This window comes from Schistocerca nitens, chromosome 12 (genome assembly GCF_023898315.1).
Source record: "Schistocerca nitens isolate TAMUIC-IGC-003100 chromosome 12, iqSchNite1.1, whole genome shotgun sequence".
NCBI classification, from domain to species: domain Eukaryota; kingdom Metazoa; phylum Arthropoda; class Insecta; order Orthoptera; family Acrididae; genus Schistocerca; species Schistocerca nitens.
In genome coordinates, this window is record NC_064625.1 from 133,555,511 (window position 1) to 133,843,868 (window position 288,358).

At 43.6% G+C, this 288,358-nt stretch overlaps 1 protein-coding gene across 2 annotated transcripts; it reads left to right on the forward strand.

The window, feature by feature from the left end:
• The first annotated feature begins 84,873 nt into the window (after positions 1–84,873).
• LOC126215100 (natterin-3-like) lies at positions 84,874–215,114 on the forward strand. Of its 2 annotated transcripts, XM_049941750.1 has the most exons (5): positions 84,874–84,985; positions 102,072–102,116; positions 167,319–167,515; positions 198,384–198,527; positions 214,900–215,114. In XM_049941750.1, exons 1-5 carry the CDS (start codon positions 84,979–84,981, stop codon positions 214,984–214,986), a joined length of 480 nt encoding a protein of 159 aa, XP_049797707.1. In that variant the 5' UTR covers positions 84,874–84,978; the 3' UTR covers positions 214,987–215,114. The 2 variants fall into 2 exon arrangements, with proteins under 2 accessions (XP_049797707.1, XP_049797706.1); XM_049941749.1 differs by lacking the exons at positions 84,874–84,985; positions 102,072–102,116 and adding an exon at positions 140,188–140,542.
• Positions 215,115–288,358: the final 73,244 nt, after the last annotated feature.

Here is a 288,358-nt window from a genome sequence, read left to right on the forward strand (position 1 = left end):
CTACGAAGAACAGATAACTACTATTTCGGTCACATCCGATGATTTGTACCAGGCTTCGGGAGAATCCGACGTTCAAGTGTTACTCACTGTGTAACGAGGTGACAAGCACGGATGTGACGCTGACTCTGAGACAGATAAGGAGCCGAAGCACTACTTTGTCTCTGTTTGTTCTTCAGATAAATGAGGACTGCTAGCTGGAAAGTGAACTCTCTTGTGTAATCAGAGAACGGTTTTCCGAGAACACCGATCATGTGAATCACAAATGACGCGCGTCAGTCCGAGCCACAAACAAGGCGGATCAAGCGGATACCACTGCGCTGGACTTGCAGTACGATTTTACATTTGTATCAAAATGGCTTATAACGCCGGAAATGCATATCCTCCTATTTCCATCTATTGTACTATAATTTTTTTTTCCTTATTTTGTTACCTGAAGATACAACATTTCCGTGTCTTTGTATATTGTAATTGTTTTACTATATATATATATATATATATATATATATATATATATATATATATATATATATATATATATATATATATATATATATGTGTGTGTGTGTGTGTGTGTGTGTGTGTGTGTGTGTGTGTGTGTGTGTGTGTGTGTGTGTGTGTGCGTGTGTGCATTTATGTCGATGTATAATTGGTTTGTTTTGTGAATATTATTTGTATTTTTACGCTGGGTCTGGCCTAGGGAAAACTATACTATCGAACGAATACATCGATAGGCCGTGTGGAGAACGAAAGTGTTTAGGATCTTTGGTAGTGCTAACTCTACCGCGTGGAGCGCGGGCAGAGCAGAGAGAGTCTGGCTGGGGTGGTGCAGTGGAGCAGGTGTGTTGTGTGAAGCTCCCGCGAGTTGCCGCGCTTTCGGGGTTTGGCAGAATGTAATTGCGCTCGACTTGCGATGATAGTTTCTAACATGGTGTGGCGGACGGGAAGCATTAGCTGGCGCACATCAAGAGCCCGTTTCGTCTGGTGACCGTGTCGAGAAGAAGGCGCGCCAACATCCAGCTTCAGCAACAGCGACGACCGACAATGAGTGACTTTCGCCACCTCCTCGATCGACGGCTTCAAACCCTCAATCAGCCAACAAGGAAGACTGGAAGCACGTAAAGTTTTAGAACTGTATGGCAGACCTCAGCTTTTCAAACTTTTAAAATTGTTGCATCACAAAATTACAGTAACTTAACATGAACGTTTGTTGCTCATTGTCCCAATTGCATTACCAAGCAGGGTCCCTTCCTTTTCCGGAATGAACCCGAGTGTCGTTGAAATTAGAACGCCAGCATCATTCGATTTCACTGCTTTAATTTCAAAGTTCAGTTAAGGTATTCATAGCTGGCTACAATATTCAGATTACACAAGCACAAATTAAGAGTGCGAGTTTTGTTACCGTATTTAGCTTACCTGTGACTGCAGCTCAGCTTGGTACGTACTAAATTTTACTACTGTTAATTGTTCAGAATCAATACCTTATTTCTAAATTGCGTAGATTCAAGTAGCTTTTGAAATGATTGTTGAGGTAGTCCAAGACTAACCGTATTTTACTGAATTTCGATGTGCTTCAGAAAGAAAGCTCACTATTAACTTCAGTCACTAAATTAACTTTCGATTTTCCTGTTTTATTAATTCTTTTGCTAAATTAAGTCAGAGTGTAGCGAAATTTATTACTTCTGGCAAACTTTCAGTTTTCACACTGCACGTGTCAACCTTCAGTTGCCACGCTTCTAGTGCTAATTATATGTGTAATAACCTTTCTTTTTCAGTTACTATAGTAATTGTCCTTAGGACTGGCGACCGTAATTTCCCCCAAATCTCAAATATCTAATTACCGCTAGTTAATTGTTAACGTAACGGCCGCACATTTACTTTCTTTATTAACTTTACCCCTTTTCAAAATTAATTTCCACCTGTTTCATTAGCATTTTTCCTTTCATTTAGATGTAACCCTTTCCTCCCTCTTTAACGACAGATTAACTTCGGTGACGATTGCGTTTCCCAAATTTCCATTAGGTACACGCGGTTTAATTTTTCACTGTCATTAAGGTCGATAAGTGAGGGGGAGGTTACAGACTGTAAATAGAAACTGCTTTCTACAAATGCTTACGATTCAAATGTGAGCAAGTTCTTATCAAAACTTGAAAAGGTAACGTACAATAATGGTGCCAATTAAAGTTCCGAAGCTCCAACTCCTTCTTGAACTAATCACTAGTGTTCATACAGGAATAAGAACACAGATCATGTTCTTACACTCCGAAGAGCCAAAGAAACCGGCATAAGCATGCGTATACAAATACAGAAATATGGAAACAGGCAAGTACGGCGGCATCGCCTATAAAAAACAGCAAGTGTCTGGTGCTGTTTTTAGATCGGTTACTGCTGCTACAATGCCAGGTTCTCAAGATTTAAGGGAGTTTGAACGTGGTGTAGTCGGCGCACGAGCAATGGGGCACAGCATCTCTGAGACAGCGATGAACTGACGATTTTCCCGTATGACCATATCACGAGTATACGGTGAATATCAGGAATCAAGCAAAACATCGAATCTCCGACATCGCTGCGGCTGAAAAAGATCCTGCAAGAACGGCACCAATGACTGAAGAGAATCGTTCAACGTGACAGAAGTGCTACCCTTCCGCAAATTGCTACAGATTTTAATGCTGGGCCATCGACAAGGGTTAGTGCGTGAACCATTCAATGAAAAATCATCGATATGGGCTTTCTGAGCCGAACAACCCCCAAAGCTCTACGCCTCACCTGGGTCCGTCAACACCGACATTGGACTGTTGATGACTGGAAACGCGTTGCCTGGTCGGACGAACCTCGTTTCAAATTCTATCGAGCGGATGGAGGTGTACGGGTATGGAGACATCGTCTTAAATCCATGGACCTCGCATGTCAGCAGGGGACTGTTCAAGCTGGTGGAGGCTCTGTAATGGTGTGGGGCGTGTGTAGTTGGAGTGATATGCGACCCCTGGTACGTCTAGGTACGACTCTGACAGGTGGCACCTACGTAACAATCCTGTCTGATCAGCTGCATCAATTCGTGTCCATTGTGCATTCCGACGGACTTGGGCAATACCGGCAGGACAATGCGACACTCCCCACGTCCAGAATTTCTACAGAGCGGCTGTGGAACACTCTTCTGAGTTTGAACACTTCTACTGGTCACGAAACTCCCCAGACCCGAACAATATTGAGCATATCTAGGATGCCTTGTATCGTGCTGTTCAGAAGAGATCTCCACTTCCTCGTACTCTTACGGATTTATGGACAGCCCTGCTGGTCTCATGGCGTCTAATACCTACAGCACTACTTCAGACATTAACCGAGTACATGTCACTTCGCGTTGCGACACTTATGAGCACTCCCGGGCACCCTACACGATATTAGGCAAGTGTACCAGTTGTTTTGGCTCTTCAGTGCATATACCACCAAATAAGACGAACAGGTGAATCTGACTTCAAGTTGGAAAGCTTCCAAAAAATGGCTCTGACAAGGGAACCTCCCCATCGCACCCCCCTCAGATTTAGTTATAAGTTGGCACAGGGATAGGCCATGAAAAACTGAACACAGATCAATCGAGAAAACAGGAAGAAGTTGTATGGAACTATGAAAAAAATGAGCAAAATATACAAACTAAGTAGTCCGTGTCGAAGATAAGCCACATCAAGGTACGTGTACACAGACGAGCACCGTGGTCCCGTGGTTACCGCGAGCAGCTACGGAACGGAAGGTCCCTGGTTCAATCCTCCGTCTAGTGAAAAGTTTTAATTTTTTATTTTCAGACAATTATCAAAGTTCATGCACTCAGACATGATCAACTTCGCTCTCCAAAATTCCAGGACATGTTCAGATTTGCTTGGACACATGCAGGATTTGACGGTCTACACACGGAAAAACTTGAAAACATTAAAAACGTATGTTTTGACAGAGCACAGGGAAAACTGTGCTACTGTGAAACTTGCATTCATTTGTTGCAGTTTATGTGACAAACTCTTATCTCTTCATCATTTTTTTGGGAGTGATTATCTCATCCACAAGAAAACCTAAATCGGGCAAGGTAGAAGAAACTTTTTACCCATTCGCCAAGTGTGCACGTTAGGTGGGTCGACAACATATTCCTGTAATGTGAAGCACATGCCGTCACCAGTGTCGTATAGAATATTTCAGACGTGTTTTCCTGTGGAGGAATCGGTTGACCTATGAATTTGCGATCAAATGTTTTCGGTTCCTATTGGAGAGGCACGACCTTTCGTCTACTAATCGCACGGTTTTGCGGTGCGGTCGCAAAACACATACACTAAACTTATTACAGTGAACAGAGAAGTCAATGAATGAACGGTCAGATCGTAACTTTGTGAAAATAAAGTAAGTAAAATTTTTACTCGTGGGAGGACTCGAAACAAGGACCTCTCGTTCCGCAGCTACTCACTCTAACCACGGGACCACGGCGCTCCTAAGCTTACACAGTCCTGGATGTTGCATATCTTACACTTGGACTACTCAGTTTGTATAATTTGCTTATTTTTTCATAGTTACACACAACTTCTTCCTGTTTTCTCGATTGATCTGTGTTCAGTTTTTCAAGGCCTATCCACTGAGGGGGGTGCGATGGGGAGGTTCCCTTGTGAGCACTATGGGACTTAACATCCGTGGTCATCAGTCCCCTAGAACTTAGAACCACTTAAACCTAACTAACCTAAGGACATCACACATATCCATGCCCGAGGCAGGATTCGAACCTGCGACCGTAGCGATCCCGCGGTTCCAGACTGAAGCGCCTAGAACTGCTCGGCCACACGGGCCGGCTGGTTCTCTCAACTTATCCAGGTCCCACCTTCTTTATTTCCTACCTTTTTTTCCAATTTCTTCAGTTTCAATCTACAGTTCATTACTAATAAATTGCCGTCAGAATCCACCTTCGTCCATGGAAATGTCTTGTAATTTAAATCCGGTTCTGATATCTCTGTCTTACCATTATGTATTCAGCCTGAAACCTTTCGGTGTCTCCAGGCGTCTTCCATGCACAAAACCTTCAATGATTGTATCCTTCAATGTAGCACTTGCCTTGGCTCAGATTATGATGCGAGCAAGAAGGGTTAGTCGATAACAAAATTTTGAAAATAAAGTGGGTTAAGGAGTAACTCAGATACAAACGAACGGCCGGCCGGTGTGGATGAGCGGTTCTAGGCGCTTAAGTCTGGAACCGCGCGATCGCTACCGTCGCAGGTTCGAATCATGCCCCGGGCATGGATGTGTGTGATGTCCTTCGGTTAGTTAGGTTTAAGTAGTTCTAAGTTCTAGGTGACTGATGAACTCAGATGTTTAGTCCTATAGTGCTCAGAGCCATTTGAACCATTTGAACAAACGAACGGAAGAAGCTGCGTCAGTTCTTTTTTTTTTTTTTTTTTTTTTTTTTGTCATCAGTCTACTGACTGGTTTTTATGCTGCCCGCCACAAATTCCTTTCCTGTGCTAACCTCTTCATCTCAGAGTAGCACTTGCAACCTACGTCCTCAATTATTTGCTTCACGTATTCCAATCTCTGTCTTCCCCTAGTTTTTGCCCTCAACAGCTCCCTCTAGTACCATGGAAGTCATTCCTTCATGTCTTAGCAGATGTCCTATCATCCTGTCCCTTCTCCTTATCAGTGTTTTCCACATATTCCTTTCCTCTGCGATTCTGCCTAGAACCTCCTCATTCCTTACCTTATCAGTCCACATAATTTTCAACATTCGTCTATAGCACCACATCTCAAATGCTTCGATTCTCTTCTATTCCGGTTTTCCCACAGTCCATGTTTCACTACCATACAATGCTGTACTCCAGACGTACATCCTCAGAAATTTCTTCCTCAAATTAAGGCCGGTATTTGATATTAGTAGACTTCTCTTGGCCAGAAATGCCTTTTTTGCCATAGCGAGTCTGCTTTTGATGTCCTCCTTGCTCCGTCCGTCATTGGTTATTTTACTGCCTAGGTAGCAGAATTCCTTAACTTCATTGACTTCGTGACCATCAATCCTGATGTTAAGTTTCTCGCTGTTCTCATTTCTACTACTTCTCATTACCTTCGTCTTTCTCCGATTTACTCTCAAACCATACTGTGTACTCATTAGACTGTTCATTCCGTTCAGCAGATAATTTAATTCTTCTTCACTTTCACTCAGGATAGCAATGTCATCAGCGAATCGTATCATTGATATCCTTTCACCTTCTATTTTAATTCCACTCCTGAACCTTTCTTTTATTTCGATAATTGCTTCCTCGATGTACAGATTGAAGAGTAGGGGCGAAAGGCTACAGCCTTGTCTCACACCCTTTTTAACACGAGCACTTCGTTCTTGATCGTCCACTCTTATTATTCCCTCTTGGTTGTTGTACATATTGTATATGACCCGTCTCTTCCTATAGCTTACCCCTACTTTTTTCAGAATCTCGAACAGCTTGCACCATTTTATATTGTCGAACGCTTTTTCCAGGTCGACAAATCCTACGAAAGTGTCCTGATTTTCTTTTAGACTTGCTTCCATTATTAGCCGTAACGTCAGAATTGCCTCTCTCGTCCGTTTACTTTTCCTAAAGCCAAACTGATCGTCACCTAGCGCATTCTCAATTTTCTTTTCCATTCTTCTGTATATTATTCTTGTAAGCAGCTTCGATGCATGAGCTGTTAAGCTGATTGTGCGATAATTCTCGCACTTGTCAGCTCTTGCCGTCTTCGGAATTGTGTGGATGATGCTTTTCCGAAAGTCAGATGGTATGTCGCCAGACTCATATTCTACACACCAATGTGAATAGTCGTTTTGTTTCACTTCCCCCAATGATTTTAGAAATTCTGATGGAATGTTATCTATCCATTTTGCCTTATTTGACCGTAAGTCCTCCAAAGCTCTTTTAAATTCCGATTCTAATACTGGATCCCCTATCTCTTCTAAATCGACTCCTGTTTCATCTTCTATCACATCAGACAAATCTTCACCCTCATAGAAGCTTTCAATGTATTCTTTCCACCTATATGCTCTCTCCTCTGCATTTAACAGTGGAATTCCCGTTGCACTCTTAATGTTACCACCGTTGCTTTTAATGTCACCAAAGGTTGTTTTGACTTTCCTGTATGCTGAGTCTGTCCTTCCGACAGTCATATCTTTTTCGATGTTTTCACATTTTTCCTGCAGCCATTTCGTCTTAGCTTCCCTGCACTTTCTATTTATTTCATTCCTCAGCGACTTGTACTTCTGTATTCCTGATTTTCCCGGAACATGTTTGTACTTCCTCCTTTCATCAATCAACTGAAGTATTTCTTCTGTTACCCATGGTTTCTTCGCAGATACCTTCTTTGTACTTATGTTTTCCTTCCCAACTTCTGTGGTGGCCCTTTTTAGAGATGCTGCGTCAAATCAGAACTGAAACTCGAGCTTTCGAATATAATCACTGTCTGCTTCTTCGTCTGGAGATGTGTGCCGGGACCAAAATCTCCTTTACTATACTGGTTATCTACATCTACATTTACACTCCGCAAGCCACCCAACGGTGTGTGGCGGAGGGCACTTTACGTGCCACTGTCATTACCTCCCTTTTCTGTTCCAGTCGCGTATGGTTCGCGGGAAGAACGACTGTCTGAAAGCCTCCGTGCGCGCTCGAATCTCTCTAATTCTACACTCGTGATCTCCTCGGGAGGTATAAGAAGGGGGAAGCAATATATTCGATACCTCATCCAGAAACGCACCCTCTCGAAACCTGGACAGCAAGCTACACCGTTATGCAGAGCGCCTCTCTTGCAGAGTCTGCCACTTGAGTTTGCTAAACATCTCCGTAACGCTAACACACTTACCAAATAACCCTGTGACGAAACGCGCCGCTCTTCGTTGGATCTTCTCTATCTCCTCTGTCAACCCGACCTGGTACGGATCCCACACTGATGAGCAATACTCAAGTATAGGTCGAACGAGTGTTTTGTAAGCCACCTCCTTTGTTGATGGACTACATTTTCTAAGCACTCTCCCAATGAATCTCAACCTGGCACGCGCCGTACCAACAATTAATTTTATATGATCATTCCACTTCAAATCGTTCCGTACGCATACTCCTAGATATTTTACAGAAGTAACTGCTACCAGAGTTTGTTCTGCTATCATATAATCATACAGTAAAGGATCCTTCTTTCTATGTATTCGCAATATATTACATTTGTCTATGTTAAGGGTCAGTTGCCACACCCTGCACCAAGTGCCTATCCGCTGCAGATCTTCCTGCATTTCGCTGCAACTTTCTGATGCTGCAACTTCTCTGTATACTACAGCATCATCCGCGAAAAGCCGCATGGAACTTACGACACTATCTACTAGGTCATTTATATATATTATCATCGGTCAGGTAACGCCGCTTGAAATTCTGACTTCTATTGGCGGTATTACGTCACCTGGATGTCGGGATTAGTGCGCGCAAATACGGGAAATCGGCAATCTGGCGGTTGTACCCTTCCCCCTCCTCCCCCACTCTCCCTCATCGCCGGCCGCTATGGTCCATCGCTTCTAGGCGATTCAGCCTGGAACCACGTGGCTACTACGGTGGCAGGTTCGAATCGTGCCTCGGGCATGGATGTGTGTGATGTTCTTAGGTTAGTTAGGTTGAAACCTTCCCGTTTCCTCTATATCTCTTTTGTTACGCAACCTTCCCTTCTACAATAACCTATGAAACCTTCCCTTAGCATTTCTATCTCTTGCTTAATAATAACAAATGGAATTTCCCTTTAAATTTATTCTCTTCCTCAATAATAATGTGCAATCTTCGCATACAAATTTAATTGCTGATTATTAAAAGTGATTTTCTGATTATTTCGACGAAACATAGAATGTGTCGTCGTCGTGGCCCTCAGTCGTTACCTGCAATAACCCAAAACTGTTCCTTACCTTTTTTACTGTTACTGGATCGCCATCTGACTGCTACATCGAACCGCGACATGAATATACTTACTCTGTTTTACTTTACTCTATTAACTGCTGGTGGGCTGTCATAATAAGTGGCTGTATTTATTACCAAAGCTGACGTTATTCTTTAATAGCAAAGCTGACGTTATTCTTTAATTAATTTGACTGAAGTTACGTAATTCTCAGTTAAACTTTTTCCTCACTACAATAAAATTTGGCAAAGTTTTACATTGATGGTTTTTGGCGTGGATTATAATCAGTAATGCAACATTGCTGGTAAAAATTAATTATATTCTGAAAACGATTCTTCAAATATTTACTGTTGGTAATGAAAAGATTTTACAGAAGTTCAAATGGACATACTTTTTACAGTAATCTTACAACTAGCATTGCGCAAACATACCTTCAGTAGTCTTGACTTTCTCAAAAAAAAAAAAAAATCAATAATATTACTTCCACTTATGATAATAGTTAGCTGATGTCTCTGTACATCCGTTTATAATCTCTTGTAAATCATAGCTGGTTGCTGGCAGGCACACCGCTCCTCTCAACCTCTCGCTTCAGACCTGCTACCGACTCGCTTCACATCTCGATTACTACAGACTTCAAATGGTTGAAATGGCTCAGAGCACTATGGGACTTAACTTCTGAGGTCATCAGTCCCCTAGGACTTAGAACTACTTAAACCTAACTAACCTAAAGAACATCACTCACATCCATGCCCGAGGCAGGATTCGAACCTGCGACCGTAGCGGTCTCGCGGTTCCAGACTGTAGCGCCTAGAACCGCTCGGCCACCCCGGCCGGCTTACTACAGACTTCCTACGAACGCTAAAGTGCGGTCTCTCGCGCCAACGATGCTTTCTGGTGCAGACAATCGCCATGTATCCATACGTGGTCTCTCAAGCTCTTTTTAAAATTATATCAATATGCGGTCTCTCCCGCCAACAATACTTTGGTACAGACATTCCCCGCTACTACAATTATTTCCAAAATGACAAATATTAATTATTTCTACTTAATCCTATTAATAAAATATAAACATCTTTCATAAATTGTGGTTTGACAATAGCCAATAGAAATACATGGTTATTATAAATGATTGAAGCGATTTCACAGCTCTACAATAACTTTATTATTTGAGATATTTTCACAATGCTTTGCACACACATACAAAAACTCAAAAAGTTTTTTTAGGCATTCACAAATGTTCGATATGTGCACCTTTAGTGATTCGGCAGACATCAAGCCGATAATCAAGTTCCTCCCACACTCAGTGCAGCATGTCCCCATCAATGAGTTCGAAAGTATCGTTGATGCGAGCTCGCAGTTCTGGCATGTTTCTTGGTAGGGGAGGTTTAAACACTGAATCTTTCACATAATCCCACAGAAATAAATCGCATGGGGTTAAGTCGGGAGAGCGTGGAGGCCATGACATGAATTGCTGATCATGATCTCCACCACGACCGATCCATCGGTTTTCCAATCTCCTGTTTAAGAAATGCGGAATATCATGATGGAAGTGCAGTGGAGCACCATCCTGTTGAAAGATGAAGTCGGCGCTGTCGGTCTCCAGTTGTGGCATGAGCCAATTTTCCAGCATGTCCAGATACACGTGTTCAACCGTTTCTTCGCTCACTGCAGGCCGACCCGTTGATTTCCCCTTATAGAGGCATCCAGAAGCTTTAAACTGCGCATACAATCGCCGAATGGAGTTAGCAGTTGGTGGATCTTTGTTGAACTTGGTCCTGAAGTGTCGTTGCACTGTTATGACTGACTGATGTGAGTGCATTTCAAGCACGACATACGCTTTCTCGGCTCCTGTCGCCATTTTGTCTCACTGCGCTCTCGAGCGCTCTGGCGGCAGAAACCTGAAGTGCGGCTTCAGCCGAACAAAACTTTATGAGTTTTTCTACGTATCTGTAGTGTGTCGTGGCCATATGTCAATGAATGGAGCTACAGTGAATTTATGAAATCGCTTCAATCATTTGTAATAGCCCTGTATACACGTTCTCCAAGTTTTAAGGAGTTCTAGGTCTAGCGGATTAATGACCGCAGATGTTAAGTCTCATAGTGCATAGAGCAATATGAACCATTTTTTCTCCCTCATAGGGCCGAGACTGAAGGGCAGGTGACTAAGACCACAGCCAGCACCATCACTTTCCTTAAGGGCTCGAATTATTTTGTATCTATTTCTGTGACGACGAACGGTGTCAAGTGTTCGTGCGCAGACACAACTCAGATTGTAAACTCCGGCTCTGTTAAAAATGTTACTGCATAAGGCTAATTTGCACCGCTTCTTTTATTGGGGAATCTCAGTCGGTCGATGCGCGGTAGACCACCTTCGTTGTCTCAAAGCTGATTTAGTTTAGTTTATTTACACGCTAAGTTCAAATGGTTCAAATGGCTCTGAACTCTATGGGACTTAACTTCTCAGGTCATCAGTCCCCTAGAACTTAGAACTACTTAAACCTAACTAACCTAAGGACATCACACACATCCATGCCCGAGGCAGGATTCGAACCTGCGACCGTAGCGGTCGCGTGGTTCCAGACTGTAGCGCCTAGAACCGCTCGGCCACCCCGGCCGGCACACGTTAAGTTCCGTAGAACCAAATTGATTAGCAAATCTCCAAGGTCATGGAACATGTCAGTAGATGAAACTACAACATACAAGTAGTAACAGATAAAACTAAAATGTTTATGAGCCCACAACAAGTCAAGCCATAAGTTTAAGTAAACACAATCAACAATGTAACATAAGGATCAGCTTCACTTTTCAAGGAAGTCCTCAACAGAATAGGAGTGTCCCATGAGGAAACTCTTCATTTCCGATTTGAAAGCGCGTGGATTACTGCTAGACCGAACCGCTCATTTATGCGCCGAAAATATCATTTTAGAATGGGAAGAGTTCCCCCAACATATGATACGATACAACATAAGCGAATGAAAATAAGCAAAGCAGACTATTTTCATGTCGAACGATCGCTTACTACAGATTCCTTTCGAATAGTAAAAATGGCAGCATTGTGGGCCTTCCACGACAGTTTACTATCTATCTGAACACGGAGAAATTGGAACTGTCCAGTTTCACTAATCAATTGCCCATTCTGTGAAATTAAAACATCGAGTATCTTGGATTGTATGTTTGGAACTGTAAAAACTGACTCTTACTGTGATTTAGCGTCAGTATATTTTCTACAAGCCATGAACTGCACTGTTTGAAACCGAACCAAAGTTGCATACAACATCCTTTAGTACCAAGCTAGTGTCATCAGTAAACAGAAATATTTTAGAGTTACCCACAATAATATAGGACATATCATCTATATAAATAAGGAACAGGTGTGGCCCCAACACTGATCCCTGGGGCACCGCCCCCCCCCTCCCCCATTTGACTGTACCCTCTCAAACCCCACATCACAGCATACTGTACACTGTGAATAATGACCTTTTGTTTGAGGTGAACCTATTTTGAGCTACCGCCAATATCCCATAATGGTCCAACTTCTGGAGCAAAGTTAAGACGAACATTTGGTTACAGGTAGATTTTATAAATTAAAATACAGAACGTAGGTACGTTTGAACATTTTATTTTGGTTGTTCCAATGTGATACCTTTGTGAAATTATAATTTCTGAGAACGCATGCTGTTGCAGAGTCATTACCTGTATATACCACACTAATGCAGTAAATGCTCAAAATGATGTCCGTCAACCTCAATGCATTTGGCAATACGTGTAACGACATTCCTCTCTTCAGCGAGTAGTTCGCCTTCCGTAATGTTCGCACATGCATTGACAACACGCTGACGTAAGTTGTCAGGCGTTGTCGGTGGATCACGATAGCAAATATCCTTCAACTTTCCGCACAGAAAGAAATCCGGGGACTTCAGATCCGGTGAACGTGCGGGCCATGGTATGGTGCTTCGACGAGCAATCCACCTGTCATGAAATATGCTATTCAAAACCGTTTCAACCGCATGCGAGCTATGTGCCGGACATCCATCATGTTGGAAGTACATCGCCATTGTCATGCAGTGAAACAACTTTTAGTAACATCGGTTGAACATTACGTAGGAAATCAGCATACATTGCACCATTTAGACTGCGATCGATAAAATGGGGGCCAATTATCCTTCCTCCCATAATGCCGCACCATACATTAACCCGCGTAGGTCGCTGATGTTCCACTTGTCGCAGACATCGTGGATTTTCCGTTGTCCGATAGTGCATATTATGCCGGTTTACGTTACCGCTGTTGGTGAATGACACATCGTCGCTAAATAGAACGCGTGCAAAAAATCTGTCATCGGCCCGTAATTTCTCTTGTGCCCAGTGGCAGAACTGTACACGACGTTCAAAGTCGTCGCCATGCAATTCCTGGTGCATAGAAATATGATACGGGTGCAATCGATGTTGATGTAGCATTCTCAACACCGACGTTTTTGAGATTCCCGATTCTCGCGCAGTTTGTCTGCTACTGACGTGCGGATTAGCCTCGACAGCAGCTAAAACACCTACTTGGGCATCATCATTTGTTGCAGGTCGTGGTTGACGTTACACCTGTAGCTGAAAACTTCCTGTTTCCTTAAATAACGTAACCATACGGCGAACGGTCAGGACACTTGGATGATGTCGTCCAGGATACCGAGCAGCATACATAGCACACGCCCGTTGGGAATTTTGATCACAATAGCCATACATCAACACGATATCTACATTTTCCGCAATTGGTAAACGGTCCATTTTAACACGGGTAATGTATCACGAAGCAAATATCATCCTCACTGGCGGACTGTTACGTGATACCACGTACTTACACGTTTGTGACTATTACAGCGCCATCTATCACAAAGCGAAAAAAGTGGTCCAACTAAAACACGCGTAAAGAATTACGAACTACACGAATATGTAATAAAAATGGGGGTTCCTATTAAAAAAAAAACGCAGTTGATCGACGTTTGACCGATGGCAGCGCCACCTAGCGGGCCAACCATAGCGCCATCTGGTTTCCCCCTTCAAGTTGTTTGTAGTTTTTTCGTTTGACGTTTATTTCGTGAGATATTTGGCCCTGTCACTATCAATGGACCACCCTGTATAGCAGGTTTCCCGAAAAATGAAGCGTGTATCACTTCTTGTTCTCCATGCATTTTAATGTCGTATATAAACAACGTAACACAATTTTAAATTGTAAGCATTTGTAGAATGTGAGTAGTTGCTAGTTACAGTAGTTTCGTCACTAGAGGAAAATCGTACTGAGGGACCAGCGACGGGATCCGCCCTGTTTGTGTATTCGAGGAAATCCGTCGTCTGACTACGCAAGCGGCTCCAATTTCCGGATTGGAGGCTGTGTTTACCAGAGGAACACACAACAGACACTACAGAACAAAACGGCCCTCCTATCTGTCACACAGTCAATGTCACGAGCACCGAATGACCAACATTTGGACGTGACTCGCTTCCAGAGTATTCGCCGCTACCTCTGTCGCACACAGAAGACAACGAACAATATTTACGTTAGCATTTCCTCTACGTCCAAGTCTAACAACCCTACCACAACAAAGGTCAAAATTTTAATAACGATTGTGGTGTTGCTCACGCTGCTAAATACTGCATTATCGGGCAACAACAGTCATATTATGTGGCAGGTGTCATTAGAGCACAGTTAATAGTCATTTCATGTAATAATGAAAAAACTAGGCACTCATCTTTTTGTGTTTCCCAGGCAGGTCTCGTCGTAAAATCATGGCTCAATCGTTGAAAATCTAGGTGGTTATGATTCCAAGCTCGGATGCAAAGAGGCCTAGGTTTTATCCTGCTATATTCAAAAGTTTTGTAGATGCGCTTCACAAACCATTCTTGGAGATTACACTTTTACTGGACAATGGTGATGTAAAAAAATAATCAGCACTCCGAAATTAAGTTACACTTCCTTTTAATTGCTTTTATTGCAATATCACGTGACACACTAACATCACTTCACAATACAAAACATACCTGAAAACCTCTTCCTCACAGTCACTGTTAAAGTTCACATTTTATAAGCGGACTACAATACGCGTCTTTCCAACATGACGTCCAAGACTTGACCTTCTCAAGGTCCGACTCTCTAACAAGTTAACAACCAACTAACTATCGCTTACGCGCCCAAAAATCAGAGTTACAAGTACGTCAAAGATCATAGTGACAAAAGAAAGAATACACATAAGAATAATATCATTGCAATATAAACATATCGATGTATCACAAATGAAATCAAATCTGAATGTTGTCTCATAAATATGTTAAGTAGTTAACAGAAATACAGTAGAATATAGCTGGTATCGAGAGGTTCAGGTGAGGTGCCGTAATGATTGCGTACTTCAAGTACCATTACACAAGGAACTGGAAAAACAGACAGACTAGTTCTGAATAACTGCTAATTTTTCGGTATTAGATTGATTTCGGTTATAACAGATATTATTTTTATTTTTACTAATAACCGAGTAAAAAGCCGAGGTATCGATTTGCCATAGCAACAATGCTGAAATTTTTCGTTCTTAAATGAACCTTTCTTAGAAAAGAGTAATTTTTCAGAATGAAATTTTCACTCTGCAGCGGAGTGTGCGCTGATATGAAGCTTGCTGGTGGGTTAAATCTGTGTGCGGGACCGAGACTCCTGCCAGCGAAATGCTAGGTCCCGAGTTCGAGTCACGGTCCGGCACACAGTTTTAATCTGCCAGCAAGTTTTGATCTGTAGAACTTACATTGGTATGAAATATTATAGAAAATGGCAAATGCGCTCATTGCTATTTGAATTACTTTTGTAAACCCTTGTCGCCAGTTTTGTAAAGGCGTCTTCGATGCTGCCGGGATGGCCGAGCGGTTCTAGGCGCTACAGTCTGGAACCGCGCGACCGCTATGGTCACAGGTTCGAATCCTGCCTCGGGCACGGATGTGTGTGATGTCCTTCGGTTAGTTAGGTTTAAATAGTTGTAAGTTCTAGGGGACTGATGACCTCGGAAGTTAAGTCCCATAGTGCTCAGGGCCATTTTTTTTAGCACTAAGGGACTTAACTTCTAAGGTCATCAGTCCCCTAGAACTTAGAACTACTTAAACCTAACCAACCTAAAGACATCACACACATCCATGCCAGAGGCAGGATTCGAACGTGCGACCGTAGCGGTCGCACGGTTCCAGACTGAAGCGCCTAGAACCGCTCAGCCACACCGGGCGGCCGAAGCGCCAAAGAAACTGGTACAGGCATGCATATTCAAATACAGAGATAAGAAAACGAGCAGAATACGGCGCTGCGGTCGGCAACGCCTGTATAACACAACAAGTGTGAAGTGCAGTTGTCAGATTGGTTCCTGCTGCTACAATGGCAGGTTATTAAGATTTAAGTGAGTCTGACGTGGTATTATAGTCGACGCACGAGGGATGGGACACTGCCTCTCCGAGGTGGCGATGATGTGCGAACTGTTTAGTACGACCATTTCAGGAGTGTACCGTGAACATCAGGAATCCGGTAAAACATCAAATCTCCAACATCGCTGCGGCCGAAAAAAGATCCTGCTAGAACGGGACCAACGACGACTGAAGAGAATCGTTCAAAATGAGAGAACTGCTACCCTTCCGCAAATTGCTGCAGATTGCAATGCTGGGCCATCAGTACGCGTCAGCGTGCGAACAATTCAACGAAATATCATCAATATGGGCTTTCGGAGCCGAAATCCCACCCGTGCACCCTTCATAATTGCACGACACAAAGCTTTAGGCCTCGCCTGGGCCTGTCGATACCGACATTGGACTGTTGATGACTGGCAGGTTGGACGAGTCTCGTTTCAAATTGTATTGAGAGGACGGACGTGTACGGCTATAGAGACAACCTCATGAATCCATGGACCCCGCATGTCAGCAGGGGACTGTTCAAGCTGGTAGAGTCTCTGTAATGGTGTGGGGCGTGTGCAGTTGGTGTGACATGGGACCGCTGATACGTCTAGATACGACTCTGTGACACATACGTAAGCATCCTGTCTGATCGCCTGCATCCATTTATGTCCATTATGCATTCCGACGAACTTGACATATTTCAGCAGGACAATGCGACACCGTCTGCAGCTCGTGGTCGTGCGGTAGCGTTCTCGCTTCCCACGCCCGGGTTCCCGGGTTCGATTCCCGGCGGGGGTCAGGGATTTTCTCTGCCTCGTGTTGACTGGGTGTTGTGTGATGTCCTTAGGTTAGTTAGGTTTAAGTAGTTCTAAGTTCTAGGGGACTGATGACCATAGATGTTGAGTCCCATAGTGCTCAGAGGCATTTGAACCAATGCGACACCCTACAGGTCCAGAATTGCTACAGAGTGGCTCCAGGAACACTCGTCTGCGTTTAAGCACTTCCGCTGGCTATCAAACTCCCCAGACATGAGCATTAATGAGCATATATCGGATGCCTTGCAACGTACTGTTCAGAAGAGAGTTCCATCCCTCATACTCTCACGTATTTCTGGTCAGCCCTGCAGGACTCATGGTGTCTGTACCACCCAGCGCTGCTTCAGACATTAGTCGAGTCCATTGCACGTCATGTTACGGCACTTCTGCATGCTCGTGGGGGCCCTACACCATAATAGGCATGTGTACCAGTTTCTATGCCTCTTCAGTGTACGATGACGATGGCGAAGACGAAGGTACCCACCACTAATGAAGTAAAGAGATACAATTGGTTTCTTTTGCTTATAGGCATTTATCTACGGAAGGAGGTGTCTTTCTGATGGGTGCCGGAGTACATGGGTGTTGTGGGAAACGAAAGGGCAGATCTAGCACCCAAGGAGGCGTGTTTTGATTCTCAGTTATTGCAGTGTGCTATCCCCCGCTCCTACCATTTCCTCCCTGTTGAGGTACAGAGTCATGTTTCGATGGGAATACGAGTGGTTGTACGAGACAGACAATAAGCTCCGTCTTATAAAGCACACAAAGTGAGCGTGGAGTACCTCCTTCCAATCACGAAGACGGAACGAGGTCCTCCTTACTCGTCTTCGCATAGTCCACAGCCCTATGACCCATGGCTTCTTGCTCCGGCGTTAGGACTATCCAATGTGTGGTGTTCGTAGCGTACAGATCACCGTGCGCCACATTTTACGTACCAGACTGTGTTTTATTTCCAGACCAGAGGGTAGCGGCCAACTAGCCGAAAGGTCTGCCCTCTATTTTAAGTGGCCGTCCACCAGTGTGGTTCGAGTTTTAAAGGTTTTGTGAATTGTCTGATATTTTTTCCACGATTTTAGGGAGATGGTCTTAGGTGTTAACAAGATGACTGGCTCAACCACGTTTTTGTAAATGGTCAACCGGTCACATTTGCCCGTGTCGTTGTTTTCGCTCCTCTGCGTTTTACTTGTGTTTTAAACCCTCGTATGGCACCTTTCAGGAGTGGCATTAAAATTCAAGGTCAAAGGATAGCAATGATGCGATTCGCTGACGAAACTGCTGTCCTCAGTGAAAGAGAAGAAGAATTACATGATCTGCAGAACTAAATGGACAGTTTATTGAGTACAAACTATGGATTGAGTGTAAAACGAAGGAAGACTAAAGTAATGACAAGTAGCAGATATAAGAACAGCGAGAAACAACATAGAGATTGATGGTGTGAGCCTGTGTGTGCTATTCTGTCATTCTGCGCAACGGATTAATCTTTCTAAAGAGAAATACCTCAAGAACTTTCAGCAATAAATATCTTCTGGAGTTGTCCGCTGTAAGGAAACGACACAAAAATTCACAAAATTTCTTACGTAACTAGTGGGATACTTGGGTACTGGAGTAGTGCTAGTTAGTGTAAGAAAAACTTGAAACTAACGAAAATTATTATTTATCTTGCAAAAATTCTGAGAAATCACAATGGCACTTTTAGTTATGAACTGAACAAGTTATTTCAGGGTTCTTTTCGGAATGTGAAGTTACCTCTTAAGGATAGGATGTTTGTAAATAATGCGTAGGCTGGGCGCTCCCACACAATGTAACAGAATTTGCTTTTAAGCCGAACACGGGGCCATTCTGCCGCTCACTCGGGCAAACGCTGTCTGTCCTACGGGCGGTCGCCGGCCGACGTAGATAGGCTGACTCGTCCTCTGAAGCGTGCAGTCTGCCTCTCCCAAACTAAAAGCCCCTTCCACCGTCGTGCCCGCATCTCGTGGTCGTGCCGTAGCGTTCTCGCTTCCCACGCCCGGGTTCCCGGGTTCGATTCCCGGCGGGGTCAGGGATTTTCTCTGCCTCGTGATGGCTGGGTGTTGTGTGCTGTCCTTAGGTTAGTTAGGTTTAAGTAGTTCTAAGTTCTAGGGGACTTATGACCACAGCAGTTGAGTCCCATAGTGCTCAGAGCCATTTGAACCATTTTTTTCCACCGTCGTCTCTGGAATGTATATGTGTACGCTAGCCTCTAGTATTTCAATCTCGGTGCGCACTTGCGATTTACTTGTTATTTGCATATTGTTTATAATGAATTCATACAACATTGACTTTGTCTTATCGAGTCTGGGTTCGAATGAAGCGTCTTGATGTGCGGAATATGATTGTGTGGGCGGAATATGTAAGCAATGAATGTCAGGAGACCACGACGTCTTACAATGGTCACGATCTAGATCATAAGGAATTCTGATACCTAAACAGCAAAATAACCAATGATGGACGGAGCAAGAAGGACATGAAAAGCAGACTATCACTGACAAAAAGGCATTCCCGGCCAAGAGAAGTCAAGTAGTATCAAACATAGGCCACAATTCGAGGAAGACGTTTCTGAGAATGTACGCTTGGAGCACAACATTGTATGGTAGTGAAACATGGAGTGTGGGAAAACCGGAACAGAAGAGAATCGAAGCATTTGAGATGTGGGGCTGGAGGCGAATTTTGAAAATTAGGTGGACTGATATGGTTCTGCGTAGAATCGGAGAGGAAAGGAATATGTGTAAAACACTGACAAGGAGAAGGGTCAAGGTGATAGTACATTTGTTAAGACATCACGGAATGACTTCCATGGTACTGGTGGGAGCAGAAGAGGGCAAAGACTGTAGAGGAAAACATACATTGGAATACATCCAGAAAATAGTAGAGGACGTAGGTTGCAAGTGCTACTCTGTGATGAAGAGCTAGGCTGAGGAGAGGAACTCGTGGCGCGGTACGTCAAACCAGTCAGAAGACTGATGACTAAAAAAAAGAAAAACAGTTTTGATCCTTTCTCTGTTGTCTTCAGGGGTGTGGGATCGACAGATAGTGTGACTGATTGCCAGTGATGAGTGAGTAAGTGTATGATTGTCGTTTTGAAGGTTTCAGCCTATGTGCAACAGTTGACGCGATGTTATTCACATTCGTATTCCAGAATGGGATTTCCACTCTGCAGCGGAGTGTGCGCTGATATGAAACTTCCTGGCAGATTAAAACTGTGTGCCGGACCCTGACTCGAACTCGGGACCTTTGCATACCGCGGGCAAGTGCTCTACCAACTGAGCTACCGAAGCACGACTCACGCCCGGTACTCACAGCTTTACTTCTGCCAGTATCTCGTCTCCTACCTTCCAAACTTTACAGAAGCTCTCCTGCGAAACTGGCAGAACTAGCTCTCTTGAAAGAAAGGATATTGCGGAGACATGGCCTAGCCACAGCCTGGGGGATGTTTCCAGAATGAGATTTTCACTCTGCAGCGGAGTGTGCACTGATATGAAACTTCGTGGCGGATCAGAACTGTGTGCCGGACCGAGACTCGAACTCGGAACCTTTGCCTTTCGCGGGCAAGTGCTCTACCATCTGGGCTACCCAAGCACGACTCACGCCCCGTCCTCACAGCTTTACTTCTGCCAGTACCTCGTCTCCTACCTTCCAAACTTTTCCGAAGCCCTCCTGCGAACCATGCAGAACTAGCACTCCTTAAAGAAAGGATATTGTGGAGACATGGCTTAGCCACAGCCTGGTGGATGTTTCCAGAATGAGATTTTCGCTCTGCAGCGGAGTGCGCGCTGATATAAAACTTCTTGGCAGATTAAAACTGTGTGCCGGACCGAGACTCGAACTCGGGACCTTTGCCTTTCGCGGGCAAGTGCTTTACCATCTGAGCTACCCAAGCACGACTCACACCCCGTCCTCACGAGGTACTGGCAGAGTTAAAGCTGTGAGGACGGGGCTTGGGTAGCTCAGATGGCAGAGCACTTGGCCGCGAAAGGCACGTCCCGAGTTTGAGTCTCGGTCCGGCACACAGTTTCAATCTGCCAGGAAGTTTCACTTTCGTATCTTTCGACGTATGTCAGGGCACTGGTAAACTCGCCATTGACCACCCGTAAAGTCGGAACACGCACACAAAAATATCCGCACATTCCCTGTCACGAAAGGTGAAAGCCCCTATGTAAAAGAAGGTCGGATTTTTTCGTTAACAGCGACGTGTTGATTTCTATGTGTACGGAAGTCTTGAATCCAGTTGAAAATCTTGCCCGGAACTCGATACAGTCGTATTTTTTACCAGCAGTGCGGTACGATGTCAAAGGACTTCCAGAAGTACAACAAAAAAAAAAGGTTAAAATGGCTCTGAGAACTATGGTACTTAACATCTGAAGTCATCAGTCCCCTAGAACATAGAGCTACTTAAACCTAACGAAACTAAGGACATCACACACATCCATGGCCGAGGCAGGATTCGAACCTGCGACCGTAGCGGTCGCGCGGGTTCCAGACTGAAGCGCCTAGAACCGCTCGGTCACACCGGCCGGCTTCCTGAAGTCAAGGAACACGGCATCAACCTGAACACCGTTGTGGACCTCATAGAGTAACAGAGGAAGCTGAGTTTCGCGAAATCTCCGAGAGCAGAATCCATGTTGTTTTTTAAGGAGGAGATTTTCGGTCTCCAAATGCGTCATAGTACATCCGCAAAAAACAATGTTCCGTAATGCTAGAAAAGACTGACGTCAAAGATACATGTCTGTAATTATGTACATGTTTTCTACGATCCTTCGTGATAACGGGACCGATCGGCGCTTTTTTCCAGTCGCTAGGTACCTTTTGATGCTCCAGCGACCTACTCTAACACTGGACATCAAATCTGAAGTGAAAGTGTGTAAACTGCTTAAACTTGAGTTAGTTATGTTTATTTCAGTATAAAATGATACATAATCTTCATTTTCGTAAATATTTAGCTCTAGTTTTCTAAAAAAAGTAATCTACATTTTTGTATAAATACGTAATTGACTAACTAAATATGCGTTGATGTTCCAAGCCGGCCGGTGTGCCCGAGCGGTTCTAGGCGTTTCAGTCAGGAACCGCACTGCTGCTAACGTCGCTGGTTCGAATCCTGCCTCAGGCATCGATATGTGAGATGTCCTTAGGTTAGTTAGATTTAAGTAGTTCTAAGTCTAGGGGACTGATGACCACAGATGTCAAGTCCCATAGTCCATAGAGCCATTTGAATCATCATGTTCCAAGATTCAGAATAACAAATTTTAAATGAATAGCTACTTGAAGGTCCAACGGTACCGACCAGCCGCCGTTTCATCCTCAGCCCATAGGCGTCACTGGATGCGGATATAGAGGGCTATGTGGTCAGCACACCGCTCTCCTGGCCGTAGTCAGTTTCCGAGACCGGAGTCTCTACTTCACATTCAAGTAGCTCCTCAGTTCGCCTCACGAGGGCTGAGTGCACCCCGCTTGCCAACAGCGCTCCGCAGACCGGATGGTTAACCATCAAAGTGTTAGCCCAGACCGACAGCGCTTAACTTCGGTGATCTGACGGGAACCGGTGTTACCACTGCGGCAAGACCGTTGGCGTTGTTATGTGTTATGCACTGATAAATTTCAGGGCCATTCTGGAAGTACAAAAGTAAAATATTAAGAAAAAATGAATATTCCATGGGGGTTGGGGTTGGGTTGTTTGGGGCAGGAGACCAAGCAGCGAGGTCATCGGTCTCATCGGATTAGGGAAGGACGGGGAAGGAAATCGGCCGTGCCCTTTCAAAGGAACCATCCCGGCATTTGCCTGTATCGATTTAGGGAAATCAGGGAAAACCTAAATCAAGATGGCCGGACGCGGGATTGAACCGTCATCCTCCCGAATGCGAGTCCAGTGTGCTAGCCACTGCACCACCTCGTTCGGTCATCAATGAAAATACTTTGTAAGCCTATTATGTACCAGAACTACGTGAAGCACAAGAGAAATTACACTCCTGGAAATGGAAAAAAGAACACGTTGACACCGGTGTGTCAGACCCACCATACTTGCTCCGGACACTGCGAGAGGGCTGTACAAGCAATGATCACACGCACGGCACAGCGGACACACCAGGAACCGCGGTGTTGGCCGTCGAATGGCGCTAGCTGCGCAGCATTTGTGCACCGCCGCCGTCAGTGTCAGCCAGTTTGCCGTGGCATACGGAGCTCCATCGCAGTCTTTAACACTGGTAGCATGCCGCGACAGCGTGGACGTGAACCGTATGTGCAGTTGACGGACTTTGAGCGAGGGCGTATAGTGGGCATGCGGGAGGCCGGGTGGACGTACCGCCGAATTGCTCAACACGTGGGGCGTGAGGTCTCCACAGTACATCGATGTTGTCGCCAGTGGTCGGCGGAAGGTGCACGTGCCCGTCGTCCTGGGACCGGACCGCAGCGACGCACGGATGCACGCCAAGACCGTAGGATCCTACGCAGTGCCGTAGGGGACCGCACCGCCACTTCCCAGCAAATTAGGGACACTGTTGCTCCTGGGGTATCGGCGAGGACCATTCGCAACCGTCTCCATGAAGCTGGGCTACGGTCCCGCACACCGTTAGGCCGTCTTCCGCTCACGCCCCAACATCGTGCAGCCCGCCTCCAGTGGTGTCGCTACAGGCGTGAATGGAGGGACGAATGGAGACGTGTCGTCTTCAGTGATGAGAGTCGCTTCTGCCTTGGTGCCATTGATGGTCGTATGCGTGTTTGGCGCCGTGCAGGTGAGCGCCACAATCAGGACTGCATACGACCGAGGCACACAGGGCCAACACCCGGCATCATGGTGTGGGGAGCGATCTCCTACACTGGCCGTACACCACTGGTGATCGTCGAGGGGACACTGAATAGTGCACGGTACATCCAAACCGTCATCGAACCCATCGTTCTACCATTCCTAGACCGGCAAGGGAACTTGCTGTTCCAACAGGACAATGCACGTCCGCATGTATCCCGTGCCACCCAACGCGCTCTAGAAGGTGTAAGTCAACTACCCCGGCCAGCAAGATCTCCGGATCTGTCCCCCATTGAGCATGTTTGGGACTGGATGAAGCGTCGTCTCACGCGGTCTGCACGTCCAGCACGAACGCTGGTCCAACTGAGGCGCCAGGTGGAAATGGCATGGCAAGGCGTTCCACAGGACTACATCCAGCATCTCTACGATCGTCTCCATGGGAGAATAGCAGCCTGCATTGCTGCGAAAGGTGGATATACACTGTACTAGTGCCGACATTGTGCATGCTCTGTTGCCTGTGTCTATGTGCCTGTGGTTCTGTCAGTGTGATCATGTGATGTATCTGACCCCAGGAATGTGTCAATAAAGTTTCCCCTTCCTGGGACAATGAATTCACGGTGTTCTTATTTCAATTTCCAGGAGTGTATATAAATTAACTAGGATTACAAATGTTAAATGCCCATATGTACAGCACATACAATTACACATTTTGTTCAGAGATAAATTCATACGACGACCGTGTTCACTTGGCTTCACTTTTATACACATACGCGGGTACATCCCTTATGTGTGTGTGTGGAATCTTATGGGACTTAACTGCTAAGGTCATCAGTCCCTAAGCTTACACACTACGTAACCTAAATTATCCTAAGGACAAACACACACACCCATCCCCGAGGGAGGACTCGAACCTCCGCCGGGACCAGCCGCACAGTCCATGACTGCAGCGCCTTAGACCGCTCGGCTAATCCCATAAGGCATCCCTTATGACAGTCCAGCAGTAATCTGCTAAAATAGTAGGGCTCCACTTTTCTGCATACCTCTTCTCAACTGTGGCAATATCTTGATGAAATCGCTCCCCATGTTCATCACTTACTGTGCCACAATCTTTGGGGAAAAAGTCAAGATGACTATGTAAGAAACGCATTTTCAATGCCATGTTGCAACCACGTTTTTCATAACATGATAACATGTTACCTACAATCTCCTTTTAATTTATTGCTCGTTTGTTCCCTCAGAACTGTAAACAAACTATCTTAAACATTCCCATGTATGCGTGTCATCACCTTGGATGGTTCCATCAAAAGTATGGTCTCCAAAAAGCTCTTCAATCTGTAGACCTACCATGATGATACAATGAAGGCTTTCACGACCGGATGTTTCAGCTGCTGAGAATTTTTCCGGGTTGATCCGGAAAAATGCTCAGCACCTGCAAAGATGCCCTCCTTTACGTTGGCATCACTCAAGTACGGGAATTTTTGCCGTACGTACTTCAACGCGTCACCATCTTTGTTCATTACCTTAACAAAGTTTTTCATGAGACCCGACTTGATGTGCAAGGGCAGGAGCAGAATCTTTTTAGGGTCTACTAGAGGTTCACTCTTAATGTTCTTTATACCTGGTTGAAGAGATTTCATGGTGCGCCATTCATGTTTACTGTAATGAGATGCACGAGCTCGGCTATCCCATTCACAGAGAAAGTAGCAGTATTTAGTATACCATTACTACATACCTAATAGCACTGTAACCGATTTCAAGTCACCACAAATCTGCCATTGAGAGTCATTATACTTGATGGCTTCTAGTAAAATTTCCATGTTTCGATATGAGTCTTTCATTTGCACACTATGCCCAACTGGAACAGAAGGAAGCTCATTACCAATATGTAGAAGCACTGCTTTTAAGCTCAACTTTGACGAATCAATAAAGAGTCAATAAAGAGTCTCCTCTTATCAGGGTTGTAATTACTTCTGAGAGCTTTCATTAGATCATTTATGTCTACACACGCCACAAGACTATCTTGCGTGTTAAAAGAATGAGTGAACTGTTGATCTCTTCTGCGGCAGAATGAAACATTTGCATTGCTTTCCAGAAAATAGCACTGCTGCAATCTTGATGCTAAAATCTCAGCCTTAGCTTTAGAGAGCTCCAAATCTCTAATGAGATCACTTAATTCATTTTGAGACAGTTTTTGTGGATCATCAGTTGATGGTATATTTGGAAGAAACTCTGGATCTGGTCATGTTCAGGACATTCAGAATCCCCATCAGAAGTAACCTCGTACTCTGTCGGTGGTTCAGGTATTGGCAATCCTTCCCCTTGTAGAACTGGACGTATGGCAGATGGAATGTTAGGATGGATCACTGTCCGCTTCTTCTTCTTAGGTATTCCCTTCTTGATAGGAGGAACCATACAAAAGTAGCAGCACTGCAGGACTGTCCTTCCCATGCGTCCAATTCCTGAGGTTGCTGGCACAAGTGTTGCAGATCACCTATTTTGCACCCAAAATAACTACTGCAAGTTTTTTTAATCAATGGAGTTACTTGCTGTTTTTGTACAGCACACACATAGCAAAATGTGTCAGCGCTGTTAACACAAACTCGTCGCATTTTTGTTCACTTCAGTAGCAGTCAACGTGAACAACTAGTAGTTAATCTGGCAACAAATGTGCAAAAATTGTTACATGCGTTAATAAAGTCACTGAAGTTCAAGGGGAGGGAGACAAAAAGATCACTAAAATTGGTATCAAAATGTTTATATCCAAAATATTGCACGCAAGTAAGACCAGGGACAATAATATAATTCATTGTTACTAGTTATTATGACTTTGATAAACGATTATAATATTTGATTTTAAACTTAACATAAAAATCGACATATAGTTATCTCACCGTAATAAAACAGTGAAAATGAAAAGTAGAGCTAATTTTAAATTGTCTTTGTGATATTCGCGATCAGCACATTAGAACTATAGGAATTGGCTACTTTCATTCGATTTACATTCTCATTGTTGCACAATGTAATCTGCTCCTCTAATGGACCCTGTTCTTTTGCATAATCACTGTAGAATCTTACAGGTACCTTAAAGGTAGTAGTTGTAATTAATTTCCGCGATCACTTGTATCGATATCTGCCATTTCGAAGTTCGTACGATCATTGAAATGAGGGAAAGTCTTACGCTGTTAAGCGATGAAACAGTTTCGGGAGACCGAATTCAATGTTTCGGCCTTCTCTCATTTAACTTCCGTTTAGGTGCCAAGATGCTCTGATTCAATAGATAATATCGAAGTTCTTACTTATTTTACGTAAGGCCAAAACCTCTTGGGTTTTTTAGTAACATCGGTTGACAAAATTTTGCTTTCAAAATGAACGCTTGCTCATTTTCGCTTCGTTCAGATTATTTTTGTCGACTAGGTTTTGTCTTACCTTGAATCTGTGATGAAGCTGTCTTTGTATGCGCAGCAGTCTTCTGCCACAGCTATTAAACCAGAGTGTGCCTTTCCCATCGCTTAAAACTTTCTCCACCATATATTTGTCTGGTGTAAATTGAACGATACTTTTAAATTTTTTCCATTTCTACTCCACATCTTCGTCCTCATCATTGAATTTTAGTTACTGATCACCCAGATACTCTGCAATTTGTATCTTGTCACTCCTGCTAACCAAAAATATTTTCCTACCTTTCTTGACATTCCTTATAATGACCGTAGTCATAATTGCTATCACAGCCGTATGATCACTGATACCTTCCCCTACGTTAACTGATTCGATAAGTTAAGGCCTGTTTGTTGCTAGCAGCTCTAAGAAGTTGCCTTCATTAGTCGGTTCTCTAATTGTCACCTCGAAGCAATTTTCGGACGAAACATTCAGAAGAGAGTGACATGAATCCCTGTATCCAGCACTAATTTTGATGGGATGACTCTCCCCTGACCTGGCATACTAAGTCACCCACTATTACTACAACATCAGCAGGAAAATTATCGACGATATTCTGCAACTGCTCCCTGAAACGCTCTATCACTACAGCGCCTGACCCAGGCGGTCTACAAAAGCGTGCGATTACCATTTTTGACCCACCTTTGATTTATTTATTTATTGTCAAATTATAGACCTGTTACCTGATAGGTCGTACATCTTACAATTTTCGTTTTCCTCTTTTTGAATTTTTCTTTCAACATTTACAAAAAATAATGCTTTTCAAAATAACAATGATTTGAAGTTAAAAAATAAAATAAAATTTTGTTGTTTTTCCAGAGAAGAATTTAAAAAGATGATAAGCTGGAGGAAAAATTTGTTAGTACCATCACCGATTCTGACTGACGGTGAATACCTCGGAATGGTTTCTTCGAGCTGTTGACCGCCAGTCACACACACACACACACACACACACACACACACACACACATGGTTATTAGTAGAGAAATGGTATTGCTAATCCTATGTATTAACTTTAGGTGCTCATCCGTGTACAACATTTGGTGATTTCTTAGCTAGAAACCTTATGTTTATTTACTGTCACATCGCAGCTTCCTCCTCCTTTTCCCCCTCATTGTCACTGTTTTCGCTGTCACTGTGGGTATCGCTGTCCACCCTCTGGAGATTGTTGCTACGTTACATATGGGCATGTCTTTTATGTCGAGTCTGCATGTACTATTCATGTGTTGTTTTTGAAATAGTAATTGTCAAAACCCTTAATTGTGCCCATTGCTGTGCATATATCTATGTCCGTTTCTGTTAATCTAAATGCAGTGTATGTCTATTGTTCGCGTATTCCCCGCAGAAAAAGACAGTGTGTTCTGGGGAACCTTCTTCCCTGCATATGCATGTAGGTGTCTGCCTCAGACTCACGCGTTTTAAGTACGTTGGATAAGGTCCGTGTGCTGTTAAGAGACATACCATACCACGTCTGGGATCGATACGTTTCATTCTCAATCACTCCATTATGTCAGGGAGAAAGTCGTGCAGTCTACGTCCTTTATCAATTACATCCCACCCGCCTTGCCTAGTATCTAAACGCCAACTTTTAAGGTGAGGTATCGTCTCTATCGGCACATCAGTTATTTTCTGCACATTATCTAGTCTCCCCATCTTTAACCAGTACCCTGAAGCTGTGTACGAGGTGCATTCAAGTTCTAAGGCCTCCGATTTTTTTTTCTCCAGACTGGAAAGAGATAGAAACATGCGCATTGTTTTAAAATGAGGCCGCGTTCATTGTCAATACGTCCCAGAGATGGCAGCACCATACGGCAGATGGAATTTTACCGCCAGCGGCGAGAATGAGAACTGTTTTAAATGCTTAAAATGGTGACGTTTTCCTTACTTGAACAGCGTGCAATCATTCGTTTTCTGAATTTGCGTGGTGTGAAAGCAATTGAAATTCATCGACAGTTGAAGGAGACATGTGGTGATGGAGTTATGGATGTGTCGAAAGTGCGTTCGTGGGTGCGACAGTTTAATGAAGGCAGAACATCGTGTGACAACAAACCGAAACAACCTCGGGCTCGCACAAGCCGGTCTGACGACACGATCGAGAAAGTGGAGAGAATTGTTTTGGGGGACCGCCGAATGACTGTTGAACAGATCGCCTCCAGAGTTGGCATTTCTGTGGGTTCTGTGCACACAATCCTGCATGACGACTTGAAAATGCGAAAAGTGTCATCCAGGTGGGTGTCACGAATGCTGACGGACGACCACACGGCTGCCCGTGTGGCATGTTGCCGAACAATGTTGACGCGCAACGACAGCACGAATGGGACGTTCTTTTCGTCGGTTGTGACAATGGATGAGACGCGGAAACAACCTCGGGCTCGCACAAGCCAGTCTGACATCATCGAGAAAGTGGAGAGAATTGTTTTGGGGGATCGCCGAATGACTGTTGAACAGATCGCCTCCAGAGTTGGCATTTCTGTGGGTTCTGTGCACACAATCCTGCATGACGACTTGAAAATGTGAAAAGTGTCATCCAGGTGGGTGCCACGAATGCTGACGGACGACCACACGGCTGCCCGTGTGGGATGTTGCCAAGCAATGTTGACGCGCAACGACAGCATGAATGGGACGTTCTTTTCGTCGGTTGTGACAATGGATGAGACGCGGAAACAACCTCGGGCTCGCACAAGCCAGTCTGACATCATCGAGAAAGTGGAGAGAATTGTTTTGGGGGATCGCCGAATGACTGTTGAACAGATCGCCTCCAGAGTTGGCATTTCTGTGGGTTCTGTGCACACAATCCTGCATGACGACTTGAAAATGTGAAAAGTGTCATCCAGGTGGGTGCCACGAATGCTGACGGACGACCACACGGCTGCCCGTGTGGGATGTTGCCAAGCAATGTTGACGCGCAACGACAGCATGAAAGGGACGTTCTTTTCGTCGGTTGTGACAATGGATGAGACGCGGATGCCATTTTTCAATCCGGAAACAAAGCGCCAGTCAGCTCAATGGAAGCACACAGATTCACCGCCACCAAAAAAATTTCGGGTAACCGTCAGTGCTGAAAAAATGATGGTGTCCATGTTCTGGGACAGCGAGGGCGTAATCCTTACCCATTGCGTTCCAAAGGGCACTACGGTAACAGGTGCATCCTACGAAAATGTTTTGAAGAACAAATTCCTTCCTGCACTGCAACAAAAACGTCCGGGAAAGGCTGCGCGTGTGCTGTTTCACCGAGACAACGCACCCGCACATCGAGCTAACGTTACGCAACAGTTTCTTCGTGATAACGACTTTGAAGTGATTCCTCATGCTCCTTACTCACCTGACCTGGCTCCTAATGACTTTTGGCTTTTTCCAACAATGAAAGACACTCTCCGTGGCCGCACATTCACCAGCCGTGCTGCTATTGCCTCAGCGATTTTCCAGTGGTCAAAACAGACTCCTATAGAAGCCTTCGCCGCTGCCATGGAATCATGGCGTCAGCTTTGTGAAAAATGTGTCCGTCTGCAGGGCAATTACGTCGAGAAGTAACGGCAGTTTCATCTATTTCGGGTGAGTAGTTAATTAGAAAAAAATCGGAGGCCTTAGAACTTGAATGCACCTCGTATTTGATCGTGATAGCCACCTATGATATTTCCCCCAGATTCAGTCACATGCGGAATGCATGATAACCTCACTAGATGCTATCGAATTGTTTGTGGCAATAAATACGCCGCATACCCTTGCGATGAATATTCCAATCTGAGCTTAGGATTTCATTGATATTCAGTTCCGGCATGAACGAACTTTGCAGAATACTGTCGAATGCTGTCAATAAATCCAGGGATATACCTGGTCACTTGTATCTGTTGTATGCAAGACGCCGTGTACGCCTAAGGGAACGGATTTTCCTGAATGGCATCTTGTCTCAAGTATGCACTCGATAATGGCATTAAAAGCTGAAACAAATTATGAAACGAAGAAGAGGTAGAAAGGAAAAAATGCTAAGTGAGGAATGCCACGTTAAGTTCGATAACAATAGCCCGTGTGAAGATCAATCAAACAGATAACAAAATGCATAAAAATAACGTGATAATGCGAGCTTTTTCAGCCGCAGCAGCCAGTGTAAGTGCCTAGTTCTTGAGATCAAAGCGCTGTTTCTTATCACCATTGTTATCTGCCCGCTCAAATACTGCTCATAGTTCTTTCTTACACAACTGCGTCCGGCCACGTCTGCTGTACACGTCTTCCAGCTAACGATTTACCAACTGCTGTCTGTTTCTGTGATTACTGACTTTATTTGTACAGAAGCCAGAACGCAGTTGTAAGAATCGAAGGGAACGAAAAGGGGGCAGAGGTCCAGAGGCGAGTAGCTCAGATAGTCGTACACAGTTGCAATCGCACCGAAGGGGTATCTGAAAAGAGACGAGACTATATTTTTGTTCCCGAAGAGGGGCAGCAGCCTTTTCAGTAGTTGCAGGGGCGACAGTCTGGATAATTGCTTGACCTGTCCACGTAACTGGACATTGCTGCTGCGAGGGTGTTGAAAGCGATAGGACTCTATAGGCGTTGTGGAGAACCAGAATTCGACCGACAAATTTTCCGGAGTGGTAGTATAGATCAACACACGGAAAAAAATATCAGGTAAACAAGTTCAGTACTTATAGAAGATGAAGAAGCGCTCGTAGCTCATACAGCATATCCATACTGGGCATGTTTTTCTTGTTTTCGTGCGTACTACCACTTCTCAGAGCTTGAGAAGCAAAGAGCTTCCAGTAGAAGAGATGAGTCTCGCAGTAGCGAAGATGAACCAGTCCTCAAATTTCTTAAGGCATGCATTTTGGAGCCCATGTTTACTAGACATTTATTCTTGTTTTGGTCACAGAAAAATTTAAGTGCTCGTTTCTCCCGCGCGCCGTTCGACAGTGGAACGGTAGAGAGACAGCTTGAAGGTGCCAGACTGAGATTTTTCACTCTGCAGCGGAGTGTGCGCTGATATCAAACTTCCTGGCAGATTAAAACTATATGACGGACCGAGACTCGAACTCGCGACCTTTGCCTTTCGCGGGCAAGTGCTCTACCAACTGAGCTACCGAAGCACGACTCACGCCCGGTACTCACAGCTTTACTTCTGCCAGTACCTCGTCTCCTACCTTCCAAACTTTACAGAAGCTCTCCTGCGAAACTTGCAGAACTAGCACTCCTGAAAGAAAGGATATTGCGGAGACATGGCTTAGCCACAGCCCGGGGAAAGGCAAAGTTCCCGAGTTCGAGTCTCGGTCCGGCACACAGTTTTAATCTGCCAGGAAGTTTCAGCTTGAAGGTGGTTCATTGAACCCTCTGCCAGGCACTTAATTGTAAATAGCAGAGTAATCACGTAGATGTAGATACTACAAACGAAAGTTTGTAAGAGGAGTTCTGGCTCACTCTGAATTTTATGAGGGAATCTAGCTCTATTTAGCGCTTAAGGGGGGCAGGACTTCAAACCTGCCGACTAGGAGCAAGAGAGGCACCTCTGGACATTTTAATTCCCACCGTCTATGATTTTACAAATAAATTCAGAAAACTTTGTCAGCATGACCAGGAAGGATTCAGGATTCACTCTCAGAGCAGTGGAAGTTCAGAAACATAAAGTAATTTTTTTACATGTCAGATTTCATAATTTTTTTTCAATTACTGTTTGCTGCATTTGTTGCTATAGTTACACTTTTTTCGTAAGTAACAGAGATTCTTCCATGAATTTTGCACCGGCCGATGTGACCGAGTGATTCTAGGCGCTTCAGTCTGCAACCGCGTGACTGCTATGGTCGCTGGCTCGAATCCTGCCTAGGGCATGGATGTGTCTGACGTCCTTAGGTTAGTTATGTTTAAGTAGTTCGAAGTTGTAGGTGACTGATGACCTCAGATGTAAAGTGCCATAGAGCCATATATTTTGCACAGCACACATACCATACATACGGATGTATAAGAAAAATGGTTCAAATGGCTCTGAGCGCTATGGGACTTAACATCTGAGGTCATCAGTCCCCTAGCACTTAAAACTACTTAAACCTAACTAACCTAAGAACATCACACACATACATGCCCGAGGCAGGATTCGAACCTGCGACCGTAGCAGTCTTGCGGTTCCGGACTGAAGCGCCTAAAACCGCTCGGCCACCACGGCCGACTGACCGTTATCTTCGAGGTAATTCATAATGTTCAAAGACAATATATGTTCCAAAATCCTGCTGCATATTAACGTTAATGATATGGGTCAGTAATTTAGTGGATTACTCCTACGACCTTTCTTGAATTTTGGTGTGACCTTTGCAACTTTCCAGTCTTTTCGTACGGATCTTTCGTCGAGCGAACGGTTGTGTATGATTGTTAACTGTGGAGCTATTGCATCAGTAATTCCTTGCCCATGTGCGTCGTCCTAGTGTGCATTCACCCCTAGCTCCATTTTTATGGCCGGCCGCTGTGGCCGAGCGGTTCTAGGCCCTTACGCCTGTAGCTGCGCTGCTGCTACGGTCGCAGGTTCGAATCCTGCCTCGGGCATGGGTGTGTGATGTTCTTAGGTTGGTTAGTTTTAAGTAGTTCTAAGTCTAGTCGACTGATGACAAATGTTAAGTCCCATTGTGCTCAGAGGCAACCATTTTACCATTTTTATGGTTAACAATGCGTTGACAGATGTGAAAATTATCGAACTATCAGTTTAATAAGTCACAGCTGCAAAATACTAACGGCAATACAGACGAATGGAAAAACTGGTAGAAGTCGAACTCGGGGAAAGTCAGTTCGGATTCCGTAGAAATTTTGGAACACAAGCGGCAATACTGACCCTACGACTTATTTTAGAAGAATGATTAAGGAAAGGCAAACCTACATTTCTAGCATTTGTAGACTTAGAGAAAGCTTTTGACAGTGTTGACTGGAATACTCTCTTTCAAATTCTGAAGGTGGCAGGGGTAAAATACAGGGAGCGAAAGGCTATCTACAATTTGTACAGAAACCAGATGGCAGTTATAAGAGTCGATGGACATGAAAGGAAAGCAGTGGTTGGGAAGGGAGTGAGACAGGTTTGTAGCCTCTCCCCGATGTTATTCAATCTGTATATTGAGCAAGCATTAAATGAAATAAAAGAAAAATACGGAGTAGGTATTAAAATCCATGGAGAAGAAATAAAAACTTTGAGGTACGCCGATAACATTATAATTCAGTCAGAGACAGCAAAGGACCTGGAAGAGCAGTTGAACGGAATGGACAGTGTCTTGAAAAGAGGATATAAGATGAACATCAACAAAAGCAAAGCGAGGATAATGGAATGTAGTCCAATTAAGTGAGGTGATGCTATGGGAATTAGATTAGAAAATGAGACACTTAAAGTAGTAAAGGAGTTTGTCTATTTGGGGAGCAAAATAACTGATGATGGTCGAAGTAGAGAGGATGTAAAATGTAGACTGGCAATGGCAAGGAAAGCGTTTCTGAAGAAGAGAAATTTGTTAACATCGAGTATAGATTTAAGTGTCAGGAAGTCGTTTCTGAAAGTATTTGTATGGAATGTAGCCATGTATGGAAGTGAAACATCGACGATAAATAGTTTGCACAAGAAGAGAATAGAAGCTTTCGAAATGTGGTGCTACAGAAGAATGCTGAAGATTAGATAGGTAGGTCACATAACTAATGAGGAGGTATTGAATAAAATTGGGGAGAAGAGGCGTTAATGGCACAACTTGGCTAGAAGAAGGGATCGGTTGGTAGGACATGTTGTGTCGACGCTTCAAGGGATCACCAATTTAGTACTGGAGGGCAGCGTGGAGGGTAAAAATCGTAGAGGGAGACCAAGAGATGAATACACTAAGCAGATTCAGAAGGATGTAGGTTGCAGTAGGTACTGGGAGATGAAGATGCTTGCACAGGATAGAGTAGCATGGAGAGCTGCATCAAACCAGTCTCAGGACTGAAGACCACAACAACAACGCGTGACAGAGCAGATTTAGGATTTCTTGGAACGAGACGATATTCAGATCATGGATCGGCCCGTCTGTCCCCGCGAGTTAAATCACATCGAGCGCATGCGTGGTGTGTTGGGCAGAGGTGTTGTAGCACGTCTGCGTGCCCCAACCAGCATCCAACAGTTATCAACCGCACCGTTGGAGGAATGAAACGATGTACCGCCAACACTCCTTCTACACCTACATTTGCATACACTGTAAGCTACAGTACGGTGCGGGGCGGAGGGTACCCTGTACCACACTAGTCGTTTCCTTTCCAGTTCTACTCGCAAGTAGGAGAGAAAAACGACTGTCCATTATGCCTCCATATTTCCCGCGTCTTATTTTCGTGGTCCTTACGCGCAGTGTATGCTGGCGGTAGTAGAATGGTTCAGCAGTCTGCTTCAAATGCCTCCTCTCTAAATTTTCTCAATACTGTTTCTTGAAAAGAACTTCGCCTTGCCTCCAGGGATTCCCGTATGAGTTGCCGAAGCATCTCCGTGACACGTATTGTCCGGAGCTACCGGTAACAAATCTAGCAGTCCGCCTCTGAACTGCCTCGATGTCTTCCTTCAGTCCGACCTGGTATGGATCCCAAACACTCGAGAAGTACTCAAGAATAGTTTGCACCAGCTTCCTATATGCGGTCTCCTTTACAGGTGAACCACTCTTTCCGAAAATTTTCCCAATAAACCGAAGTCGACCATTGGCCTTCCCAACGACAATTATCACAATCTCGTTCCATCTCATATCGCTCTGCAACGTTACGACCATGTACTTAAACGACATTACAGGTTTCATCTTCCTACTCGTCCACAGTATTTTATACACTCCTGGAAATTGAAATAAGAACACCGTGAATTCATTGTCCCAGGAAGGGGAAACTTTATTGACACATTCCTGGGGTCAGATACATCACATGATCACACTGACAGAACCACAGGCACATAGACACAGGCAACAGAGCATGCACAATGTCGGCACTAGTACAGTGTATATCCACCTTTCGCAGCAATGCAGGCTGCTATTCTCCCATGGAGACGATCGTAGAGATGCTGGATGTAGTCCTGTGGAACGGCTTGCCATGCCATTTCCACCTGGCGCCTCAGTTGGACCAGCGTTCGTGCTGGACGTGCAGACCGCGTGAGACGACGCTTCATCCAGTCCCAAACATGCTCAATGGGGGACAGATCGGGAGATCTTGCTGGCCGGGGTAGTTGACTTACACCTTCTAGAGCACGTTGGGTGGCACGGGATACATGCGGACGTGCATTGTCCTGTTGGAACAGCAAGTTCCCTTGCCGGTCTAGGAATGGTAGAACGATGGGTTCGATGACGGTTTGGATGTACCGTGCACTATTCAGTGTCCCCTCGACGATCACCAGTGGTGTACGGCCAGTGTAGGAGATCGCTCCCCACACCAAGATGCCGGGTGTTGGCCCTGTGTGCCTCGGTCGTATGCAGTCCTGATTGTGGCGCTCACCTGCACGGCGCCAAACACGCATACGACCATCATTGGCACCAAGGCAGAAGCGACTCTCATCGCTGAAGACGACACGTCTCCATTCGTCCCTCCATTCACGCCTGTCGCGACACCACTGGAGGCGGGCTGCACGATGTTGGGGCGTGAGCGGAAGACGGCCTAACGGTGTGCGGGACCGTAGCCCAGCTTCATGGAGACGGTTGCGAATGGTCCTCGCCGATACCCCAGGAGCAACAGTGTCCCTAATTTGCTGGGAAGTGGCGGTGCGGTCCCCTACGGCACTGCGTAGGATCCTACGGTCTTGGCGTGCATCCGTGCGTCGCTGCGGTCCGGTCCCAGGTCGACGGGCACGTGTACCTTCCGCCGACCACTGGCGACAACATCGATGTACTGTGGAGACCTCACGCCCCACGTGTTGAGCAATTCGGCGGTACGTCCACCCGGCCTCCCGCATGCCCGCTATACGCCCTCGCTCAAAGTCCGTCAACTGCACATACGGTTCACGTCCACGCTGTCGCGGCATGCTACCAGTGTTAAAGACTGCGATGGAGCTCCGTATGCCACGGCAAACTGGCTGACACTGACGGCGGCGGTGCACAAATGCTGCGCAGCTAGCGCCATTCGACGGCCAACACCGCGGTTCCTGGTGTGTCCGCTGTGCCGTGCGTGTGATCATTGCTTGTACAGCCCTCTCGCAGTGTCCGGAGCAAGTATGGTGGGTCTGACACACCGGTGTCAATGTGTTCTTTTTTCCATTTCCAGGAGTGTATTTTCCACATTTAGGGCTAGCTGCCATTCATCACACCGACTGGAAATTTGGTCTAAGTTGTTTTGCATCTTCCTACGGTCACTCAACTTCGACACCTTACCGTACACTACGGCATCATCAGAAAACAACGGCAGACTGCTGCCCACCCAGTCCGGCAAATCATTTATGTACACACATCAAAAAAAGTTTCGCATCACCTCGACTCCGAGAGTTCCGGAATCTGTACAGAGAACTGGAACAGAGATCAACGTAAACATCATTTCCGCCCTTTTTATTGCTCCTGATAACCATTGTCTGTTGTACCACCACACAGCGAGACCTTCAGAAGTGGTGGTCCAGATTGCTGTACACACCGGTACCTCTAATACCCAGTAGCTCGTCCTCTTGCATTGATGCTGTAAGTAGGCTGTTTATGTTTTCTTATTGGCAACGTTACGTAGCGCTCTGTATGAAAATCACTGGCTGTGCTGTGTGCAGTCTGTGGCTAGTTTGCATTGTTGTCTGCCATTGTAGTGTTAGGCAGTTCGCGTAGCGCTGTGCAGTTGGAGGTGAGCCGCCAGCAGTGGTGGATGTGGGGAGAGAGATGGCGGAATTTTGAAATTTGTAAGACTGGATGTCATGATCTGCTATATACATTATGAATTTTGATGTAAATACATTGTTTGTTCTCTATCAAAATCTTTCATTTGCTATGCCTGTCAGTAGTTAGTGCCTTCAGTAGTTTGAATCTTTTATTTAGCTGGCAGTAGTGGCGCTCGCTGTATTGCAGTAGTTCGAGTAACGAAGATTTTTGTGAGGTAAGTGATTTGTGAAAGATATATGTTAATGTTGGTCAGGGCCATTCTTTTGTACGGCGTATTGAAAGTCAGATTGCGTTGCGCTAAAAAAATATCGTGTGTCAAATGGTTCAAATGGCTCTGAGCACTATGGGACTCAACTGCTGAGGTCATAAGTCCCCTACAACTTAGAACTACTTAAACCTAACTAACCTAAGGACAACACACACATCCATGCCCGAGGCAGGATTCGAACCTGCGACCGTAGCGGTCGCGCGGTTCCAGACTGTAGCGCCAGAACCGCTCGGCCACCAGCGGCCGGCATATCGTGTGTCAGTTTAAGCACAATCATTTATAATTTTTCTAAGGGGACGTTACAATGCATGCCTGTATTCGTCGTAGCATACTATCCACAAGTTCATCAAGGCAGTGTTGGTCCAGATTGTCCCACTCCTCAACGGCGATTCGGCGTAGATCCCTCAGAGTGATTGGTTTGTCGCGTCGTCCATAAATAGCCCATTTCCATCTATTCCAGGCATGTTCGATAGGATTCGTGTCTGCAGAACATGCTGGCCACTCTAGTCGAGCGATGCCGTTATCCTGGAGGAAGTCATTCACAAGATACGCACGATGGGGACGCGAATTGGCGTCCATGAAGACGAATGCCTCGCCAATACGCTGCCGATATGGTTGCACTATCGATCGCAGGATGGCATTCACGTATCGTAGACCCGTTACGGCACCTTCCATGACCACGTCGCCCCCACATAATGCCACCCCAAAACAGCTCGGAACCACCATCGTGGTGAACTCGCTGGACAGTGTGTCTAAGGCGTTCAGCCTGACCAGCTTGCCTCCAATAACGTCTCCGACGATTGTCTGGTTGAAGCCATATGCGACACTTATCGGTGAAGAGAACGTGATGCCAATCCTGAGCGGTCCATTCGGCATGTTGTTGGGCCCATCTGTACCGCGCTGCATGGTGTCGTGGTTGCAAAGACGGACCTCGCCGTGGACATCGGGAGTGGAGTTGTGGATCATGCAGTCTATTGCGAACAGTTTGAGTCGTGACATGACGCCCTGTGCCTGCACAAAAAGCATTAGTCAATATGGTGGCGTTGCTGTGAGGGTTCCTCCGAGCCTTGATCCATGCGTAGCTGTCATCCACTGCAGTAGCAGCTCTTGGGCGGCCTGCGCATGTCATCTACAATTCCTGTCTCTCTGTATCTCCTCCATGTTCGATCAACATCGCTTTGGTTCACTCTGAGACGCAAGGACACTTCCCTTGTTGAGAGCCCTTCCTCGCACAGAGTAACAATTCGTATGTCATCGAACCGCGGCATTGACCGTCTAGGCAAGATTAAACTACAGGCAACAAGAGCTGTGTACCTCCTTCCTGGTGGAATGACTGGAACTGATAGCCGGTTGGACCCTCTCCGCCTAATACGCGTTGCTCATGCATGGTTGTTTACATCTTTGGGCTGGTTTAGTGACATCTCTGAGCAGTCAAAGTGACTTTGGCCGTGATACAGTATCCACAGTCAACGTCTATCTTCAGGAGTTCTGGGAACCGAGGTGATGTAAAACTTTTTTTCATGAGTGTATACTGAGAACAACAGTGGTCATATCACACTTCCCTGGACCACTACTGGCGATACTCTTGTCTCTGATGAACACTCGCCTTCGAGGACAACATACTGAGTTCTATTATTTAAGAAGTCTTAGAGCGACATATATGTGAACTTATTCCATATCAAAATGTAGACTTTCACAGCCGGAAATATCATGTCCACTATAATTATCCGGACTGTTATGCCGTGGTCGGTTGATGAAATCTGTGTCGATTCCCAACGTTTCGCCTCCGACTGCGGGAGACATCTTCACGGGGGTCCGTAGCTCGATGGAAGGTCCAACACACCCACTGGCTCGCTACTGACTGCCGCTAAATTCCGTGTCCGCGCGCTCCCACGCCGCGGCGTGACGTCACGTGTTTTGAAAACGTCAGTGCAATTGGCCGCTGTCCGTCGCCGACGATCGTCGTTACCATCACCCAGTAGTGGAGGGGTGGTACACATCTTCTCCAACACCGGCATCGATATACCGTTTAATTTCACGCCCTCCTCCTTTCGGTTGAAATTATTTGAGTGTTTAGCGACTTCGATTGCCTCCCTGTAGAGCCTTTCCTAATATCCGCTCGTGGCCGCTAGCACTTGCGTCTCCTCGAAACGAATATTGTGGTTCCCTGGCTGGACAGCATGCTCCGCAACAGCTGATCGTTCCGTTTCTCCTCTTCTACAATTTCCCTTGTGCTCTTCCAAACGTTTAGAAACCGTTCTTTTAGTGGTACCCACATAAACATCACCACAGCTGCATGGGGAATCCTATACACTCCAGCTTTTTCCAGAGGTTTGCGAGCGTCCTTGGCAGGCTTCAGGTATTCCTGTATCTTCCTGGTGGGCTTGTAAATTACGGCAATATTCCGCTTCGTCAAGATCCTCCCTATTCTTACATTTTCAACAAACGGCAGGAAAACCTTAGATTTTGCAGTAGCCCGTACGTCAGTATGATTTCTGCGTGGCTGCCTCAACGCACGTTTTACTTCGGCGGACGAATATCCGTTCTTCATTAGTGCATTGTGGAGATGTTCCATTTCAGGGTCGAGCAACTCAGGTTCACAAATGTTTCTAACTCTGTCCGCTAACGTCTTGATAACACCCCGCTTCTGTTGTGGGTGGTGGTTCGAATCCCGGTGCAAATAACGGTCCGTGTGCGTGGGTTTGCGCTATACTGAGTGGCCCAAACTACCACTTTCGTTTCTAAAAAGAGGCACATCGAGGAAATGTAATTTGACGTCTACCTCCTCCTCCATTGTAAACTGAATTCTCGTGTTTATACTGTTCAGATGTTCGTGGAACCGGCTTAGTTCCTCCCTACCATGTCTCCACAGCACAAACGTGTCATCCACGTATCGACACAGAATTGATCAACCGACCACGGCATAACAGCCCGGATAATTATAATGGACATTATTCCATATCTTCGTACATTCGCTAACAGCCTGCAATGAGGCACCGTGTCAAAGGCTTTCCGAAAATCTAGAAATATGGAATCTGCCTGTTGCCCTTCATCATAATTTGCAGTATATCACAGGAGAAAAGGGCGAGCTGAGTTTCGCACGAACGATGCATTCTAAAACCATGCTGATTCGCGCACTTACGCTTCTCAGTTTCAAGAGAATTTCTTATATTCGAAGTGAGAATTTGTTCAAGGATTCTGCAGTAACATTGTGGCCCGCATGGCAGCACATTTCAGAGCAGTCCGCGGCGATCACACACCCTTTTGAGGACCATGTCCCCACTTTTTCGATGTTCAGGGAACTATCATAAATTTCTGTGACTGCAGGGTTAGATGAGATTAGATTTAGATTAGATTTACTTTCATTCCAATTGATCCGTAGTGAGGAGGTCCTCCAGGGTGAAGAAAAAATGGTTCAAATGGCTCTGAGCACTATGGGACTTAACATCTATGGTCATCAGTCCCCTAGAACTTAGAACTATTTAATCCTAACTAACCTAAGGACAGCACAAAACACCCAGCCATCACGAGGCAGAGAAAATCCCTGACCCCGCCGGGAATCTAACCCGGGAACCCGGGCGTGTCCAGGGTGAAGGACATGTCAGCAAAACAACAATACGTGACAAATATTTACAACTCAAACAAATAAGCTAATGTACCATTCCACAGGGTAATTATTGTCTTGGAACGAAAGTGTAGTGTCCGTTCGTCTCACTGTCTAAATATTCTAGTGTCAATTCTTGTGATGTGTGGTCCAATTTCCTTCGAGCTACATTACTTTTCAGTGAAACGTCATGCGATGGTTACTTTCGTCCTTAACTTTAGCACAGCAGTCCACAAGATACCTAGAGATACTGCAAGTTTTCAAATATCTTATGTAATGGAAAGACAGAACTTCAGATCCTGATTTTAGATTTTAAACTACAGAACATTTCTAGGCCCATGTGGGTTCTCTGGCATTAATTTATTGATCATAAACAGAACCCCAAGTTGCTGACAGTTTCAGAGGAAGCGTTCCGGAACGATTGACTGAAACGGGGTAAAGGAGCAATGTAGAAAACGACTGCACAAATTTTATACAAGAAATACTGAAAGGTAGCAGAAGAACAAATAGGGAAATACAAGGGTCAGTAGAAAACCTGGGATAATAAAGGAGATATTGAATTTAATTGACGAAAGGGACAAAATAAAAACGGAGCATCTAAAAATGAGCTGCCAGTGAAACAGCGTTGCATCCTGTCCTTGGTGCTATTCAGTCTGTGCATTAGGAAAATAGTAAATAAAGCCAAAGAAAATTTTTATGATGGGAATAAAAGCTCAGACAGAGAAAATAAAATCTTGAGGTTTTGTGATTGCCTTCTAACTACGTAAGAGACAGGTAAGTTTTTGAAAGAGTAGTTGAAAAGAATTTGTAACAAGAATACCAATCAAAAAACAAAACAATAATAGTGGAATGTAATCGAATTAAATAAGAAAATGTTAAGGAAGTTAAATTAGAAAATGAGACATAGGAAGTAGCAGATTAATTTTGCTGTTTGGGTACTGAGAGGACATAAAATCGAACCTGGCAATAGCATTTCGGAAAAAAGGGATTTATTGACATCTCATGTAAATTTTAGTGTTAAGTGTTTCTTAGTGAAAGTATTAGTCTGCAGTGTAGCTGTATATGCAAATGAAACTTGGATTACCAACAGTGGAGATAAGAAGAGATTAGAAGCTGTAGAAAGTTGTGGACCTACAGAAAAATGCTGAAGAGAAATTGAATCAATTTGTGGAGAAATGCATTTTATCTCTTAAGTTGATGTCTAAAATGGATGACCCGCTTCAACTATTGCCATTCGCACTCCCCACTATTACCAGATTGATGTTTCTTTCATGCCTCCCGATGTCTCCTTTCAACCCACCTCTTCTTTTACTCAGTTTGTCATAAATTTCTTTTTGTTGTGTTAGATTTCATACTTCATCGTTAGTTACCTGGTCTACACACCTAATACTAAGCATTGTTGCGTAGCAGTAGATTTCTACAGCTTTTATTCTCTTCCTATCTTCACTGGTTATCGCCCACATTACATTTCCATAGGAGCCTATCCTCCAGATGACAGTTTTCAGAAAATGCTTTCTAAGATATAAACTTATATTCACTCTTAACAATTTTCTCTTTATGATAAACGATTCTTTTCCTGCAGCAAATTTGAATTTCATACTGTTCTCTACTTCGGCCATATTCTCACATTTTCTTGCCCTACAAATAAAACTCCTGTACTTCTCTAAGCTTCACATTTCTATTTTATTTCTCTGAATATTCTGTTGTTATGGGAGTGCATTCCATTCCCTTTCTTTCAATTTTCTTGACATTCATCTTGTAACTTCTTTTCAAGATATTATCCACTTGGTTGTTCTTATCTTGCAACATCTTTATAACAGCATACAGAATTCTGTTCTGTCGCCGAATCTCAAATTATTTATTTTTTTCTCTCCGAACGTTACCTAGCTTTTCACTTCTGTATAAACCTACCCTCCAGGCAATCATCTTCAGATAAGGCTTCCTAACATTTAAATTTACATTTACCGTTAAGAAATTCCCATCTTTCATTAAGGCTTCTATTGCTGTAGCTGGTCCACATTTTATATTTCTCTGCACTTTGGCCATAATCAACCTTTTGCCGTCCTAAAAGTAAAACTCATCTCATTCATTTTGTTTCTCATTTCCTATCCCAATTGTATGTAAATATTCTGATATTATTGCAATGCAATCCATTCCCTCTCTTTTCAATTTGTTGACTTTCATCGTGTACCTTATTTTCAAGACATTATAGATATAATAATTCCAATGCCAAAGAAAGCAGGTTTTGACAGATTTGCAAATTACCGAACTATCGGTTTAATAAGCCACGGCTGCAAAGTACTAATACGAATTCTTTACAGACGAATTGAAAAACTGGCAGAAGGCGACCTCGGGATAGATCAGTTTGGATTCCGTAGAAATGTTGGAACACGTGAGGCAATACTGACCTTACCACTTCTCCTAGAAAATAGATTAAGGAAAGGCAATCCTACGTTTCTAGCATTTCTAGACTTAGAGAAAGCTTTTGACAATGTTGACTGGAATACTCTCTTTCAAATTCTGAAGGTGGCAGGCGTAACAAGCAGGGAACGAAAGGCTATTTGCAATTTGTACAGAAACCAAATGGCAGTTATAAGAGTCGAGGGGCATGAAAGGGAAGCAGTGTTTGGCAAAGGAGTGAGACATGGTTGTAGCATATCCCCGATGTTATTCAGTCTGTATATTGAGCGAGAAGTAAATGAAAGAAAAGAAAAATTCGGAGTAGGAATTAAAATCCATGGAGAAGTAATAAAAACTTTGAGGTTCGCCGATGAGTTTTGCTATTTGGGAAGCAAAATAACAGATGATGGTCGAACTAGAGATGATATAAAACGTAGACTGGCAATGGCAAGAAAAGCGTTTCTGAAGAAGAGAAATTTGTTAACGTCGAGTATAGATTTAAGTGTCAGGGAGTCGTTTCTGAAAGTATTTGTATGGAGTGTAGCCATGTATGGAAGTGAAACATGGACGATAAATAGTTTGGACAAGAAAAGAATAGAAGCTTTCGAAATGTGGTGCTACGGAAGAATGCTGAAGATTAGATGGGTAGATCACATAACTAATGAGGAGGTATTGAATAGAAGTGGGGAGAAGAGGGGTTTGTGGCACAACTTGACAAGAAGAAGGGACCGGTTGGTAGAACACGTTCTGAGGTATCAAGGGATCACCAATTTAGTATTGGAGGGTAGTGTGGAGGGTACAAATCGTAGAGGGAGACCAAGAGATGAATACACTAAGCAGATTCAGAAGGATGTGTATTGCAGTTGGTACTGGGAGATGAAGAAGCTTGCACAGGATAGAGTAGCATGGAGAGCTGCATCAAACCAGTCTCAGGACTGAAGACCACAACTACAACAACAACATGCAATCTGTTCTGATGATCTTGCAACACCTTCACAATAGCTGGCAGAACCGAATGCCATCGCGAAACGTCAAAGTTTTTACGTCTTCTCCCTGAAATTTCCAGTTTTCTCCTTGCTTTCCTTCACTGCTTGTTTATCAGCTGAATTAAATCACATTTAGCCTACAACCGTGTCTCACTCCTTTCTCAGATACTGCCTCGATTTGTTGTTCTGCTGCGACAGATGCGGCTTGGTTTCCGTACACGATGTAGATATCGTATTAATGTACGATATTTTCTTTGCGGTGAATATTTTCGATGTGGCTTAATAATCGACGAACGCCTGGTGAAGTCGTGTGGATTGTGGATGCGATAAGAGAGGAGATAACGCCTTGTTTGCTTCGCTTTCACTGGCCATGCCTCGTCTCAGAGCTGTCCAACGTCAGCCATGGCTCACTTATGCCAGGCTAATATTTTCCTAATGAGCGCCGCCATTACGTCCCATTAAGGACCAGCGGTACGCTTCCTCCGTAAAGCGTTTACCTGTAAATTGTCTTCTCCAACAGCTTGTGAACAACAAGGTCACTCGTAAAGTAAGTCGTGAGTATTCAGAGTTTTACGTCGCGACCCCAATGAGTTCGTCAGCCACGCAGCGGAACCGCAGGCAGAACAGGAACCAGGAGAGAAATCGGCCCTATCCCTTCTGAAGGAACCACCCCGAAATTCGGTCTTATCCATTTAGGGTTCAAATGGTTCAAATGGTTCTGAGCACTATGCGACTTAACTTCTGAGGTCATCAGTCGCCTAGAACTTAGAACTAATTAAACCTAACTAACCTAAGGACATCACACACATCCATGCCAGAGGCAGGATTCGAACCTGCGACCGCAGCGGTCACGCGGTTCCAGACTGAAGCGTCTAAACCGCACGGCCACACCGGCCGGCTCCATTTAGGGAAACTGCGGTAAACTGAAATCTCATTGGTCGTATTTTTTTTTAATTATTATCCGCAAAATCAATTTTCGGTCACTTAGTGACACACATATGTGACCGCTCTACACTTAGGATGGTCACTAAGTGACCGAAAGTCGATTTTGCGGATAATAAAACAAAAAAATACGACCACTGCTGTTTCTCCTTCCGATTAAATCCATTGTCTGGTCGTGGTGCACAGAACACTCCACGGAGTCGCCAATCAGTAAACTGAAATCTGTTTTGTCACACGAGGATTTAGACAGGAATCTTCACGATATTAAACAAATACACTACTGGCCATTACAATTGCTATACCGCGAAGATGACGTGCTACATACGCGAAATTTAACCGACAGGAAGAAGATGCTATGATATGCAAACGATTAGCTTTTCAGAGCATTCACACAAGGCTGGCGCCGGTGGCGACACCTACAACGTGCTGACACGAGGGAAGTTTCCAACTGATTTCTCATACACAAACAGCAGTTGACCGGCGTTGCCTGGTGAAAGGTTTTTGTGATGCCTCGTGTAAGGAGGAGAAATGCGTACCATCACGTTTCCGACATTGATAAAGGTCGCGTTGTAGCCTATCGCAAATGCGGTTTATCGTATCGCGACATTACTGCTCGCGTTGGTCGAGATGCAATGACTGTTAGCAGAATATGGAATCGGTAGGTTCAGGAGGGTAATACAGAACGCCGTGCTGGATCCCAACGGCCTCGTATCACTAGCAGTCGAGATGACAGGCATCTTATCCGCATGGCTGTAACGGATCGTGCAGCCACGTCTCGATCCCTGAGTCAACAGATGGGGACGTTTGGAAGACAACAACCATCTGCACGAACAGTTCGACGACGTTTGCAGCAGCATGGACTATCAGCTCGGAGACCGTGGCTGCGGTTACCCTTGACGCTGCATCACAGACAGGAGCGCCTGCGATGGTGTACTCGACGACTAACCTGGGTGCACGAATGGCAAAACGTCATTTTTTCGGATGAATCCAGGCACTGTTTACAGCATCACGATGGGCGCATCCGTGTTTGGCGACATCGCGATGAACGCACATTGGAAGCGTGTATTCGTCGTCGCCATACTGGCGTATAACCCGGCGTGATGGTATGGGGTGCCATTGGTTACACGTCTCGGTCACCTCTCGTTCGCATTCACGGCACTTTAAACAGTGGACGTTACATTTCAGACCCGCGGCTCTACCCTTCATTCGATCCCTGCGAAACCCTACATTTCAGCAGGATAATGCGCGATCGCATGTTGCGGGTCCTGTATGTGCCTTTCTGGATACAGAAAATGTTCGACTGCTGCTCTGGCCAGCACATTCTCCAGATCTCCCACAAACTGAAAACGTCTGGTCACTGGTGGCCGAGCAACTGGCTCGTCACAATACGCCAGTCACTACTCTTGATGAACTGTGGTAGCGCGTAGAAGCTCCATGGGCAGCTGTACCTGTACACGCCATCCAAGCTCTGTTTGACTCAATGCCTAGGCGTATCAAGGCCGTTATTACGGACAGAGGTGGTTGTTCTGGGTACTGATTTCTTAGGATGTATGCACCCCAAACTGGGTGAAAACGTAATCACATGTCAGTTCTAGTATAATATATTTGTCCAATGAATACCCATTTATCATCTGCATTTCTTCTTGGTGTAGCAATTTTAATGGCCAGTAATGTATGAGGGTTCAAAAATTATTTATTGAACATAATGAGGATTACAGACACGAAAGAATGGTGTTTTATCTACACACCCCATTTTTCCACGTAATCTCCATCCCATTCTATGGCCTTGCTCCAGCGCGAAACAAGAGCGTGTATGCCCTGTGGGTACCAATCCAAGGCCTGGTGGGGGAGCCAGTGTTTCATTGTGTGAATCACTTCCTCATCGTCCTCAAAATGTGTTCCAATTGCCGAGTTGTGATGCGTCTGTCCTCGCGAATGGCAACATCAGCTCGCTGCAACATGTCAGGTGTGACAGCCGTGGATGGTCTCCCCGACCGCTGCAAATAGTGGAGCTCCGCCTTCTGAAGAGCTCACCCTCCGTGCCCAGCGACTACACTCCTGGAAATGGAAAAAAGAACACATTGACACCGGTGTGTCAGACCCACCATACTTGCTCCGGACACTGCGAGAGGGCTGTACAAGCAATGATCACACGCACGGCACAGCGGACACACCAGGAACCGCGGTGTTGGCCGTCGAATGGCGCTAGCTGCGCAGCATTTGTGCACCGCCGCCGTCAGTGTCAGCCAGTTTGCCGTGGCATACGGAGCTCCATCGCAGTCTTTAACACTGGTAGCATGCCGCGACAGCGTGGACGTGAACCGTATGTGCAGTTGACGGACTTTGAGCGAGGGCGTATAGTGGGCATGCAGGAGGCCGGGTGGACGTACCGCCGAATTGCTCAACACGTGGGGCGTGAGGTCTCCACAGTACATCGATGTTGTCGCCAGTGGTCGGCGGAAGGTGCACGTGCCCGTCGACCTGGGACCGGACCGCAGCGACGCACGGATGCACGCCAAGACCGTAGGATCCTACGCAGTGCCGTAGGGGACCGCACCGCCACTTCCCAGCAAATTAGGGACACTGTTGCTCCTGGGGTATCGGCGAGGACCATTCGCAACCGTCTCCATGAAGCTGGGCTACGGTCCCGCACACCGTTAGGCCGTCTTCCGCTCACGCCCCAACATCGTGCAGCCCGCCTCCAGTGGTGTCGCGACAGGCGTGAATGGAGGGACGAATGGAGACGTGTCGTCTTCAGCGATGAGAGTCGCTTCTGCCTTGGTGCCAATGATGATCGTATGCGTGTTTGGCGCCGTGCAGGTGAGCGCCACAATCAGGACTGCATACGACCGAGGCACACAGGGCCAACACCCAGCATCATGGTGTGGGGAGCGATCTCCTACACTGGCCGTACACCACTGGTGATCGTCGAGGGGACACTGAATAGTGCACGGTACATCCAAACCGTCATCGATCCCATCGTTCTACCATTCCTAGACCGGCAAGGGAACTTGCTGTTCCAACAGGACAATGCACGTCCGCATGTATCCCGTGCCACCCAACGTGCTCTAGAAGGTGTAAGTCAACTACCCTGGCCAGCAAGATCTCCGGATCTGTCCCCCATTGAGCATGTTTGGGACTGGATGAAGCGTCGTCTCACGCGGTCTGCACGTCCAGCACGAACGCTGGTCCAACTGAGGCGCCAGGTGGAAATGGCATGGCAAGCCGTTCCACAGGACTACATCCAGCATCTCTACGATCGTCTCCATGGGAGAATAGCAGCCTGCATTGCTGCGAAAGGTGGATATACACTGTACTAGTGCCGACATTGTGCATGCTCTGTTGCCTGTGTCTATGTGCCTGTGGTTCTGTCAGTGTGATCATGTGATGTATCTGACCCCAGGAATGTGTCAATAAAGTTTCCCCTTCCTGGGACAATGAATTCACGGTGTTCTTATTTCAATTTCCAGGAGTGTATAAGGCCCGTTGCACACTTACGCGGATGGTCCGCGCTCCGCGTTGCGCGCGCCGTTGTAGTCACGTATTCGAATGGGGCACCACACAGTTACGCGGACGGTCCGGTAGCGGCGGAGCAGTCCGCGTAGCCCTTGCGCGCCGCGGACCGTCCGCATCAGTTGAATACACAGAAACAAGGTGGTGCGTGCACAGTAGAGATGGGTCGAACTCTTTCATTCCCGTGAAGTACTTCATTCATTTCACTCTTTGCCTTGAAGCGTTCAAATGAAGTAGTTCATTCACGAAGTACGGAAGCCTGGCGAAGTTGCCCAGTTCGCCGTTCAGCCGCGGCTAAGCTCGCTTCGCCTCGCTCGTACAATAAAGCTTCGTAATACTTCATATTTTTACCAACAGATGGCCGAACTATGCAGTAACGTGCACGCAACGTTTTGCGTCTTACAGCGTCTGAGTTAACTTAAATACAGGATGGTCGAAGGGGACAAAGGAAAGATAAACAGAGAAGCCTGTCACATATAAAGAAGGTATAACGTTTAATCTTACTCGACATTTTCTCATGAAGCGCCAAAAAGAGTCTTCATCTGCCAAGTGAAACCTTATTTGTTGTATTTATGGACTGAAAACTAGGGCTACCAACGAAATGCAGTCCAAGTTTATGTTGCTTTTAAAATTTAATCCAAAATAGAATGAGTATGTTTACCACTGTCATAAAGTCTATATACCTACGTTAAGTAATTATTCAGAAATTTCCTGGAGATTTTATTTTTATTGAGAATAATAACCCTCTAAATTCAAAACGTAAACTGTCACCTGTAGTCATTGGTACGATTTCAGGTAAAATCCCTCTTTATTTTATTCGAAAGCAGTTTTTGTGTCTGTTCACGCTTATACAATGGCTAGCAACACGCGATCGCGTAAAAGTAATGAAATTTGGGGTTTCTTCGCCGATTTAGGTTATGTGAAAGCAAAGTGCAACTGTTGTTCTAAGTGTATTTCACCGCGCGATTCGTCGACAGGCAGTACAGGGAGGATTGAAGTGAAGGGAGAATGAGTGACGTAGCGCCAATGTAGTGGGAGAGGGAGAGGGGAAGAGAGTGAGTGAACGAACTAGAAAAAAAGTGTGGAGTGTACTATCTGTGGAGAGTTTGAAGTACCAGTTTACTGAAATTGAGTGGTTAGTTCACACTTCACTGGAGTGAAGCGTTCATTTAAACGACTCATTCACGAGCTCCCCATCACTAGCGCACAGTCCTGCGGATACCGCGCGAGCAGTAGAAGCAGAGTTCCTCATTTCAGCCGTAGCATTCGACTAGTGTGGTAAATATGGGTGCGATTTAAGAAGTTTCCAGAATGTCTTGTGAAATCGATACAGACATGTTAATTGCCGAAGTTGAAGGAAGGCCTCACATATGGCATCCATCGCATGGGGACTACAAGAACCGTGAAATGCGATCGAAGGCGTGGCTAGACGTCTGTGCACATATAATACTCGGCCTTGAAGGTCTCAACAAGGCAGATCAGAAAAAGTGTGGTAAGTAGACGCATATTTTCCTTGTGTTTTTATTGTAGTTCTATACAAAATACAATGATATACAATTATAGACATTCACGAGTTCAGTTTATGCACAGTAGAAACATTGATTATGTAGAAAAACTGTACACAACCGCAAATGTCTGTCATTGAGATTGTCGGCCGGAGTGGCCGAGCGGTTAAAGGCGCTACAGTCTGGAACCGCACGACCGCTACGGTCGCAGGTTCGAATCCTGCCTCGGGCATGGGTGTGTGCGTGATGTCCTTAGGTTAGTTAGGTTTAAGTAGTTCTAAGTTCTAGGGGACTTATGACCACAGCAGTTGAGTCCCATAGTGCTCAGAGCCATTTGAACCATTTTTTTGTCATTGAGATAAGTGGATTGTGTTCAGTGAATTTTTGATTCCTGCCAGGGCCCAGCTCCTCTACCGACAAAATATTCCACAAATTTATCTCGTACAGTATTACCCGATTTACTGACAGGTGTAGTTCCTGCCACATCTTCGAAACCGGTAACATACAGGGTATCTTCAAAGTTGTATCCGTCTCTTACTCGAACAAAAGTATGCAAAATGCACCACGTTTTGACAATAGATACTGCTAGATCAGGGCTTAACAACTGGCCGGTTCTGAGCGCGAGTACTCGCGTCTGCTCAGGCACGTGCTCGCGAGCAGCTGCAAGGTCGTGGAGTACGGGGGAGGGGAGGGAGGGGAAATGCGCGCGCACGTTTGAATAGGGCCGCAGCGTGCCTATTGAATTCGCGGCGACTGTGTAACGTTTAAAGTACTACGATCAGCTCTTAACAGTCACTTCCCTGTTTAAGAATCGTGTGAAGTCGCCATTGTGTAACCCCAACCACGCTTTCGCAGTTCAACCCGCATTGGGAGGAATTGTATCTGTTTACTGAAAAAGATGGTGTTGCAAAATGTTTAGTATGTCACAAAACGCTGAATTCTTTTACGGAATTTAATTTACAGCGACATTATATGTCGTACCACGCGAAAGACTACGGACGTGGAAAATGTGATTGACCAGATCGTGCACAGGAAGTTATTAAACATAAAAGGAAGCTATCCGAAGAAGATCTGGACGACGAAGAAAAATCAACTGAGGCAGCTCTCAGAGTGGGTTACAAAATTGCTTTGCTTTTAGCAAAATCCCTGCGCCCCTTAACTGATGGCGATTTAATAAAAGAATGTTTGGTAGTTGCAGTGGAACACTTGTGTCCATCTCAAGTTGAACAGTTTCGGATTGTGCCATTATCTAACATGACCATTATGCGTCGCATACAGGACATGGCAGACGACGTCCAGAGCCAGCTTGCAAATATCTGTAAAGATTTTATGGCGTATTCTCTAGCTCTGGACGAAAGTGTTGATATCACTGGAACAGCACAGCTTGCCATATTTATTAGAGGTGTTAATAGAGATCTTCAGGTGAGGGAGGAGCTCCTCGATGTAGTAGCCATGAAGAACACTACAACTGGAGGTGATATTTTAAGTAGTGTTGAAGAAAGTGTTGAAAATATAGGATTGTCGTGGAATTCTTTAGTTTCAGTGTTTACAGATGGTAGAGGCATACACTAAGCTAATAAAATTATGTGGCACGTGTACATTCTCCTTTATTTGTTTCATTTGTCGCAGTAATAATTCGTGAGTGATATCCCTGCGGGTGGCCGCGGATTTACATCGACTGGCGGCAGCTGGTGTGTACCCCACGTGACTCTCCCCACTCACCGCTCTGGTCTGGTAGTGGGGGTAGCGTGCTCGCGCTGCTCCGTGCTCGCGCCTTACTGCTCACAGCTTGCTCCGCGAGCACGTATGTTGTGAAGCCCTGTGCTAGATCAAGATTGACACTCAGGGGCCGGTGAAAAACCCTCCACTTGTGGTTTAATATTCCGAAAGTACATTCAATAAACCTTCGGGCTCGGGTAAGTCGGTAATTGAAAATCTGAAATGACTTTTACTTGGAGCGAGCTCATCTCTATACGTCCGATCAAACAGAACGACGTGTTACACCAGACATGAGATCCAGCACAGTGCCGGGAAGACCGCGATCACTCGACTGCACACAACCGCGCACATCCGCCCGACTGTGTGAACCGTGACGCGGGTCCGCCAACCGCGCACGGAACGCGGAGCGCGGACCATCCGCGTAAGTGTGCAACGGGCCGTAGTTCTGTCGACAGCAGATGCTGCATGGACTTTGCACAAGCGTTCGTGATTATCCCCCACAGTTTCTTTATCTGTAGTGGGAAATTCAATGACGGCACCTTGTGTGTAACGTACATCGCGTGCAGACACCACTTTGAAACTGTCCTGCAGCTACGCTATCTGTCGGAAGTGACGGAAACTTGGCGCACTCACTCAGCAGACTTCAAATAATACATACGTAACGTTTCGCATTCGTAGCATTCTTTTCAGGTGAGAAAAAAAATTGCGGTGCTTTACTTTCTGGGCAACCCTCGTACCTTAAGGGGCTCCGGAACGGCCTATACTTGCAATGTTAAAATAACGCTTATAAATTACATCTTTCCTCACAAAGTATTTGAGGTAGAAAGTTGAACTTTTTACAGATTATTTATTGGAATATGGGCTACAACTTAACACAGGGATTTTACAAAATTTTAGTTCAGTTATTAAAGATGATTTTTTTTCAATTGTAATGAAAATTCACAACATTTTTTTGCAATTTTTTATTTATATATTCAAAAATATACAGTTTTTTGGAAAAAAGGCTGTGTTAAATTATGCAGAAGGTACTGTGTAACATTTACTGAAAGTTTGAAACAAATATGTTTGGAAGATCCTTAGAAAACATGCAATTAGTATGAGAAAATAAAAGTTTTGGGAATCGAGCGACAAAGATTGGATTAACTTTTTAGTGCATTCCAGGTCCATAGGATGGATTATCTTCATCCTCTGCAAACTCCTCCTCCAGCTTCCTCTTGTTCCTCCTCCTGTTTGGGATGGTTCCTTTCAAAGGGCACGGCCGACTTCCTTCCCCGTCCTTCCCTAATCCGATGAGACCGATGACCTCGCTGTCTGGTCTCCTTCCCCAAACCAACCAACCTCCTCCTGTTTACTCCAGCTTGTATTTCTAGACTCTTTACAGCCCTGTCTGCAGCCCGAAGGCGTTCCTTGTCTAAAGCAAGCATCGCTCGTACCATGTTAGAACCTATCTTCATTCCCATATTTCTAAATACCTTGCACCTTACAATGTTGCCATCATTGAAAGTCGCAACAGCATCGTACACACCAAAGTGAAGTGTTTCTATTCCAACAAATACAGTCTTGGGGATTCTCGACCATATAACACTATTTACACTTTCATTGGGGTTTTGAGTTTTTCCGTGAATACACTTTTTCAACAGTTCAGGTGCTGCTAAGTCTCTGAAAATAGGTTTTATAACCTCCATTATTGCATGAGGCAGACAATGCTTATGAGTGTACACTTCACCAGTTAGCAATCCTTTGTTATATTTACACCAACTGTCGTCTTCTTTGGGACACAAGCTATGTTGGGGATTTTCATCGTCTTTATTGTTTACAGTAATAACACATACCTTTGGCTTTCCAACATTTCACCTTTTCTTAAAAGCCTTCAGAGGATTTCTAATAACTTTACTTTTACTCATTATTATACTTCAACAAAACAGAGACTCGAGAAACAGAATTAATTACGAATATTTTCGAGATAACGACAGAGTAAATAAACATGAAACAATCGACAATTACACCAGCGATATATATTGAACCATCACAAGGTTAGCCACAACACATACTTTATCTCACATCACTAAAATGTACCTGATGAACACGGACGTTAATAATAACACCATTTGACGGCAGTTTAACAGCGCCACAGTGGGTCACGCCCATGTAGAACACATTTCAAAAAAAATTTAAAAATAGTTGTAGTGTTCGGAATTGAATAAATTATATATCTATTAAAAGGTAATACTCTGCAGATTCAGAAAACGCAAAAAAGTAAAAATTGAACTTTTCATGATTTTCAGCCTTTCCGGAGCCCCTTAAGCCTACTTTACACGACGACACTGGGTTGCGCCACTCGTTGCGTGGAATGAGTTGCACGCAAGCGGTTTCATACTTGACTGTAGACACGGCGAAACCAGTATACACTTCAGTTTCGTCGTTTTGTGGGTTTCTGAGTCGTGTCTGAAATGAAAATTTTGGCAGCTGCGAGTCGCACGACTTGTGATGGAGTTAAAGCTTGTTGCGTGGAATCAAATGGTTCAAATGGCTCTGAGCACTATGGGACTTAACATCTGAGGTCATCAGTCCCCTAGAACTTAGAACTACTTAAACCTAACTAACCTAAGGACATCACACACATCCATGCCCGAGGCAGGATTCGAACCTGCGACCGTAGCAGTCGCGCGGTTCCAGACTGAAGCGCCTAGAACCGCTCGGCCACACCGGCCGGCCTGCGTGGAATCGCTGTATAATAAAACATTAAGAAACGTGTTTAGATTCGTGACTGGATGAAGAAAAGACATCAGCTCGGTTGCTCAGCATCCTTGCTGAAATAATTCATAACGGTAGATCCAAGAATTTCTTTTAATTGTCTTAGAATGTCACCAGAACTGTTACCGTTTCTTCTAAATAATTATGCGATAAGGAATAAAGATATTGTAATGCATGAAGCACTGTCACCAGAACTGAAATTACATATCACATTGCATGCATTACAATCGAGAACACTCGGCATGCTATAGGATGCGGTTTTAGTTGGTGATGACGCTTTTTCATTAACACCAATAATTATTAACAGTGACAGTTATTAACATTAACAGCAGTAATTATTCGAAGCAGGCCGCATTAAGAAGAGAATGGTTTTCAAACTACTCTCTTGAAGATAGATCTGTACAGTGGCAATATTTCAAAATTCAAACATATGTGAATGGGGAGCACTGCAGAGACGTTTTAAATAGATGAATACTGAATAAAGAATGCAGCTTCTTGAATTTGTGTAGCCTTCCCTCATGTCAACAACGTTCCTTACCAAAGAATTAGCCAACTCGAACGATGGGATTTTAGGCTTGTAGACGAGAACATTGCCACAGGTAGAATTACACTTGTTTGTATTTTTCTTAATTCAGTTGTATAAGCGCTCCTAACTCAATAAATTTTGCCCTGCAGCTCAGAGCATCTATGTTATGATCGCACATGACGGTCTCAGCGGCAGCAATATGTTGCTTATTTTTGTAATCAGCCGGCCGGGATGGCCGAATGGTTCTAGGCGCTACAGTCTGGAACCGCGCGACCGCTACGGTCGCAGGTTCGAATCCTGCCTCGGGCATGGATGTGTGTGATGTCCTTAGGTTAGTTAGGTTTAAGTAGTTCTAAGTTCTAGGGGACTGATGACCACAGCAGTTAAGTCCTATAGTGCTCAGAGCCATTTGAACCATTTTTTGTAATCCGAATCATTGAAGTCCCACAAACGCCTATGCAAAGCATAGATATCTAAAAAAGCGTGCATTATTCTCCACTCCCCACTGCATATTTCAATTTATCTACACTCTACGAACACACATAACCTCAAAACTCATGCAACTAGTGTCGCCAAAGTTGTAACACGACGAAAGTGTTTAGTTTCATCAACGAGTTGCGCAAACGCTTGGCGCGCATGCGCACTGGCCGGCAGCGCAGTTGCGTGCAACCTAGTGTCGTCGTGTAAACTAGGCTTTACTCTATCTCTTACAACGGGAGGCCGCCAATTGTGAAAATCAGATTCGATTCATACTGCGCATAATAAAAGCTCATGGCCAGAGGTGTAATGTGGCAAAGCACCAAGATGCACTTCTCAGCCGTTGTCGAGAAAATCGACAGTTAATAGAAACCGTTGCGGTGAAATACTCTCTACGATGTATAACTTCCTATAGCGTCGTGGCGCAGCGGTAAGTGCTTGGGTTCGTAATTTAAAGGTCGCCGGATCGAATCTCGTGCCATGCAATTTTTTTAGTATTTGTTTTTTGTAATTCAAATATATATATATATATATATATATATATTATATATATATATATGGGGTCTCTAATTCGAACGTTTGACTTACACTATACGTATTCGTTTCGGAATATCGTTTCTACGTCTTCCGTTAACTACACGTGTAAACATTATGAAGACAATTAATAACATTTGTGAAATACAACTTTTTTTCCAGAAAACATAATCACGTTCGAAGTCGCCAGTTTTTCCACGACAAACAACTTTCAACAACTTATTATATGCATAATTGTTGCAACTGATTGCCGGGAATTTTATATATATATATATATATATATATATAACAAATACTAAAGAAAAGTTGCATGGCGCGAGATTCGATCCGGCAACCTTCGGATTACGAACCCCGTCGCTTACCGCTGCGCCACGACGCTGTAGAAAGTTACAAATCGTAGAGAGTATTTCACCTCAACGGTTTCTTTTAACTGTCGCTTTCTCGACAATGGCTGAGAAGTGCATCTTGGTGCTTTGCCACATTACACCTCTGGCTATGAGCTTTTATTATGCGCAATATGAATCGAATCTGAATTTCACAATTGGTGGCCTCCCCTTGTTAGCCATAAGTACACAAAAGGTCATCAGTTTCCAAAGTAGTACGAAACACAGTGGCTGCTCCTGTGTAAAGATCACAATACCACGTAAACATCCAAACTTTTGACACCTTGCGGATTTATTGGTTATTTTTCTTTGGCTGGTGTTAAATGTAATGTAGATGCGGTAATCTGAAACACACAGCCTTAAATCTACCCCGCTGTGCGACATAATGCTCCTCTAGACTCGGTGAAACTTGGCATCAGGACCGCGAGCACACCTTCGCTTGTGCAGCCTTTAAAGAGCTTCTGCGCATGTGCAACTGGCGTGACGTAATTGCTTTACGCAGCAAATACATACGGATTTCATAAACAGTGTTGTGGGTTCACGGCGTGTACTGTTAGTTCTTACCACTCAACTACAAGTTTACATCAGTGCCACCATGTGGTTGCACACTGCAGCAAACTTTTATTCACATTTGCTCAGCATAAATCCCGCTAGGCGGTAGCACATTGCACAGACGTGTCAATTCCCTCACTATATAAGAAAAATAGATGGCACATCAGTATATATTAATGTCACACTGACAGAAAAATCTATTTTGTGGGATTCTAAATTTTAGATTTTATCGCAGAGGAATCCGTTTGAGGAACTGAAAACCATAAAACAAATTATCGAGACTGTAGCATTTATTCATGCTTGTGATATATGTTGCTCTTATGGTCGATCGGGTTTATCTGTACTGCAGGTCCATATTGTACTTATATCTGAACATTCAAGCTGTCTCACTGGTTTCTCTGATATTCACTTAAATAGGGGGTGGGGGTCGAAGACGGTGTTCTTTTGTCCCTTATGGCTCCCAGCGCCTCATTCGTATTCTAGTCAAGTGATCTTGTCGATAGGTAGTACTACTTGAATTTCGTCATTTCCGCAAATGGCAGTTTGTGTTAGGGGTTGGTTGTCTACTATGCAGCATTCGGCTTTCCTGTGGAGAGTCAAAAATGGTTCAAATGGCTCTGAGCACTATGGGACTTAACTTCTAAGGTCATCAGTCCCCTAGAACTTAGAACTACTGAAACCTAACTAACCTAAGGACATCACACACATCCATGCCCGAGGCAGGATTCGAACCTGCGACCGTAGCGGTCTCGCGGTTCCATACTGCAGCGCCTTTAACCGCTTGGCCACTCCGGCCGGCTGTGGAGAGTCAACATGAACTCTTCTGAACCTGTATTAAGTGCTAAATTACGAGGAAAATTTAGCCGCAAAGAAACTATGGCGTTTCAGACCAGATCCGTTGTCTGAGAAATTGACGAATAATTAGCCTAAGTTGGTTTGTGTGTGTGTGTGTGTGTGCGCGCGCAAAGTAAGAATGCCTGATTTTCAGCCCAGAAATTAGTTCATTAACTAGTACATGAATTAGGGATCTTGTACATTTATCTTAAAAAATAAAAAAGCACCAAAACCCCCGTTTACACAAAAATGCGAAACGGGGAGTAGCGAAAGCGTAAACATTGTTTTGTTCTTGTCATACTCTGTACTTAATTATGTGCAAATCAACAAAATTCCACAAAAATAATTCTTCCTTTTTTTCAGAGATGTTTGCGTATTACCGTATTTACGCGAATCTCGTGCGCATAGGGTGACCAGATGCAATTTTTGAAACAGGAGGACAAACAGCTACACAAAGGAGGACAAAGGAAGAAAAAAGAGGACACATCAAACGGGTCAACTGCAGATGAGGGTATCACGCCTCAGGTATGGACAAGTCACGTGACTGCCGGGAATTACCGGTAAAACTAGTAGCTAATTGATACTGGTGGTCAGGTGGTGGTTGAGTAATATAAAAAAATTAAAAACGTTGATTGTGGTGAAAGTGTGGCATCAATTGTTTTGTTATGTCAACAACACGGAATTGTTTACAAAGCGAAAAACGTGTAAGACCATTCCCCTCCCTTCGCACCGCTACCTACATGTACAATTCAAGCAGCAGCTGAGGTCATGTAAACTGCACTTTAACCTTCCGAATACAAATAAATTGAATGACTACGAAACAATGAAGTAAAACAATGACAGTTAATCTGTCGAGTTATTTCTTACTTTCATTGGCCACTGAGATGTGCGTTCCAGCTCCACATATCTTACATTCCGCTTCAAATTCATTTCTCCCTTTCTTGAAAGCTGGATATTTGCAGGAAAGGACATCAGAAAATGTACACCTTCGTTTAGGCGTAGCCAAATATTTTACGTAATTCACTCGGTTGAAAATTACACTCACAAATCACTCGTGCACTACAGGAAGCCAAGCCAATACAAAGCGAAGATACGAACCGAAAATTTTAAATACTAGACATTTGAATTTGCTTATAGGTCGATCAACGATAACGTCGACGATATGGTGCCACCGCGTTCGTGCGTGGTTATCATGAAGGCAGTGCCAATAGTTAAAGTATTTAAGAAAAGAGCAATAGAACGGGACGAATTGTAAATTTAACTGTATTACGCTCAACTTTGCGAAAAAGCCGGACACTGTAAAAATCGGCCCGGACCCCGAACAAAGAGCTAAAAAGGAGGACATGTCCGGATTAATCCGGACGTCTGGTCACCCTAAGTGCGCACCATTTTTTACCATATGAAGTACTCAAAATTAGGGTGCGCATAAGATTCGATGGCGCATTAGAATCGAGTGCAAACTTGAATCGATCACCGATATTTCTTACCCTATGTGATCTGAAGTAGCAAAACATTTATCAAATTCTAGCAAGAAAATATACACTCCTGGGAATGGAAAACAGAACACATTGACACCGGTGTGTCAGACCCACCATACTTGCTCCGGACACTGCGAGAGGGCTGTACAAGCAATGATCACACGCACGGCACAGCGGACACACCAGGAACCGCGGTGTTGGCCGTCGAATGGCGCTAGCTGCGCAGCATTTGTGCACCGCCGCCGTCAGTGTCAGCTAGTTTGCCGTGGCATACGGAGCTCCATCGCAGTCTTTAACACTGGTAGCATGCCGCGACAGCGTGGACGTGAACCGTATGTGCAGTTGACGGACTTTGAGCGAGGGCGTATAGTGGGCATGCGGGAGGTCGGGTGGACGTACCGCCGAATTGCTCAACACGTGGGGCGTGAGGTCTCCACAGTACATCGATGTTGTCGCCAGTGGTCGGCGGAAGGTGCACGTGCCCGTCGACCTGGGACCGGACCGCAGCGACGCACAGATGCACGCCAAGACCGTAGGATCTTACGCAGTGCCGTAGGGGACCGCACCGCCACTTCCCAGCAAATTAGGGACACTGTTGCTCCTGGGGTATCGGCGAGGACCATTCGCAACCGTCTCCATGAAGCTGGGCTACGGTCCCGCACACCGTTAGGCCGTCTTCCGCTCACGCCCCAACATCGTGCAGCCCGCCTCCAGTGGTGTCGCGACAGGCGTGAATGGAGGGACGAATGGAGACGTGTCGTCTTCAGCGATGAGAGTCGCTTCTGCCTTGGTGCCAATGATGGTCGTATGCGTGTTTGGCGCCGTGCAGGTGAGCGCCACAATCAGGACTGCATACGACCGAGGCACACAGGGCCAACACCCGGCATCATGGTGTGGGGAGCGATCTCCTACACTGGCCGTACACCACTGGTGACCGTCGAGGGGACACTGAATAGTGCACGGTACATCCAAACCGTCATCGAACCCATCGTTCTACCATTCCTAGACCGGCAAGGGAACTTGCTGTTCCAACAGGACAATGCACGTCCGCATGTATCCCGTGCCACCCAGCGTGCTCTAGAAGGTGTAAGTCAACTACCCTGGCCAGCAAGATCTCCGGATCTGTCCCCCATTGAGCATGTTTGGGACTGGATGAAGCGTCGTCTCACGCGGTCTGCACGTCCAGCACGAACGCTTGTCCAACTGAGGCGCCAGGTGCAAATGGCATGGCAAGCCGTTCCACAGGACTACATCCAGCATCTCTACGATCGTCTCCATGGGAGAATAGCAGCCTGCATTGCTGCGAAAGGTGGATATACACTGTACTAGTGCCGACATTGTGCATGCTCTGTTGCCTGTGTCTATGTGCCTGTGGTTCTGTCAGTGTGATCATGTGATGTATCTGACCCCAGGAATGTGTCAATAAAGTTTCCACTTCCTGGGACAATGAACTCACGGTGTTCTTATTTCAATTTCCAGGAGTGTAGGTACGGTATCTGTGAATTAAGGAAAGGAAGACGTAAATCGTGTAAGAGGTTATCGATTTAAAAGAGCTGAATTCTGTTTGATGGCGTCAGAATAAAATCCATTATTGCAACTAGAAGAAATTTTCTTTAGTCGTAGGTTCAAACAGAACGTGTAGTTTTTTTGTTTGTTTTTATTTGCTCCTTCAAATTTAGGTACTGTCCCGTACATTACAACGCATTTTTGTACTTTTCAATCTCGTTTCACTATTGTTGGCCTACTATAGTACGTCGCACTGTGTTTGCAATAGGCAGTCGCGAAATGGAAGGCACGCTAAGAAGAATATTGTACGAAGCTACTTTCAAGCGTAAAGTAATTCCTAATGCTGAAAAATGTGGTGAAGAAACGCAGGAAGAGAATTCAATGTAGCTGAGAGTAATGTTCACTTGTGGAAGAAACAGAAACGGGTTAATTGCAACTTCCGCTACGAGAACGAAATTCACAGGACCTCGCAAAAGAAGACATCCTGTCTTCGAAGTAAATGTTTTGGAATTCGTCCGAGAAAGGAGGAAGAATGGGCAACCTGTGACCAGTGACGTCATAGTACAAAAAGCGAAACGGGTGGCTGTAGCTCTTAATTATACCGAAGCAACAGTTTAAGGCTAGCCGACAATGGATTGATCGCTTTATGAAACGAGCGGGTTTATCTCTGCAACGCTGTACAACAATATGCCAAAAGCTGTCACAGGATTTTGAGACGAAACTTCGGCGGTATGTTATCACACTTCGGAAAGAGAAGAATTTTTAATGGACCAAAGAGGCAACGTTGATGAGACTCCAGTTTGGCTTGATGTGCCGCGTCATTACACGATTGGCGAGAAGGGTACAAAAGAAGTTACCATCAAAACATCTGGGTGCGAAAAACAGCGCGCAACAGTAATGCTGGCAGTCACAGCAGATGGGAACAAACTCCCGCCTTTTTAAACCTTCAAGCGAAAAGCAAGCCTCAAGACTCCAAAAAAAAAAAAAAAAAAAAAAAAAAATGAAAAGCTATTCCCTGATGACGTCATTTTTCGGAATCAAGAGAAGGGATGGATGACTGAATCTTTGATGCTTGACTGGTTCCAAAACTTGTGGGAACCCGGTCAGGGTGGGCTTTCCAAGGAACCATCAGTGATTTGTCTTGATGCATTTCGTGATCATCTCAATGACGACGTGAAAAAGAAGATCCACAGCCTACCCAGTGACCTTGTTATTATTCCTGGAGGAATGACTTCTGCATTACAGCCCCTGGACAATAGCATAAATAACCCTTTCAAAAGTTACGTTAAGGAACAGTTTGAAAAGTGGTTTTGCGAACCAAATTGTGAACTAACTGTGACAGGCAAAACTAAACGTGCTGTACCTTACATTATTGCGCACTGGTTTTCGGCTGTCTGGAAACGCATCGAAGCACCAATGATCGTAAAATCATTCAAGAAATGCTGTATTTCAAATACTCTCGATTGCGGTGAAGATTATGTGGACTGAAACGACACCGAGGATGGAGGGGAAGCAGAAAATGAATCTATTTCTGATGTAGTCTCTTCCGAGGATTCCAGTAATGATGACATTGCTGAATAATGATGCGTAACGCCTGTAATCTACAGTTTGTTTCTTTGTAAATCATCAAGGAAATCAAGTTGGGCGTTCATTTTTAAAAATGAAAATGTCACTTAATACCGTAATGAGTAATTTGAAAATAAATGGTTCAAATGGCTCTGAGCACTATGGAACTTCTGTCATCAGTCCCCTAGAACTTAGAACTAACCTAAGGACAGCACACACATCCATGCCCGAGGCAGGATTCGAACCTGCGACCGTAGCGGTCGTGCGGTTCCAGACTGTAGTGCCTAGAACTGTTTGGTCACCCCGGCCGGTTCAAAATAAATTATTATTGTCTTTGATAGTTCATGTATACAATCACTATTGTTTGTAATAAAGTCAGCATTTTAAAATAAATTTCAACAATACAAAAATACCCTACCAGCGATAGGCCAAAATTCCTTTTTTTTATTAATTTAATTTTTAAAATCGTAAAGCGCGTTACATTCGATGGCGAATAGATTCGCGCAAATCCGGTATTATTATTATTACTATTATTATTATTATTATTATTATTATTAACAGCAGCTGAAATTGTGTAGTGGACTGACAAGGCAGCCAGTCCACAGTGACGGGTAGCCGAGAGGGCACACGTACACACACGCCGACTGGCGCGAAGTCTGGAACAGGATACGTGATGAATGTGATAAAGAAAAGAACGTAGCTACTAGAACACTTAACTTTTATATCGTCCTTTGGTATACAGCATTCTTGATGATACAAGTGAGACTATCTTGAGATACATGCAATGGTACAAATGGCGCCTTGCTAGGTCGTAGCCATTAACTTAGCTGAAGGCTATTCTAACTGTCTCTCGGTAAATGAGAGAAAGGCTTCGTCAGTGTAGTCGCTAGCAACGTCGTCGTACAACTGGGGCGAGTGCTAGTACGTCTCTCGAGACCTGCCGTGTGGTGGCGCTCGATCTGCGACCCTGACAGTGGCGACACGCGGGTCCGACATGTACTAATGGACCGCGGCCGATTTAAGCTACCACCTAGCAAGTGTGGTGTCTGGCGGTGACACCACAAATTGTATAATTTTTTTTGTTAAGCATAACTCTTAGACAGCAGATGCTATTAATTTAGCAGACGCCCGTTGGGTATCTGTTTGTTCTAAGTCGTGTCTCCCTACCACTTTCGCGCAACGACGCTCTGAGCGTGTTTTTTAGGGATCTGACTAGTTTGAACCTGGGACCTGTTGCTGGTAAGGAGACGCCAGACCATACATGACCTGTAGAGTTCAGAAGAGTTCAGTGAGACTAGCGATGATATAATCAAATACTTAATGATTTCAGCGTCAGCTTCACTGCACTCCCTGTAAAAGAATCTTAATACTAACTAAATTTAGTGGAAGGGGTTCAAGGCTTTCCTATTTTTAGTTAGCTGGTAAAATAACGTAGAAAAAGCAGTTATCACTAGAAATTTTATTCTACTCACAATACATTATTTATAAATTGCACTATTGATAAAAGGAAGTATTTTAATACAGGGTAATAAAATTATAAACAGCCGACCAGTTGCAATGGATAAAGAATTCTTTACCTAGGTTTCAACAAATTTAAATTTGTCTTCTTCAGAAGGTGGCAATTTTACATTAGTATGGACTGATGTATCGGTGTCGGTTGTGAGCTCTGCAACATCCATGTACTTATTTATATTTACGTGACAAACCCTATTTCTAGGGCTATATTTTAATTTTGACAAATGGATCTATGCCGACATTTGTAAAAACGGCGATGATACATCAGTCCATACTAATGTAAAATTGCCACCTTCTGAAGAAGACAAATTTAAATTTGTTGAAACCTAGGTAAAGAATTCTTTATCCATTGCAACTGGTCGGCTGTTTATAATTTTATTACGTGGAACCGTTGCTGTTGTACAGCTATGTTTAAAATACTTAATACAGGGTGATAAAAACCAACTGCGTTCAACAAAAATGTGAACGAATATTCCCTGAATGGGTTTCCAAGTTCTACAATGGATCGAAGGATGACCTATGCCATACCACATCTATAATCTACATTTAAGTTAAGTTTCATAAAAGACAAAACTATCAAAATGGTCTACAGTGACCCTCAATTATGTTTAATTACTTATCTAACTTGTCGTAAATTACAATGGCTGATGTGGCTTCTCAATAATTATATAACAGAAAAATCATCGCATTTCAGATTTTAACTTCAAGTAGCAAATGTGAATACCACGAAGTTTAATTGACTATCGACACTATTATTACGTAAAAAGGGGATGTAACAGATGGCACTTCTGCAGTTCTGAGTGAAGCCTTATGCGCTCAAAAATGCGGCATCGCGTGCATTCATTACCTTGTCGGTGTTTAGGCAGCATCAGGGGGCGGCGGGCGGCACAGCTCCACGTACCTCGCCGTCTCGGAAGCAAATCTCCCCTAACTTCTCCTTACTACCATTTACTGAAGTTGGTTTTAGAACAGCTATCTGGCTGTGTTTTCAACTGCCCAATCAGGGTCTCAATGTTAACCTTAAGCCCCGCCTACAAAACTTCTGTCTATCCAATGAGAAACGTTATGCTTTTCGTGGTGGGGCAATGTTTTTAATGTTTGCTACGTCACAGAGACGCGAAAAAGTCTCACGCTAAAACTTGCAGCTGGTGTGGCTCTTTTAGTGTTATTGTAAGATCTATACTGTTGTTCTGGAGGGCTCTATCTTTTAACATGGGCTGGGAGGTGGTTTTGGCGGTCGGCTGGCCACGTGGCCGTCCCTTATCATAGGGTCTCCTAGCCTACACGATTCTGCTCTCGGCTTCTGTTCTCGTTTCTCCCCTCACAACTGCGTCTGTTTCACGGTGGGAAGGTATGACATGCATTTAGGCGTTCTTGTGTTACTCTGTCGTATTCCATTTGCTCACTCGTTGATCGTATTACTTTGGTTAATTTAATGTTAGGATTTATTCGGAGCTATGTGACATACTGCCGGATTTGCTATCATGTCAGGGTTTTCATGGAAGGTGTTGGATTTGCCTGACACCTTACAGCCATAGCCATACATCAACACGATATCGACCTTTTCCGCAATTGGTAAACGGTCCATTTTAACACGGGTAATGTATCACGAAGCAAATACCGTCCGCACTGGCGGAATGTTACGTGATACCTCCTACTTATACATTGGTGACTATTACAGCGCCATCTATCAAAAAGCGAAAAAGGTGGTCGAACTAAAACATTCATATTTCTTTACGTACTACACGAACATATAATAAAAAATGGGGGTTCCTATTAAAAAAACGCAGTTGATATCCGTTTGACCTATGGCAGCGCTATCTAGCGGGCCAACCATAGCGCCACCTGGTTTCCCCCTTCGAACTAGACAGGTTTCGTTCTTTGTAGTTGTTCATTTGACGCTTATTTGGTGAGATATTTGGCCCGGTGACTATCAATGGACCACCCTGTATACTCTCCTAAACAGAAAATATGATGTAACGACGAGTGTTGTTCCTAGAGAACAGTGTAGCTAGGAAAACACGAATTTCAGTATAGTGACTGATTTTAGAATCACATGTAGAAATGCTCACTAGAGGCCACCACAAGCAGTTTCCGCCATTTTCCACAGTTTTGGTGTTGTCAAATATGAGACTGTGTTTTGTGCAACATTTGTAAATATATCATCCTCTACGCAGTTAAGTAGTTTATAACGTAAATGGAGTTATTGTATGTACCTCGGCATGAAAGGTGCTCACACTTCTGTCTGAACACTTTTCCGTCGTTCCTTACTTACTTCAAATTCCAGGGAGGCATATTTCCTCTTTGCAGCAAAACGTAAGGCAGTTTGTTTTTTGTCACACGCTTCTTTTATTTGTGAAGCACATTCATTGACAATTTTCGATGTTTTTAGTCCATGTGTGTCGCCCTCGAGATGTATTTACACGGTCTGCAACCCCCAGATGGTCTTATTTCGGCGTTTGTTTGGCCACCTTTATTTAAAACCTTTGCTAACCAGTTTTCACTAACAGAGAAAAGTGGAAGTGAAGTCTTGCACTGAAAGTGAAAGTGAAGTTTTGCAACAAATATGGACAACAAAGCTGAAGTTGGCCATGTGGAGCATGCTGACTGTGTAAATACACCTCTAGGGCGACTCGCGTGGATTAAAAACATCATAGGAAGACAGTGAAGACGCTTCACGAACAAAAGAGGCTTATGACAAAAAACGATATACATCCCCAAGACGTACGCACAAAAGAAGCTTATGACAAAAAACGATATACTTCCCCATGACGTGTGGTTAGTTTTAGAATTAGTGGCACCTTTCAAATGATAATGAGCAGGAATACAGTTGTACTCTATGCTATTAAATTTAAGCTGACCAACACATGTTTAACTTCTTAAGCTTGCAGTGTTACGTGGCTTTATGCTTAATTACAGACTTAATATTTTATCAGTTGATTTGTTGTCACCATGTAACGCAATCTGTTTACGTCCTTCTTCGTTGCTGAGCGATGTATCACTTTTCGTTCTGACGCCGCAACTGTTTCTTTCCTATATCTTTACTACTTTTTATCTATACGAGGTGCATTCAAGTTCTAAGGCCTCCGATTTTTTTTCTAATTAACTACTCACCTGAAATCGATGAAACTGGCGTTACTTCTCGACTTAATCGCCCTGCAGACGTACACATTTTTCACAACGCTGACGCCATGATTCCATGGCAGCGGCGAAGGCTTCTTTAGGAGTCTGTTTTGACCACTGGAAAATCGCTGAGGCAATAGCAGCACGGCTGGTGAATGTGCGGCCACGGAGAGTGTCTTTCATTGTTGGAAAAAGCCAAAAGTCACTAGGAGCCAGGTCAGGTGAGCAGGGAGCATGAGGAATCACATCAAAGTTGTTATCACGAAGAAACTGTTGCGCAACGTTAGCTCGATGTGCGGGTGCGTTGTCTTGGTGCAATAGCACACGCGCAGCCCTTCCCGGACGTTTTTGTTGCAGTGCAGGGAGGAATTTGTTCTTCAAAACATTTTCGTAGGATGCACCTGTTACCGTAGTGCCCTTTGGAACGCAATGGGTAAGTATTACGCCCTCGCTGTCCCAGAACATGGACACCATCATTTTTTCAGCACTGGCGGTTGCCCGAAATTTTTTTCGTGGTGGTGAATCTGTGTGCTTCCATTGATTTGACTGGCGCTTTGTTTCTGGATTGGAAGATGGCATCCACGTCTCATCCATTGTTACAACCGACGAAAAGAAAGTCCCATTCGTGCTGTCGTTGCGCGTCTACATTGCTCGGCAACATGCACACGGGCAGCCGTGTGGTCGTCCGTCAGCATTCGTGGCACCCACCTGGATGACACTTTTCGCATTTTCAGGTCGTCATCCAGGATTGTATGCACAGAACCCACAGAAATGCCAACTGTGGAGGCGATCTGTTCAACAGTCATTCGGCGATCCCCCAAAACAATTCTCTCCACTTTCTCGATCGTGTCGTCAAACCGGCTTGTGCGAGCCCGAGGTTGTTTCGGTTTGTTGCCACACGATGTTCTGCCTTCATTAAACTGTCGCACCCACGAACGCACTTTCGACACATCCATAACTCCATCACCACATGTCTCCTTCAACTGTCGATGAATTTCAATTGGTTTCACACCACGCAAATTCAGAAAACGAATGATTGAACGCTGTTCAAGTAAGGAAAACGTCGCCATTTTAAGTATTTAAAACAGTTCTCATTCTCGCCGCTGGCGGTAAAATTCCATCTGCCGTACGGTGCTGCCATCTCTGGGACGTATTGACAATGAGCGCGGCCTCATTCCTCATTTTAAAACAATGCGCATGTTTCTATCTCTTTCCAGTCCGGAGAAAAAAAATCGGAGGCCTTAGAACTTGAATGCACCTCGTATAAATGATGAACTATTGGTTTTGCCGTTTAACAAATTTTTAATAACTGTGGAGGTATTACAGGCATCGGTCCCACCTAATGTGTCACGTGCCTATACGTTTTACCTGAACCTTTTAAGACTCGATCGATCTGTTTACAAAGAGAAAGCAGAATATCTCTTCCTTTGACGTTGTCCAACAACGACCTAGGAAGCTCGACGCCCTCGCGGCCCGGGCTCTTCCATGGCTCGCGGTAGTTTGCAGCATTCGTTTTATTCCTTGCCCACTTGCCGCTACGTCGAACTTTCGTGGTGATCGTTGGGCAACGTCTTCCAAGTTATCTGCAACATAAATAAACTTTCTTCCCACATTATTTCTGAAAACCTAAAAACAAACGTAAAGAACATAATAATAACTGTTAAGGCTTTCGTGGCCACTTGTTGACAAACGGCCTATTGGCTTCTGTCTCGGGTTCTTCCGCCGACGTTCGTCTGCTGATTTTACTGACGTTTCGCCAGCACGAGTGGCTGGCATTGTCAAAGCTTCACCCTCCATTGCCGGTGGTGAACTGGAGCCGAGCTCGCGGCCGCAGACTATATGTACCTGGCGCGCCAACGTCCGAGGACTTCTCCGCAGTCATTTCCGGTGCGGTTCTCCTCTTGCTACCTGCGACGGTCGTTCGCTGCAGTACGGGAAGCCAGGATCCGTTTACCTTAAGGCTTTCCTCTTTCTTGTTCAAACTGTTCGCGTGTTTTTGTATTTCTACAGCTTCTCTGAACAAGCGCGTGTGATAGTGGTTCTCTACAGCCAGAACTTCCGTGTCGGCGAATTTTATTACGTGGTCGGTCTCATTCAGTGCGTGCTCTGCCACGCCCGATTTCTCCACCTGCCCCAACCTGCAATGTCGCTTATGCTCTTTGATCCTGGTGTTAATGGATCGTCCAGTCATTCCGACATAAACTTTTCCGCATGCGCATGGTATACGGTATATTCCCGACATTGCAAGTGGGTCTCTTTTCTCCTTCGCCGATCTAAGACACTCTTTGATCTTCCTTGTCGGTTTGAAAATCGTCTTTACGCCATGTTTGCGCAATATACGGCCGAATCTGTCCGTCACTCTGGAAGTGTATGGCAGAAAGGCCGTACCCGACATTTCTTTTTCTGGTTCCTTACTTCGCCGAGTGTTTGGCTCTGTTACACTTCTAATATAATTTGTGGAGTACCCATTGCTACTCAGGACAGTTTCCAGGTGTTGCATTTCTCGTTTGAGGTGTTCCGGCTCACATACTCGTCCTGCTCTCGTTACGAGCGTACTAATCATGTCTCTTTTCTGGCTCGGGTGGTGGTTTGAAAGTTTGTGCAGGTATCGGTCAGTGTGTGTCGGTTTTCGATACACGCTGTGTCCCAGGTTTTCTCCGTCCCTTGTGACCAGCACATCTAGAAATGGCAGTTTCTTGTCCTTTTCTACTTCCATGGTAAATGTTATGTTGGCATGGAGGCTGTTCAAGTGTCTTAGGAAGTCACCGAGCTGTTCTTCACCATGGCTCCACACCACGAAAGTATAATCGACGTACCTGTACCACACCTTAGGTTTGCAAGTCGCAGTGGCAGAGCACGCACTGAATGAGACCGACCACGTAATAAAATTCGCCGACACGGAAGTTGTGTCTCTAGAGAAGCACTATCACACGCGCTTGTTCAGAGAAGCTGTAGAAATACAAAAACTCGCCAACAGTTTCAACAAGGAAAGCCTTAAGGTAAACGGATCCTGGCTCCCGTACTGCAGTGAACGACCGTCGCAGGTAGCGAGAGGAGAACCGCACCGGAACTGACAGCGGAGAAGCCCTCGGACGTTGGTGCGCCAGGTACATATAGTCTGCGGCTGCGAGCTCGGCTCCAGTTGACCACCGGCAATGGAGGTTGAAGCTTTGACAATGCCAGCCACTCGTGCTGGCGAAGCGTCAGAAAAATCATTAGATGAACGTCGGCCGAAAAAAAATGGTTCAAATGGCTCTGAGCACTATGGGACTTAACAGCTGTGGTCATAAGTCCCCTAGAACTTAGAACTACTTAAACCTAACTAACCTAAGGACATCACACACATCCATGCCCGAGGCAGGATTCGAACCTGCGACCGTAGCAGTCGCGCGGTTCCGGACTGCGCGCCTAGAACCGCGAGACCACCGCGGCCGGCCGAAGAACCAGAGACAGAAGCCAATAGGCAGCTTGTCAATAATAACTGTTCTTACAATTATTCGTATAAGTCTTGGTCGATTTAATGAGGGGTGGGACAGGCCTAAGCCTTGTGACACCACAAGCTTTATGAGAAAGAAAGTTGTTGCTGGCTAGAGTCACTTTGACTCTAAAGGAAAAATCGTGGTGGAAGTCCAGCGGAGTGATAACCACGCGATTCGCCTATTTATGGCTAGGACAGCGTCACACGTGACTCACAAGGCGTGTGTTCCCGGGAAGCTATTCTCTGCGTACACGGCTGTGTCCAATTTCCAGACGGCAGTCTGTGTTTACCAGAAGAACACGCAACGGAGACAACAGAACGAGACGGTCCTTCTATCTGTCACGCAGTCAACGTCACGAGCTCCAAATGAGAAACGCTTGTACGTCACATGTTTCCACAGTATTCACCGCTACCTGTGCTCGGACGCAGAAGACAGCTGACGAAAGTTACGTCGAGATTTCCCCTGCGTCTCTGTTTGCCGCATACCCAGATCTGGCCCTTTCTGCCTCACGTCAGACATAACACACACGGGCGCACTGCGTGTAGCTCCCACACAGAAAATGTCCACCCTAAGGCGTGATGTAACAAGGCAGGGACCAACTCTCGTCTAACGTGTCCGAACTATGAATCAATTCTTCATCGTAGGGGAAATATTTCCTCTGGAATAAATTAATTATTATCGTTTTTTAAGCATAATTAGTATCACAATCCACTTAACAGGTTAAATACGAGGGCGTGCTGTAAAGTGATGTCCCCGAATTTTTTATGTGAAGACGCTTATTGCTTTGAAACAAAACGGCTGTTAACATTCTACATCATTATGCCTCAGCCAACGGCCTTGCCGCAGTCGTAACACTAGTTACCATTAGATCACCGAAATTAAGCGCTGTCGGGCTGGGCTAGCATTTGGATGGGTGACCATCCGGTCTACCGAGCGCTGTTGGCACGCGGGGTGCCCTCAGCTCTTGTGAGGCAAACTGAGGAGCTACTTGATTGAGAAGTATCAGACGGATGCCATATTCCTTGACTTCCGGAAAGAAAAAAAAACGGTTCAAATGGCTCTGAGCACTATGGGACTCAACATCTATGGTCATCAGTCCCCTAGAACTTAGAACTACTTAAACCTAACTAACCTAAGGACAGCCCACAACACCCAGTCATTACGAGGCAGACAAAATCCCTGACCCCGCCGGGAATCGAACCCGAGAACCCGGGCGTCGGAAGCGAGAACGCTACCGCACGACCACGAGCTGCGGACTTCCGGAAAGCGTTTGACTCGGTGCCCCACTGCAGACTCCTAACTAAGGTACGAGCATATGGGATTGGTTCCCAAGTATGTGAGTGGCTCGAAGACTTCTTAAGTAATAGAACCCAGTACGTTCTCCTCGATGGCGAGTGTTCATCGGAGGTGAGGGTATCATCTGGAGTGCCCCAGGGAAGTGTGGAGGCCCGCTATTATTTTCTATCTACATAAATGATCATTTGGATAGGGTGGACGGCAATGTGCGGCTGTTTGCTGATGATGCTGTGGTGTACGGGAAGGTGTCGTCGTTGAGTAACTGTAGGAGGATACAAGATGACTTGGACAGGATTTGTGATTGGTGTAAAGAATGGCAGCTAACTCTAAATATAGATAAATGTAAATTGATGCAGATGAATAGGAAAGAGAATCCTGTAATGTTTGAATACTCCATTAGTAGTGTAGCGCTTGACACAGTCACGTCGATTATATATTTGGGCGTAACATTGCAGAGCGATATGAAGTGGGACAAGCATGTAATGGCAGTTGTGGGGAAGGCGGATAGTCCTCTTCGGTTCATTGGTAGAATTTTGGGAAGATGTGGTTCATCTGTAAAGGAGGCCGCTTATAAAACACTAATACGACTTATTTTTGAGTACTGCTCGAGAGTTTTGGATCCCTATCAGGTCGTATTGAGGGAAGACATGGAAGCAATTCACAGGCGGGCTGCTAGATTTGTTACTGGTAGGTTTGATCATCACGCGAGTGTTAGGAAATGCTTCAGGAACTCGAGTGGGAGTCTCTGGAGGAAAGGAGGCGTTTTTTTCGTGAATCGCGACTAAGGAAATTTAGAGAACCACCATTTGAGGCTGCCTGCAGTACAGTTTTACTGCTGCCAACTTATATTTCGCGGAAAGACCACAAAGATAAGATAAGAGAGATTAGGGCTCGTACAGAGGCATATAGGCAGTCATTTCTCCCTCGTTCTGTTTGGGAGTGGAACAGGGAGAGAAGATGTTAGTTGTGGTACGAGGTACCCTCCACCACGCACCGTATGGTGGATTGCGAAGTATGTATGTAGATGTAGATGTAGATGTAGAAGTAGCGGTTCCGGTCTCGTAAACTGACATGCAGCCGGGAGAGCGGTGTGCTGAACACATGACCCTCCATATCCGCATGCAGTAACACCTGTTGTGTTAGGATGACACGGCGGCCGGTCGGTGCCGTTGGGCCTTCCAAGGATTGAACGGACGGAGTATTAATGCGCAATAACTGCAGCTGACACATATGAATTGTTTTTCCATTCTCACGACAGTACGTACGACAAGTTGGAGATTGTCCGCCCCATGGTACCTGTCATGTGGAGTGTGGGGCTCGCTCATGTTTGTCTTCCTCGTATGTTGCCGGGACGAGCCAAAATTGGAAACGAAAAACTTAGTGAAATGAAAAAGACACCGCGAGTCATCATATGGCTCGGGGAGCAGTGTGCTGACCACAAGCCACTCCACGTCCGCATCCAGTGACGCCTGTGGGCTAAGGATGACATGGCGGCCGGTCGGGACCGTTGGACCTTGATGGCCTGTTCGAACGGAGTATAGTTTTTTAGTTTAGGCAATATTGAGTTCCCGGGGGTACGCTCGGCGATGTGTCCACCTTAACTTTTTGAATCCTCAGAGGGAAAAAATGTTGTATTTTACTTACATTAAAAGGCAGAAAAATCTTACATCAACGACATTATTAGTAAAAGGAGGTAATGATATTAGATTTCGTTTTAATATGGGGCATTTGTAAATCGTATGTATATATTTCTTTTAGGTATCATGGTACCCTTTTCGACACATGACTATACTCAGTCCATGTCCGTCCCCGCTAGCTGAGTGGTCAGCGTGAAACGTCCCCTTTGAACAATTATACAAGACTGTGCTTAAACTGACACACAATATTTTTAGCGCAACGCAATCTGACTTTCAAAAATCCCTGCAAAAGAATGGCCCTGACTAACATTAACCTATACCTTTAACAAATCACTTACCTCACAAAAATCTTGGTTACTCGAACTACTGCAATATAGCGAGCGCCACTACTGCCAGCTAAATAAAAGATTCAAACTACGGAAGGCACTAACTACTGATAGGCATAGTTAGCCAATGAAAGATTTTAATAGAGAACAATGTATTTACCTTAATAGTGTTGAAAAATCATAATATACATAGTAGACTTGGACACTGTTTCTATGTTTCGATACAGTGTATCGATACGTGGAACTGTTTCAGTGTTCCGGAACGGCTGTGGTTCACTTTCAAAACAGTGGTGTTTCATTCCGCCCCTGTCTCGGATAACCGGACCAGATTCGATCTCGAGCCAGACACAGAAACTGTATCGTTGTTTCAAAATAAGGCTGTTTCAGTCCAGCTGTACTTGGAACGGACTGATTGTATCGAAACAGTGATGTTACATTCCGCTCTGTGTCGGACGAGATTCGGGCTCGGCACAGGTACTGAAACACAACATACCACTTCATGAAACACTTTCAAGAGTGTCTAAATCTTTTTGACAAGCAATAGCATGAAGCTTCAGATATCCGAAAATAAAGCTTCGTTTCTAGCTGACTGTCCTGTTTCGAAATGGCGTAATATGTCCTTTATAAACATTAACCAAACAATAAAACAACGAATACTATTCACATTCAAAATAATGAATATGTGAAAATCATTAAGTTAAATTGCACTTTTTTTATAACATACGCTTCTCTGTTCATGTGCAGTAATCATATTAAGAAACACAAGTAAGCCTACAACATTTTGAATAAAAAAAGGCGTAGAGTGACAGTTATTAGACATATACATAAATTTGATGTAGGTGCCATTGCAAGCAATCTGTATGACATATCACTGATAGTGTAATGGTGAACGGGAAGGGCTGGGAAGCATGGTGAATTTATAGTAACGGTTTGAAACCCCTTGAAAGGCAAAATTTTTTCTATTATATTTTGTTATTTATTCCAATTATTTATCGTTATTTGTGAGTCTATAGTCACTGTGCCTATTACCCACAATGATTCCCTTGCGTGATGGAAATTAGCAGGATGGGTATATTACCCATACTAACGGAATGTGGGAATCCCAGTAGCATATCTGTTGTTTCTGCAGTTTGCTCCCACCTCCAGTTCCGTTCGTGGTGGTTCTTCTGTCTTCAGCTATGCCTGTCCTCAGCCAATTGAAAAGTATGAAAGTCACACGACACGAAAGCAGCGCATTTGCTTCAGGAAATACGAAACTGCCAAGACGCCTAAAGGATAGTTTCATACTTTCTGCGATATGATTATCGCTCTCGCACCTCATTTGTGCTTATATGGACATTCTTACACAGTAGACATTCAAGATGATAAAATGTGTACGTTTATTAGATTACGAAACACAAACTGTTTCACTGTTCCGAAACAGCGTACCGAAACATTACATTGTACTGTTTCATTTGTTTCGAAACAGTTACGTGTTTCAGTTTGCCCATCTCTAATACATAGCAGTCCATGACATCCAGTCTTACAAATTTCAAAAACTGCGCCATTTCTCTCCCCACATCCGCCACTGCTGGCGGCTCACCTCCAACTGCGCAACGCTACGCGCTGTTAACATCCAGCTGCCCAACACTACAATGGCAGACAACAACGCAAACTAGCCACAGACTGCACACAGCACAGCCAGTGATTTTCATACAGAGCGCTACGTAACGTTGCCAATAGTGTTGGGCTAAACTGCGATTTTCCGATATCAGTGATTTCTGTGAATCTACTTTTCAGTATCTGTTATTCGTAACTGTGATTTGTCGCAGTTAAGAGTCGCAGTTAAGGAACCTAAGTCGCGTATCCCTCCGCCACTGCTGTTTCTGCGATTTCTGCTACTTCCGCGATTTCTGCGACTTCTGTGACTTCTGCTACTTCTGCGACTTCTGTGACTTCTGCTACTTCTGCGACTTCTGTGACTTCTGCTACTTCTGCGACTTCTGCTACTTCTGCGATTTCTGTGACTTCTGCTACTTCTGCGATTTCTGTGACTTCTGCTACTTCACTTCTGCGATTTCTGTGACTTCTGCTACTTCTGCGATTTCTGTGACTTCTGCTACTTCTGCGATTTCTGTGACTTCTGCTACTTCTGCGATTTCTGTGACTTCTGCTACTTCTGCAATTTCTGTGACTCCTGCGATTTCTGCGACTTACCACCGTATGAAAAAGCTACATCTGTCCACACAGAAAATTGCATCTCAACAAACCTGTCATTGGTAAGTATGTTTTACGTTTGTTCTTCCGTTGGCTTTAATCTTGTATTAAAGAAACAACTGTGAAAATATTAATAGTGTAATTAATATGTAAGTAGCCATACAGTACCGTAATAGTTCGTGTTTAGAAAATGAATTCTAACATATTGTTATGTTCTCAGGTACCCGAACTACATTTCAGTCACTCAGTAAAGTGATAACTCAAAATATCATTGTCAGCAGATCTGGAGAAATTGCCACTGCGTCTTTAGACCGTTTTCGTCAGACGAGAGGTTAGTTTCTAAGTGTTTCGATGGACTTAATTACTTCAGTGAGATCGTTCTTGCAAATGTGAAATATACCCCATTGAGTGGCTTTCATTACAGCAAATATTAGCAATCTACTCTGTCAATTATATTGCTTGTAATCAGTGACAGCAAAAATTGTTTAATAATCCTTGTGGTTTTGCAGACACAGTTCTGACTCTGATTACTGGTTGCTGTACGTATCTATCCACATAAAGGCTGTTGAGAGAGACTCGTGAAGATTCAAGACAGCTCTTAGAAGATTTTGCAGTTTAAAAGTGACATAATTGTGAAATAACTGTGCAGATGAGTGATTAAACTGTGTTTTATTGAAGTTGTGCGATTTTAAAGGAATAATAAATGTTAAATACAGTGAGTGAATAATGAAAATCTCATTTTCCACATGTTTAAGCCGTCCTATACCCGTAATTTTCCGCCACTTATTTACTGGTAAACACTTGTTGGAGAGTGACATGCCGCCCCCCCCCCCTTTCTCCACAATCTTGGTGTGACACTGACCTGTAACATATCCCAAAGTCTACAATATGCATTTTGAGGCTGTTGATATGAAAGTGGGAAGTACATATCTTCCATTTAAATCAGGAATAGCTTAAGTGCATTACTTGAAAGTAACACAGGAAAAGCTTACTTATGTAAGTGGTAGTAGTGTGGGCAAAAAGTTCTTGTGTGTGAAGTTGCCATGTAGAACACCAGGTGTAAAACTTTTCTCCCGAGTCTTGAACTGTGTCGGAACAAAAGTGAGGCATTCATATGACTGTTTTCATTTCTCTACACTTATACAGATGTCTGAGTTCTGCTGTGTTAACATTGCAAAGTCCTGTGGAGTATTAACCAAAACTGTCATATTGGAAGCAGAATCAAACACATTTGTTACGTTACTTGATATTTTCAGGAGAAAAAGGCAATGTTGCTTCTTATTAATATAATACATTCAGAGTCACAGCAGTATTTGACCAACCATAACTGATGTTGAATGTGCATGTCGTCATATAATATGAAAGGCTTATTTCAATAGTGGTACAAGTCCATTACCTCCACTTTTTTGTCTATAATGCTTGTGAAATTAATGATCCAAACAAACATAAATAAAGGTTCATCTCTAGCAAGAAGCCATATGCTTGAATATTTCTGGTATCTCAACTGCAGATTTTTCAGCACTCATTTAACTTTACGAGTCTGTATCTCAAAATGAACAAAAGTGGACTTGTACCACTATTGAAATAAGCCCTTCATACTCAGTATTATGCACACAGTCACACACAGCACGTCGATCTCGTGAGGCACAAGGCTCTCGTAACGAAGTACGTACGTCGGTCAACAGATGGCACTAGGAAAAGAATGTTAACTGCGCTTTTTAGTTGTTACTTGCGACTCTTAGTTGCGATTTGTCACAGAAATCGCAGTTTGACTCGGTAGCGAATAGCGTAGTATGAACTTTGCTCAACAGATGGCACTGCTAACTGCGCTTTTTAGTTGCTACTTGCGACTCTTAGTTGCGACTTGTCACGGAAATCGCAGTTAGACTCGATAGCGTGTCGCAGAGATGAGCGTAGTACGAACTTTGGCCAACAGATGGCACTGTTAACTGCGCTTTTTAGTTGCTACTTGCGACTCTTAGTTGCGACTTGTCACGGAAATCGCAGTTAGACTCGATAGCGTGTCGCCGAGATGAGCGTAGTACGAACTTTGGCCAACAGATGGCACTGCTAACTGCGCTTTTTAGTTGCTACTTGCGACTCTTAGTTGCGACTTGTCACGGAAATCGCAGTTAGACTCGATAGCGTGTCGCAGAGATGAGCGTAGTACGAACTTTGGCCAACAGATGGCACTGTTAACTGCGCTTTTTAGTTGCTACTTGCGACTTCTAGCCGCGATTTGTCACTGAAATCGCAGAAAGCAGTACGGAATTCGGCCAACAGATGGCTCACGGCGTTGAATGTGAAATGCTACTTGCGACTGCTAACTGTGACTGAAATCGCAGTGAGATTTTGTAAAGTTGTTATTGTGATATCTGTGACTTCTCAATCACTGTGATTTCTAACAGATACGCGATTTCCTGCCCACCACTAGTTGCCAATATAAAAACCTGAACAGCCTACTTACAAGCGTGACGGAATGTCAATCCTAAGGGCCTGGGTTCGATTCCCGGCTGGGTCGGAGATTTTCTCCGCTGAGGGACTGGGTGTTGTCCTAATCATCATCATTTCATCCCCATCGACGCGCAGGTCGCCGAAGTGGCGTCAACTCGAAAGACCTGCACCAGGCGAACGGTCTACCCGACCGGCGGCCCTAGACACACGACATTTTTTTTATCATAAGAATAAATGTATTCTTCCGCGCTTGCTTGAATCTCATTGGATATCGTTTCATGTGCAGCGGAAGCCAAGTTGTGACCAGTACAGTCACGGTCATAAGGATACGTTTTATGCTCTTTTACACGCATTGAGATTGAGCGGTAGAGTACGGGACAACTTTACCGGCGCATTAAACTTGGACAGCACTGGGCAGCCAGCGGTCCAACTAGCCTGCGATGATGTGAGCAGCTGCAGGTCATACGTAAAAAGAAACGGCCAAAGAAAGAATATACCTTCGAATCTCATTTAATTTTTAAAATCAATGAAATAATATTCGGCAAAATCACAACACTACAGCGCGCTTCTTACAAGGGAACCTCCCCATCGCACCCCCCTCAGATTTAGTTATAAGTTGGCACAATGGATAGGCCTTGAAAAACTGAACACGGATCAATCGAGAAAACAGGAAGAAGTTGTATGGAACTATGAAAAAAATAAGCAAAATATACAAACTGAGTAATCCATGCGCAAGATATGCAACATAATAGGAGTATATGAGCTCAGGAGCGCCGTGGTCCCGTGGTTATCGTGAGCAGCTGCGGTACAAGAGGTCCTTGCTTCAAGTCTTCCCGCGAGTGAAACTTTTAGTTTTTTATTTTCAGACAATTATCAAAGTTCAGGCACTCACACATAATCAACTTCGCTCTCCAAAATTCCAGGACATGTTCAGATTTGCTTGGACATATGCAGGATCTGACGGTCTACGCACGGAAAAATTTGAAAACGTTAAAAACATATGTTTTGACAGAACACAGGGAAAACAGTGCGACTGTGAAAAAAAAAATGGTTCAAATGGCTCTGAGCACTATGGGACTCAACTGCTGAGGTCATTAGTCCCCTAGAACTTAGAACTAGTTAAACCTAACTAACCTACGGACATCACAAACATCCATGCCCGAGGCAGGATTCGAACCTGCGACCGTAGCGGTCTTGCGGTTCCAGACTGCAGCGCCTTTAACCGCTCGGCCACTTCGGCCGGCGCGACTGTGAAACTGTTGCATTAATTTGTTGCAGTTTATGTGACAAACTCTTATGTTTTCATCCCTTTTTTGGGAGTGATTATCACATCCACAAGAAAACCTGAATCGGGCAAGGTAGAAGAATCTTTTTAGCCATTCGCCAAGTGTACAAGTTAGGTGGGTCGACATCATATTCCTGTCATGTGACGCACATGCCGTCACCAGTGTCGTATAGAATATGTCAGACGTGTTTTCCTCTGGAAGAATCGGTTGACCTATGACCTTGCGATCAAATGCTTTCGGTTCCCATTGGAGAGGCACGTCCTTTCGTCTAGTAACCGCACGGTTTTACGGTGCGGTCGCAAAACACAGACACTAAACTTGTTACAGTGAACAGAGACGTCAATGAACGAACGGACAGATCATAACTTTGCGAAAATAAAGAAAGAAAAATTTGTCACGCAGGGGAAGTATTGAACCAAGGACCTCTCCTTCCATAGCTGCTCACGCCAACCACGGGACCACGGCACTCGTGGGCTTACAAAACCCTGTTATGTTGCCTATCTTTCGCATGGACTACTCAGTTTGTATGTTTTGCTTATTTTTTTCGTAGTTCCACACAACTTCTTCCTGTTTTCTCGATTGCTCTGTGTTCAGTTTTTCAAGGCCTATCCACTGTGCCAACTTATAACTAAATCTGACGGGGGTGCGATGGGGAGGTTCCCTTGTTAGGTGGGAAAACGGAAGCGTAAAATTCTCTCCTTCTAATCTGACATAGTATTCTAATTCCAAACAAGAGGGTTGAAAATTCCTAACAACACTTGGTAATTTTTCTGAGCGAGCCAACTCTGGAGAAAAGTATACTGCTGGGATTTCACCGTACTGTTGAAAACTGAAGTCGCTGAAGGTATTAATTACAGTCAAACGTCTGGTAATCTCTTAGCGCCTTGCTTATCCGAATCCGAGAAATACATTTCAGAACGGCAACTGTCATCTGGCACCCTGTCGCCACATTGTCTCCTCTACAATGACGTGACAGTCTTATCATTTAGCTACAAAATAGCAGGTCAGCAACTGGAAGCAGTTAATTCCATAAATTATCTGGGAGTACGCATTACGAGTGATTTAAAATGGAATGATCATATAAAGTTGATCGACGGTAAAGCAGATGCCAGACTGAGATTCATTGGAAGAATCCTAAGGAAATGCAATCCGAAAACAAAGGAAGTAGGTTACAGTACGCTTGTTCGCCCACTGCTTGAATACTGCTCAGCGGTGTGGGATCCGTACCAGATAGGGTTGATAGAAGAGATAGAGAAGATCCAACGGAGAGCAGCGCGCTTCGTTACAGGATCATTTAGTAATCGCGAAAGCGTAACGGAGATGATAGATAAACTCCAGTGGGAGACTCTGCAGGAGAGACGCTCAGTAGCTCGGTACGGGCTTTTGTTGAAATTTCGAGAACATACCTTCACCGAGGAGTCAAGCAGTATATTGCTCCCTCCTACGTATATCTCGCGAAGAGACCATGAGGATAAAATCAGAGAGATTAGAGCCCACACAGAAGCATACCGACAATCCTTCTTTCCACGAACAATACGAAACTGGAATAGAAGGGAGAGCTGATAGAGGTACTTACGGTACGCTCCGCCACACACCGTCAGATGGCTTGCGGAGTATGGATGTAGATGTAGATGTAGACCGGCAGTGACAAGAAAAAGCTCTGTGCGTTATTTCTAGTACGTCTGGCAGCTTAAGAGTCTTTTTATTTCTCGGACCAAATCCATTACTTTGGCTCCAGATCAGTTCTGCTGGGTTAATATTGAAATGGTACAGTGGCACATGTAAAAATGCAGCCTTTGTATGGTATGCTCGATGCTGTCAAAATGATTGTTGTTCAAGTTTCTACGACACATCTGTGCTATAAAACAATGGGCGTCGTCCAAATAAAGAGTACTTAGCTTTTCATTTTTGCCTTAAAAATTAAATTGTTGTGTTTTCTTAATTCAAAATGGTTCAAATGGCTCTGAGCACTATGGGACTTAACATCTATGGTCATCAGTCCCCTAGAACTTAGAACTACTTAAACCTAACTAACCTAAGAACATCACACAACACCCAGTCATCACGAGGCAAAGAAAATCCCTGACCCCGCCGGGAATCGAACCCGGGAACCCGGGCGTGGGAGGCGAGAACGCTACCGCACGACCACGAGCTGCGGACTGTTTTCTTAATTTAAACACCCTTTGTTAATAGTCTTTCATAAAATATCGATAGCTGAGAATTTATATTTGAAATGGAAACAGGAATTTTGCGCGCAATATGTATTTAATAACAATAAGGCGTGCATCATTCATAAAAAATGACGGTGAAATTTACAATTACGAGATGTAGGTAATTCAAATTGAACGAGACAAAAAACTGACTCAGGCGAGACTGGAACCAACGAACCATGTGCTGCAATAAGGTACCAAGCCATGACACTACCGATTACGCTGTACATCAAGTTGCATTTTACTTGCTACTGTATCTAATAATACAGTCCCTCGGAAAACTTCACAGCGGTGGCCGAGCGGTTCTTGGCGCTTCCGTCTGTAACCGCGCTGCTGCTACGGTCGCAGATTCGAATCCTGCCTCGGGCATGGATGTGTGTGATGTCCTTAGGTTAGTTAGGTTTAAGTAGTTCTAAATTCTAGGGGACTGATGACAACAGATGTTTAGTCTTATAGCGCTCAGAGCCATTTGAACCAGTTGAACAAACGAACGGAAGAAGCTACGTCAAATCAGAACTAAAACTCGAGCTTTCGAATATAATCACTGTCTGCTTCTTCGTCTGGAGATGACTGTCTTCCGGAACCAAAATCTCCTTTATTATAGTGGTTATCTACATCTACATTTACACTCCGCAAGCCACCCAACGGTGTGTGGGGGAGAGCACTTTACGTGTCACTGTCATTACCTCCCTTTCCTGTTCCAGTCGCGTATGGTTCGCAGGAAGAACGACTGCCGGAAAGCCTCCGTGCGCGCTCGAATCTCTCTAATTTTACGTTCGTCATCTCCTCGGGAGGTATAAGTAGGGGGAAGCAATATGTTCGATACCTCATCCAGAAACGCACCCTCTCGAAACCTGGACAGGCAGCTACACCGCGATGCAGAGCTCCTCTCTTGCAGAGTCTGCCACTTGAGTTTGCTAAACATCTCCGTAACGCAATCACGCTTACCGAATAACCCTTTGACGAAATGCGCCGCTCTTCTTTGGATCTTCTCTATCTCCTCTGTCAACCCGACCTGGTACGGATCCCACACTGATGAGCAATACTCAAGTATAGGTCGAACGAGTGTTTTGTAATCCAACTCCTTTGTTGACGGACTACATTTTCTAAGCACTCTCCCAATGAATCTCAACCTGGCACCCGCCTTACCAACAATTAATTTTATATGATCATTCCACTTCAAATCGTTCCGTACGCATACTCCTAGATATTTTACAGAAGTAACTGCTACCAGTGTTTGTTCTGCTATCATATAGTCATACAGTAAAGGATCCTTCTTTCTATGTATTCGCAATACATTACATTTGTCTATGTTAAGGGTCAGTTGGCACTCCCTGCACCAAGCGCCTATCCGCTGCAGATATTCCTGCATTTCGCTGCAATTTTCTGATGCTGCAACTTCTCTGTATACTACAGCATCATCCGCGAGAAGCCGCATGGAACATCCGACACTATCTACTCGGTCATTTATATATATTATCATCGGTCAGGTAACGCCGTTTCATGTTAAGTCCCATAGCACTCAGAGCCATTTGAACCATTTTGTAGCGCTGTTAACTGCCCGCAGCACGTATCTTCCTTATCAGTGTCAACAAGCCTCTGGCCCGAGCTGGATTGTCAGTCATTCGCTCCCCTCCCTTCCCCTCTCCCCCCTTCCACTCGAGGCTCGTAAGCCCCCCCCCCCCCCCCGCCCCTCCTCACGCTGGTAGCACATTAGTAAGCTCCCCACACACGCTTCGCCAGTGCGACAGGTTGCGAGTCAGTGTCCGCTACGCTACTTTCGTCGTCGTTTCGCATACCAAGTGGAATCACCATGGGACGTGAGTATCTCTTTTCCATAGCAATCATTCAACATGCTCATTAGGCCGGTATTACACTATCAAATTTCTTTGTCAAAGATATTTGATAGTGTAATAGGGACTTTGTCAAATGTCGTCCAATATTTGATCAAATCTAGGGCCTCGTTGTATATTTGATCAAAGAAACCGCTTGTCTTCTGTTCACTGCGATGTGACATGTTACCACATGGAGCGCTAGCATCGCTGCAGCGTTCTGTCGTCTGTAGTGTTTTTATAACCATTGCCGGTAAATACAATTGGTGTCTGCCGACAACTACAAAATTAATAGAGATGTCTGAAGCTGATGAGGCGCTTTACAACGTGAGGCACCCTGAATACAAAAATAGATTAAGAAGATTTTGACCTAACCTAACCTAACCCTCTCCTGTAGCAAGGAATCGGAGTGTTACAGTGAACCTGTCTTCTGAAGATGTAGCAGTTCTTAAGTGAATATTGTGCTTTGTGATGTGAGGATACACTTCATTGAGCACATACAGAAATGTATGCTCATCCATTCTTAAGTAATTGATGTACGACTTGACGTCTTCCACTGTAAGCTCACGTAACAAGTTTTGTTGAATGCTTTTATCGTGTCGTCGTAAAACCCACGGCTTCACCCAGATTAGATTTGTTTTTCGTTCCATAGATCCGTGCTGAGGAGATCCTCGTGGATGTGGAACATGTCAATTTTTTTAAGCTGAAATAACAATACTAATAGTCTGAATAAATACATCATTTGTTTCTATTAAAAATTTCGCCAATGGAGTAGGAGTCGGCCAGTAGTAAGTCTTTCAGGCTCCTTTTAAACTGATCTTTATTTGTAACTATATTTTTTATGTTTGCTGGCAAATTATTGAAGATGAGTGTTCCTGAGTAGTGGACCCCTTTTTGAACTAAAGTAAGTGCTTTTAAGACCTTGTGCAGATCATTTTTGTTCCTGGTATTGTATATATGAACTGAGTTGTTTCTTGGAAAAAGAGATATATTATTTACGACAAATTTCATTAAGAAGTAAATATACTGAGAGGCAGTAGTTAGTATACCCAGTTCTTTGAAGAGGTTTCTGCAGGACATCCGTGAATTTACTCCACAAATAATACGTATTACACGCGTTTGGACTCTGAAAACTTTTGTTTGACTTCAAGATTTACCCCAAAATATTATCCCATATGACATTATGGAATGAAAGTAGGCAAAGAATGCAACCTTTTTCATTTTTATGTTGCCTATGTCTGCTAACACTCGAATGGCAAATACAGATTTGTTAAGGCCTTTCTGCAGTTCTGTGGTGTGCTCCTCCCAACTGAATTTATTATCAAGTTGTAATCCCAGGACTTTTACAACCGTCAACCTCGTATGTATGGTTCCATTTTTCCCCCACTTCTTTTCCGCATGTGCACACAATGCAATTGGAGTACGTACAACTGCTGCGGCAAGGAACATAGAATAAAAGTGACGAAAAATTTGATGACAGTGTAATACCCCTTCTAGCGCTACGTCAAAGATCTTTGTCAAATATATTGGACGGAATATTGGATCACATCTTTCATCAAATCTTTGACAAAGAAATTTGATAGTGTAATACCGGCCTTAGCAACAGAACCACTCTTCACTTCTCCACATGAAATGTAATACGCGATAATACGTACAAAGGAAAACAGCAACCATCCACTGCTAATACAGTCGACTTTTGATAGTTAGAAGTTCAGAGGATCTGAATTCCAATAAGTGAGTGTTCGATTTTACGAAACTCTTCTCCAGTACAAACGGAAAAGCTAACACGTAGAACTATAGGTGCAACAACAATCGTATTTCCTTACAAAAGGGAAGCAAATTCTTACAACTACAACGGAGATTAAAAGAAAGTTAGTCTTTTACGAATTTTGATCAGCTTTTATCGGTATTAACTGTTTCAGATGCACAAATTTGCGGAAAAATATTACAAAACTTCAATTTTCTCAACTCGAAATAATTTTATTTCAGACCATTATTAACCCTCAAACGGAGTTGTGACTTTGTTGTACCAGAGGTAGCGTTGTGGGGTCGAAAAGGACACCGCTTTTGTTTATGCCCTGAGAAGTAATTTAATTTTCTTTCATTATAAATATTTATCCATAAATTTCATACTTGCATGTATTAGAATACAAAACATCAGTTTAACAGAAAAAACTCAAAAGAAATCACAGTAGAAAAACAAGTTTATGAAAGCCTGCATAAAACCGACGTGAACTGAAATATTAAAATTCAAATAAGTTTATTGTGTTTGGAGAACAGTAATAGATAGCTGTAAGATGAACAAATACGGCGTGAAAAATTAGCAGCATATAATGAACAAACTATTTACACATCATCACTGAACCTCCTCTCTGTATTCATTTCGCGTCACTGCTTTGTTCTGAAGCAGTTTCATTTTCACTACTGTAAGAAGTCACTTTCATCTTCGAAATCATTTTCCATCGCTGTCTTCGTTTTGTTCTTACGTTTACCTCACAAAATCCAGAGAATTTGCATCAAGCACTGAGAAACGTCTGAGGGTCCCAAGCCATAGGAACACTTAAAATAAATGGAAATACTAATTAAGCCCAAAAATAAAATGATATTTAGTTGATACATTACGTTTGACCGTATTGAAACTACGAACACTTACGGTGTCGTGCGGTCAATAAAGGGACCACCCAAACTTTACGGCTATGCACTGAAAAAGCAGACGACTCGATATGCTTCTAGTTCGATTGTCGCCAAGGTGTGTCGAACCTCCAACACAGAATTACCAATAGAGGAAATGGCAGGGGTGTACAGTTTCACTGGTATCGAAGAGGACCCCGCCACTCCGTTTGAGAGTTAATGAAATATCAAAACATACCGTAACACACAACAGTAGAATGACAACGAAAGAATATAATCACTAAACAGATAGACAGCAACAGAAACAATGAAAATGTATGTAAAATCATATTGGCTGCATAGCTAAAACAGGCATATAGCAGCGCAACTAGTTATACAAAATTTATTAGGCCCTTGAAAGACATTTATTACGCAACAGGCCCAGAGGATTACTAATTCTTGTCATGTCCTGTTGTAAGGAAAGCCGAAAATACATCGTCTACTTCTGCAATGGCTGAGAGGGCATTGCAGAATTGCACACGGTCAACATAATGTACTATCTAACGTTATGTTTTTCTTTTTCCAAATCAGAAGGACAGCCCTTTGAGAGCAGTCACGTGTGCATCCTTCAGATCACTTTTACAAGTGATTTAAATTCTTGACTACTCCCCAGTGCACACGTCAGACTATTTCTGTACCGTCCCACATTGTAATTGTACGCTGGAAGAAAAGAACACTTAAATATTTCCGCGCGAGTTCTGATTTCTCATACTTTATCACAATTCTGTAAGTGGGTGTCAACTGAATATTTTCGCATTCGGAGGAGAAAGTTGAAGACTGAAATCTCGTGAAAAGACCTCCCCGGAACGGAAAACGCTGTTGTTCCAATGATTGAAACCTAAACTCGCTCATCATATCCGTGACACTATCTCCACATTCCGCTGTAATACAAAACAAGCTGCCCTTCATTGAACTTTTTCGATGTCCTCCATCAGTTCAGCCTGGGAGGGAACCCATACTGCGTAGCAGTATTCCATAAGAGAAGGAATAAGCGTAATGTAGGCAGTTTCAGTCGTAGATCTGTTGCATCTTGTAAGTGTTTTGCCAATAAAACGCTGTCTTTGGTTCATCCTATCCGCAACTGCACTACTTTATTCATTGTTGGGTAAAGAAGGAGTGTCACAAAAAGTTGAAGGAACTACCAAACCAACTGATAAAATGTTCGAAATACCGGGTGTTAAGTTAGCCGCTAACTTCCCGTCTTTACAATCGCTACGATTTATCGAATGTGCCAAGACGCTTACGATTTCTTCGATTTCTCGAGATTTTTAACGCGACCAACTACCATACCGAGTTATCGAGAAATTCGATTCATCGAGACCCTAACAAGGGAACCTCCCCATCGCACCCCTCTCAGATTTAGTTGTAAGGATAGGCCTTGAAAAACTGAACACAGATCAATCGAGAAAACAGGAAGAACTTGTGTGGAACTATGAAAAAAATAAGCAAATCGAGAAAACAGGAAGAAGTTGTGTGGAACTATGAAAAAAATAAGCAAAATATACAAACTGAGTAGTCCATGTGCAAGATAGGCAGTATCAAGTATAGTCTGCGCTCAGGAGCGCCACGGTCCTGTGGTTAGCGTGAGTACCCGCCGCATGGAGGTCCTTGGTTCTAGTCTTCCCTCGGGTGAAAATTTTACTTTCTTTATTTTCGCGAAGTTATGATCTGTCCGTTCGTTCATTGACGTCTCTGTTCACTGTAATAAGTTTAGTGTCTCTGTTTTGCGACCGCACCGCAAAACCGTGCGATTAGTAGACGAAAGGACGTGCCTCTCCAATGGGAACCGAAAACATTTGATCGCAAGGTCATAGGTCAACCGGTTCCTTCACAGGAAAACACGTCTGATATATTCTATACGACACTGGTGACGGCATGTGCGTCACATGACAGGAATATGTTGTGGACCCACCTAACTTGTACACTTGGCGAATGGCTAAAAAGATTCTTCTACCTTGCCCGATTTAGGTTTTGTTGTGGATGTGATAATCACTCCCAAAAAGCGATGAAAACTTAAGAGTTTGTCAGATAATAATCGTCTGAAAATAAAAAATTAAAATTTGCGCTCGAGGGAAGACTTGAATCAAGGACCTCCAGTTCCACAGTTGCTCACGCAAACCACGAGACCACGGCGCTCGTGAGGTCACATTACCATTGAGGTTGCCTATCTTGCACATGAACTACTCAGTTTGTATATTTTCTCATTTTTTTCACAGTTCCACACAACTTCTTCCTGTTTTCTCGATTGATCTGTGTTCAGTTTTTCAAGGCCTATCCACTGTGCCAACTTATAACTAAATCTGAGGGGGGTGCGATGGGGAGGTTCCCTTGTAAGTAGCAAGAATCGACTATATGGAATTTTGGAATTAATTAAAAATAGCACCGTTACCTCGAACCGAGAGGGATACAATCGCAGCTTTCTGTTCATGTCTTTATTACGTTCATTATATGCTGAATACCAGATGTTTTTTCTTTGTGGCGGAAGTTCCTTGCAGTACTGCTCTGCAGCAGGAAATAGTGTAAGATAAAAGCCTGACTCACTGTTAATTGGGCCTAACAGTGAAGTGAATCAACATGTACCGGTACCTTAGAAAATTTTTACGTTGTCGCAGTTTCTTGTTAACTGCAGTTATAATAAAGTAGTCCTTTTTGTGCAAGCGGTCGTTACCTACACTCTGAGATACGTCTAAAATTTCACCGTGTGAACATCACAGTATTCATCAACAGATTTCGGTGTATGTTGGACCGTTATAAGACTGTCTACGCTACTAAGGAATTGACACCTCAGCAAATGTAACAAGTACTGATACACATGCAAATGAGAGAGAATTACGGAAAACATGAATAGCTGAACACCATACAAAACCTACGCTTAAGCCATGATCACTTACTATCTATTAGTCTCCACCCGTAGTTTCGTCAGCGGCAATTCTTGATCTCTCTGAATTTCAGGTCATGCTTGATATATCTCATCCCTACAACTTAAGTATACACGCGTCAGCATATTATTGCATGCTACAGCTGCAAAATACTAACACGAATTCTTTACAGACGAATGGGAAAACCAGTAGAAGCCAACCTCGGGGAAGATCAGTTTGGATTCCGTAGAAACACTGGAACACGTGAGGCAATACTGACATTACGACTTATCTTAGAAGAAAGATTAAGGAAAGGCAAACCTACGTTTCTAGCATTTGTAGACTTAGAGAAACCTTTTGACAATGTTGACTGGAATACTCTCTTTCAAATTCTAAAGGTGGCAGGGATAAAATACAGGGATCGAAAGGCTATTTACAATTTGTACAGAAACCAGATGGCAGTTATAAGAGTCGAGGGACATGAAAGGGAAGCAGTGGTTGGGAAGGGAGTAAGACAGGGTTGTAGCCTCTCCCCGATGTTGTTCAATCTGTATATTGAGCAAGCAGTAAAGGAAACACAAGAAAAATTCGGAGTGGTATTAAAATTCATGGAGAAGAAATAAAAACTTTGAGGTTCGCCGATGACATTGTAATTCTGTCAGAGACAGCAAAGGACTTGGAAGAGCAGTTGAATGGAATGGACAGTGTCTTGAAAGGAGGATATAAGATGAACATTACAAAAGCAAAACAAGGATAATGGAATGTAGTCGAATTAAGTCGGGTAATGCTGAGGGAATTAGATTAGGAAATGAGGCACTTAAAGTAGTAAAGGAGTTTTGCTATTTGGGGAGCAAAATAGGTGATGATGGTCGAAGTAGAGAGGATATAAAATGTAGGCTGGCAATGGCAAGGAAAGCGTTTCTGAAGAAGAGAAATTTGTTAACATCCAGTATTGATTTAAGTGTCAGGAAGTCATTTCTGGAAGTATTCGAATGGAGTGTAGCGATGTATGGAAGTGAAACATGGACGATAAATAGTTTGGACAAGAAGAGAATAGAAGCTTTCGAAACGTGGTGCTACAGAAGAATGCTGAAGATTAGATGGGTAGATCACATAACTAATGAGGAAGTATTGAATAGGATTGGGGAGAAGAGAAGTTTGTGGCACAACTTGACCAGAAGAAGGGATCGGTTGGTAGGACATGTTCTGAGGCATCAAGGGATCACCAATTTAGTATTGGAGGGCAGCGTGGAGGGTAAAAATCGTAGAGGGAGACCAAGAGATGAATACACTAAGCAGATTCAGAAGGATGTAGGTTGCAGTAGGTACTGGGAGATGAAAAAGCTTGCACAGGATAGAGTAGCATGGAGAGCTGCATCAAACCAGTCTCAGGACTGAAGACCACAACAACAACAACATGTACTTTCTATAACAGAAAAAAAATCGGTTGTAGTTGTTAAAATTAAATGCCGCGAATAGTTTCTGTGCTTACATGGAATTTGGCTGTAAGTTACGACATGCCAGGAAACCTTCGCCACAACCAAAATCAACCTTCGTCTCGTATTCAGCACAAGCTAAACGTAATTTCAAATTTGAAAATCCGCCTTAAGATGCACCTGTACGCCCGAAACCTCTAATGACGCTATTCCTTTTTAATGAATAATGCTATCGACAATGATTGGTTGCTGTTTTTCCTTTTTTTTAAGTAATTTTCCATAAAATTAAATGGAACTTCGTCATACATAACATTTCCACGTAAATATCTATCAAGATTTGTGTCCCGTTGCTGTGTAAGCCAAACACACTTTTCTGAAAACTGCCAACCAATACCACTTCCTGTTGGTCATTTTAACACTCTAGTATCCGTTTTGGAGATACTGCTATAGAGGTCGCTCTCTCTGTTCCACTTTATTTTCCCCTCAAACATAAACGCTCAGCCATCTCTGATCCGTGCTTGGGTTACCATGTTGCCACGTGCTCTTAAAAACGTTGTTTAATGTTGACAAAATGATTTTGTTTGAAGTGAAAGGAAAAAAACGTATTGATCTGACCAGTAGAGCCGCGCGGGATTAGCCGAGCGGTCTCAGGCGCTGCAGTCATGGACTGTGCGGCTGGTCCCGGCGGAGATTCGAGTCCTCCCACGGGCATGGGTGTGTGTGTGTTTGTATTTAGGATAATTTAGGCTAAGTAGTGTGGAAGCTTAGGGACTGATGACATTAGCAGTGAAGTCCCATAAGATTTCACACACATTTGAATTTGACCAGTAGATTATTAATTCCGTGAGTTATTTAAAGAGAAACACGGTTTATTTATATTAGATAAAATAAGGTATCTCGGGTTAAATCCTGTGTGGCTAATGTGTAATGTAACGTCGTTATATAAGACCAAGACAACAGTATGTCATTTGTCATGTAAATATGTATCAACCGTTGTGTCCCATTGCCCTGCCTTATACTGCCAATTGCATTTTTCTGCAATATACAATATGTACAACAACCAAGAGGGAATAATAAGAGTGGACGATCAAGAACGAAGTGCTCGTATTAAGAAGGGTGTAAGACAAGGCTGTAGCCTTTCGCCCCTACTCTTCAATCTGTACATCGAGGAAGCAATGATGGAAATAAAAGAAAGGTTCAGGAGTGGAATTAAAATACAAGGTGAAAGGATATCAATGATACGATTCGCTGATGACATTGCTATCCTGAGTGAAAGTGAAGAAGAATTAAATGGTCTGCTGAACGGAATGAACAGCCTAATGAGTACACAGTATGGTTTGAGAGTAAATCGGAGAAAGACGAAGGTAATGAGAAGTAGTAGAAATGAGAACAGCGAGAAACTTAACATCAGGATTGATGGTCACGAAGTCAGTGAAGTTAAGGAATTCTGCTACATAGGCAGTAAAATAACCAAAGACGGACGGAGCAAGGAGGACATCAAAAGCAGACTCGCCATGGCAAAAATGGCATTTCTGGCCAAGAGAAGTCTACTAATATCAAATACCGGCCTTAATTTGAGGAAGAAATTTCTGAGGATGTACGTCTGGAGTACAGCATTGTATGGTAGTGAAACATGGACTGTGGGAAAACCGGAACAGAAGAGAATCGAAGCATTTGAGATGTGGTGCTATAGACGAATGTTGAAAATTAGGTGGACTGATAAGGTAAGGAATGAGGAGGTTCTACGCAGAATCGGAGAGGAAAGGAATATGTGGAAAACACTGATAAGGAGAAGGGACAGGATGATAGGACATCTGCTAAGACATGAGGGAATGACTTCCATGGTACTAGAGGGAGCTGTATAGGGCAAAAACTGTGGAGGAAGACAGAGATTGGAATACGTCAAGCAAATAATTGAGGACGTAGGTTACAAGTGCTACTCTGAGATGAAGAGGTTAGCACAGGAAAGGAATTCGTGGCGGGCCGCATCAAACCAGTCAGTATACTGACGACCAAAAAAAAAAAAAAAAAGAAATCCAATACCACTTCTTGTTGGTCATTAGTTTCCGTGATTTATTTGAAGAGAAACACAATTTATGTATATTAGATAAGTTACCTTAATGCTGATGTAATTAGCAAACTGGTTTTATACACACCTACATCCTGCATTGTTGACTAACGTGAAATGTAACGCTGTCGTATAACACCAAGACCACAACATGTCATTTGTCATGTAAATATGTACAACAGTTAGTGTCCCATTGCCCTGTCTTATACGTAGGACGGCCAAATGCATTTTTCGGCAAACTGCTATCCAATACCACTTGTTGTTGGTCATTTTGACACTCCAGTATCCATTTTGGAGATGGTAATATATATCTGCTCTTTCTGTTCCACGTCATTTTCCCTTCAAACATAATCGCTCAACCATCTTTGAGCTGTGCTTGGGTTCCCAGATTGCCACTTGCTCTTAGAAAACTTTGATTAATGTTGGCGAAATGATTTTGTTTGAAGTGAAGGGAAAAAAACCGGTCTGACCAGTAGGTTATTAATTCCGTAATTTATTTGAAGAGAAACAGTTTAAGTGTATTAGATAAAATTAGTTATCTTAATGCTGATGTAATTAGCAAAAGTGGCAACGCACCTACATCCTGTGGTGTTGGTTAATGTGAAAATATTTAAGACTCTTTTAGTGACAAACATTCTCGACCACAACCAGTGAAAGTGGCTGGTTTCACAATATTGTGTAAGAAATGTAGCTTAATCGCCGTAGGTGAAATATAGCAAAAGAGAACGTATTTTTTTGTATCAACAAAGTAGGCAGTAATTGTTGTTTTGTCAACAATGCAGGAATATACGCGTGTCAACTGTCTTCACACGTCTGTGACGCATCTATTCTACCTCCTTGTGAGAATTTCGTCGACTATTGTCTTGGCCTGGCATGATCTCATGTTAGAATCCCTCTCTATAGCGTCCTCCTTTTAAATAATCGTGTGAAAGTTGCTTTGTGCATAAGCAATTCATTATTGTCACATGATATGAAATAATAAACATAACAAGTCTAGAACTTACAAGGGGAGGCCGCCAATTGTGAAATTCAGATTCGATTCATACTGCGCATAATAAAAGCTCATGGCCAGAGGTGTAATGTGGCAAAGCACCAAGATGCACTTCTCAGCCGTTGTCGAGAAAATCGACAGTTAAAAGAAACCGTTGCGGTGAAATACTCTCTACGATTACTAATTTTCTACAGCGTCGTGGTGCAGCGGTAAGCGCTCGGCTTCGTAATCCGAAGGTCGCCGGATCGAATCTCGCGCCATTCAACCTTTTTTTTATTTAGTATTTGTTTTTTGTAATTCAAATATATATAATTCCCGGTAATCAGTTGCAACAATTATGCATATAATAAGTTGTTGAAAGTCGTTTGTCGTGGAAAAACTGGCGACTTCGAACATCATTATGTTTTCCGCAAACAAAGTTGTATTTCACAAATGTTATTAATTGTCTTCATAATATTAACCACGTATAGTTAACGGAAGACGTAGAAACGATATTCCGAAACGAATACGTATAGCGTAAGTCAAACGTTCGAATTAGAATAGAGACCCCACGAACACAAACTTGCTGTGGCAGGTATGAAATATAAACTCCGTTACTATATATTACGAAAATTAATAATAAAAAAAATGCATGGCGTGAGATTCGATCAGGCGACTTTCTGATGACGAACCCGAGCGCTATTAACCGTAGAGAGTATTTCACCGCAACGGTTTCTTTTAACTGTCGATTTTCTCGACAACGGCTGAGAAGTGCATCTTGGTGCTTTGCCACATTACACCTCTGGCCATGAGCTTTTATTATGCGCAGTATGAATCGAATCCGAATTTCACAATTGGCGGCCTGCCCTTGTTAGTAATTAATCAGTCGATGGGTCCTGAGAAGTAAAGTGACGGACACTATAAATCGTCTTGCTCTCACTCATTCCATCTGAACGTGTTCTACATATTTGGAAGGATAATGGGATATTACAATTATTCACTATTTATGTAATGTAGGTGGCCATTATAAACCATTTTCGCACGCATTAATTGTCTTTCATAAGACTGTTAAACATCTTCTCCGGAACAAACTCTTTCTTACGGCAATCGTACATTAAAAATAAAATACAAAGATGCTGATGATCGAAATTGACTGGGAAATCAGAACAACAAAGTTACTGACATAATTCGTGTAGAACAACTGACGCTCGGAAAACAACGATTTATAACAAAACTGACAAAATAGATTCGGGCCTAACTTGTAAATACAGCACTGAAAATAGGTTTCCAAAACCGCAATTTCGTCTTCCGCAAGCTGTGTTGCATGAAACCTCTGTGATTCTGATTTTTGGAGTATTCCAGATGATGGTATTATTTTGCTAGTTACTCGAATTATTCGGTCTAAACATAGGTTAAAATGGCAAGGTTTAACACGACGAAATTAGACATATCAAAGAATGCAGAATACTCACCAATGTATTAACAATCAGGCTCACCACATATCGTCACTCTTAGCCCAGGGGTCATTCCACAATGAGATCTTTCCGCGAGCAGTTGGACTGCGACGGCAAAGATTTAACCATGTAATAAGGCAGAGACCGCCAAATTGGCGTCGTCTGATTATTGCTGGTATTTATATATCATAGATATGGTTTGTTATTAAATTTATATCTCTGACGATAACCGAATTATACCGTATGTGTAATTTACGACTGTCTTTAGTTCTGAGTTATCAGCCATCGACAAAGAAAAGCGAAAAAAACCTCCGACCATGTAGATAAAAAATAAGGAAGGGAGTTGTCATTACGTCACAAACCTGAAACCGTTGTCCACCATCTCTAGTAGCCCAAAACATTAGGTTCGGCGCGGTTATATCCGTGACGTCACTATGATCTCCCCGTGCCCAGTTTGACCGTGTTGGGTGTTTTGACTGTGTGGAGACGTAGTTGTTTCATCAGATATGTTGCGCTGTTTATGTCATTGCTGATCAATCCGATCTTTGCCTAAAGTTTAAAGGAATAACATTTCGTTTGTAAGTGGAGCCGTTCAAGCAGTATTTTCCTTTGCTTATATGTATTACGTTTGCACTGTTTACTTTTATCGTAGTGGTTTTATACCTGCCATTTGACTTTATATTTGCCTTACTTAATGTCCGTTCTTTCTCTACCTTCCTGTCTTTTTCATTGCCTTCCAAATCGCTCCGATATACGAGTCACAACACATGCCTACGTAATCACGCCGATTGTTGGGGCAGCATCTGATGCGCTTAATTCCTCCCGCCGATAATTATTCATTGTTCGCATTTCCTACCACATTAAAAAAGATTCTGGCGAGAACAGCCGGATACAGCGGTCATGTGTTTGTGTCAGTTTTGTGTGTATGATTGTATGTAGGCCTATGTGTATGTGTGCTTTGCTTCCTTTCAGAAGAAGGCTTGGGCTGAAAACTTTTTGTATTGGGTGCATGCTGATCGGCATGCTAGTGGCAATCTATCCGTTTCACAATACGATTGTTCCCCATGAAATTTGTTGTAAATAATCCTCTGCACTTCAGCAGGATCACTGTTTCACAAAATTACAGTACTAGAAGAAAAAAATATCATTCGTCACGCCACATTATGGGACTCATCTGTATCTCAAATAGGAGTTCACAATGCTGCAGCCTAAAGTTTTGATCGTGCGGTAGCGTTCTCGCTTCCCACGCCCGGGTTCCCGGGTTCGATTCCCGGCGGGGTCAGGGATTTTCTCTGCCTCGTGATGGCTGGGTGTTGTGTGCTGTCCTTAGGTTAGTTAGGTTTAAGTAGTTCTAAGTTCTAGGGGACTGATGACCATAGATGTTAAGTCCCATAGTGCTCAGAGCCATTTGAACCTAAAGTTTTGATCACTTACCCATTGATATAAAATGCCTGACAAACTGGGAAGTAGAATTTCGAAACTAAACTGAAAATTTTTCTCTTTGACAACTCCTCATATTTCGCAGAAGATTACCTATTACTCTTATGTGCAAATGGTGATAGGTAGAAATTACTGACTAAAATCTGTCATTAAAAAATGAAAGAACTAACAAATGATGATCATGGAGGCATATTTAGAAAAAAAATTATGTCAGTGAATAATGATTCGTTCCACATCATTACAATTTATCATGGAAGCCTGTAGCATTACGCATGTTCCGAGCTAGTCAGTGTAGCGCAGGGGTAAATGTGCACGGCTACTGTACTGGCAATACCATGTTCAAATCCTCTTTGTGTACCCTTTTTTTTTTTTCAAAATCGACCGAATTTTTCAATTTTACTTCAAAGATATATTCAGTTATTAATTTTTTGTCATACAATATCACAAAATCTTATTTTTCATCGTCCACATTGCTTGATGTGTCAGAACAATATTGTGGGTGATACTTATGATAGTAACAACCGAAGTACAAATTTTCGCAGCACCACGCGCATTTTATTAAAACAACCGTCTTCCATGCGCACGGTTTCTTCATGAGCCATACCAGGAAACACAATTCTTTTGCATTCAAAAAGATTTCTCTTTCATCCGCTAATTTCGATGAGAAATATGGGTATCTAATAATGCTTTCAAAATTAGGTGCGCTGAATTGATGTAGGATTAGCGAATATAATTTTATCATATCTTCCGTAGAAGCAATGTCCCTAATGTCTTTCATGAAGTCGGGAGCATTCTCAATAATTTTCGTGAAGATATTCCACCTGTCGGTAAAAATAAACATCGCACGGCTGGCAATAAGGAGTGCACTTTGGTGGGACCACGTTTAGGGTGCAGGTGCTCGCTTTTCTTTCATCAGTGAATACGCGATCGTATAAAGTTAAATTGGCTTCCCCCCCCCCCCCTCACAAATCGATAATGTACAAAGTTTTTTTTTCTATCCGACGTACGGAAGAGATACAGAACGAAAAAATTCTTCGTACACCAGTTTCGTGAACTTCCCGGATTTCGTGCAGGAGACGACTGCATTTCTCTATTTCCCAGTTAATTCGTCTACTCGGATTTGAGCGTGAGGACCAAATTTTCCGGACGCTTCTTGCATACATAAAAAACATATGGGAGTAGGATTCGAACACGGCACCTCCACCGCCGTAGCTGTGAACCTTTACCGCTACGCTACGCTGACTCTCTGGGAGTAGGCGTAATGTTACTGGTATACAAAGCGCGCAATGAACTTCAAAATCGATTTTCTCAAAAACCAAAGACCGTCGCTAAAGAAACGGATAGCCAGGTACTCAGGGTAAGTGCCTCTACAACATACACTCCTGGAAATTGAAATAAGAACACCGTGAATTCATTGTCCCAGGAAGGGGAAACTTTATTGACACATTCCTGGGGTCAGATACATCACATGATCACACTGACAGAACCACAGGCACATAGACACAGGCAACAGAGCATGCACAATGTCGGCACTAGTACAGTGTATATCCACCTTTCGCAGCAATGCAGGCTGCTATTCTCCCATGGAGACGATCGTAGAGATGCTGGATGTAGTCCTGTGGAACGGCTTGCCATGCCATTTCCACCTGGCGCCTCAGTTGGACCAGCGTTCGTGCTGGACGTGCAGACCGCGTGAGACGACGCTTCATCCAGTCCCAAACATGCTCAATGGGGGACAGATCCGGAGATCTTGCTGGCCAGGGTAGTTGACTTACACCTTCTAGAGCACGTTGGGTGGCACGGGATACATGCGCACGTGCATTGTCCTGTTGGAACAGCAAGTTCCCTTGCCGGTCTAGGAATGGTAGAACGATGGGTTCGATGACGGTTTGGATGTACCGTGCACTATTCAGTGTCCCCTCGACGATCACCAGTGGTGTACGGCCAGTGTAGGAGATCGCTCCCCACACCATGATGCCGGGTGTTGGCCCTGTGTGCCTCGGTCGTATGCAGTCCTGATTGTGGCGCTCACCTGCACGGCGCCAAACACGCATACGACCATCATTGGCACCAAGGCAGAAGCGACTCTCATCGCTGAAGACGACACGTCTCCATTCGTCCCTCCATTCACGCCTGTTGCGACACCACTGGAGGCGGGCTGCACGATGTTGGGGTGTGAGCGGAAGACGGCCTAACGGTGTGCGGGACCGTAGCCCAGCTTCATGGAGACGGTTGCGAATGGTCCTCGCCGATACCCCAGGAGCAACAGTGTCCCTAATTTGCTGGGAAGTGGCGGTGCGGTCCCCTACGGCACTGCGTAGGATCCTACGGTCTTGGCGTGCATCCGTGCGTCGCTGCGGTCCGGTCCCAGGTCGACGGGCACGTGCACCTTCCGCCGACCACTGGCGACAACATCGATGTACTGTGGAGACCTCACGCCCCACGTGTTGAGCAATTCGGCAGTACGTCCACCCGGCCTCCCGCATGCCCACTATACGCCCTCGCTCAAAGTCCGTCAACTGCACATACGGTTCACGTCCACGCTGTCGCGGCATGCTACCAGTGTTAAAGACTGCGATGGAGCTCCGTATGCCACGGCAAACTGGCTGACACTGACGGCGGCGGTGCACAAATGCTGCGCAGCTAGCGCCATTCGACGGCCAACACCGCGGTTCCTGGTGTGTCCGCTGTGCCGTGCGTGTGATCATTGCTTGTACAGCCCTCTCGCAGTGTCCGGAGCAAGTATGGTGGGTCTGACACACCGGTGTCAATGTGTTCTTTTTTCCATTTCCAGGAGTGTATTTGAAGCGCATCAAGATCCGTGATTTGCAGTATGGAGGGTCCCCTTGTAAGGAAAAATTCATGGCAGCAGCGGGAATCGAACCACCGAGCCCCCGCATGAGGGTCTGTAGCGTTGACCAATTTTTTTCACATTCCTGATTATGAACGAACCCATAAAATAGGGGGTCTACTTGCCACCGCCACTTTGACCCTAAAAACAAAAATGTCTGCACCTTGTCAGGCGGTGGTCCCTAGCTAACCCAGCCCCAACAGTTGTATCTTAACTAAGAAAGGAGTGAGATGGTGTAACAAGCGTAAGTAACAGACAATTTTTTTCCTCGGGCCTGCGGAGCGCTTGACCATGAAGCTAGACGTATCAGTGGAGCAATTCCACGCATGTCTTCTCGGAATAAAGGGGTATACCGTTGGGGATTGTAGTATCAAAACATCTACAATAGTGCTTCAGATCTATTGGCCATTGCAGGGACATCCCAACTGCCCGGCGGGTCGTAGAAAGTACTCTAAAGGAAATTGCAAAAGTATTGCCTGTATTTCGCATTACGAACAATGGTGCACCCTTCTCTCTCCTCCCCCCCCCCCCCCCCGCCTGTCTGATGTTTGAGTCCTGCCTCGGGCATGGGTGTGTGTGTTGTCAAATGGCTCTGAGCACTATGGGACTTAACTTCTGAGGTCATCAGTCCCCTACAACTTAGAACTACTGAAACCTAACTAACCTAAGGACATCACACACATCCATGCCCGAGGCAGGATTCGAACCTGGGACCGTAGCAGTCGCGCGGTTCCAGACTGTAGCGCCTAGAACCGCTCGGCCAACCCCGTCCGGCTGTGTGTTGTCCTCAACATAAGTTAGATTACGTAGTGCGTAAGCCTAGAGACCGATGACCTCAGCAGTTTGGTCCCATTGGAACGTATCACAAATTTACAATTTTTTTCCCTTTTCTCGCAAGAAAATATCGAACTGCAAAGCCGCTGAAGCAATTCACAGAGTGAGTTTTGGGCTGTTGGTTGCACATGTCATCCTGGGACAACACAGTTTGTGTTGTTATTTGGTCAGGAGTGACACGTGTGAGGAAGACCAATATTCGCTGGGCAAAGCGCCAGACGTTTGCTGCCGGGCCACAAATGAAGCGATGATCGGTCGACCAATCAGCTACGATGGTGGAACGCAGTATGCATTACGTACAGATAATTTTATCAACAACAAATGACTCATTTTAAAATAATAGCAATGTGACATTTCAATAGCGCTGTAACTAGAAGTTTCATTGCAAATTCCCCACTGCTTTTTGTTTTCCTCCCTTTCAGTTGCCCTGCAGTTCTGTATGTGATATGGTAAGCACTTACGTGCTGATTTCTTCTTTCTCGTCAAATTCCAGGTTCCAGCTCGTCTTCCTCCTCCTCTTCATCTTCCGATAGTGATGGTACGTACCCATATTACGTCATTGTATGGTTTTGTGCTTGGATGGATGCGCTGAATCGCTTCCAGGTCTCACAGTATTTGTTCTGGTGCTTAGCTTCACTGTGCTGGTGCATGAAAATAGTATTGAAAAAGCTGCAATTAAAAGGTTGGAGAACGGCTTCCCTTCAGCATGCTTCCCTACTCACTACCCCACTGAAGCGATCACAGGTTGTGCAATTTCCACAATGCAAAACGAACGTAAGTCGTACGCTAGTAAGCTGCCGTAGTTACAAGATAGGGGATTTCGGCCATCTAACTTAAAATGTTTCTCTCTACGTCGAGGCGGTAGTACGAAAGTCATGCCCGGTGTGTGGCGGAGGGTACATTGTGTACCGTGTCACTTCCCCAATCTTCTTTTCCTGTCCCGAATGGTGCGTGTCAAAAACGACTCTTGGTAACCTTCGCTTGAATTCTGTGTTTTGACTTTTCCCCTCGTGCTCATTTAGCGGGATATTTGTAGAACTGATATTGTTTTTGTTGTTGATGTCTTCAGTCCTGAGACTGGTTAGATGCAGCTCTCCATGCTACCCTATCCTGTGCAAGTTCCTTCATCTCCCTGTACCTACTGCAACCTACATCCTTCTGAATCTGCTTAGTTTATTCATCTCTTGGTCTCCCTCTACGATTTTTACCCTCCACGCTGTATTCCAATGCTAAATTTGTGATCCCTTGATACCTCAGAACATGTCCTACCAACCGGTTCCTTCTTCTAGTCAAGTTGTGCCACAAACTCCTCTTCTCCCCAATTCTATTCAATATCTCCTCATTAGTTATGTGATCTACCCATCTAATCTTCAGCATTCTTCTGTAGCACCACATTTCGAAAGCTTCTATTCTCTTCCTGTCCAAACTATTTATCGTACATGTTTCACTTCCATACATGGCTACACCCCATACAAATACTTTCAGAAACGACTTCCTGACACTTAAATATATACTCGATGTTAACAAATTTCTCTTCTTCAGAAACACTTTCCTTGCCATTGCCAGTCTACATTTTATATGTTCTCTACTTCGACCATCATCAGTTATTTTGCTCCCCTAATAGCAAAACTCCTTTACTATTTGAAGTGTCTCATTTCCTAACCTAATTCCTTCAGCATCACCCGCCTTAATTCGACTACATTCCATTATCCTCGTTTTCAAAAAATGGTTCAAATGGCTCTGAGCACTATGGGACTCAACTGCTGTGGTCATCAGTCCCCTAGAACTTAGAACTACTTAAACCTAACTAACCTAAGGACATCACACACATCCATGCCCGAGGCAGGATTCGAACCTGCGACCGTAGCAGTCGCACGGTTCCGGACTGCGCGCCTAGAACCGCGAGACCACCGCGGCCGGCTATCCTCGTTTTGCTTTTGTTGATGTTCATCTTATATCCTCTTTTCAAGACACTGTCCATTCCGTTCAACTGCTCTTCCAAGTCCTTTGCTGTCTCTGAGAGAATTACAATGTCATCGGCGAACCTCAAAGTTTTTATTTCTTCTCCATGGATTTTAATACCTACTCCGAACTTTTCTTTTGTTTCCTTTAATGCTTGCTCAATATACAGATTGACTAACATTGGGGAAAGGCTACAACCCTGTCTCACTCCTTTCCCAACCACTGCTTCCCTTTCATGCCCCTCGACTCTTATAACTGCCATCTGATTTCTGTACAAATTGCAAATAGCCTTTTGCTCCCTGTATTTTACCCTTGCAACCTTTGGAATTTGAAAGAGAGTATTCCAGTCAACATTGTCAAAAGCTTTCTCTAAGTCTACAAATGCTAGAAACGTAGGTTTGTCTTTCCTTAATCTTTCTTCTAAAATAAGTCGTAAGGTCAGTATTGCCTCACGTGTTCCAATATTTCTACGGAATCCAAACTGATCTTCCCTGAGGTCGGCTTCTACCAGTTTTTCCATTCGTCTGTAAAGAATTTGTGTTAGTACTTTGCAGCTGTGATTTATCTGTCAGCACCTGCTTTCTTTGGGATTGGAATTATTATATTCTTTTTGAAGTCTGAGGGTATTTCGCCTCTCTCATACATCTTGCTCACCACATGGTAGAGTTTTGTCAGGACTGGCTCTCCCAAGGCTGTCAGTAGTTCTAATGGAATGTTGTCTACTCCCGAGGCCTTGTTTAGACTCAGGTCTTTCAGTGCTCTGTCAAACTCTTCACGCAGTATCGTATATCTCATTTCATCCATCTGAGCTCTTGATATTCATACAAGTGGTTCTCTTTTCTCCAAAGGTCTCTTTAATTTTGCTGTAGGTAATATCTATCTTACCCCTAGTGATATAAGCCTCTACATCCTTACATTTGTCCTCTAGCCATCCCTGCTTAGCCATTTTGCACTTCCTGTCGATCTGATATAGGGTTAGTGAAAAAGGACTTACAACTTTGGAATGATATACAAATTATAAGTAAGTGTTTTATGTACGTTAAAAATGGAAGCAGAACAAATGAATTAAAATTCCTGACACGGACGGGACTCGAACCCCTGGTCTTCTTACTTGTTAAACAGAAGTGCTAACCGCTACACCACTACAGCACTATCGTTAACATTGATGCACGAACTACCCGATTCGAGTGCTCTCCCCGACACAAACTTCATAACTTCAGCTTATTTTCCCCCTACATTGTCACTATTGCCAGAGCTCTCTGGCATTGGGATAGCACCCCAGCGTTGGACGTAATGGGAAAGTCCTGTACCATAAGTGATCTTATAGATCTTGTAATTAAATTTTTCCCAGAGACATTTAAGTCTCGTCTTTCTCATTACGTCCAATGCTGGGGTGCTATTCCAATGCCGGGATAATTTAAGGGGAAAATAAGCTGCAGATAAGTTCGAAGTTTGTGTTTGGGAGGGCAATTGACTTGCGTAGTTCGTGCAGTATTAACCACAGGGTTGCTGTCGTATAATGGTTACAATTTCTGTCTTGGAAGCAAGAAGACTGAGGTTCGAGTCTCGGCTGTGGCACACATACTAATTATTTTCCTATGCTTCCATCATATTCGTAGATATACAAATTTATTGAGGTAACTTACAGAATCGGTAGATGTGTCTGTTGTGGATTGGCAAGAGAGCCAACCCTGTATGAGAGGAAGCCGAAAGGCACGCGTTTTAGCTCACGCAGGCTGGCGTGAGGTCTGGAACAGGTCAAGGAAATTAGACTAGCAAAAAAGGACGTAGCTGTGGAATACTTAACTTTAATCCATAAATGGTAAACATCGCTCTTGACGGTACATGTTTTACAGCATCAATAGTAACTGGTAATGGCGCCTTGCTAGGTCGTAGCAAATGACGTAGCTGAAGGCTATGCTAACTATCGTCTCGGCAAATGAGAACGTATTTTGTCAGTGAACCATCGCTAGCAAAGTCGGCTGTACAACTGGGGCGAGTGCTAGGAAGTCTCTCTAGACCTGCCGTGTGGCGGCGCTCGGTCTGCAATCACTGATAGTGGCGACACGCGGGTCCGACGTATACTACCGGACCGCGGCCGATTTAAAGGCTACCACCTAGCAAGTGTGGTGTCTGGCGGTGACACCACAGTGTCATTTTGTAACAAACAAGTTCAAGCTTCATGTCAACGTTTCAAGTATCGTTTTGGTTCGATGTGAGCAACATTTGTGATGCAGCAAACATCAAACCGGTAATCAATTTCTTTCCACACTCAATGTAGCAAATCGGGTGTAACTTGTGCAACGACACCATGGATTCGTTTTTTCAGATCTGCCAAATTATTTCTTAGGGGAACAACACACACACACACACACGGTCTTTAATGAAACCTCAGAGAAAGAAATCCAGTGGTGTGGGGAGCGAGGTGACCATGCGACTGGCCTTTCACGGCCAATCCACCGACCTGTGAAGCGATTATCGAGGACACCTCGAGCTTCTGTGGGGAAATGAGGTGGTGCACCGTCTTGCTGGTAGTAAACCAACCCATGTCGGTCATCTTCACCGATCTGTGGAATTAAAAAGTTGTCAAGCATATCGCGATACACAATATCAGTGAAAGTTGTCTCCATGAAAAAAATGACTTGGGGGCTGTGACGAATGTTCCAAGATGCATGTGGATTTTCGCTGGCCGGCCGGTGTGGCCGAGCGGTTCTAGGCGCTTCAATCTGGAACCGCGCAACTGCTACGGTCGCAGGTTCGAATCCTGCTTTGGGCATGGACGTGTGTGATGTCGTTAGGTTAGTCAGGTTTAAGTAGTTCTAAGTTCTAGGGGACTGATGACCTCAGGTGTTAAGTCCCATAGTGGTCAGAGCTATTTGAGCCTTTTTTTTAATTTTCGCTGCCTTCTTTTCTGCAGTTGTGAGTGTTCGCCATGACCCGGATCGAAATGTTGACTCATCGCTGAAGATTATTATGTTCAGATCGCCTTTTATCCGAAGCAACATTTTCGCACGGACTTCCCCACGATCAACCTTATCTGTATCAGTAACGTGCTGTGGCATTGGTTTCAAATGCAAACGTCTATACTGTACTCGCCAGACAGTCTTTTGTGGAATGCCAGTCTTGAGAGACGCACGTCGCTCTAATTTTCGTGGACTGTGGGCAAAGCTCTCCCTAACCTGTTCGACGCTATCATCAACATGTGGGCGACCTGGCGATTTATAGCGACGCAGTGAAGAATCCGTCCCATCAAAGCTGCAAATTTTAGGCCTACTTGGAGTTTCTTTGGAGTACTCGGTGCGACATTTACTTCGAGCAGTTGTTGTAGAGTTCGTTCGTCCGCAGCTCGTGGTACAGTGGCTAGCGTTGCTGCCTCTGGATCACGGGGTCCCGGGTTCGATTCCCGGGCATGTTGGGGTTTTTCTCCGCCCTGGGACAGTGTGTTTGTTTGTCCTCAGCATTTCATCATTTGTCATGAAAGTGGCGAGATCGGACTGAGTAAATATTGGGCGCTGATAACCGCGCAGTTGAGCGCCCCACAAACCAAACATCATCATCATCATCGTCAGAGTTCGTTTCATGAAACCAAAATACATAGCGAGCACCCTCCGCACCTGTGACAGTAGCCATTAGACTTGACCACTGTTTCTATGTTTCGATACAGTGTATCGATACGTGGAACTGTTTCAGTGTTTCGGAACGGCTGTGGTTCACTGTTTCGAAACAGTGCTGTTTCATTCCGCCCCTGTCTCGGATAACCGGACCAGATTCGATCTCGAGCCAGACACAGAAACTATATCGTTGTTTCAAAATAAGGCTGTTTCAGTCCACCTGTGCTTGTATCGAAACATTGATGTTTCATTCCGCTCTGTGTCGGACGAGATTCGGGCTTGGCACAGGTACTGAAACACAACATAACACTTCATGAAACACTTTCAAGAGTGTCGAAATCTTTTTGACAAGCAATAGCGTGAAGCTGAAGATATCCGAAAATAAAGCTTCGTTTCTAGCTGACTGTCCTATTACGAAATGGCGTAACATCTGCTTTATAAATACTAACCAAACAATAAAACAACGCGTACTATTCACATTCAAAATAATAAATATGTGAAAATCATTCAGTTAAATTACACTTTTTTTATAACATACGCTTCTCTGTTCATGTACAGTAATCACATTAAGAAACGCAAATAAGCCTACAACATTTTGAATAAAAAAAGGCGTAGAGTGACAGTTATTAGACATATACATAAATTTGATGTAGGTATAATTGCAAGCAATCTGTTTGACGTATCACTGATAGTGTAATGGTGAACAGGAAAGGTTGGGAAGCATGGTGAATTTATAGTAACGGTTCGAAAACCCTTGAAAGACAAAAATTTTTTCTGTTATACTTCGTTATTTATTCGAATTATTTGGCGTTATTTGTGAGTCTATAGTCACTGTGCCTATTATCCTCAATGATTCCCTTTGTGTGAATGCAAATTAGCAGGATGGGTGTATTACCCATACTAACAGAATATGGGAATCCCAGTAGCATATCCGTTGTTTCTGCAGTTTGCTCCCACTTCCAGTTCCGTTTCTGGTAGTTCTTGTCTTCAGCTATGGCTGTCCTCAGCCAATTGAAAAGTATGGAAGTCACACGACACGAAAGCAGCGCATTTACTGCAGGAAATACGAAACTGCCAAGGCGCCTAAGTGATAGTTTCATGCTCTCTGCGATATGATTACCGCTCTCGCACCTCATTTGTGTTTATATGGACATACTTATAGAGTAGACATTCAAGATGATAAAATGTGTAGGTTTATTAGATTACAAAACATAAACTGTTTCACTGTTTCGAAACAGCGTATCGAAACATTACATTGTACTGTTTCATTTGTTTCGAAACAGTTACTTGTTTCAGTTTGCCCATCTCTAGTAGCCATTTTAAATGCTCACTACGCTAGCGCTCCTGGTGGCGGAATGGGGTACTGATGCACTACGTGAACCCACTTGAGAACTTTTGCTACAAAATGACACACCTACCGATTCTGTAAGCTATCTCAATAAATATATCGTTTGAAAGTTGTCAAGTCCTTTGTTCTGCTGGTAAAGCGCCCCTGTTGCCACACCATGAGTAAACAGTACCACGTGGTGTCACGCATTAGATGCGGCAACGTTCCTCAGCTCTCGTTAAAAGTCGTATTTTCTGGCATTAAAGAGTTCTGTGGTCGACCGGTATTGTGAACAAGTGTTTGGTGCTGGCGTTGCATTAGCAACAGTATAGTACATCTGGATACGTGGTTTGGAATACAAGTGTAGTCCAAGAACATGTTCACCGCCTAGGCAGATAGCCTTCTGGTGCAAAACGTTCCTCGGAATTCGATAATAGTAATGGACGAAACGCCGTACCACTCTGTTGTGATGCATGAAGCTCCAACAGTCGTTTTTTTCCGTATATTTTTGGTTTCAGTTATAACAGGAGTATTTTTTTATTAATAGCAACAGTGCTATAATTTTTCGTTTTTAAATAAACCTTTTACGAAAAAGGAGTAATTTTTATCCGTAAAATATGCATTGGTTCGAAATATAGCGTTATTATAGAACATGAGAAAAGCTATCAGTGCTGTTTTAGTGACAATGGTGACACTAACGAACGGAAAACACGTGGCATAAGAAATGGTATAGCACTGCTGAGACAATGTGTGCTTAGACACGGTGCAGAAAAAGTTTAAAGTCCTGTGACTTGGTCATCTATTTCTCCACTGCCATAACAACTGCCAGTGTATTATCATATGACACGAATGCAGTCGCATTTAGTTTCGGCAAAATTCGTTTATGTAAGCGAAGATACATGTTTTGACGATGACTTGGGTTCTACTCAAATCTAACGATTTATAATAATTGATAATGGCCTAAGGCCGAAATCTAGATTGTGAAATAAAACCTGGCGGTTATATCTTTCAAAAAAAATAATGTACCTGTTACCGTGTGTCGTGGCTTAAGGAACGTGCGTAGGGGTGTAGGTAAGACTTGCTTCCACCTGGTCCATGTGGTAATTTCTCGCTGCCATCGCCGGGCATAACGGCGCGAACCATAGTCTGGAAATATAAAGTACAATGCTTCATTCGCTTTAAAAGATGAAAGATTTGTCTGCCGTTTCAATGGAACAGATAAAGAGAAAGCAAATTATCGTAACAGTAATGAATTAAAAACTCATTCATAGTATAAAACAAAAATAGAGTCTAACTGATCTACTGCCATCGTCTGCATATTATGTCTTTATATGCTTGTGACCCTTGAAAATGGATAGATTAATACGAAAAACAGAATTCTTCATCCTCAGTTTTCACCCTTCAGCACCGACTATTTGAAACGCCCAAATAGTGGCATGATCCCCGATTACAACAGGATTTTTGAGAAAAGTTTTAAGAAATTGGAATCAACAGCATCCCAAAGAAAGCAGGTGTGAAAATTACCGAACTATCAGTTTAATAAGTCACGGCTGCAAAATACTGACACGAATTCTTTACAGACGAATGGAAAAACTGGTAGAAGCCGACCTCGGGGAAGATCAGTTTGTAATCCATAGAAATGTTGGAACACGCGAGGCAATACTGACCCTAAGACTTACCTTAGAAGTTAGATCAAGGAAAGGCAAACCTACGTTTCTAGCATTTGTAGACATAGAGAAAGCTTTTGACAATGTTGACTGGAATGCTCTCTTTCAAATTCTGAAGGTGGCAGAGGTGAAATACGAGGAGTAAAAGGCTATTTAAAGTTTGTATAGAAACCAGGTGGCTGTTGTAAGAGTCTAGGGGCGCGAAAGGGAAGCAGTGGTTGGGAAAGGAGTGAGACAGGGTAGTAGCCTGTCCCCGTTGTTATTCAATCTGTATATTGAGCAAGCAGTAAAGGAAACAAAATAAAAATTCGGAATAGGAATTAAAATCCATGGAGAAGAAATAAAAACTTTGAGGTTCGCCAGTGACATTGTAATTCTGTCAGAGACAGCAAAGGACCTGGAAGAGCAGCTGAACGGAATGGACACTGTTTTGAAAGGAGGATATAAGATGAAGATCAATAAAAGCAAGACGAGAATAATGAAATGTAGTCCAATTAAATCAGGTGACGCTGAGGGAATTAGATTAGGAAATGAGACAGTTAAAGTAGTAGATTAATATTGCTATTCAGGGAGCAAAATTACTGATGATGGTCGAAGTAAGGAGGATATAAAATGTAGACTGGCCATGGCAAGAAAATCGTTTCTGAAGAAGAGAAATTTGTTAACATCCAGTATAGATATAAGTGTCGGGCAGTCTTTTCTGAAAGTATTTGTATGTAGTGTAGCCATGCATGGAAGTGAAACATGGACGATAAATAGTTTAGACAAGGAGAGAATAGACGCTTTTGAAATGTGGTACTACAGAAGAATGCTGAAGAAGATAATAGAAGGTTTTGAAATGTGATGCAATGGAAGAATGCTGCAGATTAGATGGGTAGACCACGTAACTAATGAGGAGGTATTATACAGAATTGCGGAGAAGAGAAATTTGAGGCACAACTTGAGTAGAAGAAGGGATTGATTGGTAGGACATGCTTTCAGACATCAAGGGATCACTAATTTAGTACTGGAGGGAAGCGTGGAGTGTAAAAATCGTAGAGGGAGACCAAGAGATGAATACACTAAGCAATTCAGAAGGATGTAGGTTGCAGTAGTTACTCGGAGATGAATGATAGAGTAGCTTGGAGAGCTGCATCAAACCAATCTCGGACTGAAGACCACAACAGCAACAAAACACTTTGGGTTTTTTTGCAGTACTGTACCAGTTGTCACTTTTCGAGGAAAGCAGCTACCAGTGGACGAACTAATTTTCCTTTCCTTGGCAATTTATTTTAGTATTTATTGATTTTATGTGTCTTGAAACTGAGGCAGTGAAAATCTTTCAATCTTTGTTCGATTTCTACATTTATTGCAGGAAATAAGAGAAATAAAAAAAACCAAATTGGTTATTGCAGAAACCGGGTATGTTGAACGAACAGGTTAAAGGGGTGTGGAAAAAAAACTATATAAGTGAGAAGTTGTATCGGTAGCCGAGAGGTGAACGCGAGTGCAGGAGAGATTTGGAACCAGCCAGGGGCCAGCAGATACAGTATCAGCCGTGTCACGGTGTGCCTGGTGCGTGCGTGTTTGCATGATCTCCTTATCACACGGGGAAGAGACTGTCACGCCATTGCTGGCTCGTATGACACAACGATATGTCTGTGCGTGTGTGTGTGTGTGATATGTCTGTGCGTGTGTGTGTGTGTGTGAGAGAGAGAGAGAGACGGGGGAGAGAGAGAGAGGAGGGAGGGAGGGAGAGAGAAAGAGTCGGAATGCTGTGACGCAGGGCTTCCCAACCTTTTCAGCTGGCGGACCCCTTCTTCAGTCGAAAATCCATGGCGGACCCCTAGTCAGTCAAGAGCACAGTAACATTAAATTTCAGAGCGAAACCCGTGGGAACTGATAGCTGAAAGCTTCTTAAACCTAGGACGCCTAAGGGGGGGGGGGGGGGGTGGAATCCGTTGAACCCACAATTTCTTTATGTCCCCTGCTTTTGCCCAAGTAACTTTCATACCACATATTCCCTTTGAGTTATTGTTTGTTGGCTATTTTATGAAACGTTAGTGTGAATATATTTTATAGAAAATTCCTGCTTTGAAAGAAAAAATAAATAAATTTATTATGGGTCCAACAATCGCCCCCCCCCCTTAGGCTTCCATGCTATAGAAAATTTCCCTTAGTAGGATTTCTCATCTCTACAACAATGCAAGTTAGTTTCATGTTGGTTGGTATTCTTGATATAAAAAATAAACGTTAGCTTGTTCAGAGTCGTTAATCTCTTAAAGTTCGTCAGCGATTCCTTTGAACTTATGACATAACGCTGAATTCTAATACCTGCGTGCATGTTTCAAATAAAGGCCATTTCGTCTGAATTGTTGGAGCGTTTTGAGACCGATGTCACCGATTGTTACGGGGGACAAAAGCTGGGTGTACCACTTGGCGCCGGAAACAACGCATCATCCTCACTCACCAGAAAAGAAGTTCGCCCCCGGTAGCTGACAGATTGTCAATTCTCTGGGCACGTGTTCGATTCCCGGCTGGGTCGGCGAATTTTCCCCGCCACGGGACTGGGTGTTTTGCTGTCCTCGTCATCATCCTCATCGACTGCAGGTCGCCGAAGTGGCGTCAAATTGAAAGACCAGCACCCTGCGAATGGCCTGCCCAACAGGGGGTCCTTGCCATACAATTAAATAAATCAATAAACCACAAAAGAAGAAATTCAAGACAACCCCCTCTGCCGAAAAGTCATGGTGACAGTCTTCTGGGATTGTGATGTCGTCATTCTCGTGGATGCGATGCCAAGATGGTCAACCATCAATTGAGAGGCATACATGAAGACTGAATAAACTCGAGAACCGTTTCCGACGTGTTCGATCGGACAAGAATCCAGCAGAAATCTGATCCAACACGATAACGCACGTCCACACACAAGATTGAGAACCCGGGAACGCATCGCCAAATTTGGTTGGACAACATTGCCTCATCTACTCCACACTACAGTCGAGACCTGGCACTTTCGGACTTCCATCTCTTTGGGTCGCTTAAAGATTCTCTATGGGGAACTTTGAAGATGATGAGACAGTCATGCGGTGAAAACATGGCTAAGTCTACAGGACAAAAGCTTTTACTAGCAGGAAATACATGCTGTTCCACAACGTTGGCGTACGGCCATAGAACGTGATGGAGGCTACGTAGAAAAATAGGACATGGACAAGACATGTTGATGGATATTGTCACCACATTCTGACTCTTAACAATAAATATGTTCCGAGAAAAAATATGCGACATTACATATTGAACGACGATTCTACATCGTCGGACTCTTTTTCTACGATTCGAGTGAGCTTACGTTCGCCGATTTCTGTGTTACACGCCACGGCTTCCTAGAAACCTTAATCGCTTGGATGGGTGATAAACTGAGTGGTAACAGATGAACGTCGCACGAGTGCGTTCGAGGCAATTTAGAATTCCATGGAATCCATGAGCGGACTTTTCCTGCTAACAGTCTTTGTGAAACAGAACCTTCATACTGAATAACAGGGAAGCAGGAAGAAAGTGGCGGCGTAGCAACAGCGACAGTGGCGCCAGCGTATTCCGCGAACAGCAGCGGCAGGCCTTGGTACTATCTGTCACGCCATACGTCAGCCGGAGTTTCTTCGCAAGAACACGATAGCTGGGCTTCAGTCGGCGCTAAAATACGAGCGTGTGGCAAACGGTACAGCGCATGCGTCACAGACTATTCACACACTTCGCTAAGCCAATTCTCGCGCGATATCGGCACAGTCGAGACGTTTCGCATTCGGGAGAAATGGGCTTCAAATCGCAGCGTAGAATCCACATTTACAGCCGGTCGGAGTGGCCGAGCGTTTGTAGGCGCTTCAGTCTGGAACCGCGTGACCGCTACGGTCGCAGGTTCGAATCCTACCTCGGACATGGATGTGTGTGACATCCTTAGGTTAGTTAGGTTTATGTAGTTCTAAGTTCTAGGGGACTGATGCCATGAGCTGTTAAGTCCCATAGTGCTCAGAGTCATTTGAACCATTTTTTCCACATTTGCATGTTCCTTGGTTTCCCTAAATCGAATTTGGCAAACGACTGGTTGCTTGTATTTGAAAATGGTGCGGGCTAATATCTTTGGCAAACTGAGGCGCTGGCTAATATCTTTGGCAAACTGAGCACCTGCTTTGTCTCTAATGACTTCGTCGCCGACGGGCTGTTACCGTTCGATCTTTCTTTCTTCGACACACATGCAGAATCTGTCTACTCTGGCTGATCACACATACATTTTTGTCAGACATTTGAGTCACAGGAAAAAATCATAATTATAAAATGCATCTTATTATTTTAAAGAACGTCATATTCATCTACATTTACATGGTTACACTGCAAACCACACTTAAGTGTGTGGCAGAGAGTTCATCGAACCATCTTCATACAAATTCTCTATTATTCCACTCTCGAACAGGGTGTGGAAAAACGAACACCTATACCTTTCCGTACGACCTCTGAATTCCCTTATTTTACTTTTTTTTTTTTTAAATCTTATGGGACATAACTGCTAAGGTCATCAGTCCCTAAGCTTGCACACTACTTAACCTAAATTATCCTAAGGACAAACACACACGCCCATGCCCGAGGGAGGACTCGAACCTCCGGCGGGACCAGCCGCACAGTCCATGACTGCAGCGCCTTACACGGCTAATCCCGCGTGGCCCTTGTTTTATTATTATGATCGTCTCTCCCTATGTAGACCATCGCCAACTAAAGCTTTTCGCATTCGGAGGAGAAAGTTGGTGATTGAAATTTCGTGAGAAATTTCCGCCGCAACGAAAAACGCCTGCGTTTTAACGACAGCCACCACAAGTCCCATATTATGTCCGCGACACTCTACCCCTATTTCTCGATAATACAAAACGTGCTGCCCTTCTTTGAACTTTCTCGCACTCCAAAAGAGTTTGTACAAGCGTAGTGCATGCAGTCTCTTTGGCACATCTGTTGCATCTTCCACCAATAAAACACTGTCTTTGGTTCGTCTTCGTCACTACATTTTCTACGAGTTCTTTCCACTTTAAGTTGTTCGTAATTGTAATTCGTAGGTATTTAGTTGAATTTAGGGCCTTTAGATTTAATTGATCTATCGCGTAACAGAAATCTAAAGGATGCGTTTTAGGACTCCTGTGGGTGATCTTACACTTTTCATTGTTTAGGGTACATTGCCAATTTTCGCACCAAACAGATAATTTATCTAATTCGTTTTGCAATTGTTTTTGATCTTCTGATGACTTTACTAGACGATAAACGACAGCGTCATCTGCAAGCCCAAGACAGCTGCTCAGATTGTCTCCTAAGTCGTTTAAATAGACAAGAAGCAGAAGAGGGCCTTAACAGTGCCTTGGGGAACGGCAGAAATCACTTCTGTATTACTCGACGCCTTTGCGTCAGTTACTACGAACTGTGACCTCACCGATAGGAAATGACAAATCCAGTCGCATAAGTGAGACGATATTCCATAATCAAGCAATTACATTACAATCCACTTGTGAAGTACGGTGTCCAAACCCTTCTGGAAATCTAGAAATACGGAATCAACTTTAAATCCGTTGTCGATAGCACTCAACACGTCGTGCGAGTAAAGAGTTAGTTGTGTTTCACAAGAACGATGTTTTTTAAATCCCTATTGACTATGTGTCAATATACTGTTCTCTTCTAGATAGTTAGTTCATAATATTCGAAAACAGTACATGTTCCATAATCCTACTGCATATCGTCCCTAATGATATGAGTCTGTATTTTGATGCATGCTCAAATAACGCTCGCTGTTCACAGTTTCTTCAAAGAAAAAGGGTCCAGTAAGTCCGTGACTGGAAATTACTGCCCATGCTGTAATCCTCGGAGCATAATGTTGTCGTTCGTGAAGCACTTGTGGGTTTTCAGTGGCCCAAAAGCGTACATTTTGGTTGTTAACCACACCGTCTAAATGAAAATGCGCCTCGTCTGAAAACCAAACGGTGTTGGGAGTTTCTTCCCTATCCGCCCACTGAACAAACAGTAGTCTCTGCTGCTTGTGTTCTTCAGAGAGCTTCTGTGCACAGGTCATCTTGTTTGGGTACATATGGAGGTCACTTTTGAATGCGTTGAACGGAGCGTCTGGATATTCCCAGTTGCACTGCTGCCTTTCTACACGATTTCCCCGGACTTCTCTCTGCAGCAACTCGTACCGCTTCAATATTCGGCGAACAAACAGGCTTAGGCCGAGGTCGCCTCGCTTCCAATACTGTCCCTTCCTGTACAAATTTATCGTACAACCTGTGGATGGTATTCTTGCAAGGGACCCATCGTGTTTTAAACTGTTGTCGAAAACGCCTGTGAGGCACAACAAGGATTTTCGTTTCATGAAAAAGTAACACAATTGCCGATCGTTGCTGTGTCGTCAGCCTTCCATTGTCAGCCATTGCTGCTTACTAGTCTCCTAGCGGCAGTACCGTGAATTACACGTCATTTCGTAACTCATTTGTTTTTCCAAGCTGTGCTGGTACTGCTGTAGAGATCCCAGCGGGATATCTAATGTGCGTCGTAAATTGTGAAAGAAACAATAATTGGTAACACTAACAAGGGGAGGCCGCCAATTGTGAAATTCAGATTCGATTCATACTGCGCATAATAAAAGCTCATGGCCAGAGGTGTAATGTGGCAAAGCACCAAGATGCACTTCTCAGCCGTTGTCGAGAAAATCGACAGTAAAAAGAATCCGTTGCGGTGAAATGCTCTCTGCGATTAATAATTTTCCACAGCGTCGTGGTGCAGCGGTAAGCGCTCGGGTTCGTAATCCGAAGGTCGCCGGATCGAATCTCGCACCATGCAACCTTCTTTTTTTTTAGTATTTGTATTTTGTAATTCAAATATATATATATATATATATATATATATATATATATATATATATATATATATAATTCCCGGCAATCAGTTGCATCAATTATGCATATAATAAGTTGCATCAATTATGCATATAATAAGTTGTTGAAAGTCGTTTGTCGTGGAAAAACTGGCGACTTCGAACATCATTATGTTTTCCGCGAACAATGTTGTATTTCACAAATGTTATTAATTGTCTTTATAATTTAACCACGTATAGTTAACGGAAGACGTAGAAACGATATTCCGAAACGAATACGAATAGCGTAAGTCAAACGTTCGAATTAGAATAGAGAACCCACGAACACAAATTTCCTGTGGCAGGTACGAAATATAAACTCCGTTACTCGCTCGTTACACTTGAAGGACAGATGTTGAATGGGCCGAAACGAGCCGCCGCATAACAGCGTAGTTGCCTGCTAACTTCGAAAGAAGGTAGATGCGGTCCCTAGCGCAACTTATAACATCGTCGAAAATCAGTGCGGACGTGAGAGCTTTGGTACACCCTGTTAAACAAACGGAAAAATGGAGGCGGTACAACTGGAGAGCGATCCGACTTCACCAAGATGCATAAGCAATTCATTAATAGTATATACAGGGTGTTTCAAAAATGACCGGTATATTTGAAACGGTAATAAAAACGAAACGAGCAGCGATAGAAATACACCGTTTGTTGCAATATGCTTGGGACAACAGTACATTTTCAGGCAGACAAACTTTCGAAATTACAGTAGTTACAATTGTCAACAACAGATGGCGCTGCGGTCTGGGAAACTCTATAGTACGATATTTTCCACATATCCACCATGCGTAGCAATAATATGGCGTAGTCTCTGAATGAAATTACCCGAAACCTTTGACAACGTGTCTGGCGGAATGGCTTCACATGCAGATGAGATGTACTGCTTCAGCTGTTCAATTGTTTCTGGATTCTGGCGGTACACCTGGTCTTTCAAGCGTCCCCACAGAAAGAAGTCACAGGGGTTCATGTCTGGCGAATAGGGAGGCCAATCCACGCCGCCTCCTTTATGTTTCGGATAGCCCAAAGCAATCACACGATCATCGAAATATTCATTCAGGAAATTAAAGACGTCGGCCGTGCGATGTGGCCGGGCACCATCTTGCATAAACCACGAGGTGTTCGCAGTGTCGTCTAAGGCAGTTTGTACCGCCACAACTTCACGAAGAATGTCCAGATAGCGTGATGCAGTAATCGTTTAGGATCTGAAAAATGGGCCAATGATTCCTTTGGAAGAAATGGCGGCCCAGACCAGTACTTTTTGAGGATGCAGGGACGATGGGACTGCAACATGGGGCTTTTCGGTTCCCCATATGCGCCACTTCTGTTTATTGACGAAGCCGTCCAGATAAAAATAAGCTGCCCACATGCATATCGCCGTCATCAATCCTGTGCACTATATCGTTAGCGAATGTCTCTCGTGCAGCAATGGTAGCGGCGCTGAGGGGTTGCTGCGTTTGAATTTTGTATGGATAGAGGTGTAAACTCTGGCGCATAAGACGATACGTGGACGTTGGCGTCATTTGGACCACAGCTGCAACACGGCGAACGGAAACCCGAGGCCGCTGTTGGATCACCTGCTGCACTAGCTGCGCGTTGCCCTCTGTGGTTGCCGTACGCGGTCGCCCTACCTTTCCAGCACGTTCATCCGTCACGTTCCCAGTCCGTTGAAATTTTTCAAACAGATCCTTTATTGTATCGATTTTCGGTCCTTTGGTTACATTAAACCTCCGTTGAAAACTTCGTCTTGTTGCAACAACACTGTGTTCTAGGCGGTGGAATTCCAACACCAGAAAAATCCTCTGTTCTAAGGAACAAACCATGTTGTCCACAGCACACTTGCACGTTGTGAACAGCACACGCTTACAGCAGAAAGACGACGTACAGAATGGCGCACCCACAGACTGCGTTGTCTTCTATATCTTTCACATCACTTGCAGCGCCATCTGTTGTTGAAAATTGTAACTACTGTAATTTCGAAAGTTTGTCTGCCTGAAAATGTACTGTTGTCCCAAGCATATTGCAACAAACGGTGTATTTCTATCGCTGCTCGTTTAGTTTTTATTGCCATTTCAAATATACCGGTCATTTTTGAAACACCCTGTATATATATATATATATATATATATATATATATATATATATATATATATATATATTTGAATTACAAAAAACTAATAACAAAAAAAAATTGTATGGCGCGATATTCGATCCGGTGACCTTCGGAGCGCCACGACGCTGCAGAAAATTATTAGTCGTAGAGAGTATTTCACCGCAACGGTTTCTTTTAACTGTCGATTTTCTCGACAACGGCTGAGAAGTGCATCTTGGTGCTTTGCCACATTACACCTCTGGCCATGAGCTTTTATTATGCGCAGTGTGAATCGAATCTGAATTTCACAATTGGCGGCCTCCCCTTGTAAGTGCGCCGCTCTGGACTTGGTATCTTGGGCCCACGGTACCCGGACGCCCCCGATTGAGATGTGGAGGAGTATAGGGCGCCGTTTAGTGAAATATACTGCCGTAGTTTTGGCGGCATTGAATTAACCCCGCAGTCTTGTCGTATTAGTAAAGCGCTGCTTATGACCTTGCTGTTGAAAGCACCGTACAGACAGCGAGGCAAAAGGACGCGGGGGGGATGTACCACGACGCGACGAATTGAATATGGATGAACGGACAACAAGACTGGGGGAATGTAACGTTAGCTGTTTTCCCGGAAAACAAACGCGCCTGAATTTCCCCGAACTGGTAGCCGGCTGCACCGTTTCGAAACGCAGCGACGTGACGAATGTGTTAGCAGCGGACGCTTGGCTCGCTGGTTAGTACCTTGGGCGTGCTCTCGAGCGCTTGCAGCCTGTCGGAGTAGCTTGTGGACGCACCGCACACCACGCTGAGCGAACATGAGTAAGTACACTGTCGGGTGGTCCCTAGACGTGCACTATTATTGCGTAGTATTACCAGATACCCGCGCATCGATAACTCTCTGAAGTATTGTACGCTGCCTGGAAATATTGTGCTGGTACCTTGAAATTACTGCAACCAGTCGCCTTTTGTTCTGCCCTTCAGTTTTTATTATCCCATTACCGGCTTCGAACCACCTGGCGATTTATCGTCAGGTGGTACATATTTATTCAAAAATGTGTGTGAAATCCTATGCGACTTAACTGCTAAGGTCATCAGTCCCTAAGCTTACACACTACTTAACCTAAATTATCCTAAGGACAAACACACACACCCATGCCCGAGGGAGGACTCGAACCCCCGCCAGGACCAGCCGCACAGTCCATGACTGCAGCGCCCTAGACCGCTCGGTTAATCCGGCGCGGCACATATTTATTGATTTTGTCTGCAGCAATGTGAGAGTCGTGTAGTTGTGGCAAGATGTTTGAACGAAACATGTAAGTACTGCGAATTGTTCACATAAGAGATCGATTTTGTTGCGTTATTTACAGTTATTGGTATCCGCTGGTTGGTAATAACTGTAAGTAACGCTACAAAATCGATCTCATAATGTGAATCATTCTCTTCACACTCAGTACGTATGTGTTTCGTTTACACATCTTGCCGCACGTATACGACTCCGAGATTACCGAAGGCAATCAATAAATATGTACCATCTGATGATGAATGACTAGGCGGTAATAGGATGATAAAAATTGAGCAACAAAACAAACGGCGTACTGGCGGCAGTAATTTCAAATCGTTCAAAGGGCTCTAACCACTATGGGACTTAACATCTGAGGTCATCAGTCCCCTAGAACTACTTAAACGTAACTGACCTAACGACATCACACACATCCATGCCCCATGCAGTATTCGAACCTGCGACCGTTGGAGCAGCGCGGATCCGGACTGAGCGCCTAGAGCCGCTCGGCCACAGCAGCCTGTCAGTAATTTCAAGAAACCTTTATTCATCACATTCGCAGTGATCCTCGTCTGTAGTGGACAAAAGTTTCAATATTGTGCTGTCTGTGTGCTGCGTTGGCTACACCCTAACCAGTCTCTCTCGTGCGACAGTATCTGGATATCGTTGTGTTACCTGTTCGTTGCTGTTACCGTGTTCGGAATGAGTTCAAAACAAAATGAAACAGCGTTCTCATTTGAGTGCATCGAAATGTATAAATCATTCCCGGTATTGTGGCATGTTAAGCATGATATTCGTAGTAATAGACGGCAAATCATCGAGTAAAACTGAAGTGATATCAGGTGTTCCCTAGGGAAGCGTCCTGGGACCTCTGCTGTTCTTGATCTATATATGACCTGGGTGACAATCTGAGCAGTTCTCTTAGGTTGTTCGCAGATGATGCTGTAATTTACCGTCTTATAAGGTCATCCGAAGACCAGTATCAGTTGCAGAGCGATTTAGAAAAGATTGCTATATGGTGTGGCAGGTGGCAGTTGACGCTAAATAACGAAAACTGTGAGGCGATCCACATGAGTTCCAAAAGAAATCCGTAGGAATTCGATTACTCGATAAATAGTACAATTCTCAAGGCTGTCAATTCAACTAAGTACCTGGGTGTTAAAATTACGAGCAACTTCAGTTGGAAAGACCACATAGATAATATTGTGGGTAAGGCGAGCCAAAGGTTGCGTTTCATTGGCAGGACACTTAGAAGATGCAACAAGTCCACTAAAGAGACAGCTTACACTACACTCGTTCGTCCTCTGTTGGAATATTGCTGCGCGGCGTGGGATCCTTACCAGGTGGGATTGACGGAAGACATCGAAAGGGTGCAAAAAAGGGCAGCTCGTTTTGTATTATCACGTAATAGGGGGAGGGTGTGGCAGATATGATACGCGAGTTGGGATGGAAGTCATTGAAGCAAAGACTTTTTTCGTCGCAGCGAGATCTATTTACGAAATTTCACTCACCAACTTTCTCTTCCGAATGCGAAAATATTTTGTTGAGCCCAACCTACATGGGTATGAATGATCATCAAAATGAAATAAGAGAAATCAGAGCTCGAACAGAAAGGTTTAGGTGTTCGTTTTTCCCGCGCGCTGTTCGGGAGTGGAGTGGTAGAGAGATAGTATGATTGTGGTTCGATGAACCCTCTGCCAACCACTTAAATGAGAATTGTAGAGTAATCATGTAGATGTAGAAGTAGATGTAGATGTTGATATTTACCAAGACGAGATGAAATTACAAGGTGAAACAGTGTTCTTATTTGAGTGCACCAAAACGTATAAATCTTTCCCGGTATTGTGGGATGTTAGACAAGATGATTACGAAAACAGATGTGTTATGAATGTGTAGTACGATTTACAAGTTTGATGATAACTGAATACAGAGCCTTCGTGAAATTTTTAAATGAAATCGTTCCGCTTTCGCTTGTTAAAACAGCATTTATTGTGATTGCAATTTCGACACGTGGTCATTTTCGAGCATTCTGAAAACAGTCGGTCGTCGAATATGATACACGCAATTATGGAACTGACAAAGGTTTAGAGTGATTATTTCGAAGCTATGTACGTGGTATATTGTAACCCGCTCAAAAATATAAAGCTTTGACACGCTGTCTAAGAGCAGTTGCATGCGGTGTTGAGAGTTCATATACTGTTCCGCTACAATGCATGTTAGAAAGCTTGTGAAATAGTGATGTAAACAATTAAGTTCAAATTTCATACAGCGAGTATGATAATTGGATCACAAAAGCGGCAAAGATGTAAACACACAGAGTGCATGAGTTAAGGATTGCAAAGATGCAGATTTACCGCGTCGATTTCACATGGTTTGTGAAATGTGTACGCAGAAAAGAGAAATGTGACAGAAATATGAGTTAAATGAAAACGGAATACACAATTGATACTGAGATATAGATTAAAAGTAGGCAAACGAATGAAGTGACTGTCAAGTCACAGTAAAACAATACTCAAAAAATTTTAAGGAAAAATGCCTAGTATCGTTTGTGCATTCTGTTGTTCAGTTGCTGAGCGGTTACAACATCCGACATCCTGAATAGAAGCGCCAACTCTATTACTTCGGTTGTATTAGGATTGCTTATACCGAAGAACTTGCTTATTTTGCACGTCGCCCTTTGCTTGCGATACATCTACGCATTTCTCACAGTTAAGTATTGTCATTTACTTCTAGTAATAAAACTCATTAATACGTTTTACTAGAATTGTTGTCTAGCGATCCAAGAAAGCAGGTTTCCTATAAATCCCGTATTCGACAACTACGCAAGATTTAACACTATTTAATTTCTTTTTCTTAACAACTATTTCTACCTACAACGTGCTGACATGAAGAAAGTTTCCAACCGATTTCTCACACACAAACAGCAGTTGAGCGGCGTTGCCTGGTGAAACGTTGTTGTGATGCCTCGTATAAGGAGAATAAATGCATACCATCAGGTTTCCGACTTTGATAAAGGTCGGATTGTAGCCTATCGCCATTGCGGTTTATCGTATCGCGACATTGCTGCTCGCGTTGGTCTAAATCCGGTGACTGTTAGCGGAATATCGAATCGGTGGGTTCACGAGGGTAATACGGAACGCCGTGCTGGATCCCAACGGCCTCGTATCACTAGCACCTTATCCGCACGGCTGTAACGGATCGTGCAGCCACGTCTCGATCCCTGAGTCAACAACATGGGAACGTTTGTAAAACAACAACCATTTGCACGAACATTTCGACGACTTTTGCAGCAGCACGGACTATCAGCTCGGAGACCATGGCTGCGGTTACCCTTGACGCTGCCTCACAGACAGGAGCGCCTGCGATGGTGCACTCAACGACGAACGTGGGTGCACGAATGGCAAAACGTTATGTTTACGGATGAATCCAGGTTTTGTTTACAGAATCATGATGGTCGCATCCGTGTTTGGCGACATTGCGGTGAACGCACATTGGAAGAATATATTCGTCATCGCCATACTGGCATATCTCCCGGCGTGATGGTATGGGCTGCCATTGGTTACACGTCGCGGTCACCTCTTGTTCGCATTGACGGCACTTTGAACAGTGGACGTTACATTTCATATATGTTACGACCCGTGACTCTACCCTTCATTCGATCCCTGCGAAACCCTACATTTCAGCAGGATAATGCACGACCGCATGTCGCAGCTCCTGTACGGGCCTTTCTGGATACAGAAAATGTTCGACTGCTGCCCTGGCCAGCACATTCTCCAGATGTCTCGCCAATTGAAAACGTCTGGTCGATGGTGGCCGAGCAACTGGCTTGTCACAATACGCCAGTCACTACTCTTGATGAACTGTGATATCGTGTTGAAGCTGCATGGGCGGCTGTACCGGTACACGCCATCCAATCTCTGTCTGACTCAACGCCCAGGCGTAACGAGGCCGTTATTACGGCCAGAGGTGTTTTTTCTGGGCACTGATTTCTCAGGATCTATGCACCCAAATGGCGTGAAAATGTAATCACATGTCAGTTCAGTCCAATTAGTACCCGTTTATCATCTCCATTTCTTCTTGGTGTAGCAATTTTAATGGCCAGTAGTGTAAAAAAAAGCGGGCGCACACTGCTGCTACCTAGCGGGAACCATGTAAAACTCGAGAGTTTGCTCTTTCCGACAGTACGTTGTTCACGAACATGCGTCAAATAATTTAATAGTTATGATTTTTTTTAAACCGGATGATACTTTTTGATACAGCCTGAAAAAAAGGCGAGCAGTATCGAGCGTGATTCAGCCTCGGCTGAGTGCGCAGTTAATATCCAGAAGTGTCCCTTCCTTGTAGCAATAAGGACAAGAAGGAGGTGGCATACGGCCAAGTCAAGTTCAGTCCCTGAGAGGAAAGGATACCGTGGCAGGAGGAAGTTTCCCGCGTCGCCTGTCTCGTTAGAACCGCGCAAGCCGTCTGTCGTTACTGCCGACCACGCCACTCACTTTCCCGGAACGTTTCCAAATGGTCGGTTAAAAGCTTCCGGCTCTAATGACCCTCTATATCCACAGACGCGTTAGCTGCTGCTGTGTCAGCCTTACACGTATAGGCCCTGACATTCACGCGGAAATATGTACGGCATCACAAGTCTTAACACTGATTTAATTACACTGCTGGCCACCGTAAATGCAACACCAAGAAAGACAAGAGGTAGCACAACAAGATTTATTTTGTAGATAACATGTTGACCAAGTATCAAATGATTACGTTTACAGACGTCTGTGACATGTGGTTCCTGCCAGAATCAGTAGCCAGAGTAGCCGCCATTGTTGGAGATCACCGCTGCCACACGTCTCGGCATTGAGTCAAAGAGACGTTGGATGTGTTCCTGGGGTACAGCAGCCCAAGCAGCTTCCACACGTTGCCAAAGATCATCTGGTGTGGCAGCTGGGGATGTAATCTGGGTCACTCGTTGAGCAACCGTGGACCACGTGTTTTCTATCGGCGAAAGATCCGGAGAGCGAGCCGGCCAGGGAAGCAATTCAATCTGCTTATTGACGAAGAACCTTTGGAGATTACGTGCCACGTGTGGTCGCGCATTATCCTGTTGAAATATGGCTGTGGCCGAGCCCTGAAGGTAAGGAAGGACAACTAGCTCCAGCACCTCGGATATGTAGCGCCTGCTATTTAAAGTACCGGCAATGCGTACTAGAGGCGTGCGAGAGTAATATCCAATACCGCCCCATACCATAATACCCGGTGCAAGACCAGTGTGGCGGTGCATAATGCAGCTGTCCAGCATCCTCTCTCCACGGTGTCTCCACACTCGAATCCGACCATCGTGGTGCTGCAGACAGAAGCGTGCCTCGTCAGTAAAGACAACGTCATTCCATTCTGCCGTCCACATCCGTCTGTCATCACACCATTGGCGACGGAGACGTCTGTGGTTCTGCGTCAATGGTAGACGAAGCAATGGACGTCTTGCGGACAGACCACTCTGCTGTAAACGGCGTCGAATGGTACGCGCAGACACTGGATGATGCGTTACAGACGCAATGTGCTGTGCTACGGTTCGGGATGTCACTGAGCGATCCGTCACTGCCATGGGCACAATTTGCCTATCAGCACGTGCAGTGGTGCAGCGAGGTGAATGGGATCGACCACGTCGGTCCGTCGTACCCTCCTGCATCCAACGGTCACATATCCGCATTACAGTTGTTTGGTTTCGTCCAACACGACTAGCGATTTCTCTGTATGATAATCCACAATCTCGGTAAGCCACTATCTTCCTCTGTCGAACTCGGATACTTGATCAAACGATGTTCGCTGTTGTCTAAGAGGCATAACTGATCGTCTTGTGAAACAACCACAAGGTAAACACACGTGCCGAACGTACACTCGTCGAAATCGCCAAGCCTTAAATGGCGCTATGAGGTGGCGCCACAGGCGCGCGTGATGTGCGTCTGCGCTGAAATTCTAATCAGTTGCATATCTCATCGCCGCAAACCCATCGTGTAAATTTCACTCGATTCGGATGCTTCCTTCAGGGTGTTGCATTTACGGTGGCCAGCAGTGTATTTACTCTGCTAGACGCCTCTCGTTCCTCTGCCGACTCTCAGACACCTCTCTTTTTAGTTCCGAAGATAGCGAAGACAATGTAAAATGCCCCTGTAAGCGACTGTAATTAACTCTGTGTGAGCCCGGTAAAAATTAATTAAAGAAGTCTAAATGAATTCTCACTGTGGAACCTCGAAAGTCTGAATACTCACAACCGATATGAAAAATCACAGGAATTCGATATTAGAAAAGGTCTTTGCATTACGCTCCAGAATAATCGCGGCTTGTATTAATAACACACGTTGATTTACATTACTAGCGTTATTATATTTGACAATTTAGCCAACGGAGTATCGCCTCAGTTGTGCGACTGGATTCGTGATTTCCTGGTCACAGTTCGTAGTAATAGACGGAAAGTCATCGAGTAAAACAGAACTAATATCTGGCGTTCCCCGAGGAAGTGTTATATGCCCTCTATTGTGCCTGATCTATATTAACGACATATGAGACAATCTGAGTAGCCGTCTTAGATTGTTTGCAGATGATGCTGTCATTTACCGTCTTGTAAAGTCAACAGATGATCAAAACGACTTGAAAAATTATTTAGATAAGATATCTGTATGATGCGAAAAGTGGCAATTGACTCTGAATAAAGAAAAATGTGAAGTTATTCACATGAGTACTAAAAGAAATCAGCTAAATTTCGATTACGCGATAAGTCACCCAAATATCAAGGGTGTAAATTCAACTAAGTACTTAGGAATTACTATTACAAATAACCTAAATTGGAACTATCACATAGATAATATTGTGCGTAGAGCAAACCAAAGACTGCGATTCATTGGCGGAACACTTAGAAGGTGCAACAGATCTACTAAAGAGACTGCTTACACCACGCTTGTCCGCCCTGTTCTGCTGTGCTGTGTGGGATCCGCGTCGGGTGGGACTGACGGATGACATCGAAAAAATACAAAGAAGGACGGCTCGTTTTGTATTATCGCGAAATAGGGGAGATAGTGCCACAGACATGATACGTGAATTCGAGTGGCAATCATTAAACCAAAGGCTTTTTTCGTTGCGACGGGACCTTCTCATGAAATTTCAATCACCAGTTTTCTCCTCCGATAGCGAAAATATTCTGTTGGCACGCACCTACATAGGGAGAAATGATAATCACGATAAAATAAGAGAAATCAGCGCTCGCAGAGAAAAATTCAAGTGTTCATTTTTCCCGCGTGCCGCTCGAGAGTGGAACGGTAGAGAGACGGCTTGAAGGTGGTTCATTGAACTCTCTCCCAGGCACTTTATTGTGAATAGCAGAATAATCGCGTAGATGTAGATGTAGTACCTGACACTTGTCGCACATCTTTCTGAAAAAAACTATTTTGTTCGGTACTGTTGCTGTAATTAATCTCAGAAGCTGGCATCTATAAAAAAAAACTCATCAATCGATCTCCATAATTCGTACGTATGACTTAATCGATGAAAAGGGATGACAGTTGTCCTGCACATGGAAGTTATGAGAAAAATAAAAAAAAGAGTATACAGAGTGATTCATGAAGGTATGCAAATATTTTAATATTACTACAAGTACAACTGAAGAAAAAAGTTCATATGTACATAGGTCAGCAAATGTATAGTTACGGAGTTACGGCTAATAAAAGATTTTGCCTGAAATTCAGCAACTTCCTTAATATCAAGCCATCGCAAAACTGCTCGAGGTTAAAGTGAGGCACGATTTCATTTATTTTGTTGTTATTGGTCTGGTGAATCTAATAGAAAATATAACAGACGTGTATCTGCAGTAGTTTTCCAGAACACCCAGAGAAGCAAAGATTATTATACAAGTAAATTTGTTTACTTTCGATTGAGAATGTAGAAACGTTTATGTCATTGTTGGAAACCGTTAGTGAGTTGTTTCAGTCGTATCCTAACCTTGGAACGAGTTAGAAACATTTATTGTGAGTGTATTGTGAAATTGTATGTGCACTGTACAACTTCCTTAACAATGAGTTTTGTTTTTCCCGGTTTAACATGGAAAAGAAAACTGAGAATGCGCTAGGTGACTATCAGTTTGGCTTTAGGAAAAGTAAAGGGACGAGAGAGGCAATTCTGACGTTACGGCTAATAATGGAAGCAAGGCTAAAGAAAAATCAAGACACTTTCATAGGATTTGTCGACCTGGAAAAAGCGTTCGACAATATAAAATGGTGCAAGCTGTTCGAGATTCTGAAAAAAGTAGGGGTAAGCTATAGGGAGAGACGGGTCATATACAATATGTACAACAACCAAGAGGGAATAATAAGAGTGGACGATCAGGAACGAAGTGCTCGTATTAAGAAGGGTGTAAGACAAGGTTGTAGACTTCCGCCCCTACTCTTCAATCTGTACATCGAGGAAGCGATGATGGAAATAAAAGAAAGGTTCAGGAGTGGAATTAAAATACAAGGTGAAAGGATATCAATGATACGATTCGCTGATGACATTGCTATCCTGAGTGAAAGTGAAGAAGAATTAAATGATCCGCTGAACGGAATGAACAGTCTAATGAGTACACAGTATGGTTTGAGAGTAAATCGGAGAAAGACGAAGGTAATGAGAAGTAGTAGAAATGAGAACAGCGAGAAACTTAACATCAGGATTGATAGTCACGAAGTCAATGAAGTTAAGGAATTCTGCTACCTAGGCAGTAAAATAACCAATGACGGACGGAGCAAGGAGGACACCAAAAGCAGACTCGCTATGGCAGAAAAGGCATTTCTGGCCAAGAGAAGTCTATTAATATAAAATACCGGCCTTAATTTGAGGAAGAAATTTCTGAGGATGTACGTCCGGAGTACAGCATAGTGTGGTAGTGAAACATGGACTGTGGGAAAACCGGAACAGAAGAAAATCGAAGCATTTGAGATGTGGTGCTATAGACGAATGTTGAAAATTAGGTGGACTGATAAGGTAAGGAATGAGGAGGTTCTACGCAGAATCGGAGAGGAAAGGAATATGTGGAAAACACTGATAAGGAGAAGGGACAGGATGATAGGACCTGATAAGACATGAGGGGATGACTTCCATGGTACTAGAGGGAGCTGTAGAGAGGCAAAAACTGTAGAGGAAGACAGAGATTGGAATACGTCAAGCAAATAATTGAGGACGTAGGTTACAAGTGCTACTCTGAGATGAAGAGGTTAGCACAGAAAAGGAATTCGTGACGGGCCGCATCAAACCAGTCAGTAGACTGATGACCAAAAAATAAAAAAATAAAAATGTCCATAAACAAATAACAGTACACTTCCCGAAGGAAACGTGACCGTGACAGCGGGTTCTTACTACATGCCCATTCTGCATCATTCCGCACGATCTGTGAGAATGCTTAGGATATCGTAGTAACGAATCTGAATCCCTTGAAAGAAAACCATTGGGTATCTTTTAAATATTAATCAGAATATTTGAGGCTATTTTCGTGGCCGTTATTATGTGGCAAATTAGATATAGGTCTAAGGAAAAGGCTTGGCAAATGTTTTGTCTGGAGTGTGGCACTGTATGGGGCAGACACATGGACACTAAGACGAGAGGATGAAAAAAGGTTAGAAGCATTTGAGATGTGGATGTGGAGGAGAATGGAGAGAATAAGTTGGTTGGAAAGAGTGAGCAATGAAAGAGGATGGTGAGAGAAGATGTCTGCTGAAGGTTGTTGGGACATTCATTGAGAAGAGAGTTCTTGCTAGCAGATGCTTTGGAAGGATTGGTTTGTGGGAGAAGACTGAGAGGAAGAAGGATATACAATATGATAGACGACATAAAGGGAGGAGGAAACTGTGCAGACCTGAATAGGATGGCAGAAGACCGGACAGCCTGGAGAACTACCAGGTTAAAACCTGCCTTTTGGCAGAACACTGATGATAATGATTTTCGTTCTGTCGTTGCAACTACAAGAAAATGCGTGTTTTTTTTCACCAGTCGCGTTTCTCTTTATTAAGGTAAGGCAACATCACTGATCTGCAATTAAAGATATTTATAATCTGACTTGTTTTCAAGATCGTAAAACTGTTCGTTAACAATGCGTTGCTTTTAACTTAAGGTGATTTCCGTTTGGGCGAGAAACGGAACATAAATCACCGTAAGTGAAACGCAACATACCGTTAACGAACCGTATTTCGATCTTCAAAACAAATCAAATTATAAATATCTTTAATTACAGACCACTGACGATATTTTACCTCAATTAAGTGAAACGCGTCTGATGAAAAAACACGAATTTTCTTGTAGTTGCTTCGACAGAACTAAAGTACCCTCAGTAACTGTAAAGCAGTTACAATATGGCCACGGAAATGAAGAAACTGATCAGAATATATCCCTGAATGAGCACTACACTTTCCTGTACGAATCGATTTAATTCTGATGCTAATTGTGTCGTAATATTTCATATTACTTTCTCCGGAATCGAAAATTCAGTAGTAGCTACTGCCAAAAATACATCTGTTATACAAAAAAGTCTTTGTGGGGTACATCGACTTCATCGTAAGGCTTCTCACATAAAATTGAAGTTACATTGCATTAATAATGTTAAAAATGGTCCGTTCACGGACTAACGCAGCGACCGAGAGAGTGCCGTGCTCTATTGCAGCTGTATCAACAGTTTTCATATTATACAGGGTGTAAATTTTAAGTTGACAAACCAGAATAACTCGAAAAATAAGCTTCCCACGAAAGAATGTGTAGAATCCAAAGTTGATTATTTACGAGGGGGACATCTGCTGGTGCTAAAATTAGCCCGCCACCCCAGGTCGCTGGGGGTGGGGCAGGAGGCAACTTTAAAATTTCAAGTGGGAACCCCGATTTTTTATTGCAGAATCTGATTCTACATAACAAAATTATCTTAAACATTTGTTTTCATTCTTGGTAGTTGGCGGCGTAATTCAAGAAAATCCATGTTCCCATTTTTGCGTGGAAAATGGTTACGGATAAATAAAAAGTACCTAAGTTAGTAAGTATGATGTTTGGTTAGTTAGTTAGCTAGTCAGATGATTTGTTTGATAATTAAAAGTTGTGTGGCCTCATGACCACTAAACAAACAAAACTTATCCGAATCTGCGTAAAAAAATAAAACTTTGGGTCAACATTTGTAAAACTAATTCCTCTCTCTCAAATCCCACCCTATGGGGAGTGAGAGAGAGTTTTAGTTTCAGCGAATCAAAATTTACGAAGTAAATAAGTATTTTTTATCCGTCGGTAACCATTTTCCACGCAAAAATGAGAACGTGGATTTTCTTGAATTACAGCGCGAACTACCAAGAATCAAAACAAATATTTAAGACAAAATGCACGTAGTTTTTTTACGTAGAATCTGATTCTGCATTAAAAATGGGGGTTCTCATTTGAAATTTTAAAGTTGCCTTCCGGCGCACCACCAGGGAGCTGGGGTAGCGAGCTAATTTTAGCACCAGCAGATGTTCCCCTCGAAAATAATCAACTTTGGATTCTGAACAATTTTTCGTGTCCAGCTTATTTTTCGAGTTATTCTGGTTTGTCAACTTAAAATTTATACCCTGTATATTGGTCGAATAATTTCGTTAGTTTGCTGTACGCTCAGGAAACGAAACCAGCTCCTCAAATATATGACAAAATAAAATTGAATATTGTAACAAGATGTATTTCAAAAATTAAAGATGTCCTCAGTATGACGGTTGATTTTGCCATCTGTGTGCCTTACTGGGTCTGTTACAGTAGCAGGGTGACAAGTTATGGAAATGTATGAAATTAAATCGCCGTAACTGCTGAACGGTTTGCGTTAGGACTTCCAAACTGCCGCGGGGCATGATGGGAATTAGTATGCTCTGTATGTTTTGGTTTAGCGACAAAGCCCACTTTCATTTGGATGGATTCGTCAATAAGCAAAATTGGTGCATTTGGTGGACTGAGAATCCGCATTTCGATATCGCGAAGTTCCTTCACCCTCAAAGAGTGACTGTGTGGTGGGCAACGTCCAGTCACGGAATAATAAGTGCGATATGGTATGTGAACGTTTTGGAAGATCATTTCATCCCCATTATTCGAAATGACGTAGGCTTTCTCGGGATAGTTTGAGTCCATCTTCAGACGTCTGAATTTTCAGTTTCTTGAGAATCTCCTTGGCACTCCCCATTGGTCAGGCAATCCTGTGGCCACAGTGTTTCAGGAACCGGCTTCTAGGAATTTTGCTACACAGATGCGCCAAAGAAACTGGTATAGGCAAGCGTATTCAAATACAGAGGCATGTAAACACGCATAATACGGCGTAGCGGTCGGCAACACCTAAATAAGACAACAAGGATCTGGGGGAGTTGTTAGATCGGTTACTGCTGCTACAATGGCAGGTTATCAAGATTTAAGTGAGTTTCAACGTGGTCGGCGCACGAGCGATGGGACACAGCATCTCCGAGGTCGCGATGAACTACGAATTTTCCCGTACGACCATTTCACGAGTGTACCGTGAATATCAGGAGTCCGGTAAAACATCGAATCTCCGACATCGCTGCGGCCAGAAAAAGATCCTGCAAGAACGGGACCAACGACGACTGAAGAAAATCGTTCAACGTGACAGAAGTGAAACCTTTCACAAATTGCTGCAGAATTCAGTGCTGGGGCATCAACAATTCTCTGTGTGTGAACCATTCAGTGCAATCTTCGTACTTCCATAGTTGAAATGGAGGACAGTGGGACGTCAGCTGATATAAATTTATATTAAAAATTAAGAAATTCCTCCAGCTGTGTTTAAGGTGTCGATTTTATTTTGGCAACTAGTTTCAACGTTGTAACAACTTCATCTTCAGGCCCCATCATCGATATGGGCTTTCGGAGCCGAAGTCCCACTCGTGTACCCTTGATGACTGCCCGACACAAAGTTTTACGCCTTGTCTTAGCCCCTCAACATGAACACTGGACTGTCGTTTACTAGTCGGACGAGGCTCGTTTCAAATGGACGTGTACGGGTGTAGAGATAAGCTCATGAATCCACGGAGTCTTTATGCCAGCAGGCGACTGTTCAAGCTTGTGGAGGCTCTGTAACGGTGTGGGGCATGTGCAGTGGGAATGATATCGGACCCCTGATACATCCAGATACGACTCTGACCCGTGACACATACCCTAAGCATCCTGTCTGATCAGCTGCATCCATTCCTTTGTGCATTCCGACGGACTTGGGCAATTCCAGCAGGACAATGCTACACCCCACACGTCCAGAATTACTACAGAGTAGCTCCAGGAACACCCTTCTGACTTGACACACTTACGCTGGCCACCAAACTCCCATGAACATTATTGAGCATAATTGGGATTGCTTCCAACGTGCTGTTCAGATCTGCACCACCTCGTACTTTTACGGATTTATGTACAGTCCCGCAGGATTCATGGTGTGAGTTCCCTCCAGCACTACTTCACACATTAGCCCACTCCATGCCACGTCGTGTTGCGACTGTTATGTCTGCTCGCGGGGGCCCTACACAATATGAGTCAGGTGTACCAGTTTCTTTGAGCCTTCAGTGTATAACCCCCTACGTATCACTCCCTTAGAGATCGTTTTTTAGTATTAGATTAAATTAATTACAGCACGCACAGAGGCGTTTAAGCGATTCTTCCTGCCCTCCGTACGCGAATGAAACGGGGTGACGCACTAGTAACTGCTACAATGAAAAATTCTGTCTCGTGCACCTCACACCGGTTTTTCAGAGCAAGTAGGAACCCTTACATCGCATGCCAAGTACTTGAAGCTGTTCACTTACGCTGTCCTTCATTCCGAGCTGCCATATTTGATGTCGGTACCACACAACACTCTTTCATACGAGGTGTGGCTAGAAAAAAACCGGACTAGTACTGGTGAAACAATAAAACGAATGCAATAAGGCTGAAAGTCGCGTGGCCTGTCACGTGACTCTCGCTCCGCCTACTGCTCGAGTTTCATCTGCCTCCTGCACTCAGTCTGCCCGTGGCGTCTGTTTTAAGTAGTTGACGTTTTGTCTGTGCGCCGGAAAATGTTGAGTGTACAGAAAGAACAGCGTGTTAACATCAAATTTTGTTTCAAACTAGGAAAATCTGCAAGTGAAACGTTTGTAATGTTACAACAAGTGTACGGCGATGATTGTTTATCGCGAACACAAGTGTTTGAGTGGTTTAAACGATTTAAAGATGGCCGCGAAGACACCAGTGATGACACTCGCACTGGCAGACCATTGTCAGCAAAAACTGATGCGAACATTGAAAAAATCGGTAAACTTGTTCGACAAGATCGCCGTTTAACAATCAGAGCAGTGTCTGAGTTAACAGGAGTTGACAAGGAAAGTGTCGAACAAGTTTACCGATTTTTTCAATTTTTGCATCAGTTTTTGCTGACAATGGTCTGCCAGTGCGAGTGTCATCACTGGTGTCTTCGCGGCCATCTTTAAATCGTTTAAACCACTCAAACACTTGTGTTCGCGATAAACAATCATCGCCGTACACTTGTTGTAACATTACAAACGTTTCACTTGCAGATTTTCCTAGTTTGAAACAAAATTTGATGTTAACACGCTGTTCTTTCTGTACACTCAACATTTTCCGACGCACAGACAAAACGTCAACTTCTTAAAACAGACGCCACGGGCAGACTGAGTGCAGGAGGCAGATGAAACTCGAGCAGTAGGCGGAGCGAGAGTCCCGTGACAGGCCACGCGACTTTCAGCCTTATTGCATTCGTTTTATTGTTTCACCAGTACTAGTCCGGTTTTTTTCTAGCCACACCTCGTATCCTCCATAATCTGACAAAGAGCGCTGATTCAGGACAGGCGTGCTGGTATATCCGTGCTGGTGAAAGTGTGTCACATATAACGGCGGTTCTAACGGCCTATAACGCAGGCCGAGATATCTCTGAATAGACGATATGGAAGCCACGCACGTTTGAAGACGAGTTAGAAACTTGAGTTTCACGACACAGCCTGGAACATACATTACTAAGGTCTTACTGCGTTCGTTATGGCGAACCAGATCAATTACTTGAATGTATGGGGTCTTAAAGAATATAGGCATGAATTCCTCTTCATCTCAGAGTGGCACTTGCCTCCTGTTTCCTCAATTATTTTTTGGATTTATGCCAGTCTTCTCCAACGTCTTTTGCGCTATGCCAAAGTCTGATAACCTTGAGCCGGCCGAAGTGGCCGAGCGGTTCTAGGCGCTTCACTCCGGAACCGCGCTGCTGCTGCGGTCGCAGGTTCGAATCCTGCCACTGGCATGGATGTGTGTGATGTCTTTAGGTTAGTTAGGTTTAAGTAGTCTAGGGGACTGATGACCTCAGATGTTAAGTCCCATAGTGCTCAGAGCCATTTGAAACCATTTTTTAAACAAAGTGCCAGGGATGGCAGCAACAAGATTAAGATACCTTTTTTTTTTAATTGACAATCTCGGTAATCGTATATTTTCTTACATAAATATAAGTTTTTCTTGACAAGGAGAGAGAGAGAGAGAGGGAGATAGAGGGGGAGAGAGAAAGAGAGAGAGAAACCAGGCTTTTCCTATGTCTGTCCAATGACCACTTCTAGTATTTCATGAGACTTCTAATTTCTGTCTGCAAAGACGTTTTGTAAAATTTGGTGTGGTTTAGTCACTGGTTTAGCATTGTGTTGTAACTGAAAGCTTTAGCATTGCTTTCTTTGTCTCCGTAAAGCATGAGCCAGTGAAATATTTTTCGTTCTCAGCGTATTGCATTCTGTTATTAAAGGCTGATTTGCTTCTCTCACAATCAGTAATGTTTATTCTTTCTCAAGTTTTTTTAAGTTCCATCCTTGATACGACCGTTTTTATGTTTCTGTGTTTCGGTACACTTATGCCTTCTGTAGTGACAATGAAGGTAGTTTGTTAAGCACACATTCGTTTACGTGTTTCACGAACATTCCTACTACCATTTCTTTGTGAAACGCTGTGGCATAGAGGGTGGAACAGTAGTACAAGCAGCTTTAATGACGTCAAACGTAGGCACCGTAGTCGTCTCTGAGAGCTTATTTCGAGTGAAGTTCAATATCACCCTTTCGAAAAATGTATGCTACACAAGGTAGCATTTGTAATGTTTATTAGGTTCTCCGTGCCCCTTTATAGTACAATGTAGGTTTTATACTCTATGCGTATTTACTTTGTAAATATTTAAGCCTTACTTTTCATCTTCTATTACATTATATATGTTTTCAGAACTAATTGAAAAAGTTAATGAACACAGGCCAAAGCAATGAATTAAAATTTGTACCAAGGTTGAGATTCGAACCGAGGACTCGTGCTCACGAGGCTTATGTGCTAACCACTGTGGCACCGTCATACAGTGGCTAGCGTACTACATCTCCCTCCCTAATACAAACTCCACGTCTCAACCAGTCCTGATGTTACCCTTCTTTACTCAAATCAGTATTGCAAAGGTTCTACCGACACTGGAATAGCACCTTAGCATTGAATAACATGTTGGAGAGCATTTGCAATACTGATACAAGCTAAGAAGGATAGCATCAAGATGGGCTCCTGCGTGTATTGGGGTTTGCATTGAGAATGGAGAAATATTAGGGTCATCCGTGCGGCTGTGTTAGCCGCACTGTCAGAATAACGCAGTGATCAGCATATGTGTCTAGTGAGGGGCAGACCCGTGTGTGAATGTCAGCCTTAGTGCGAGTCTGAATTCGTTATTTAAGTCTGTATTATTATCATTGATAAAGCTGAGATTTAATATATCTCTGGAGCATACAATTTATCTGATTAGCTGTTGTTATTGTTGTGGTCTTCAGTCCAGAGACTGGTTAGATGTAGCTCTCCATGCTACTCTATCCTGTGCAAGCTTCTTCATCTCCCAGTACCTACTGCAACCTACATCCTTCTGAATCTGTTTCGTGTATTATCTCTTGGACTTTCTCTACGATTTTTATCCTCCATGCTGCTCTCCATTATTTAACTGGTGATACCTTGATGCCTCAGAATATGTCCGACAAATCGATCCCTTCTTCTGGTCAAGTTGTACCTCAAATTTCTCTTCTTCCCAGTTCTATTCAATACCTCCTCATTAGTTATGTGATCTACCCATCTAATTTTCAGCATTCTTCTGTAGCACCACATTTCGAAAGCTTCTATTCTCTTCTCGTCTAAACTATTTATCGTCCACGTTTCACTTCCATACATGGCTACACTCCATACAAAGTGCTCTGTCAAACTCTTCACGCAGTATCATATCTCCAATTTCATCTTCATATACATTCTCTTCCATTTTCATAATACTGTCCTCAAGATCACAGACCCTCTATATAGTCATTTCAACTTTCTGCTTTCCCTTTTTTGCTTAGAACTGGGTTTCCATCTGAGGTCTTGATATTCGTGCAAGTGGTTCTCTTTTCTACAAAGGTCTATTTAATTTTCATGTAGTCAGTATCTATCTTACCCATAGTGATATACGCCTCTACGTCCTTATATTTGTCCTCTAGCCAACCCTGCTTAGCCATTTTGACCACGTGTCGATCTCATGTTTGAGATGTTTGTTTTCCTTTTTGCCTGCGTCATTTACTGCATTTTTCTATTTTCTCCTTTTATCAATTAAATTCAATATCCCTTCTGTTACCCAAGGATTTCGACTAGCCCTCGTCTTTTTACCTACTTGATCCTCTGCTGCCTTCACTATTTCATCTCTCAGAGCTACCCATTCTTCTTCTACTTTATTGCTTTCCACCATTCTTGTCAATCTTTCCCTAATGCTCTCCCTGAAACTCTCTACAACCTCTGGCTCTGTCAGTTTATCCAGGTCCCATCTCCTTAAATTCCCACCTTTTTGCAATTTCTTCATTTTTAATCTGCAGGTCATAACCAATAGATTGTGGTCAGAGTCCACATCTTCCCCTGGACATGTCTTACAGTTTAAAACCTGGTTCCTAAATCTCCTGTTTAACTGGCCTAATTTAAAGACCAAACAGAGGAGTGGACTCAGTGAACATTTTAATTCATGAAATTATAGTGATAATGTCTTCTGTAGAGCTCAATCCATTGATCACATGTTTCCAGAACTCTGGGAAACTAGCTTTACTTAAAAGAATATAGTTTCCACATACAGCACTATTAATGTCAAACAGAATGAAGAAGCCAGTCCTGACAAAACTCTACCATCTGGTGAGCAAGTGTATGAGACAGGTGAAAGTCCCTCAGACTTCAAGAAGAATATAATAATTTTAATCCCAAAGAAAGCAGGTGTTGACAGATGTGAAAATTATCGAACTATCAGTTTAATAAGACACAGCTGTAAAATACTAACGCGAATTCTTTACAGACGAATGGAAAAACAGGTAGAAACCGACCTCAGGGAAGATCAGTTTGGAACGCGTGAGGCAATACTGACCTTACGCCTCATCTTAGAAGAAAGATTAAGGAAAGGCAAACCTACGTTTCTAGCATTTGTAGTCTTAGAGGAAGCTTTTGACAATGTTGATTGGAGTACTCTCTTTCACATTCTAAAGGTGGCAGGGGTAAAATACAGGGAGCGAAAGGCTATTTACAATTTGTACAGAAAGCGGATGGCAGTTATAAGAGTCGAGGGACATGAAATGGAAGCAGTGGTTGGGAAGGGAGTGAGACAGGGTTGTAACTTATCCCCGATGCTATTCAATCTGTATATTGAGCAAGCAGTAAAGGAAATAAAAGAAAAATTTGGAGTAGGTATTAAAATCGATGGAGAAGAAATGAAAACTTTGAGGTTCGCCGATGAGATCGTAATTCTGTCAGAGACAGCGAAGGACTTGGAAGAGCAGTTGAACGGAATGGACAGTGTCTTGAAAGGAGGATATAAGATGCAAATCAACAAAAGCAAAACGAGGATAATGGAATGTAGTCGAATTAAGTCTGGTGATGCTGCGGGAATTAGATTAGGAAATGAGACACTTAAAGTAGTAAAGGAGTTTTGCTATTTGGGGAGCAAAATAACTGATGATGGTCGAAGTAGAGAGGATATAAAATGTAGACTGACAATGGCAAGGAAAACGTTTCTGGAGAAGGGAAATTTGTTAACATCGAGTATTGATTTAAGTGTCAGGAAGTCGTTTCTGAAAGTATTTGTATGGAGTGTTGCCATGTATGGAAGTGAAACATGGACGATGAATAGACAAGAACAGAATAGAAGCTTTCGAAATGTGGTGCTACAGAAGAATGCTGAAGATTGGATGGGTAGATCACATAACTAAAGAGGAGGTATTGAATAGAATTGGGGAGGAGCTTATGGCGCAACTTGACTAGAAGAAAAGATCGGGTGGTAGGACATGTTCTGAGGCATCAAGGGATCACAAATTTAGCATTGGAGGGCAGCGTGGAGGGTAAAAATCGTAGAGGGAGACCAAGAGATGAATCACTAAGCAGATTCAGAAGGATGTAGGCTGCAGTGGGTACTGGGAGATGAAGAAGCTTGCACAGGATGGAGTAGCATGGAGAGCTGCATCAAACCAGTCTCAGGACTGAAGACCACAACAATAACAGAATGAAGTAACGTCAAAAGCAACAGCGCAAAACTTACTCCGTTCAAGATGTAAGAGAGCGCACGGGCTGAGTGGAACTTCTCGGCAGTGACATAATGCACAGATCAGAGGAGAATATCCGTTCTGCGCCCACATGTCCATATACACCCCACCCTGAGTGGTGCCGTCGAGCCACGCTGGACGAGGATAGGCCCTCAGTGCCCCATGGTGTGTTCGCAGAGAGAAGCCACTAGAGTACAGCTGCCCTGACCGTGATGTCGTGCTGCTGCGACTGTGGTGACGACCCGGTGCGGCCGGGGGCCGTGGTGCACGCGCCGCCCCAGCACGAGCCGGGCGCGTGGGCGGCGCCGCCCATAGCGCCCCAGGCCCCCCACCAGTACCCGGGGACCCCCCAGCACGACGCTGGCGGGTGGGCGCCGCCGCCCATGGCGATGCCGATGCCGATGCCGGCCGAGGTCCCCCAGCTTTTCCCGGCTGCCCCCGTGGTAGACGTGCAGCCCACCCCGTGCCCGCCGCCCACCTTCCCACAACCACAACCTGCAGCGGTCGTCTACCCGTCCGTGCCCCTCGATGACGATGACGATAACGACTCCGGTGCGTACCGACAACACACCCTTATCGTGTCGCTTTCACTAACCCGTCAAAACAACTCCACTAATTTACTGTGGCTACTAACAGACTGCTCAGTGTTGACTCCAGTGTGTACCAGCGTACCTTTTGGAGCTGCTCTTCTTTTTTGTGTCAAAACAGCTGTACAGATCTACTGTGCCTTCTAATAAATCAATATTAAATATTAAATCATATTAAGTAGTAGATGAATATGAGAGAAATGGGAGATAAACGAAAAGACAATGAAAGATACTATGAGATACATTTGTTGGAAGATAGGTGTAAATAGTGCAAAAATGGTAGCGCGTCCAGGGAGTGGGTAACATGACAGTAGATAAATAAAATGCAGGGGAAACAGAAAGAGCAGATTAGGTTCATAAATATCCTTAACACATTAGTGAGAGAAATGAAGTAGATATGAAAAGATGGAAGGATATGAAGGAGACAGTAGGAATGTGAACTACTGGATGACTGAAGAGAAGAGAAGAGAAGGGAAGAAAAGAGAAGAGAAGAGAAGAGATAAGAAATGGAGAAGTAAAAGCTTTTTAGACCTTTCTGATACCTAACAAGTCAAAACAGCTGTACAGATGTACTGTGCCTTCTAACAGATCAGTTTTAAATTATATTAAGTAGCAGATGAATATGAGAGGAGATAAACGAAAAGACAGTAAGGGAAACTATGAGATACACTTATTTGAAGATAGATGTGCTTGTTTTTGACATATGGCAGGGCGTCCAGGGAGTGGGTAACATGACAGTGGATAAATAAAATGCAGGAGAAACAGAAAGAGCAGATTAGGTGCATAAATGTGCTTAACACATTAGTGACAGAAATGAAGTAGATATGAAGAGATGGAAGGATATGAAGGAGAGGGTAGAAATGTGAACTACTGGATGACTGAAGAGAAGAGATAAGAAATGGAGAAGGAAATGCTTTTTAGAGCATTCTGATACCTGGCGAGTCAAAACAGCTGTACAGATGTACTGTGCCTTCTAACAAATCAGTATTAAATCATATTAAGTAGCAGATGAATATGAGAGAGGTGGGAGACAAACGAAAAGACAATGAAGGAAACTATGAGATTCACTTATTTGAAGATAGGTGTGCTTAGTGTAGCATATGGCAGGTCATCCAGGGAGTAACATGACAGTGGATGAATGAAATGCAGACGAAACAGAAAGAGCAGATGAGGTCCATAAATGTGATTAACACATTAGTGAGAGTGTTAAATGAAGTAGATATGAACAGATGGAAGGATATGAAGGAAAGAGTACGAATGTGAACTACTGGATGACTGAAGAAAGAGAAGAGAAGAGAAGCGAAGAGAAGAGATAAGAATTGGAGAAGGAAATGCTTTTTCATCAACTGCGATATGGTCGTGTATACAAACAGTGATCCAATACTGCCAAATGTTTTTTATTCCAGTCTTTGATCACAGTATCAATTCTTTAGAAGATGACCGGTTTCAGTTCGTAATGACCATCCTAAGATCTTAGGACATGGTACAAAAATGATCTTAGGATGGTCATTACGGACTGGAACCGGTTATCGTCTAAAGAATTGATGTTGTGATCAGAGACTGGAAAAAAAAAACATTTCAAATGCTTTTTAGAGCATTCTGTTACCTAGCGAGTCAAAACAGCTGTACAGATGTACTGTTCCTTCTAACAAATCAGTGTTAAATCATATAAATTAAGTAACAGATGATTTGAGAGAAGCGCCAGATAAACGAAAAGGCAGGAAAGTAAACTATGAGGTACACTTATTTGAAGATACGTGTGGTTGGTGTAATATATGACAGGGCGTCCAGGGAGTGGGTAACATGACAGTGGATAAATAAAATGCAGGGGAAACAGAAAGTGCAGATGATCTGAGAGAAGTGGAAGACGAACAAAAAGAGAGAATAGTAAACTATGAGATACGCTTATGAAAAGATATGTATGGTTAGTGTCAGTGCAGGGCATCCAGGGAGTTGGTAACAAGACAGTGGATAATTAAAATGCAGGGGAAACGGAAAGTGCAGATCAGGTTCATAAATGTGTTTAACACATTAATGAGAGTGTCAAATGAATCAGAGATGAAGAGATGGAAGGATATGAAGGAGATAGTGGGAATGTGAACTACTGGATGACTGAAGACAGGGAAGAGATAAGAAATGGAGAAGTAAATGCTTCTTAGAGCATTCACTTAAGTTTTCACACAACAGTACCCCACTTTCCCCTGTATTGTCTGTATTTCTTTCCTCCATTTCTCTTTTTCTTCACTTGTTCCTGGATATCTTAACGTTCTGTCTCTGTCGGCTCTGCTGATCATTTGCATCAACTGTACCTGCCTGCAGAATGTCATTATCTGGTGGGTCTTCGGAAGGATTGCATTTCTGTGCTGTTCCTCTTAACCTATAAAAATTCAGAGCTATAAGCTTCACATCCTCCAGATATCTCAGAAAAATTTCACGAAATATTGAAAAAATTGAAATACGTAGATAGTTTATAGTATGCATTCGTTAACACTTTCATGCATACCCTAAATACAAATATACACTCAGTACAGGGCTACTGTTCATAAGGTTTTCGAGATACGAATATAACTACGGCTGATGCTGTATGAGAAACCAATGCAAGCAATTTATAGCATCACGTCAGCAATGTTAAATGACATGCCTGCCGTCACACTTTCACGTAAATGCACGTGAACTATGGCAACTAACACAATTTGGCATTGTTTACTTGCTTAACGAAATATGCACATTTACCTGATTAATAACATCATCCTACGATTCGTACAGATCTTTCCTGGAAAGCATTTCCTTGACACGACCACAGCACATGTAACGACTACACGAAGCCATGTTTGTCGCACTTATCACTGTTTACTTACACACATCCTGCTAAAGTCACCAGTAACTAGAATCAGAATTTCGAGACAGAGCTGCTATCCTTCAGATTATTGTAGAGTTTTCAACTAACGGGACTGAAGCACATCACTTACTGTGTTTTGCATGTAATAACTAAATTTGCAGTCGACTGTCGCTTACTGTTGTTTAGTGCTGAGGTTTTCATGTACAGGGTGATCAGAAACATCCGAAACACTTGTAAGAGTGTTGCAGGGTGGGTTGTTGCTTTTTTATTTCTGCGACGAACAGTCTTCCCACAAACGTGTCACAAATTTTGTGGTCTGATGTTTTCAGCATAGTCTTACTTCAATACTAAGTGATTTACACCTGTCTGCCATCTACTGTTTTGCTTTGGCATATCCTCACTTCAGCACCTAACATTAGGCATTAATGGCTTGCTCGTGGCACATGTGCTTGGCAGTTACTGACGAACCTAACAACATATGACTGGTAATGGCCATGATTATTAGTCTCCAAATTATGAAAATACTGATGTAATGTGGTTTCAGTATACAGTCCTCAGTCACTGGTATATTTGTATTTTTATATGTCTGTGTCTATGTATTTGTGTGTATATGTAATTATGTATGTGTATGTATATATGTGTGTAATGTAGTATACACATGTTGGTATACATTTAATTATTGTTTATTGTGTGTGTGTGTGTGTGTGTGTATGGATGTATGTGTATGTATCTCCATTTATTTATGTATGTATATGTATAAAAATTGGAAGATTAATGTAAATTTAACAAACAAGATGAAACCATATTTTTCCATTCTTTATGTTTTCTATCTGAAGTGTGCACCTATACCACCGAACGTTTTCCTGAAACCACTCTTCTCTTTAAGGGAGAAAATTTGCAATTGTATACACAGCATCATTTAATTTTCGTCTTGCACACTCCACAGTCTCACAGAAGGCCATCTGATCCCAAGAGTCGGTCAGTTTCAGCTAGTCAGTGATACACTACAACAGAAAGATTGTGAACTCAACTTCCGTGCAAAACCACAGCCTTACACTCCTGCATACTTTAGTAAGAGGAAGGGAGTCGTTGATTAGCAACCGACCAAAGCACCACCATTTTCGCAAACACTTAGGATGTCCACAAGTTGTGATAGTGGTGCAGTATCAATATTTACTAAATGCTTTACCTAGTGTTAGTACAGAGAACTAAGCATTTGCATAGGTACTAATTCTTTTATATTTACCTTCATAACCTTTATTATTTGTATTTTTATTATTATTTGTGGTGTGCCTCATTATATCTGACTGTTAGCGAAATTTCCAATTTTTTTCTTTCTTCCTTTACAATATTCGTGGTTACCTCTTTTTCAGTCAAGTCTTATTTTGCTGGCTGATGTTCCGACCAAATTTGTAACTCCTCTTTATTTTGAATTCAGTTTATCTCTTTAACACTGAGTTTTCATTGACAAGGTAAAATTTGAATTTTGCTAATTCTGTTCTTATTCATTATGCATTCATGACAATGCAATCGTTTTCCATCTTCTATTACTTCTATATTAATGCTAATTTCTTTCACGCATTCATTAATTTCCGTTTATCAGTTGTAACCTTTTATAATCAAGGCAAGTTACAAGTTTTCTTCTTGAGTTTGTTATTTATTCGTGATGGCTGCGTCTAATTAAGCAAGTGTTAGAGGCATAGGGCAAGGGAAGAGTTCATTTGGTCAGACTGTGTCTTCTGTCATATATCGCCTCTATCACCGCCTCTTTCACCTTTTTATGTTGTTTGCATATGTGGAAAATATCAGGTGTCTCCGATAAACTGGATGTTGACCTCTAACTGGCAGTACCTCTAGCAGTATCAGCCTTAACGTTGAGAATCATTATGCAATCCACCTATATGTGTGACCCCAATATTTTAATGAAAGAGCACAAATAATATATAAGATTCTGCAAATTGGAAGATTTATTTTACTTCTTTCTTATTCAAATTTAATTGACGGATGTTCATTCTAAAATGGGCTTGAACAGTTTCCTCTTCAAGTTTTCAATCTTATCTCTAACTTACTAGACGTAATAGATACCGTATTTCCAGTCATGTGAAGTGCTTTTGTTATGACAACTATGTTCTAATACTGAAGTTTTCCTTTTTATAATTTCTTTAAATTTGAAAAATGGAAAGTATTATGTTGCAGACAATGAAGGGAGCATAATTATACACAGAGCAGTTCCAACAGTGGCAACACTAATGCTCTTAGGGGCGCAAGTACTTAAGCTCAGTTGCACATGAGCAATATTAGCAAGGATTTTGAGCTACGAATTTTGAAAATATGAACATTCCTACAGTTTCTATTAATTATGGGCTTCTTCACGTGCATCGTGACGCGGTTCTTTATATCCACATATACAAAGATTGTGGAAGCACTTTTTTTGCTAATTCCTTTATAGTTGTATTTTATTGTATTGTATGTTAACTGGGGGCCTAGAAACGACGGAGAGGCTCCGTCCCCGCCGCAGCCGTAGTGGTCCACAACCCCACGACGACTACCGAAGTCCACTTCACCCCCCGCCGCTCCACACCGAACCCAGGGTTATTGTGCGGTTCGGCCCCCGGTGGACCCCCCAGGGAACGTCTCACACCAGACTAGTGTAACGCCTATGTTTGCGTGGTAGAGTAATGGTGCTGAACTTGTTTGCGCAGCAATCGCCGACATAGTGTAACTGAGGCGGAATAAGGGGAACCAGCCCGTATTCGCCGAGGCAGAGGGAAAACCGCCTAAAAACCATCCACAGACTGACCGGTTCACCGGACCTCGACACAAATCCGCCGGGCGGATTCGTGCCGGGGACCAGGCGCTCCTTCCCTCCTTTATAGTTACTAAAGATTAAAACGATTGAAGTACCAGCTCCTTCGCACATACACTTTTTAGTTTTCGTTTTTTCAGGCAGTTTATTGCAGACTGTACCAACATGCTTCGTTTTAGCGTGACACCCAGTTCATTCGTAGTTTATGCCCACTAGAATGAGATCACAGCTGTATTTTGACCTAGTCTTTGGCTAATGAATAATACTATAATGATTCTGAGAACTCTTAACAATGATAGCTATAAAGCGATTTAAGTTTTCAGTAATGTGTGGTGCCAAGCCACATAACAGAACACTTAAAACAGTTGTTTCCTTTTCAAAGAAATCATAACGAGATGAGGGTTTTACAGACACAGATATCTTTGGGTCACAGCTTAATTAAATAATGATATTAATTGGTTCAAATGGCTCTGAGCACTATGGGACTTAACATCTATGGTCATCAGTCCCCTAGAACTTAGAACTACTTAAACCTAACTAACCTAAGGACATCACACAACACCCAGCCATCACGAGGCAGAGAAAATCCCTGACCCCGCCGGGAATCGAACCCGGGAACCCGGGCGTGGGAAGCGAGAACGCTACCGCACGACCACGAGATGCGGGCAATGATATTAATTATTTTATTGTAAATAACATCAGTAATGGTGATCGTAGAAGAGGAAGAATGATCAGCGTGTATCTAGTGCCATCTGATTAACAGAACTGCCTAGGAATACCTAATCAAATTGCGTGCATAATGAATATCTTCTCAGATATGCGACTCGATTTGCGATCTGGTGTCAGGAAAGTCAGAGTACCTAACAACAGAAGTAAACTCATCAAGTGAAACCGAAATTATGTTTGACTTTCACGAAGGAAGTGTGATACTAACCTTGGTCTTGCTGACCTTTAGAAAGAACTAGCTGAGAAACCCGGCATTGCCCAGGTACTCTTTTGCCAATTTTCTGTTAGAAACGGAAACAAAACATTAACAGTGTTTGCGGCGTAATATCGAGAAAAGTTTATTTCCATGTAATGGTGAAAATATCTATGCAGTTATGAAAGAAGTACTCTAAAGAAATATGCGTAATGTACAGATGTATAAGTACAGTTGCATCGCATGTCTACACGCGATTTTGTACAGGGTGTTTCAAAAATGACCGGTATATTTGAAACGGCAATAAAAACTAAACGAGCAGCGATAGAAATACACCGTTTGTTGCAATATGCTTGCGACAACAGTACATTTTCAGGCGGACAAACTTTCGAAATTACAGTAGTTACAATTTTCAACAACAGATGGCGCTGCAAGTGATGTGAAAGATATAGACGACAACGCAGTCTGTGGGTGCGCCATTCTGTACGTCGTCTTTCTGCTGTAAGCGTGTGCTGTTCACAACGTGCAAGTGTGCTGTAGACAACATGGTTTATTCCTTAGAACAGAGGATTTTTCTGGTGTTGGTATTCCACCGCCTAGAACACAGTGTTGTTGCAACAAGACGAAGTTTTCAACGGAGGTTTAATGTAACCAACGGACCGAAAAGCGATACAATAAAGGATCTGTTTGAAAAATTTCAACGGAGTGGGAACGTGACGGATGAACGTGCCGGAAAGGTAGGGCGACCGCGTACGGCAACCACAGAGGGCAACGCGCAGCTAGTGCAGCAGATGATCCAACAGCGGGTTTCCGTTCGCCGTGTTGCAGCTGCGGTCCACCCCTCAGCGCCGCTACCATTGATGCACGAGAGACATTCGCTAACGATATAGTGCACAGGATTGATGACGGCGATATGCATGTGGGCAGCATTTGGTTTACTGACGAAACTTATTTTTACCTGGACGGCTTCGTCAATAAACAGAACTGGCGCATATGGGGAACTGAAAAGCCCCATGTTGCAGTCCCATCGTCCCTGCATCCTCAAAAAGTACTGGTCTGGGCCGCCATTTCTTCCAAAGGAATCATTGGCCCATTTTTCAGATCCGAAACGATTACTGCATCACGCTATCTGGACATTCTTCGTGAATTTGTGGCGGTACAAACTGCCTTAGACGACACTGCGAACACCTCGTGGTTTATGCAAGATGGTGCCCGGCCACATCGCACGGCCGACGTCTTTAATTTCCTGAATGAATATTTCGATGATCGTGTGATTGCTTTGGGCTATCCGAAACATACAGGATGCGGCGTGGATTGGCCTCCCTATTCGCCAGACATGAACCCCTGTGACTTCTTTCTGTGGGGACACTTGAAAGACCAGGTGTACCGCCAGAATCCAGAAACAATTGAACAGCTGAAGCAGTATATCTCATCTACATGTGAAGCCATTCCGCCAGACACGTTGTCAAAGGTTTCGGGTAATTTCATTCAGATACTACGCCATATTATTGCTACGCATGGTGGATATGTGGAAAATATCGTACTATAGAGTTTCCCAGACCGCAGCGCCATCTGTTGTTGAAAATTGTAACTACTGTAATTTCGAAAGTTTGTCTGCCTGAAAATGTACTGTTGTCCCAAGCATATTGTAACAAACGGTGTATTTCTATCGCTGCTCGTTTAGTTTTTATTGCCGTTTCAAATATACCGGTAATTTTTTAAACACCCTGTAAATGCCTCTATGGCAGCGAATCACCATAGCTATATAGACGGCTAAATTTTCGCCTACAGCGGACCACGCTCCGCATTTTAAATCTGTGAAAATCGCTGGCAGGGTTCAGGGATTTCCTTAAGCTGACTCGATTCTAGAACTGCCTTACTACTAAAGAATGAATGTATTAAAACTTCATGCATGATGCGGCATTTTTTCACGCATCTCAATGTTTATGACGTCATATCTTTTGAACCACGATAAATAGATGGTATATACCCCAACGACGATTATGTGGTTGAAAGCCGTCCAGTGGTTTAGGAGGAGATGTGGAACACACACACATACATACATACGTACATATTCAGACACATACACATATACAGGGTGGTCCATTCATAGTGACCGGACCAAATATCGCACGAAATAAGCGTCAAACGAAAAAACTACACAGAACGAAACCGATCTAACTTGAAGGGGGAAACCAGATGGTGCTATAGTTGCCCCGCTAGATGGGGCTGCTATAAGTCAAAGGGATATCAACTGCGTTTTTTTTTAAACAGAAACCTCCATTTTTATTACATATTCGTGTAATACGTAAAGAAATATGAATGTTTTAGTTGGACCACTTTTTTCGCTTTATGATAGATGGCGCTGTAATAGCCACAACCGTATATGTACGTGGTATTACGAACATTTCGCCAATGCGGACGGTATTTGCTTCGTGATACATTACCCGTGTTAAAAGGGACCGTTTACCAATTGCGGAAAAGGTCGATATCGTGTTCATGTATGGCTATTGTGATCAAAATGACCAACGGGCGTGTGCTATGTATGCTGCTTGCTATCCTTGACGACATCATCCAAGTGTCTGGACCGTTCGCCGGGTAGTTAACTTATTTAAGGAAACAGGAAGTGTTCAGCCACATGTGAAACGTCAACCACGACCTGCAACAAATTATGATGACCAAGAAGGTGTTTCAGCGGCTAATCCGCACATCAGTAGCAGACAAATTGTGTGAGAATCGGGAATCTCAAAAACGTCGGTGTTGAGAATGCTACATCAACATCGATTGTCCCACATTTCTATGCACCAGGAATTGCATGGCGACGACTTTGTACAAGAGAAATTATGGGACGATTACAGGTTTTTTGCACGCGTTCCATTTAGCGACGAAGCGTCATTCACCAACAGCGGTAACGTAAACCGGCATAATATGCAGTATTGGCCAACGGAAAATCCACGATGGCAGCGGCTAGTGAAACATCAGCGACCTTGGCGGGTTAATGTATGGTGCGGCATTATGGGAGGAAGGATAATTGGCCCCCGTTTTATCGATGGCAATCTAAATGGTGCAATGTATGCTGATTTCTTACGAAATGTTCTACCTATTTTTCTACATGATGTTTCACTGCATGACAGAATGGCGATGTACTTCCAACATGACGGATGTCCGGCACATAGCTCGCGTGCAGTTGAAGCGGTATTGAATAGCATATTTCATGACAGGTGGATTGGTCCTCGAAACACCATACCGTTGCCCGCACGTTCACCGGATCTCACGTCCCCGGAATTCTTTCTGTGGGGAAAGATGAAGGATATTTCCTATCGTTATCCACCGACAACGTCTGACAACATGCGTCAGCGCATTGTCAATGCATTTGCGAACATTACGGTAGGCGAACTACTCGCTGTTGAGAGGAATATCGTTACACGTATTACCAAATGCATTGAGGTTGACGGACATTATTTTGAGCATTTGTTGCATTAATGTGGTATTTACATGCGTTCTCGGAAATCAGGTTCACAAAGGTACATGTATTACATTGGAACAACCGAAATAAAATGTTCAAACGTACCTGTGTTCTGTATTTTAATTTAAAAAACCTACCTGTTACCAACCGTTCGTCTAAAATTGTGAACCATATGTTTGTGACTATTACAGCGCCATCTATCACAAAGCGAAAGAAGTGGTCCAACTAAAACATTCATATTTCTTTACGTACTAAACGAATATGTAATAAAAATGGGGGGTCCTACTTAAAAAAATCGCATTTGATATGGGTTTGACCTATGGCAGCGCCATCTAGCGGGCAAACCATAGCGCCATCTGGTTTCCCCCTTCAAGCTAAACGAGTTTCGCTCTTTGTAGTTTTTTCGTTTGACGCTTACTTCGTGATATATTTGGCCCGGTGACTATCAATGGATCACCGTGTACAGGCTACCTGGTCTGGTAATAACACTAGACAAGAGCAACACTAATGCGGTCTGGCGACAGTTCTATCTCTGCAATCATACCCGTCTATGATGTTTATGTGTACGAATTTACGTAGTTATCCGATCTTGTATTCCGGCCGGTTGACTTTCTTATAAACCTAAAAAACTCTGCTAGAACAGGCCATGAAGATCCAATGGTACCGACCGGCTGCCGTGTCATCCTCAGTTCACAGGCGTCACCGGATGTTGATACGGAGGGGCGTGTGGTCAGCACACCGATCTCCCGGCCGTTTGTCAGTTTACGAGACCGGAGCCGCTACTTCTCAGTCAAGTACCTCCTCAGTTTGCCTCACAAGGGCTGAATACACCCTGCTTGCCAACAGCGCTCGCCAGACCGGATGGTCACCCATCCAAGCGCTAGCGCAGCCTAACATCGCTTAACTTCGGTGATCGGACGGGAACTGTTTGACTTTCTTATACGGCAGTTTATATCTGAAGCGAATGGAGATGGCCGGTGTACAGGTATTTAAGAAATGACTAAGGTCTGCTCGTTGAGGAGGGTCGAAGTGGGGGTACATAGTGCACACAGAAACAAGGGTGGATAAGCTGTTCACAAACGACACACACAACATTGTGCATCTAATGTCTACGAGGTGCGGCTAGAAAAAAACCGGACTGATGCTGGAAAAAAACATTTATTTACAATTATTTACAATTTCATGTTATCTCCTTCAATGTACTCTCCTCCTCGGTCTCTACACCGCTCCATACGAATTTTCCACTGTTCATAGCAATGCTGCAGATCATTTTCGGTAAGTCCATACATTACTTCCGTCGCTTTTTCTTTTACTGCTTCAACAGTCTCAAATCTGGTTCCTTTCAAAGCTGACTTGACTTTAGGGAAAAGAAAAAAGTCACAGGGGGCCAAATCAGGTGAGTAGGGTGGATGATCTAAGATGGGAATGTTGTGTTTTGCCAAAAACCTCTTCACTGACAACGCACTGTGAGCTGGGGCATTGTCTTGGTGAAGGATCCATGACTTTTTTCTCCACAAATCGTTCCGTTTTCTCCGTACTCGCTCGCGTAGGGTAGCCAGGACGCTAATGTAGTAATGCTGATTCACTGTTTGTCCCTCTGATACCCAATCAATGTGCACAATCCCTTTGATGTCAAAAAAAAAAAAAAACAATCATCATTGCCTTGAATTTCGATTTTGACATTCGTGCTTTTTTTGTCGTGGAGAACCAGGAGTTTTCCAATGCATCGATTGGCGTTTAGTTTCGGGATCGTAAGTAAAAAACCACGATTCATCGCAAGTAATAACATTTTGTAAGAAGGTGAGATCACTTTCAATGTTTTCCAGGATGTCAGAACAAATCATTCTTCGGCGTTCCTTCTGTTCAATTGTGAGACACTTTGGAACCATTTTTGAACACACTTTGTTCATGTTGAAACTTTCATGAAGAATCTGCCTAACACTTTCCTTGTCAACTCCTGTTAACTCAGACACTGCTCTGATTGTTAAACGGCGATCTTGTCGAACAAGTTTACCGATTTTTTCAATGTTTGCATCAGTTTTTGCTGACAATGGTCTGCCAGTGCGAGTGTCATCACTGGTGTCTTCGCGACCATCTTTAAATCGTTTAAACCAATCAAACACTTGTGTTCGCGATAAACAATCATCGCCGTACACTTGTTGTAACATTACAAACGTTTCACTTGCAGATTTTCCTAGTTTGAAACAAAATTTGATGTTAACACGCTGTTCTTTCTGTACACTCAACATTTTCCGACGCACAGACAAAACGTCAACTACTTAAAACAGACGCCACGGGCAGACTGAGTGCAGGAGGCAGATGAAACTCGAGCAGTAGGCGGAGCGAGAGTCACGTGACAGGCCACGCGACTTTCAGCCTTATTGCATTCGTTTTATTGTTTCACCAGTACTAGTCCGGTTTTTTTCTAGCCACACCTCGTATGTGGCTGTGCAGTAGAAAATTTCACGAAACCCGCCACTGCGCCATATGGCCTACTCCGTCTGCAGCGGGACACACTACTCTTGAGCAAGATAGACGGTTTGTTGCGAAACACTGTCGCTTAATCCGCTAATGTCTCTCTTATCGCCGTTTTAAGACCTGCAGTAACACGAGGGGCGAGACTAGTGTGAGAGACATAATGAGTACAAGAGCTGTGAACCCATATCGAGGCGAGAGAATGTGTTTCCAGAAGATCTACATCTCTACATCTACGTTATTACTCTGCTATATACAATAAAGTGTCTGGCATAGGGTTCAATGAACCACCAAGCCGTCTCTCTACCGTTCCACTCTCGAACTGCGCGCGGGAAAAACGAGAACTTAAATTTTTCTGTGCTACCCTGTTACTCTTATTTTATCGAGATGATCATTTCTCCCTATGTAGGTGAGTGCCAAAGGAATGTTTTCGACTTCGGGGGAGATAACTGGTGATTGAAATTTCATGAGAAGATCCCGTCGCAACGAAAAACACCTTTGTTTTAATGATTGTCACTCCAACTCACGGATCATGTCTATGGCACTATTTCTCCTACTTCGTGATAATGCAAAACGAGCCTCTCTTCTTTGAACTTTATCGATGTCATCCGTCATTGCCACCTGATGCGGATCCCACACCGCACAGCAATACTCCAGAACAGGGCGGACAAGCGTGGTCTCTCTTTAGTAGACCTGTTGCACCTTCTAAGTGTTCTTCCAGTGAATCGCTGTCTTTGGTTTACTCTACCCACAACATTTTCTACGTGATCGTTTCAATTGACGTTATTTGTAACTGTAAGCTCTAAGTATTTAGTTGCATTTACAGCCTTCAGATTTGTGTGACTTATTGCGGAATCGAAATTAACCGATTTCTTTTACTACTCATGTGATTAACTTACACTTTTCTTTATTTAGGGTCAATTGTCCCTTTTGGCATCATACTGATATCTAAATCATTTTCCAATTCGTTTTGGCATCTGATGACTTTACAAGACGGTAAATGACAGCATCGTCTGCAAACAATTTAAGAGGGCTACTCTGTCTCAACGTCGTTAATATAGATCATTAACAATAGATGGCTTATAACGCTTCCTTGGGGACGCTGGATATTTCTTCTATTTTACTGGATGACTTTCCGTCTATTAGTACGAACTGTGACCTTCCTGACAGGAAATCACGAATCCAGTCGCACAGCAGAGGCGATATTCCATAGGCACGCAGTTGGGTTAGATGATGCTTGTGAAGAACAGTGTCGAAAGCATTCTGGAAATCTAAAAATATGCATCCAATTTGACATCCTCTGTCGACAGTACTCATTACTTCATCAGATCGATTTGTAGCTAAAATGTTGTTTGTGAATTGGTTCCAGAGCGTAATTTTGTTGCATGAGTGGTCCTAAATCTGTTATTATTCCAGTGGTAAGAGAAATGTAGGTCCATCTTACTCGTACACTGTGGTTGTAGTAATTTTCAGTCTGTGACTCGTTCGACGAGTCCTGTGCCAATCTCTGTATAACTAGTCCAACCAACATCCTGTTAAAGCTGCTTATTGTACTGAAATCCTGACCTTCCTCTAAAATTTTAACCCATCCTCGACTTCCCCATACTCCATTACCCCACCACACTTCCCTCCATTACTAACATCCTAACGACGTGTTGCGTCTACTTCTAGATTATTTTTATCAAGTTCCTTCCCGTGTTTTATCAGTGAAAACTTCAGAATTTCAAGCGATATATTCTGTCCTAGATTGTCAAAAACGCTTCCTAAAATGGTTGAAGTGGCTAAGAGCACTAAGGGACTTAACACCTGAAGTCATCAGTCCCCTAGAACTTAGAAATAATTAAACCTAACTAACCAAAGGACATCACACACATCCATGCCCGAGGCAGGATTCGAACCTGCGACCGTAGCGGTCGCGCGGTTCCAGACTGAAGCGCGTAGAACCGCTCGGCCACACCGGCCGGCAAAACGCTTCCTAAACCTACATGTCCCATTAATGATAGTCTGCCTTTCTTCACCATTCTGTGGTAGGGTCCATATCTGCTCGTGTGATCCTATATTTCCTCAGAATCGAATCATCTCCCAACGCTGCTTCAGCCGGTTTTGACATGTTTCTTTAAAGATGGCACAAATATCGGGTGACTGGGCTAGGAATACACAAAAACATTTGTTTATACACTCCTGGAAATTGAAATAAGAACACCGTGAATTCATTGTCCCAGGAAGGGGAAACTTTATTGACACATTCCTGGGGTCAGATACATCACATGATCACACTGACAGAACCACAGGCACATAGACACAGGCAACAGAGCATGCACAATGTCGGCACTAGTACAGTGTATATCCACCTTTCGCAGCAATGCAGGCTGCTATTCTCCCATGGAGACGATCGTAGAGATGCTGGATGTAGTCCTGTGGAACGGCTTGCCATGCCATTTCCACCTGGCGCCTCAGTTGGACCAGCGTTCGTGCTGGACGTGCAGACCGCGTGAGACGACGCTTCATCCAGTCTCAAACATGCTCAATGGGGGACAGATCCGGAGATCTTGCTGGCCAGGGTAGTTGACTTACACCTTCTAGAGCACGTTGGGTGGCACGGGATACATGCGGACGTGCATTGTCCTGTTGGAACAGCAAGTTCCCTTGCCGGTCTAGGAATGGTAGAACGATGGGTTCGATGACGGTTTGGATGTACCGTGCACTATTCAGTGTCCCCTCGACGATCACCAGTGGTGTACGGCCAGTGTAGGAGATCGCTCCCCACACCATGATGCCGGGTGTTGGCCCTGTGTGCCTCGGTCGTATGCAGGCCTGATTGTGGCGCTCACCTGCACGGCGCCAAATACGCATACGACCATCATTGGCACCAAGGCAGAAGCGACTCTCATCGCTGAAGACGACACGTCTCCATTCGTCCCTCCATTCACGCCTGTCGCGACATCACTGGAGGCGGGCTGCACGATGTTGGGGCGTGAGCGGAAGACGGCCTAACGGTGTGCGGGACCGTAGCCCAGCTTCATGGAGACGGTTGCGAATGGTCCTCGCCGATACCCCAGGAGCAACAGTGTCCCTAATTTGCTGGGAAGTGGCGGTGCGGTCCCCTACGGCACTGCGTAGGATCCTACGGTCTTGGCGTGCATCCGTGCGTCGCTGCGGTCCGGTCCCAGGTCGACGGGCACGTGCACCTTCCGCCGACCACTGGCGACAACATCGATGTACTGTGGAGACCTCACGCCGCACGTGTTGAGCAATTCGGCGGTACGTCCACCCGGCCTCCCGCATGCCCACTATACGCCCTCGCTCAAAGTCCGTCAACTGCACATACGGTTCACGTCCACGCTGTCACGGCATGCTACCAGTGTTAAAGACTGCGATGGGGCTCCGTATGCCACGGCAAACTGGCTGACACTGACGGCGGCGGTGCACAAATGCTGCGCAGCTAGCGCCATTCGACGGCCAACACCGCGGTTCCTGGTGTGTCCGCTGTGCCGTGCGTGTGATCGTTGCTTGTACAGCCCTCTCGCAGTGTCCGGAGCAAGTATGGTGGGTCTGACACACCGGTGTCAATGTGTTCTTTTTTCCATTTCCAGGAGTGTATTTCACTGTCTATTAAGGCTTATAACTTTATTTGTCCGACATTGTAAGCAGGAGCTCAAATACTTTTATGCTCGTTGCTGCAGTTCAATGTGGGACTGAATGTAGCACGAAGATATCGAAACTGTACTGTGTTCCCCGCCAGGTGTTCGTCATCGTCTTCTGCGGCTGAGTTCCGTTGTCTACCAGATCTCGAACTTTCGTTCTGTAAACAGTGTCCTTGATAAACCTCCTTGCACTGAAATGCTGCAGGGTCAGATTGGTGACCCAGGGAACCAGGTAATGGGATCTCCTCTTCCGATCCATCATTCAGGAAGAGTGGTAAGATCTCCACGATAGTGGGGTGATGCACCATCTAGTGTAACATGACATTGTGAGGCATTTGTTTAATTGCGTAGTTCGCCAACATGTGGAGATAGTTGTGTCCTATCACCGTAGACTCCATAAAGAAAAAGACCATGTTTATGTAAGCCCAGCCACACATTAACTTTTTGGTGTGTCTCGTTCGTACTTAATCACTTCTCCTGGAGTCTCACTTCCCCATATTCGACAGTTACGTGGTAAGTTAGACTATTCACTGAGCAGCACTGCATTGAGGTGGCCGTTGTTTACATCTATGGCAACGGCCTTAACACCGGTTCCCGTCAGATCACCGAAGTTAAGGGGCTCCGGAAAGGCTCAAAATCATGAAAAGTTCAATTTTTACTTTTTTGCGCTTTCTGAATCTGCAGACTATTACCTTTTAATAGATATATAATTTATTCAATTCCGAAGACTACAACTATTTTTAAATTTTTTTTTGAAATGTGTTCTACATGGGCGTGACCCACTGTGGCGCTGTTAAACTGCTGTCAAATGGTGTTATTATTAACGTCCGTGTTCATCAGGTACATTTTAGTGATGTGAGATAAAGTATGTGTTGTGGCTAACCTGTGATGGTTCAATATATATCGCTGGTGTGATTGTCGATTGTTTCATGTTTATTTACTCTGTCGTTATCTCGAAAATATTCGTAATTAATTCTGTTTCTTGAGTCTCTATTTTGTTGAAGTATAATAATGAGTAAAAGTAAAGTTATTAGAAATCCACTGAAGGCTTTTAAGAAAAGGAGAAATGTTGGAAAGCCAAAGGTATGTGTTATTACTGTAAACAATAAAGACGATAACCAAGTGAGTGAACCTAACCTCTCAAGTACACCTGCCCATAGCAGTCAAAGTGGGAAAGAAAATACTTGCTAACTGGTGAAGTGTACACTCATAAGCATAGTCTGCCTCATGCAATAATGGAGGTGATAAAACCTATTTTCAGAGACTTAGCAGCACCTGAACTGTTGAAAAAGTGTATTCACGGAAAAACTCAAAACCCCAATGACAGTGTAAATAGTGTTATATGGTCGAGAATCCCCAAGACTGTATTTGTTGGAATAGAAACACTTCACTTTGGTGTGTATGATGCTGTTGCGACTTTCAATGATGGCTACATTGTAAGGTGCAAGGTATTTAGAAATATGGGAATGAAGATAGGTTCTAACATGGTACGAGCGATGCTTGCTTTAGACAAGGAACGCCTTCGGGCTGCAGACAGGGCTGTAAAGAGTCTAGAAATACAAGCAAGAGTAAACAGGAGGAGGAACAAGAGGAAGCTGGAGGAGGAAATTGCAGAGGATGAAGATAATCCATCCTACGGACCTGGAATGCACTAGAAAGTTAATCCAATCTTTGTCGCTCGATTCCCAAAACTTTTATTTTCTCATACTAATTACATGTTTTCTAAGGATCCTCCAAACATATTTGTTTCAAACTTTCAGTAAATGTTACACAGTACCTTCTGCATAATTTAACACAGCCTTTTTCCAAAAAACTGTATATTTTTGAATATATAAATAAAAAATTGCAAAAAAAATGTTGTGAATTTTCATAACAGTTGGAAAAGAAAACAGCTTTAATAACTGAACTAAAATTTTGTAAAATCCCTGTGTTAAGTTGTAGCCCATATTCCAATAAATAATCTGTAAAAAGTTCAACTTCCTACCTCAAATACTTTGTGAGGAAAGATGTAATTTATAAGCGTTATTTTAACATTGCCAGTATAGGGCGTTCCGGAGCCCCTTAAGCGCTGTCGGGCGTGGCTGGCACTCCCGAGCGCTGCTGGCAAGCGGGGTGCACTCAGCCCTTGTGAGGCAAACTGAGGAGCTACTTGACTGAGAAGTAGCGGCTCCGGTCTCGTAAACTGACATACGGCCGGGAGAGCTGTATGCTGACCACATGCCCCTCCATATTCGCATCCAGTGACGCCTGTAGGCTAAGGACGACACGGCGGTCGGTCGGTACCGTTTGGCCTTCACGGCCTGTTCGTGCACAGTTTCATTTTAGTTTTTTGTTTATTTCTATGCAACATTTCAACAATGAAATCACATCGTTTGCGGCGATCCTCGGGCTTAATGTTATGCAAAAGTTGGATTCTGTATGCGCGCAACCGGAGAAGTTTGTGCGTAATGTTTGGCACCGTCGAAAGGAGGACGGCGAGTTCCCTGCTAACCCGTCTGGTGGATTTGCTTTGGCTTGTAGCGAATACTTCTCTCGTACTTTCCACGGTACTGGCTATGGCTGTCTCGTTCTCTGGAGTGTCGATTCTTCTTTATGCTTTCCAATTAATTGATCCAATTTTTTTTTTTTGGTTCAGTAAAAGCCGCTGGTATATTTTGTTGCTTTTTGAGTTCATCAGTGTTCATTGATAAATTCTTGACACTTTCTACAAAGCCATTTCTTAACTAAATGCATTGTGTATCCTTTCAGCACAAGAAAAAGTAATGTAGTAGTTAGCTTGACCAATCTCGACGACAACTGAAAATATGATGGGGCGCTTTGCCTCTAAAATTTCGTGTTATGTACATAGCTTCCCGATCCTTCAAGAAAAGGATGTAGTTCAAATGAATTTTATTATGACGGCCAGATATAATTTACATAATGTTTTCTGTAAATAATTATTTGCCTCAAAATTTATGCACCTAATAATTAATAATGAAGGTTGCAAACTGCCTGTCTTTGTATTGTTGTCGTTTGAATTATCAATAGAAAAATTAGGAAAAAGTAAAAATGAAAACAGAAATTTTGTTTACAAGAAAACTAAAGCGTACGAGGGGCGTTTGAATAGCCCATGCGAAGTCCGAGAGATGGCACCACCGGCGCCTATCGAGGTCATGTTTAGTTAGTAGCATCTTTGGAAAGAACGCACACCAAGTTTCAGCCATATTGGTCTATTTGTTTATGTTTGGTATTCGCGTGAATCAACGGAGTCGAGTGACTGTGGAAAAATGGAAGAAGAATTTCGTGTGAAGGGCAAAACGACTCAGGAGACTAAAATTGCTAAACATAACGGTGACTCTGCACTTTCGATTAGAACAATTTATAAGTGGTTTCACAATTTTCGGAGTGGTCATTTGGGCACAAGTGATGCTGAACGTTCTGGACGCCCTGTGGAGGTTACGACTCCAGAAATCATTGATAAATTCCATGATATGGTGATGGATGACAGAAGAGTTAACGTGCGTGAGATTGCTAGTGCTGTGGGCATCTCGAATGAACGGGTACATAACATTTTGTATAAACATTTGGACATGAGAAAGATATCCACAAGATGGATTGTGCAATTGATCACACTTGACCAAAAACGGAATCGTATGAAGTTTTGCAAAGATGGTTTGCAGCTGTTCAGGAATAATCCGCAGGACGTAAAGCGTCGTTTCGTCACTGTGGATGAAACATGGGTACATTACTACACTCCCGAGACCAAAGAACAATCTAAACAATGGGTTACCAAGGGTTGAATCTGCACCAAAACAGGCGAAGACCATTCCTTCGGCCAGAAACGGTATAGCGACTGTCTTTTGCGATTCGCAAGGGATAATCCTCATCCACTAAAACTATTACAAGTGAATATTATTCATCGTTATTGGACTGTTTCAAAACCCAGCTGCAAGAAAAACGCCAGCGATAGGACAGCAAAAACGTCCTTTTCCATCACGACAATGCACCAGCACGCACCTCAGCAGTTGTGGTAGCGAAATTAATGGAAATAGGATCCCAACTCGTTTCATAATTTCCCCCCCCCCCCCTATTCTCCAGACTTGTCTCCCTTGGACTACTATTTGTTCCCCAATTTTAAGAAATGACTGGCGGGACAAAGTTTATATTCAAACGAGGAGGTGATTGGAGCAACTAATAGCTATTTTGCAGACTTGGAGAATTCCTATTATTCGAAAGGTATCAAGAAATTAGAACAGCGTTGGACGAAGTGTATAAGTCTAAAAGGAGACTATGTCGAAAAATAAATAAAGGTTTAACCCAAACACGTAAGTAGTTTTTATTTTTGCACGGACTTTTCAAACGACCTTCGTAATAACATCACTCTCACTGTAAAGATACATAGAATACCATGTTTAGATGTGGAATATCTAATGTAGGTGTAAAAATTAAAAGTTAGGCCGAAGTTCGTCAGAGAAGCGAAACGGGAAACTTCCTATTGCACCCCCCCCCCTCCACCCCCCTCCCCAATTTAATGGTAAGATGACCCACTGCATAGCGCGTCAAATGTTCAACGCAGATCAAGCGTGAAAACAGGAAGATAGTGTACTTAACTGTGAAAAAATAAGCAAAATAGAAAGAGCGAACGGTCTCAGTCGACCATCCGCATCATCCAGCTAACTTGACTCAGACAAGCGTCGTGATTATGTGGTCTTGGTGTTGAACTGCGAAGGGGAAGCCCTTGTTCAATTGTGCCTCCTGCTCCACATTTTCTTTCCCACAAAATTATGACCTGTCAATCTGGTATTTCACGTATATGTTCTCTGTATTCAAATTTGTGTCTGTGTCGTGGTGGAACGTCCGTCTGTAACAGCGAGGAGTAAGACGTACGTGCCTCCTATTTGTTCTACACAAGTACCACGTGCTATGACTCTTGAGTTCCGTTTTGGAAGTTCTGATTCTTGAATTCCTTTTTTGTAACATAGTTCGCACCCATTTATTTGTTGCTTTCATTTCACTGAGGGGTATACGCAGCATCTCGCCTGCTCTTGCTAATCATCGCATTTAATGGCGACAGTAACACACTGAAGCGCCAAAGAAACTGGTATAGGCATGCGGGTTCAAGTAGAGAAATACACTACTGGCCATTAGAATTGCTACACCACGTAGATGACGTGCCACAGGCGCGATATTTAACCGACAGGAAAAAGATGCTGTGATATGCAAATGATTAGCTTTTCAGAGCATTCACACAAGGTTGGCGCCAGTGGCGACATCAACAACGTGCTGACATGAGGAAATTCTCCAATCGATTTCTGATACACAAACAGCAGTTGACCGGCGTTGCCTGGTGAAACGTTGTTGTGATGCCTCGTGTAAGGAGGAGAAATGCGTACCATGACGTTTCCGACTTTGATAAAGGTCGGATTGTAGCCTATCGCGATTGCAGTTTATCGTATAGCGACATTGCTGCTCGCGTTGGTCAAGATCCAATGACTGTTAGCACAATATGGAATGAGTGGGTTCAGGAGGGTAACACGGAATGCCGTGCTGAATGACAGCGGCCTCGCATCACTAGCAGTCGAGATGACAGGCATCTTATCCGCATGGCTGTAACGGATTGTGCAGCCACGTCTCGATTCGTGAGTCAGCAGATGGGGACGTTTGCAAGGCAACAACCATCTGCACGAACAGTTCGACGACATTTGCAGCAGCATGGACTATCAGCTCGGAGACCACGGCTGCAGTTACACTTGACGCTGTGGTGAATGCACATTGGAAGCGTGTATTCGTTATCGCCATACTGGCGTATCAACCGGCGTGATGGTATGTGGTGCCATTGGTTTCACGTCTCGGTCACCTCTTGTTCGCATTGTCGGCACTTTGAATAGTGGACGTTACTTTTCAGATGTGTTACGACCCGTGAAACCCTACATTTCAGCAGGATAATGTACGATCGCATGTTGCAGGTCCTATATGGGCCTTTCTGGATACAGAAAATGTTCGACTGCTGACCTGGCTAGATCTCTCACCAATTGGAAACGTCCGGTCATTGGTGGCCGAGCAACTGGCTCGTCACAATACACCAGTCACTACTCTTGATGAACAGTGGTATCGTGTTGAAGCTGCATGGGCAGCTGTACCTGTACACGCCGTCCAAGCTCTGTTTGACTCAATGCCCAGGCGTATCAAGGCCGTTATTACAGCCAGAGGTGGTTGTTCTGGGTACTGATCTCTCAGGATCTATGCACCCAAATTGCGTGAAAATGTAATCACATGCCAGTTCTAGTTTATTATATTTGTCCAATGAATACTCGTTGATCATCTGCATTTCTTCTTGGTGTAGCAATTTTAATGACCAGTAGTGTATTTAAACAGGCGGAAATTGGCACTGCGGTCAGCAAAGCCCGTATAAGACAAGTGTTTGCCGTACTTGTCAGATCGGTTACTGCTGCTACAATGGCAGGTTATCAAGATTTAAGTGAGTTTGAACGTGGTGTTGTGGTCGACGGACTAGCGATAAGACACAGCATCTCTGAGGTAGCGATGACGTGGAGATTTTCACGTACGACCATTTCACGAGTGTACCGTGAACATCAGAAATCGGGTAAAACATCAAATCTCCGACATCTCTGCAGCAGGAAAAAGATCCTGCACGAAGGGGACTAATGGCGACAGAAGAGAATCGTTGAAAGTGACGGCAGTGCAACCCTTCCGCATATTGGTATAGATATCAATGCTGGGCTATAAAGAAGTATCAGCGTGCGAACCATTCAACGAAACATTATCGATATGGGGTTTCGGAGCCAAAGCCCCAATCGTGTACTCTTTATGATTGCACGACACATAGCTTTACGCGTCGCCCGGGCCCGTCAACGCCAACATTGGAGTGTTGATGACTGGAAACATGTTGACTGGTCGAACGAGTCTCGTTTCAAATTGTATCGAGCGGATGGGCGTGTACGGGTATGGAGACAACCTCACGAATCTGACATGCAGGGACTGTTCAAGCTGGTGGGGGCTCTGTAGAGGTGTGGGGCGTGTGCAGTTGGAGTGATATCGGCCACCTGATACGTGTAAATACGACTCTGACGGGAGACACGCACATAAGCATCTTGTCTCACCACCAGCATCCATTGATGTGCATTGTGCGTTCCGACGGACTTTGCTATTCCAGCAGGACAATGCGACACTCCACATGTCCCGAATTGCTACAGAGTGACTCGAGGAACGCTATTGTGTGTTTAAACATTTCCGCCCGACACCAAACCCCCCAGACATGAGCATTATTGAGCGTATCTGGGATGCCTTGCAACCTGAGATCCCCTCCCCGTCATACTCTTACAGATTTATGGAGAGTCCTGCAGGATTCATGGTGTCAGTTGCCTCCGGCAGTGCTTCAGACATTAGTCGAGTCCATTCCACGTCTTGTTGGGGCACTTATGCTTTCCCGCGTGGGTCCTACACCATATTAGGGAGGTGTACCAGTTCTTTCGCTATTCAGTGTATAATCTTATCACATGGCTCATATTCTATAACGAATATATATCATGAACATTTCCTAGAATAGAGAAGGAGAACAGACACGTCAATGACCGGAAGGAGAGTTTAAATTTTCTGAAAAAAAAAAGGGCACGAGGTTGATTTGATCACGGATGTCGCACTTGGCAGTCCAATACCGTCCTGAGCTTGGATCGTTCACTCTTTTTTGTTTTGCTTCCTTTTTCACAGTTCGGTACACCTCCTTCCTGTTTCCACGTTTGGTCTGTGTTCATTTTTTGACACGCTATCCTCTGGGACATTTTACCGCTAGTGAGGGGGATGCGACGTGAAGTTTTCCTTGTATGAAGATTCATTGCAGTGAATACGCGCCAGAGCAAGGCTACATCTACACATACATGATTACTCTGCAATTCACATTTAAGTGCTTGGCAGAGGGTTCATCGAACCCTAATCATACTATCTCTCTACCATTCCACTCCCGAACGCGGGAAAAACGAACACCTAAACCTTTCTGTTCGAGTTCTGATTTCTCTTATTTTATTTTGATGATCATTCCTACCTATGTAGGTTGGGCTCAGCAAAATATTTTCACATTCGGATGAGAAATTTGGTGACTGAAAATTCATAAATACACTCCTGGAAATGGAAAAAAGAACACATTGACACCGGTGTGTCAGACCCACCATACTTGCTCCGGACACTGCGAGAGGGCTGTACAAGCAATGATCACACGCACGGCACAGCGGACACACCAGGAACCGCGGTGTTGGCCGTCGAATGGCGCTAGCTGCGCAGCATTTGTGCACCGCCGCCGTCAGTGTCAGCCAGTTTGCCGTGGCATACGGAGCTCCATCGCAGTCTTTAACACTGGTAGCATGCCGCGACAGCGTGGACGTGAACCGTATGTGCAGTTGACGGACTTTGAGCGAGGGCGTATAGTGGGCATGCGGGAGGCCGGGTGGACGTACCGCCGAATTGCTCAACACGTGGGGCGTGAGGTCTCCACAGTACATCGATGTTGTCGCCAGTGGTCGGCGGAAGGTGCACGTGCCCGTCGACCTGGGACCGGACCGCAGCGACGCACGGATGCACGCCAAGACCGTATGATCCTACGCAGTGCCGTAGGGGACCGCACCGCCACTTCCCAGAAAATTAGGGACACTGTTGCTCCTGGCGTATCGGCGAGGACCATTCGCAACCGTCTCCATGAAGCTGGGCTACGGTCCCGCACACCGTTAGGCCGTCTTCCGCTCACGCCCCAACATCGTGCAGCCCGCCTCCAGTGGTGTCGCGACAGGCGTGAATGGAGGGACGAATGGAGACGTGTCGTCTTCAGCGATGAGAGTCGCTTCTGCCTTGGTGCCAATGATGGTCGTATGCGTGTTTGGCGCCGTGCAGGTGAGCGCCACAATCAGGACTGCATACGACCGAGGCACACAGGGCCAACACCCGGCATCATGGTGTGGGGAGCGATCTCCTACACTGGCCGTACACCACTGGTGATCGTCGAGGGGACACTGAATAGTGCACGGTACATCCAAACCGTCATCGAACCCATCGTTCTACCATTCCTAGACCGGCAAGGGAACTTGCTGTTCCAACAGGACAATGCACGTCCGCATGTATCCCGTGCCACCCAACGTGCTCTAGAAGGTGTAAGTCAACTACCCTGCCCAGCAAGATCTCCGGATCTGTCCTCCATTGAGCATGTTTGGGACTGGATGAAGCGTCGTCTCACGCGGTCTGCACGTCCAGCACGAACGCTGGTCCAACTGAGGCGCCAGGTGGAAATGGCATGGCAAGCCGTTCCACAGGACTACATCCAGCATCTCTACGATCGTCTCCATGGGAGAATAGCAGCCTGCATTGCTGCGAAAGGTGGATATACACTGTACTAGTGCCGACATTGTGCATGCTCTGTTGCCTGTGTCTATGTGCCTGTGGTTCTGTCAGTGTGATCATGTGATGTATCTGACCCCAGGAATGTGTCAATAAAGTTTCCCCTTCCTGGGACAATGAATTCACGGTGTTCTTATTTCAATTTCCAGGAGTGTAGATCTCGCCGCGACGAAAAACGTCTTTGCTTTAATGACTTCCATCCCAATTCGCGTATCAAATCTGCCACACTCTCTGCCCTATTACGTGATAATACAAAACGAGCTGCCCTTTTTTGCACTCTTTCGATGTCCTCCGTCAATCCCACCTGGTAAGGATCCCACACCGCGCAGCAATATTCTAACAGAGGACGAACGAGTGTAGTGTAAGCTGTCTCTTTAGTGGACTTGTTGCATCTTCTAAGTGTCCTGCCAATGAAACGCAACCTTTGGCTCGCGTTCCCCACAGTATTATCTATGTGGTCTTTCCAACTGAAGTTGCTCGTAATTTTAACACCCGGGTACCTAGTTGAATTGACAGTCTTGAGAATTGTCCTATTTATCGAGTAATCGAATTCCAACGGATTTCTTTTGGAACTCATATGGATCACCTCACACTATTCGTTATTTAGCGTCAACTGCCACCTGCCACACCATACAGCAATCTTTTCTAAATCGCTTTGCAACTGACACTGGTCTTCGGATGACCTTACTAGACGGTAAATTACAGCATCATCTGCGAACAACCTAAGAGAACTGCTCAGATTGACACCCAGGTCATTTATATAGGTCAGGAACAGCAGAGGTCCCAGGACGCTTCCCTGGGGAACACCTGATATCACTTCAGTTTTACTCGATGATTTGCCCTCTATTACTACGAACTGCGACCTTCCTGACAGGAAATCACGAATCCAGTCGCACAACTGAGACGATACCCCATAGGCCCGCAGCTTGGTTAGAAGTCGCTTGTGAGGAACGGTGTCAAGAGCTTTCCGGAAATCTAGAAATACAGAATCAACTTCCCCTGTCGATAGCGGCCATTACTTCGTGCGAATAAAGAGCTAGCTGCGTTGCACAAGAACGATGTTTTCTGAAACCATGCTGATAACGTATCAATAGATCGTTATCTTCGAGTAAATCATTTCTCACATAGGAATTTTTAGCTTAGATTTATAATGAAATTTAGTGTTGTTTTACCTCGGAGTAGCAGACAATTTACTGGCGTCTTTGCGTCAACAGCTTACTGCTGGCGCCAGGGCAACTACGGCAGCATCCCAGACGGCGCAGTGCGCGCCGGTCACGACAAAGACGGCGGTCCCATCTTCGTGGGCCGCGCCTTCCACGAGGGCGACATGCTGCCCGCCAAGGTGGTGCCCAACAAGGGCGGCGCCTACGTCGCCTGGGGCGGCGGCGAGCACAGCAAGGAAGAGTACGAGGTGGGTGTGTGGGCGTGGCCGAAGCTGAGCCACTGCATACTGACACCGTGGCCGACAACCCCGAGTCTTCAGCTGGACTCACTACGCTAGCAAGGGGTCCCTCTAATGCGAGGTCGCAAGTTCCATCTTTAGTATGGCTCATTTCAAAGTGTTGCGTTGGTAGGTGTCATATGAGGGTCATTCAGTAACCAAAGAAAGAAACTGGTCTGGAGAAGAAAGCGTTTTTTTTCTACTTTTCAAAATAATCCCCTTGAACATTTACGCACTTAATCAAAATATCCACGGGTGTACTGCCGGTCTGCAGTGTCCAACGGGCACAATGTTTCGGCGATGATACATGTCGCCATCATCAGGTGAACTGACGGACTGAGCTCCTGTGAACGTGCCGGCACGGAGACCCGTACGCTATGGCTCCTCAGAGGGAACTGGGTTCGGTCGCGGCGGCGGCCGATTTAAATACCCTCCGCCCGCGGCGCGCTCCCTCCACCGTCCGCGCCCCGCGCCACGGTCGCGCGGTGCAACAGATTGCGACGGCGTCTGAAGTGACGTCGGAGTGATGGCTCTGTCCGCCGTGGTCGTCACAACTATACGTTTGCTCGATTTACTCTCGATTAACCCAATCGCTGTGGCTATAATCTTAGCAAGGCTTGGGAACCAGCGATTGGGTTAATCGAGAGTAAATCGAGCAAACGTATAATTGTGACGACCACGGCGGACAGAGCCATCACACCGACGTCATCTCAGACGGCGTCGCAATCTGTTCCACCGCGCGACCGTGGCGCGGGGCGCGGACGGTGGAGGGAGCGCGCCGCGGGCGGAGGGTATTTAAATCGGCCGCCGCCGCGACCGAACCCAGTTCCCTCTGAGGAGCCATAGCGTACGGGTCTCCGTGCCGGCACGTTCACAGGAGCTCAGTCCGTCAGTTCACCTGATGATGGCGACATGTATGATCGCCGAAATATTGTGCCCGTTGGACACTGTAGACCGGCAGTACACGCGTGGATATTTTGATTATCAAATACGCCGGGAGTAACTCAAGAATCACATTTACGCACTTGTTCCAACGGGCTACAAGCTTTTCTTTTCCGGCTGCAAGGAACTCTTTATATTGACGTTTGAACCAATTTCCGACATACTTTTTCCTTTCCTCGTTGTCTTCGAACCTCTTCCCACGTAATGCCTCCTTCAGTACACCAAACAAAATGGAAATCACTAGGTGCTAAATCAGGACTGTAAGGGGGATGGGGCAGCACTTCCCAGCCCATTTTGTCGATGGTTTTAAGGGTTAGTTGAGCAATATGAGGACGTGCGTTATCTTGCTGGAGTATCACACCTCTCTTCTGAGATCCACGACGTCTCTCTCCCATGGCTAGGTTCACCTTGTTTAAAAACAAATCCGAGTAGTACTGGCTGTTCACTGAGCGCTGCTCTTCGAGATAATCACAAAAAACTGGACCTTCAACATCCCAAAACACCGTCAACATTTCCTGCTGATGCTTGGCTTTTGAAGTTTTTCGTGACAGGTGAGTTGGTGTGCTGCCACTACATGCTTCGTCTTTTTTGATTCTAGCTCATCATAGTGTACCCAAGTTTCATTACAAGTTAAAATTTTGTTGAGGAAGTGCTCACCTACCCTTTCATAACGTTCCTTTAGCTCTGTGCACACTCTCAACCTTGTTTCCTGGTGTAGCCGAGTCAACTCCGTTGGGACCCACCTTGGACATGTTTTGCGATACTTCAGCTTGTTACAGATAATGTTATGAACTGTACCACTACTAACTTGAACATTATGAACAACAGTCGGCATAATTGTATACGAATGTGATAATGCACTGATGTTAGTTGATCTTCATATAACTCTGTTGCTACCTGTAATTCGCAGGGTTCCTCTCATATGCATTTCCTCCTCAAATCTCGATTGGTCGGAGTTGAAAAGAAAGGGGGATAAATTTTTTTAATGACATCTACAAATTCTCGAGCCGCTTCCTCAGTTTCCTTTGCATTGTTAACTTAACGCTATGTTTGAAATTTTGTTATCTTACATTTTCCAGTTCTGTAGCAGTGTCTGAAGTTATAAAACCATCCAAGCACTGTAATATATGTCGCGTGGAATTTGATGTGCATAACGTAGGAGGTCATTATCAGGCACATCCTTGAAATTGTGCCGAGCGTCCTTCAAATGCGGAAATGCAAGTTTCTGTAGCAAGTGCGTCTTGTAGTCCCTTGAATATCCGTTGTTTTTCTTGTGCACTACACGGTCATATTGCTGCGGAACTAACCTAAATCTTTTGTAAAAAATGGCTCTGAGCACTATGGGACTCAACATCTGTGGTCATCAGCCCCCTAGAACTTAGAACTACTTAAACCTAACTAACCTAAGGACATCACATACAGCCATGTCCGAGGCAGGATTCGAACCTGCGGCCGTAGCGGTCGAGCGGTTCCAGACTGAAGCGCCTAGAACCGCTCGGCCACACCGGCCGGCAAATCTTTTGTATTTCCATCCTTTTAACAGGTCGCCTCTGGGACGACGGCCGTTTACTATCGTGACAAAAAGTAAAAACACCTACAGCTGTCCTTATAATTTTATTTTATTTTATTTTGTCGCTACCAGTTTCGACGCTTCATTGCGTCATCTTCAGGCTGTTTTGATGCGGTACAGGTTGATACGATCCCCATGCATAACCCATCAGTTTCCAGCATTACTGAATTCGCACATAATGCTTCAGCACTCCAACCATCAACTGTCAACTCAGTTGACAGTACATTGTCCACACAGTCTAGCATACACGCCACCACTCGTTCCACTAACTTATCTTGCAGGAAGGCTAATATTTCTCTGCGACTTCTGTATCACTCTCCGAAATTCCGAAATTCATTGCATTCCTTTCTGACGAAATGTCAACTCTGGCAAGTGGTGTTGTAGACATAATGCAATGTTTGCTTCGTTTATCGTTGCCATTGCACTGCTTTGTATCAACACGACTAGCACTATAACACTGTTGTTACTCGTCTCGTAAGCAGTTTGACCACCCTCCGTAGCCTCATGCTGTGCTCATCATTGTTTACCTCCAGTCCCCCCCTCTTTGCTGTTAGCAGCCAATATTGTGGTTGCACAGTAGGCAATATGTGGGGAGAGTCGAACGCCGTAAAGCCGTAAACATTATTCATCTACATCTACGTGGTGAAAAGTCTCTGTTGGATTCCTTTCATGTTTGATTTCTTAAATCTGTTGTCATTTACGGCATAAATTCCTCTTCTAAATTTACTGTGGCGTTTCTGACTATCTGGGAGGAGACTGAGTAGTGGAACGTGTTACTTTTACACATAAACAAGAACGATCTGTCACACTACTACACTGTCACACAGTCTCATACGGAACCTACATCCGCTTTCTTTTATATACTGTGTATGATAAGATACTGTCATCCCCCTTCCCTTCTGTGTGAAAGGATGAACGAGCAAATGTATTTCTAGTTGCATGCTTGAGGGTAGCAGACAAGCCTGTCTGCTAGAGAACAGTAGGACCAACGTCGGAACAGGTAGCTACGCTTTCTAAAAGCAGAGAGGTTTCTATGCTTAGTATGGTCCTGTCCGTCCCTTGCCATGTTGGTATAGGAAGCTGCCCCTCTGGTCACTTCCGTTTGTATTTGGGAAGCACGCTCGGTAGGAGCGCAGGTCAGTCTGTCCGTGGCGAGCGTCTGAAGTGGTAAGATCTCCGGGTAAGCGCGTGTCTGCTAAGTCCGTAGGACAATCGATTTCTTAAGTTCAGCCTAACTGAAAATTTAATCACCTTTATTTCAGGTTTAGCTCTAAAATATCTAATGTTATCTTAAATTGCAACGCAGTGTAATTCGCGTATGAAGTACAGAATATCTTCCGGTAGTTGCTTTGTCACTACTTTGTGAGTAAAGTGGAACCACGTGTTGATCAGTAAATCTAACTAAGATCATCAATCTTAATTGCGAATGTGCGTGAGATTATAACGTCTCGTCTTGACAATATTTTTCAATATAGCAACTTTTCTTTATGTTCAACCCATGTGGGGTGTACTTTGTGAGACCAGTACCACGTGCTTATACAATTGTTTGACCCATCAGGTTAATAGTAAGACGATAGTAATCAGTTCGAGGTTTTTCTTTTGTAAATTGCTTTTCGATCTAATTTATTTTAATTATCAAAATTATTGTGGAGTTACTGTGTAAACAAAGTTGACCACGTGAAGCATGTGGTGTAATCATCAAAGTAGCCCTCAGCTATTCTTTACGGGAAGATTTCACAGAGAGTTGAATCGGTTGGTTCTGGTTAATTTCCTCTTGCATATGTTTCAACGTTCTTCGTGTGTTATTTTATGAATGCAGTGTTGTATGCAGTCGCCCAATCTTGTCTCCATATCTGATGTGTTCTGTAAGATTACAAACTCTCATTTTCACAATCCTAAATAAGGCACCAGCTTAGTTATGACTCACGTTTAATATGCTGAAATTTCAGTGATCAATGTTAAAATAAATTTCCAAATATAAACTGATTTATTTCTTTTTATTTAAATTCTCTTTTATATATATATATCCCCAGGTGGAGATAGGGGAATGCTCACCAGATATGGTGGGTACCGGGGAAATAAAATACCCGGGGTGGACCAAAACTAGCAAACTAGGGCACGACGGTTCCACATGTCAGTGGCGGTTTCCCGACAGCGTCTGTTCCACATGTTAGTGGCGGCTGATTTGTGTTTCAAGGCTCCACAACCTTGATCCTACCAACTGGCACATGTCAGACCAAAATACAATTACAAGTAAAATCATGGTTCGTGTATGTAATAACAAAAGTACCCCAGGTGGTGAAATCCACCCACCTAGCAGAAAGGTGGCAACCAGTCTATCGGATTCTGGGGAGACCAGACCTACACGACTTGTGAGTGGATCGGAGCACTCTGGAAAACTTCCCAAAAATGAAGATTACATTGGAACAGTAAACATACGGACACTAATACAAACCGGAAAATTATACACATTAACAGAAGAATTAAAGAAGCTGAAAATCCAAATCCTAGCAGTACAAGAGACCAGATTTCCTGATAATCAAATCACTGACTACAATGGCTTCAGAATTTTCAAAAGTGGAACGGACAGAAGGTAAAGGGGCAAACATGCTTGGTATGGCCTTTATGGTCGAAAAATCCTCAGTTAAATTTGTAAAATCTGTAAAAACTATTAGCAATAGACTAATGTTTCTTAGGTTGAAACACAAGAATAAATATTACACCCTAATTAATGTTCACGCAGCCTGCAACGTTGACAATATAAAGGACCTAGACAATGTGGATAAATTTTGGGAACGATTAGAACTTGAAATGTCAAAAATACCGAGGAATGATGTCAAAATACTTCTTGGAGATTTCAATGCACAGATTGGCAGAGAAAAGAAATACAGGAAGACGGTTGGGCTATACCCAGCACACAAATTGACCAACAAAAATGGCATGCGACTAATCCAACTTTGTCAACAATTCAACATGAAAATCAGCTCAACGTCGTTCAATAAGAAACCAAGAAAACAGAAGACCTGGAGATCCCCTATAAGCCAATTGGGAGAATTTCAAATTGACCATGTGGCCACCTCATATAACTTCCAAAAAGAGATCAGAGATATCCAGGTTAGGAGAGGTGCAAATATTGACTCAGATCATTATCTCACAAGAGTTCGGGTCCAATTCACCCCAAGAAGGAAAACACCAAGAATTCCACCAGCAATCCCAAAATTTGACCTACAAAAACTAACAGAATCAGAAACAATTAAAAAATGGGAAAATTCTCCCGCAAACAACTGGGAAACATTCAAGGAAAAAATCACAAAAATAGCGAAGGAGCAAATACCACTGAAGAAGAAGCACAAACATCCATGGTGGAATATGGAATGCGAAAAGGCAATTCAAGTTCGTAGAGAAGCCTTTGCGAAGTACAGTTCAAATAAAAATGAGAAAACTCTTCAAAACTTTTTAGAAACACGGAAACTTTCAAATAAACGTATTAGACAAGAGAAGAGAAAGTATGTAACTCAGCAACTGGAATCAATAGAAGCAGATTTTAAAAATTATAATACGCATGGATTCTACAAAACTTTTGCAAACCAAATTAAAGGGTATATCCCTCAAAATGTCTGTTTTCGGAAATCAGATGGGAATCTGGCACTAAGCGACGAAGAAAACTGTGAAGAATTAGCCAAATATTTTGAAACGCTACTAAACTGTCCAGAACCAACAGAAGCTCTTCCAATATCCAGCACTAAAGCCCCGCAACAGCAAGACTCTGTACCGCCAACTGAAGAAGAAATTATCAAACACATAAACAAACTCAAAAGTAACAAAGCATCAGGAGAAGATGGAATTGTAGCCGAATTTCTCAAAAGTCTAGGGTCTAACTCAAGAAATGAGCTAGTTAAAATTATTCAAAACATATGGGTTACTGAAGAAATACCAGAAGATTGGAAATGTGCCCTAATACATCCGTTACATAAAAAAGGGGATAAGTCGGATGTGAACAACTATTGAGGAATCTCCTTACTTGCCGTCACATACAAGATATTATCAGCTTGTCTTCTTGAAAGAACACAAAAACTGCTAGAAACCAAAATCTCAGATTTCCAAGCTGGTTTCAGACCAAACAGATCATGTCCAGAACAAATTTTAAACTTGAAATTGATTACAAGGATGAGACAAATGCGAAGGAAGCCTACAGTATATGTCTTTGTCGATTTTAAAAAGGCATATGATTCAATTCACAGACCCACACTATTTAAAATTCTTGAAGAACAAGGACTGGATAAGAAGACACGGAACATCATAGAGCAGACATTAACAAATACAAAATGCAAAGTGAAATTCATGGGAAAACTTTCAAAATCATTTGAGATAAAAACTGGGGTTAGACAAGGTGATGGATTATCACCTCTGTTATTTAACTTAGTTCTGGATAGAGTCATGGCAGAATGGGAAAAAGAACTCAAAAAAGAAAAGTACTGGAAACCAATATCACTGGGAACCAAAAAAGATGACCTACAAATCCCCTACTTAGCCTACGCAGACGATCTTGCAGTAATGGCAGATTCTAGTGAAATGGCAGTCAAACAGATAGAAACCTTAAAAGAGTGTGCAGGAAAAGTTGGCCTACAAATATCTTTTGAGAAAACGGTGTTTACAACAACAAATCTAGAAATTTCTAAGTTACAAACCAAATATGGAGAAATTAAGAGGGTACCATACTTTAAATATTTAGGAGAGATAATTTCTGAAAAATACAACAAGAAAGAATATTAAAAGCTCGTAGGGGTCTAGGGCTGGTCCAAAACATTTACAATAAAAAATGTCTATCTATAAATACAAAAATTAAACATTATAAGTCGGTAATTAAACCAATAATGCTATATGCCAGCGAAACCTTGACATTTAAAAGGAAAACAGATATGGAAAACCTGAAGAAAGAGGAAAGGAAAATCATTAGGAAAATTCTGGGACCAAGATGGACCAAAGAGGGGTATAGATTACAGAAAAATTCTAAAATTGAAGAATATTCTAACATAGAGATAGACATGAGGAAGAGGTGTCTAAAATTCTATGGCCACATAATGAGACTTCCCGATCACAGACTTACAAAAAAAATAGTAAGATACGTAGCATCCCTTGTTAATGGAGGAGAATGGATCAAAAATGTAAAGAAAGATCTGGAATTAGCCAACATTACTACTGAAGACATGAACAAAAGAAACAATTTCAAACTTAAAGTTGACAAATGGGAGGTCAAACCAGAGACAAAAGCGCCGAGAACTGGAACAAAATGGAGCGAAGAAAGAAAAGCTGAATTCTCGCAAAGAATGAAGACCTGGTGGGCAAACAAGAAGAATAAGAAGCCCCAGAAGTGAACCATCTTTACTTAGCGTCTTCCATGTTGGGAGCTTTACGACTAATAATATATATATATATATCACCGGTTGTCGTATGACTATTAAAAGATTATAATTAATGTTAGTCTGGTTGGGAATTTGGCAAGCTAGACTGGATACCTGGTGAAATAGTTGCGCAGTAATGCAAGGTTAACTTCCCCAGACAGCTCACAGCTTTTAACCCGCTTTTATTGGCTATCAGTACCGCTTTCTAAGAAAATTAAAGCAACAACGTTACAATGGATACTCTGCAAATCACACTTAAGGGCCTGGCGCGGAAGAAACGAACGCCTATATCTTTCTGTACAAGCTCTGATTTCCCTTATTTTATTATGGTGATCGTTTCTCCCTATGTAGGTCGGCGTCGACAAAATATTTTCGCATTCGGAGAAGAAAGTTGGTGATTGGAATTTCGTGAAAAGATTCTTCATTTTAACGATATCCACCCCACATCCTGTATAATGTCCGTGATACTCTCTCCCGTATTTCGCGATAATACAAAACGTGCTGCCCTTCTTGGGACTTTTTCCATGTACTCTGTCAATCCTATCTGGTTAGGATCCCACACTGTGCAGCAGTATTCTAAAATAGAATGGACAAGCGTAGTGTAGGCAGTCAATTTAGTATATCTGTTACATTTTGTAAGTGTCGTGCCAATAAAACGCAAGTCTTTGGTTAGCCTTCTCCAAAACACTTCCTATGTGTTTTTTCCAGTTGTAATTCATAGGTAATTAGCTGAATTTACAGCCTTTAGATTTGACTGTTTTATCGTGTAGCCGAAGTTTAACGGATTCCTTTTAGCACTCATGTGGCTGAACACACATTTTTGGTTATTCAGGGTCAATTGCCACGTTTAGAACCATGCAGATATCTTTTCTAAATCGTTTTGCAGTTTGTTTTGATCTTCTGATAACTTTACTACTCGATAAATGACAGCGTCATCTGCAAACAACCTAAGTCAGCTGCTCCGATTGTTTCCTAAATCGTTTATATAGATATGGAACAGCAAAGGGCCTATAACACTACCTTGGGGAACGCTAGAAATCACTTCTGTTTTACTCGACGACTTTCTTTCAGTTACTACGAACTGTGACCTCTCTGACAGGAAATCACGAATCCAGTCACTTAACTTCGACGATATTCCATAATCACGCAATTTCATTTCGAGCCGCTTGTGTGGTACAGTGTCAAAAGCCTTCTGGGAATCCAGAAATATGGTACTAATTTGAAATCCCTTGTCGATAGCACTCAATACTTTGTGCGAGTAAAGAACTAGTCGTGTTTCTCAAGAACGATGTTTTGTAAATTCGTTTTGACTGTGTGTCAGTCAATAGGCCGTTTTATTCGACGCAATCTTGTTCCATAGATCATGAATACGACACTTCGTAATGATGTGGAATGTGTCAGGTTAATAAAAGGTGTCTATACAAGATATTACACCACACAAAATATTACATGACACTTAATATTTTTAATTTTTTGTGGGGGTTGGGGAAATTACCCACTTACTATATCCAAAAATTCATCTAATGAGTAGAAGCAGTTGTCATTAAGAAATTCTTTTAATTTCCTTTTAAATGCTATATGGCTATCTGTCAGACTTTTGATGCTAGTAGGTAAGTGACCAAAGACTTTTGTGGCGGCATAATTTACGCCCTTCTGAGCCAAAGTTAGATAATGTTCGAACACAATATATGTTCCAAAATCATTGACATTTTGTGACCTCGCACTTGAGGAATTCCTTGTAAGACCACCTAAACTGACCAAGAGATGGCACTTGGATACATATACTGTGTGTGTGTGTGTGTGTGTGTATGTGTGTGTGTGTGTGTGTGCGCGCGCGCGCCTTTCCAATTTGGGTTTCTGTTTGGCGAGTGCTTGCAGAACGTTGCATGCTGTCACGGGTATTGGCGACTGTGAAGTAGCGAGGAGGTGGTGTTCTTCATGGCAAGGGTGTTGTCCCCTTATTGCAATTAAGAAAACGCTAAATGCCGAAGGATACAAACACATTCTACTGTGTTGTGTAGTTGCATTAATATAACACTTAGTCTGCGGCAAAGCTAAGCAATAATCTCACAGAACATAACAAACATCCTGATGCATGAGGATATCGGATCCTCACAATGTGTTTGGCCAGTCTGTTGTCATCCATTCTGTTAATATATCCAACATAGTAATACCTCCTTCTTCATTGTTTCTCATATGCTTTCTGTATATTGATAAATCAAATCATTGTTCTCAATTTCCAAAATTCTGAACCTTTTTTGGGGACCTAATATTTGTGGTATAATTTATGCATGCATACTGAAACGACAAATGAAAATTTGTAGCGAAGTCAGGATTCAAACCTGGGTCCCGTGCTCACTAGACAGAGGCACTAACCACTATGCCACCCTGGTGTAGATGAAACGTGAAAAGCTTCATTTAATTAAAGCATCCATGCCTGGGTTTCGGGTAGGATCCCCCTTTTCATTCGATGCAGAGGTGTCTGCAGCTCGTGGTCTAAAGTGCGCGTCATATATCTTGGTGGCCGAGTTTAGGTTCGTTCTGCGCTTCTGACGTCACAAAACACAGTCAGCCAATGAACAGAGAACGACGTTGCCAGATCTCGACTGCAGTGCAGAGCACGGACGAGCGAGTGTCTTCAGTTTTAGAAACGTTCAGTCATAAAGAAAGTAATAGAACAAAAGCAATGTCTTGATAGCAGACTTTCTTTTATAGAAAGTTTGGAAAAAGCATTCTTTATACCAATTGCTTCATATTCTATTAATTAATTAAACCAAACAAGCAATAAGACTCCTAATTCAGGCGATAGCAAGGAAAGGTGTTTGTTTCAATCTCACGAACTGCTTTTTCGCAATAAAGAACAGCGGTAATTGTTTATTTCCTGTTGTACTTCGACGAAGCGTGAGTAATTCATAGTCATACCAACAGTGTTTATTTAGTTATGTGAGGTGTTAGAGTCCTTATGGAGTTACACTGTATGATGAGCCGAGGTAGTGGAACGGTTAAGGTGTTAGTCTGCCAAGTGAAAGGTTATGAGTTCAAACCTTGTGAGGTGCTTCATATTTTCTTTATTTAAAAACAATATTGGAGTGCCGTACTTCACGAATTTTATTCGTTTGAATGAAATTTCTAGTGCTTTGCCTCTTCATTAACTTTTTCGCTGCTGCAGACACGTGCTCCCCGCATTCCGCGCTGTGCGCGATTTTGTCATCACTGCACTTCTCGTCTGTGCAGACACATGGTGTTCCTACTGCTTTGACACACTTATCATTCGATTTCACAAAAACTATTTGGCCAAAAAATTTGATTTTTACACATCTTCTTGACTGATACCTTCCCCCCATAAATGACTTAATTTTGTTTTGATGTGCAGCATTAAATGTAGTAAACCATTGCACGAAATTGTGAAGAGTTTGCAGAGATAAAAGTCCATAGCGTATACTTTCCGTATGGTCGATTTTAGTTGCTACAATGTTGAGAATGAAATGTGGACAAGATACCTAAATTTCATATAATATTTACTGTATAACAATATCTCATTTAATTTAAGTACCACATAGGTGTCGTATGTAATATTGAGAAATATTCCGTCTTTCGCGACTGTAATAAAAGTTTTATTTACACAGGGCGCGTTTGGCTTTATTTTAAAGCACTTCCATCGGTGAAAGGTATGGCACATACACAATGGTATTCATGTTCTATTTCTCGTTTTTGTTCCACAGTCGCAGTTTTACCAATGGTATTGAAATATATCCCTCTTCTGAAACTGTAATAAGCGACTTATTTAGACCAGACACGTTTCTCTCTTTTGAAGCATCAAAAGAGGACTGTATTTTGTGTCCTCCATTGCCAAGTCACCTTTCGTAGTTTTGTGCTGCGGTAGCAGAATATTCAACGTTTGTGTTGGCTCATCAGTGTTTTAGCAAATAAATTATATTTGACATAGCTCTGAGCACTTCACTGACAGACGGTATATTCAAGTCCTAATGTTTTTGTGAGTCCACAGTTTTGTTTAATGTATTTTGTCTACTTCCTTTTGATTGATTGAAGTGCTTTAAAATAAAGCCAAACGTGCCCAGTGTAAGTAAAACTTTTGTTACAGTCGCAAAAGGTGGAATATTTCTCAATATTACATACGACACTTATGTGGTACTTAAATTAAATGTAATATATAGGTATCTTGTCCACATTTCATTCTCAACATTGTGGCAACTAAAATCGACCATCCGGAAAGTATACTCTATGGACTTTACCTCTGCAAACTCTTCAAAATTTCGTGCAATGGTTTACTATATTTAATGCTGCATAATAAGTGCGTTGAACATCGAAACAAAATTAAGTCATTTATGGGGGGAAGGTATCAGTCAAGAAGATAGGTAAAAATCTAATTTTTGAGCCAAATAGTTTTTTGTGGAATCGAATGATAAAGAGTGTCAAAGCAGTCGGAACACAATGTGTCTGCACAGGCGAGCAGTGCAGTGACAAAATCGCCCACAGCGCGGAATGCAGGGAGCACGTCTTTGTAGCAGCGAAAGGGTTAATGCGGCCGTGGTGGCTTTACTTCATGAACTGCGCGCTCCCCCCTAAACTTAAGCTTGCGAACTATGCTATACTATGGCGCTGCTTCTCTTGGTGCGTGCGTCGTGTGCAACTGGCAACGCAGCAATCTTCCGCGTCTAGGCGGGCATGCGCGAGCCGCCAAGATAAAAGAATTCAACTATAGTGGCTAGTGTTGCTCCCTCAGGGTCACGGGGTCCTGGGCTCGATTCCTGGCGGGGTTGGGGATTTTCTCTGCCTGGGGACTAGGTTTTTGTGTTGTCTTCAACGTTTCTTCATCATCATCATCATCATCATCATCATCACCATCATCATCATCATCATGCATGACAGGTTAGATTCGATTGTGTAAAATTTGGACTGTGTAAATCTTAGGACTTTGTACAGGGGCTGATGGCCGCGCAGTTGAGCGCCCCACAAACCAAACATCATCATCATCGCTGCCGAGATCCTATTCCAGTACAGTTGGAGAGTCTCTGCAATGCTTTTCGAGTTTAAGGAGGACACCAAGCGGTCTGAGCTGTGGGTGGGTGTAATGCTATGACAGTTCGTGCAGTTGTGCAGACCTACTGCGCCAGGGTGGCGTAGTCGTTAGCGCATCTGCCTAGTGAGCAGGAGACTTGGGTTCGAATCCTGATCTTGATACAAATTTTCACTCGTCGCCTCAGTCGGCATATACATGGTGACAATTACTGAACTATATGTTACAGAAACGTAAATTAGTTACAAACTACAGCTTGTGCACACCTAATTCAATATGTAAACGTCACTACAGATATTCGGATTTAGGTTATGACATGTTCAATATGCCTGCCATCGTTGGCAATGGTGTGGCGAAATGCTGCATGACCCACTGAAGTGTCGTCGTTGACCTCCTGAATGGCTGGTTTCAGCTCAGCAATGGGTTATTCTGTACATCTTGTCCTTAATATAGTCTCACAAAAAAGGAGTCGCATTTGTACCGACAGTGCCAGAATATGGTTCCCAAAGTGCTCCTCCAGGACATCGAACACTCTCCTGATTTGATGGAGCCGAGCTCCGTCTTGGATGAACCACATCTTGTCGAAATCAGGATTACTTTGGGTAATGGGGAAGAAATCGTCTTGCAAAATCTTCATGTACTGTTCGGTAGCCACTGTGCCATCAAGGAATATCGTACCGACTATTCAGTGACTGGACACTGCACGCCACAAAGTCACCCGTCCAGAGAACTCTCGATCGTGAAATGGGGTTTCTCAGTCCCCCAAATGCGCCAGTTTTGCTTACTGACGAACACATACAAATGAAAGTGGGCTTCGTCGCTAAATCAAACCACTAAATCCCAGCATGCCCCGCGGCCAGCTGTGCAGTTTGAACGCAAACCGTGTACGAGTTATGACGATTTTATTTCATACAGTTCAATAACTGTGACTCCGTATACAGCACAGATATCTGACACTTGAAAACGTCTCTGGAATCATATAGTATCATTCTATGTACTTCTTCTTTCTAATAGTGCTGACTTATCAAGCTATGGAAAATCCAGCGTGTTATGTAACAATATTATGGTTCAAATGGCTCTGAGCACTATGGGACTCAACTGCTGAGGTCATTAGTCCCCTAGAACTTAGAACTAATTAAACCTAACTAACCTAAGGACATCACAAACATCCATGCCCGAGGCAGGATTCGAACCTGCGACCGTAGCGGTCTTGCGGTTCCAGACTGCAGCGCCTTTAACAACATTATGAACAGGACGATTACTACGCACCATATAGCGAAGACGATGAGTCGCAGCTAGGCGCAACAAAAAGACTGTCAGAAACTGAGCTTTCGGCCGACAAGGTCTTCGTATGAAATAGACAGCACACACACACACACACACACACACACACACACACACACACACACACTCGCACACACGACAATGTCTGGCTGCTGGGGCCTCAACAGCCAGAGACTGGGGTCATGCGTGTGTGCGTAGTGTTTGCGTGAGAGTATGCGTGTATGTTGCCTATTTCCAACGAATGTCTCACTTTCTGACAGTCTTTTTGAACGTACCTGTCTGCGACTCAGCATCTCCGCTCTATGGTGAGTAGTAATCGTCCCGTTCATAATATTGTGACCTCTAGCTTGTAGTTTAATACTTGACATTCGCTAGCATGCGGGCAGTTTGGTTTCACTACTTTAAGCAATTTAGGCAGGCGCGTTTTGTTGTGAACATTCTCAGTTGCACCAAACGGTTTTTCCGCCTTGTGTGTCCTTTCCTTGTACTTTTCTAAACCGTTTTCTTCATTAAGGGGGATAGGACGTCAAAATTTTTAAAAATTCTATTTTTCAAAAATAAGCGTATTTTGTAGCGGACATCTTCCTGAATGGTTTGATGTAAAAAACATAAATGAGACATTATAAGGCACGTTATTTGGTGTTAAGTGTGGCAAAATGCAGTGCCACACCCCTTTTGCCCAACATTCTCTGCCATACGTAAGTGTGGTAGGAATCGAATGTTTATATATGCGTCAGAGATTATCATACGCCAAACAAAGGACGTTTCAAATGAAAACTTATTGAAGAAATGTCTTCATGCCAGTACCCAAAAGCCAAATGAAAGTTTTAACCAATGTGTATTGGAAAGATTGCCAAGATTTGTGGGAACAAATGCACATGCTATTGCTGTTTGTGATGTAGTTTCATGTTTTATTGATGTTTTAGAGAAAATGTGAATTAAGCCGGGAGTGAACTGCACCAAACCTTTGTATGCAATAGACAGAGAGCGTGTAGTAAAAGCAGATAAATCACATTTTGAGGTGATAAAATCAAGAAGAGTGCATCATAGAAGAAAGGAAGAAAACTGACTTAGAAAATGAAAAAGAACCTGCTTATGGTGTTGGACAGTTTGAAAAGAATGCCGAATACAAGCAGAAACTTTAACGGCCATTTTCCGCAAAACCCAAATTTCTGTACTTAGGTACGTGTAACATCCAAAATATATATCCTATTACTTTCAAACTTGGTATGTTTATTGAACGCTAACTCCTTATTGTAAAACTCTAGAATTTTCCAATCTATAAAAAACTATCAAAAATTGAGATAATTAACTATAAAATTTGAGTTTTTTTTCTAAATATGAAGTTTAAAATGTAACAGCTCATACATTTTTTCATAAGTTCATAAGTTACATAAATTCTGGAGAGTCATGCACCTGTAAGTATGGTTTGTAATGCTGTGCAAAATCCATAAAAGAATCTCTGTTACTTATGAAGGAAAGTGAGCCTATACCAACAAATGCATCCAATAGTAAGTGAAAAATGATGAAATTTCACATGTAAAAAAATTTATTTTGTTATGTTTTTTAACTTCCACTGCTATGAGTGTGAATCTTGAATCCTTCCTGGTCATGCTGACAAAGTTTTATGAATTTATTTCTAAAAGTATAGACAGTGGAAATTAAAATGTCCTGTGGTGCCTCAGCTGCTCCAAGTCGGCCCGTTTGACATCCTAACCCCCTTAAATACTGTCCCCCAAATATTCGCTTTTTTCATTTTACATTTGGCCAATAGTAGTTATTAAATATTTTTAGCATTTTTTAAATATTTACCATTAATATTGTTTTCTCGGTGGAGAGTCTTAAGCCTGTCGTGTTGGCTGTCGTCACAACACCTGTTTTCTTTCCCTCCAACATCATTGGCGATATTTTTACTCTCTTATTGTTGTTGTTGTTGTGGTCTTCAGCCCGAAGACTGGTTTGCTGCAGCTCTCCATGCTACTCTACTTTCTGCATGTCTCTTCATCTCTGAATAACTACTGCAACCTACATCCTTCTGAATCTGTTTCCCGTGTTCGTCCCTTAGTCTCCCATTGCGATTTCTACCTCCCCCACACGTCCCTCCAGTGCTAAACTGGTGAACCCTTGGCGCCTCAGAATGTGTCCTACCAACCGATCCCTTCTTTTGTTCACATTGTACAAATTTCTGGTCTTCCCAATTTTATTCAGTACCTCCTAATTAGTTACTGCCCACCTAATCGTCAGCATTCTTCTGTACCTCCACAGCTTAAAATATTTTATTCTCTTCTTGTCTAAACTGCCTATTATCCATGTTTCACTTCCGTACAGGGCTCCACTGCATAGAGATACGTCCAGAGAAGACTTCGTATTGCTTAAATTTGTATTCGATGTTAATAAATTTCTTATCTTCAGAAACTCTTTTCTTGCCATTGCCAGTCTACATTTTATACGCTCTCTATTTCGACAATCATCAGTTATTTTGCAGCCCAAGTAGCAAAATCCATCTACTATTTTCCTAATCCAATTTCTTCATCATCACCTGATTTAATTCGACTACATTCTATTACCCTTGTTTGGCTTTTGTTGATGTTCTTCATATATCCTCCTTTCAAGACACTGCCCATTTCGTACAACTGCTCTTCCAAGTCCTTAACTGTCTTTAACAGAATTACAGTGTCATCGATAAACATCAGAGTTTTTATTTCTTTTCCCTGAGATTTAATTCCTACTCTTAATTTTGCTTTGGTTTCCTTTACTGTTTGCCCAATGTGCAGATTGAATAACATCGGGGGTAGGCTACAATCCTGTATCACTCCCTTCTGAACCATCACTTCCCTTTCACGCCTCTCTCCATAACCCAGTGAAAAAAAATTAGATCAAACTATTTTCTTGCCTGGCAACACCATTTATTTTGAAAGGTCTAAATTTCAGTTTAACGACACTTTTTTGTTGTTGCAAGCGCTGCTCTCAGCGTAGCCATCAGCACCTTCTGATGTGGAAATGACAGCCGGGAAAATACCGGGACGTCACTCACGTAGCCATGTTAATGCGGTCGTTGCGACGGAATATCCGGCCGGCCGGCGCCGTTGGAACGGCACTCCAGCTTTCCCCTGGAGTGTTCGTCAGAACAACGGCGTCACGTACCGTGCTGCGACAAACAACTCTATTCCTGGCGACCGTGTGGACGGTGACTCAGAGCAGTAGAGGACTCGTTATCTGCGTCGTGTCGCGTTTCTCGAACCTCCTGTGCACCTCAGATAAGTCTTATTTGCTCCGGATATCTGACGAGATACGTGACAAACACGTACGTTCAACACGCCCACAGCGACACGGCAGTCACTAGTACGCGACAATTAATTCAAACTTCACGATGGAAAGAATTTGTTCAACATTTTTGACTCAATGAAAATGTGTTAAATACGTTAGTGTTACTACTTTTTTTTAAGACCACTTACGTTAGTAAACCTCAACGTGTGCTTCCTAGGTAGCGGAGAATGTCGAGGCGGTATTGCAGCTCCCACCAGGTGTTTCGTAACATGTGTTCTGTCACAGTACCCACAGCAGCTTGTATCCTAGCCTTCAGTTCATCGACGCCAGCAACTGCTGTGACGAAGACTCTGTCCTTGATATAGCCCCAGAAAAAAAAGTCAAGGGGCGTAATTTCTGGAGAGGCGAGTAATGTCTGGATCGGTGGATTGGAAGGAACGGTCCAACACCCTGGCCACCCCGCTCTCCAGACATTACGCCCCTTGACTTTTTTTTCTGGGGCTATATCAAGGACTGAGTCTTCGTCACAGCAGTTGCTGGCGTCGATGAACTGAAGGCTAGGATACAAGCTGCTGTGGGTACTGTGACAGAACACATGTTACGAAACACCTGGCGGGAACTGCAATACCGCCTCTACATTATCCGAGCTAGCAAGGGATCACACGTTGAGGTTTACTAACGTAAATTATCTTAAAAAAACTAGTAAGACTATCCTATGTAACGGCATCAAATGTAACTTATTATGTGAAACTGCTATTCTGTTATAAATTTTTATAATCAGGGCGAGACTTTGTGTTCAGCCTGTATATTACTTCGCTTCCTGCAGCTTAAAGCTATTTTCGTAAACATATTGTGCATTTTACATTGTCAAGCGGTTTTTCAACGACGACAAATACTACGAAAATGTCTCGATGTTTGTTAAGTTTTGCTAAGTTGTTTCAAGTTGGCTATAAGGCATTTCAGCCACAGTTTTTCCAGCAATTACTTACTAAAAAACGGAATTACCCGGACTATAATGGCTCATACCTGATGAAATATACATTAAAGTGCCAAAGAAACTGATATAGACATGCGTATTGAAATACAGAGATACGTAAACAGACGGAATGCAGCGCTGCGGCTGGCAACGCCTACATAGGACAACAAGTTGTTGTTAGATCGCTTACTTCTACTACAGTGGCAGGCTATCTAAAGTGAATTTGAACATGGTGCTATAGGTGGCGCACGAGCGATGGGACGCAGCGTCTCCGAGCTAGCGATGAAGTGGAAATTTTTCCGTACGACCATTTCACGAGTGTAGCGTGAATATCAGGAACGCGGTAAAACATCAAATCTCCGACGTCACTGCGGCCAGAGAAAGATCCTCCAGGAACAGGACCACCGACGACTGAAGAGACTCGTTAAACGTGACAGATTGAACGGACTGGACAGTGTCTTGAAAGGAGGGTATAAGATGAACATCAACAAAAGCAAAACGAGGATAATGGAATGTAGTCGAATTAAGTCGGGTGATGCTGAGGGAATTAGATTAGGAAATGAGACACTTAAAGTAGTAAAGGAGTTTCGCTATTTGGGGAGCAAAATAACTGATGATGGTCGAAGTAGAGAGGAAATAAAATGTAGACTGGCAATGGCAAGGAAAGCGTTTGTGATGAAGAGAAATTTGTTAACATCGAGTATAGATTTAGGAGGAGGAGGAGGAGGAGATTAGTGTTTAACGTCCCGTCGACAACGAGGTCATTAGAGACGGAGCGCAAGCTCGGGTGAGGGAAGGATGGGGAAGGAAATCGGCCGTGCCCTTTCAAAGGAACCATCCCGGCATTTGCCGGAAGCGATTTAGGGAAATCACGGAAAACCTAAATCAGGATGGCCAGAGACGGGATTGAACCGTCGTCCTCCCGAAGGCGAGTCCAGTGTGCTAACCACTGCGCCACCTCGCTCGGCAGTATAGATTTAAGTGTCAGGAAGACGTTTCTGAAAATATTTGCATGGAGTGTAGCAATGTATGGAAGTGAAACGTGGACAATAAATAGTTTAGACAAGAAGAGAATAGAAGCTTTCGAAATGTGGTGCTACAGAAGAATGCTGGAGATTAGATGGTAGATCACATACTAATGAAGAGGTATTGAATAGAATTGGGGAGAAGAGGAGCTTGTGGCACAACGTGACTACAAGAAAGGAGCGGTTGGTAGGACGTGTTCTGAGGCATCAAGGGATCACCAATTTAGTATTGGAGGGCAGCGCGGATGGTAAAAATCGTAGAAGGAGACCAAGAGATGAATACGCTAAGCAGATTCAGAAGGATGTAGGTTGCAGTAGGTACTGGGAGATGAAGAAGCTTGCACAGGATAGAGTAGCATGGAGAGCTGCATCAAACCAGTCTCAGGACTGAAGACCACAGACGATGACTGTGCTCGAAACATACATTTTCAAGAATCTCATTCTTCAAATTAACGCCGATATTTGATTCTAGTAGTATTCTTCCGATCAGGAATCGCTCTTTCTGCCTCTGCTTTTATGTCCTCCTTGCGTCGTCCGTCACGTGTCATTTCTCTTTCACATTACCGCAATTACTTCCCGTCATCGGCTTCGCGTTTCCCAGTTTTCTATTAAGTTCCTCACTAATCTAATTTCTGCCACTCCTCACTTCTTTCGTCTTTGTTCGGTCTACTCTCCGCCTACATTCTGCAGCCCTTGTACTGCTGATTCCATTCAGCATGTTCAGTAATTTTATTTCAATTGCACTGAGCACAACAATGTCATTTACATCCATCCACGCTGAAATTTGATGCCACTCTAGGACCTCTCCAGTATTTCGATCACTGTTTTTTCGCTATATGGAACCGAATAGTAGGTTGGAAGGTAGGCGTATTCAAATACAGAGATATGTAAACTGGCAGGCGGTTGCGGTCGGCAACAAGTGTCCGGTGCAGTTGTTAGATTGGTTACTACTGGAACTATGGCAGGCTGTCAAGATGTAAGTGAGTTTGAACGTGGTGTTACACTCGGCACGAGCGGTAGGACACAGCATCTCCGAGGTAGCGAAGAAGTGGAGATTTTTCCGTATGATCATTTCACGAGTGTACTGTCGACATCAGGAATCCGGTAAAACATCTAATCTCCGACATCGCTGCCGTCGGAAGCAGATCCTGCAAGAGCGGGAGCAACGACGATTGAAGAGAATCGTTCAAAGTGACAGCACTGCAACCCTTGATTGCTGCAGATCTCAACGCTGGGCCTTCAGAAAGCGTCAGCGTACGAACCATTCAACAAAACATCATCGATATGGGCTTTCGGAGCCGAAGGTCCACTCCTGTACCCTTGATTACTGTATGACACATAGCTTTACTCCCCTTTTGGGCCCGTCAGTACCGACATTGGACTGTTGGTGACTGGAAACATGTTGCCTGGTCGGACGAGTCTCGTTTCAAATTGTATGAAGCTGATGGACTACGGGTATGGAGACAACCTCATGAATCCATGGACCGTACAAGTCATCAGGGGAGTGTCCAAGCTGGTGTAGTCTCTGTAATGATGTGGTGTGTGTGCAGTTGGAGTGATATGGGACGCCGCATAGTCTAGATAGGTCTCTGACAGGTGACACGTGCGTAAGCATCCTGTCTGATCACCTGCAGCCATTCATGTCCATTGTACATTCCGACGGACGTGGGCAATTCCAGCAGGACAATGCGACACCCCACACGTCTACAATACCACAGAGTGGCTGCAGAAACACTCTTCTGAGCTTATAATGAATTCTCTACTACTGTAAATGATGAAAGTATGTGAATGCAGCTTGCCGCTAACTTGGTGTAATGTTTTGTCTGTACAGAGGTGTATCTGTCGCCTTTATTACTCCTTCACTCTCACACATAAATCAGTACAATAAAGTTAGGGCTTCCTGTTTTATAATTAGGCTGATCCGTGATAAAACAGACAAACAATTATGCTAATGGAGGATTCAGAGTATTTTCTCGAATTTCATTCGCTCTCTCTCTCTCTCTGTCCTTTATCTGTGTACAGTTTAAATATATTATTTACGTGAAATCAGCCTAGTAGAATCTCTGGTGGAGCCCTTCGTCTTAATATTCAGCGGCTGGCTTGCTGCAAAAGATCTTTACATTTGTTATTATTATTAAGCGCTGCATTCAGTTGGGAAAATCGATCGTTTGAACAATTCGTTCAGTTTACGACAGATTTAGAATTTCAGATGTGGACGAAGCCTTTTTGGACGATTTATGAAAACTCGGAGATTGCAGGTTCTCTTCGTCATAGCTGAAACTTCCCCACTAATTACAGGGCCAAGACAATCATCAATGATTCAGACAGAGAACTCATTCGTCATTCACTCTAGAATAAAATAGTCACAAACCTTATTTCTGAGGAAAACTGTATATTCAATCCATTTCCATTACATGTTCCGTTTTCTGTGGATTCAAAGTCTTATGTAATTTGCTTTTACAGTTTTTTCTTTCTCTTTACCTATCACTCTAGTGGCACAAACGTTAATAGCTCGCTTTAGCGCGAAGAAGAGTAAATATGTCTCTTTTAGCAATCCGACAATCTTCCAACCGATACTTCCGAAGCTGTTCCCTTATCCCTCTATAATAACCATGGAGAATACATCTCTGTATCTCTGTTATTCCAAAGAATAAACGTACTCGAAAAATACCTTGGCGGCGACGAGCTGTCGGCGCATATATTACTAGAAAATCTGATCAGATACTTTTCAAACGTAAATAAATGTGGATGATTTGATTGACCATAATTAATTATTGCGTGGTAGAGGGTAATTTCCTGTGGGGAGATTACAAGCTTAAACATTACCGCTGGCTACCAAACTCCCCACACACGACCATTGTGTCGATTATTGAGCAACTTTGGGATGCCTTGCAACATGCTCTTCAGAAGAGATCTCCACCCCCTCGTACTCCTACGGATTTATGGACAGCCATGCAGGATTCGTGGTGTCGGTTCCCTCCAGCACTACTTCAGACGTTAGTCGAGCCACATCGTGTTCCGGCACTGCTGCAGGTCGCGGAAGTCTTACACGATATTAGCCAGGCGTGCCAGTTTCATTGCCTCTTCAGTGTGTTTTAAAATACGGATGTGCGTCAGATTTAATTGATGTTTGAAGTTTAACAAGTGTAGAGACTACGGAAGTAGCTGACGCCGGGGAAACACAGACATTTGTGGGCAGAAGATTCATGTTGTTTTTGTTGTGGTCTTCAGTCCTGAGACTGGTTTGATGCAGCTCTCCATGCTACTCTACCCTGTGCAAGCTTCTTCATCTCCCAGTACCTACTGCAACCTACATCCTTCTGAATCTGCTTAGTGTATTCATCTCTTGGTCTCCCTCTACGATTTATACCCTCCACGCTGCCCTCCAATGCTAAATTTGTGATCCCTTAATGCCTCAAAACATGTCCTACCAACCGATCCCTTCTTCTAGTCAAGTTGTGCCACAAACTTCTCTTCTCCCCAATCCTATTCAACACCTCCTCATTAGTTATGTGATCTACCCATCTAATCTTCAGCATTCTTCTGTAGCACCACATTTCGAAAGCTTCTATTCTCTTCTTGTCCAAACTGGTTATCGTCCATGTTTCACTTCCATACATGGCTATACTCCATACAAATACTTTCAGAAGCGACTTCCTCACACTTAAATCTATACTCGTTGTTAACAAATTTCTCTTCTTCAGAAACGCTTTCCTTGCCATTGCCAGTCTACATTTTATATCCTCTCTACTTCGACCATCGTGAGTCATTTTGCTCCCCAAATAGCAAAACTCCTTTACTATTTTAAGTGACTCATTTCCTAATCTAATTCCCTCAGCATCACCCGATTTAATTTGACTACATTCCATTATCCTCGTTTTGCTTTTGTTGATGTTCATCTTATATCCTCCTTTCAAGACACTGTCCATTCCGTTTAACTGCTCTTCCAAGTCCTTTGCTGTCTCTGACAGAATTACAATGTCATCAGCGAACCTCAAAGTTTTTACTTCTTCTCCATGAATTTTAATACCTACTCCCAATTTTTCTTTTGTTTCTTTTACTGCTTGTTCAATATACAGATTGAATAACATCGGGGAGAGGCTACAATCCTGTCTCACTCCTTTCCCAACCACTGCTTCCCTTTCATGCCCCTCGACTCTTATAACTGCCATCTGGTTTCTGTACAAATTGTAAATAGCCTTTCGCTCCCTGTATTTTACCCCTGCCACCTTCAGAATTTGAAAGAGTATTCCAGTTAACGTTGTCAAAAGCTTTCTCTAAGTCTAGAAATGCTAGAAACGTAGGTTTGCCTTTTCTTAATCTTTCTTCTAAGATAAGTCGTAAGGTTAGTATTGCCTCACGTGTTCCAACATTTCTACGGAATCCAAACTGATCTTCCCCGAGGTCCGCTTCTACCAGTTTTTCCAACCGTTTGTAAAGAATTCGCGTTAGTATTTTGCAGCTGTGACTTATTAAACTGATAGTTCGGTAATTTTCACATCTGTCAACACCTGCTTTCTTTGGTATTGGAATTATTATATTCTTCTTGAAGTCTGTGGGTATTTCGCCTGTCTCACACATCTTGCTCACCAGGTGGTAGAGTTTTGTCATGACTGGCTCTCCCAAGGCCATCAGTAGTTCTAATGGAATGTTGTCTACTCCCGGGGCCTTGTTTCGACTCAGGTCTTTCAGTGCTCTGTCAAACTCTTCGCGCAGTATCTTATCTCCCATTTCATAGAAGATTCATAAGACTGACGAAAAGAAGCGCTGTTTTGCAGAAAGGTAAACATCTATTTGAACAGTACGCGTCACGACACGCAGTATTTTTAGAGTCGTATTTACGAAACTAGATGCTTTGCACTCGTAATCAAAGTGCAAAACTGGAGTTTCGATGAAGTGGTAACAACACATTCCGTTTATTCGCGGCATACCGTTGGTCTTGGTTCACGCAGATAGATCAACAAGAAAGAAACTGTAACATTTTTCATGCAATCAATGCCGGTAGAAACGACAGGTATCAGATACTGCAGTCTTCTCCCTTTACCGTCCCGGAAAAACTAGTATCCACATTTTTGGAGCTGTCAGATTCACCCTTTTTCCACTAACGCTTCGACTTTGCATTTTGGCTTCCGTCAATTCCCTTTCACCTCTATTGTCATAAATGTATTTGATGTTGCAATAACCTAACGATTACTTTCTTTTCTTCAATGTTTTTTCTTTTTTTTTTTTTTTCTTAGTCCAATATCAGTTATATTTTTGCCAGTTTCCTCCATGTTTCACTGCACTTTCCTACGATGGGCGTTTGAAAATTCCGTGCAAAAATAAAAACTACTTACGTGTTTGGGGTAAACCTTATTTATTTTTCGACAGTCCCGTTTTAGACTTTTGTACTTCGTCCAACGCTGTTCTAATTTGTTGATCCCTCCCGAATAATAGGAATTGTCCAAGTCTGCAAAATAGCTATTATATATACAGGGCTATTACAAATGATTGAAGCGATTTCATAAATTCACTGTAGCTCCATTCATTGACATATGGTCACGACACACTACAGATACGTAGAAATAAATTTTTGTTCGGCTGAAGCCGCAATTCAGGTTTCTGCCACCAGAACGCTCGAGAGCGCAGTGAGGCAAAATGGCGACAGGAGCCGAGAAAGCGTATGTCGTGCTTGAAATGCACTCACAACAAAGATCCACCAACTGCTAACTCCATTCGACGATGGTATGCGCAGTTTAAAGCTTCTGGATGCCTCTGTAAGGGGAAATCAACGGGTCGGCCTGCAGTGAGCGAAGAAACGGTTGAACGCGTGCGGGCAAGTTTCACGCGTAGCCTGCGGAAGTCGACGATTAAAGCAAGCAGGGAGCTAAACGTACCACAGCCGACGGTTTGGAAAATCTTACGGAAAAGGTTAAAGCAGAAGCCTTACCGTTTACAATTGCTACAAGCCCTGACACCCGATGACAAAGTCAAACGCTTTGAATTTTCGGCGCGGTTGCAACAGCTCATGGAAGAGGATGCGTTCAGTGCGAAACTTGTTTTCAGTGATGAAGCAACATTTTTTCTTAATGGTGAAGTGAACAGACACAATGTGCGAATTTGGGCGGTAGAGAATCCTCACGCATTCGACCTCGCATCAACGATGCTTTCGAACTCATTGATGGGGACATGCTGCGCCGAGTGTGGGAGGAACTTGATTATCGGCTTGATGTCTGCCGAATCACTAAAGGGCCACATATCGAACATTTGTGAATACCTAAAAAGACTTTTTGAGTTTTTGTATGTGTGTGCAAAGCATTGTGAAAATATCTCAAATAATAAAGTTATTGTGGAGCTGTGAAATCGCTTCAATCATTTGTAATAACCCTGTACTAAGATGGTATCTGTTCTTCCGGACAAGTCCTAAAGAACAGATATCATCGGTGACCATGCAGCTCGTTATAATGAAATGAACACCCTTAGTAGCTTACAGGCGTTGACATACGTCAACGTGGACATGAAAATGTGTGCCCCGACCGGGACTCGAACCCGGGATCTCCTGCTTACACGGCAGACGCTCTGTCCATCTGAGCCAGCGAGGACACAGAAGATAGCGCCACTGCAGGGATTTATCTGTGACACGTCTCCCGCATCATCTTAGTACAAAGGCTCACCGGCCACTTGACCATCTTCTTCTTCTGTGCGAATGCACAAACAGTGCCCGAACTCTTACGGGAATCGGCAACGCGCCGCGAGTAATGAGTATAATGGGTGGGGGCACTACGAATGTAGTGCGGGACAATACGTTGAGAATGTGGGTTTCGCGGGAGGCGTGCCGGAGATAAATCCCTGCAGTCGCGCTGTACTCTGTGTCCTCGGTGGCTCAGATGGATAGAGCGTCTGCCATGTAAGCAGGAGATCCCGGGTTCGAGTCCCGATCGGGGCACACATGTTCGTCTGTCCTCGTTGACGTATGTCAACGCCTGTAAGCAGCTAAGGGTGTTCATTTCATTGTAAATAGATATTAGTTGCTGCAATCACCTCCTCGTTTGAATAAAATCTTACCGAGCGAGGTGGCGCAGTGGTTAGACACTGGACTCGCATTCGGGAGGACGACGGTTCAATCCCGCGTCCGGCCACCCTGATTTAAGTTTTCCGTGATTTCCCTAAATCGCTCCAGGAAAATGCTGGGATGGTTCCTTTCAAAGGGCACGGCCGACTTCCTTCCCCGTCCTCCCCAAATCCGATGAGACCGATGACCTCGCTGTCTGGTCTCCTTCCCCAAAACAACCAAAACCCCAATAAAATCTTCGTCCCGCCAGCCATTTCTTCAAATTGGGGAACAAATAATAGTCCGAGGGAGCCAAGTCTGTAGAATAAGGGGGATGTGAAACGAGTTGGAATCCTGTTTTCATTAATTTTGCTACCTGAGCTGCTGAAGTGTGTGCTGGTGCATTGTTGTGGTGGAAAAGGACTTTTCTGCGGTCCAATCGCCGGTGTTTTTCTTGCAGCTCGGTTTTTAAACGGTCCAATAACGACGAATAATATGCACCTGTAATAGTTTTACCCCTTTCCAGATAGTCGATGAGGATTATCCCTTGCGAATCCCAAAAGACAGTCGCCATAATCTTTCCGGCCGAAGGAATGGTCTTCGCCATTTTTGGTGCAGATTCTCCTTCTGTAACCCATTGTTTAGATTGTCTCAGGAGTATAGTAATGTATCCATGGTTCATCCACAGTGGCGAAACGATGCTTAAAGTCCTGCGGATTCTTCCCGAACAGCTGCAAACCATCCTAGCAACACTTCATACGATTCGGTTTCTCATCAAGCGTGAGTAATCGCGGAACCCATCTTGCGGATAGCTTCGTCATGTCCAAATGTTTATGCAAAATATTATGTACCCATTCATTCGAGATGCCCACACCACTAGCAGTCTCACGCACCTTAACTCTTCTGTCCCATGGATTTTATCAATGATTTCTGGAGTCGTAACCTCCACAGGGCGTGCAGAACGTTCAGCATCACTTGTACCCATTTGTCCACTCCGAAAATTTTGAAACCACTTATAAATTGTTCTAATCGAAGGTGCAGAGTCACCGTAATGTTTATCAAGCTTCTCTTTAGTCTCCTGAGACGTTTTTCCTTTCATAAAGTAATGTTTAATCACCACTTTTTCGTCCATTTTTTTGACAATCACTCGACTTCCTTCATTAACACGAATGCCAAACACAAAGAAATAGACCAATATGGCTGAAACTTGGTGTGCGTTCTTTCCAAAGATGCTAATAACTGAACGTGGCCTCGATACGCGCTGGTGGTGCCATCTCTGGGACTTCGCACGGATTTCTCAAACGCCCCTCGTATAACAGTCGAACTGCACTTTCAGCTTTCCACAGCACTGTACAGTTTGTCTGGTTTTCTAAGTGGTACATTCTTTTGTTACGAGTATTAGATATTAAACTTTTCCGTACTTGCATTGTTGTGTCTAGACCATACAGCCCAGACACAATGCTGTAGCCGATAGGGCACGCAAGGCTAACGCAGACGGGCGTGAAGTCTGGAACATGAGACTTATAAATGCACTAAAGAAAAATACGTAGCTTTTTTAATACTTAACTTTATTCTCTTGTTGGAATACATCTCTCCTGCATACTCGTAAGCTATTGGCACTGATACAAATGGCGCCTTGCTAGGTGGTCGCCAGTTAACTTAGCAGAGGGCTATTCTACTGTCTATCTCTCGGCAAATGAGAGCAAGGCTTAGCACGTCCAATCGCTAGCTATGTTGTCCGTACAACTGGGGACGAGGTCTCCTCAGTCTCTCGAGACCTGCCTTGTGGTGGCGCTAGGTTTGCGATCCCACAGTGGCGACACGCGGGTCCGACATGTACTACAGGACCGCGGCCGATTTAAGTTACCACCTAGCAAGTGTGGTGTCTAGCGGTGACACCACATGCATCTCTAATATTATATGTGTGCTGTGTGTGTGTGCCTATATGTCTGCCTGGATGGATAATGGAAAGTCCAAGATGGGGAAACAACAATATTATGAAAAGGATTGACTGCTACACAGTGGATACTGGAGGCGCTGAGTTGCAGGTAGGCCAACGAAAATTCTACTAAAGATATGAAAACCATTTAACAACCAAGCTCGCGTAAATTATTTTTTTTATTTAAGACCACCAATATCAACAGTATTTGCTGCCATTTTTAGGTCTAAAATGTTTTGTTGTAAAATATGTTCATTTTACGCTGAACCTCACACACAAGCTGCCAAGTGGATAAAGATAGTAATACTTTTGTCATCACTAAAATATTAAAAAAGCATAAAGCGCCTTGTTGACGTATCCTTTTGAATGAGGCACTTTATGTTTTTTAAATGTTTTAGCGATGACAAAACGTTTATGACATGCTGATTTTATTCGCTTGCCATCCTGTGTGTGGGGCTCAGCGTAAAATCACCGTGTTTTACACAAAACAAAACAAAAAAGACCTGAAGATGACAGCAAAGTGTGTTGAAACCGGATGTCTTCAATAAAAAAAACATTTTATCCGATCTTCGTTGTTGAATAGTTTTCAACAATTAAAACAGATCGCCCGTCAATACTCTCAAAATGAGAAAATTCAATCTACTAAGGATTAAAGATTTCAGCCAAAAGACCTTCTTCGGAAGTGGAAAGCCACACACATTAACACAAGCGCAACTGAGACACACGCGGCCACTTTCTCTCTGTCCATCTGAGACTCATTAGCCGTTGGCAGTGGTCATGTCTGTGTGAGTCAGACTTGTGTGTATGTGTGTGTGCTTTCTACACTCCTGGAAATGGAAAAAAGAACACATTGACGCCGGTGTGTCAGACCCACCATACTTGCTCCTGACACTGCGAGAGGGCTGTACAAGCAATGATCACACGCACGGCACAGCGGACACACCAGGAACCGCGGTGTTGGCCGTCGAATGGCGCTAGCTGCGCAGCATTTGTGCACCGCCGCCGTCAGTGTCAGCCAGTTTGCCGTGGCATACGGAGCTCCATCGCAGTCTTTAACACTGGTAGCATGCCGCGACAGCGTGGACGTGAACCGTATGTGCAGTTGACGGACTTTGAGCGAGGGCGTATATTGGGCATGCGGGAGGCCGGGTGGACGTACCGCCGAATTGCTCAACACGTGGGGCGTGAGGTCTCCACAGTACATCGATGTTGTCGCCAGTGGTCGGCGGAAGGTGCACGTGCCCGTCGACCTGGGACCGGACCGCAGCGACGCACGGATGCACGCCAAGACCGTAGGATCCTACGCAGTGCCATAGGGGACCGCACCGCCACTTCCCAGCAAATTAGGGACACTGTTGCTCCTGGGGTATCGGCGAGGACCATTCGCAACCGTCTCCATGAAGCTGGGCTACGGTCCCGCACACCGTTAGGCCGTCTTCCGCTCACGCCCCAACATCGTGCAGCCCGCCTCCAGTGGTGTCGCGACAGGCGTGAATGGAGGGACGAATGGAGACGTGTCGTCTTCAGCGATGAGAGTCGCTTCTGCCTTGGTGCCAATGATGGTCGTATGCGTGTTTGGCGCCGTGCAGGTGAGCGCCACAATCAGGACTGCATACGACCGAGGCACACAGGGCCAACATCCGGCATCATGGTGTGGGGAGCGATCTCCTACACTGGCCGTACACCACTGGTGATCGTCGAGGGGACACTGAATAGTGCACGGTACATCCAAACCGTCATCGAACCCATCGTTATACCATTCCTAGACCGGCAAGGGAACGTGCTGTTCCAACAGGACAATGCACGTCCGCATGTATCCCGTGCCACCCAACGTGCTCTAGAAGGTGTAAGTCAACTACCCTGGCCAGCAAGATCTCCGGATCTGTCCCCCATTGAGCATGTTTGGGACTGGATGAAGCGTCGTCTCACGCGGTCTGCACGTCCAGCACGAACGCTGGTCCAACTGAGGCGCCAGGTGGAAATGGCATGGCAAGCCGTTCCACAGGACTACATCCAGCATCTCTACGATCGTCTCCATGGGAGAATAGCAGCCTGCATTGCTGCGAAAGGTGGATATACACGGTACTAGTGCCGACATTGTGCATGCTCTGTTGCCTGTGTCTATGTGCCTGTGGTTCTGTCAGTGTGATCATGTGATGTATCTGACCCCAGGAATGTGTCAATAAAGTTTCCCCTTCCTGGAACAATGAATTCACGGTGTTCTTATTTCAATTTCCAGGAGTGTATCTTTTTGAGACTATTGTTTTATGTGCGAATTTGCGTACTAAAGAATAACAACGAAGTCTCGTTTAGATGTAGGCTAGTGAGTGAGGCAGCTTATGCAGTGCTGTATTGTGTTTTGCAGGTGCTGTGTGACGGGGACCCTGCCTGGGTGATGACCTCTGGGGGCAGCGTCCCAGATGGCGCAGTGCCCGGGGGAACCACCAGCGAGGGCGAACGGCTCTTCATTGGCCGCGTCATGCACGATGGCGCCTTCTCCGTGGGAAAGGTATTTAAACACACCCTCCGTAGGCTAGCACGGGGCGGTTGCCAGGGGCAGTACATGAAGGGCAGTCGTATCATCACAAAAGTCATTTACTGCATAAATTCCACACGAGTGCAGTTTTGGTTTTGATTGTTAAGTTACTGGTAGCTTTCCTAAGAACACGTTTGTCGTAATGTCTCTCAGTTGCAGCCAACTGCTAAGTGGAATTCCAAGTGAACAAACAATTAATTACACACACACACACACACACACACACACACACACACACACACTGAAGCGCCAAAGAAACTGGTGTAGGCATGCGTATGCAAATATGCTGCTGCTGCTGTGGTCTTCAGTCCTGAGACTGGTTTGATGCAGCTCTCCATGCTACTCTATCCTGTGCAAGCTTCTTCATCTCCCAGTACCTACTGCAACCTACATCCTTCTGAATCTGCTTGGTGTATTCATCTCTTGGTCTCCCTCTACGATTTTTACCCTCCACGCTGCCCTCCAGTACCAAATTGGTGATCCCTTGATGCCTCAGAACCCTTCTTCTAGTCTAGTTGTGTCACAAACTCCTCCCCAATTCTGTTCAATACCTCCTCATTAGTTATGTGATCTACCCATCTACAGCATTCTTCTGTAGCGCCACATTTCGAAAGCTTCTATTCTATTCTTGTTTAAACTATTTATCATCCACGTTTCACTTCCAAACATGGCTACACTCCATACAAATACTTTCAGTAACGACTTGCTGACATTTAAATCTATACTCGATGTTAACAAATTTTTTTTCTTCAGAAACGCTTTCCTTGCCATTACCAGTCTACATTTTATATCCTCCCTACTTCGACCATCATCAGTTATTTAGGTCCCCAAATAGCAAAACTCCTTTACTACTTTAAGTGTCTCATTTCCTAATCTAATTCCCTCAGCATCACCCGACTTAATTCGACTACATTCCTTTATCTTCGTTTTCCTTTTGTTGATGTTCATCTTATACCCTCCTTTCAAGATACTGTCCATCCCGTTCAACTGCTGATCCAAGTCCTTTGCTATCTCTAACAGAATTACAATGTCATCGGCGAACCTCAATGTTTTTATTTCTTCTCCATGGATTTTAATACCTACTCCGAATTTTTCTTTTGTTTCCTTCACTGCTTGCTCAATATACAGATTGAATAACATCGGGGATAGGCTACAACCCTGTGTCACTCCCTTCCCAACCACTGCTTCCTTTCATGCCCCTCGGCTCTTATAACTGCCAACTGGTTTCTGTACAAATTGTAAATAGCGTTTTGCTCCCTGTATTTTACCCCTGCCACCTTTAGAATTTGAAAGATAGTACGCCAGTCAACATTGTCGAAAGCTTTCTCTAAGTCTACAAATGCTAGAAACGTAGGTTTGCCATTCCTTAATCTTTCTTCTAAGATAACTCGTAGGGTCAGTATTGCCTCACGTGTTCCAACATTTCTACGGAATCCAAACTGATCTTCCCCGAGGTCGGCTTCTATATGTAAACAGACATATGTAAACAAGCAGAAATTGGCACTGCAGTCTCTGACGCCTATATAAGACAACAGGAGGTTTGGCGCTGTTGTTACACTGCTGGCAATTAAAATTGCTACACCACGAAGATGACGTGCTACAGACGCGAAATTTAAACGACAGGAAAAAGATGCTGTCATATGCAAATGATTAGCTTTTCAGAGCATTCACACAAGGTTGGCGCCGGTGGCGGCACCTACAAAGTGCTGACATGAGGAAAGTTTCCAACCGATTTCTCATACACAAACAGCAGTTGACCGGCGTTGCCTGGTGAAACGTTGTTGTGATGCCTCGTGTAAGGAGGAGAAATGCGTACCATCACGTTTCCGACTTTGATAAAGGTCGGATTGTAGCCTATCGCGATTGGGGTTTATCGTATCGCGACATTGCCGCTCGCGTTGGTTCAGATGCAGTGACTGTTAGCAGAATATGGAATCGGTGGGTTCAGGAGGGTAATACGGAACGCCGTGCTGGATCCCAACGGCCTCGTATCACTAGCAGTCGAGATGACAGGCATCTTATCCGCATGGCTGTAACGGATTGTGCAGCAGATGGGGACGTTTGCAAGACAACAACCATCTGCATGAATAGTTCGACGACGTTTGCAGCAGCTCGGAGACCACGGCTGCGGTTACCCTTGACGCTGCATTACAGACAGGAGCGCCTGCGATGGTGTGCACGAATGGCAAAATGTTACTCTTTCGGATGAATCCAAGTTCTGTTTACAGCATCATGGTGGTCGCATCCGTGTTTGGCGACGTCGCAGTGAACGCACACTGGAAGCGTGTATTCGTCTCCGCGATACTGGCGTATCACCCGGTGTGATGGTGGGGGTGCCATTGGTTACACTTCTCGGTCACCTCTTGTTCGCATTGACAGCACTTTGAACAGTGGACGTTACAATGTATTACGACACGTGGCTCTACCCTTCATTCGATCCCTGCGATACCCTACATTTCAGCAGGATAATGCACGACCGCATTTTGCAAGTCCTGTACGGGCCTTTCTGGTTACAGAAAATGTTCGACTGATGCCCTGGCCAGCACATTCTCCGGATTTCTCACCAACTGAAAATGTCTGGTCAATGGTGGCCGAGCAACTGGCTCGTCACAATACGGCAGTCACTACTCTTCATGAACTGTGGTATCATGTTGAAGCTGCATGTGCAGCTGTACCTGTACACGCCACCCAAGCTCTGTTTGACTCAATGCCCAGGCGTATCAAGGCCGTTATTATGGCCAGAGGTGCTTGTTCTGGGTACTGATTTCTCAGGATCTATGCACCCAAACTGCGTGAAAATGTAATCACATGTCAGTTCTAGTATAATATTTTTGTCCAATGAATACCCGTTTGTGTTCTTGGTGTAGCAATTTTAATGGTCAGTAGTGTAGATTGGTTACTGCTCCTCCAATGGCAGGTAATCAACACTTAACTGAGTTTGGACGTGGTGTTATAGTCGGCGCACGAGCGACGGGTCACGGCAACTGCGAGGTAGCGATGAAGTGGGGATTGTACCGTGAATATTAGGAATACTGCAAAACATCAGATCTCCGAAAAAAAGATGCTGCAAGAACGGGACCAACGACGATTGAAGAGAATCATTCAACTTGACGGAATTGCAACCCTTCCGCGAATTGCTTCAGGTTTCAGTGCTGGACCATCAACAAGTGTCAGCTTGCAAACCAGTCAACTAAACATAATCGATACCGGCTTTCGGAGCTGAAGTCCCACTCGTGTACCCTCGTTGACCGCACGACACAAAGAATTCTTCCTCGCCTGGGCCCATCAACGTCGACATTGGAATGCAAATACACTCCTGGAAATGGAAAAAAGAACACATTGACACCGGTGTGTCAGACCCACCATACTTGCTCCGGACACTGCGAGAGGGCTGTACAAGCAATGATCACACGCACGGCACAGCGGACACACCAGGAACCGCGGTGTTGGCCGTCGAATGGCGCTAGCTGCGCAGCATTTGTGCACCGCCGCCGTCAGTGTCAGCCAGTTTGCCGTGGCATACGGAGCTCCATCGCAGTCTTTAACACTGGTAGCATGCCGCGACAGCGTGGACGTGAACCGTATGTGCAGTTGACGGACTTTGAGCGAGGGCGTATAGTGGGCATGCGGGAGGCCGGGTGGACGTACCGCCGAATTGCTCAACACGTGGGGCGTGAGGTCTCCACAGTACATCGATGTTGTCGCCAGTGGTCGGCGGAAGGTGCACGTGCCCGTCGACCTGGGACCGGACCGCAGCGACGCACGGATGCACGCCAAGACCGTAGGATCCTACGCAGTGCCGTAGGGGACCGCACCGCCACTTCCCAGCAAATTAGGGACACTGTTGCTCCTGGGGTATCGGCGAGGACCATTCGCAACCGTCTCCATGAAGCTGGGCTGCGGTCCCGCACACCGTTAGGCCGTCTTCCGCTCACGCCCCAACATCGTGCAGCCCGCCTCCAGTGGTGTCGCGACAGGCGTGAATGGAGGGACGAATGGAGACGTGTCGTCTTCAGCGATGAGAGTCGCTTCTGCCTTGGTGCCAATGATGGTCGTATGCGTGTTTGGCGCCGTGCAGGTGAGCGCCACAATCAGGACTGCATACGACCGAGGCACACAGGGCCAACACCCGGCATCATGGTGTGGGGAGCGATCTCCTACACTGGCCGTACACCACTGGTGATCGTCGAGGGGACACTGAATAGTGCACGGTACATCCAAACCGTCATAGAACCCATCGTTCTACCATTCCTAGACCGGCAAGGGAACTTGCTGTTCCAACAGGACAATGCACGTCCGCATGTATCGCGTGCCACCCAACGTGCTCTAGAAGGTGTAAGTCAACTACCCTGGCCAGCAAGATCTCCGGATCTGTCCCCCATTGAGCATGTTTGGGACTGGATGAAGCGTCGTCTCACGCGGTCTGCACGTCCAGCACGAACGCTGGTCCAACTGAGGCGCCAGGTGGAAATGGCATGGCAAGCCGTTCGACAGGACTACATCCAGCATCTCTACGATCGTCTCCATGGGAGAATAGCAGCCTGCATTGCTGCGAAAGGTGGATATACACTGTACTAGTGCCGACATTGTGCATGCTCTGTTGCCTGTGTCTATGTGCCTGTGGTTCTGTCAGTGTGATCATGTGATGTATCTGACCCCAGGAATGTGCCAATAAAGTTTCCCCTTCCTGGGACAATGAATTCACGGTGTTCGTATTTCAATTTCCAGTAGTGTAGGTTGCCTGGTCCCAAAGAGTCTCGTTTCAAATTATATAGAGAGATATAGGTGAATGGGTATGGAGACAACCTCATGAATCTATGGACCCTGCATGTCAGCAGGGGACTGTTCAAGCTGGTGGAGGCTCTGTTATGGTGTGGAGCGTGTGGAGTTGCAGTGATATGGGACCCTAATACGTCTAGATACCACTCTGACAGGTGACACGTACGTAAGCATCCTGTCTGATCACCTGCATCCATTGGTGTCCACTGTGCATTCCGACGAACTTGGGAAATTCCGGCAGGACAATGCGACACGCCATACGTCCAGAATTGCTGCAGAGTGGCTCCAGGGACACTCTTCTGAGTTTAAACACTTCCGCTGACCACCAAACTCCCCAGAGATGAACGTTATTGAGCGTATCTGGGATGCCTTGTAACGTGCTGTTGAAAAGAGATTACCACCCTGCAAGATTCATGGTGTCAGTTCCCTCCATCACTACTTCAGACACTAGTCAAGTTGATGCCATGTTGTGTTGCGGCACTTCTGCGTGCTCTCAGGGACTCTGTACGATATTAGGCAGGTGTACCAGTTTCTTGGGCGCTTACGTGTATAAACAGGACGTTACAAAAAGGTTCGGCCAAACTTTCAGGAAACATTCCTCACACATAAAGAAAGAAAATATGTTATGTGGACATGTGCCCGGAAACGCTTAATTTCCATGTTAGAGCACATTTTAGTTTCTTCCACGTACGCTCAAAGGAGCACGTTATCATGATTTCATACGGGATACTCTACCTGTGCTGCTAGAACACGTTCCTTTACAAGTACGACACAGCGTGTGGTTCATGCACGATGGAGCTCCTGCACATTTGAGTCGAAGTGTTCGTACGCTTCTCAACAACAGATTCGGTGACCGATGGATTGGTAGAGGTGGACCAATTCCATGGCCTCCACGCTCTCCTGACCTCAACCCCCTTGACTTTCATTTATGGGGGCATTTGAAAGATCTTGTCTACGCTACCCCAGTACCAAATGTAGAGACTCTTCGAGCTCGTATTGTGGACGGCTGTGATACAATACGCCGTTCTCCAGGGCTGCATCAGCACATCAGGGATTCCATTCGACGGAGGGTGGATGCATGTATCCTCGTTAACGGAGGACATTTTGAACATTTCCTGTAACAAAGTGTTTGAAGTCACGCTGGTACGTTCTGTTGCTGTGTGTTTCCATTCCATGATTAATGTGATCTGAAGACGACAAGTAATAAAATGAGCTCTAACATGGAAAGTAAGCGTTTCCGGACACATGTCCACATAACATATTTTCTTTCGTTGTGTGTGAGGAATGTTTCCTGAAAGTTTGGCCATACCTTTTTGCAACACCCTGTATGTATGTATAGGACGAGAAAGCCATTGACGTCTTCCGCGCAGATGCACACCGGGTTAGAACTTATATCGGAATCGGTCAAATGCAAAGGGTATTGAGCATAAAGGGCAAGGGCAGTACAGCGGTTGTGTCTCGATGAACTGAAATTTGTTTCTGACTAAGGTAGTCCATGCAGGCGCACTTCCCTCTGTGTCCGAATGGCTTGGTTGTCAGAGCATCTGCCTAGTAACTGGAGACCCATGTTCGAATTCCAGTCAGGCACTAATTTTCTCCATTGATGTCAGTCAATGCCCTCTAGCAGCTAACAAATACGTTTGTATCTTAACTGATAAGGTGCTGCTTACTCGATGGAAAAAAGTTGGCCGCCCACTGTGGCCGAGCGGTTCTAGGCGCTTCAGTCCGGAATCGCGCTACTGCTGCGGTCGCAGGTTCCAATCCTACCTCGAGCATGGATGTGTGTGATGTCCTTGGGTTAGTTAGGTTTAAGTAGCTCTAAGTCTAGGGGACGGAATGACCTTCGATGTTAAGTCCCATGCCGGCCGCGGTGGTCTCGCGGTTCTAGGCGCGCAGTCCGGAACCGTGCGACTGCTACGGTCGCAGGTTCGAATCCTGCCTCGGGCGTGGATGTGTGTGATGTCCTCAGGTTAGTTAGGTTTAAGTAGTTCTAAGTTCTAGGGGACTGATGACCACAGCAGTTGAGTCCCATAGTGCTCAGAGCCATTTGAACCATTTTGTTAAGTCCCAAAGTGCTTAGAGCCATTTGAATTTGAAAAAAGTTGAAATTTTTTATGAGGCAGTTTTTTGATCATGTGCAAATTAGTGGTAGCTTGTCTGCATATACGTGTTTAACAATATGTGTGTCAATTACAGACAAGTATGCAGTCATATTTATCTCTAGGGCGCGCATCTGGGGGAGCTATATTTCTTATCATCATATTCCACTGTAAACAGTACAGAGATCTTAAAGGCGAGTCAGAGACTGATTAAAAACTTACTATCGCACACTGGTGTAATCTGGAGCACATGCTCCTGCATCAGGGATATGACAGTCGTCATAAGAGCGTCAGTCATAAATATAATTTAATACATCGAAGAATAAAACTAATAAAGTGCCGAGTCACCATACACGCAACTCTCATAAACTGTATCGCTAATTATTAAAATGAACGGCATGCACTGGAAAGCCAAGCTGGGAATGCTCAACAACACTTTCTCTGATAGCACTGACATTAAATGAGTTATGTCTGTGGTTCCTCGAACTGGAAAACTTATATTGTATGAACGTGTTGTCTGACAACTGCATTTGCACAGCTTTCTTGACCATTCAATCCCAGTAGGCTGTGAACACTACGTTGACTTCCTGTCATAAATACACTCCTGGAAATTGAAATAAGAACACCGTGAATTCATTGTCCCAGGAAGGGGAAACTTTATTGACACATTCCTGAGGTCAGATACATCACATGATCACACTGACAGAACCACAGGCACATAGACACAGGCAACAGAGCATGCACAATGTCGGCACTAGTTCAGTGTATATCCACCTTTCGCAGCAATGCAGGCTGCTATTCTCCCATGGAGACGATCGTAGAGATGCTGGATGTAGTCCTGTGGAACGGCTTGCCATGCCATTTCCACCTGGCGCCTCAGTTGGACCAGCGTTCGTGCTGGACGTGCAGACCGCGTGAGACGACGCTTCATCCAGTCCCAAACATGCTCAATGGGGGACAGATCCGGAGATCTTGATGGCCAGGGTAGTTGACTTACACCTTCTAGAGCACGTTGGGTGGCACGGGATACATGCGGACGTGCATTGTCCTGTTGGAACAGCAAGTTCCCTTGCCGGTCGAGGAATGGTAGAACGATGGGTTCGATGACGGTTTGGATGTACCGTGCACTATTCAGTGTCCCCTCGACGATCACCAGTGGTGTACGGCCAGTGTAGGAGATCGCTCCCCACACCATGATGCCGGGTGTTGGCCCTGTGTGCCTCGGTCGTATGCAGTCCTGATTGTGGCGCTCACCTGCACGGCGCCAAACACGCATACGACCATCATTGGCACCAAGGCAGAAGCGACTCTCATCGCTGAAGACGACACGTCTCCATTCGTCCCTCCATTCACGCCTGTCGCGACACCACTGGAGGCGGGCTGCACGATGTTGGGGCGTGAGCGGAAGACGGCCTAACGGTGTGCGGGACCGTAGCCCAGCTTCATGGAGACGGTTGCGAATGGTCCTCGCCGATACCCCAGGAGCAACAGTGTCCCTAATTTGCTGGGAAGTGGCGGTGCGGTCCCCTACGGCACTGCGTAGGATCCTACGGTCTTGGCGTGCATCCGTGCGTCGCTGCGGTCCGGTCCCAGGTCGACGGGCACGTGCACCTTCCGCCGACCACTGGCGACAACATCGATGTACTGTGGAGACCTCACGCCCCACGTGTTGAGCAATTCGGCGGTACGTCCACCCGGCCTCCCGCATGCCCACTATACGCCCTCGCTCAAAGTCCGTCAACTGCACATACGGTTCACGTCCACGCTGTCGCGGCATGCTACCAGTGTTAAAGACTGCGATGGAGCTCCGTATGCCACGGCAAACTGGCTGACACTGACGGCGGCGGTGCACAAATGCTGCGCAGCTAGCGCCATTCGACGGCCAACACCGCGGTTCCTGGTGTGTCCGCTGTGCCGTGCGTGTGATCATTGCTTGTACAGCCCTCTCGCAGTGTCCGGAGCAAGTATGGTGGGTCTGACACACCGGTGTCAATGTGTTCTTATTTCAATTTCCAGGAGTGTATATTAGGTATATGTAGGATAAGTAGAAAAGTAATGGCCATGTGGTGCGAAGTATATACCACTGCCATTCCTCATAATTTGGCAAGTGGCGAGCACATGATGACATCTTGTCCCCGCACCCCTATCTTCTCTATCCCCCTCCCCTTTTCCTGTACCAACCCCTCCACTCTCGTAAGTTGTCACGTCCCTTTCTTGGAAATAGGCCACTCAGAGTTTCTAAGCCAATACACACACACACACACACACACACACACACACACACACACACACACGTACACAAACATACACAGGCACACAAAACCACGTAGTCCAGGCTTCCAATACAAGAATAATGTTTCTGAATAATAATGCCGATGAACTAAAGTGTCATCCAACAATTTGCAAATAGAAAACATTCGCAGTACAAAAGGGCAATTTAGGATCACCAACGCTCAGGAACTAGCCTGAAAATACATAAACCCAAAGGCTCATGAGGCCAGCTGTCAATTTCAAAAATCCTCCCGCACACCACACTGCAATGGTTGTTCACTACTACTTAGCTGAGCGTTACAAAGACGAACCACAATAACGAATAAAAACAGTTTATGCATGCAGATATGTAACATACCAAATAACATTCAATTCACTATGGAAATCAAAGCAGAAGAAACAATAGGCTATCTTGACCTCAAAATTACAAAATCCATCAACAGACACAGTTTTAACACATTCAGATAATGAACAGTTACAGGCAATATTTCACTCCATGCGTTTAGTCTTTCAGGTCGACGACTTTATAGCTCAATATCAATCTCATTGTCAACATTAGAAAGTTAATGTGACACGTCAGACTGATGCTTCACTTCCTGTTAAACTGTAAAGGCTGAATTAGGATATTTCGATGAAAATAAAATAACACCATTAATTATTATGAATTTTTTTCCACAGTAAAGTAAACTACAACTTTATCTACACTACGGTGGCCCCATCCTATGGTATTATCTTATCAAACGTTTGTTATCATCTGCTGATAATTCCTTATCTTATCAGCTCACCTAATTTTACACATCTATCTGTAGCACCACATCAGAAACGCTTCGATTCTCTTCTTTTATGATTTTCCCAGAGGTCGTTCATCTGCATAAGACGCTGTGTTCGAAACGTGCATTCTCAGAAATTTCTTCCTCAAATTAAAGTCTACGTTTGATGCAAACAGACACGTTTCACCCAGGAATGTTCTTTTTTGCATGTGCTAGTATTCTTTTCACATCCTTCCTGCTGTGTGTTTTTCTGCTTAGGAGGTAGCAGAATTCTATAACTTCACCTACTCGATGTCACCAATTTCGATGTTAAATTTATCCTCAATCTAATTTTTGATACTCCTCATTACTTTTATCTTCCTTCTCTTTACCCTCAGTCCATATTCTGTAGTCATTTGACTGTTCATTCCATTCAGCAACTACCTCAGTTTTTCTTTACATCCACTGAGGACAGCAATGTTATCAGTGAATCTTTTCAAGATCATCTTCGATGTCTATGTTGAACAGCAGAGGCCGAAGATTGCATCTCTGTGTTGCACCTTTTCCAATCCGATCACTTTATTCTTTTCCTTCGATCCTTATTTTTCTCTCTTGGTTCTTGTGTATTTACACTACTGGCCATTACAATTGCTACACCACGAAGACGATGTGCCACAGACGCGAAACTTAACCGACAGGAAGAAGATACTGTGATATGCAAACGAATAGCTTCCCAGAGCATTCTCACAAGGTTGGCGCCGGTGGCAACACCTACAACGTGCTGACATGAGGAAAGTTTCCAACCGATTTCTCATACACAAACAGCAGTTGACCGGCGTTGCCTGGTGAAACGTTGTTGTGATGCCTCGTATAAGGAGAAGAAATGCGTACCATCACGTTTCCGACTTTGATAAAGGTCGGATTGCAGCCTATCGCGATTTGCGGTCTGTCATATCGCGACATTGCTGCTGGCGCCGGTCGAAATCCAATGACTGTTAGCAGAATATGGAATCGGTGGGTTCAGGAGGGTAATACGGAACGCCGTGCTGGATCCCAACGGCCTCGTATCACTAGCAGTCGAGATGACAGGCATCTTATCCGCATGTCTGTAACGGATCGTGCAGCCACATCTCGATCTCTGAGTCAACAGATGGGGACGTTTGCAAAACAACAATCATCTGCACGAACGTTTACAGCTGCATGGACTATCAGCTCGGAGACCGTGGCTGCGGTTACCCTTTACGCTGCATCACAGGAGCGCCTGCGATGGTGTACTCGACGACGAATCTGGGTGCACGAATGGCAAAACGTCGTTTTTTAGGATGAATCTCTGTCCTGTTTACAGCATCATGATCGTCGCATACGTGTTTGGCGACATCGCGGTGAACGCACATTGGAAGCGTGTATTAGTCATCGCCATACTGGCGTATCACCCGGTGTGATGGTACGGGGTGCCATTGGTTACACGTCTCGGTCACCTATTGTTCGCATTGACGGCACTTTGAACAGTGGAAGTTACATTTCAGATGTGTTACGACCCATGGCTCTACCCTTCATTGTATCCCTTCGAAACCCTACATTTCAGCAGGATAATGCATGACCGCATGTTGCAGGTCCTGTACGGACCATTCTGGATACAGAAAATGTTCGATTGCTGCCCTGGCCAGCACATTCTCCAGATCTCTCACTAATTGAAAACGTCTGGTCAATGGTGGCCGAGCAACTGGCTCGTCACAATACGCCAGTCACTACTGTTTGAGTCAATGGCCAGCCTTATCAAGGCCGTTGTTACGGCCAGAGATGGTTGTTCTGGGTACTGATTTCTCAGGATCTATGCACCCAAATTGCGTGAAAATGTTATCACATGTCAGTACTAGCATAATATATTTGTCCAATGAATACCTCTTTATCATCTGCATATCTTCTTGGTGTAGCAATTGTAATGGTCAGTAGTGTAGGAACGTAATGGCCATGTGGTGTCAAGAATATACCTCTGGTTTTAGGGAATGGCGAGCACATGACGACATCTTGTTCCCGCACCCCTATCTTCTCTATCCCCCTCTCCCATCCCTCTACCAATTCTCCACTCTCGTAAGTTGTCACGTCCCTTTCTTGGAAATAGGCCACTCAAAGAGTTTCTAAGCCTGCAAACACACACACACACACACACACACACACACACACACATACACAGATACACAGACACACAAAACCACACGGATTCCACACAAGAAGAATGTTTCTGAATAATAATGCCGTAGAACTAAAGCTTGATCCAACAATTTGCAAAGAGACAGGAAACATTCTTAGGACAAAACAACAATTTAGGATCACCAACGCTCAGGAACTAGCCTGAAAATACGTAAGCGCAAAGGTGCATGAGGCCAGATGCCAATTTCAAAAATCCTCTGCACAACACACTGCAAAGGTCGTTCACTAATACTTAGCTGAACATACAAAGACGAACCACAATAACGAATAAAAACAGTTTAAGCCTGCAGATGTGTAACATACCAAATAACACTCAATTCACTATGGAAATCAAAGCAGAAGAAACAATAGGCTATCTTGACCTCAAATTACAAAATCCATCAACGGACACAGTTTTAACACATTCAGAAAATGAACAGCTGCAGACAATATTTCACGTGGATTTCACTGCATGAGTTTCGTCTTTCAGGTAGACGACTTTGTAGCTCAATATCAATCACTTTATCAACATTGCAAAATTAATGTGAGGTGTCAGACTGATGCTCCACTTCCTGAATTGTACACGCTGAAGAAGGATATTTCGGTGAAAATAAAAAGAACACCATTATTTATTATGAATTCTTTTAGACAGTAAACTAAAATCCATACGTTTTATCAACATTACAGTACCCCATGCTATGCTATTATCTTATCAAATGTTTGTCATTGTCTGCTGATAATTCCTTATCTTATCAGTCCACCTAATTTTACACAACGATCTATTGGACAACATCTGAAACGCTTCAGTTCTCTTTTTTTATGTTTTTCTCAGAGGTCATTCACCTCCATAAGACGCTATGTTCGAAACGTACATTCTTAGGAACTTCTTCCTCAAATTAAGGTCTACATTTGATACTAGGAGACATCTTTCACCCAGAGATGTCCTTTTCTGTAAGTGCTAGTATACTTCTCATATCCTTCTTGCTGTGCGTTCTTGTACTTACAAGGTAGCAGAATTCCATAACCTACTCTGAGGTCACCAATTTCAATGTTAAACTTATTCCTAATTTTTGATACTCCTCATTACTTTCATCTGCCTTCTCAGTCCGTATTCTGTAGTCGTTTGATTGTTCACTCCATTCAACAGCTACCGCAATTCTTCTTTACATCCACTGAGGACAGTCACGTTATCAGTGAATCTTCTCAAGATATCTTTTCAGCCTGAATTTTTAATCTCGCTCCAAACGTTTCTTTTACTTCAATCATTGCATCTTGGATGTGTATGTTGAACAGTAGAGGCGAAAGATTGCATCTTTGTGGTACACCTTTTCCAATCCTATCACATACTTCTTTGCCTTCGAGCCTTACTTTTCTCTCTTTGTTCTTGTGTATGTAGTATATTACCCGTATCTCCCTACAGCTTACATCTATTTTTTTCAGGATTTCGGGCTTTTTGTTCTATTTTACTTCACCGAACGCTTTTTCTGGCTCGACAAATGTTACGAACGTGTTTGTATTTTTCTTACGGCCATTGCCAAATTCAACATCCGAAGTATCTCTATTGTGCCTTTATTTTTCCCAAAGACGACCCGATATTCATCTAGCAAATCCTCAGTTTTCGTTTCCATTCTTCTATGTACTAAAGTAACAAGAACGAAAATATCCTCATCCTGCAAATATGAAAGCATAAAGTTTTTATTCCATGAATGATTTTGGGACTTCATACCCCATTATAAAATGGTTCATATGGCTCTAAGCACTATGGGACTCAACATCTGAGGTCCCCTAGACTTAAAACTACTTAAACCTAACTGACCAAAGGACATCACACACATCCATGCCGCAGGCAGGATTCGAACCTGCGACCATAGCAGCCGCGTGGTTCCCTTACTGAAGCGCCTAGAGCCGCTCTGCCACCCACATTGTAAAGTTTTTTCCCAAAATTACTTACGTCATAGGGATAACAGTGTTTCTAGTTATGTGTACGTTTTAGATATTCTAGCAGCTGTTAGGTTTGGTTAAAGTTCTTGTGCTTAAGTCATTATAGTGTTTACAATTAGTCATATTAAATACTATCTACTAAATCAATCATGCTGTGCATATTTAAATGTTAATGTCATACCATGATATTGATGATTAATTTGAAATTGAACTGAACCTAGTAATAGTTGGCTTGTACAGCCACACTCTATGAGCAAAAACATGTATAGTATTGACACCAGTGTCTAGGGGGGACAGCAGTAAACAATAATTTGAGAGGTACATTAAAATATAATGAATACTATTTTGTGTCCAGTATGGTATAAATTATGTGACTATCCACCAGTGATATGCCATATCAGTAAGCAGATGTTGCTAAGATCACAATAATGACATAGTCTGACGCATGGCCTTATCATGTTATATGTTTGACAGTGTCACGTTGCTTTGGCATCAGTGTGACAAAACTGGAAATGTTTGTGACATAGTAAAGGACTAATCTGTGCAATGTGGGCTTCTTAATCGTATTCTCGGAGCAATATAGTAGTCAGAACGTAAAAGGTAGATCAATAGTTACAAGTAACCATTAATACAATAAGTATACTTCTTTAGGTGAACGCAGGTGGCTGACAACTTAGATGAAGTAGTGTCAGAAACTGCCGTTACGTTACTACCCCATTCAGGTACCATTACGAGGCGCATTCGAGTTCTAAGGCCTCCGATTTTTTTTCTAATTAACTACTCACCCGAAATCGATGAAACTGGCGTTACTTCTCGACGTAATCGCCCTGCAGACGTACACATTTTTCACAACGCTGACGCCATGATTCCATGGCAGCGGCGAAGGCTTCTTTAGGAGTCTGTTTTGACCACTGGAAAATCGCTGAGGCAATAGCAGCACGGCTGGTGAATGTGCGGCCACGGAGAGTGTCTTTCATTGTTGGAAAAAGCCAAAAGTCACTAGGAGCCAGGTCAGGTGTGTAGGGAGCATGAGGAATCACTTCAAAGTTGTTATCACGAGAAAACTGTTGCGTAACGTTAGCTCGATGTGCGGGTGCGTTGTCTCGGTGAAACAGCACACGCGCAGCCCTTCCCGGACGTTTTTGTTACAGTGCAGGAAGGAATTTGTTCTTCAAAACATTTTCGTAGGATGCACCTGTTACCGTAGTGCCCTTTGGAACGCAATGGGTAAGGATTACGCCCTCGCTGTCCCAGAACATGGACACCATCATTTTTTCAGCAAATTTTTTTGGTGGAGGTGAATCTGTGTGCTTCCATTGAGCTGACTGGCGCTTTGTTTCTGGATTGAAAAATGGCATCCACGTCTCATCCATTGTCACAACCGACGAAAAGAGAGTCCCATTCACGCTGTCGTTGTGCGTCAATATTGCTCGGCAACATGCCACACGGGCAGCCGTGTGGTCGTCCGTCAGCATTCGTGGCACCCGCCTGGATGACACTTTTCGCATTTTCAGGTCGTCATGCAGGATTGTGTGCACAGAACCCACAGAAATGCCAACTCTGGAGGCGATCTGTTCAACAGTCATTCGGCGATCCCCCAAAACAATTCTCTCCACTTTCTCTATCAAGTCGTCAGACCGGCTTGTGCGATCCCAAGGTTGTGTCGGTTTGTTGTCACATGATGTTCTGCCTTCATTAAACTGTCGCACCCACGAACGCACTTTCGACACATCCATAAGTCCATCACCACATGTCTTCTTCAACTGTCGATGAATTTCAATTGGTTTGACACCACGCAAATTCAGAAAACGAATGATTGCATGCTGTTCAAGTAAGGAAAACGTCGCCATTTTAAGTATTTAAAACAGTTCTCATTCTCGCCGCTGGCAGTAAAATTCCATATGCCGTACGGTGCTGCCATCTCTGGGACGTATTGACAATGAACGCGGCCTCATTTTAAAACAATGCGCATGTTTCTATCTCTTTCCAGACCGGAGAAAAAAAAATCGGAGGCCTTAGAACTTGAATGCACCTCGTATAGTGGTTTTCTGTCGATTCTTGACGTCAATTGCCTCAAGCACTACTTCAGACAGTAGACGAGTCCATGGCACGTCATATTGCGGCGCTTATGCATGCTCGCGGGGGCCCTAGTGGTGTACCAGTTTCTTTTGCTCTTCAGCGTTCTACCAACGTGGGCACACACCTCATTCGAGATTTGACATTGCAAATGCATCTTCGTCACCAGCCGTAAATTCCGTTACGTACCACTTACACTTTTTGTGTTTGCTTATTGCGTTTGTTCTCTTCTTCCCACAGGTGCAGCCGTCGCACGGCGTGTGCTATATCCCGTACGGGGGTGAGGAAGTGGCATACGGCGAGTACGAGATCTTGGTGGGTCGATAGACCAGGAACGTCCAGGCGAAACCACACACTGCCGGAGGAGGCAAGACTGACTGATTTGCCGCGTCCAAAACTCACATACACGTGCTGTCAGACCATTCAATTATGTCAATAAACACTCTGTCTGCTCATTGCCTTGATTCTTTTGTGTCGCTGACGCCACAGCCTTTTCCTAAACTCCCTCGTCCATACATATTGTTCCCACTGTCTCAACTCCTGATGTCCGAATTTTTACCAATATCTTTTTTTTTAATTTGTGGTAAGTTCCTGGGGACCTAACTGCTGAGGTCTTCGGTCCCTAGGCTTACGCACTACTTAATCTAACTTAAACTAACTTACGCTAAGGACAACACACATCCATGCCCATTGGAGGAGTCGAATCTCCGACGGGGGGAGCCGCACGAACCGTGGCAAGGCGCTTTTTATCAAACAGTTCATTTATTTGTTTACATGAATTTCTTATTCAGCCACCAACAGATTGGTGTCTTCAGGCCCTCTCTTACATCGAACAAGGAGGTACTTACGGGAACAAAGATAGATCACTAAACATTTTTAATTTCTGTGTTTTCATAGCCCTGTGAGTTACGTTTGCGTTTTGGTTGTTTTGGAGAGGAGACCAGGCAACGAGGTCATCGGTCTCATCGGATTAGGGAAGGACGGGGAAGGAAGTCGGCCGTGCCCTTTCAAAGGAACCATCCCGGAATTTACCTGGAGCGATTTAGAGAAATCACAGAAAACCCAAGTCACTATGGTCCGACGCGGGATTGAACCGTCGTCCTCCCGAATGCGAGTCCAGTGTGCTAGCCACTGCACCACATCGCTCGGTGTGTTACGTCTGGGAAATACACTGTTGGACCAAAATACACTGTCTGACAAAAATAGCGAAGCATCCAGAGTACACAGGTCGATGTCAAATACCTAAAAATATACCTCTTCCCAGTTTGTGTGATTTTAGGTTGGTGCTTGAGTCTAGCATCTTTTTCTTTATTTTTTTACTTTTTTAATTTTTTTTTGTGTTGATATTCCCGTTGCTTTGGGTTTAGTTATCGACTGTCGTTTTTTATTTGTAGTTCACTGTTACTATTTGAGTTCACGTACTGTCATTATGTCGCTTGGAGATAATGAGTGGATTGTGGACGCTAGCTAATTGAGTGTCAAATGGAGAAAGAGGAAAATTTCCACCATATTATTCTGTTTGAGATAAATAGAGGGGCGATAGCAACGGAGGGAGCCAAAAAGATTAGCGCCGTTTTTGAGGATAATGCCACTGAACAGAGCACGGCAATAAAATGGTTTTCCCATTTTGAGGGGGGTAGGACGTCAAATGGGCCGACTTGGAGCAGGAGAGGCACCACAAGACGTTTTATTTTCTACTGTCTATACTTTTACAAATAAATTCGTAAAACTTTGTCAGCATGACCAGGAAGGATTCAGGATTCACACTCATAGCAGTAGAAGTGCAAAAACATAACAAAATAATTTTTTTTAGATATGAAATTTCATCATTTATTCACATACTGTTGGCTGCATTTGTTGCTATAGATACACTTTTCTTCACAAGTAATAGAGATTCTTTGATGAATTTTGCACAGCATACAAACCATGCTCACAAGTGTATGAAACTATAGAATTTTTCAAATCTATTAAAAACTGTTGTAAAAATTGAGGTAATTAACTACAAAATTTGATTTTTTTCTAAACACAAAGTTTAAAACGTAACAGCTCACACATTTTTTCATAAATTAGACAGATTCTAGAGTTTCAGACACCTGTAAGTATGATTTGTATGCTGTGCAAAATTCATAGAAGTCTCTCTTACTTATGAAGAAAAGTGTACCTATAGCAACAAATGATGAAGTTTCACATGTAAAAATAATTATTTTGTTATGATTTTGAAGTTTGAACTTGTGGTGTCGCCGCTAGACACCACACTTGCTAGGTGGTAGCCTTTTAAATCGGCCGCGGTCCGTTGGTATACGTCGGACCCGCGTGTCGCCACTATTAGTGATTGCAGACCGAGCGCCGCCACACGGCAGGTCTAGAGAGACTTCCTAGCACTCGCCCCAGTTGTACAACCGACTTTGCTAGCGATGGTTCACTGACAAAATACGCTCTCATTTGCCGAGACGATAGTTCAGCATAGCCTTCAGCTACGTCATTTGCTACGACCTAGCAAGGCGCCATTACCAGTTACTATTGATACTGTGAATAATGTACCGTCAAGAGCGATGTTCACCATTAATGGATTAAAGTTAAGTATTCCACCAGCTACGTCCGTTTTTCTAAATTCGAATTTCCTTGTCCTGTTCCAGACCTCACGCCAGCCTGCGTGAGCTAAAACGCGTGCCTTTCGGCTTCCTCTTGTATTCCGGTGTTGGCTCTCCTGCCAACCCACAACAGAACTTCCGCTGTTATGAGTGTGAATCCTGAATCCTTCCTGGTTATGCTGACAAAGTTATATGAATTTACTTGTAAAAGTATAGACAGTGGAGATTAAAATGTCCTGTGGTGACTCTCCTGCTCCAAGTCGGCCCGTTTGACGTCCTACCCGCCCCCCCCCCCCCTTAAGGGGCTCCGGAAAGGCTCAAATTCATGAAAAGTTCAATTTTTTACTTTTTTGCGTTTTCTGAATCTGCAGACTGTTACCTTTTAATAGATATATAATTTATTCAATTCCGAAGACTACAACTATTTTTAAATTTTTTTTGAAATGTGTTCTACATGGGCGTGACCCACTGTGGCGCTGTTAAACTGCTGTCAAATGGTGTTATTATTAACGTCCGTGTTCATCAGGTACATTTTAGTGATGTGAGATAAAGTATGTGTTGTGGCTAACCTGTGATGGTTCAATATATATCGCTGGTGTGATTGTCGATTGTTTCATGTTTATTTACTCTGTCGTTATCTCGAAAATATTCGTAATTAATTCTGTTTCTTGAGTCTCTGTTTTGTTGAAGTATAATAATGAGTAAAAATAAAGTTATTAGAAATCCTCTGAAGGCTTTTAAGAAAAGGAGAAATGTTGGAAAGCCAAAGGTATGTGTTATTACTGTAAACAATAAAGACGATGAAAATCCCCAACATAGCTTGTGTCCCAAAGAAGAAGACAGTTGGTGTAAATATAACAAAGGATTGCTAACTGGTGAAGTGTACACTCGTAAGCATAGTCTGCCTCATGCAATAATGGAGGTGGTAAAACCTATTTTCAGAGACTTAGCAGCACCTGAACTGTTGAAAAAGTGTATTCACGGAAAAACTCAAAACCCCAATGAAAGTGTAAATAGTGTTATATGGTCGAGAATCCCCAAGACTGTATTTGTTGGAATAGAAACACTTCACTTTGGTGTGTATGATGCTGTTGCGACTTTCAATGATGGCAACATTGTAAGGTGCAAGGTATTTAGAAATATGGGAATGAAGATAGGTTCTAACATGGTACGAGCGATGCTTGCTTTAGACAAGGAACGCCTTCGGGCTGCAGGCAGGGCTGTAAAGAGTCTAGAAATACAAGCAAGAGTGAACAGGAGGAGGAACAAGAGGAAGCTGGAGGAGGAGTTTGCAGAGGATGAAGATAATCCATCCTATGGACCTGGAATGCACTAAAAAGTTAATCCAATCTTTGTCGCTCGATTCCCAAAACTTTTATTTTCTCATACTAATTACATGTTTTCTAAGGATCTTCCAAACATATTTGTTTCAAACTTTCAGTAAATGTTACACAGTACCTTCTGCATAATTTAACACAGCCTTTTTCCAAAAAACTGTATATTTTTGAATATATAAATAAAAAATTGCAAAACAATGTTGTGAATTTTCATTACAATTGAAAAAAAAATCATCTTTAATAACTGAACTAAAATTTTGTAAAATCCCTGTGTTAAGTTGTAGCCCATATTCCAATAAATAATCTGTAAAAAGTTCAACTTCCTACCCCAAATACTTTGTGAGGAAAGATGTAATTTATAAGCGTTATTTTAACATTGCAAGTATAGGGCGTTGCGGAGCCCCTTAAGGAGGACATTTGTGTCATTTCACGGTTAGGAAGACCTACGGTGTTTGATGAACGTCGTTTAAACGCATTGATACACAATGATTCACGTCATTGTAGGACTCGGGAACTGGAAAATTTGATGAATGATCATTCCACCATCCTGTATGCTGTGGGGAGGGTTCAGAAATGGTGTGTAAGGGTACCACAGGCTCCGAGCCAAAATCACAAAAATCAGCGGCTGGCCATATGTGCATCTCTGCTTGCGAGTCATCAGTTGGGTTGTGAACAACTCAGACCATTCGTATCCTGCATCGTTACTGGTTATTGTAACGTAAGGAACAGAAAGAAATGGTTGACGCCAACCAAAGCAGAAACTTCCAACTTCCCCTACAAAGACCTTAAGGGGCTCCGGAACGCCCTATACTTGCAATGTTAAAATAACGCTTATAAATTACATCTTTCCTCACAAAGTATTTGAGGTAGGAAGTTGAACTTTTTACAGATTATTTATTGGAATATGGGCTACAACTTAACACAGGGATTTTACAAAATTTTAGTTCAGTTATTAAAGATGATTTTTTTTTCAATTGTAATGAAAATTCACAACATTTTTTTGCAACTTTTTATTTATATATTCAAAAATATACAGTTTTTTGGAAAAAGGATGTGTTAGATTATGCAGAAGGTACTGTGTAACATTTACTGAAAGTTTGAAACAAATATGTTTGGAAGATCCTTAGAAAACATGTAATTAGTATGAGAAAATAAAAGTTTTGGGAATCGAGCGACAAAGATTGGATTAACTTTTTAGTGCATTCCAGGTCCATAGGATGGATTATCTTCATCCTCTGCAAACACCACCTCCAGCTTCCTCTTGTTCCTCCCCCTGTTTACTCTTGCTTGTATTTCTAGACTCTTTACAGCCCTGTCTGCAGCCCGAAGGCGTTCCTTGTCTAAAGCAAGCATTGCTCGTACCATGTTAGAACCTATCTTCATTCCCATATTTCTAAATACCTTGCACCTTACAATGTTGCCATCATTGAAAGTCGCAACAGCATCATACACACCGAAGTGAAGTGTTTCTATTCCAAGAAATACAGTCTTGGGGATTCTCGACCATATAACACTATTTACACTTTCATTGGGGTTTTGAGTTTTTCCGTGAATACACTTTTTCAACAGTTCAGGTGCTGCTAAGTCTCTGAAAATAGGTTTTATCACCTCCATTATTGCATGAGGCAGACTATGATTATGAGTGTACACTTCACCAGTTAGCAAGTATTTTCTTTCCCACTTTGACTGCTATGGGCAGGTGTACTTGAGAGGTTAGGTTCACTCACTTGGTTATCGTCTTTATTGTTTACAGTAATAACACATACCTTTGGCTTTCCAACATTTCTCCTTTTCTTAAAAGCCTTCAGAGGATTTCTAATAACTTTACTTTTACTCATTATTATACTTCAACAATACAGAGACTCAAGAAACAGAATTAATTACGAATATTTTCGAGATAACGACAGAGTAAATAAACATGAAACAATCGACAATCACACCAGCGATATATATTGAACCATCACAGGTTAGCCACAACACATACTTTATCTCACATCACTAAAATGTACCTGATGAACGCGGACGTTAATAACAACACCATTTGACAGCAGTTTAACAACGCCACAGTGGGTCACGCCCATGTAGAACACATATCAAAAAAAATTTAAAAATAGTTGCAGTCTTCGGAATTGAATAAATTATATATCTATTAAAAGGTAATAGTCTGCAGATTCAGAAAACGCAAAAAAGCAAAAATTGAACTTTTCATGATTTTGAGCCTTTCCGGAGCCCCTTAACACATCGACAAAACATAATGTTAGGCAACTGATGGAACTCCAAGTTTCCCACTCTCTATCGAAAGACCTTCAAGAAACTTCCTATCCGGATGAGAATTGGTCCGAACATGGCTCTTCAAATTCTTCGCCTCGAAACCAGCTGATTTCTACAGTCACGGAATCGAAAAGTTGCCCCAGCGTTGGCGGACTGGTGTAAAGAGTGAAGGAGAGTATATTATTGATAAACCATTCCCTATAATTTGCGTCTATTGTGTTTATTACACTTATGGAAAAACGCTACGAATTTATACAACAACCCAATACTTTGCCTCCTAGCTTCGCTTTGTAAACACCAGCATCATTCCAAGATTACTGTGGTATTGCAAATGCGTTGATAGCGCCTTTCCATTTGAAAACGTACTGGTAGAAAAGTTCTCTATGCTCTCCTCTAAAAGTGGTCATCCCGGAAAGGAGTCCGAATGATGGTTCAACAAATTTAGTAAAAATTAGTACCAAAAAAAATTTTCAAATGTATGTGAAATCTTACGGGACGTAACTGCTAAGGTCATCAGTCCCTAAGCTTACACACTACTTAACCTAAGGACAAACACACACACCCATGCTCGAGGGAGGACTCGAACCTCCGCCGGGACCAGCCGCACATATTAGTACCATGTCACATGAAGTGTTATTACCGCAGTACTTGTTGCACAATGCCATGATAGTTCTCTGCCCTGTCGCTGCCTGAAATGTTCTTGCAGACACCTGTAAAGCACAACCACACCATTCGTTCAATGTCGTTCAAGAAATCAAGGAAATTTTCATAAGACATTAAGCCCCTAGTGGCGACAGGAATTGCATCCGGCCACCCTCCGAAACTAACGTTGCCAAAGTCCATAGTAACAACCCAGACCCGGCAGTAGCTGGAGCGGGTTCCGAATATAGACCGACAGTCATTAAGCCCCTTTCCTCATGTTTGTAGGATTATCTACCGAAAAAGTTTTCAGAATGAAAAATTATTGAACGTTTTTACTCTTTCGGGCGTAAATGATAGAAATATGTCACGGCTACGCAACAGCAGACTGTACTGTCCACATAATCCAGCAAACAAACATCTCCTACTGCACTTTAAATTTTTGAGGCTCCTCTTGAAACATTTCAAATTAAATTCTTATTGTTCGCTGGATTTCCTGTACATGATTTTTAGCACAATTCAAAGGACTTTTAAAGGTTTCCCTTAACTTATTTTACTTCTTACTTTCGGAGAAATCATGTCTCAAGACATTTAACAGCTTTTTTTTTATTTTCTAATGTTTGACAGTAAATATCACACCAGTGCAGTTTTTATATGCCAAACAGCTGGGACTTTCTGTTCTTCAGAATCTAATGTCAAAGTTTCCATTTGTTCACTAATTTCTTTTACCATTGTGTTAAGCTGTTCTTTTTGTTCTTTTATCTGTGCTATCGCAATTACGGTTTGAATTTTAGCTAATAGTTCGTCCTTTTCATTACGCTGACATGTCTTCAAGTTTTCGTGTTCCGTTTCAAACTCACGTATTCTATTTGCAAAACTGTTAATTATTGGTTGAAGGTCATTTTTTATTTCTTCCCTCATCTCAGCAGATACATTTTGTATTTTCAATTTCATTTCTTCCTGTCATTTTCTGTTTTCTTCCTGTCATTTTTTTATTACTTCGTTAAGTCCTTTACTATTTTCTTCGTGTGATTTTCTATTCTCATCTTGTATTTCCTTAAGTGTTTGACGAATTTTACCTAGAAAATCATACAATGTAAACTTTCACGGCCGGTATTGACTTCACTTAAAACTTCCGGGCTGATAGGCCGTGGTCGAAGTATAAAACTGTCTCCTAACGTTTCGTCTCCGACTGCGGGAGACATCATCGGAGGTAAAACGGCGAACTGCGAAGAGGACTCGAGGAGGCGTTGATTATATAGGCAGTACAGAGGGCGCCACTGTCGATCACGTGGCGTCGGCTATGAGATTGTCTCTGGTAATGCCAACATTCTCGATTGAAAGTAATCGATCGTCACGCTTGCGGTGCAACGCTGACATCCAAATTTTATCCAGTTTAACACCTTCGTCTTTCCTGTTAAAATTATTACGATGTTTATCAATCTCGATAGCCTCTCTATACAAGCGTGCATAATAATGCGAGGTTTTTGATATGACGCTCGTCTCGCTGAATTTTATTTCATGATCACCTTCCTGGTAAACATGTTCCGCTACGGCCGATTTATCCGTGTGACCTAGGCGGCAATTCCTCTTATGTTCGACAAGACGGGTGTTCACACATCTCTTTGTGGTACCGATGTAAACCTGTCCACAACTACAAGGAATTTTATATACCCCCGGTGTAGCCAAAGGGTGCCGTACATCTTTTGCCGACCTCAAGAATTCTTTTATTTTCCTAGTAGGTCTGAAAATAGACCAGCCAGATGGTATCGCTATGTCGATGACACGTTCGTAGTATGGACACACGGAGCAGAGGATTTGGATGCCTTCCTGACGCATTTAAACAGCATTAATCCGAAAATCCAGTTCACTATGGAGACAGAAAGGAATGGGCAGTTGAACTTCCTGGATGTGTCTGTGATTAAACGACCGGACGGAACGTTGGGCCATAAGGTGTATAGAAAGCCCACACATACTGATCGTTATCTACACAAAGATTCAAACCACCACCCTAGACAAAAAAGAAGTGTAATGAAAACTTTGGTAGACAGGGCGCACAAACTTTGTGAACCTGTTTATTTAAAAGATGAGATTGAACATCTACGGTCAGCTTTCGTGAAGAATGGCTTTTCTAGCAAGGATATAGATCGAGCACTTCGCTCTAGGCAGAGAATCAGGAGTAACGACGAACAACAGTCGTCCATGGGCAAAGTTTTTCTTCCGTTCATTAGCAAGGTCACAGATCGAATTGGGAAAGTTTTAGGCAAGTATGGGGTGGAAACTATTTTCAGACCTACTAGGAAAATAAAAGAATTCTTGAGGTCGGCAAAAGATGCACGGCACCCTTTGGCTACACCGGGGGTATATAAAATTCCTTGTAGTTGTGGACAGGTTTACATCGGTACCACAAAGAGAAGTGTGAACACCCGTCTTGTCGAACATAAGAGGAATTGCCGCCTAGGTCACACGGATAAATCGGCCGTAGCGGAACATGTTTACCAGGAAGGTGATCATGAAATAAAATTCAGCGAGACGAGCGTCATATCAAAAACCTCGCATTATTATGCACGCTTGTATAGAGAGGCTATCGAGATTGATAAACATCGTAATAATTTTAACAGGAAAGACGAAGGTGTTAAACTGGATAAAATTTGGATGTCAGCGTTGCACCGCAAGTGTGACGATCGATTACTTTCAATCGAGAATGTTGGCATTACCAGAGACAATCTCATAGCCGACGCCACGTGATCGACAGTGGCGCCCTCTGTACTGCCTATATAATCAACGCCTCCTCGAGTCCTCTTCGCAGTTCGCCGTTTTACCTCCGATGATGTCTCCCGCAGTCGGAGACGAAACGTTAGGAGACAGTTTTATACTTCGACCACGGCCTATCAGCCCGGAAGTTGTAAGTGAAGTTTACCTAGAAAAATTTGTCGGATTCACGCAGAGCGTTTCTGTATAACTGTTTACGAAAGTGGTGTGTGTTGTGTTCGTTCAAATTACATTGACACAAAACCTGATTTTGATGTGTCCGTTATTACCAGATGTAAAATTTTCACACGACTGTGGTGAGTTTTGTAAGCTTTCGCAAGGCTGCGGCAACTAATTGCCGATCGACTCAACTTCAGAATTCACGTGTTCATTGCCCATCGTTTGTTTGTTTCATTATTGTTCACTAAATTGGTTAATAATTGTGGATCCGTTCGATTTTCTGATATCTCATGTAAACTAATGGTATTTGCCAATCGCTAAAGGCGGTTTATCTCATACAGTACTGACTCATTTGCGACATCCTCTGTTCTACTATGAGGAACTTTCATATTGGTTTCTCTTGCACCAAACATGATGAAACACTATTTCTTGGAAAAACAAAATAGCTAAAATGACCAAACAGACAAAAACAAAACTTTACTATAGTTATGAAAGTACTAAACTATGAAACAAATCGACACAGAACCTGTAGTGTTATGGCAATTGATTATGCAGTAACGTTATAGAAAATTGTCCCACGACACATAACATCACAGATCAAACACAGAGTTTTAAAAGAATTGCCTGAAAAATAAGTTCAACATTAGTAAAAATAGCACAGCGGTATTTTTGCTTTCGAGAAATTCAACACTATCTGATTACGTACACTATGTGATCAAAAGTATCCGGACGTCACACTGAAAATGACTTACAAGTTCGTGACGCCCTCCATCGGTAATGCTGGAATTCAAGATGGTGTTGGCCTACTCTTAGCCTTGATGACACCTTCCACTGTCACAGGCACACTTTCAAGTCAGGTGCTGTAAGGTTTCTTGCGGAATGGCAGCCCATTCTTCACGGAGTGCTGCACTGAGGAGAGGTATCGATATCGGTCGGTGACGCCTGCCACGAAGTCGACGTTCCAAAACATCCTAATGATGTTCTGTAGGATTCTGTTCAGGACTCTGTACAGGCCAGTCCATTACAGGGATGTTATTGTCGTGTAACCATTCCGCCACAAGCCGTGCATTATGAACAGGTGCCTGATCCTGTTGAAAGAGGTAATCGCCGTCCCCGAATTGCTCTTCAATATTGGGACGCAAGAAGGTGCTTAAAACATCAATCTAGGGCTGTGCTGTGAAAGTGCCACGCAAAACAACAATGGGTGTAAGCCTCCTCCATGAAAAGCACGACGACACGATAACACCACGGCCTCCGAATTTTATTGTTGGCACTGCACACGCTACCAGATGACGTTCACCTGGCATTCGCCATACCCACACCCTACCATCGGATCGCCACATTGTGTATCTCATTCATCACTCCACACAACATTTTTCCACTGTTCAGTCGTCCAATGTTTACGCTCCTTACACCAAGCGAGGCGTTGTTTGGCATTTAACGAAGTGAGGTGTGGCTTATGAGCAGCCGCTCGACCATGAAATCCAAGTTTTCTCACCACCCGCCTAACTGTCATAGTACTTGCAGTGGATCCTGATGCAGTTTGGAATTCCTGCGTGATGGTCCTGATAGGTGTCTGCCTATTACACATTACGATCCTCTTCAATTTTCGGCGGTCTCTGTCAGTGAACAGACGAGGTCGGCCTCTACGCTTTTGTGCTGTACGTGTCTCTTCACGTTTCGGAAACAGTGGATCTAGGGATGTTTAGGAGTGTGGACGTATGAACAAGTGAAACCCAATCGCCTCAGCACTTTTGAAGTCTGTTAGTTCTGAGAAGCGCCCCATTCTGCTCTCTCACGATGTCTAATGACTACTGAGGCCGCTGATAAGGAGTACATGGCAGTAGGGGGCAGCACAATGCACCTAATATAAAAAACGTACGTTTTCGGGGTTGTCCGGATACTTTTGATCACATATGCAAAGATGCAAAGAACTATCCTGACTGGGTCGCCATACTTCAGTTGCTCTCTATACAGGGTGTTACAAAAAGGTACGGCCAAACTTAAAGGAAACATTCCTCACACACAAAGAAAGAAAAGATGTTATGTGGACATGTGTCCTGAAACGCTTAATTTTCATGTTAGAGCTGATTTTAGTTTCGTCAGCATGTACTGTACTTCCTCGAATCACCGCCAGTTGGCCCAATTGGAGGAAGGTAATGTTGACTTCGGTGCTTGTGTTGACATGCGACTCATTGCTCTACAGTACTAGCATCAAGCACATCAGTACGTAGCATCAACAGGTTAGTGTTCATCACGAACGTGGTTTTGCAGTCAGTGCAATGTTTACAAATGCGGAGTTGGCAGATGCCCATTTGATGTCTTGATTAGCACGGGGAAATAGCTGTGGCGCGGTACGTTTGTATCGAGACAGATTTCCAGAACGAAAGTGTCCCGACAGGAAGACGTTCGAAGCAATTGATCGGCGTCTTTAGGGGACACGGAACATTCCAGCCTATGACTCGCGACTGGTGAAGACCTAGAACGACGAGGACACCTGCAATGGACGAGGCAATTCTTCGTGCAGTTGACGATAACCCTAATGTCAGCGTCAGGGAAGTTGCTGCTGTACAAGGTAACGTTGACCACGTCACTGTATGGAGAGTGCTACGGGAGAACCAGTTGTTTCCGTACCATGTACAGCGTGTGCAGGCACAATGAGCAGCTGATTGGCCTCCACGGGTACACTTCTGCGAATGGTTCATCCAACAATGTGTCAATCCTCATTTCAGTGCAAATGTTCTCTTTACGGATGAGGCTTCATTCCAACGTGATCAAATTGTAAATTTTCACAATCAACATTTGTGGGCTGACGAGAATCCGCACGCAATTGTGCAATCACGTCATCAACACAGATTTTCTGTGAACGTTTGGGCAGGCATTGTTGGTGATGTCTTGATTGGGCCCCATGTTCTTCCACCTACGCTCAATGGAGCACGTTATCATGATTTCATACGGGATACTCTACCTGTGCTGCTAGAACATGTGCCTTTACAAGTACTACACATGTGGTTCATGCACAATGGAGCTCCTGCACATTTCAGTCGAAGTGTTCGTACGCTTCTCAACAAAAGATTCGGTGACCGATGGATTGGTAGAGGCGGACCAATTCCGTGGCCTCCACACTCTCCCGACCTCAACCCTCTTGACTTTCATTTATGGGGACATTTGAAAGCTCTTGTCTACGCAACCCCGGTACCAAATGTAGAGACTCTTCGTGCTCGTATTGTGGACGGATGTGATACAATACGCCATTCTCCAGGGCTGCATCAGCGCATCAGGGATTCCATGCGACGGAGGGTGGATGCATGTATCCTCGCTAACGGAGGACATTTTGAACATTTCCTGTAACAAAGTGTTTGAATTCACGCTGGTACGTTCTGTTGCTGTGTGTTTCCATTCCATGATTAATGTGACTTGAAGAGTAATAAAATGAGCTCTAACATGGAAATAAGCGTTTCCGGACACATGTCCACATAATATATTTTCTTTCTTTGTGTGTGAGGAATGTTTCCTGAAAGTTTGGCCGGACCTTTTTGTAACACCCTGTACATGTTTTTGTATGAAATTCAGCCCAACTTTGCGTCCCCACAAATTGTTATCCAACTTAAATTCATTTAATAACCTTTGACTAAACAGAACCTAATTGGAACTGAACTCTAACTGATCTGAATGCAACTTAAGTAAAGCAATTATCTGGCCCTACTCAACAGCTCCACTTGCCGCGCGTCTTGACAACACCGTTGCTGATTTCAGGAAAGCACAACACTAAACAGCAAGCAGGCAGGGGATAAGCTATAACACACATAAGAACTGTTGCATGTGGTAATGCGTAATGACAAACAGTAGGGTGTGTCGATTGACTACTCCTAAGAAATGATGTTTCGAGACAACGATTTTAGAATGATATACGTATTCAAATAGACACAGCAAAATTTTCGTGATCTCCACACATAGATCCGGTGTTGGAACACGTGGGGCAATACTAACCTTATGACTTATCTTAGAAGAAAGATTAAGAAAAGGCAAACCTACATTTCTAGCATTTGTAGACTTAGAGAAAGCTTTTGACAACGTTAACTGGAATACTCTCTTTCAAATTCTGAAGGTGGCTGGGGTAAAATTCAGGGAGCGAAAGGCTATTTACTATTTGTACAGAAACCAGATGGCAGTTATAAGAGTCGAGGGGCATGAAAGGGAAGCAGTGGTTGGGAAAGGAGTGAGACAGGGTTGTAGCCTCTCCCCGATGTTATTCAATCGGTATATTGAGCAAGCAGTAAAGGAAACAAAAGAAAAATTCGGAGTAGGTATTAAAATTCATGGAGAAGAAGTAAAAATTTTGAGGTTCGCCGATGACATTGTAATTCTGTCAGAGACAGCAAAGGACTTGGAAGAGCAGTTGAACAGAATGGACAGTGACTTAAAAGGAGGATATAAGATGAACATCAACAAAAGCAAAACGAGGATAATGGAATGTAGTCAAATTAAATCGGGTGATGCTGAGGGGATTAGATTAGGAAATGAGACACTTAAAGTAGTAAAGGAGTTTTGCTATTTAGGGAGCAAAATAACTGATGATGGTCGAAGTAGAGAGACTATAAAATGTAAACTAGCAATGGCAAGGAAATCGTTTCTGAAGAAGAGAAATTTGTTAACATCGAGTATAGATTTAAGTGTCAGAAAGTCGTTTCTGAAAGTATTTGTATGGAGTGTAGCCATGTATGGAAGTGAAACATTGCCGATAACCAGTTTGGACAAGAAGAGAATAGAAGCTTTCGAAATGTGGTGCTACAGAAGAATGCTGAAGATAAGGTGGGTAGATCACATAACTAATGAGGAGGTATTGAATAGGATTGGGGAGAAGTTTGTGGCACAACTTGACTAGAAGAAGGGATCGGTTGGTAGGACATGTTTTGAGGCATCAAGGGATCACAAATTTAGCATTGGAGGGCAGCGTGGAGGGTAAAAATCGTAGAGGGAGACCAAGAGATGAATACACTAAGCAGATTCAGAAGGATGTAGGTTGCAGTAGGTACTGGGAGATGAAGAAGCTTGCACAGGACAGAGTAACATGGAGAGCTGCGTCAAACCAGCCTCAGGACTGTCGACCACAACAACAACAACAGATCCGGTGTAAACAATGCTATGTGCAACAAAGTGAACGTTATGCCGATTCACGGTTCCATTAAGTTTAAATTGTGCCTCGTCACTCCAAGCTCCCTTCCTCACAAATTGTTCGTCATCATTTACCATTTGCTGATACCATTCGGCGATCTGGATCGTCATCATTAATCGCGTGGAGTATTCGTGGAATGTAAACGTTCCACTTTGAAAGTTTCAGAATTCTTCGTACACTTGTACTGCTAACACCCACTTCACGTGCACATTGCGTAGCAGACTTCTGTGGAGAATGAGCAAACGTTTCCAACACGAGAGCCGACGAAGCAGCAATTGCAGCTGTACGCAGTCTCCCTGATCTTCCTTTCTGAATATCACAAATCGTTCCATGCAATTCAGACTTGTCACTGATGCATTTCATTGTTATTCGGGTTGGTGGTTCTGTTTCAAACTCCTTCCTCCACTGATGTTGCACTCCAACGTCATTATCCAACCTGAAAAACCGCTTCACAATACATTTTCGGTGCTCTAATGTCAAGCGTGCTACAGCCATCTTCTTTTCTCAATACCGAGATGAAAGTACTAACATCTGTTGAGCCAAAGACCATACTACAACACATTCGTAACTCAAATCGAACGACCATATCGATATCTGGATAGAGCCTGACAAAGAGTGTATACATTTTTCTGGAGGACTCTGTAGTAATTCACAGCTTTAGCATAGTGGCGCGCAAGACAGAGCAGTACTGCAACGCGTTATCCAGATTTGCGCAGAATAGAGGTATTTTTTATTAAATCAGGGCCAACTTATGCCATTTAGAGACAATTAGATTTTTCTGTATTGTGTATCAGTTTTAGTTCTGGGATCTGGGATCAGTTTTGCAAAACGAGTTATCATAGGTATTACGCCAATGTTCATTATTCAGGCAGTTTATAGCTTTCAAAATTCTTGCAGTCAGATTATTCACATTACCAGTATTAAAGACTCTTATATTACGGTTCATGATTACCTCTGTTCAGCTTGTATTATTCAAAACGGAGTACGAGGTGCGGTTAGAGAGAAACCGGACTGATGCTGGAAAAAACATTTATTTACAATTATTTACAATTTCATGTTATCTCCTTCAATGTACTCTCCTCCTCGGTCCCTACACCGCTCCATACGAATTTTCCACTGTTCATAGCAATGCTGCAGATCATTTTCGGTAAGTCCATACATTACTTCCGTCACTTTTTCTTTTACTGCTTCAACAGTCTCAAATCTAGTTCCTTTCAAAGCTGACTTGACTTTAGGGAAAAGAAAAAAGTCACAGGGGGCCAAATCAGGTGAGTAAGGTGGATGATCTAAGATGGGAATGTTGTGTTTTGCCAAAAACGTCTTCACTGACAACGCACTGTGAGCTGGGGCATTGTCTTGGTGAAGGATCCATGACTTTTTTCTCCACAAATCGTTCCGTTTTCTCCGTACTCGCTCACGTAGGGTAGCCAGGAGGCTAATGTAGCAATGCTGATTCACAATGTGCACAATCCCTTTGATGTCAAAAAAAAAAAAAAAAAACAATCATCATTGCCTTGAATTTCGATTTTGACATTCGTGCTTTTTTTTGTCGTGGAGAACCAGGAGTTTTCCAATGCATCGATTGACGTTTAGTTTCGGGATCGTAAGTAAAAAACCACGATTCATCGCAAGTAATAACATTTTGTAAGAAGGTGGGATCACTTTCAATGTTTTCCAGGATGTCAGAACAAATCATTCTTCGGCGTTCCTTCTGTTCAATTGTGAGACACTTTGGAACCATTTTTGAACACACTTTGTTCATGTTGAAACTTTCCTGAAGAATCTGCCTAACACTTTCCTTGTAAACTCCTGTTAACTCAGACACTGCTCTGATTGTTAAACGGCGATCTTGTCGAACAAGTTTACCGAGTTTTTCAATGTTTGCATCAGTTTTTGCTGACAATGGTCTGCCAGTGCGAGTGTCATCACTGGTGTCTTCGCGGCCATCTTTAAATCGTTTAAACCACTCAAACACTTGTGTTCGCGATAAACAATCACCGCCGTTCACTTGTTGTAACATTCACTTGCAGATTTTCCTAGTTTGAAACAAAATTTGATGTTAACACGCTGTTCTTTCTGTACACTCAACATTTTCCGACGCACAGACAAAACGTCAACTACTTAAAACAGACGCCACGGGCAGACTGAGTGCAGGAGGCAGATGAAACTCGAGCAGTAGGCGGAGCGAGAGTCACGTGACAGGCCACGCGACTTTCAGCCTGATTGCATTCGTTTTATTGTTTCACCAGTACTAGTCCGGTTTTTTTCTAGCCACACCTCGTATGTCAGTCAAATTTTTATTGTTTAAAGACAGCTTTTAGCCCGTATGGTGTACAGACGAGAAACCTCGAGAAGACAATCGAAGCCTTTGGGACGTTGTGTTACACAAGAATATTGAAACTTAGGAGAGCTGATGGTATGGAATGAGGAGGTTCTCCTAAGAAAAGATGACTAAAGGGAAATATGAAGGGCACTGACATGAAGATGGACAGCGTGATAGGACTCTTGTTAAGACATGAGGGAACAACTTTCATGGGGCTAGAGACAGAAGTAGAGGGTGAAAATCATACGGAGAGATCGAGAGTGGTATGCGTCAAACAAATAACTTAGGACGTTGGTTGCAAGTGCTACTATGAGATGGAGAGGTTGACACAGGAAAGGAATTCGTGACATGCAGCTTTAGATCAGTCAGAAGACTGATGACTCAAAGACAATGTTGTTGTTGTTGTGGTCTTCAGTCCTGAGACTGGTTTGATGCAGCTCTCCATGCTACTCTATCCTGTGCAAGCTTCTTCATCTTCCAGTACCTACTGCAGCCTACATCCTTCTGAATCTGCTCAGTGTATTCATCTCATGGTCTCCCTCTATGATTTTTACCCTCCACGCTGCCCTCCAATGCTAAACTGGTGATCCCTTGATGCTTCAGAACATGTCCTACGAACCGACCCCTTCTTCTAGTCACGTTGTGCCACAAACTCCTTTTCTCCCCAATTCTACTCAATACCTCCTCATTAGTTATGTGATCTACCCATCCAATCCTCCACATTCTTCTGTAGCACCACATTTAGAAAACTTCTATTCTCTTCTTGTCTAAACTATTTATCGTCCATGTTTCACTTCCATACATGGTTACGCTCCATACAAATACTTTCAGAAACGACTTCCTTACACAATACTCGATGTTAACAAATTTCTCTTCTTCAGAAACGCTTTCCTTGCCATTGCCAGTCTACATTTTATATCCTCTCTACTTCGACCATCATCAGTTATTTTGCTCCCCAAATAGCAAAACTCCTTTACTACTTTAAGTGTCTCATTTCCTAATCTAATTCCCTCAGCATCACCCGATTTAATTCGACTACATTCCATTATCCTCATTTTGCTTTTCTTGATGTTCATCTTATACCCTCCTTTCAAGAAACTGTCCATTCCGTTCAACTGCTCTTCCAAATCCTTTGCTGTCTCTGACAGAATTACAATGTTATCAGCGAACCCCAAAGTTTTTATTTCTTCTCCATGGATTTTAATACCTACTCCGAACTTTTCTTTCGTTTCCTTTACTGCTTGCTCAATATACAGATTGAATAGCATCGGGGAGAGGCTACAACCTTGTCTCACTACCTTCCCAACCGCTGCTTCCCTTTCATGTCCCTCGACTCTTATAACTGCCATCTGCTTTCTGTACAAATAGTGAATAGCCTTTAGCTCCCTGTATTTTACCACAGCCAGCTTCAGAATTTGAAAGAGAGTATTCCAGTCAACATTGCCAAAAGCTTTCTCTAAGTCTACAAATGCTAGAAATGTAAGTTTGCCTTTCCTTAATCTTTCTTCTAAGATAAGTCGTAGGGTCAGTATTGCCTCACGTGTTCCAACATTTCTACAGAACTCAAACTGTGAAGAATTCGCGTTAGTATTTTGCAGCTGTGACTTATTAACCTGATAGTTCGGTAATTTTCACCTCTGTCAACACCTGCTTTTTTTGGGATTGGAATTATTATATTCTTCTTGAAGTCTGAGGGAATTTCGCCTGTCTCATACATCTTGCTCACCAGATGGTAGAGTTTTTTCAGGACTGGCTCTCCCAAGGCTGTCAGTAGTTCTAATGGAATGTTGTCTACTCCTGGGGCCTTGTTTCGACTTAGGTCTTTCAGTGCTCTGTCAAACTCTTCACGCAGTATCATGTATCCCATTCCATCTTCTCCTACCTCCTCTTCTATTTCCATAATATTGTCCTCAAGAACATCGCCCCTGTATAGACCATCTATATACTCCTTCCACCTTTCTGCTTTCCCTTCTTTGCTTAGAACTGGGTTTCCATCTGAGCTCTGGATATTCATGCAAATGGTTCTCTTTTCTCCAAAGGTCCCTTTAATTTTCCTGTAGGCAGTATTTATCTTACCCCTCATGAGATAAGCCTCTACATCCTTACATTTGTCCTCTAGCCATCCCTGCTACGCCATTTTGCACTTCCTGTCGATCTTGTTTTTGAGACGTTTGTATTCCTTTTTGACTGCTTCACTTGCTGCATTTTTGTAGTTTCGCCTTTCATCAATTAAATTCAGTATCTCTACTAGCCCTCGTCCTTTTACCTACTTGATCCTCTGCTGCCTTCACTATTTCATTCCTCAAAGCTACCCATTCTTCTTCTGTATTTCTTTCCCCCAGTCCTGTCAATTGTTCCCTTATGCTTTCCCTGATACTCTGTACAACCTCTGGTTCTTTCGGTTTAACCAGGTCCCATCTCCTTAAATTCCCACCTTTTTGCAGTTTCTTCAGTCTTAATGTACCTCAAAGAAAAAAGAAAAAGAAATAAAAGCATGTATGTTAGTATACCTGTGACAGTTCTATTAAACTTACGCTCAGAAGTACACTCGTTCCTTCCTAACACCAGAGAAAAATCAGTTGTTTTAGGAGGAACATGTAGCACATAGATATGACAGTACTTGACACTGGTTCATAATCAACTAGGGAATGCATTAGCGGTTTGCCTATCAGAGACGTCTTGTTGGAGCTGAGCAGATATCGGAACGATAGTGAACCTGTACCTGGTCGATACTGGTAAACTGATAGTGTTGTATGTAGTGTGTGTTACCAACAGCTTCTCACCTCCATGGCGAGAGCAGCCGTGTCGCGTTTACTGACTTGTCTTATCTCTTGGCGCACACAAAGGCGTTACGGACAAATATTGTGTCCCAGCTATCAGGCGTTTGCTCAGAGGAATATCTCGCCGTCGTTGCTGTTAGGCAACAGCTGTGTATCGAAATCTTGGCGTCCTTCTGACTTCTGGGGAAAATTTCCGGTTTTGTGGTTATGTTGAGTAGTGACAGTAGTTATATGGACGAGTCAGAATTTTCGTTCACTACATCTACATCTACATCCATACTCCGCAAGCCACCTGACGGTGTGTGGCGGAGGGTACCCTGAGTACCTCTATCGGTTCTCCCTTCTATTCCAGTCTCGTACTATTCGTGGAAAGAAGGATTGTCTGTATGCTTCTGTGTGGGCTCTAATCTCTCTGATTTTATTCTCATGGTCTCATCGCGAGATATACGTAGGAGGGAGCAATATACTGCTTGAGTCTTCGGTGAAGGTATGTTCTCGAAACTTTAACAAAAGCCCGTACCGAGCTACTGAGCGTCTCTCCTGCAGAGTCTTCCACTGGAGTTTATCTATCATCTCCGTAACGCTTTCGCGATTACTAAATCATCCTGTAACGAAGTGCGCTGCCCTCCTTTCTATCTTCTCTATCTCTTCTATCAACCCTATCTGGTACGGATCCCACACTGCTGAGCAGTATTCAAGCAGTGGGCGAACAAGCGTACTGTAACCTACTTCCCTTGTTTTCGGATTGCATTTGCTTAGGATTCTTCCAATGAATCTCAGTCTGGCATCTGCTTTACCGACGATCAACTTTATATGATCATTCCATTTTAAATCACTCCTAATGCGTACTCCCAGATAATTTATGGAATTAACTGCTTCCAGTTGCTGACCTGCTATTTTGTAGCTAAATGATAAGGGAACTATCTTTCTATGTATTCGCAGCACATTACACTTGTCTACATTGAGATTCAATTGCCATGCCCTGCATCTCTTGAGGAGATACAGTTAAGGCATACCTTCATGTCAATGGAACGCTTTTTGCACACCTGTTTTCGAGATTTAGAACATGTTTTTTGCGTCTGTAAGGCCTACATATGGTTCAAATTCCTCTGAGCACTTTGGGAATTAACATCTGAGGTCATCAGTCCCCTGGACTTAGAACTACTCAAGCCTAACTAACCTAAGGACATCACACACATCCATGACCGAGGCAGGATTCGAACCTGCGACCACAGCAGTTGCGCGGTTCCGGACTGAAGCGCCTAGATAAGACCTACGTATATGACACCGTGACACTTTTCCTTTTTTTTTTGTTGTCTCGATGCCTCTTGGACTTGTATTGCCGATGCGTCGACTCTGCTACCATTTTCAAAATTTTTTGTATAGAATTTCGTCCACTGTAGTCTGCAAGTCCCTTGAAAAATTTCTGGTATTCGTTTTCCTCTCTCTGATATTTGCTTTGATCATTGACATGACGAATAGTTGTATAAAATATTATGTACCAGTTTTTTTTCTTATTCTTGTTTCGAATGGTCCTACTTTGGACCACGCTTGTTCAACTGTTGGGCTTTGATCTGTGCCCAGTACTGTCGCATCCTCTGCCGATGCAACTCCTTCCTTTCTTCTGTCCAGGGGGTACCTTTCCTTCGGGGCTTTTCCTGAAATCCCCAGACTTTCTTCAGGGCACGTTTCACAAACTGTCTGTTCTGGAGATCAATTATTCCCAGTTCTTTAATGTGCTTTTCAGTTTCTGTCAGGCAAGTGGTGTGAACCTTCTTGCTTTGCCAGAAGATGAACAAATGGTTGGTCAATCTGTTTGGAGGCAATCCTGCAACATGGCTATAGAAAGCTGCCCTTCTTTTTCTTGCACAGTCGGAGAGCCTTCTGATATGTTCGTAGAGCTCCAAGTTATGTCGCCTTCTGAATTCCCCATCTTCTTCTATCGGGCCTAGGATCTTTCTGAGAATTCTCCTCAGTTCCAATTTCTCCATCTGACCTCTCCGGTACCATGGAAACACATTCCGTGGGATATAGGGCTTCTGGTCGTTGATGTGTAGTGCCAAAGTTTCGGGTTGCGTGTTCATAGTCAGTCGATAGGCTAGTTTCAACTTCTTGACTCCCATGGATAACGACGTTTTGTCTGATAAGTTGGGTTCAAACCATACGCCGAGATGAAACTTCCTGGCAGATTAAAACTGTGTGCCCGACCGAGACTCGAACTCGGGACCTTTGCCTTTCGCGGGCAAGTGCTCTACCAAATGAGCTACCGAAGCACGACTCACGCCCGGTCTCACAGCTTTACTTCTGCCAGTATCTCGTCTCCTACCTTCCAAACTTTACAGAAGCTCTCCTGCGAACCTGCAGAACTAGCACTCCTGAAAGAAAGGATACTGCGGAGACATGGCTTAGCCACAGCCTGGGGAATGTTTCCAGAATGAGATTTTCACTCTGCAGCGGAGTGTGCGCTGATATGAAACTTCCTGGCAGATTAAAACTGTGTGCCCGACCGAGACTCGAACTCGGGACCTTTGCCTTTCGCGGGCAAGTGCTCTACCAACTGAGCTACCGAAGCACGACTCACGCCCGGTCTCACAGCTTTACTTCTGCCAGTATCTCGTCTCCTACCTTCCAAACTTTACAGAAGCTCTCCTGCGAAGTTTCATATCAGCGCACACTCCGCTGCAGAGTGAAAATCTCATTCCATACGCCGAGATACTTAAACTTCTCAGTCCTTTTGATGTTTCCCTGATCTAGTAACATCCCTCTGCTAGCCTCTTTGAAGCTGGTGAAGAAGTCTGATTCCTCCAGCGACACTTGAAGACCCACATTGGCTGCCTGTTTTCTGAGGCAGTTTACCTGCATTGTCGCCATTTGAAGAGAATCAGTAATCAGTGCCATGTCATCTGCAAAACTCCGACAATCTACAATGAGTCCTTCATTCTTACGGCCCAGATAGAGACCACCCAGTACACCCAAATTGGTCAGTTCCATGCGCCTGCTCTGAAAACTTTTTTACCCGTAAAAATACCGAGAACGTGTTGCCTCTTCTCGGCTTTCTTTGCGAACATTCGCTTCTTATGCCTTTTTGTCGTCCCGTATTTCACTGTCGGTTTCATTATCTGATATTTCTATTTCATAGTCGCTAAACTCGGCTGTATCTCGAAAAAAAATCTGCTGCATCCAGCGAGTCAGCAGTCTCTACTAATTAAAAAAAAAAAAAAACTCAAATATTCGATCATCATCCAAGCGTCGCTCCTTTTTGTCGAAATCAATTAAAAATCATGTTTGATGACATATGATGAAACTGAAGTTAATAGCTTTGTGGCGCAGAATTTGACCTCAAACGGTACATACCTACGGAAATAATTTATATTAAAAATGAAGAAATTTCTCCAGCTGTATTTAAGGTGTCAATTTTATTTTGGCAACTAGTTTCAACATTGTAACAAAGTCATCTTCAGGCCCATACACTTATTGACGTTGTCGTCAACAGCGTACGGCTGATACTAGAAGTCAGTGGTGAGATACGGACGTGTATTTAAGGTATCGATTTTATTATTCAACTAGTTTCAACGTTGTAACAACTTCATCTTCAGGCCCATACACTTGTTGACGTTGACGTCAACTGCGTGCGGCTGATACTAGAAGTCAATGGTGAGATACAGACATCTATTTAAGGTATCGATTTTATTTTGGCAACTAGTTTGAACGTTGTAACAGCGTCATCTTCAGGCCCATACACTTGCTGACGTTGACGTCAACTACGGACATCTATTTAAGGTATCGATTTTATTTTGGCAACTAGTTTCAACGTTGTAACAACGTCATCTTCAGGCCCGTGCACTTGTTGACGTTGACGTCAACTGCGTGCGGCTGATACTAGAAGTCAATGGTGAGATACGGACATCTATTTAAGGTATCGATTTTATTTTGGCAACTAGTTTGAACGTTGTAACAACGTCATCTTCAGACCCATACACTTGCTGACGTTGACGTCAACTACGGACATCTATTTAAGGTATTGATTTTATTTTGGCAACTAGTTAGAACGTTGTAACAACGTCATCTTCAGGCCCGTACACTTGTTGACGTTGACGTCAACTGCGTGCGGCTGATACTAGAAGTCAGTGGTGAGATACGGACATCTATTTAAGGTATTGATTTTATTTTGGCAACTAGTTTGAACATTGTAACAACGTCATCTTCAGGCCCATACACTTGCTGACGTTGACGTCAACTACGGACATCTATTTAAGGTATCGATTTTATTTTGGCAACTAGTTTCAACGTTGTAACAACATCATCTTCAGGCCCATACACTTGTTGACATTGACGTCAACTGCGTGCGGCTGATACTAGAACTCAGTGGTGAGATACCGACGTCTATTTAAGGTATCGATTTTATTTAGGCAACTAGTTTCAACGTTGCAACAACGTCATCCTCAAGCCCATAAACTTGTTGACGTTAACGTCAACTGCGTGCGGCTGATACTAGAAGTCTGTGGTGAGATACGGACATCTATTTAAGGTATCGATTTTATTTTGGCAATTAGTTTCAACGTTGTAACAACGTCATCTTCAGGCCCATACACTTATTGACATTGACGTCAACTGCATGCGGCTGATACTAGAACTCAGTGGTGAGATACGGACGTCTATTTAAGGTATCGATTTTATTTAGGCAACTAGTTTCACCCTTGCAACAACGTCATCCTCAAGCCCATAAACTTGTTGACGTTGACGTCAACTGCGTGCGGCTGATACTAGAAGTCAGTGGTGAGATACGGACATCTATTTAAGGTATCGATTTTATTTTGGCAGTTAGTTTCAACGTTGTAACAACGTCATCTTCAGGCCCATACACTTGCTGACGTTGACGTCTACTGCGTGTGGCTGTACTAGAAGCCAAATGTGACATACGGACACCTTAAATACAGCTGGAGGAATTTCTTCATTTTTAATATAAATTAATAACAGCTGTCGTCCCACTTTCCTCCATTTCAACTATGGATGTACGAAGGTTACGGAAATAATGGTCGCTACAGTCCGATTAAATTACTTGATAGTTGAGGTATGTCACTAGCTGCTACAGTGTTGCCACATCCGATACCGCTACCGCTCGGTTATAGGCGACGCATAAACATGATTGACCTCTTCACAAACGCTGCAGCGCGGAGCAATGTTAGAAACGGGCGCCGCGCGGCATCACGGAAATACAAGATGCTCTGTCAACAGATGATTTTAAGTGACCCGCGACTGTATTGCGGTAGACGACTTGCTTGTCGCCCAGATTTAAACTCATGTCCTAAGCTATCCACTACCTAGTGATGTGCAACGGCGACCAAGAATCTGCGGAAAAACTAAAATCGCGATCGCTTTGTTCATGGCACTTAACGCGAAACTCTACGAGTAAACTGAACACGGAAAAGTTTGATAATACACTATGTGATCAAAAGTATCCGGACACCCCCCAAAAAAATACGTTTTTCACGTTAGGTGCACTGTGCTGCCACCTATCACTAGTACTCCATATCAGCGACCTCAGTTGATCGGCGTGAGAGAGCAGAATGGGGCGCTCCGCGGAACTCACGAACTTCGAATGTGGCCAGGCGATTGGGTGTCACTTGTGTCATACGTCTGTACGCGAGATTTCCACACTCCTAAACATCCCTACGTCCACTGTTTCCGCTGTGCTAGTGAAGTGGAAATGCGAAGAGACACGTACAGCTCAAAAGCGTACAGGCCAACCTCGTCTGTTGACTGACAGAGACCGCCGACATTTGAAGAGGGTCGTAAGGTGTAATAGGCACATCTATCCAGACCATACACAGGAATTCCAAACTGCATCAGGATCCACTGCAAGTACTATGACAGTTAGTCGGGAGGTGAGGAAACTTGCATTTCATGGCCGAGGTCAACAAAATATTTTTGCATTCGAAGTGGAAAGCTGGTGATTGAAATTTCGTGAGGAGATTCCGCTGCAACGAAGAAGGCCTTCATTGTAGTGGTGTCCACCCGAAAACGTATATCACGTAAGTGACACTCTCTCTTCTGTTTCGCGATATAGTAGGCGAGTTGCTCTTCTTTGAACTTTCTCGATGTACTCTGTTAATACTACCCGGTAAGGATCCTGCACCGCGCATCATTTGCGAAAAGAGGACGGACAAGCGTAGTGTAGGAGTCTCTTTAGTAGATCTGCTACATTTTCTAAGTACTCTCCCAATAAAACGCAGTCTTTGGTTTGCCTTCCTCAGAACATTTTCTGTGTGTTATTTCCAATTTAATTTCTTGTAATTGTAGTTACTAGGTACTTAGTTAAATTTACAGCCTTTAGATTTCACAGAATTATCGTGTAACCGAAGTTTAACGAATGCCTTTTAGCACTCATGTGGATGACCTAACACATATCGTTTTTAGGGTCAATGGCCAATTTTCGGACGATACAGGTATCTTTTCTGAATCGTTTTGCAATTGGTTTTGATCATCTGAAGATTTTACTAGACGATAAACAAAGCATCATCTGCAAACAACCTAAGACAGCTGCTCAGATTGTCTCCTAAATCATTTATATACGAGGGCGGTTCAGAAAGTAACCTCCGATTGGTCACAGTGCGGGTTGTGGGGGGAGTAGCGACGCCATCTGTGCGTTCACGCACTCAACAGGTCAGTCGGCATCAAGCCGTGGTCGAGTGAACGTCGTACCTGCGCTAGTTTAGTTTTTGTGGCAGTTTGAAATGTGTGCTGCAATAGAAAACCCCGCCAAATGTGAAGTGCGTGCTGTCACAAGGTTTTTTTACAGCCAAAGGATATTCTGCAGCAGCTATTCATCGTGAGCTTTGTGCCGTGTACGGACCAAGAGTTATGAGTGAAGGAGTTGTCCGTGAATGGGTACGTTTATTTAAAAGTGGACGAGAAAACGTTCATGATGAAGAGAGGAGTGGTAGACCATCATTGGTGACTGACGAACTCGTTCAGACAGTTGATGCAAAAGTTCGTGAAAATCGACGTTTCTCAATGTCGGAGTTGTCTACTGGTTTTCCACAGATTTCTAAGACTCTCTTGTACGAGATAGTGACAGCAAGATTGGGTTACCGTAAGTTCTGTGCACGATGGGTGCCCAAAATTCTTACCGACCACCACAAAACTCAAAGAATGGCCTCTGCATTAGACTTTCTGTCACGTTATGAGGACGAAGGAGAACCATTGTTAAACAGAATCGTGACCGGTGACGAAACCTGGATTAAGTACGTGAACCCTGAGACAAAAGAACAATCAAAGATGTGGGCACATTCAAATTCGCCTACCAAACCAAGAAAAGCCTCGCAAGATTTATCTGCCAGAAAACTGATGGCAACGGTGTTTTGGGATGCCAAAGGGGTGTTGTTGGTTAAATTGATGGAACGTGGTACGACCATTAATCAAGACGTGTACTGTGAAACAATAAAAAATTTACGACGGGCTATACAGAACAAACGCCGTGGTATGCTGACTTCCGGTATCGTTTTTTTGCACGATAACGCCCGTCCTCACTCTGCTCGCAGAACAACGGCCCTTCTTGAGTCCTTCAAGTGGGACGTTATCAACCATCCACCTTACAGCCCAGACCTGGTGCCAAGTGATTATCACCTCTTCATGCATTTGAAGAAATGGCTCGGGTCACAGCGGTTTGATGACGACGAAGAGCTCAAAGATGCGGTCACAGGCTGGCTCCAGGCACAAGCGGGTGATTTTTATGCAGAAGGAATTTCAAAGCTTGTGAAGAGATACGATAAGTGCCTCAATCGCTATGGAGACTATGTAGAAAAATAGTGCAAAGATGTAGTTGTAAGATGTATATATTAAAATATTTTTATTTAACTTGGTGTATTTTTTTAAATCAACCGGAGGTTACTTTCTGAACAGCCCTCGTAGATAAGGAACAATACAGGGTATATACCTTGGGGAACACCAGAAATCACTTCTGTTTTACTCAATGAATTTCTGTCAGCTACTACGAACTGTGGCCTCTCTGACTGGAAATCACGAATCGAGTCACATAACTGAGACGATATTCCATAAAGACGCAATTTCACTACAAGCAACTTGTGTCGTATAGTGTCAAAAACTGTCTCGAAATCTGGGAAGAGGGAATCAATTAGACATCCCTTGCCAATAGCACACAACACTTCGTGTGAGTAAAGTGCTAGTTGTGTTTCACACAAATGATATTTTCTAAATGCGTGTTGACTGTGTATCAATAGACCATCCTCTTCGAGGTTCAAATGGTTCAAATGGCTCTGAGTTAATGCGACTTAACATCTGAGGTCATCAGTCTGTTAGAACGTAGAAATACATCCATTCTCAAGGCAGGATTCGAACCGGTGACCGCAGGAGTCGCGCGGTTCCGGTCCGCAGTGCCTAGAACCGCTCGGCCACCGCGGCCGGCTTTTCGAGGTAATTCAAAATGTTTGAGCACAATATATGTTCCAAAATCCTGCTGCGTATCGACGTTAATGCCTACCAGAAATGACACTATGCTTCATAACTTGGAAATAAAGCAGATTCAGAAAAAATTTTATTTAAGATTTTACTCTTATTTTGATTCATACGTTGCACCCACGTAGTATGTACAGTTACTTTTGAATCACCCTGTGTAGTTTAAATGATATTTGTAACATTCCTCACCAGCAACGGAAAGTAATCAGCTTTTATAGTATAAAAGTACAGTCGTCGCAGAGTGTTGTTTTTGATTTTTCCACTGGAGTGGATGTCAAACAGCGCCAGAACATACACGGCGGTCTCCTGGCCGGGTCGCCATTTTTCGCAGGGACTGTGCCAGACGCAAAGGCGACGTTCACTTCGGTATGGGCTAAATACACTGCCGGAGAAGAGACGGCCGCTTTACGTCCTGGAGTATAATGCCGCTGTGTGCTTCTGGGCACACGGCAGCCTCTTGATTACAGAGAGTTGGCAGTTTATTGCTTGTTTCGCGGGGGCGGGGGCTCTCGAATATCTCTTTGTGTTACAATGTCGGGCTAAGTCGGAAGAAAATGAATATTGCTCCTGGGGGGGGGGGTTTAAAAAAAAAGAGGGAATGAAAAGAAAAGGCTCCCGGGCGGAAACAAAAGGAAGAATCTGAATAGCCTCCTCCCGTTCCTTATTGCCTGCCGTCTTGTGGAGTCCGTGAAGTTTGCAGTTAGAGTCGTCGTCTCCCCCCCCCCCCCCGCGCTCCATCCCAATTCTGGCCGATGTGAGATTGCACTGGGTATTGTTTTAATGCCCTGCTAAAAGTAACGGTTGTCAGAATAATGTCATAAGTTGCCCACACGTCAAATGAATACCAGGCACTTGTCCTTAGTTGACAGATAGGTGGCTATTTACTTATTTATTTAACCTGATGTGATTGCGGTCATCAGGTGCTTTCTTAGATCGTACCAGGGTTTCACACATGCAGTAACTTCTTTACATGATAGTGACCTAAGAAATAATAATTCTAAGTAGATGAATACATCGAAGAGCCAAAGAAACTGACACACCTGCCTAATATCGTGTAGGGCCGACGCGAGCACGGAGCAGCGCTGCAACACCACGCGCATGGAAGTGCCGCTACACGACGTGTCGTGGACTTGACAGATGTCTGAAGTAGTGGTGCAGGAAACTGACACCATGAATCTTGCAGGGCAGTCCATAAATCTGTAAGAGTACGAGAGAGTGGAAATCTCTTCTGAACAGCACATTGCAAGGAACCCCAGATATACTAAATAATGTTCATGCCTGGTGACCAGCGGAAGTGTTTAAACTGAGAAAAGTGTGTCTGGAGCCACTTTGTAGCAATTCTGGACGTGTGGGTTGTCGCATTGTCCTGTTGGAATTGGCCAACTCCATCAGAATGCAGAATGGACATGAATGGATGCAGGTGAGCAGACGGGATGATTACGTACGTATCATCTGTCAGAGTCGTATCTAGACGTGTCAGGGGTCCCATATCACTTCAGCTACACACGCCCCAAACCATTACAGACCCTCTACCAGCTTTAATAGTCCCCTGCTGACCTCTTTTCATGTCCATTGTGCATACTGGTAATTCCAGCAGGACAATGCGACACCCCACAGGTCCAGAATTGCTACAGAGTGGCTGCAGGAACATTCGTCTGAGTTTAAACACTTCCCATGGCCACCAAACTCCCCAGAAATGTACATTATTGAGCATGTATTGGATGCCTTGCAACGTGCTGTTCAGAGGAGATCTATCTCTACCCCCTCGTTGTCTCATGGATTTATGGACAGCCCTGCAGGATTCATGGTCTCAGTTCCCTCCAGCACTAATTGAGACATTAGTCGAGTCCATGCCACGTCGTGTTGCGGCACTTCTGCATGATCGCGGGGTCTTACACGATATTAGGCAGGTGCACCAGTTTCTTTGGCTCTCTAGCATCTGTACACAGCCTGGTAAATAAAGTGAAGCACCGAGATGGCGAGGAGGAAACGAAATGGAATTTGATCTGGTGAGAGCGTGTGTGATGATTGATTACAATACTGAGTCAGATTTACATATACTTGACAGTACTAGCCCCCTTATCAGTATGACCTTCCATCCTCTCGGACCTGAATGCAAGCACTGATTCCGTAGGGGAACGAGTGTCACAGAGCCGTTGTATCCTCTCTTGAGGCATGCTGGTCCACCACTACTATATTTGGTGGTTCATTTCCTGGATCCTGGCTCTGCAAATAAGTTGACTTTCGTGCTGGTCACACTCGTGTTCTGCCGGACACAGATGTGGCGACCTTGCCTGGCCAGAGAGCAGCTTGGCGTAATGCAAGCAGTTCAGAGAGCCATTTACCATGTGCGGTCGACTATTGTGCTGTTGAGAAAGACCACCGGGATACTGTCACTTGACAGGTAACAGGTGAAGGTGCAGGACTCCCATGATGTTCCAGTTCTGAGTCGACGTCGTCCCCATTGTCTCCCTCCAGGGTAACAGAGCTGTGCCTCTCCAAAACACTGCTTATCCCAGGTCGCAGACACACTCGCCTACAATGGTCATCCGGAGTAGGCGACTTGAATATATATATATATATATATATATATATATATATATATATATATATATATATATAAATTCATGTCGCCTACTCCGGATTACCATTATATATATACACTCCTGGAAATTGAAATAAGAACACCGTGAATTCATTGTCCCAGGAAGGGGAAACTTTATTGACACATTCCTGGGGTCAGATACATCACATGATCACACTGACAGAACCACAGGCACATAGACACAGGCAACAGAGCATGCACAATGTCGGCACTAGTTCAGTGTATATCCACCTTTCGCAGCAATGCAGGCTGCTATTCTCCCATGGAGACGATCGTAGAGATGCTGGATGTAGTCCTGTGGAACGGCTTGCCATGCCATTTCCACCTGGCGCCTCAGTTGGACCAGCGTTCGTGCTGGACGTGCAGACCGCGTGAGACGACGCTTCATCCAGTCCCAAACATGCTCAATGGGGGACAGATCCGGAGATCTTGCTGGCCAGGGTAGTTGACTTACACCTTCTAGAGCACGTTGGGTGGCACGGGATACATGCGGACGTGCATTGTCCTGTTGGAACAGCAAGATCCTTTGCCGGTCTAGGAATGGTAGAACGATGGGTTCGATGACGGTTTGGATGTACCGTGCACTATTCAGTGTCCCCTCGACGATCACCAGTGCTGTACGGCCAATGTAGGAGATCGCTCCCCACACCATGATGCCGGGTGTTGGCCCTGTGTGCCTCGGTCGTATGCAGTCCTGATTGTGGCGCTCACCTGCACGGCGCCAAACACGCATACGACCATCATTGGCACCAAGGCAGAAGCGACTCTCATCGCTGAAGACGACACGTCTCCATTCGTCCCTCCATTCACGCCTGTCGCGACTCCACTGGAGGCGGGCTGCACGATGTTGGGGCGTGAGCGGAAGACGGCCTAACGGTGTGCGGGACCGTAGCCCAGCTTCATGGAGACGGTTGCGAATGGTCCTCGCCGATACCCCAGGAGCAACAGTGTCCCTAATTTGCTGGGAAGTGGCGGTGCGGTCCCCTACGGCACTGCGTAGGATCCTACGGTCTTGGCGTTCATCCGTGCGTCGCTGCGGTCCGGTCCCAGGTCGACGGGCACGTGCACCTTCCGCCGACCACTGGCGACAACATCGATGTACTGTGGAGACCTCACGCCCCACGTGTTGAGCAATTCGGCGGTACGTCCACCCGGCCTCCCGCATGCCCACTATACGCCCTCGCTCAAAGTCCGTCAACTGCACATACGGTTCACGTCCACGCTGTCGCGGCATGCTACCAGTGTTAAAGACTGCGATGGATCTCCGTATGCCACGGCAAACTGGCTGACACTGACGGCGGCGGTGCACAAATGCTGCGCAGCTAGCGCCATTCGACGGCCAACACCGCGGTTCTTGGTGTGTCCGCTGTGCCGTGCGGGTGATCATTGCTTGTACAGCCCTCTCGCAGTGTCCGGAGCAAGTATGGTGGGTCTGACACACCGGTGTCAATGTGTTCTTTTTTCCATTTCCAGGAGTATATATATATATATATATATATATATATATATATATATATATAAGGTTATCCCCTGTTGTGATGTTTCCCATTCTTTTATGACCTTATCTAACACCAGATTGAAAAGGGGAGGTGAGAGGCCATCGCCTTGTCGGACACCTGTGCGAATTTCAAAGGGCTGTGATAGTTCCCTCAAGAACTTTACTTTGCGGGTTGTGTTGGTTACAGTTTGCTCTATGATAGCCCGTGTTCTGTTGTCTACTTTGTATTCTGCTAGAATTTTGAAGAGAGTTTTCCGGTCTGATAGATAACCTGCAGATTAAATGCCTGGCTTTTGCAGACGATTTGGCGATTGTCACGAAAGGTATAAATGAAACGAAAGACGCTATTGAAAAACTGCACGAAATCGCTTCCAAAACTGGACTACAGATCACTTACGAAAAGACACAGTTTATGAGCACAAAGAAACTCTCATTTCTGAACACAAAGTATGGCACGATTTACAAAACGGCAAACTTCAAATACCTCGGTGAAACACTACAAATGAGTGGACATAACAGAGACTCAAACGAAGAAAGAAAGACTAAACTGGACAAGGCATACAAAGTAGTGTGGAATCATTACAACAAGAAGTCTATCTCACAAAAAGCCAAATTACGCCATTACGACACGGTGGTGCTCCCCGAGGCACTATATGCAGCAGAGACCACACTAATCCTAGGACATACACGTATCAGACAATTAGAGAAAGTACAACGGAAAATACTTAGGAAAATATTTGGCGTAACTAACAACAATGGAATATGGATCAAGAAACCTACAGAGGAGCTGTACGAACATACGGAGACAATCATAGAAAAGATTAGAAAACGCAGACTACAATTCTATGGACACCTATACAGAATGCCATCACACAGGCTGACCAAACAGATCTTTGACTGGGTAACCACTAGAAACAACAAATGGGTGGCAGACGTAGAAAACGACCTGAACCAACTCAACATGACAGCAGACACAATAAACGACAGAATAAAATTCAGAAACATCATTAAGAAAAGTAAACTACATGAGATACAATGCGACAAACGAACAGGCATAAAATGGACCGAAGAACGCAAGCAAGATCACAGCCAGAAGATGAAAGAAATATCGGCAACCAAAAAGGCAATCAAGATGAAGCCGAAGACACAAAGCCGACAAAAAGCATCGACATAGGACCGGAAACAGAAACACAGCGAGCGAATGAGGGAAGTTTGGGCAGCAAGGAAGGCAGCAAAAGGAACTGGCCATGTAGTTTAGTCAGAATGCGCTCTTTAAGGGCAAAACACCAATAATAATTATATATATATATATATATATATATATATATATATATATATATATATATATATATATCGGGTGATCAAAAGGTCAGTATAAATTTGAAAACTGTATAAATCTCGGAATAATGTAGATAGAGAGGTACAAATTGACACACATGCTTGCAATGACATGGGGTTTTATTAGAACAAAAACAAAAAAATACAAAAGTTCAAAAAATGGCCGACAGATGGCGCTTCATGAGATCAGAATAGCAATAATTAGCATAACAAAGTAAGACAAAGCAAAGATGACGTTCTTTACAGGAAATGCTCAATATGTCCGCCATCATTCCTCACCAATAGCTGTAGTCGAGGAATAATGTTGTGAACAGCACTGTAAAGCATGTCCGGAGTTATGGTGAGGCATTGGCATCGGATGTTGTCTTTCAGCATCCCTAGAGATGTCGGTCGATCACGATAGACTTGCGACTTCACTTAACCCCAAAGCCAATAATCGTACGGACCTGGGAGGCCAAGCATGACGAAAGTGGCGACTGAGCACACGATCATCACCAAACGACGCGCGCAAGAGGTCTTTCACGCGTCTAGCAATAAGTGGTGGTTCTAATAAAACCCCATGTCATTCCAAGCATGTGTGTCAATTTTTACCTCACTATCTACATTATTCCGTGGTTTATTAAGTTATCAAATTTATACTGACTTTCTGATCGCCCGGTTTATATATATGAAGTAGAAGATGAGATTCGCTGTCTGTGGAGCAAAGTAACTGATGATGGCCAAAGTGAAGAAGATATAATATGTAGACTCTTAACATCAAGTATAGATTTAAGCTTCAGGAAGTCTTTTCTGAAAGTATTTGTCTGGAGTGTAGCCATGTGCAGAAGCGAAACATGGACGATAAATACACTCCCGGAAATTGAAATAAGAACACCGTGAATTCATTGTCCCAGGAAGGGGAAACTTTATTGACACATTCCTGGGGTCAGATACACCACATGATCACACTGACAGAACCACAGGCACATAGACACAGGCAACAGAGCATGCACAATGTCGGCACTAGTACAGTGTATATCCACCTTTCGCAGCAATGCAGGCTGCTATTCTCCCATGGAGACGATCGTAGAGATGCTGGATGTAGTCCTGTGGAACGGCTTGCCATGCCATTTCCACCTGGCGCCTCAGTTGGACCGGCGTTCGTGCTGGACGTGCAGACCGCCTGAGACGACGCTTCATCCAGTCCCAAACACGCTCAGTGGGGGACAGATCCGGAGATCTTGCTGGCCAGGGTAGTTGACTTACACCTTCTAGAGCACGTTGGGTGGCACGGGATACATGCGGACGTGCATTGTCCTGTTGGAACAGCAAGTTCCCTTGCCGGTCTAGGAATGGTAGAACGATGGGTTCGATGACGGTTTGGATGTACCGTGCACTATTCAGTGTCCCCTCGACGATCACCAGTGGTGTACGGCCAGTGTAGGAGATCGCTCCCCACACCATGATGCCGGGTGTTGGCCCTGTGTGCCTCGGTCGTATGCAGTCCTGATTGTGGCGCTCACCTGCACGGCGCCAAACACGCATACGACCATCATTGGCACCAAGGCAGAAGTGACTCTCATCGCTGAAGACGACACGTCTCCATTCGTCCCTCCATTCACGCCTGTCGCGACACCACTGGAGGCGGGCTGCACGATGTTGGGGCGTGAGCGGAAGACGGCCTAACGGTGTGCGGGACCGTAGCCCAGCTTCATGGAGACGGTTGCGAATGGTCCTCGCCGATACCCCAGGAGCAACAGTGTCCCTAATTTGCTGTGAAGTGGCGGTGCGGTCCCCTACGGCACTGCGTAGGATCCTACGGTCTTGGCGTTCATCCGTGCGTCGCTGCGGTCCGGTCCCAGGTCGACGGGCACGTGCACCTTCCGCCGACCACTGGCGACAACATCGATGTACTGTGGAGACCTCACGCCCCACGTGTTGAGCAATTCAGCGGTACGTCCACCCGGCCTCCCGCATGCCCACTATACGCCCTCGCTCAAAGTCCGTCAACTGCACATACGGTTCACGTCCACGCTGTCGCGGCATGCTACCAGTGTTAAAGACTGCGATGGAGCTCCGTATGCCACGGCAAACTGGCTGACACTGACGGCGGCGGTGCACAAATGCTGCGCAGCTAGCGCCATTCGACGGCCAACGCCGCGGTTCCTGGTGTGTCCGCTGTGCCGTGCGTGTGATCATTGCTTGTACAGCCCTCTCGCAGTGTCCGGAGCAAGTATGGTGGGTCTGACACACCGATGTCAATGTGTTCTTTTTTCCATTTCCAGGAGTGTATATTCTTCTTGAACTCTGAGGGTATTTCGCCTGTCTCATACATCTTGCTCACCAGATGGTAGACTTTTGTCACTGCCGGCTCTCCCATCAGTAATTTTAACGGAATGTTGTCTATTTCCAGGGCTGTTTCCGACTTAGGTCTTTCAGTGCTCTGTCAAATTCTTCACGCAGTATCATATCTCCCATTTCATCTTCATCTATGTCGTCTTCCATTTACATAATATTATCCTGAAGTACATGGTCCTTGTATAGACCTTCTATGTAGTCCTTCCACCTTTCTGATTTCCCGTCTATGCTTAGGACTGGTTTTCCATCTGCTCTCTTGATATTCATACAGGCGGTTCTCTTTCCTCCAAAGGTTTTTAATTTTGTTGTAAACAGTATCTACCGTACCACTATTGGTATATGCCTCTGCATCCTTACTTCTGTCCTCTAGCCTTCCTTACTTAGCCATTTTACACTTCCGGTCGATCTCATTTTTGAGACGTTTGTATTCCTTTTCTATTGCTTCATTTACTCCTTTTTAATATTTTCTTCACAACATAAAAAGTCGTATTTCTTCGCTGTGGCCGCTCGCCTATCTGTGAGGTCTGTTCAAAAACTTCCGGAGCATTGTTTTCAAAATTTCTCTGCACTTACGTTTTACTTATTTCGCATGGTCTCCTTCGAAAAACTCTCCTCCAAAATTGATACACCGCTCTCAAAGCCGCTTAAACCGCTTCCGGAAGCAGTCTTGGTACGCCTCTTGCTCGATCGCAAGAAGCGCCGTCTCCGAATTTTCTTTTATCTCGTGTATAGTTGCAAATCTTTGTCCTTTCAATGGGGTTTTCAACTTTTGAAATAAAAGAAAGTCCGCAGGTGTCAGGTCTGGAGAGTACGCAGGATGAGGCAGCTGAATGACTTCGTTTTCTTTGTACAATAGTCACGCACCAACAGGAATGAATGTACGGGTGCGTTATGTGATTCAAGAGCCATGAATTGTCTCGCCACATTCCAGGCTGTTTCCGTAGGCACAGTAACACGTCCCGATAGTACCAACGATTAACAGTTTGTCCCTGAGACACGAATTCATGATGACCTAATCCTTCAAAGCAAAGAAAACTATCAGCACGGTGTGACGGTACGTCACATATATATTGACATTTTTAGCGGTTGTAAATCGTAGTTCACGTATTTTATGAATATAATTAGTGTAAAAGATATAGATAATGCTCTTGAAACAACTGATATGCAGCAATAGCATCTTTATTTAACGTCTATGAAAATAAAAAAGGAGCGAAAGAGACGCGATTGTACGGCCGAGGAGTAAGGACGTATTTTGTGGTACACACATTGTTTTGTTTCGCTATACGGAAGGCAGCCATTGAGCGGCAACACATATTTTATGTAAGTTATTCGTATTTATTTCTAAAATAAACTTGTTATTATTATTACAAAATGAATTTCTTTGTAATAGTTGTCACCTCAGATGCTCGCAGTGACTAATTATTTTTAATAAGCATTTTTTTTCAGTAATTTGCGCTGCGAGAAGCTCATCTTCCGATGCAGCCTCTGGTCGGCCATTACGCGCCGAAGTATTAATTTTTTTTTCAGTGTTAACAGTAACTGTAAACGCGAGAGATTTCGTTATAAGAACCTTTTTAAATTGCAACAGATATTTAATTTACGTTAAAGTTCATGTTTTTAAACTATACAGATTCCATGAGTTCAGTAAGTTTTATCTTGGCCGCTCCACGGCAACAATCGATATTCTCTCAAGCCTTGCTTTGCAATCCATAAATAGAAAATAACAAAATTACATTCAATTCAGTTAACGACCACTATATTTTAGTCATTATGTTCAAAATCTAAAGTTGGTACATGAATAACTGAGACCCTTTAAGAACACGTTTCATGTTTACTTATGCACGTAAGTAAAAGTGATAAGAAAAAGACAATATCCCTGAGAGAAAGAATCATGGTGATATACAGGGTGAGTCACCTAACGTTACCGCTGGATATATTTCGTAAACCACATCAAATACTGACGAACCGATTCCACAGACCGAACGTGAGGAGAGGGGCTAGTGTAATTGTTTAATACAAACCATACAAAATTGCACGGAAGTATGTTTTTTAGCACAAACCTACGTTTTTTTTAATGGAACCACGTTAGTTTTGTTAGCACATCTGAACATATAAACAAATACGTAATCAGTGCCGTTTGTTGCATTGTAAAATGTTAATTACATCCGGAGATATTGTACCCTAAAGTTGACGCTTGAAACCTCCGACGTTCAGTTGCGTGTTGTAACAAACATCGCGTCTCTACAGAATGATCTGCCAACGTTGCTCGCAAATGTCCCACTGGAAACGCGTCGACGTATGTGGTATCAGCATGATGGTGCACCTACACATTCCGCAATTAACACTAGGGTGACCCTTGACAGGATGTTCGACGGGCGTTTCATAGGACGTGGAGGACGCATAAATTAGCCAGCCCGTTCTCCTGATCTTACACCTCTGGACTTCTTTCTGTGGGGTACGTTAAAGGAGGATGTGTACCGTGATGTGCCTACAGCCCCAGAGGATATGAAACAACGTATTGTGGCAGCCTGCGGCGACATTACACCAGATGTACTGCGGCGTGTACGACATTCATTACGCCAGAGATTGCAGTTGTGTGCAACAAATGATGGCCACCACATTGAACATCTTGACATGTCGGGACACACTCTATTCCACTCCGTAACTGAAAACGGAAACCACGTGTGTACGTGTACCTCACCCCTCATCGTAATGTACATGTCCGTCAGTGAAAAAGACCAATAAAAAGGTGTTAGCATGTGGACGTAATGTGCTGTTCCAGTCTCTTCTGTACCTAAGGTCCATCACCGTTCCCTTTGGATCCCTAAGTAATTCGGTGCTCTCCGATACACACGATCGAACAGCAGAGGAGTGGTACTGAAGCGTCAACTTTAGGTTACAATATCTCCGGATGTAATCAACATTTTACAATGCAACAAACGGCACTGATTACGTATTTGTTTATATGTTCAGATGTGCTAACAAAACTAACGGGATTCCATTTTAAAAAAACGTAGGTTTGTGTTAAAAGAACATACTTCCGTGCATTTTTTTATGGTTTGTATTAGCCAGTTACACTAGCCCCTCTCCTCACGTTCGGTCTGTGGAATCGGTTCGTCAGTATTTTATGTGGTTTACGAAATATATCCAGCGGTAATGTTAGGTGACTCACCCTCACACATTGCGAGGCGAAGGTCTTTCTGGTCTTGACTCATAAGCCGTGGGACGAACTTCACGGCAACACGGTGGACTCAAAGATGCTGTGTCAGGATTTCGTGACACGATCCTACTGAAATGTCACATTTTTCTGTAATCTCTCTGACAGTCAGTCTTCTATTGTAACGCGTAATTTCGTTGACGCTGCTGACATGAGCGTAGTCAGTAGGCGTCGAAGGGCGTCTCGAACGAGGGTCATCATTAACTTCCGTCCGGTCATTTTTAAACCGTGTGAACAATTCTTAAGACGAAGTACGACTTGAGCAGTCATCACCGTAGGCTTCCTGCATCATTTGGTGTGTTTCCTTAAAGGTTTCCTTGAATTTCACGTAAAACGTAACACAGACGCGTTACTCCTCGAACTCTGCCAGTTCGAAATTCGCAAACTTTGAGACACAACGTTCTACTCAATACAGTACTGAACAACAACTAACAGAGATACAATAATGAAACTTCCGGCAGTTATACATTAAACACAGGCGTGTGCAGGGATGCCAACCGAATTTCGCTCCATCACACCATTGACGCGAAATTACGAATGTTCCGGGATTTTTTGAACAGACGATATGAGCTTCCATTAGATGCGACGGAAATACAGCGGAAATTATGCGTCCTTAAACGAGTAGCAGCAGCCAGTTGATTTTATGAGGAACTTAGTTACACAAATTCCCAAAAATGCAAAAACGAAAAAAACCCACGTAAGTAACGAAAAAAGTTTGGTACACTGAAACTTTGTAGCTCTGTTACCGAAAAGTTAGCGTATGCTTTCCCTAAACAGTACAAAAGGTTTAAACTAAGACAGGAAATTGAAAAACATGAAAAAAGTGTTTTGCATGTCGTGTGTATAGATTACAACGTAGAACATCCGATCGTTTTTATACAAGCCAAACTGGTCGGAATTTTGTAATTACATGCAAGAAAGACATCAGCTACATCTACATCTACATCTATACTCCGCGAGCCACCTTACGGTGTGTGGCGGAGGGTACTTATTGTACCACTATCTGATCCCCCCTTCCCTGTTCCATTCACGCATTGTGCGTGGGAAGAACGACTGCTTGTAAGTCTCCGTATTTGCTCTAATTTCTCGGATCTTTTCGTTGTGATCATTACGCGAGATATATGTGGGCGGTAGTAATATGTTGCCCATCTCTTCCCGGAATGTGCTCTCTCGTAATTTCGATAATAAACCTCTCCGTATTGCGTAACGCCTTTCTTGAAGTGTCCGCCACTGGAGCTTGTTCAGCATCTCCGTAACGCTCTCGCGCTGACTAAATGTCCCCATGAGGAATCGCGCTGCTTTTCGCTGGATCATGTCTATCTCTTCTATTAATCCAACCTGGTAAGGGTCCCATACTGATGAGCAATACTCAAGAATCGGACGAACAAGCGTTTTGTAAGCTACTTCTTTCGTCGATGAGTCACATTTTCTTAGAATTCTTCCTATGAATCTCAACCTGGCGCCTGCTTTTCCCACTATTTGTTTTATGTGATCATTCCACTTCAGATCGCTCCGGATAGTAACTCCTAAGTATTTTACGGTCGTTACCGCTTCCAATGATTTACCACCTATGGCATAATCGTACTGGAATGGATTTCTGCCCCTATGTATGCGCAGAAAGACTGCTTGTGGCTATCATATGCGAAGCACGAAACAATCACTTGGTGGTGTTGACAGCGCTACGAAAATCCTACAATTGGCACCTAAAGGAATGCAGTTTGACTTACCTGAAGATCGGCAAATATATAACAAAAGGAGACGGAAGCAGATAAACAGTCTGGATTCAGATACAATATTTTTTTTAATCTTTTTGAAAATGATTCTTGTATTAGTAAAGCAGTTAGCTTATGATGTGTCGAGTGATTTATAAAACAGTGCGATAATGTCTGAGACATTTACCAGTATAGCACATATAACTTTATGCATAACAGTTAGGTAGCTGAGAGATGGAGTATGTGGACACGCAATAAACAACAAAAGGCGACTGCCAAATTTTTATGTGTATACAACTAAAGAGGCCTATCGGCTTTTGATTGCATCAAGACGACCTGTTGTGAAAACAAATGTATTATGTGCAGCAAAACGTAACAAGTGCAGGTATGGCAGAAAAGATTTATTGCATTACTGTAATCTGTTTGTATTTCATATATTGTTAATAAGAGTGTCTCTTATAAGTAATGGTTGGAGAATGTACGAAAAGCTCGAGTCTAGGCACTAATAAAAGAATTATTTCCAATTCTGACAGAAACGTTAATTAATAAATTACAAATATATTGAGTTTCTGATCCTGATACCAACACAGTGTTGGAATTACGGCGATGGTTTGGGAAGTTCTCGGGACGGAATAGAAAAAAGTACTTCCATCACTGAAACATTTTTTTTTATTTTTGAATGCACTCTCATTGTAAATTAATGCACTTGGTCCAACGATGTCCCACTGGCTTGATCCCATCTCCAAAATGAGTTTCCTTCAGGCCTGCAAAATAGTTGTCAACTCTGGCTATCAGTTCTTCGTCTGAAGTGATCCTTCATTCACCAAGAAAAAAATTCAGTTTTGGGAAGAGGTGGAAGCCTGACGGAAACATATCAGGTAAGTAAGGCGGGTGTGGCAACAATTCATAGCCGGCCGGGGTAACCGTGCGGTTCTAGGCGCTACAGTCTGGAACCGCGTGACCGCTACGGTCGCAGGTTCGAATCCTGCCTCGGGCATGGATATGTGTGATGTCCTCAGGTTAGTTAGGTTTAAGTAGTTCTACGTTCTAGGGGACTGATGACCTTAGATGTTAAGTCCCATAGTGCTTAGAGCCATTTGAACCATTTTGAACAATTCATACCTTAGTTTGTGTAACTGTGGCATGGCGATGGTACACGGACGGGTGCGGGCGCGCATTATCTTTATGGAAGGTGACTTTCTTCCTTGCTAAACCTGGCCTCCTCTCGCGTATCTTTTGTTGCAATTTGCCCAGGAGGTTAGCATAGTATTCTGCAGTAATTGTTTGCCCAGTGGAGAGATAATCTGCAAGCAGAATCCTCTTCACATCCCAGAACACTGATGCCATGACCTTTCCCGTCGAAGGAACAGTCTTTGCTTTCTTTGGTGGCGGAGAATCAGCATGTTTCCCCTGTTTCGGCTGTTGTCTTGTCTCTGGGGTATAGTATTGCACCCAGGTACCATCTGTGGTGACAACCCGGCGCAAAAATTCTTGTTCGTTTCTCTTAAAACGGGCCATACATTGTTACGATATGTCCATTCTCATACGTTTTTGATCCAGCGTCAAGAGTCGCGGCACCCCTGTAACGTGCGCGTGGGGCACACAATACTCATTAAAGCCTGTACTATGGTAAGTGAGTGGGATTCACCTTATGAGAAAGGATTTTCGTGTATTTATCGACCGCGTGTACCTGAATGGTGGCAAATCAGACTTACACCCACTCTGTAATAACAATGATCCGTCAAGCAAGTCCGAAATGCAATTACACGTCAGGATGGACCAAAAGCAACACTGAATATGATAATAATACGGTCGCCAGCCTAATTAGGCATTAACTGAGTTTCTTCCCTGTACAAGTTGGTAGATATTCGTGCAACGCAACAAGTAGTAACACTGCATAATATAGTAGAATTTTAGAACCAGAAAATCTATTGAACTGATAGTTTCACGTTCTGTACTGATATGGAAAAACCATGAATACATAACACTACACTATAATGTATACTACAAAACTTTATACTGCGTATCAATCTGATTAAAACCGGTCATAGGTTACCCTAGAAATATCACTTTCGTGCCACACACAAAATGTCAATTTTGATAAGGATAAAACACTGATAAATTTAGACTTTTATATTGACTTTGACTTTTGCTGGTCAAACCCAATTTAGAACACTTCAGAATTCAAATGAATAAAAAGGGGGGGGGGGGTTCTGAAACTGTTATGATCACTGTATTAAAAAAATTGATTACTGAAATTATTATGCGTTCAAGATTTCCAGTATATGAGTTACTACTCTTTTTATCTTATTTACTGTTCATTTAAATACCTTTACATCTGTCTCGAAATAATTAAACTTCATTACTATATCAATATTAAAGTTATCTTTCAACTTCGTTAGACCTTCGTTATTCATTTACTGGTTCATTAACAAAACAGTTCTTTAAACACCAATCTAACATAGGTCTGCAAGTAATTATTATTAACACAAAATTTAATTTTTCATTTCGGGACACTCGGATTGCACAACATTTGGAAAGGACCCTGTCTAGGTTAGTTGTGAGGATAATTAAATGATGGGAAAGTTCTGGTAAAATTTAGGTTATTATTGAACAGTTCACTCTCTGGTCCATACGAATACAGTACTAAAAGTTTCAACCTGTTTGTATCGATGCGGCGGTCGGCGGGCGGCGAGATGGCGAGGCACAGAGCACACACACAACCACAGCTATGGCTCTTGACGTATCGGCGCTTTAATTCTTCTTAGCGCCGCAATACTTTTCCATTTAGTGCCTATGGAATATTGCCATGCTGTATAGGCGTCGGAACGGCACATCCGAGGCTCAATGAAACTACGTCTTCCAGGAGAGCCTCCTCGATCCAGGACGTGTTGCTCAGACCAATGCCCAACTCCGACTACTACTGCTGAGCCCGTTGCGCCGTGCGGTGCCCGTGCGCATTTTCCCGCGCTCGCCTGCCATCCACCTTTTACCGCTCCCTTACAGAAAGGGTATTCACCCGAGGTTTTGCATTCTACATATCCTAACACATTGCCTACGTATGGACCAGACGCACAGTTACAATTTTAAACATCTTACAACAGTTTCAACATTTGTTACATTTCAATTCTATTACAATATTGCTTGACATTTGACATAAACATTAATATTCACATTGAAACTTATTTACAGTTTTCTTAACACAATGGCATGGGAAAAAAAAGAAATGAAATCAGAACATCAGTTACACAAGTTTATCGAAAAATCAGAGGAAAAAAAATTATTTATATGTACAATAGTACAGTGTCGTTGTTGTTACACCACCTTGCAGATAATTTATTCACTTCTAACTCTTCAGTTAAAATGTGAGATACCCTTTCAGATGACATCTGGCAAGCGTGAGCAGTTTCACGCACCTTCAATCGGCAATCCTCCGTGACCATTTTCAGCACTTTTTCAATGATTTCTGGAGTAGTGACACTTCTTGGCCGACCACTGCGCGGACCATCATCTAACCTCTCGCGACCAAATTCATTTGTCCACTTGGCAACAGTTGAATATGAAGGAGCAGAGTTCCCCAGTGTATTCTGCAAATCGGCAAGAATGCCCTTTGCTTTCATACCTTTCTTTACGAAGTACTTAATCACTGCTCGAATCCCGATTTTTTCTATCTTTGCAAATCACTACACGGGAACAACAACAGAGCCACGTTTCCGCCACAGCTCACCTCCAAGGGCACTGACGTGGAATGTGTTTACGGGCAACAGTCCAATAAACATCAAGTGAACAAATCGTTGTGCTAGCGCTGACCTCTCATGGTGATTCCGAGAACTTTTCAAACCACCCTCGTACACAAAAAAAAAAAGGAAAAATTGTGATGTAGACACTAAAAGGCAGGTTTGAACTTCCATCGGGATTATACCAAAATCAGTAGATCTTGAAGTCTATCGTATGGTAATGATGATTAGTTGTGGATTTACTATTTGCCATAACTCGCGAATCCTTGGCAGGGCACAAATTTCGCTAACATGAAGTTCTCGGCTCTGATTAGGATCCGACGGGGACGCCTCGCTAGTGGTGTGCGGCAACCCGCCGTGCAGGTGCGCAGAGCGGGTAGCCTGCTATGCAGGCGTCTGCCTAATGGCCCGGCTATGCAAATGGCAGACAAGTTTATCACCGCTAACTGAATTACGCGGCCGTGACGTAGGCAGGTAGGCATGCACTCCCGAGACACGCGGCGCTGCGTCACGCAGCAGGTAGGTGGGTGGGTAGCTGCGACCCAGAGATGGAGCAAGTTTGCGCTGGGGCCCGAGCAATAAATTACGGAGCTGCGCCCAAGCAGCGCAGACAGAGCCGACAACGGCGGATATCACGGACATACCGCTTGCCGCAGACGAGCTCACAAGTTCCAGATTATTCCCGCATCAGTCTACGCTCCTTATCTTACATCTGAACCTTCTTGTTCCTCACTGCCACCGTAAAATATGGTCAAAGTTAGCGTTTTACAAGTAGACCGAGGAAAAAAAACGCAACATCAAAAAGTAGTTAATGAAGAGTAATAAAATTTCCAGAAGACATTTGTCTAGGTAACATATGTAGTGTCGACAGACTTGCCAACACTACGCACACTAATTGAAAGAGGCGGCCAAGATGCACGCGCTAACTCACGAAGGATGGAGTGAGGTCTGAAACAGGAGACTTAATGAATGCTATAAAGAAAAGTACGTAGCTTCTGGACTACTTAACTTTTAATCCGTCCTTGTATACATCGTTCTTGATGAGACATCTGGAGATTGTGGCGATACAAGTGACTCTTTATATACAAGCTATCTAAGGCTAATGGCGCCTTGCTAAGTCGTAGCCATTAACTTAGCTGAAGGCTATTCTAACTGTCTCTCGGCAAATGAGAGAAATGGCTTCGTCCGTATAGTCGCTAGCAACGTCGTCGTACAACTGGGCGAGTTCTCGTACGTCTCTCGAGACCTGCCGTGTGGTGGCGCTCGGTCTGCGATCACACAGTGGCGACACGCGGGTCCGACATGTACTAATGGACCGCGGCCGATTTAAGCTACCACCTAGCAAGTGTGGTGTCTGGCAGTGACACCACAACATATTTAGTGATTAATGTTGTAAGACAACAGGTTAGTAAGCGCGAGATAAGCCATTGCATATGTGAAATGCTGGTGCATTAACCCTCGCAATATCAAGCCATTTTCAGTAACGTGTATTACCAAGGGAAGTTGGCGGGGGGGGGGGGTTACTTTGTGCCCATCATAAATAAATTTAGAAAAGTAAATAAAATTCATTAATTGTTCTTGGATTACGTTAATAACACACTTTTGAATGATCTATTGATGCATAATCGGGATTCAGAACCTGACTATTTCTTTTGAAATTTTGCTGAGGTTCTCTGTTATTGGAATAACACTGCAGCGTGGGATGTAAAGGGTGCTACTCCAATACCGGAGAACCATGGAATAGTCATAGTCTAAGAAGAGGAAAATAAGCTGGAGATATGAAGTTTGTGTTACGGATGGCACTCGACTAGGATCGTCCACGCAGGTGTTAGATTCAGCGATCTGGAAGTGTAATCTGTCTCTAAAGCAAGAAGACTTGGGGTGAAGTTCTGGCCATGGCACATATTTTAATTCATCTCTTTAGCTTCCATCATTTTCGTAAGTAGAGAAACTATTGTTCAAATGGTTCAAAGGGCTCTGAGCACTATGGGACTAGTACCTACTGAAACCTACATCCTTCTCAATCTGTTCAGTGTATTCATCTCTTCGCCTTCCTCTACGATTTTGACCCTCCACATTGCCCTCCAATACTAAATTGGTGATCCCTTGATGCCTCAGAACATGTCCTACCAACCGATCCCTTCTTCTAGTCAAGTTGCGCCACAAACCTCTCTTCTCGCCAATCCTATTCAATACCTCCTCATTAGTCGTATGATCTACCCATCTAATCTTCAGCATTCTTCTGTAGCACCACATTTCGAAAGCTTCTATTCGCTTCTTGTCCAAACTAGTTATCGTCCATGTTTCACTTCCATACATGGCTACGCTCCATACAAATACTTTCAGAAAAGACTTCCTGACACTTAAATCAATACTCGATGTTAACAAATTTCTCTTCTTCAGAAACGCTTTCCTTGCCATTGCCAGTCTACATTTTATATCCTCTCTACTTAGACCATCATCAGCTATTTTGCTCCCCAAATAGCAAAACTCCTGTACTACTTTAACTGTCTCATTTCCTAATCTAATTCCCCCAGCATCACCCGACTTAATTCGACTACATTCCATTATCCTCGCTTTGCTGTTGTTGATGTCCATCTTATATTCTCCTTTCAAGACACTATCCATTCCGTTCAACTGCTCTTCTAAGTCCTTTGCTGTCTCTGACAGAATTACAATGTCATCGGCGAACCTCAAAGCTTTTATTTCTTCTCCATGGATTTTAATTCCTACTCCGAATTTTTCTTTTGTTTCCTTCACTGCTTGCTCAATATACAGATTGAATAACATCGGGGAGAGTCTACAACCCTGTCTCACTCCCTTCCCAACAACTGCTTCCCTTTCATGTCCCTCGACTCTTATAACTGCCATCTGGTTTCTGTACAAATTGTAAATAGCCTTTCGCTCCCTGTATTTTACCCCTGCCACCTTCAGAATTTGAATGTATTCCAGACTTAATACTACTTAAGCCTAACCAACCTAAGGACATCACACACATCCATGCCCGAGGCAGGATTGGAACCTGAGTCCGTAGCAGTCGGGCGGTTCCGGACTGAAGCGCCTAGAACCGCTCGGCCACCGGTCCCGCCGAAACTATTGTTTCTCCGATCCATCTGCATTATATTTCTCCACATTTAGAAGTAGCTGCCACTCATCAAACAAAATACAATTTCTGTGCAAGGCATCCTGTTGCAGGTATGCGATGAAGATCCCTGCCTGTACGCCACAGCTTTATCAGCAAACAATCGCAGACGGCCTCTCGTCCTATTGGTAGGATGGTCTGCGCACACAGAGGACAAGGACGGTCTTGCACCCTTTCCTGGGCACTCCTGACAATTTAATTTGACAGAGTCAATCGATGCAGTCCGGCAGACTAACTCTCGGAATTGAGAAGCGTGAGCTCTGTAAAGAGCGACCGATTCCTCGCTAAGCGGATGCCGAGGCGATTACTGGTATCCTGCCGCCAACGGTTGCCGCCGGAAATCACTGTTCTAGCGGCACAATTTGCAGCCACCCCGCACGGTCTGTAACAGGCTTACCAACAAGTGGGAGAACCGATTATGAACTTGCCGGATGACAGAAAAGCTGCTAATCCCGTAAAGAATTTATACAGTGTAATACGCAACCGCCCCACTGGAACTGCTGTATACCATATGTAATGGTACTTGAATTACGTAACCATTACTGCACCTCATCTGAACCTCTCGATACCAGTAATATTCTACTGTGTTTTCTGTTAACTACTTAACATACTTCTGAGACAACATTCGGATTTGATTTCATTTGTGATACATTGATATCTTTATTTTGCAATGATATTATTCTTATGTGTATTCTTTCTTTTGTCACTGTGATCTTTGACGTACTTGTAACTCTCATTTTTAGGCGCGTAAGCGATAGTTAGTTAGTTGTTAGAGAGTCGGATGTTGAGAAGGTCAAGTCTTCGACGTCATGTTGGAAAGACTCGTATTGTAGTCCGCTTATAAAATGTGAACTTTAACACTGACTGTGAGGAAGAGGTTTTTAAGTATGTTTTGTATTGTGAAGTGATGTTTTGTGTTTACGTGACATTGCAATAAAAGCAATTAAAAGGAAGTGTAACTTACTTTCGGAGTGCTGATTATTTTTTTTTACATCACTATTGTGCTAACTTTGACAGGTTTAATCTCCAAGAATGGTTTGAGAAGCGCATCTACATAACTTTTGAATATAGCAGGATAAAACCTAGGCCTCTTTGCATCCGAGCTTGGAATCATAACCACCTAGATTTTCAACGAATGAGCCATGATTTTACGACGAGACCAGCGTGGGAAACACAAAAAGATGAGTGCCTAGTTTTTTGATTATTACATGAAATGACTTAATTAACTGTGCTCTAATGACACCTGCCACATAATATGACTCTTGTTGCCCGATAATGCAGTATTTAGCAGCGTGAGCAAATCCACAGTCGTTATTAAAATTTTGACCTTTGTTGTGGTAGGGTTGTTAGACTGTACACAGCCAACGAGAGGAGTTCGACCGATGGGGGTTGAAGAAGTGGTGTGGGGCTCCAGAATGCAGTGGGCAGCACCGTCGGTAATGTCTGCTGGAGCAACATCAGCTAGGCCAGAAAGGTGTATTATTTAATACTGTACCGGAAAAACTTTAGCGTCAAAGGCCGAAAAGGCAGCGCCAGGTTACGAACGTAGAAAAGAAAGAGTGACAATAATTGCATGCAGTAACGCCACAGCAAATCTGAAAATGAAACTGCCCGCGATAGGTAAGACAAAAAAACCGAGAGCATTTAGAAATTTATCTAAAAATGCTTTACCCGGTGAAATATTACAAAAAATGCTTGAATGAGCTCAGACATTTTTAATGAATGGTTTTTTTAACGAGTTCGTGGCATTACTGAAAAGTTTTTGAAAGCCAACAACTTGCCCCGCAAAGCACTGTTCCTTCTAGACATCTACATCTACATCTACATCTACATCTTCATTTATACTCCGCAAGCCACCCAACGGTGCACGGCGGGGGGCACTTTACGTGCCACTGTCATTACCTCCTTTTCCGGTTCCAGTCGCGTATGGTTCGCGGGAAGAACGACTGCCGGAAAGCCTCCGTGCGCGCTCGAATCTCTCTGATTTTACATTCATGATTTCCTCGGGAGGTATAAGTATGGGGAAGCAATATATTCGATACCTCATCCAGAAACGCACCCTCTCGAAACCTGGCGAGCAAGCTACACCGCGATGCAGAGCGCCTCTCTTGCAGAGTCTGCCACTTGAGTTTGCTAAACATCTCCGTAACGCTATCACGCTTACCAAATAACCCTGTGACAAAACGCGCCGCTCTTCATTGGATCTTCTCTATCTCCTCTGTCAACCCGACCTGGCACGGATCCCACACTGATGAGCAATACTCAAGTATAGGTCGAACGAGTGTTTTGTAAGCCACCTCCTTTGTCGATGGACTACGTTTCCTAAGGACTCTCCCAATGAATCTCAACCTGGTACCCCCCTTACCAACAATTAATTTTATATGATCATTCCACTTCAAATCGTTCCGCACGCATACTCCCAGATATTTTACAGACGTAACTGCTACCATTGTTTGTTCCGCTATCATATAATCATACAATAAAGGATCCTTTTTTTATGTATTCCCAATACATTACATTTGTTTATGTTAAGGCTCAGTTGCCACTCCCTGCACCAAGTGCCTATCCGCTGCAGATCTTCCTGCATTTCGCTACAATTTTCTAATGCTGCAACTTCTCTGTATACTACAGCATCATCCGCGAAAAGCCGCATGGAATTTCCGACACTACTAGGTCATTTATATATATTGTGAAAAGCAATGGTCCCATAACACTCCCCTGTGAGACGCCAGAGGTTACTTTAACGTCTGTAGACGTCTCTCCATTGATAATAACATGCTGTGTTCTGTTTGCTAAAAACTCTTCAATCCAGCCACTCAGCTGGTCTGATATTCCGTAGGCTCTTACTTTGTTTATCAGGCGACAGTGCGGAACTGTATCGAACGCCTTCCGGAAGTCAAGGAAAATGGCATCTACCTGGGAGTCTGTATCTAATATTTTCTGGGTCTCATGAACAAATAAAGCGAGTTGGGTCTCAGACGATCGCTGTTTCCGGAATCCATGTTGATTCCTACAGAGTAGATTCTGGGTTTCCAAAAACGACATGATACTCTAGCAAAAAACATGTTCTAAAATTCTACAACAGATCGACGTCAGAGATATAGGTCTATAGTTTTGCGCATCTGCTCGACGATCCTTCTTGAGGACTGGGACTACCTGTGCTCTTTCCCAATAATTTGGAACCTTCCGTTCCTCCAGAGACGTGCGGTACACGGCTGTTAGAAGGGGGGCAAGTTCTTTCGCGTACTCTGTGTAGAATGGAATTGATATCCCGTCAGGTGCAGTGGACTTTCCTCTGTTGAGTGATTCCAATGCCACTTGTCATCCTAATGAAGATGAACTTCAAGATAAAGATATAAAGGCCATGTTTTTGCCTCCAAATGTCACATCCTCATGTCAGCCTATGGACCAAGGGACCACAGAGACACTGAAAAGAAACTACCGCTTTCCTCTTTAATTAATGCTATGGACAAGGGAGAAGACATGCTAGAGCAGTTGCGCAGTATTAATTTGAAAGACGTAGCTTATGACGAGGCCCAATCTTGGGAGAGTGTTGGACAATAACAACTGCAAAATCGTGGAAAATTTTGCTACAGGAAAATCAAGATAATTCTCCAGGTGATGAAAATCTACAGCATCAGACCGAACCAGAAAATACTACCCTGCTTTCATTGTTACGAAAAGTTCCGGGATGTGCTGACGCCACAGAAGATGACATAAATGATTGTCCAAGATGAAGAATTTGAAGTGACAGATGAAGGAACAGTCAACATGGCAAACGAAAAAGTGGAAGACAAAGAAGCGGATGTAGTGGAGGAAAGTGCGCCCACGATTTCACACAACGAAGGACACAAGGCCTTAGAAACTGCTTTAAAATATGTAGAGTAACTGGAGGAAACATCGTCTACCGAGGTTTTACTTCTTACGAGACTACATGATTTAGCGGCAAAAAAACGACAAACTGCAGGCAAACAAAAGACAATTACTAACTTCTTCACACAGTAAATATCTATTCAGTCTTATTTGATTTGTATTGTATTAAATGTTTAACTCATCTCTCCTACTTTAGTTTAATTTCTGTGTTTTTTTGTATCATTTTCCGTGTTATCCGACTTTCCCGCTTATCCGACCTTGCCACGGCCGGTTTAGGTCGGATAATGGAGATTCTACTGTGACATATTTTTTGTATGATGTGCGTGCTAAAAAATGTTATTTTTTCCTCTGTTCGTTATTTGTCTGAGAGGGGAGGTGCTGGCCAAGTGATCGGACGGTGTTCTGCCTGCGCAGTAATCGGCAGTTAGGATCACTAAACGAAAAGGACGCCAGCGAGAACATCGTGTCATCACTGACAAATCTTCTCTGCCACTTTTATTAAATGGATGTTTGAAACTGATTTACGTAAGGTGATTAATTCACATGAGGTCTTGAACATGTACTGGTAAATGTGTATTGTATAAGGGTGAGTCAAATGAAAACCTTAAATATTTTTTAAAATATTATTTATTGTGCAGAAGTGCTACAAAGCTGTCTCACTTTTCAACATGCAAGTTCTAGAGCGCTTACAAAGTGCATAAAAACCTTTAGAAAAATTTATTTTGGTAGTCCGTGCAACCACTCATGGTACGTGTGGCTTACCTCTTCATCAGAACAGAACTTCTTTCCCCCATTGCGTCTTTGAGTGGTCCAAACATATGGAAATCACTTGGGGCAAGGTCTGGTGAGTATGTTGGATGAGGAAGACACTCAAAATGCAGGTCTGTGATTGTTGCAACTGTTGTAGGGGCAGTGTGGGGCCTTGCATTGTCATGTTGCAAAAGGACACCTGCTGACAGCAACCCACGTCGCTTTGATTTTATTGCAGGCCGCAGATGATTTTTTAGGAGATCTGTGTATGATGCACTGATGACAGTGGTCCCTCTAGGCATGTAAGGCTCCAAAATGACGCCATTTTCGTCCCAAAAGAGAGTCAGCATAACCTTCCCTGCTGATGGTTCTGTTCGAAACTTCTTTGGTTTTGGTGATGAGGAATGGGGCCATTCCTTGTTCGCTCTCTTCGTTTCCCGTTGGTGGAAGTGAACCCAGGTTTCATCCCCAGTAACGATTCTTGCGAGGAAGCCATCACCTTCTCGTTCAAAGCGCCGAAGATGTTCTTCACAAGCATCATCACGTCGTTCTCTCATTTCAGGAGTCAGCTGCCGTGGCACCCATCTTGCAGACACTTTGTGAAACTGGAGCACATCATGCACAATGTGGTGTGCTGACCCATGACTAGTCTGTAAACATGCTGCCATGTCATTCAGTGTCAATCGGCGGTTTTCCTTCACTCTAGCTTCAACTGCTGCAGTGTTCTGTGGAATCACAACTCGTTGTGCCTGACCTGGACGAGGAGCATCTTCCACTGAAGACACACCATTTGCGAACTTCCTACTCCATTCGTAGACTTGCTGCTGTACAAACATGCATCACCGTACTGAACCTTCATTCGTAGATGAATTTCAATAGGATTCACACCTTCACTACGCAAAAACCGAATAACAGAACGCTGTTCTTCCCTCGTGCAAGTCGCAAGGTGGGCGGGCATCTTGATATTGATACCGCGACGGTATGTGTGCATCTGCACTATGCTGGCACCTACCGGCCATTTTGCACGATGTTTGTAGCACGCTTACCGACTTAAGGATAACGGCGCGAAATTTAGATTTTTTATTGCAAATTTAAGGTTTTCATTTGACTCACCCTCGTATAAACGAACTGTTAACAAAAGGCGTGTTAATCTAAATATGTGTCAGCTAGGTATGTCGTACAGTGCGGTTGTCTTACCAAAAAGCACGGAAGAGATTTTTCAGTTTTACTCATTCGTTTTTAGTAACAGTGAAAAGCCTATGAGCGAGATACGTTTACGGGAAAGAGCTTTAATTTTGATTACTGATGACCTGTTAACGATCCTTTGGAAGTTATTAGCGAGCTGTTTACTCTTGAAAGTATTAGGCACGTAGGAACATATACTGAAAGTTTCATCTATTGATAATAAACCGAAAGTAAGTAATTCAAATAAATTGTTTGAATAATAATTTTGGAAATAATACAAAGAAGGGAACCACAGTTTTTTTTAAAGTGGCTAATTTTTAACAATCGCCTGAAATACTTTACTTTGGAAAATATTAGACACGTAGGAACATATACTGAAAGTTGCATCTACGGACAATAAACCGAAAGTAAGTAATTTCAGATAAATTGTATGAAAAATAATTTTGGAAATAATAGGAAGAAGGAAACTACAGTTTTTTTAAAGTGGCTAATTTTTAACAATCGCCTGAAATACTTTACTCTGGAAAATATTAGACACGTAGGAACATATACTGAAAGTTTCATCTACGGACAATAAACCAAAAGTGAGTAATTTCAGAAAAAGTGTTTGAATAATAATTCTGGAAAGAATGGAAAAAAGGAAACTATAGTTTCTTTAAACTGACTAACTTTTAACAATCGCCTGAAATAGCCTCAAGTAATTTGTTTTTGGTGGCAACTCAAAAGTTAATACCAGAACATTATGGTTATGCGAACTTTATTTCAAGTTATAGAAGCTGCAGTAATTTATGTATAACAGTTTATGATTCGATTTCGGTTTGGTGTTTAGGTTAACAAAATAACTTTGAACAATAACAGAACATACATTCGCATCGAAAGTGACAACCAAAAATTTGACAACAGAACATTTCGAAGTGATATACGAGGTGTGATGAAAATGTAACGCGAATTTGTTTCTCTTAAAGAATTTTTACTTAATTATCAACATCAACTTTTTCCCCTTCCAGGCAATCCGCCTCAGATATAACACACTTGCACCAGTACTTTCTCCAATGTAAGAAGAACTTCTGGAAGTCACTTTTCGTCATAGTGTTCAGATATTTCAGTGATTCTGTTTTTATGCCATCAATGCTGGGAAAACGACGTCCTTTGATGTGTTTCTTCAGTCTCTGGAATGGAAATACGTTTCAGGGGACCATGTCCGGTGAATACGGTGGCTTAGGCAACGGAACTGTTTTGGTTTTTGCCAAAACATCACGAACAAGCATTTAGGTGTGAGCGGGAAAATTATCGTGACGCCATTTTAACGAGTGGTTTTGCCACACTTCTGGTCGTTTTAACTTCCAGTTAGATTCCTTGCTGACTGCACAACCACGAGGCAGGACCTCATGATGCACTATCGCATTGTATCCGGCGAAAACAGCGAGAACAACCTTCACATGCGACTGAACTTGTCGAATAGTTTTCGGTCTTGGATCTGCAGGCAGTTTCCACTGGGGCGAATGGGCCTTGGTTTTGACGTCATACTGGTATACACATGTTTCGTCATCTATTATAACGTTCTTTCCAACTTCTGGATCGTTGTCGACTTCATTCAGCAATTCCTGAGCAATGTCTACGCGACTTAGATTTTGGTCAAAGTTCAACCATTTCGGAACAATCTTCGCTGCTGCACGTTTCACGCCCAAAACATCCAAAGAAACTGGTGCACCTGCGTAATATCGTGTATGGCCCACGCGAGCACGCAGAAGTGCCGCAACACGACGTGGTATGGACTCGGCTAATGTCTCAAGTAGTGCTGGAAGGAACTGACACCATGAATCCTGCAAGGCTCCCCTAAAATCCGTAAAACTACGACGAGATGCAGATCTCTTCTGAACAGCAGGTTGCAAGGCATCCCAGATATGCTCAGTAATGTTCATGTCTGGGAAGGTTGGTGGCCGTCGGAAGTGTTTAAGCCGGCCGGGGTGGCCAAGCGGTTCTAGGCGCTACACTCCGGAACCGCGTGATCGCTACGGTCGTAGGTTCGAATCCTGCCTCGGGCATGGATGTGTGTGATGTCCTTAGGTTAGTTAGGTTTAAGTAGTTCTAAGTTCTAGGGGACTGATGAGCTCAGAAGTTAAGTCCCATAGTGCTCAGAGCCATTTGAAGTGTTTAAACTCAGAAGAGTGTTCCTGAAGCTACTCTTTACAAATTCTGAATATATAGGGTGTCGCGTTGTCCTGCTGGAATAGCCCAAGTTCGTCTGAATGCACAATGGGCATGAATGGATGCAGGTGATCAGACAGGATGCTTAGGTATGTGTCAGAATCATATCTAGATATATCACGCCGCACACCATTACAGGGCCTACACGAGCTCGAACATTCCCCCGCTGACATGCAAGGTCCGCGGATTCATGAGGTCGTCTCCATACCTGTACATCTACACTCCTGGAAATTGAAATAAGAACACCGTGAATTCATTGTCCCAGGAAGGGGAAACTTTATTGACACATTCCTGGGGTCAGATACATCACATGATCACAATGACAGAACCACAGGCACATAGACACAGGCAACAGAGCGTGCACAATGTCGGCACTAGTACAGTGTATATCCACCTTTCGCAGCAATGCAGGCTGCTATTCTCCCATGGAGACGATCGTAGAGATGCTGGATGTAGTCCTGTGGAACGGCTTGCCATGCCATTTCCACCTGGCGCCTCAGTTGGACCAGCGTTCGTGCTGGACGTGCAGACCGCGTGAGACGACGCTTCATCCAGTCCCAAACATGCTCAATGGGGGACAGATCCGGAGATCTTGCTGGCCAGGGTAGTTGACTTACACCTTCTAGAGCACGTTGGGTGGCACGGGATACATGCGGACGTGCATTGTCCTGTTGGAACAGTAAGTTCCCTTGCCGGTCTAGGAATGGTAGAACGATGGGTTCGATGACGGTTTGGATGTACCGTGCACTGTTCAGTGTCCCCTCGACGATCACCAGTGGTGTACGGCCAGTGTAGGAGATCGCTCCCCACACCATGATGCCGGGTGTTGGCCCTGTGTGCCTCGGTCGTATGCAGTCCTGATTGTGGCGCTCACCTGCACGGCGCCAAACACGCATACGACCATCATTGGCACCAAGGCAGAAGCGACTCTCATCGCTGAAGACGACACGTCTCCATTCGTCCCTCCATTCACGCCTGTCGCGACACCACTGGAGGCGGGCTGCACGATGTTGGGGCGTGAGCGGAAGACGGCCTAACGGTGTGCGGGACCGTAGCCCAGCTTCATGGAGACGGTTGCGAATGGTCCTCGCCGATACCCCAGGAGCAACAGTGTCCCTAATTTGCTGGGAAGTGGCGGTGCGGTCCCCTACGGCACTGCGTAGGATCCTACGGTCTTGGCGTGCATCCGTGCGTCGCTGCGGTCCGGTCCCAGGTCGACGGGCACGTGCACCTTCCGCCGACCACTGGCGACAACATCGATGTACTGTGGAGACCTCACGCCCCACGTGTTGAGCAATTCGGCGGTACGTCCACCCGGCCTCCCGCATGCCCACTATACGCCCTCGCTCAAAGTCCGTCAACTGCACATACGGTTCACGTCCACGCTGTCGCGGCATGCTACCAGTGTTAAAGACTGCGATGGAGCTCCGTATGCCACGGCAAACTGGCTGACACTGACGGCGGCGGTGCACAAATGCTGAACTAAAGGTTCATCACTTGAAAGATAACTTCCTCCATACGACTTGTTGGACTGATGAATAATGTTGAATGTCTTCCATGCGATAACATCTCTTGAAGCAAATGAATCCAAGGAACTCCTCTTGGCATCAGACGTACGTACAAAAGCGATAGTAATCCAACCGTTACCAGTTCCTTGCACAGACATCGCCAAAGAAAATCTGGCAACAAAACCCATCCATCTGTGTGCTCCTTGAAACATAGAAGCCTCGGCGGTTGGCTGTGGTGACAAATTGATACTCTTACATACTTTGAAAACAGAAGGCCTAAACGCTCTTCTCCTCAAATTATAACGCCTCGGCATCGTGCGGCTGCTCGTGCGGCTGCTCGTGCGGCTGCAAGCTGACTGGCGGTGCCGGAGGCGGCTTATCCCGTCTGCGCGCGGTAGGAGCTCTAGACCGCGCGCGGACGGTATGTGGCCTTGGCACGGCGCCAGTGTATCTGACGCAACTCAGTGATTACGTCATGCACTATGCGAACAAAAAAAACTGTTCTCACTCTATGGCCTCCGGTCAATGTAGCGTACGTCTTGCGTTCAGAATCTAGCCGGTCAATAACTGTTTAAATGAAACAACTTTTTATAAGATTATAGTTTATTTAAAAATCAAACATTACAATAATAAAACATTACATCTCCTTGAACAGTACAATCATTTGCTTCAAGAGATGTTATCGCATGGAAGACATTCAACATTATTCATCAGTCCAACAAGTCGTATGGAGGAAGTTATCTTTCAAGTGATGAACCTTTAGTTTTAAGAAGTCGTGTATGTAGAAAAGTTGAAAGTTCTGAACATGTATATGTATGGTGTAAAAGTGGTGGTTCTATTGGTAATGATTGTACTGTTCAAGGAGATGTAATGTTTTATTATTGTAATGTTTGATTTTTAAATAAACTATAATCTTATAAAAAGTTGTTTCATTTAAACAGTTATTGACCGGCTAGATTCTGAACGCAAGACGTACGCTACATTGACCGGAGGCCATAGAGTGAGAACAGTTTTTTTTGTTCGCATAGTGTATGACGTAATCACTGAGTCGTATGGAGGAAGTTATCTTTCAAGTGATGAACCTTTAGTTTTAAGAAGTCGTGTATGTAGAAAAGTTGAAAGTTCTGAACATGTATATGTATGGTGTAAAAGTGGTGGTTCTATTGGTAATGATTGTACAGTACAAGGAGATGTAATGTTTTATTATTGTAATGTTTGATTATCAAATAAACGACATTGTAAAAAAAATTCTTTTATTAAAAACATTGACCGGCTAGATTCTGATCATTGGACGTACGCTCCATTGACCGGAGGCCATAGAGTGAGAACAGTTTTTTTTGTTCGCGCAGAGCATGACGTAATCACTGAGGTGCGTCAGATACACTGGCGCTTGCTCAAGGTCAGCCGCAGCCGCTTTATCCCGTCCGCGCGCGGTCTAGAGCTCCTACCGCGCGCAGACGGGATAAGCCGCCTCCGGCACCGCCAGTCAGTTTGCAGCCGCACGAGCAGCCGCACGAGCAGCCGCACGATGCCGAGGCGTTACAGGAGTGTATATCCGCCCGATACCATCTCAAACAAGACTCGTCAGACCAGGCAACATGTTTCCAGTCATCAACAGTCCAATGTCGGTGTTGACAGGTCCAGGCGAGGCATAAAGCTCTGTGTCGTGCAGTCATCAAGGTTACACGAGTGACCTTTCGGCACCGAAAGCCCATTTAGATGTTGTTTCGTTGAAAAGTTCGCACGCTGCCACTTGCTGATGGCCCAGTATTGAAATCTCCAACAATTTGTGGAAGGGTCGCACTTTTGTCACCTCGAACGATTCTCTACCGTCGTCGTCGGTCCCGTTCTTTCAGGATCTTTCCGCGGCCGCAACGATGTCGGAGATTTGATGTTTTGCCCGATTCCTGATATTCATGGTACGCTCGTAAAGTAGTCGCACAGAAAAATCCCCACCTCATCGCTGCCTTGGAGATTCTGTGTCCCCTCGACCGTGCGCCGACTATATCAGCACGTTCGAACTCACTTGCATCTTGATAACCTGCCATTGTAGCAGCAGTAATCGATCTTACAAATGCGCCAGTCACTTGTCTTACACTACTGGTGATTAAAATTGCTACACCAAAAAGAACTGCAGATGATAAACGGGTATTCATTGGACAAATATATTTTACTAGAACTGACATCTGATTACATTTTCACGCAATTTGGGTGCATAGATCCTTAGAAATCAGTACCCAGGACAACCACCTCTGGCCGTAATAACGGCCTTGATACGCCTGGGCATTGAGTCAAACAGAGATTGGATGGCGTGTACAGGTATGGGCAGCTGTACCTACACATGTCAAACTATAGATCGCTTCCTGGGCATTGAATCAAACAGAGCTTGGATGGTGTGTACAGGTACAACTGCCCATGCACCTTCAACACGATACCACAGTTCATCAAGAGTACTGACTGGCGTATTGTGACGAGCCAGTTGCTCGGCCACCATTGACCAGACGTTTTCAATTGGTGAGAGATCTGGAGAATGTGCTGGCCAGGGCAGAAAGGCCCGTACAGCACCTGCAACATGCGGTCGTGCATTACACTGCTGAAATGTAGGGTTTCACAGGGATCGAACGAAGGGTAGAGCCACGGATCGTAACACATCTGAAATGTAACGTCCACTGTTCAAAGTGCCGTCAGTGCGAACAAGAGGTGACCGAGACGTGTAACCAATGGCACCTCATACCATCACGCCGCGTGATACGCCAGTATGTCAATGACGAATACACGTTTCCAGTGTGCTTTCACCGCGATGTCGCCAAACACGGATGCGACCATCATGATGCTGTAAACAGAACTTGGATTGATCCGAAGAAACGAAGTTTTGCCATTCGTGCACCCAGGTTCGCCGTTGAGTACACCATCGCAGGCGCTCCTGTCTGTGATGCAGCGTCAGGGGTAACCGCAGCCGTGGTCTCCGAGCTGATAATGCATGCTGCTGCAAACGTCGGCGAAGTGTTCGTGCAGGCGATTGTTGTCTTGCAAACGTCCCAATCTTTTGACTCAGGTATCGAGACGTGGCTGCACGATCCGTTACAGCCATGCGGATAAGATGCCTGTCATCTCGACTGCTAATGATTCGAGGCCGTTGGGATCCAGCACGGCGTTCCGTATTACCCTCCTGAACCCACCGATTCCATATTATGCTAACAGTCATTGGATCTCGACCAACGCGAGCAGCAATGTCGTGATACCATAAACCGCAATCGTGACAGGCTACAATCTGACCTTTATCAAAGTCGGAAACGTGACGGTACGCTTTTCTCCTCCTTACACGAGGCATCACAACAACGTTTCACCAGGCAACGCCGGTCAACTGGTGTTTGTGTATGAGAAATCGGTTTGAAACTTTCCTCGTGGCAGCACGTTGTAGGTGTCGCCACCTCTGAATGCACTGGAAAGCTAATCATTTGCATATCACAACATCTTCTTCCTGTCGGTTAAATTTCGCGTCTTTAGCACGTTATCTTCGTGGTGTAGCAATTGTAATGGCCAGTAGTGTATATAGGCGTTGCTGAGCGCACTTTTCGTCTGTCAAAAATAAATAAATATTCAGAACAGCTAAATATGCAAACATACTTGAGGAACATGTGTACCGACAAGATAAAAAAAGTTTTGTAAATCGGATTATAAAGCCCGTGAAATTTTAAAAATTGCCGTTACTTTTTTCTTACACTTCGTACTTATATATTTCTGCGCAATACAGTCAGTTAGTATCTATGGCTGATTGAATTATAGAGCTATCGTTTCGTGGAACAGCTAAAGCAATTCTTGGCCTATGCCAACGACTTACGTGAAGTCTGAGATGCAGTTCCTTCTCGGCAAGAGAGACTAAATGATCCTGCTGTACAAGAAGACGTAGCAATCCTTTTCCAGTTCAGAAGAACATAAAATAAATGCGAAGAAATATTCGTACATGGTGTAGTACTGCCGGTTAGCGCGGTCAGATATAACTACGAAAGAAGCTACCTGAAGTGCGTTAACTATTTTCTAATACGCCCCAACTCAGAATACAGTGCCTATTTCTGTCCATGGGTTTCCGGCTCACTTATCAGCATTTATGCAGCGACGAGTGCGCAACTCCGTGGGAGACTGAAGATAGGAAAACATGTAGCTATCCATATTACCTCCAGTAAGAGAGCACACAGTCAATGGTTGTCATCATCACTTCTTCCATTGGGGTAGGAAGCGTCAAAGAGGCAGTCGCAGTAAGGCAAAATGAGTGATACATACTTGTGATAAAGAAGCCATCGCCATAGATACGTTATTCATTGTGAACACCCAGTTCCCAATCTCAATACCGACATGTGTGACTATCAAAATGGACGCAGGATATAGGGTTAAACCTCAACACATCTAAAGCCCAAGAGGCACCGGTTGATCACTCTAGGCTCTTTAGCCCGAAATATCGAGAATCCCTACAACCTTTAACCCTAAATAGGACTAATAGGATTCAGAGGAGGTCCTTACAGCTGACCTGGAAGGGTAGTTCCGGAAATGGCGCCTACAACCAAACGTCAATAAAACAGGTTACATTATTTCATCTGAACAACAAATATACCAAAAGGGTGCTTAGGATACAGTTTGAAAACACATGCCTTACAATGAAATACCAATTTACGTGAGTGGTTTGAAAAGTTCTTGGAACGGAATAGAGTTTCCTCCTGGCCTGCAAAATAGTTGTCAACTCCGGCTATCAACTCATCGTTTGAAGTGACTATTCGTTCACCAAGAAAAATTTTCAGTTTTGGGAAGAGATGGAAGTGTGACGGAGCCATACCAGGTGAATAAGGTGGGTGTGACAACAATTCATACCTTAGTTCACGTAATTTTTCTATGGCGACGGCACATGTGTGCGGGCGCGTTGTCTTGATGGAAGATGAATTTCTTCCTTGGTGAGTTTGGCCGTTTTTCGAGTATATTTTTTTGTAATTTTTCCAAGAGGTTGGCATAGTATTCTCCAGTAATTTTTATTAAAAATGAAATTCCTCCAGCTGCACTTAAGATTTTATATTTACTTCGCTACTAGTTTCGACGCTGCGTCAACGCCATTTTCAGGCCCGTACACTTTGATGAAATCTGTTGTGTGTGTGGTGCTCCACATGGATGGTAGGCAGTAACTCCAGTAATTGTCTGCCCAATTGGGAGATAATATACAAACAGAATCCCCTTCCTATCCCAGATCTCTGATGCCATGACCTATCCCGTCGAAGGAACAGTCTTAGCTGTTTACACTCATTTCACTATTGTTTTGTCTCTGGGGTATAGTAGTGCAACCAAGTTTCATCTGTGGTCACAAACCGGCGCAAAAAATCTTGTTCGTTTCTCCTAAAACGGACCAAACATTGCTCCGATATGTCCATTCTCTTGCGTTTTTGATCCAGCGTCAAGAGCCGCTGCACACATCTTACAACGTTTTCATTTCTAATTCTTCAGTTACAATGTGATACACCCATTCAGATGACATCTGGTAAGCGTGAGCAATTTCCGGCACTTTCAATCGGTGATCCTCCGACACCATTTTGTGCACTTTTGCTATGATTTCTGGAGTAGTGACACATCTTGGCCATCCACTACGCGGATCATCATCTAAGCTCTGCCGATCAAATTTAAATTCATTTGTCCACTTGGCAACAGCTGAATATGAAGGAGTGTATTCTGGAAAGCGGCATGAATGTCCTTTGCTTTCAGATCTTTCTTTACGAAGTACTTAATTTGAAGTGTTGGCAGAAGAGCCAACACTGTGTTGCTAGAGGAGGCCGAAATGCACGCGTTTAATTACACACTGACTGGCGCGAGGTCTGGAACAGTTAAGGGAATTAATAGTAGCAAATAAAGTAAGTAGTTGATATAATACTTAACTTGACGGTACATGTTATAATCTCAATATCAAATGCTATGGCGCCTTGCTAGGTCGTAGCAAATGACGTAGCTGAAGGCTATGCTAACTATCGTCTCGGCAAATGAGAGCGTAATTGTCAGTAATCCATCTCTGGCAAAGTCGGCTGTACAACTGGGGCGAGTGCTAGGACGTCTCTCTAGACCTGCCGTGTGGTGGCGCTCGGTCTGCTATCACTGACAGTGGCGACACGCGGGTCCGACGTATACTAATGGACCGCGGCCGATTTAAAGGCTACCACCTAGCAAGTGTGGTGTCTGACGGTGACACCACAGAATTACTGCTCGAATCTCAATTTTTTCCATCTTCGCAAATCACTACGCGGGAACAGCAACAGAGCCACGTCACTGCCACAGCTGTCTTCCAAGAGCACTGACGTGGCACGTGTTTACAGGCAACAGTCCACCGAATATCACGTGAACAACTCGTTGCGCCTAGCGCCGACCTCCCGTGGTGATTCCGAGAACTTTCCAAACCACACTCGTATCTGGGTGTGACACTCGATAGAACTCTCACATTTGAAGAGCGTATAACAAAAATAGGGAAGATATTAATATCAAGGAACAACTTTAGACAACGACTCTGTGGAACAACATTGGGAGCATTCGTCTCTGCCCTACGCTCATCTACCCTGAGTCTTGTCTTCTCAGCTGCTGAATACTGTATACCAGTGTGGCGTATAGTCCTCACACTCATAAAACTGATGCTCAGCTTGATAACACAACGAAAATGATCGCACGAGTCATCAAATCTACTCCTGCTGATTGGCTTCCAGTACTGAGCCATATGTTGTTGTTGTTGTGGTCTTCAGTCCTGAGACTGGTTTGATGCAGCTCTCCATGCTACTCTATCCTGTGCAAGCTTCTTCATCTCCCAGTACCTACTGCAACCTACATCCTTCTGAATCTGCTCAGTGTATTCATCTCTTGGTCTCCTTCTACGATTTTTACCCTCCACGCTGCCCTCCAATACTAAATTGGCGATCCCTTGATGCCTCAGAACATATCCTACCAACCGATCCCTTCTTCTGGTCAAGTTGTGCCACAAACTTCTCTTCTCCCCCATCCTATTCAATACTTCCTCATTAGTTATGTGATCTACCCATCTAATCTTCAGCATTCTTCTGTAGCACCACATTTCGAAAGCTTCTATTCTCTTCTTGTCCAAACTATTTATCGTCCATGTTTCACTTCCATACATGGCTACACTCCATACAAATACCTTCAGAAACGACTTCCTGACACTTAAATCTATACTCGATGTTAACAAATTTCTCTTCTTCAGAAACGCTTTCCTTGCCATTGCCAGTCTACATTTTATATCCTCTCTACTTCGACCATCATCACTTATTTTGCTCCCCAAATAGCAAAACTCCTTTACTACTTTAAGTGTCTCATTTCCTAATCTAATTCCCTCAGCATCACCCGACTTAATTCGACTACATTCCATTATCCCCGTTTTGCTTTTGTTGATGTACATATATCACCACCAAATTTGCGTCATATAAACGCACTCGCGAGTGATTAGAAGAGGATATTGAGCAATATTCGATCGTGAAAGCCCCCTATCAAAACGGCAGTTACAGCCACGGAGGAAAAATTAAGCTTGACTACAGCCTGGCATCAACAACGGACAAGAGATCAGAGTAGCGAAATTCCATGTATTTTCCAAAAGCCTTAGCGTTTTGAGTTACCACATAAAACCTGGTCAAATCTGAACAGAATACGTAGCCAGCATGATATATGTGCCTACTTCCTGCATAAATGGCGCAAGAAATCGACTAGATTCTGCGAATGCGGTGAAATCCAAACATGAAACACATCACAGAAGATTACCCTCGGACAGCTTATGAAGATTTCCTGATGGCACCTCCAGGAGCAATAGCCTATATAAATAAGCTACACGTTTGTTCGTAACTATAATTATTAGAATTTTAGGTAAGTGTCGTTTGTGTCTTACCGCCATTCACTAAATGAATCAATCTACTTCTCACCTTCAGGAAAGAGGCTACGAGTTATAATGGAGCCGGCCGTGGTGGCCGAGCGGTTCTAGGCGCTTCAGTCCAAAAATGAGGGACTGATACGGTTACAGGTTCGAATCCCGATTCGGACATGGATGTGTGTGTTGTCCGTAGGTTAGTTAGGTTTAAGTAGTTCTAAGTTCTAGGGGACTGATGACCTCAGATGTTAAGTCCCATTGTGTTCAGAGCCATTTACACCATTTTTAGTAATAATGGATTAAATGTAAATTGGACTGATCAGGTAACAGCAACGTGCAAGAAGGCAGCAGTGTGTATGTATGCCGTACAGAAATATATATGGCTCTTTGCTTTTGTCCTGAAAAAGAACACACTTCGAATTATTGATTACAGCCACGTTGCTCTGCAAGGCCTCTCTCAGAAAAGCTCATGGCGCCTGGAACTGTTTGTTAATGCCTGTGTTCGTTGTATCTGCGATGTTCGGCTCTTTCGTCATATTTCACCATGATGTGCACAACTAACCTGGCTAACAAGGGGAGGCCGCCAATTGTGAATTTCAGATTCGATTCATACTGAGCATAATAAAAGCTCATGGCCAGAGGTGTAATGTGGCAAAGCACCAAGATGCACTTCTCAGCCGTTGTCGAGAAAATCTACAGTTAAAAGAAACTGTTGCGGTGAAATACTCTCTACGATTAATGACTTTTTCACAGCGTCGTGGCGCAGCGGTAAGCACTCGGGTTTGTAATCCGAGGGTCGCCGGATCGAATCTCGCACCATGCAACTTTTTCTTTAGTATTTGTTTTTTAAAATTCATATATATATATATATATATATATATATATATATATATATATATATATATATATATATATATATATATATATTTCCCGGCAATCAGTTGCAACAATTATGCATATAATAAGTTGTTGAAAGTCGTTTGTCATGGAAAAACCGGCGATTTCGAACATCATTATGTTTTCCGCAAACAAAGTTCTATTTCACAAATATTATTAATTGTCTTCATAATGTTAACCACGTATAGTTAACGGAAGACGTAGAAACGATATTCCGAAACGAATACGTATAACGTAAGTCAAACGTTCGAACTAGAATAGAGACCCCACGAACACAAATTCGCTGTGGCAGGTATGAAATATAAACTCCGTTACTCGCTCGTTACACTTGAAGGACAGATGTTGAATGGGCCGAAACGAGCCGCCGCATAACAGCGTAGTTGCCTGCTAACTTCGAAAGAAGGTAGATGCGGTCCCTAGCGCAACTTATAACATCGTCGAAAATCAGTGCGGACGGGAGAGCTTAGGTACACCGTGTTAAAAGAACGGAAAAATGGAGGCGGTACAATTGGAGAGCGATCCGCCTCCACCAACATGCATATGCAATTCATTAATAGTTTATATATATATATATATATATATATATATATATATATATATATATATATATATTTGAATTACAAAAAACTAATAATTAAAAAAAATTGCATGGCGCGAGATTCGATCCGGCGACCTTCTGATTATGAACCCGAGGGCTTACCGCTGCGCCACGACACTGTAGAAAGCTATTAATCGAAGAGATTATTTCACCGCAACGGTTTCTTTTAACTGTCGATTTTCTCGACAACGGCTGAGAAGTGCATCTTGGTGCTTTGCCACATTACACCTCTGGCCATGAGCTTTTATTATGCGCAGTATGAATCGAATCTCAATTTCACAATTGGCGGCCTCCCCTTGTAAGTGCAGACAAGCGCAGAGATTTCCATATCCTCTGCCTCCTCTACGGTCTTATCACTGAACACTGTGCCTTATATCTCTCCTTGTCTGAATAAGAATACAGTAACACCTGATCCCGTCAAAGCAAAATCGTATCTGTCCCACTCCATCGTTCGGCCACTTTCTCGTAGTACTTCACAGTAGCAGAAACCCGACTCCGGAATAACTTGCCAATTTTTTTTTTTTTTTTGAGTCTTCTGGTTTTATGCCACCAGCCACGAATTCCTCTCTTGTGCCAACCTCTTCATATGAGAGTACCACTTGCAACCTACGTTCTCAATTACTTGCTGGATATATTTCAGTCTCTGTCTTCATCTACTGTTTTGGCCCTCTACAGCTCCTTCTAGTACCACGGAAGTCATTGCCTCATGTCTTAACAGATATCCTGTCATACTGCCGCTTCTCCTTGTCAGTGTTTTCCACATATTCCCATCCTCCTCATTCCTTACCTTACCAGTCCACCTAATTTTCAACATTCGCCTGTAGCACCACATTTCAAATGCTTCGATTCTGTTTCGGTTTTCTCACAGCTCATGTCTCACTACCATACAATGCTGTGGTCCAAACGCAAATTCTCAGAAATTTCTTCCTTAAACTAAGACCTATGTTTGATAATAGTAGACTTCTCGTGGCCAGGAATGCCACTTTCGTCAGTCCCAGCCTGCTTTTGATGTCCTCCTTCCTCTGTCCGTCATTTGTTATTTTACTGCCTAGATAGTATCATTCCTTAACTTCATCTATTTCCTGACCATCAGTGCTGATGTTAAGTTTCTCGCTGTTCTCATTTCTGCTACTTATCATTACTTCCGCCTTTCTTCGATTTACTCCTAACCCATATTCTGTACTAATAAGGCTGTTGATTCCATTCAGCTGATCACGCAATTCTTCTTCACTTACACTCAGGACAGCAATGTCATCAGCGAATCGTATCATTGATATCCTTCCACCTTGAATTTTAATTCCGCTCCTGAATCTTTCTTCTATTTCCATAACTTCTTCTTCGACACAGATTGAACATTAGGCACGAAAGACTGTATCCCTGTCTTACACCCTTTTTAATCCGAGCACTTCGTTCTTGGGGGTCCCCTCTTGGCTTTTGTACATATTGTATAACACCTCTCTCTCCCTATAGCTTACCTCTATTTTTCTCAGAATTTCGAACATCTTGCACCATTGGCTTCTGTCTCTGGTTCTTCGGCCGACGTTCATCTAATGATTTTACTGACGTTTCGACAGCACGAGTGGCTGGCATTGTCAAAGCATCACCCTCCATTGCCGGTGGTGAACTGGAGCCGAGCTCGCGGCCGCAACTATATGTACCTGGCGCGCCAAGGTCCGAGGGCTTCTCCGCGGTCATTTCCGGTGCTTTGACAATGCCAACCACTTTGAAGTACATTTTAGCTGTTTCCAGAGCCATCTACAGAATCAGTTCCGTGAAACTGGTTTCAGGAAACGAGGTTCATAGTTTCATGTCGTCATGCAAACTAGCAATAAGAAGTACGATCTTCATGTATAGAAGAAGCATTGTGGAGGGAAACATTCTTGAGGCCAGCAGTAAGCTGAGCGATGCTGACATGTTTTTACTGCACACTCTCATTTTGATCAATTAATTAAATAAATTTAATTTTAATAGGAATCAATCATATTGGTTTTATTTGAGTTTTTCACTAATTTTATTTTGTTTTTTGATGAATCATACTTATGACAATTTTCAGGTGTTCTCTTTTGTAAATGTAATTAATTTAAAAAATAAAAATTAATCAAACTTCAAAATGACATTAATATAATTAATTTCTCAAAAAGAGGGTATGCAACTAAAACATGGCAACTGTGCTCTTTGTATACATTTATTACTACTACACACTACTGGACATTAACATTGCTACACCAAGAAGAAATGCAGATGATAAACGGGTGTTCAATGGACAAATATATTATAATAGATCTGACATGTGATTATATATATATATATATATATATATATATATATATATATATATATACGCCTGTGCATTGAGTCAAACAAAGCTTGGACGGGGTGTACAGGTACAGCTGCCCTTGCAGCTTCAAAACCATACCACAGTTCATCAAGAGTGGTGACTGGCGTATTGTGACGAGCCATTTGCTCGGCCACCATTGAACAGACGTTTTCAATTGGTGAGAGATCTGGAGAATGTGCTGGTCAAGGCAGCAGTCGAACATTTTCTGTATCCCTGCTGACTCAGGGATCGAGACGTGGCTGCACGATCCATTACAGCCATGCGGATAAGATGCCTCGTCATCTCGACTGCTAGTGATACGAGGCCGTTGTGATCCAGCACGGCGTTCCGTATTACCCTCCTGAACCCACCGATTCCATATTCTGCTAACAGTCATGAAACATGCGGTCGTGCATTATCCAGCTGAAATGTAGGGTTCAGCAGGGATCGAATGAAGGGCAGAGCCACAGGTCGTAACACATCTGAAATGTAACGTCCACTGTTCAAAGTGCCGTCAATGCGAACAAGAGGTGACCGAGACGTGTAACCCATGACACCCCATACCATCACGCCGGATGATACGCCAGTATGGTGATGACGAATACACACCTCCAATGTGCGTTCACCGCGATGTCGCCAAACAGGTATCCGACCATCATGATGTTGTAAGCAGAACCTGGATTCATCCAGAAGAAAGACGTTTTGCCATTCGTGCACCCAGGGTCGTCGTTGAGTACACCATCGCAGGCGCTCCTGTCTGTGATGCAGCGTCAAGGGTAAACGCAGCCGTGGTCTCCGGGCTGATAGTCCATGCTGCTGCAAACGTTGTCGAACTGTTCGTGCAGATGGTTGTTGTCGTGCAAACGTTCCCATCTGCTGACTCAGGGATCGAGACGTGGCTGCACGATCCGTTACAGCCATGCGGATAAGATGCCTGTCATCTCGACCGCTAGTGATACGAGGCCGTTGGGATCCAGCACGGCGTTCCGTATTACCCTCCCGAACCCACCGATTCCATATTCTGCTAACAGTCATTGCATCTCGGCAACGCGAGCAGCAATGTCTCGATACAATAAACCGCAATCGCAATAGGCTACAATCCGACCTTTATCAAAGTCGGAAACGTGATGGTACGCATTCTCCTCCTTACACAGCATCTTCTTCCTGTCGGTTAAATTTCGCGTCTGTAGCACGTCATCTACGTGGTGTAGCAATTTTAATGGCCAGTAGTGTATATACATATGTCTGCTTCTGTCTGTATATGTGCGGATGGATATGTGTCTTTGAGCGAGTGTATACCTGTCCCTTTTTCTTTACGCTCCCAGGATTGGAATGACTCCTTACCCTCTCCCTTAAAACCCACATCCTTTCGTCTTTCCCTCTCCTTCCCTCTTTCCTGATGAAGCAACCGTAGGTTGCGAAAGCTTGAAATTTGTGTGTGTTTGTGTGTTTTTTATTGTGTCTATCTACCAGCGCTTTCTCGTTTTGTAAGTCACAGCATCTTTTTTTAATACATACACATATATATATATATATATATATATATATATATATGAAAGAATTTAAACCAAAGATTTTAGATCACAAAATTCATCATCATTATTTTTAAGTTTCTAAGGTTAATGTTCCCTCCAAAAAATTGAAAATCCCATCCCATAATTAATTTTAAATATGTGTTTTAGTGTTTTGCAAAATAATTTTAAATTAATTATTCACTTCCAACCATAACTTCTCTCCATTTCTATTAATGAAATACCTATGGCTATTAGTGTTACATAAAATATATATTTGTAGCTCACTAACTTTTCTAAGCAAATTAGTACTGTTTGCATTGTTTAGCTTCAACAAAAATTTATTAATAAAATTTAAAATCCTTATGATCCTATATCAGTTTTCTAGAACCATTCTTTTACCATACCAAATAAGAATTCTTCATTATCTGTTTTGTTCATTAAATTTTTAGTATTCACATATCTAGCTTTTTGCTTGTACTCTAAATGCAACTTTTCCTCCACAGCAGCCTCAGTTTACCTCATCATAGATTCACCATACAGCTTTTAAGTGACCTTACAGTTTAAAGTAAATTACTTTATTTTCATCTCTGTATTTTTATAATTTTCTCAGAACAATAACTTTTGGGTCCAGTTGAAGCGAATTCCATAATCCAGATAATTCTTAATTCATGTGTTCATTCACCTAGCATACAACCTGTTTCCATGGTATTTTCAGATAGGTAAGAAACCACATTGCTATGTTTTCAACTATGCAGTTTCCACTACTTTTTGAAAATAAATTTTATTATTTTAAAAAAATTTTAAATCTAATTCTCACTATTTTTACACAACTCTAATAAAATTTTTTATGTGTGAACAGAAGATGAAAATCAAAAAGGTAGTACAGACAATAAGAAATATTCTATTACAAAACATCTAGGAAATACAAAAAGGAAACTAATGAAATATAGGCTTATGGCTACTTACAGAAAATTTAAATAACAATGATCTTAATACAAATATTTAAGATATTAATTAAGCAAAAGGAGAAAAAGATTAGAAGAATTTATATCAGTTTCAGAAACATTTTTTGGTAATACTATGTCTTTAAAATAACTGACCTTATAACTTGCAGTGGAGACATCAAAAGCAATAAATTTCTTGGAAAAAATCAACATGCAGCAGTTTTAACTTTTATGATCTATATTTCCTAAATTTAAATTGACTAGACATGGAGTTAAAGCAAAACTTCGTTATTTACTAGATTCGAATGAACAAACAATTAATAGTATTGAACAATTTAATTAATGAATTTATTAAATGAAAATAATAAAAATATAAGAATGTTATTGCTATCCCTAGTGAAACAGAATTAGCTGATGTTAAAATCTCTATATTATTAGAAGAATTACCAGATGTTTTAAAAGAAATTGCGAAGTTTATTTTTATTTATTGGACTCAAATATAACATAAGAGTTTGTAGGTATTTTTAATAAAGGTGAAATGTATGAATATTTAACAAATATTTATATTTTTTGAATTAAGGAGAATGTAAAAATTGTAGCGTAATACATAACAAAAATTATACTGTAGGGAAAATACTTAACTTGGATAAATTATAATTCTACAGTAAAAATTTACAACCAATTTATTTGTCAGTTATCCCATTCAGGAGTTAACAAACGACTTGTTAGCCATGTTATACATTCTTTAAGTTGTCCAGATAAAAGATTAAAAGATACATTTACTTCTAAATGAACCAAAGAAAATGGAATTACAAGATTAGAAGCAACAACTTACAATTATATTAACAAGAATTTATCCAGTAACAGATTGTTAAGAAATAATAAAACTTAACAGCAAATATATCAAGTAAGCTCCTTTTTATTCTGTTCCAGAATCCAAAATATTACAAAAATTAACAGATTAATTACAAAATAATTGTTGTTTTATTTATAACATGTTTATTGCAGTAACAAATATGCAAAAAAATTAACTGCAATACAAATAAAAAATAAAAAAGTTAAGAAGAAAGGGAAAAATTGTTTAAATATATTTTATCTTATTTTAATTTTAATTGCTTTCTTATTAATTGTATAGAATTTGTCATAGAGAGAGAGTATATAATTTCTGTAAAACTAACTTATTTTATAAAATCTGGAGACATATTTTCTAAATCTAAGAGCTTATTTTCTGCAATACCAAAATGTATAAATATTGAAGAGTTAGGATTAATACAGACACATAATATTCTTTCATCTGTGTCTAGCGAAAGAACAAATATTGGTAATAAACTTTCTCCATTTCCTAGGAAATAAATAAAACCAATTGATGCAGTATATTTACAATGTACTAAAAAGAGAGAACCAAAATGCAAAAGATTAATTAAACAAGGAATAAAATTAGAATATTTGAATAATAATATGCCCTTAAAAGCTGAATACAAAAATATTTTAGATAAGGAACAAAATATAAGAGAAAAAGCAAAAATAAAAAAAAATTAAAATGTCAAGAAATAGAGTTTGCAGTAAATGGAGTTTATAAATTTTGCACTGTTATTGTAAATGATAATAATAAGTTTACATATCTTGGTGTTTTTTGTGAACAGAATGGAAAATAGTTGTACATACTGTTAAAGATCCCAGCAAAAATAAATTTATAAGAATTACAAAAAGAAGCAATTTATTAAAAACGAAGTATTTTCTTTTATTCAACTCAGTAGTCTTCAACAAAAATTAGTAATAATCGAAAATATAAATATGTGACAAATATTAGAAAATATAAAAATGAAAGACTGTAAACAACTAGATCTAATTGTTGCAACATTACTGTTTAAGATAATGAAGGAAAGATTGGATGAACACTTAACTATCAAA

Coding starts and splice junctions, on each gene's coding strand:
- LOC126215100 (XM_049941749.1), top strand. CDS start 140,203: ATGTCGTGCTGCTGCGACTGTGGTGACGACCCGGTGCGGCCGGGGGCC. Junction 140,543..167,318: donor CGATGACGATAACGACTCCG/GTGCGTACCGAC, acceptor TTGCGTCAACAG/CTTACTGCTGGCGCCAGGGC. Junction 167,516..198,383: donor ACAGCAAGGAAGAGTACGAG/GTGGGTGTGTGG, acceptor TGTGTTTTGCAG/GTGCTGTGTGACGGGGACCC.